This window comes from Musca domestica, unplaced genomic scaffold (assembly GCF_030504385.1).
Source record: "Musca domestica strain aabys unplaced genomic scaffold, Musca_domestica.polishedcontigs.V.1.1 59, whole genome shotgun sequence".
Classification (NCBI taxonomy): Eukaryota; Metazoa; Arthropoda; class Insecta; order Diptera; family Muscidae; genus Musca; species Musca domestica.
Genome location: NW_026712362.1, coordinates 1540161 through 1811114, shown reverse-complemented (window position 1 = coordinate 1811114; position 270954 = coordinate 1540161). Strand labels below are relative to the sequence as shown.

At 34.3% G+C, this 270954-nt stretch overlaps 3 protein-coding genes across 5 annotated transcripts; 2 read left to right on the top strand and 1 right to left on the bottom strand.

The window, feature by feature from the left end:
- Positions 1–580: 580 nt before the first annotated feature.
- Positions 581–13707, top strand: LOC101893560 (regulating synaptic membrane exocytosis protein 3-like). The gene is made up of 4 exons (XM_059129031.1): positions 581–786; positions 849–1019; positions 2443–2577; positions 13074–13707. Exons 1-4 carry the CDS (start codon positions 622–624, stop codon positions 13086–13088), a joined length of 486 nt encoding a protein of 161 aa, XP_058985014.1. The 5' UTR covers positions 581–621; the 3' UTR covers positions 13089–13707.
- A 14840-nt stretch (positions 13708–28547) lies between these two features.
- On the top strand, positions 28548–36943 carry LOC101887360 (collagen alpha-1(XXII) chain-like). 2 transcript variants are annotated; one of them, XM_059129043.1, is made up of 9 exons: positions 28548–28755; positions 32735–33189; positions 33267–33458; positions 33670–34035; positions 35497–35707; positions 35767–35883; positions 35945–36364; positions 36427–36663; positions 36721–36943. In XM_059129043.1, exons 1-9 carry the CDS (start codon positions 28677–28679, stop codon positions 36891–36893), a joined length of 2250 nt encoding a protein of 749 aa, XP_058985026.1. In that variant the 5' UTR covers positions 28548–28676; the 3' UTR covers positions 36894–36943. The 2 variants fall into 2 exon arrangements, with proteins under 2 accessions (XP_058985026.1, XP_058985025.1); XM_059129042.1 differs by having other exon boundaries at positions 28548–28758.
- An 11284-nt stretch (positions 36944–48227) lies between these two features.
- Positions 48228–254617, bottom strand: LOC101894358 (uncharacterized). Of its 2 annotated transcripts, none has more exons than XM_059129034.1 (6): positions 253866–254617; positions 238785–239822; positions 55519–55953; positions 51139–51687; positions 50891–51075; positions 48228–48757 (listed from the first exon to the last, which is right to left on the bottom strand). In XM_059129034.1, exons 2-6 carry the CDS (start codon positions 239289–239291, stop codon positions 48622–48624), a joined length of 1812 nt encoding a protein of 603 aa, XP_058985017.1. In that variant the 5' UTR covers positions 239292–239822; positions 253866–254617; the 3' UTR covers positions 48228–48621. The 2 variants fall into 2 exon arrangements, with proteins under 2 accessions (XP_058985017.1, XP_058985018.1); XM_059129035.1 differs by having other exon boundaries at positions 254044–254617.
- Between the last annotated feature and the right edge of the window lie 16337 nt (positions 254618–270954).

The window sequence follows — 270954 nt, the reverse complement described above, 5'->3', positions numbered from 1 at the left end:
TATTACCAGGACATCTGCTGTTTTCAACAAATAATTTTATCAACTTGTTTATTTATTTCTAAAATCATTTTTCTTTTTCACATCGCTTCCCATTCATGTCTCATTCCAAATTATTGTCATTTGAACGAACTTTTCTTCTAGGGTGTAACTATGTGCGTGTGTTGAGAGCTTCTCTTAAGCCTTCAATGGAAAACAACATTCTCTTTTACTCTCTCGGTGTAAAGGCCTGGTTGTAAATACTACAAAGCATGTTGTAAAAAATATTGCAAAAAAAATCAAAAAATATTACACAATGCAACAGAAATAATGCACGTTAATGCAACAACATAAAAGGAATATTGTCAAAACAAAAAAAGATATATAAACAATATTTTTTTCAAATCCAAAAAAAAATCTTAACTTGAAATTGCCTACTATATCTCCCTGTGTATAATACAAAGTTATTTTTCTCATATATATATGAGTTTCAGTTGATATATAATTTTACTTTCTCTTAACTTTCCAAGAATATTATTATTATTTTTTTTTATTTAACAAACATTAATTTTGAATAATTACTAATATATTTTTCTATTTTAACAAACAACAAAAACTTTTTTGGAAAACAGATTCTCTCCCACCATGAGAGCGGATGAACAAATCAATCAATTTGTCGAAGGTCTTGGACCGGGCCAATTGGTTGGCCGCCAGGTGCTGGGTGCCCCCTCACTGGGCGATATCCAACTATCGCTATGCTATCAGAAAAATTGCCTAGAAGTAGAGGTCATTAGAGCAAGAGGTTTACAGGTGAGTGGCAGGGCGATAAATTTTCCTACGGAAATTAAAATATGAACCTCTTTTTATTTCAGCAAAAACCCACCTCGAAAATGCTACCAGCCCCCTATGTCAAAGTGTACTTGGTTTCGGGTAAAAAATGCATGGACAAAATGAAAACTTCCACGGCTCGCCGAACGCTGGAGCCATTGTATCAACAGCAATTGGTGTTCCAGAATTGCAATACCAAAGGCTGTATATTACAGGTAAGCTATCCCGATAGACCTTTAAAGATCGAAGAAAAAAACTTCTAGAAATTTTGACTATAGAAGGACTGCAGGGGGTCTCCTGAGAGATCTCCTGTCTATAGAAGACCGTCAGGAGGTCTTCTGTCTTTAGAAGACTTCCAGGAGGTCTTCTGTCTTGAGAAGACCTGCAGGAAGTCTTCTGTCTATAGTAGACCTTCAGGAGGTCTTCTGTCTATAGAAGACCTACAGGAGGTCTTCTGATTATAGAAGACCTGCAGGAGGTCTTCTGATTATAGAAGACCTGCAGGAGGCCTTCTGTCCATAGAAGACCTTCAGAAGGCATTTTGTCTATAGAAGACCTTCAGGAGGTCTTCTGTCTACAGAAGACCTTCAGAGGGTCTCCTGTCTATAGAAGACCTGCAGGAGGACTTCTGTCCATAGAAGACCTTCAGGAGGTCTTCTGTCTATTGATGACCCTCTCGCGATCTTCTGTCTATTGATGACCTTCAGGAGGCATTTTGTCTATAGAAGACCTTCAGAAGGTCTTCTGGTTATAGAAGACCTGCAGGAGGTCTTCTGTCTATAGAAGACCTGCAGGAGGTCTTCTGTCTATAGAAGATCTGCAGGAGGTCTTCTGTCTATAGAAGACCTGCAGGAGGTCTTCTGTCTATAGCAGACCTGCAGGAGGTCTTCTGTCTATAGAAGACCTGCAGGAGGTCTTCTGTCTATAGAATACATGCAGGAGGTCTTCAGTCTATAGAAGACTTGCAGGAGGTCTTCAGTCTATAGAAGACCTGCAGGAGGTCTTCAGTCTATAGAAGACCTGCAGGAGATCTTCTGTCTATAGAAGACCTGCAGGAGGTCTTCTGTCTATAGAAGACCTGCAGGAGGTCTTCTGTCTATAGAAGACCTGCAGGAGGTCTTCTGTCCATAGAAGACCTGCAGCAGGTCTTCTGTTTATAGAAGACCTGCAGCAGGTGTTCTGTCTATAGAAGACCTGCAGCAGGTCTTCTGTCTATAGAAGACCTGCAGCAGGTCTTCTGTCTATAGAAGACCTAAAGCAGGTCTTCTGTCTATAGAAGACCTACAGCAGGTCTTCTGTCTATAGAAGACCTACAGCAGGTCTTCTGTCTATAGAAGACCTACAGCAGGTCTTCTGTCTATAGAAGACCTTCAGGACGTCTTCTGCCTATAGAAGACCTGCAGAACGTATTCTGTCTATAGAAGACCTGCAGAACGTCTTATGTCCATAGAAGACCTTCTGGAGGTCTTCTGCCGATAGAAGACCTGCAGAACGTTTTCATAAGATTTTCTCTCTGTAGAAAACCTTCAACAGGTCTCCTCTCTATAGAAGACATTTCTTCTCTCCATGGAAAACCTCTTTCTTACCCCCCTTGATCCTCCACCTTCTAACTTCTTCTCCTTTATTTTTCTCTTTCAGGTTACCGTTTGGGGCGACTATGGCCGCATCGAAAAGAAAGTCTTTATGGGCGTGGCCCAAATAATGCTCGATCATATCGATCTCTCCAATGGCATTGTGATTGGCTGGTACAAACTATTCGGCACCACCTCACTGGTCAGTTGTCCTGCCAATACAGGTTTATCTAGGCGCTCATCACTAGCATCGCTTGAATCACTTAATTTAAAGTTTTAATAAACAAAGAAAAAAAACGAAAAAAAAAATTAATTAGACAACCAAAACCCCCCTCTACATCGAACAAACAAACATAACACGCTAGTGCCACCACCACCACCAACCTCCTCATACACTAACCCCCTAAAAAAAACCAGAGATCACCAAACGCATATGGCATAAACTAGAAAAAGAACAAACCATTGTTGAATATATTTTCTTTTCCAAATAAAATAATTCACACACCCATGTTATTTGCATTGAGTAAAGTAAAGAAGAAGTTAAAAACAACAAAAACACTTACCTATTTATATATACAACAACAACAAAAACAAAGAAAAGTAGTTTGATTCCAACAACAAGTTATTCCTACTTTACACAACCTTAGAATTGCGTTACTGTTCAAGTTACTTACCAACACATGTACATGCCTACCAAGTTGTATATCCTCACACACACACACTTATATATACATATATTAGAAAAAAAACGTAACCAATACCAAAAAAACCAAAGCGCCTATTTACATATAAATATATAGTTTGAAAAGATTTTGAAAGTATTTTCCATAATCCTCACCTTGTTATTTACTACCAACAACAACTACCATCCACCAACTACAACAAAAAAAAGCTACATATTTTGGCATTTGAAAAAAAAATCCTAGCTAGAAAAAATTTGAAAAACAAATATTCAAAAATTCAAAAATAAAAAATCCATCTACATACAACGTAGTACATTTTAGGTATGTTTCTTCACCTTTTTTCTTCTTACCTACTTCTCTACTTGTTCTCACTGTAATCGTATTGAATTTTAAGATTTTTTATGTATTCAAAATTAATTTTATTTTCTATTCGAAAATTGTAAATATTGTTCTGTGATTCCAAGCAAGTTTGGATAAAAAAATTAACTTTGTTAATAATTTTGTAATTATTTGCTCAATGCATGCTTAAATCGACATTTAAATTTTTCGTTATTTTATAATTTATTATATATTTTTTTTTTCAAAAATCTCTCCATATATCAACCCCGCTCATAGTGGGTGAGCCACATCCAAAATTTCAAAGCTGAAGCTCTTACCAGTTAATGTAATCCAGAATTTCCAAAAAATTCTAACAATTTGCAGAATTTTAGATAAAAATCATTAAGTTCGACCAGGGCGAATTTTGAGTACCCTCTACCATTTGGGATGAATTTGGAAATTTACAAAAAAAAAAAAAAAAAAAAAACATCAAAAATGCAGTTTAAATTTTAAAAATACAGAATATAGGAGGATAACGTTATATTGGGATCCATACGAAAACATGAATGTGCATAGGCAATTTTTGTCATAGACCAAATATGAAACTCGAAACAATTCCGATGAATTATGTCACAAAAACATCAAAACATATGGGAGCTATACAAAGACGTAGACCTGTCCTAGCCAATTTTCTGTCACAGGATGTAGTACCCATTAAGAAGTGGAAATACGAAATTTGCAACAATTCCGGTGATGTCTCTAAAATGGTCAAAATACTGTTATATGGAAGTTATACGAAGACCTGAATCTGCATGGACAATTTTATGTCATAGACTGTGGTACACATTAGGAACTTCATAAAAGAACTTTGAAACAATCCTGGTGTAACATGTAGGTAAAATTATCAAAATACCGAATAAAGGGAGTTACCACTACATATATAGGTGCCATACGAAGATCTGGCTGCATAGGCAATTAATGGTCACAGGCTGTAGTCCCTTTTAAAAAACTAAATACGATATATGAAACCATTCCGGTGAATAATATAGCTAAAATCATCAAAATATCGAATATTGGGAGGTACCGATATATGGGGCTATATGAAGTCCTGGGCCTTCATAGATAGGCTGTAGTAGCATTACGAACTCTTATTACGAAATTTATTACGAAACAATTCCGATGAACAATGTCGCTAAAATCATCAAAATAAATTATATAAGGAGGTTCAGTTATATGGGGGATATACCTAAACGTGGACCTATATAGCCCATTTTCAATGCCAAAAAGTCTGCAGACCAAACCCATATTTTACTAAAATTTTATCAACCTACTTCAATTCTTTCAGAAGCTAGAGTGATTTTCACATGCTGATCAATAATATACAGGGTAATATATAAAAAACTGCAACAGAGTCAAACGCCATCATTTTTAATTAATTTTTTTTCTACATTTTATTGAATGACAACAAAAAATGTCGAAAATAGCATCAAATTTTTGAATAAGTTTAGATTTGTTCGAATTGGTCACCTTTGGCACGAATTATGGCCAATGAAACCGTCACACGCTGCCCAAATATTGCTCTGCGGTATTTTGGCCCATTCCCGACGAAACGCTTGCTTGAGGTGATCGACACTTTGGTATTGGTCGGTACGTGTCAACCTTGCTTCCAAAATACTCCAGACAAAATAGTCCAGCGGATTGGTATCCGGGGATTTTGGTGGCCATTGTGCGCAGGAAATGAAGCGAGAAACCTCATTTTGTAACCATTCTTGGGAAGATGCTGAGTCCTGTTGGAATGTCCAAGGTCTGAGGCCAAAATGTTTGCGTTCCCATGACTTTAATATACCCTCTAGAATATTTTCGAGATAATATTCGGCATTTATTCTGATGCCACGATCGATTAATACGAGCGGAGAGCGATAATAGGCTGTTATGGCGGCCCACACTATCACCATGGCCGGCGCTTTAGTTCTGGTGGCCAACCGAAGGTGCACATTTTCAGCTGACCTCTTTGGCAAGTAAACACGATAATTTTGTTTGTTCACAAACTGCTGGACAACAAATGTTTTCTAATCGGACACGAAGAAAACCAAATTCGGCAGTTCACCACTTTCGGCCAAGCGAATCAACTCCTTAACTCTTTTGAGACTATTTTCGTTCCTGCTGTTCGGTGAAAGTTCTTGAACTTTTTGGAATTTCAATGGCTTCACCCCGAGCTCATTTTTCAATATTGCGATATGCCGAATGGAATATTGAGGGACATTCAGACATTTTCAACAATATCCATAAAAAGAATCACGTTTTTAATGAGGAGATCTTCAAAAATATTTTACAAAATCTACTACTTTCAATACCAGAAAGACCTTGTCAAAAATGTTCTTGAAACATCCAAAAATTTCAATCAAGAGGAACTTGAAAAATGCTTTTAAAAGACTTTTTGTCGGGAGGTCCTTAAAATTTTTTTTGCTTTAAATTAAATTCCTTATGAAAATATTTTTAAAAATGCAAGATTTGCCGTGATGAGGTTCTTCAACGACTTTTTCAAAAATCACACTTTTTATTTGCTTTTGTCAAGGAGACGATCTCAAATTTTCTTTAAAAAATTCGGGGGATCATTAAAAAAATTCTTAACAATCAGGTGGTCCTTAAAAATATTCTTCAAAATCTTGGATGTTTATTTAGGAAGTTCTTAAAAAATTCAAGATGTTCATGTCAAAAAAAAAAAAACAAAAAACACTGAAAAATGTTTCTCTCAGACGAACGGACGGTCGGACATGCATAAATCGACTCAGAATGTGATTCTATGCAGATCATCGAAAGAAACTATGGGTCTATCTCGTTTCCTTTTGCCTGTTACAAACAAATGCACACTGACATAATACCCTGACCACCTTGTGTGTAGGGTATAAACGTACTATGTAGGTCATAATCATGACCTTTCATAATGGTGTGGTGTAGCCAATATCGGTTTGAACATTATTCAATCCGAGCAAACATTTAAGAGCTACATTAGCCTTATTGCCCATAAAAACCTTTCATTACCAAATATTTAAAAATAACAGAATGTTGCCTTAATGTAAAAATAATAAAAGAATTTGTTTTCTCCAATGAGAAACTTATGTTTTTATGAAAAAAAATCGAGTAAAAAGGAAAGGATGGAAAAGCTGCATCAGAGAACTTAAAAACAGAAGAGTTAAAATCCAATTCAAATCCCTGATGATGACTATCGAAGATAGTCGAAATATCGGACAAATAAATTAATATATAAAAAAAAAACAAATTCGTCTGTTTTTTTAAATTCTGACCTCGAGCCAAACGAAAAACTAGAAAAAAACAAGTAAGCAAAGGCTAAAGTCGTGCGGGACCAACCATGTGATACCCTACAACACTACAATATGTTAAAAGCCCCCTTATGTCCAAACCCATATTGGAAGATTTCGCTTTTCAAATTATGATTTTGACTAGGGACACTCCGTACTCCGTATTATAATATTATAAGTCAAATTGAAAAAATCTCATGTGATAAAAAATATGAAAAAATAAAAATATGTCACAAAATACTGTAAAATCTATATTAACATCACTATTGGCATATTTTTATGCGATTTTGTTTAGATTTTTTACTTTTATGCCAAAAGGACATTCTAAATTGACAAAATTTGTCAAAATCGGAGCAGCCATTCTTTAATGGAAAATTTTACTTTTATTTAACACAAATGTTGTGGCTATTTCACCCACCGATTTTTGCCCAAGAACACCATGTAAATAATAAAAAAGAAATCAACGATCCATCAGTCATGAGGTCCTGAAAATGTTTCCCTGAATCCCTGAATAAATGTTCTTCAACAATTTATTCTAAAAAATCTGGTGTTATTTTAGATGATCCTTATAAAATATTCTCAAAAATTCCGGATTTTCAGTCAGGAGGTTCTTAAATAAATATTCTCAGTAAAACACAAGATTATATATATATAGGAAGTCTCTTCCAAAAATTTTCTGAAAAAAATCCCCGATTTTAACCCAGTTTTCTAAGAAATTCAAACTTTTTAACAATTTTTCTAAAAAAATAAGAATTTTAGTAAAAGGCAAAATTCGATACAATTTTCTTCAAAACCCACGATTTTTGTCTAGGAAGTCCGAAAAAATATTCTTAAAATTTTCATATTTTATATAAAGCCGGGAGGTCTCTGAAAAAATCTTAAAGAACGCAAATCTGTAGCGGATCATAAAAAATTAACAATTGAGGGTTGGGAAATAATTGAAAAAAAATGTAGCACCAGGTCAAAATATAACAAATGTTATAAAATGTAATTAATTTCTTTCAAAACACCTCCACAGAGGACTACTTATATATATCTCTTAAATAATTTAGATTTTAACTTTATTTTTGCTTCTTTCCACCTTAATTTATTTTATAAAATAAAATTGTAAGTTTTATAAAAAATTTTATTTTCTTCACCTCTTTAAAGTTTATCTAACCAATGTATTACCGAACACAGCTTGTTTAGAAACGCAATAATTTTTTTTTATAAATTAATCAATCAATCAATAGTTTTTTGCATAGTTCATTTAGCTTGATCCATTCCCGCCATAATAATTAAAATAATTTAAATAATATTATCAATAGTTTTGTTAATATTCCCCTGTAGATAATCAATGCAAAATTAGTTGTTGCTCATAAACCCCAAAAAACCCCACCCTTCAATACCTAATGTGCCATTTAATTAATAAAACATTTTTCACTAATAACACCATTTTAACATTAACATTCATTTTATATGACAATTTTTTCCCCACTCAATGTTTAATCAAATCGAATTTCCAAATATCGTCTAGGAAGATATTCATGTGAACATCAAACCCATAAAAAGAAAACATAATTTTTAAAAATTATAGCAAAAAAAATTAGATACAAAAAATGGCTAGAAATGCTAAAAATCATTTTAAAATTATAATAAAATTAGTAATAAAACAAATTAGTTCTAAAATTATATTTAAAATTCCACTTTAGAAGAAAGAAAACCGACAAGTGCTAATACATCATCCTCTAGGTATTATTCATCCTCAAGATTTTAGTCGGAGAGTTTAAAGGTTATGACGTCCCCTTCAAATAGACGCAACTTTAGATCAGCAGTCAAGCGCAAACAGTTGATATAGTTTCCTCTTCACACACACATATATGATATAAATTAATTGAATTCTCTTTATAAATTTTCAAATCCCTAGGGTCGCCCCTGTGTTTGGTTAGCTGGTGATGCCATACCGGAAGAAGAAGAAAATCAATGAGAAAAGAAAATAGAAATGACAAATAAATGTTGATAAGAACACAGACAGGGTCGTTGTAAGTAAACTCAGCTACACTCCCGGGAAAACAAACACCAACAACTACAACAACAACAAACAATCACAAATAAAAGGTTGTTATGCCACTTGAAACACTAACGAATTATCTATCCTACAATGATGGCAACCATATTCTTACCGAATCACATCAGACACATACAATGAAACAACATAACACACACACATACGAACAGCGAATTTAACACTTTTTTATAAACTCAAACACATACATACTTATTATGAAGAGAAAATGATGAAGAAGAAGAAGGAAAGGATAACGTGAGTTAACATTTTTTTATTTCTACAGTTTTCCAGTATTAGCTAGAGCCATGGAGCACCTTGTTAATAGAGCACCAATGTCTTTTATTTTAGGGATAACATTTAAAAAGAAAAATTGAAAATAATTTTGTAAAAAGTCAACCATAACAAAAAAAATATTTGGAAAATTAAATTAAAAAACATTAAAACATTAACATTAAAAAAAATCTTTATGTATTTTAAATATTTAAAATAATTTCAAGTTTATAGTTTTAAGAAAATTTGACATATTGGTATATTATTTATTATATAAATATGTAGTATATATGTATATAAAAAATAAGAGATGCTATATTTCAAAAGTTAATATTTTTTCTTATATTCAAAAAATTAAAAAAAAACTTTTTTAAATTTTCGCACAAGTTATTACATATCCAAGACAAAATTTGTTAAATTTCCTGATTCCCTTTTCGTATCGACAGACTATGAGGAATACCTCAAAGTACTCTTAAAAAAGGACCCGCCAAGGTACCACCTCTTTGTAATTCTTAGGGCATCAATTCGTATTTTAAGGAAAAACAATAATTTTTTTCCTTCAGGAAGTCCTTGAAACCCTGATTTTATAAATAAACAATTATCAGTCGGGAAGTCCTTGAAAATTATTTTTTAAAATTCCCCATTTTTAGTTAGGTGGTCCTTGTACAAGGTTCAACGATTTCCTCCTAGGAAGACTCTGTCAAAAATATTCTTAAATGGTCCACGATTTTCAGTAAGAAGTTCTTTAAAAATTATCTACAAAATTTACGATTTTAAGTCGGAAGGTTCTAGAAAATCTTTTCTTCAAAATCCTTGATATTTTAAAATTCCACAAATTTTTGTTGTTGTTAGAAAGGCCTTTTTAAAAATATGTTTATGAAATCCAGGAGGTTCTTGAAAATCATTCTTCAAAATCCACAATTTTCAGCCAAGAGATCCTTGAAAAAAAAAATGTCTACAAAATTCACGATTTTAAGTTCGAAGGTCCACAAAAACGTTTTCTTCAAAAACTTTGAAACTTTTTCTTCAATCTGTTGAATTTTTTCTACAAATTCTAGAAAGACTTAGAAACTTAACGATTTTATGTCAGGAGCTTCTTCAAAATCCACGATTTTCAATTTGGTCCTTGAACAAAATTTCTTAAAAATTAACGATTTTAGCCTTAGAAGACTTTTTAAAAAATATTTTAAAAGTTCAACGATTTTAAGTCGGGACGTCCTTGAAAACATTTTTCACAAAAGTTACCATTTAAGGTCGAGAATTCCTTGAAACTTATTCTTCAATATGCACGAGATCCTTGAAAATCCAAAATTCACTATTTTGAGCCCGAAGGTCCTTAAAAATATTTTCTTCAAAATAATTGAAAATTTTTCCTTCAAATTGTGAAAACTTTTCTGTAAATGTTTTTGGAAAATGTTCTTTAGTCCTTGAACAAGTGTTCCTCCAAAGTTACGATTTTCTTCTAGGAAGACTGTTTTTAAAAATATTCGATTAAAAATATTTATATTTTCAGTCAGCAGGTCCTCGAAAAAAAAAATCTAAAAAATTAAAAATTTTAAGGTCCTTGAAAATCTCGACGTATTTAAGTCAGGAGGTTCTTTAAACTTATTCTTCAAAATACAGGAGATCCTTGAAAAATATGTCTACAAAATTTATGATTTTAAGTCGGATCATTGAATTTTTTCTTCAAGCTATTTTTAACAGATTCAACGATATTTTTCTACGAAGACCATTTTAAAAATATTTTTAAAAATGCACAATTTTTAGTCAAGATGTCCTTAAAAATATTTTTTTAAAAATCCTTGATTTTCAAGTAGGAGGTCCTTGAACAAATGTGACTCCAAAATTCATCTAGGAAGACTTTGTCACAAATATTTTTGAGGATTCACGATTTTAAGGTCTTAGAAAATTTTTCGATTTTAAGTCGGGAGGTTTTTGAAAATGTTTTCTTCAAAATACTTGAAATTTTTTCGTCAAGATAATTTCGTGAAATTAACTCTACAAATTCCACAATTTTCAGACTTTTCAAAAATATTTCTAGAAACTTTACGATTTTATATCAGAAGGTTCTTGGAAATTGTTATTCAAAATCCACGATTTTTAGTTAGGAGGTCTCTGAAGAAATTTTTCTCAAAATTTTATTAATCATTTTCGTCAAAAATGTTCTTAAATGATTTACGATTTTAAAACAGGAAGTCCTTGAAAAAAATGGCACAAAATTAGCAATGTTAAGTCGGAAGGCCCTTGAAAATATTTTCTTCAATATTCCCAAAATTTCTTCTTCAATCTGTAATTTTTATACGAAATTCACGATTTAAAGTCGGGAGGTGCTTGAAAATGTTTTCTTCAATCGTTGCAACTAGAAATATTCCTAGAATCTCAACATATTTCAGTCAGGAGATCCTTAATTAAAATTGTTTATATAATGGAGAATATGAAATATGGTGAGAATCGATTCTTTTTTAGATATAGTTCCCATATATATCTTCAACCGATTTCGGGTTAATTTGCCAATATCAAATGGCCAATCAGTCCAACTGATCTGCATTTTGGCACATCCGTTTGAATTTAGCCTAGAAGCAAGTACATTAAATTTAAGAAGAATAATATTTGGTACCAGATATAAAATACAGCCCGGAAATACCACTGTCAGATTTTATAGAGAAAGAATCAGATTTGGATATAGGTCCTATATATATCATTATCCGATTTCAGGTTTATTGTGTACCAGATGACCAATGGAATGACAAATTTAATATAGCCTCCATCGTATGATGGTACAATCAATTAAAAACACGTAAAAAAGCACCTAAGTTCGGCCGGGTCCGACTTATATTACCCTCCACCATTTGGAAGGAACTTGAAAATTTTCAAAAAACTGCCGGAAGCTACCACTTAAATAAAAACTTATATAATGGAGACTATACGAAGACGTGGACCTGCTTACGAAAATTTTTGTCATAGGCTGTAGCACCCATTGCGAACTTTAAATATGAAATTTAAAATAATTCCGGTAAATACTGTCGCTAAAATCATAAAAATACCGAATATCGGGAGGTATCTTCAAATTCCTGTAAATAATGTTGCTAAAATCATGAAAATATCGAATATCGGGTTATATGGAAGACGTAGACCTGCATAGAACTTTTTTTCCATAGGTTGTAGTAACCGTTAAGATCTCCCAATACGAAATTTGAAACGATTCCGGTGAATAATGTTGCTGAAATCATCAAAATGCCGAATATGGGGAGCTACCGTTATATAGGGGTTATACAAAGAAGTGGTCCTGCATACAAAAATGTTTGTTATAGGCTGTACTATCCATTACGAACTTTAAATATGAAATTTAAATTAAATAATGTCCCTTAAAATCATGAAAATACCGAATATCGGGAGGCACCGTTATATGGGGACTATACGAAGACGTGGACCTGCTTACGAAATTTTTTGTCATAGGCTGTAGCACCCATTACGAACTTCAAATATAAAATTACAACTGATAGATACATTCATGTCTCAGAGTGGTTCAGAATCTTTTTTTTTTCTTTTTTGGAAAAAATCAGTTTTTATTAAATAAAAACCCAAAGCCAATACTTCCTAACATTTTGCTAAATAATGAGGTTGTTATATTCAGTATTAGTTTATATTTTTTTATTTATAATAATATAATATTTTTTGGTAAAGAACTCTCAATATTTATGTAAAAAATTAATGCTACATTAAAATAGTTTAAAAAAATTAATTATTTTTCTTATATATTAAAATGTAAAATATTTCTTAAATGTAAAATATTTTCTTGAAGCAAAAATTCATTAAATTTAAAAAAAAAACTGTATTTTATTACAAAAACAGAATATGATAAAAAAAAATAATTAAGGAATAACATAAAAATCTTTAAAAACTTATATAAATAATTGTAAAATATTTTTAAGCATTTCCAGCCATTTTTCTGTAAACTTTTGTCACACATGATGAACATAAATATTTTTCTGGATTTTATTTGGATTTTTTTTTAATTTTTCCTTAACAAAATTTCTAATAAATTTTCTGAATTTTCCAGATGTCTGCCACTTAGCGACCTAATATTGGATAAAAACAAATCTAATGATTATTAGCGACGATGATGATGATGAAAACTATGATGCTAAGGATGGTGATGATGATGATGATAAAAAGGCTTTACCCAAAAACCATCAATCTTGAGGCTCATATGGCGATACCATGTTTGAAACTGCAGCAGCAACAACAACGCAGAGGATCATTGAATACGAAACGAAGAAAATATTTTTTCTTTTTATTAAATATATATAGATAAAAAGGAAAATATTGAGAGCATTTCAATACATCTACATACGAACATACAAAACATAAGCAAAAAAAAAATAAAAGAAAAAAATGAAATTAATCTAACAAATCAGGACATTTAAAGGTTTAAAACAACAACAACTCTAAGAAGAAGAACAAAAAAACGGCTTAAAAAAATAAAACAAACAACATGAATGAATCTTAAGAAATTAAAAAAAAATAATAAAAATAAAAATTTTGAAGAAGTAAAAAAACAAGAAAATTGCATTTAATACCACAAATTAAATTTAGTCAAAAATCAACAACAACAACAACTTTGAAAAAAAACAAAAATGAAATGTATGACAAAAAAAGAAACTACAAAAAATAAATCTTCAAACCAAAAAAACCTTTGTAATATATTAAAAATAATAATAAAAATAATAAAAAAATATTTGTTAAATTTAACTTAACAAAGAAACAAAACAAAAAAACCAGTCATTGAACATAACAGAAAAAAAAACAAATATATATACACATAAATATATATATAATAAAAATCTTTATTACTCCTTGAGAAGTAAAACAAAATCAGAGTAAAAAAAATAATTTATTATTAAAACCAAAAAAAACCAAAAACTTGATAGTTAATATTTACTATTATTATTATATAAAAAATAAACTATAATAAAAAAAACCTAATATAAATTATAATTATTATAAAACAAATTATGTAATTTTTAAGTATAAAAAATATAATAAATAAATAAATAAAAAAACAAACACTTTAACATAAAAAACGACCATTCTTTAATGAACAAAGAAGCAAAAAAAATACAAGTAACAAACAATATTATTATTAACAAATTATTATTATTATTACTAAATATTAAATTAAAAACAAAATAAAAAAAAAACAAATTTGCTAATACAAAAACCAAAATAAATGAAATAACTAAATTCTAATACCAGTCACAACAATTCAGTCAAATATTATTTTCTCCAAAAACAAAACTGCAAATTATTTTAGAAAGAGAATTCAGTAAAAAAATAATTAACAAAAACATACCTTGTACATAGTTCATTCGTATACATACATATATAATTCAAAACAAAATAGTAATTCAAGCAGAGTTTATATATAAAAGTCAAAAAATATATATATATTTGTTATATATATTTAATAAAATACAGACAGCAGTTGAAAGAATTTCTGATTGCAAAATAAAAATTTCGAAAATGCATTTTTTAATTTATTCTCAAAATATTGCAATATTATTAAACTTCGATTTTCTGAAATCTGAAAATTTCCCAAACAAAAATCACGTGTATTTTTAAAGCCTTTTTGGAGGAATTTTTCACACGTTTTAAAGGTTCCATCACTTTTCTTATCAAAGGTCCATAACGGTTCTTTAATTTTATTCAGTTTTAATTTCTGTGATCGTTTCAGAGATACACGACGACGCAGCCCTTAGATTCGCCTTATATTTTTGTAAGAACTCAACATTCTCGACCAATCTTCATTTCTATTCTTAAAGGCATGGGAAGATTTTTGATACATATTCAGGCTATAGTTTTTATTCTCAAAGGTCTATGACAATTTTTTGATTAAAATGTCTGATAATTTTCAGCTTCTATTCTTCTAACTCTTCTTCTCGACCAATATTCTTTTTGGTGATTTTCTTACGCGACTCTAGAACTATTACTAACGACAACTCTCTGATTCGAAGCAGTCATAAATTCTGTTACGGGAATAGTACAGTTACAGGTAGACTGATGTTCACTTCGACTCTTTTTATTAACCTTCCTCTTCTCCATCAATCTTCTTTCTTTGATGTCTCTTACAATATTCTTTTTTAACTCTTACTTACAAAGGCCATGATTCGATCCACTACGCTACACCTCGAAATCTAGTTGCTCTCGAACCCCTTTCTCAAACAATCTTCTTTCTTTTATGTCTCTCCTAAAGGCTTTTTGAGATAGGGTTTTATTCAGAGCTGCGGATGGCTCGATTCTACTCGCGATTGAGGGTACGCGATGAGTACAAGTTTTACAAGAAATGTCCACTCCACTCTTTTTAGACATCAATATTTTTTTAACCTGTTTGAGAAATAAGACCTTGTTACACTCAAATTTCGCAATCATATTTTTTACTCTTATGTTTCTCGACAGAGGTCTATTTCTCGATTTAACTTTAAATTGGTTTCTTCTGCAATAATTCAAATTGTTAATCTGATGTCTATTGTTGAGCGTCATCTGCACATTGATAATAAATTCTGTGGTTATCATTATAACAAAAAAAGTTCGGAATTTAATTTGTGACTCCAGAAATGTAAAATTTTTAGATTGCCACACCAAAAGAAGCCAAGCTTTGGGCGCCATCTCCACGTCGACATTTTAGTATTTGCAACAAGGAAGTGCTTTACAATAGTACATAGTCACCATCTAGACGTCGAGTTTTTACACACTCATTGATTTACCGGATTATTTTGAATAGCTAATACCATATGAAGATAGAAGAACTCATTGTCAACATTTTTCACGATATTCGATTGCTTTGCTGCCACTACTATATCATAGATCAGCTATTGATAAAACTTATGACCACCTGAGCATCATCTATATGTTCTATTTCCTCTCGGTAGATTATTGCATGTAAAACAAAACTACAAAAATAAGAACCTTCGTCTTTTGAGCGACCTCTACACGTCGATATTGTTGTACATTGTACAGGGTGAGATGAAAAAACGACAACAAACGCCACAATTTTTACATTTTATTGAATAAAAGCAAAATATGTCGAAATAGCATCAAATTTTAGAATAAGTTTCGACATGTTCGAATTGATCACCTTTGGCACGAATTATGGCCTTCAAACGGCCAATGAAATGAATCAAATGTCTTTTTATAGAAACTCGAAAAAATATACAAATATGTTATAAAAGATTTTTTGACAGAATAGAATAAACCCAATCTGCAGCTACATCTAGACGTCATCAGTCTTACATAAGAAAGCACATAAAAGGGTAAAAATGTGTTCTCATTTTCTGAGAAAGACACCGTTCGAAGGAAACATTTTTCCCAATAAAATTATTTTTAACGACAATTGAAAATTCAGTTTTAAATTCTTCCTACAGAATTCTCATATTTATAAAGAAACTAAAATTACCATTTTAGACCAGTTTTTATTGTTGTAACATTATTGTTAATTGTTGTAATTTCAAATTTGTTACTTCTGTTTAACTTAACGACACCTGAATAAGAAAGCTAGTTAAAAATATTAAAAATTTTAACAGAAATCCGAAGACTCCACTTTGAAATATATTTCGAATAGTCAAAAAATTGTCCTAGAATCAGAGCCGGCATACTGTCAGAGTTTTAAGTATTTGAAATGTGAATTATTCAGATTCTTTCGAAACTAGTGTCATCCTCTTCTAGTGCCCACATATCTATGAAACTATGTGACTTTTTCAAAATGTCTAAAACATATTCACTAGGAAGCATTTATTTTTTTTTTTTTTTTGTTTATTTTTGATATTTGTTCAATTAAAATGCCATTGTAAATGGGGCTGCTTCGCAATGTCAAAAGAAAATTAAGGCAAAATAAAAGCTACTATGTTTGGCTGTTTTTAAGAAAACTGTGATTGTTTTCAATAACAAAATTAAGAAAGTTATTTGCAAATTCGAAAAACTATTAGAATTTCCAACAGAACAAACAAATTTACAGTACGCCTTAAGGTATACTTCAATTTATACAATTCCTGGTAAGTTAGTTTATAATAATGAAATGTTCGGTTCATGGAATAAACAATCATTGCGCCATTATTCGGTTGTACTTAAATTCCGTGCAGTTACTTTATGGAGCCTAAAAGTATGCTTTACTTTTGTAAGAGCAACAATTCACAATAATACAACCAAGAATCAAGTGAATATTGGATGATTCAATTAAATGATTTAAAATTAAACAGAAATGCATTTTCAAAAAAATAATTCCATTTTTTTTTTAAATACATGAAAAAATTCTAACCATTTTCCCACGAAATTCTGAAAATTTTGTTTCCTTCAGAATCAAGTGATTATTGAATGCTTCACTAATATTATTTAAAATTAAACAGAAATGCATTTTCAAAAAAAAAAATAAATTTCAGAATTGTTTTAAAAAATTCTATGAAATCATTCTAAAATTTCTTTACAAATTTCTGAAAATATTATTTCTCCCAAATATAAACAATACATAAAATAACATTATAATGATCAATATATATTTCAAAAAAAGAGTACCTATAAATTATAGAGAATGAGCTGTAAAAAGAGATACCTGCTTGAAAGTTACAAATACATAAATCCATTACAAAATAGACATACAACAAACAACAACAAAAACAAGCAACAAAACATGTAATAACCTAAATCTACTAAATTTAAACCAAAAATAAATTCCCATGTTTTATAGACAAATTTCATAATTTAAATAAATTACCAAAAAATAAATAAAAAATTGATAATCAAAGAAATATTTTCAATAAAACAGAACTTAACAATGCAATAACAACAATTTTTTGTGAAATTTTTGATTTTTTTTTTTTTACTTTTTTAAATATCATTTTTAATGTCTTGCAGAGGGAGTTGAGTAAAATTTATGGATAAATAATAAATATTTCTTTTATTTTTGATAACAAAATAGAATAGAATATAGAGACAATTGTGGAAGTACTCAAGAAATTCTTACCGGGTTTTTAGAGAAAAGTAATAGAAATAGAGAAAAAAAAATATAGAAATAATATCTATTTTGACATGTTTCTCGAAAACGAAAATAAATTTGATGCAGTTATTGCAAGTCCCCCTTCCCATTTTCTTGTATATAACAATGGTTATGGTTTCGTTATTCAATTAAATTTTCATTCCAATCGTTTAGAGAAACTTGAATTTTTTTCTAAAAACTACTATTTGGTTAGGTACCCTATGAGACAAGAATTTTTTCCATTTTCGATCTGAAAAAAAAATTTTAAAAAATCTTGAAATAAAATCTACCTAGAATTTGTACTATTGTAGTAAAGAACGTAGATATCTAATGGTTGTCCAATGAAGAAATGTAGAATCACATAGAACGCACAATAATTCCAAATTTGGTTTCATGTCAATAAAATAAATATCATTTCAAAACAATAACAAACATGATCGGAGACAAAATTCTGTTAAAATTTAGATCAACTTATCCAAAAAATAATTTTAAAACAGATTATTAGAAAACAAAAATAAACGGAAAATATTTGTAGAAATTTACAACAAATTTCCGCAATAAAAAATAATTTTATTAATATATTTTTCAGAAATTTTTAATACAAAAGCAAATTTAAAAATATTTTAAATTACCAAATTTCGGCAAAAAAAAAATAATTTTATTATTAATATTTTTTCAAAATTTTCAAAACTAACTTAAAAATATTAAAAAGTACCAAAATTTGCGCAAAAAATTATTTTTTCAATATATTTTTCCGAATTTTCAAAATAAAGACAAATTTAAAAATATTAAAAATTACCTCATGTGTATTAAAAAAAATTATTCAAGTGTATATTTTAAATTCATATTTTATAAAACCGTTGACAGTTCTATAATAGTCAAAATTCTTGGAAAATTTTAATTTAAAAAAATTACGCTTAAAATTGTTTTGTTTTTTTTTTTCACATATCTTTGGCCGTCCGATCGAAAAATTATAGCAACAATGTGGAACAGTTAGACCTCTCCCTGCAATTCTTCGGTTGAGAAAATTTTAATCACAATAAATTTAAGGTTTATGAAATATATCAATCACAATAGTTGACATGGCTGAAAATCTAAGACCGTCTGATTACTTAATTTCATGTCAAACCACATTATTGTGTTTGAATTCACGGTACACACGGCAAACAAATTGCCAACAATATTTAAATACATTTTAGCATTTCATTTGATTTTTAAAATCTTTTGGTTTAAATCATTGTGAATTGTCAATTTGACTATGAAAAACATATGTTAAACATATTGTGATTGACAAAATAATGACGGTAAATCGCTTCCCAATTTCGTGTGTAAACACGATCTTAATGTACTGTAACACCGTGATAGAAGGATATGGGTAAACGCATCGACACAGCTGCTCGGACAATGACCTGTCAAACCAATTTTGGAATTAAGAATATTGAAGGAAAACTTATTTAAATTTGTAAAAATTGTTAAAAAAGCGTATTATAATAAGCTTCGAATGACGTCGTATAAGAAAACATATAAAAATCTACTTATATTTGACAAAAAAAATAAAAATTTTTGACATATCAATGTTCCCAAGCGTTGATGCATCTTCTGCCATGGTAACACACATCTTTAACCAATTGTGTTGAAATTTTTAATATCCTTGTGCGTGAGAGGTTTTCCTGTAACACATGCACATAATACACACATACCTAAATACTCAAAAAATTCTAGAATGAAGAAAAAAATATCCATCCATAAACAAAAACTGAAAAAATACAGAATTTCCTAAATGAGGCAGAGAGAGAGAGAGAAGAAAACAAATACATATATATTTTGTAATATATTCAATATAGAAAAATATTTAAAAAAAACCTAAATACAAAGAAAATTTGAAAATGAAGACATTAAAAATGATATTTATGAGAAATAATATTATTTATATTATTATTACTTCATAATTTTTTTATTATATTTTTCAAAAATTATACATACATTTTTTATGATTTTAATAATTTCCCTGTGGAACACGGTTGTCCTTTTTTTATAGTCCGGTAGAAAAAATCAGTCTTTAAAATCAGTGTGTATGTAAAAATCTCCAAAAGCTTTTAAATTCGGGGAGGATAAGGAAGAGGTAGCGCTGTGATTCATATTGGTAGAATTTTAGCATCTTTCAATGGTTTTCAATTGAACTCCGTTGTCCTTTGTCCAGTTGTCCTTTGTGTCAATAACCTCCAAAAAATTAACATTTCAAAGAGAGGACGAATTGGGATCACTTTGTGGTTAAAATTCGCTATTCTTGAGCATAATTCTGTTACTTTGAGGAAATCAACCTTAAAATGCATTGATTTTTATTCAGAATTGGGTATTTGGCGATAGTAAAAACTATTTAAAAAAAATTAAAAAACAAAAAGTTCGAAATCGATTTTTCTACCAACTTGACAACATTTTCCAGCCGAATTGACTGCCATTTGATAGGATATTTTCAGAATATTTACTTTCCAAAAATACCTTCATATACCTTACATATAATTTCGCTGAAGGCACTTGGAGATAAAACAATATTAAATTTAAAGGAAGTGTTAAAAGAAAAGGCTGGGAAAGGAAAACCTGGTACGAGAATGGCTTAAAACACAACTCTATCGAGTATATTTCTGCAAAGCTAAAACCAGGCAACCAGCAATTGTTCTAGTCTGAGTAAAATTTGGATTTCGACGAAAATAAGGTAATCCAAAAAAAAAAAAATCTTAAAGAAAAATAAATCCTGTTTCAATAATATTTTTCGAGGTATGCATATTTTTTCTTCAGAAAATAGCAAAAATTACGTATTTTTTGAAATAAGAAAAAAAAAAACAAGTAAAAAACATTATGTTCGGCCCGACCGAACTTGTAATACCCTACGCCTTTGGGTAAAAAAAAACATTTTATATAAAAGTATCTGAATTCATAGTGAAACTGGATAATGCTGTTAAATTTTCAAAAAAAAAAAAAAAAAAAAAAACATAAAGTGAGTGAGGACGTTGTATGGGGCCATACCAAAACGGGAACCTCCATAGACAAATCTTCTACAAAATCTTCTTAAATATCAAATTTAAAAAAATTCCGTGTGTAAATGTGACTAGGATTATCAAAATACCGAATATCGGTGGGTATCGTTATATGTGCGTTATAGGAAAACGTGGACCCAAATGTTCAATGTTCTACCGCCCGAACTAGAAATACCTATTTTTAGATAAATCCGAGGGAAATGCGGGAAAAATCATCAAAACGCTGAATATCCGGAGGTATCATTATGTGGGGGCTTTACGAAAACGTGGCCCTATACGAATCCATTATGACCTACAAATACCAATTTAAATGTGGAAAACTCGGGAGGTACCGGTATATGGGGGCTATATCAAAACATGGACTGATATATCATCATTTTCAATACCAACCATTCTAGATACAATACAAATTGTTCTGTCAAATTTTGAAGCTCTACGTCAAATAATGTGGACTGTATCGAGATTTCAACAGACAGACAAACGACGGACATCGTTTATGAATATATATACTATATGGGGTCTACGACGAATATTTTGGGGATATTACAAACGGAATGACAGAGTTGATGTGCCCTCCTTTTTAAGGTGGAGGTTGAAATAATCGGCTTAAGGGGCATGTAAAGCCAAATATTTTGAGCTAATTAAGCTTCAAAATATCTACTTTTGAATTCTATGGAGAAATAAGATATCGGTGGTGACAAAGGTTTTTTAGGTTTCGACCTAAAAAAATTAAATTTCAAACCCCCGTGAAACGTTATGAGAATTGGGGAAAAATTAATGAAGGGGGAAGGGATTACTAACGGACAAATTATGACTTTTCTGTATAAAATGTGCAAGTGAGCTCTGATAATTTTACATTTCGAAGAGGAACGCCACCCATTTTGGAACCTATTTGGAATTTGAAACCTTGAACCAAAATGTACTAAAAAAAGTGTAAAAAGCTGTATTTCTGGAGTTTCAACTCTGCATTTTTAGAGCTGGTGTGCTACTGGTGTGCTAAACGAGGTTGAATACAGGGTTTTCAGATTTTCACTAAAAGGTACCAACAAGTTATCGAAAAGTTAATACAGTTCGATTTGTGTGTTTTGAGCCAAGATTCCGTACTTTCAGTGTTAGAATTTTTAAATCTTGCACTTTGGTTCTAAAAACGAGAAAAGGTATAGGGCTTAGAAATTTGTACTAAAAGATACTAAAAAGTACTAAATATTACGCCGTTTGAGTTGTGTTTTTGAGCCAAGATCCCTCTTTTATACCCTCCACCATAGTATGAAGGGTGTATTAAGTTTGTCATTCCGTTTGTAACACCTCGAAATATACATTTGTCGTTTAATAATTTTTTTACTCAAATGTATGTTATATATGCAGGACTTTTGGTAGTGATAATGGGCCATGTAGGTCCACGTCTTCGTATTGCCCCCATATAACGGTACCTCCCGATATTCGGTATTTTGATAATTTTAGAGACATTATTCACCGGAATTATTTCAAATTTCGCATTTGAAGTTCGCATTGGATGCTACAGCCTAAGACAGAAAATTGTCTGTACAGGTCCACGTCTTCGTAGAGCCCCCATATAACTGTACCTCCCGATATTTGGTATTTTGATGCTTTTAGCTACATTATTCACCGAAATTGTTTCATATTTGGTATTTGAGGTTCGCATTGGATACTACAGCCTAAGACAGAAAATTGTCTGTACAAGTCCACGTCTTCGTATAGCCCCCATATAACGGTACCTCCCTATATTCGGTATTTTCATGATTTTAGAGACATTATTCACCGAAAATGTTTCAAATCTGGTATTTGAGGTTCGCAATGGATACTACAGCCTAAAACAGAAAATTGTCTGTGCAGGTCTATGTCTTTGTAGAGCCCCCATATAGGGGTACCTCCCGATATTCGGTATTTTGATGATTTTAGAGACATTATTCACCGGAATTGTTTCACATTTGGAATTTGAAGTTCGTAATGGATACTTTAGCCTAAAACAGAAAATTGTATGTGCAGGTCCACGTCTTTGTATAGCCCCCATATTACGGTACCTCCCTATATTCGGTATTTTCATGATTTTAGAGACATTATTCCCCGGAATTATTTCAAATTTGGCATTTGAAGTTCGCATTGGATGCTACAGCCTAAGACAGAAAATTGTCTGTACAGGTCCACGTCTTCGTATAGCCCCCATATAACGGTACCTACCGATATTCGGTATTTTGATAATTTTAGAGACATTATACACCGAAATTGTTTCAAATTTGGAATTTGAAGTTCGTAATGGATTCTTTAGCCTAAAACAGAAAATTGTATGTGCAGGTCCACGACTTCGTAGAGCCCCCATATAACGGTACCTCCAGATATTCGGTATTTTCACGATTTTAGAGACATTATTCCCCGGAATTATTTCAAATTTGGCATTTGAAGTTCGCATTGGATGCTACAGCCTAAGACAGAAAATTGTCTGTACAGGTCCACGTCTTCATATAGCCCCCATATAACGGTACCTCCCTATATTCGGTATTTTGATGATTTTAGCTACATTATTACCGATTTTTTTTAAGTTTCGCATTTGAATATTATACAGGCTTAAGACAAATGTTACCTACGCATTTTGTCGGATGAACAGGCCTACAATGAGGAGTGATTAATTATTTTATTTTTTCAAGAAGAATTTCTTGGAAATTTTTTTTTAAACTTTTGAAGCTTTAATCTATGATAAATATTTGTAGTTCTGAAAGAGATATGACTACAAAACCGTTTCTTACACATATAGAAGCTGGGCTATAATCCAACATGATTTGACAAAATGTTGTTGCAAAAACAAAGGATTTGGAAATCGTCATTGATCGGAAGGGGTATATTCCAGTGTAAAAATATAATTTCCTGAAAGACAAGAATGACATTTTATAGTCCCCAAAGATAGATATTTTTAACTGCAAAGCTTTTCTTTAGAAAAATTCGTCAGTGTCGGAGCAAATGGCAGATTTTTTTCATAAAAATAAAACACTTTTGTCCATTTTTTTTCATAATTGGGATATTAATATAATATTAAAACAATCGTAATATTGACACCGATTCCAAGTCTATGCATTTCAAACTTCCGATAATTTTATTTACAATTCAGTTTCTTTTTATTTATTTCACAAAAAGTCCTGAAACAATTTGTTTTGATTTTTTAAAGTTTTTTTATTAACCAAATAGGTGAAAAAAAAATAAAATTCATGACAAAAGCAACAATAATATTATTTGTAAAATAAAATAAAAATCTACTATAAATTATTGTTTATTTCAATACCAAAAAAATAAACAAAAAAACTAATAATATTTTCTCTAATACCGAACAAGAAAAAAGATCATAGTACTTAACATACAAATACACCCTACATACATAGTTACACTTGGCATAAATTATTTATTATTATGGAGAAATAATAAAACAACAAAAAACCAAAAACAAATAGTTATATATACAAACATACATTATTATATATTTACTTATTATTATTATGATTATTAAATTATTATTATTATTATTAAAAAGCAACAAACAAAAAAATAAATAACAGAATACAAACAAAAAGATGAAGAAAAAGAAGGAAAGAAAATTAAAAACAAACCGAAAAAACAACAACACGAAACAGACAAACCAAAAACAAAAACCAAAAAAACAACACTTATTATCTCGACCATGACACAAAATAGTCGAGAAACGACAATAAACTGTGAAAAAATTGTGTTTAATATTTAACAAAATAAAAAATAAATAATGAAAACTAATAAAAGCAAAAAAATGAAAATCTCTAAAGAATTATAAAAAAATACAAGAAATCCAAAATTAAAAAAAAACAACAGATTCTCTTTAACAAAAAAACAAATACAACTAAAAAACAACTTTATTTCATTATGTCTTTAACAAAACAAAAACTACCAACAACCAAATAAATAAACCAAAAAAAAAAAAAAATCTAGTAACAACCACTACATTAAAAACAAAAAATAAAACCAATTCTCATAAAACACAAAAAAACCAATGTGAACATATTGCATTATAAATAAAATATAATAATATTAAAAAATTATAAAAAAAAAAAATCCAAAACAAAACAAATTATTATGAAAAAGAAAAGAAAAATTTAACAAAAAATATGAAAAAAAATTGTTTTCTAATAAAAAAATAAAAACAAAAAAAATTCTGTCCATGTGGTGTTTTCATTTCAAGAATTATGCTGACGATTTATTGGCGCAGTGCAGGAACAATGGGGTTTCATTCATTCACAGCCAGCGGTACTTGTTCTTCATCATTTCAGCGATGAACAAGGCCGGGGTAATGGTGAAATTAGTGATGGGTCTCTTATCTGTATTTTGTTGAAAAAAAGAGGTAAATAGTAAGAGAGAGAGAGAGAGAGAGAGAGAGAGAGTGAGAGGGAGAAAAGCGTATGTATCATATTCTAAAAAAATAAATTGAGAATACCTAGAATATTTTCAAGAGGCATAGAAGAACTTTGGAAGTTCTCCTATGTCTAGAAGAGTTTTAGAAGGTATTCTCTGTCTAAAAGATCTAAAGAAGTACTTATATGTCTAGAATAGCTTCAGAAGGTGTTCTATGTTTAAAAGAGCTACAACATGTCTTCTATGTAAACAAGAGCTTTAAAAGGTATCCTATGTCTAAAAGAGCTTCAGAATCTCTTCCATGTCTAGAAAAGCTTAAGAATATCTTCTATATCCAGGAGAGTGGGAGAAAGTCTTCCATGTCTAGAAAAGCTTTAGACGATCGAGAAGGTCTTTTATGTCTAGAAGAGCTTCAGATGTTCTTCTATGCCTAGAAAAGCTTCAGGACGTCTTCTATGTCTAGAAGAGTTTCAGAAGGTCTTCTATGCCTAGTGGAGCTTCAGAAGGTGTTCTATGTCTAGAAAAGCTTTAGAAGGTATTTTATGTTTAAAAGAGCTACTGTAGGTCTTCTATATAAACAAGAGCTCTAAAAGATAGCCTGTGTCTAAAAGAGCTTCAGAATCTCTTCAATGTCTAAAAAAACTTTAGATCTTCTATATCTAGAAGAGTCGGAGAAGGTCTTCTATAGCTAGAAGGGCTTCAGATGGTCTTTTATGTCTAGAAGAGCTTCAAATGTGCTTCTATGCCTAGAAAAGCTTTAGAAGGTCTTCTATGCCTAGGAGACCTATAGAAGGTCTTCTATGTCTAGAATAGCTTTAGAAGGTGTTTTATGTTTAAAAGAGCTACATCAGGTCTTCTGTGTAAACAAGGGCTTTAAAAGATAGCCTATGTCTAAAAGAGCTTCAGAATCTCTTCTATGTCTAAAAAAACTTTAGAAGATCTTCTATATCTAGAAGAGTCGGAGAAGGTCTTCTATGCCTAGAAAAGCTTTAGACGATCGAGAAGGTCTTTTATGTCTAGAAGAGCTTCAGATGTTCTTCTATGCCTAGAAAAGCTTCAGGAGGTGTTCTATGTCTAGAAGAGTTTCAGAAGGTCTTCTATGCCTAGGAGAGCTTCAGAAGGTGTTCTATGTCTAGAAGAGCTTTAGAAGGTATTTTATGTTTAAAAGAGCTACTGTAGGTCTTCTATGTAAACAAGAGCTCTAAAAGATAGCCTGTGTCTAAAAGAGCTTCAGAATCTCTTCTATGTCTAAAAAAAACTTTAGATCTTCTATATCAAGAAGAGTCGGAGAAGGTCTTCTATGCTAGAAAAGCTTTAGACGATCGGGAAGGTCTTTTATGTCTAGGAGAGCTTCAAATGTTCTTCTATGCCTAGAAAAGATTCAGGAGGTCTTCTATGTCTTGAAGAGTTTCAGAAGGTCTTCTATGTCTAGAAAAGCTTCAGAAGTTGTTCTGTATTGAAAAGAACTTCAAAAGGCTTTCTAAGTCTGAAAGAGCTTCAGAAGGTCTTCCAAGTCTGGAAGAAAATCTTCTATGTCTAGAAGAGCTTCAGAAGGTCTTGTATTTTAAGAAGAGCTTAAGAATGTCTTTTATTTGTAGAAGAGCTTAGAAGGTCTTATATTTCTAGAACGTATTCAGAAGGTCTTCTATTTCTAGAAGGTATTCAAAAGGTTTTCTATGTCCAGGAGAGCTACAGACGGTATTGTATGTCTAGAAGAGATAGAGAAGATCTTCTATGCCTAGGAAAGTTTGAGAAGGTCTTCTATGCCTAGGAGAGCTTGAGAAAGTCTTCTATGTCTAGAAGAGCTTTAGAAGTTCTTCAATGTCAAGAAGAGTTTTAGTAGCTCTTCTATGTCTTGAAGAGCTTGAGAAGGGCTTCTATGCCATTAAGAGCTTTAGAAGCTTTTTTCTATGTCTAGGAGATCTTCAGATAGTATTTTATGCCTAGGAGAGCTTCAGACGGTCGTCTATGCCTAGAAGAGCTTCGGACGGTCTTCTTTATCTAGGAAAGCTTCAGAAGGTATTCCATGGCTAGAAGAGCTTCAGAATATCTTCTATGCCTAGAACAGCTTGAGAAAGTCTTCTTTGTCTAGAAGAGATTGAGAAGGAAAGCTTTCGAAGGCATTCTATCTATAGAAGAGCTTTCGAAGGTCTTCTACCTATAGAAGAGCTTTGGAAGGTCTCATATCTGTGGAAGAGCTTTTGAAAGTCTTCTATCTACAGAAGAGCTTTGGAAGATCTTCTATCTACAGAAGAGCTTTCGAACATCTTCTATCTATAGAAGAGCTTTCAAACGTCTTATATCTATAGAAGAGCTTTTGAAGGTCTTCTATCTGTAGAAGAGCTTTTGAAAGTCTTATATACATAGAAGAGCTTTCGAAGGTCTTCTATCTATAGAAAAGCTTTGAAAGGTCTTTTATCCATAGAAGAGCTTTCAAAGGGCTTCTATCTATAGAAGAGCTTTGGAAGGTCTTCTATCTACAGAAGAGCTTTCGAACGTCTTCTATATATAAAAGAGCTTTCAAACCTATTATATCTATAGAAGAGCTTTGGAAGGTCTTCTATCTACAGAAGAGCTTTCGAACATCTTCTATCTATAGAAGAGCTTTCAAACGTAGGTCTTCTGTCTATGGAAGAGGACTTCTATCTATCGAAGAACTTTCGAAGTTCTTCTATTTATAAAAAAGCTTTCGAAGGTCTTCTATCTATAGAAGAGCCTCGGAAGGTCGAAGATACTTTTAAAAATATTTTTTAGGGAATATCAGATTGAAGATTGTATATTTTTACAAAAAAAAATATGTTGAAAAATACGATCGAGGACGTACAGAAAATCTCAAAATCTCACCCTTATTTATTATTCAAATCTTTTAGTCATTTTTCCCTAAAGGGTTAATATTCAATACTTTGTTTTCAAATCTCTGTTTCAAAATAAACAACAGCAACTCAAAAAAAAAAAAATAATCAAAACTACTAACTCCAGCCAGAATATTGGGTTTCATTTAAGAGAAATCGACGAGACACATTTTGATGCTCCCCAAAACTGTTCTTTCAATTGAATACGTTTCGATTCCTATCAGTTGTGATTTGAACTTTAAACGAATTGGAACGCGATTTTTCTAAGCGGAACAGATACACATTTCCACACACAATTTTAATAAAGTGAACAGACAATGTGCTAAAAAATTTAAGAGGAAGTAATTGAAGGAAAATTCTTAAAGATGTCGAGCCAATTGAAAAGAATATTGGTTCTATTATTTGCTTGTCAAATATTGCAAAATGCCGTTGCAGTGGGACAAGGTGGTGTGTAAAAGAAAATTAATTAAAAATATTTTAAATTATTTTTTTATTACAAAAAATGGAGCAGGAAATTAATTAAACATAAAAAATCAAAATAGTGAAAAAAATCTAAAAATTATATTTCGATACCGTAATTGTGAACGTTAATAAAAAAGGAGGGACAAATATCCTCAAGAAATTGCATCCAAATTTAATTTAAAAAAATTGAATTTTTTGTAATTTAGTGTCGCCAGGTTTCACAATGTATTTCCGGTCAAAATACATTTTTTTGATTTTTTGTCATTAAATTTCAAATTCTCATCTCAACAAAGATAGTCTAATAAATGAGTGTTCTACTTTGCATTCTCTATCACCAGCAAGACCAATAGTGTTATCAAAAAAATAAAAGACACAACAAATATTTAGTTGGTGTACGCCTTCTTCGTTAAAAGAGACAAAAATAATAATTGATGACCCCCCAAAGTGACCCAGAGATGAATTAAAAAATACCGAAAAAAGTAGACGGAAAGTAATTGATACTGTCTCAATTGCACAATATCGCGGGACTCGGAAAATGGTTCGAAGCGGCTAATAACGGAAATTCTAGAGTGCATTTGTAAAAGAGCTAAGCGTTTAGAAAAAACAAAGAAAATTTCATGAAATCTTAAATGGCCAGAAGATTTGGAAAGGATTTCTAAAGGCGTTCTAGGAGCTTCTATAGACAAAAGATATTTCAAAGTTCTTATATCGACAAAATATCCTATAGCAGATTTAAATTATAGAAGACATTTCAAGGGTCATCAATGGGCTGGAAATATTCAAAAGTTCTCTATCCGAAATTTTCCAAAAACGAATAAAAGAAATGGCTCTGATTTTTTAGCCAATGGCCTAATTGCCCTTTAAATAATATTTAAAAAACCACAATCTGAAAGTCTTTGTAAAATATTTTTTTAGTATCTCGAATATAAGAGATTTTGAAAAATTATTTTAAATCCCATTGAAAGACATTCGGAATTTTTTTTTTACAAAAAATTCGCGATATGAGAGTCATTGGAAATATTAAAAAATCGCCATCTGATAGGCTTTAGAAAAAATTCCAGAAGTTAGTAGCTCCTAAAAAACACCATCTGGCAGCCTTTGGAAAAAATGCAAAGGAAAAAAGTCCAAAAGTCAATAGTTCTAAAAGAACTGTTGCCTTTTCAAAAAAAAATATATATTTTTAAACAATCTTATACTCTTTGGAAAATAAATTTTCTCATTTTAAGCCGGAAAAATACCTTTAAAAATATTTTACGAAAATTTTCAAAATCTAGGAGACTTTGGAAAAGAAATCATCGCAGTATTCGAAAAGTATATTTTCTTTAATTCCATGTCCTGATAGTCTTAGAAAAAAATTTGTGTTTACAATTTTAAAATTTGATAGTCCTTAGAAAAATATTTTTTAAAAAACACGAATATTTGATTGTCCTAAGGAAAATATATTTTTTTCTTTATAAATTCTTAAAATTTCGAATCTTACCTAAATCTAATATATTTATAGGGTGAGATAAAAAATGAAGTTTTTAATAAATTTTACTGAATGAAAGCAAAAAATGTCGGAAATAGCATCAAATTTTTGAATAAGTTTACATATTTGTTCGAATTGGTCAAACGGCCAATGAAACCGTCACCGTCACACGCTGCCAGAATGTTGTTCTGCGGCATTTTGGCCCATTCCCGGTGAAGCGCTTGCTTGAGGTGATCTATACTTTGGTGTTTTTTAGTGCCAACCTTGCTTTCAAAAAAACTCCAGACGCAATAGTCTAACAGATTGGTATCCGTAGATTTTGGTGGCTATTGTGCGCTGGAAATGAAGCGAGGAACCTCATTTTGTAACCATTCTTAGGTGGCGCGTGCTGAGTCCTGTTCGAATGTCCAAGGTCTCCGCCCAATATTTTTGGCGTGCCCAGCCCAAGGCTTTAATACACCCCAGAATATTTTGCGCGATAATATTCGGCATTTATTCTGATGCCACGGTCGATTAATACGAGCGGAGAGCTACCATCGGCTGTTATGACGGTCTACACCATCACCATGGACGGCGCTTGAGTTGCGGTGGCCAACCGAAGGTACACATTTTCAGCTGACCTCTTTGGCAAGTAAACACTATCATTTTGTTTGTTTACAAACTGCTGGACAACGAATGTTTTCTCATCAGAGGAGAAAACCAAATTCGGCCAAGCGAAGCAAATCTTTAGCTCTTTTGAGTCTATTTTCTTTTTGTTGCGCTGTAAGTTTTTGCAATTTTTTGGAATTTCAATGGCTTTACCCCGAGCACATTTTTCAATATTTGCCGAATGGAATATTGCGATATGTTCAGCTCACTAGCCATTTTTCGGCCACTGCGAGGCGGGTTTCGATCAAGTCGCTTCTTTACTTTTGTAACCATTTCTGCTGATGTTGCTGTTTTCTTCCGTCCACTTCCTTGACGTCGGGCTACGTTCCCAGTATCACGGTAACGAGCGAGACACAAAAGATTTATTCACATTTAAATGCTGGAGTGCTCTAACGATAGTCATTAGTGGTTTTCCAACCAAATATAAAGAAATCACTCGATCACGCTTGAATTCCATCACGAATAACTTTTTTTCTGGAAAATTCTCACCAAAAAGCTTTTGTAGGCTTGTAAACAATATAATTAGCTGTCACTGGAATAATTTCAACAGCTATCGGACGAGTGGCTTAGAAATGACAGCAGTCTGAAGTTGGTTGCAGTTTTTTCATCTCGCTCTGTAGTTTTTTGCAGTTTTTTCGTCTCACAATATTCTTATTTCCCATTTTGATTATATCAGCCCTATTGGTTTGCCCCAATCCAAGCTGTGCCAAATTTAGTACCATTTGGTACACTTTAGTACATTTTTTCACAGCTACCTGCATCATACAGTCCAACAGAAATCTAATTTTCAAATATCAGGATTACAACTCGATTGGTTCTCCGAAAATGTAAATTGTACTAAATTTAGTACCATTTGGTACACATGAGTACGAATTTCCAAAACTACCGTCATACAAGTCTTCTAATAAAATAGTAATTTTATTTCCAAAATTCCGGATTCCAACTCTATTGGTTCTCTGAAAATTTAAACTGTACCAAATTTAGTACCATTTAGTACACATCTGTAAGAATTTCCAAAAGTACCTATATTCCTCAGTCCTAAAATGCAATAGAAATCTTATTTCCAAAATTCAGGATTCCAACTCTATTGGTTCGCCCAAAACTTTAAATTGTACCAAATTTAGTACCATTTGGTACACATGAGTACGAATTTCCAAAACTACCTACATTTCTCAGTCCCAATATGCAATTATAATCTTATTTCTAAATTTCAGAATTCCAGCTCTATCGGTTCTCCTAAACCGAAATTGTACCAAACTTAGTACCATTTATTTCTTTTCGTACACATAAGTACACATTTCGAAAACTTCCTTCATATCCCGATCCTACACTCCGCCAGCAATGGTAATTTTAAATTTCAGGATTCCACCTACATCCCTTCCTCCAAATTCAAATTGTACTAATTTTTGTACCGTTTAGTACCTTTCGTATACATGAGTACACACCTCCGTAACTACCATTTTACATCGACTCTACTTCTCAGCCTTGACTCAGTTACCAAATTTCAAGGCTTTAGCTCTAACCGTTCACATCATACGAAATAGTACCGCATGTAGTAGATTTTAGTACTTTTCGAACACTTATAGTACGAATTTCCAAAAATCCTTCGGTACATCTATCATATACTTTATCAGTGACCCTCATTTCAAATTTAAGAGTTCTAGCTGTACTGCTTCCTAAATACAAAGGGTTCCATATTTAGTACCTTTAATACCTTTACAACCCAGCTTTATCCGACCCCTTCGGGCCAAGAGTGACCCTCAACCAAAATTTCAAGATTACAGCTACAGCCGTTTCGTCGTTTCTTAAAAAAAAAATTCTTAAATAATCCTTGCTTTTCCACAGTTCACAATGGCCACGATTACTACGACGAAGATGAGGATGGCGATTTTGTGCCCGTTGAACCGTGCAACGTTGTTCGACCCGGCGATCCCGATCTAACCACCTACGACATTCTCCACTCCTATCGTTTCGATGAGTATCAATACGAGGCCCAGGGCGTGACACAAATCGGCGGTTCGACAGGCTATCAGCAGGCCTATCACATCAGTGAATATTCAAATATGACCATCGAATCGTCACGAGCCTTTCCCAAGGGTATACCCAATGAGTTCTCGTTCGAGTGTACTTTCCGAGTGCCACAGCAACAGCCCCGCTACGAATGGTATCTGTTCGAGTTGAGCGACTACGAATATGAATCGCTAATGAGTGTGACCATAAATCCGGGAATAAATGCGATTGAATTTTCATTGCCAAAATTTGATGGTTCACTGCAGACGGTGACGTTTGAGGAAATCGAGGTGGGATTTTTGGAGGCAACTTTTTTCTGGAAAATATTTATTTTTTATTTGTTTTTTTTTTTCTGGTTCTCCAAAAGATTTTTGATCGTTCTTGGCATAAGGTCATGTTGGGTGTCAGTCAGGATGGTGTACGTCTGTGGGTGGATTGCAAACCTGTGCCGGATAATCGTGGCAGTTTCAAGGCCCCCTTGGATGTTAGGGGTCCCATTGATGCCACCGATGGTGCCTTTACTGTGGCCCGCACCTGCTCCAGCAAGGAAACAGTTCCGGTATGTTAGATCATAGTCGGCAGCTGCAGAAATATTTTCTGAGAAATTTTAGAATTTATTGGCGGAGATGGAGGTGAACGAATTCCTTTGTCTGCGCTCTCTCCCAAAACCCTCTAAAAATTTTCAAAAGCATTTTCTGATTTTCCTCTTTTCTCTCTCGTCTCTCTCGCCCTCTCTCTCTCTCTCTCTCTCTCTCTCTCTTCCCCTGTAGATCGACTTACAATGGATGATATTTAGCTGTGACAAAGACAAACCGGCCACAACAACCTGCGACGACCTACCTCAATACATTCAAACCAACACCAGTCGCCCTCATTACGAATGGCCAAAACCAAAACCAGAAACAACAACCACCACAAATCGTTATAGGCCCGATAATATTGAAAGCTCCACAACGCCTCGGGAACCTTTTAATATCGGATATTTAGATACAACAACAGAGAAATTCTGGAACATTGATAGTACCCCAACGTATTCGTTCCATGGCAAGGAAGTCATAACATGTCCCGAACAGTGTCCAAGTGGTCCACCCGGCCTACCGGGACCACCAGGTCTCAGGGGTTTGCCCGGAGCTCCGGTAAGTGGAAGATATTTATTATACCCTACACCACATAGTGGTAAGGGTATTATGTCTTTGTGCATTTGTTTGTAACATGGAGAAGGAAACTAGATAGACCCATATTTACTTTTGAGAACCTTCATAGAATCACTTTCTGAGTCGATTTATGCATGTCAGTCCGTCTGTCCGTCCGTCCGTCCGTCTGTCCATGTATTCTTGTGAACAAAATGTAGGTCGCATTTGTTATCCGATTGAGATGAAATTTTCCAAACAATATTTTTTTGGCACTCCACAACCGTAATATTTGGTACCAGGTATTAGATGGAGCACAGAAATAGCTGTTTTAAATTTTATCGAAATCGGTTCAGATTTGGATATAGCTCCCATATATATCTTCATCCGATTTCGGGTTAATTGACCACCAAATGGCCAATATCAGCCCAAATGGCCCGAATTTTGGCACATGTGACCGAGATTAGCCTTAAAGCAAATACAACAAATTTGGAGAAAATCGGTTCAGAAACAGCTATAGCTCCCATATATATCTTCATCCGATTTCGGCTTAAATGTGCACCAAATATCCACTATCAGTCCAAATTACCTGAATTTTGGCACACCCAACCGAGTTCGGCCTAGAAGCAAGTATATCAAATTTGGAGAAAATCGGTTCAGATATAGCTATAGCTCCCATATATATCTTTCATCCGATTTGGTGTTTGAGCCTCTCACATGCGTAATATGCACTCCACAAGAATGATATTTGGTACCAGATATAAGATACAGCCCAGAAATAGCTGTTTGTAATTTTATCGAAATCGGTTCAGATTTGGATATAGCTCCCATATATATCTTCATCCGATTCCGGGTTAATTGTGCACCAAATGGCCGATATAAGTCCAAATGGACTGAATTTTAGTACATCGGACCAAATTCAGCCTAGAAGCAAGTATATCAAATTTAGTGAAAATCGGTTGAGATATAGATATAGCAACCATATATATGTTTCATCCGATTTAGAGTTTTAGTCCCATACATTCGTATTATTCACTCCACAACCGTGATAATTGGTACCAGGTATTAGATGGAGCACAGGAATAGCTGTTTTAAATTTTATCGAAATCGGTTCAGATTTGGATATAGCTCTCATATATATCTTCATCCGATTTCGGGTTAAATGTGCACTAAATGGTTAATTTCAGCCCAAATCACCAGTCTAAAAGCTAATACGTAAAATTTGGAGAAACCCGGTTCAGAGACAGCTATAGTTCGTAAAATGCACGATAGAATTAGATAGATTTTGATTTTGTACCAAATATCATAGAGCTCTGAAATGCCCTGTATAAACCTTTTTACGAGAGCTCTACTAAATATGCATAGTGGTGTAGGGTATCATATAGTCGGCCCCGCCCGACTTTTGAGCTTTCCTTACTGGTTTTTGAATTGAAAAAGAAAATATTTTTTTTTTTGAATTTCTAATAGGGTCCAGCTGGTATTCCCGGAAATCCAGCTCCCTCAATTGGTACATACGGCCAGGTGGCTGGTGTAAAGGGTGAGAAGGGTGAAGCGGGCCTGCCGGGCATGTGGGGATTGAAGGGTGAAAGAGGAGACAATGGTCTGCCTGGTGCCCCAGGCATGAAGGGCATTGCTGGTCTGCCAGGTCCGCAGGGACCACCCGGTTTTGGCGTACAAGGTATGAAGAAAACCTGAATGTCCTTGGAAGAAAATTTCAGAAATATTTTTTTTCTCAAGGTCCCCCCGGTGAATCCGGTGAAAAAGGAGACAAAGGTGACAGAGGTTTGCCTGGTCCACCCGGTCCGCCCGGAGTTGTCTCCCCCCAAGATGGACAATTGGGATTGGCAGTTCAAGGTATGTAACCCAAAGAAACACTAACACATAAATATATAACATGTCTCACTCACCATTACAGGTCCTCCTGGTGAACCTGGCACACCTGGAGAAAAGGGCGAAAGAGGTCTACCCGGCTTAGATGGTGCCGATGGACGTCCTGGACCCCCTGGTCCACCTGGCCCTCCTGGACCAGCCTCAATACATAACGAAGCTGGTTGGGAAACTAAGACTGGTCCCATGGGACCACCTGGTATGCCCGGAGCACCAGGTCAACCTGGTCAACCGGGCCCTCAAGGTATGCCTGGAACGCCCGGTCTTCCTGGCCAACCGGCTGATAATTTTAATTACAATTTTGATGAGGGACGCATTCGTGATATTTGCATGGCTGTGGTGCGGGATTATATCAGTGAAATTTCACACAACCTTATGGGACCACCTGGTCCACCCGGACGCAGGGGTGTAAGTCGTCCAGGACCACCTGGACCTCAGGGCATACAGGGTATGTAAAAGGGAAATTATTCCCAAGTCCTTAATTTAATGTGTATTTCAACATTTTTTTAGGTGAACCTGGTCCTCGAGGCCCACAAGGTGAGCGTGGTTATCCTGGCCTAAATGGCCACCCGGGGGCACCTGGAGAAATGGGCCCACCCGGACGTGATGGCGAAAAAGGTGATCGTGGTTATCCCGGTGAGGGTCGTGAGGGACCCATGGGACCACCTGGAGCCCCAGGTCCTGCTGGAGTGGGTATTGATGGCGCTCCCGGCAGACCCGGTGAACGTGGTGACACTGGTAAACCAGGTTAATTGACACACACATACTGGTGGTATTGGCAAACAAGTAACCGTTTTGTTTTAGGTGAACCCGGTACTCGTGGACCTCCTGGCCAGCCTGGCAGTTGTCCAGATTGTAGTTCATACATGGCAGCCTATACTTATCCTCTGCAATTGGCCCAACAGCAATGGAGCAATAAGGGACCGCAAAATAACAAAGGACCCCAAAATTACTACAACAAGGGACCGAATTATTGAGGATGGCTAGAGGAAGAAAATGGTAAAAACCAATAATAATGTGTTCACAAAGCTGCAAAAGTAGCCAATAAGAAAATATATTATGTAATCATTTAGAGTCGAAATAAATATTGAAATAAAAAAGCCAAGCTGTTTCTGTCCTTAAAAAAAAAACATCTGGAACAAAAATAATTTTTAAAAATCTACGTTGATGTAGCTTTTAAAAAAATAATTTTTAAAAAATCTGCGTTGATGTAGTTTTTGAAAAAAATAGTTTTTTAAAAATCTACGCTGTTATAGTTTTAGAAAAAAATTAAAAAAATCCACTTTGTTGTAGTTCTTTAAAAAAATAATTTTTAAAAAATCAATGTTTTTGTAGTTTTTGAAAAAAAAAAATAAAAATCCAGGTTGTTTGTTGTAGTTCTGGAAAAAATGATTTAAAAAATCAATGTTGTTGTAATTTTGGAAAAAAATATTTTTAAAAAAAATCCAGTTTATGAAAACATTTTTTTTAAATCCACGTTATCAAATCCAGGTTGTTGTGGTTTAAAAAAAAATTAAAAAAAAAAATAAGAAATCCACGTTGTTGTAGTTTAAAAAAAAATATATTTTGGAAAAAAATATATTTAAAAAAATGCACCTTGTTGAGCTTTTGAAAAAAAAAATCTAAAAAGAAAAAAAAATCCACGTTGTAGTAGCTTTTGAAAAAAAAAAAATCTAAAAAGAAAAAAAAATCCACGTTGTAGTAGCTTTTGAAAAAATAATTTTTAAAAAATCCACGGTGTAGTAGCTTTTGAAAAAATAATTTTTAAAAATCCACACTGTTGTATCTTTTGAAAAAATAATTTTTGAAAAATCCACGTTGTTGTAGTTTTTGAAAAAATAATTTTTAAAAAATCCACGTTGTTGTAGCTTTTGAAAAAATAATTTTTAAAAAATCCACGTTGTTGTAGCTTTTGAAAAAATAATTTTTAAAAAAATCCACGTTGTTGTAGCTTTTGAAAAAATAGTTTTTAAAAAATCCACGTTGTTGTAACTTCTGAAAAAATAATTTTTAAAAAATCCACGTTTTTGTTGCTTTTGAAAAAATAACTTTTAAAAAATCCACGTTGTTATAGCTTTTAAAAAAAATATTTTTAAAAAATCCACGTTTTTGTAGCTTTTGAAAAAGTAATTTTTAAAAAATCCACGTTGTTATAGCTTTTAAAAAAAAATATTTTTAAAAAATCCACGTTTTTGTAGCTTTTGAAAAAATAATTTTTAAAAAATCCACGTCGCTGTAGGTTTTCAAAAAAATAATTTTTAAAAAATCCACGTTGTTGTAGCTTTTGAAAAAATAATTTTTAAAAAATCCACGTTGTTGTAGCTTTTGAAAAAATAATTTTTAAAAAAAATCCACGTTGTTGTAGCTTTTGAAAAAATAATTTTTAAAAATTCCACGTTGTTGTAGCTTTTGAAAAACTAATTTTTAAAAAATCCACGTTGTTGTAGCTTTTGAAAAAATAATTTTTAAAAAGTCCACGTTGTTGTAGCTTTTGAAAATAATTATTTTTAAAAAATCCACGTTGTTGTAGCTTTTGAAAAAATAATTTTTAAAAAATCCACGTTGTTGCTGCTTTTGAAAAAATAATTTTTAAAAAATCCACGTTGTTGTAGTTTTTAAAAAAATAATTTTTAAAAAATCCACGTTGTTGGGTCTTTAAAAAAAAAATAATTTTTAAAAAATCCACGTTGTTGTAGTTTTTGAAAAAATATTTTTTTTAAATATCCACGTTGATGTAGCTTTTGAAAAAACACCTTTAAAAAAATCCACGTTGTTGTAGCTTTTGAAAAAAATAATTTTTAAAACATACTAATTGTTGTAGTTTTTGGAACAAATATTTTTTATAAAATCCACGTTGTTGTAGCTTTTGAAAAATAATTTTTAAAAAATCCGCGTTGTTGTAGTTTTTGAAAAAAAATAATTTTTTAAAAATCCACGTTGTTGTAGCTTTTGAAAAAATATTTTTTTAAAAAATCCACGTTGTTGTAGCTTTTGAAAAATAATTTTTAAAAAATCCGCGTTGTTGTAGTTTTTGAAAAAAAATAATTTTTTAAAAATCCACGTTGTTGTAGCTTTTGAAAAAATATTTTTTTAAAAAATCCACGTTGTTGTAGCTTTTGAAAAATAATTTTTAAAAAATCCGCGTTGTTGTAGTTTTTGAAAAAAAATAATTTTTTAAAAATCCACGTTGTTGTAGCTTTTGAAAAAATATTTTTTTAAAAAATCCACGTTGATGTAGCTTTTGAAAAATAATTTTTAAAAAATCCACGTTGTTGTAGTTTTTGAAAAAAAATAATTTTTTAAAAATCCACGTTGTTGTAGCTTTTTAAAAAAAATAATTTTTATAAAATCCACGTTGTTGTAGCTTTTGAAAAAAATATTTTTTTAAAAATCCACGTTGTTGTAGCTTTTTAAAATATATTTTTTAAAAAATCCACGTTGTTGTAGCTTTTGAAAAAAATAATTTTTAAATAAATCCACGTTGTTGTAGCTTTTGAAAAAATAATTTTTAAAAAATCCACGTTGTTGTAGCTTTTGAAAAAATAATTTTTAAAAAATCCACGTTTTTGTAGCTTTCGAAAAAATAATTTTTAAAAAATCCACTTTGTTGTAGCTTTTGAAAAAATAATTTTTAAAAAATCCACGTGTTGTAGCTTTTGAAAAAAAAATAATTTTTAAAAAATCCACGTTGTTGTAGCTTTTGAAAAAATAATTTTTTAAAAAATCCACGTTGTTGTAGCTTTTGAAAAAATAATTTTAAAAAAATCCACGTTGTTGTAGCTTTTGAAAAAATAATTTTTAAAAAATCCACGTTTTTGTAGTTTTTGAAAAAATAATTTTTAAAAGATCTACGTTGTTGTAGCTTTTGAAAAAATAATTTTTAAAAAATCCACGTTGTTGTAGCTTTTGAAAAAATAATTTTTAAAAAATCAACGTTGTTGCTGTTTTTGAAAAAATAATTTTTAAAAAATCCACGTTGTTGTAGCTTTTGAAAAAATATTTTTTAAAACAAATCAACGTCGCTGAAGATTTAAAAAAAATATTTTTAAAAAAATCTACTTTTTTGTAGTTAAAAGAACTAATAATTTTTAAAAATCCACACTATTTTTTGGAAATAAAACACATTTTCTTTGGTTTTAATATTTTTTATAATTTTATTTTGTGTTTTCTCGTTTTTTTTTATTGTTGTAATTGTTATTTTATAGTAATATCAATAAGTTGTTGATTTGTTTGTTTCTTATAGATTTGTTTTTTTATTTATACTGTTAACATAATAGTGTTACAAAAAAAAATATTACAATAAAAAAAAAAATAAAAACAAAATTGCACAATTTTTGGTAATTTAATAATAAAAAACTAAAGTTAAATAAAAGTTTACTTAATAGTTAAAATTATTGTTATTGTTATTATTTTTGTTTATTAAAATTTAAGATTTAACAAGACAATCATCCGCGTTATGTTATGTATGTCAGTATGAATAGAATTTACAAAAAAATGGCACATGAGCTTCTAGTTTTTTTGTTTAAAGGTTATGTTAGGGTCGTTGCCTAAACATAACCTAAAAATAATAATAATAATATTTAGTTGTATTTTTAAAAAATATATAACCTATAGAATTTTTCACTTGGTTGCAGAAACAAAAAAGTTGAGATTAACTTTTTTACGACTTAATTTAATACAGGGTTTTTTTTTGTAAATTTTTAATTTTTTTTTTTTGTATTTTTGTAGTATCAAAAAATTATTTAATTTGTTTACAATACTTTGTTTTTTATTAATATTTTTTATTAATTTATATTCTTTTTTATTTGAAATGCATTGTGTTTTCTTATAACTAATTGTGTCTGTGTGTGTGTTTGTCAATATTTAGCCAAGGCCTTAAGTCTAGACTTTTTGAATGTGTGTCTGGGTTTGAGTTATTTTCTGTCACTAAACGTTTGTCTTTTTTTCAATTTATTTTTTTATTTCGAGTTTTGGAGTTTTTTTTATTGTCCTTAAAATTATTAAAGTGTATTCGTTTTTCTTTTTTTGTTTAATAAACATAACTTTTGACCGATATTTTTTTTTTTTTGGAATACTTTTGAACACAAGAGTCTATTTGAAATGTCATGAAATTGTTATAAAAAAAACCCTATAACCATGGACTGTTTACGAAGCATTTGAAAACTATTGTGGTTTAAGTATTTCCCATTTTGTGTTGAATTTCAATTTTTGTAGTATTTTCTTTGCAGCTCCTATATTTACAATGTACAAAAAAATTGTATTGTAAATTTTATTGGTATTTTTTGTTTTGTATTTAACAATAAAACAAAAAAAATCCTAAAAATACAATCAGTCGTTTAAGAAAAAAAGGAAAAGAATATTAAGTAAAATAAATAAATTAAAAGCTAAATACATATTTTGTGTGTGTGTGTGTATGTGGATCGAGCTTTGGTCTTATAATAGTATATAGATTTTTTCCATTAATATTCTACCGGGAGGATATTCAAATGTTGTTGGGGGAAAGTAAAAAAATCAGAAAAAATGGACTGACAAAGCCATTCTCATGGCATTTCATTTTAGCAATAAATTAGTTTTAATAAAGAACGAATAAAAAAAACAGCTAAGTTCGGCCGGGCTGAAGTTTTAATCCCCTCCACCATTTCGAAAGAACTTAAAAAATTTCAAAAAATTCCGAAAACTACCTCTTTAATAAAAATCGTTACATGGCGGTTATACGAACACGTGGACCTGCATACGAAAATTTTTGACTCTCTTCACAACATTTTTTATTTTTTTTATTTTGTTTTGGATAAGGATTCCTTGAAATCGATCGATTTTAGGTATATAGTGTCTTCGGCGATATTGTGGATAACCATACGAGGATTATTTTGGTTAGATGTATTAAACCTACAACGAGTGAAAAAGAGGTATTTTTGGGTACTTTTCCGAAAATAGGGCTAAAAAGTCCTTTTAAACGGGATCGTAGCAAGTCAAAATATTTTACAAAATTATTTGTCATAAAATTCTACTATAGGTCCTAGAAGACAACAAAAGTCTAAATCTAACCTAAACGCCAGGAATACATAATTATTAAAAAAAAACACGTTTTAGGGTTAAAGCCGTACTTCATACGAGTTTATGCAAAAATCTCCCAGAAAACATTGTTTTAGCAAAATGACTGCAGAGACAAAAATATTCCTAATCAAATTTCACTATAAGTCTCCAAAGAATCAAAATTTCTATTTTCATTGTATACCAAAAATACAGATACATCAATATTGCAAAAAAAAAAAAAAAATGGCAAAAATAACTCCTAATTTTTTGATAAATTTTTTCTCGTTCTTTTTTCGAGTTGACGCCTGAAAGTAACATAAAATCTCGTTTAAGGCAGATGGTGTCAAGAGAAGAAATATTCTACACAACATTTCATTAAAAATCTCAGAACAAACTATACCTCTAGGTAAAATAGTTTTTAAGATAAATACATTCGAAATTTATAAACTACAAGTGAAAATTATGAGAATGGGATTTTTTACTGTTAATTTAATACGTTTCAACTGTAAGCCAAAATCTCACTTAATACTTCACTTTAGAAATATGACGTCAAAGACAAAACTGTTCCTCATCACATTCGACTGTATGTCACCTATGAAAAGAAATCTCTAAATCCATTATATATCAAGAAATTATTGCCAATAAATCGCGAAAATATTTCAGAATTTTTTGATAATTTTTTTCTCGCACTTTTTTCGAGTTGACGCCTGAAAGTAACATAAGATTTCATTTTGTGACGAAGATTTCAAAAGAAGAAATATTCTACACAAAATTTCATTACAAATCTCAGAATAAACCATACATATAGCTACAATATTTTGAGCCAAAATCTGCCTTAATACTTTACCTTATAAATACAGGGTGAGTATGAAAAAACTGCAACCAACTTCAGACTGTTGTCATTTCTAAACCACTCGTTCGACAGCTATTAAAATTATTCCAGTGACAGGTCATTATATTGTTTACAAGCGTACAAAAGCATTTTGGTGAGAATTTTCCAAAAGTTATTCGTGAAGGAATTCAAGCGTGATAGTGTGATTTCTTTAAATTTGGCTGGAAAACCAAAAAAAATGTGAATAAATCTTTGGTGTCTCGTACCATCGCTCGTTACAGTGATACTGGTTGCGTAACCCGACGTCAAGGAAGTAAACGGAAGAAAACGGCAACATCAGCAGAAATGGTTCGAAAAATAAAGAAGCGACTTGATTGAAACCCCCGTCGCAATGGCCGAAAATGGTTCGTGAGCTGAACATATCACAATATTCCATTCGGCAAATATTGAAAAATGAGCTCGGGGTAAGGCCATTCAAAAATTCCGAAAAGTGCAAGAACTTACACCGCCACAGAAAGAAAATAGACTCAAAAGAGCTAAAGAGTTGCTTCGCTTGGCCGAAAGTGGTGAAGTGCCGAATTTGGGTTTCTCCGATGAGAAAACATTCGTTATCCAGCAGTTTGCAAACAAACAAAATGATCGTGTTTTTACTTGCCAAAGAGGTCGGCTGAAAATGTGCACCTTCAGTTGGCAACCAGAACTCAAGCGTGGGCCATGGTGTGGTGTGGGCCGCCATAACAGCCGATGATTGCCCTACGCTCCTATTAATCGACCGTGGCATCAGAATAAATGCCGATTATTATAGCGAAAATATTCTGGAGGGTGTATTAAAGCCTTGGATACGCAAACATTTTGACCGGAGACCTTGGACATTCGCACTCAGCAGGCGCCACATAAGAATGGTTACAAAATGAGGCGCTACGCCGGGAATGAGCCAAAATACCGCATACCAACATTCGAGCAACGTGTGACGGTTCCGTTGGCCGTCTGAAGGCCATAGTAGGTGAAAAAGGTGACCAATTCGAACAAATCTAAACCTATTCTGGAAAGCAAGGTTGACACTAATAAGTATCAAAGTGTCGATCAATTTAAGCAAGCGCTTTGCCGGGAATCAGCCAAAATACCGCAGAGCAACATTCGACCAGCATGTGACGGTTTTATTGGCCGATTAAAGGCCATAATTCTTTCCAAAGGTTACCAATTCGAACAAATCTAAACTTATTCTAAAATTTGATGCTATTTCCGACATTTTTGCTTTCATTCAATAAAATTAAAAAAAAAATGTCAAAATTATGGCATTTGACTTTGTTGCAGTTTTTTATCTCCTTTAAAAATCCTTTGATTTCCAAAAGTGTACAAGAGGGGAGAATCTGCCTTCTTTATTTCTGGTTACATGTGGTTTTTATTTTTCGCTCTACTTTCATATACTGTTAAATTTTGCCTGCAATTTGTTTTGTTTGTTTTTTTTTTTTTTTTTTTTTGTTTGCACAGTGCACTGGCGAGAATATGAGGTAATGCCTCCTAGATTCAACATAAAATCTGCCATGAGGACTCTTCAAGAGATACTTAAATTAGCTGTGCTTTCGAAAAGTGAAAACGGTTTCATCCTCGTCAAATTTTATTTTTAATCCTCGAATGAATGAAGATATTCAAAATTTCTTTTGTTGGACTGGCAAAAATTGCGACTTTCCTTCCATCCGTTAAAAATTTGGTTATTTTTTCAAATTAATTAAGGAAGACAATTTTAAAAATTGGAAAAAAATACCAAGATATTTCAAAACGTATTATAAGAACATTTTCAAAGCTCGGATCTCCACTTTTAAGAAAATATATGTATATGTATAAATACTTTAATGGAATTCAAACTATTGTTTAAAATTAATAAGGCAAAAAAATAATAAATTTTTTAACATTATGACTGTATGTACAATTGACACTTAAAATAATAAACAAACTATTTGAAAAAAAAAAAACAAAAAAATACATTTCATAGATTATCGAGTAAATTGTTCGTTTTCTTAAAACAAATTTTGGTTTCTAAAAGCTAAAGCTTAAAAGCTATATCATCGTATATAATTAATTCTTATGTAATAATATATTGTTGTATATACTCGTCGTCAACTGGTGTGTATGGTTTTATAAATCTAAATTCCGTATGGTGTCAAAAAATTGGTATTGTGTTGTGTGTGTGAAGATATAGCGAAAAATACCCCTTGGAATGGAAGACAAAAATAAAGAAATTTAAAGAATTGCTCAAAAACAAGGGAAGTGCTGAGCGACACGTTATTGAAATGGATCCAATTTTCTATTGGATTATCAAAGGCAGAATAGTCATTAAAATCAATTTTAATGAAAAGAGCTAAATTCCTTTAAAGTCGCTCAAAGTAGAGAAGGGTCTGGAAAAAGAAATTTAATAGTAGACATATGTTTCGTCTTTTTTTTATTTTATATCTGATATATTCGAAATATTTGTATTCCTTAATAAAAAAATATCCAACAAATAAAAAAGCAGCTAAGTTTAGCCGGGCCGAATTTTTAATACCCTCCAACATTTGGAAGGAACTTAAAAATTTTCAAAAAAAACTTCCACTTAAATGAAAACTGTTATATGAAGGCTATACGAAGACCTGGTCCTGCTTGCGAAGTTTTTTGCCATGGGCTGTTGTACCCATTATGACCTACATATACCAATTTTTAGATAAATCAGTGGAAAACTAGGCTGTAGTACCCATTACGATCTTCCAGTACGAATTTTGAAATAATTCCGGTAAATAATGTCGCTAAAATCATGAAAATACCGAATATAGGGAGGTACCGTTATATTGGGGCTATACGAAGACTTTGACCTGAATACGAAATTTTTTACCATAGGTTGTAGTACCCATTAGGATCTTCAAATACCAAGTTTGAAACAATTCCCGTAAATAATGCCGTTTAAATCATCAAAATACCGAATATGGGAAGGTACAGTTATAGGGGCCTATACGAAGACTTGGACCTGCATACACAAATATTTGTCATAGGTTGTAGCACCCATTACGAACTCTAAATACGTAATTTGAAACTACTCCGGCGAATAATGTCGCTAAAATCATGAAAATACCGAATATAGGGAGGTACCGTTATATTGGGGCTATACGAAGACTTTGACCTGCATACGAAATTTTTTACCATAGGTTGTAGTACCCATTAGGATCTTCAAATACCAAGTTTGAAACAATTCCCGTAAATAATGCCGTTTAAATCATGAAAATACCGAATAACGGGAGGTACCGTTATATGGAGGCTATACGAACACTTGGACCTGCATACACAAATTTTTGTCATAGGCTGTAGTACCCATTAAGATCTTCCAGTACGAAATTTGAAATAATTCCGGTAAACAATGTCGCTAAAATCATGAAAATACCGAATATCGGGAGGTACCGTCATATGGGGGCTATACGAAGACTAGGACCTGCATACACAAATTTTTGTCATAGGCTGTAATACCCATTAGGATGTTTAAGTACCAAATTTGAAACAATTCCCGTAAATAATGCCGTTTAAATCATGAAAATGCCGAATATCGGGAGGTACCGTAATATGGGGGCTATACGAAGACGTGGACCTGCATACACAATTTTTTGTCATAGGTTTTAGTACCCATTAAAATCCTTCAATACGAAATTTTAAATGATTCCGCCGAATAATGTCGTTGAAATCGTCAAAAAATTGAATATCGGGAGGTACAGTTATAGGGGGCTATACGAAGACTTGGACCTACATACAATAATTTTTGTCATAGGTTGTAGTATCCATTACGAACTTCAAATACGAAATCTGAAATAATTCCGCAGAATAATGTCGTTCAAATCATGAAAATACCGAATATCGGGAGGTACCGTTATATGGGGGCTATAGGAAGACGTAGACCTGCATACGCAATTTTTTGCCATAGGTTGTAGTATCCATTAGGATCTTTAAATACCAAATTTGAAACAATTCCCGTAAATAATGCCGTTTAAATCATGAAAATACCGAATATCGGAAGGTACCGTTATATGGGAGCTATACGAAGACGTGGATGTGCATACGAAAATTTTCGCCATAGGTTGTAGTACCCCTTAATATCTTCCAGTATGAGATTTGAAACGATTCCGCCGAATAATGTCGTTCAAATCATTAAAATACCGACTATCGGGAGGTACCGTTATATGGGGGCTATAGGAAGACGTGGACCTGTATACGAAATTTTTTGCCACAGGTTGTAGTACCCATTACGAACTTTAAATACGAAATTTGAAATAATTCCGGTAAATAATGTTGCTGAAATCATCAAAATGCCGAATATTGGGAGATACCGTTACATGGGGGCTATACGAAGACTTGGACCTGCATACACAAATTTTTGTCATAGGCTGTAGTACCCATTAAGATCTTCCAGTACGAATTTTGAAATAATTCCGGTAAATAATGTCGCTAAAATCATGCAAAATACCGAATATCGGGAGGTACTGTTATGTGGGGGCTATACCAAGACGTGGACATGCATAAACAAATTTTTTACCATAGGTTGTAGTACCCATTACGATCTTCCAGTACAAAATTTGAAATAATTATATGGAGGCTATACGAACACTTGGACCTGCATACACAAATTTTTGTCCGGTAAATAATGCCACTAAAATCATCAAAATACCGAACATAAGGAGGTAGCGTTATATGGAGGCTATACGAAAACATGGACCGACATGGCCCATTTACGAACTTAATCTGCCTACTGGTTAACTATGTATGTATGCAAAATTTTAGCCTTCTATCTCAATTCGATCGAAAGATGAATTACAATAGACAGATAGACGGACTGACAGACGGACATGGCTTAGAATTTTACGCTAATCCAAAATATGTATACTTTGTAGGCTTAATTATGAATATTTCGAGGAGTTACAAACGGAATGGCAAAGTTAATATACCCTTCATAGAATGTTGGAGGGTATAAAAACTTGCAATCATTTCCGTACAATGGCCAAAGATTTGGAACTATTTACTAATTATTGTTTAATTAACTTTTCTTTATTTGTCCAATCAAAATAGTCTTTTAGGGCAGACCTCCTTCCCTTGGGGTATTTTATCTAATTATTTTACGTGTATCAATTTCAAATGCACATTTTTGTTGGGCTTACTATTTTTTTATATAAAAAAGGGCTTACAAATTATGGGTCTGTCTAGCAGGTCAGATTCATAGTTGGATTTGTATATTTTTCTGTTTCTAATAAATAAAAAAAAAACTAAAGACCTGTTTCCCTATGCCGATATGAAAGAAAAAGCGAACGAAAAATAGCATTCCAAATATGATTTTTGATTCGATTAAAAAAAATTAAATTTGGAATGATGTTTTTCTTTCGCTTTCAGATAGGTATCGACATAGAGAAACAGATTCTAAATAACTAATAAATGCATTGCTAATGAATTACTTTTGTGTTTGTGTATGTAAATGTGTCGCTGTGTATTGGAATACTACTTAATTCTACAATATTTTAATTTTTTTCACTATTTCTTTTTTTGTTTATAATTATTTATAATAATTTTTGGTTTTGCAACAAACGTTTTGTTAATGGTTATTTTTGTTTTAGTCAGTTTTCCCGGTTATGTTATGTAATTCTCTGGGTGTATTCATCTCTGTGGGAGCAGTCAAATGAGACGAAGTGGGATGGAGGGAGGGAATTGCATAATGCTGATACGTTAATAACGAACTCCTTTCATGTGATCCTTACATAGTGTAGAGTTTTTCTTGGGCGAGGACTATTTTTTTTCGTTTTGATGATCCTTAACGTCTATCATTCGATCAATCACCTTCAGTGCTCTGTACTCACAGTCTCATCTATATTACTGTCCCAATTGAATTCGGTAACACCCTGCTTGTAGTATATATTACCCAAATTGGCAAATCGTTTTTCAAAATCGTTGTCTCGTGCTTTCAAGTGTTCGAATCTGGAAAAAAGAGGTGGAAATTAGAAAAAAAAAAAAATTATAGGGAAATTATCAACAAAATTTTTATAAAAAAAGAAAATATGAGAAATATCTGATAAAGGTGTCTACAGACAAGCTGAAAAGGTCTTGGAGCTAATAAAGAAACCCATTTACGAGTCTAAGGTCCAACAGAAAAAATATTCTATAGACGAACCGAAAAGGAAGGGTTTAGATGAACTAAAAGTGGAGTCTCTGAACAAATTCAAAAGGGAGCAAATAAAGTGATCCATATACGAGTCTAAAAGCGGACATAAAAGAGATTTTTTAGATAAGCGGAAAAGGAAGTCTCCAGATTAGCTGAAAGTGGAGTCTCCAAAAGCGACAAAAGGAGAATCAATAGACGAGCGAAAAAGGGAGTCTATATAGATAAGCTTAAAGTGTCTCTGAATGAGTTTAAAGGGAGGCCCTGACAATATAAAAGAGAATCAAACTGATATGGAAGAGCAAAGAAAAGTGGAAAAATAAGGCTATAGTCGAGTGAAAAAGGCAATGGTAAGGGAACCTATTCACGAACTAAAAAGGGGATCTCCTTTCGAGCTAAAAAGGAAATCTTCAGGCGAGCTCAAAATGGCGGTCTGTCGACGAACGGAAAGGACTTTCTATAAATAGCCTAAAACTGGCAGAAATAAAGTCCATAGGCTAGCCAAAAGGCATTCCATAGACAAGCAGAAAAAGAGGTCTTTAAACATAAATTCTCTAATGAGCAGAGAAGACAGACAATCGAAGAGCAAAGAGGGTAGTCAATAAAATAACCGAAATATCCGAAAAGCGAGTCTATAGACTGGGTAAAAGGGAGTCGATAGACTAGCTGAAAGGGATTATATAGAGAAGGCGATACGGGATTTATGAGCAGCAGAAAAGAAGCCTAAGGACGAGCTAATGAGGGAGCTGAAGGGGAGTAGGAAAGGGTTTTATAGGCGTGCTGAATAGGTAAACTCTGTTGAATGGAAAAGGTGGGCAATAGACAAGTCCAAGGTAGTCTGTAGACTACCCGAAAATGGAACCTCTAGACTAACTAAAAGGACTTCTATAGGCGAGTTTAGCCAAACTGGAAATGGGATCTATAGACGATGTCTCTGGAGTATTCTGGGTGAGATGATAAGCAGAAGAAGGCTACATACGAGTGAAAAAAGGAATGTATAGGCAAACTGATAAGTTTATCAGTAGATGACGAGTAAAAAGGTATTCTCCAGGCGAACTAAAAAAGGTAGTCTATAGAGAAAGGTTTATAGGCGAGCTGACAGGATGTCTACCGTTTGATAGGCGAGCTGACAGGGATTATATCGGTCTATAGGCGAGCTGACAGGGAGCATATCGGTCTATAGGCGAGCTGACAGGAAGCATATCGGTCTATAGGCGAGCTGACAGGGAGCATATCGGTCTATAGGCGAGCTGACAGGGAGCATATCGGTCTATAGGCGAGCTGACAGGGAGCATATCGGTCTATAGGCGAGCTGACAGGGAGCATATCGGTCTATAGGCGAGCTGACAGGGAGCATATCGGTCTATTGGCGAGCTGACAGGGAGCATATCGGTCTATATGCGAGCTGACAGGGAGCATATCGGTCTATAGGCGAGCTGACAGGGAGCATATCGGTCTATAGGCGAGCTGACAGGGAGCATATCGGTCTAAAGGCGAGCTAGGAATATAAGAGTATCAATTTATAGGGAAGGTGATAGAGTCTATCGCTTTATAGTCGAGGTGACAGGGAGTCTATTTGAGAGCTGATAGGAGAGCTCTATGAGCCTGCTACACGTAGTTCTGTGGGTGAGTTTAAATGGAGCCTATTTAGACGATGACGGCAGGACTATCTTTAGGCGAAACGACAGGGAGTCTATCGCTACATTGCCAAATTCACAGGAAGTTTATAGCACTTTAGACGAGCTAAGAGGTAGACGATCGCTCAATTGGCTAGTAAAGGAGTCTATTGCTCTATAGACAAGCTGGAAGGGTGTCAATTGCCTTATAACCGACCTGGCAGGGAGTCTGTCTGCCTATTGACTACTGCGGAAATGTACCTATTAATGAAATAAATGTTAATCTCCATTTACTATATATATTCATCATGAAGCCTCTTGCCCCAGGTTACTTACCTTTCGAATAATAAATTTTTGGCAAAAGCATATAATTCTATATCTAAACTATTTAATTCTTCTATTTTTCTTCTTTGATCCGGTCTCAGATTGTGTATGGCCGAAACGGACAAAGTGTTATTGTGCTGTTCGAATGGAATGGCAAAGCGTAAATTGAAAGTCTCTTCGAATATGTACTGGGAGATCTGCAAAAGAAAAAACAAAAGTATTAAAAAATAATACTGCAATTATTTAAACCTTCCACTCACCTTTTGATACTCCGTCAAACCAAAATAGGCCATCGATGCCAAATTCCTCTTGGCACTGGCCAACATTACCCGATCCCTCTCATGGGCAGGCATTGCCGATTTATTATAACATCCAACCAGTGCTAAATCGGCCAACATTCGTGTCTGACGATTTGTGGCCAGATTCGATTCACAACCGGCAAAATCATCAATGGTTACATCCAACCAATCATCACCCTTATAACAGGGTGGCAGTTCCTTCTGTGTCGCTTGTCTACCCAGACACCAATGGCGTGAATTTTTCCATGTTGCACCACGTTTAACATGGCGATATTCGGACATATAACGCGCCAAAGGTTCTCGTATCAATGAGATATAGAAATATCTCCGTTTTGCCGATTCACCTTCGTTTTTATCCAACACTTGATCGACGCAGCTGGTTAGCTCTGTCCAATCGGCATGTAGACCACATCTCCAGCCCGTGGAGTATCGTGAAAATAACCAATTTTCATTACGATGTGGACGGAAACAATAGCAACGTTTGCGTTGTCGCTGGCATTCGCAGGGACGCTAAAAAAGGGAGAGAGAGAGAGAGAAAAAAAAAAATTAAACGAAGTTAAAAAAAGATAATATTGGTAGCCTGCGTAAGGATCTACATCGGTGAGCTGAAAGGGTGTCTATACGCTATATGAAAAGTGAGCCTCGGGCCGAATAAAACCAGAGTCAGTAGACTAGCTGAGGTTGTTTTTTAAAGATAATCTGAAAGGGGGTATCTAAAATGAGAGTTAGTAAAGGTCTGTCGACGAACTTTACAGGCTTGAAAGAGAGCCCCGATCTAAAAATATAGACGAGTTCAAAAAGGGAGTCTAATGCCGAATTCAAATGATAGCCTATAGACGATCTTAAGAGATTTTATAGACTAGTTGAGTCTATCTCAATATTTGAAGGACTAAATGGAGCCCATATTCATAAAAGTGAGCTGAATGGGAGTCTATCGCTATATATGCGTGCTGACAGTGAGTTTATCGCTGTATAGCAAGCTGACAAGGAGTCTATCACTTGATAGGCGAGCCTTTCAATAGGGAGCCTATTGCTCTATAGGCGAGCTTATACGAATCATATTGCTCTATAGGCGAGCTCACAGGAGCCTACTGTTCTATAGGCGAGCTCACAGGAGCCTACTTCTCTATAGACGAGCTCACAGAGAGCCTACTTCTCTATAGACGAGCTCAAAGGAAGCCAACTGCTCTATAGGCGAGCTGACGGGGATAAAGACATATTTGGAGACTTTTTTTCGTTTAAATGGTATCGACCCTAAGGAAATCGGATGTAGGCGGCCTAAAATAAGTATATCCTTTTATAGACGGTTTGTAGTAGATTTTATGTTTTTAACGACGAAGTTAAATCCTGTTTCAAGTCTATCGACAGTATACCACTATATTGTCAAGCTCTTCGGGTGTAAACGAATTCAATCGGTAATTTACGGTGTGAAAAGCAAGCCTAGCGGCTAGGGATGACACGAAAAACAAGTCTATTAATTATGGCTGGCCTGAAAGGCTTTTGGAGGTGGGCTATTGGCTATCGCTTGACCTGAAAGACAGTTTTTATACCATGATCAGACTGAAAAACAAGTGTATCGGCTGCAGACGCACAGAAGTAAGTATATCGATCAAGGAAGATCTGAAATGTCATTGATGGCATGTTGGGCAGTTTATCTGCAATTAACCACTTGAAAGGCAAGTCTATAGGCTCTGGGCCGTCTAAAAAGCAATACCTCACTTGTTGCGATTTTTCAGAAGAAAAGACCTGCATTTTTATAAGGCCAAGGTGTATTTTTTCTTTGCATTTTTTGTGACACATTTTATGTGACCCCACTATAGATTTTTTCAAGCGTCGAGCAAAAGCGTGGGATTTTAAAGGTTTTTTGAAGGCCCCTTTTTGACGCTCTGGGTGGATTTTTGAAAGACTTTTCATTTTTTTAAAGGCTAAAGCGTGGAAGTTTGAATGATTTTTGAAGCTCCCTTGTAATGCCATGGCCTGAATTTTCGCCAGTTTTTTGAAGCCCCTTATGTAAGGCCATGGATTCCTAAAAGCTTTTTGAAGCTCCCTTTGTAAGTCGTGGATTTTCGAAAGATTTGTTGAAGCTCCCTTTCCCTGGCCATGACTTGAATTTTCGGCAGATTTTTGAAGCTCCTTTTGTAGGGCCACGACGTGAATATATTCGGCAGATTTTTGAATCCCTTATTGAAAGGCCATGTCATGGATTTTTGAAAAGTTTTTTTATTTTTTAAGGTCCCTATGTAAGGACGAGGCCTAGAGTTTGAGAGATTTTTGAAGCTCTCTTTGTTGGACCATGACACTAATTTTCGGGAGATTTTTAAAGCTCCCTTTGGCCATGACGTGGATTTAAAAAAGTTGAAACCCTCTTTAAAAGACCAAGTCGAAGACTTTTTAAAGATTATTTGAAGTCCCCTTCGTAAGACCAAGGCGTAGATTTTGAAAGATTTTTGAAGCTCCCTTTGTCAGGCCATGACCTGAATTTTCGGCAGACTTTTGAAGTCCCCTTTGTAGGCCCATGACATGAATTTTTGAAAGTTTTTTTAGCCCTCTTTGCAAGCCCGATTTTTTCAGAAGCCTCGATTGTAAGACCATGGCGTGGGTTTAAAAAAATAGAAATCCTCTTTAAAAGACCAAGCCGGAAATTTTTTAAAGCTTATTTGAAGTCCCCTTTGCAAGGCCAAGGCATGGTTTGAATATTTAGAATATTTTTGAAGTTCCTTTTGTAAGGCCAGGGGACGGATTTTTGAATGTTGATTTTAAAGGTCTTGTGCTGGATATTTTAAACATTTTATGGAGCTTCCAATGTAAGGTCTAGGCTAGGATTTTTGAAAAAAATTTAAAGCTTGAATTTTTAAAAATATTTTTGAAGTTCTCTTTGTAAGGCCAGGGTGGATTTTTTTAAATATGTTTTGAAGGTCTGGATATTCCTTTTAAAGGTCCTGGCTTTTGAAAAAAAATTGGAGCTCCCTTCGCAAAGTCTTGGCCTTGATTTTTAAAGCTCTCCTTTGTAAGGTCATGACGTGGATTTTCGAAAGATGTTCTAAAGGTTTTGGTTTGGACTTTTGAAAGCTTTTTGGAGCTCTCTTTGTATGATTTTGACCTGGATTATCAAATGATTTTAAAGCCTCCATTCTAAGGCCATGCCGTGGATTTTTCAAACATTTTTAAGGCTCCAATTTTAAGCCCTGTCGTGGTTTCCTTAAAAAAAAAAAGATTTTTGAAGCCCCATAGCGAGGATTTTTTAATGATCCTCTCTTCGAAGTTTAAATTTCAAAAATATTTAGAAGACACTAGCTTTATGTTCAAGCCAATTTCATTGAATTTTAAAATGGAAATCGTTCGAATATGAAAACCGATTAATCTCATTTTCTAAGAGCTAAGGCGGAGGGTATTAAAATTTCGGCGGAACACTTTTTTCCTTGTTATCCACATCAATAACTTTAATGCATTTTGAGTCATTAAACGAGCTGATGAGTTATAGTCGGCATAATTTTTTTTCTTCATTCCATCCTATCCATTTCCCGATTTCAATTACAATTCATTTGTCGTTCTGAACATTCAATGATCCTGAAAAATTATCATTTAAAATGGTACTTAAAATTCAATTTTTATATTCAATTAAAAATGGATAAAAAAAAAATTGTGAAATATTTCACTTTTTTCTCACAGACTTGGCTGAGATTAAATTTTTTTTTTACATTCTGACCGAATACGCAGAATTGTTCTACAATTTCAGTTTGTCTGGCTTATTAGTATGCCACACCATAATGACAGGTTATGAGCTGGACATGATGATATTCTTGACGGTCGGTTATGGTCTAACGATGTGACCAAAATCAAGACTTTTTTATGGGAATGAGAGAGAGGTAAAAAAAAAACACAGAATAAAGAAAGGCAAGAAACCTTTGTAAAAATTGTTAAATATTTTTTGAAAAAAAAAGGCTTGGATCTTTGGAAGTATTCCAGAATGTGAGCCATCCAACCATGTTCCAGCTTATACTTGTATTTCGAGTCCAATATCACAACGAAAATCTCAACCATGGAAAATGCAATAGAACTTCGGCTTACGTTAATGTATTCCAACTAGGATGGTTGAACCTCCCAAGTACCAAACAACGAATAAGGATTATTTCCAAGAAGTCCAACAAATTATTAATTCCGCTCAGCTCTAGCTGAACATGAATTGTTAATAAGCAAATCAAATGACCCTGAATATAATTTTTTGTTCTTATCAAACAAATCATCAATTCTTTAAAGCAGTCAGCCACAACAAATCCCTGACAAATATGTAAATTTTTAAAGCAGAAAAAAACAAATCGGAAAACACTTATCGCAACATACCTTTAAATCCAAATCATGCACCAAATGCCGACCAAATGAAGTTCCACCCGTTTTCTGGATATGCAAAAATACCATCACATCATGGCCGTCCATGTCGAATTGAAAATCCTCGTTGAGGACATCATCGTAACTCAGACCAGGATTGGCAATAATTATATTATTCTGTTGAATGCTTTTCGTTGAGGCCAGTGCCGATAGATGTTGTTGTTGTTGGGTTTGTGGTTGTGACTGTGGCTGGGACTGTTGATGGCCATGTGACGACGAGGAGGACAACAACGCCGATGAGGACGATGATGACGATTGATGAACCATTAAGGCACCGGTTGATGACGCTTGGGCAGCAGCAGCACCCAGGGCACCCGGTGGTGCCACTATTTCATTGTATGGTGGTATATCCGGTTGTAAAATCATGCTACGCTTCGATAATGCACAGACCTGCAAATGGTAAGGAGAAAAAGCAGACAGGAAATTCGAAATTAACGCTTTAAATTACAAAGTATTCGGAAAATAAAGGATTTTCATGTCAATAAATTAAATGAATTAATGTCACACAGTCTCTCTAAAGACCTGCTGGAGCGAGTCTCTCTATAGAAGAGCTGGAATGAGTCTCTCTGTAGACGAACTGGAGCGAGTCTTTCTATAGACAAGCTAGAGAGAGTCTTTCTATAGATGAGCTGAAAGAGAGGAGTCTCTAAAAACAGCCTGGAGAAAGTCTCTTTATAGACGAGCTGGAGAGAGTCTCTATAGGCGAGCTGAGCGAGTCTCTATAGGCGAGCTGGAGCTAGTCTCCATAGGTGAGCTGGAGCTAGTCTCCATAGGTGAGCTGGAGCAAGTCTCTATAGGCGAGCTGTTGAGAGTCTCCATATAGACGAGCTGGTGAGATTCTCCATATAGACGAGCTGGTAAGAGCCTCTCTATCGACTAGATGGAGAAGGTCTCTAAATCAACGAGCTGGATAGAGTATTTAAAAGCGAGCTCTATAAACGAGGTGGAGGGAGTATTTTTTTACGAGCTGGTGAGTCTCCCTATTGACTAGCTGGAGGGAGACCCTCCTTATAGACGAGCTGTAAAGAATCTCTCTATATACGAGTTGAAAGGGAGAAGTTTCTAAATATTCACTATCCAGAGTATCATTAAAGAGTCTATAAACTTTTTATCTGGTTGTCCTTGAATATATTTGCTAAAAATCATGAATCTGGCCTTGTTGGTCTTTTAACAAAATTATTTTAAAAAATCCACCATTACAGTTCTGGAAAATATTCTATAGGGTCCAAAATATAGTTCCGCTTGGCCTGAAAATTCTAAATCTTAAAAAAATAAAAGCTCTGGTAGACCTTGAAAGTTAATCAAAAAAAAAAAAAAAAAAATAAATAAATAAATAAATAAAATCACTATTATAGCTCTCGAGATATATTCCATAGGGTCCAAAATGAAGATCCGCTGGGCATTTAAAAAACTAAGACTTTTAGACTTTAATCGTAAAAATAATAATTCCTTAAAATATGCTGGTGATCCTTGAGGAAATAATATTCTTAAGAAAATTCGACTTTAATTCATGTGGCCTTTAAAAACTGTCTCTGAAAAGTCAAATACTGCGTTGGTCCTTGAAAATCAAATCGGCGATATTTGAGTCCTTCAAAAGTAAATTCTTAATTCACAACGACCTAAGAAGCCAGGATAATCCTGGCATTTTAGAATAACGCAGATCGTTGTGGTTTTTTTTAAGAATGTATTTTTCAAGGACGAAAATTAAGCGGATTTGATTTTCAAGGTGGTATTTGACATTTGAGAACAATTTTAAAGAACCACGTGAACTAAAGCCGAGGATTTTAATGAGTATATTTAGGGATAGGTATATTTCCTATCCAGGATGGTCCTGGCAAATGCTCTAAAAAATGCACAATTATGGCTTTATTGGTTCTTTAAAAAATATTCTACATATGGTCATTCCAAGAGCTTTCCTTAAAAGTCAGGATTTTAGCTCTGGTGGTTCTTAAAAAAAAAAAACAATCTCAAAAATCCCCGGGGATAGCTCAATGGGTCCTAGAAAAACTTCTTAAAAATCTACGATTATAACTCTGATAGTCCTTGAAAATACTTTCTTAATTTTTTTTTTCTTATAAAGCTAGTATAATAGTCCTGATTGCTAAAAGTTCACTATCATAGATCAGTTGGTCCTTGAAAAATAAAATCCTAAAACACACGATTATAGCTCTGGTGGTCTTTAGAAATATATTCTTAAAGAGAAAAAGTATATTTATAAGAATAACGTCAGGATAAAACCTCTGATGGTCCTTAAAAAATATTATTTAATCCCCATAGTCCTCCAAAAAGGTCCTTGATAAAGTATATTATAACCCAGAAATGATTATAATTTTGACAGTCCTTGAAACCCCATTCTAACAATGGTTCTTATAAATGTACGCTAGGATAACAACCCTGATGGTCCATGAAAAATAATCTAAAATATTCATGATCATGGATCAGTTGGCCCTTAAAAAATAAATCCTAAAGTCCACGGTTATAGCTCTGGTGGTCTTTGGAAAAAATCGTCTTAAAGCTGTGCTTGAAAAAAGTATCAGATAGTCAGAACAAAAGCTCTGTTGGATCCCCGATTTGAATTCCCATATGATACTTGCTATGGTAGTCCTTCCTAAAGTGGTCTTTGAAACAGTATTGTTAAGGAGCCAGGATAATGGCTTAGTTTGTCCTAGAGATAAATTTTTAAAAATCCACAATTACAGATCAGTGGGTCCTTGAAACAAATTTTTTCAAAATCCAAGATTATTCTTTAAAATCCTCAGCTATGGTTCCGTTTGTATCTGAAAAAATATGCTTTAAGAGCTCCTTGAAAAAGTAAATTTAGAAGTCCAGGATAATAGCTCTCCTGGTCATTGAAAAATATTCTTAAAAATCCTTCAAAAAGGAAATCATAAAATCATTATAAAAAAAATAAGTTCCTAAAAATGTCCTTCAAAAAGTATTTTTAAAACCCAAGGATAATAGCTCTGGTCGTCCTTCAAAAATATTCTGGAAAATCTAGGATCTAGGTGGTCTTTGAAGAAATATTTTTAAAATCCTGGAATAAATATTCCTAAAAAGATTAAAAAAGTGGCTCTGTTGGTCTCTGAAAAAAATATTTAAAAGAAGGCCCTTGTGAATCTTTGACCAATTAATACATAGAATTCCAAAATTATAGCTCTGGTGTTCCTTGAAGTCAAAAAATGCAAGATTTTCGATCAGTGGGTCATTGAGACCATAAAAAACCTCCTTAAATATGTCCATGAAAATATTCTTTGAAAGCCGGGATAAAGTTCAGGTGGTCCTTGCAATATATATTTCCTTAAAAATCAACGATCAGCGAGTCCTTGCAAATTCTTAAAATCCCTGATTATAGCCCAAATTGTCCTTAATAAAGTATTTTTACAAGTCCGAATAATAGGGTCGATCTTGAGAAATATCTTTTTTTAATATACTTAGATTTATTTGTTTTAATGAGTAATTGATCCTTGAAAAATATTTCTATAAAATCCGCAATTGGGTCCTAGTCTAGTCCTTCAAAAAAAAAAAAAATTCTAAAACAAAAAAAACTTAACTAAAAATCACTCATCCTGGGAATTTTTTCTTCAAAAAACTCCACGGTTATGGCCTTGTAATCACATAGTCCTTGAAAAATATCCTGTAAAAAATACGTGATAATGGCTATGAAAATTCTTGGGAAAATATATATTTTTTTTAAATACAAAATTTGAAAAACATTAAAAAAATGTCAAGATTATGGCTCAGATCCTTGAAATATATTATTAAAAAATCAGCGGTAAAGTTCTGCAGATTCTTGGAAAAAATATTCTTAAGAAATCCCCAAAGTCGGTTGTCCTTAAAAATTACTCTTCAAAATTTAAGATTATAGAATAGGAAGTCCATGAAAAATATTCTTTGAAAATCAAAGATTATAGCTCGGGTTGTTCTTGAAAAATTTCCTTTAAAAATGCACGATTATAGGTCTTAAGAATATTTTTAATAAATATCCGATTACAGCTTTGCTGGCCTTATATTCTTTTAAGAAAAACCCGGTTCAGGCTTTTTTCTGCCTTGAAAAAAGGTTTTATAAAAAATCCATTTTTAGTTTATAGCTCTTTTGCCCCTTTTGAAAGTCCACGGATCATTTGGACATTCCACCTAAGATTATGACTCTGCTGATCCATGAAAAAAAAAACTTAAAAAACAAAAGGTTATCAATTTGGAGCACTTGAATATTCCTTAAAAATCCCAAATCTAGCTCTGCTGGTACTTGAAACAATTTGCTTTAAAATACAAAGATTATAGCTAGGGTAGCCCTTGGTGGAATATTGATAAGAAATATTGCGATTTTAACTCCTAGGAGGGATATTCTGCTAGTCCTGAAGGAAAATACCACGATTTCAATAGAGGACTTCCTAGGAGACCGGAAAATGCTCTTCAACAACAAATTTCAATCCCCTCCAAATTCTGCTCCCAGCTTAAGCAAACAGAAAATATGCACTGACGCTGTGTATATAAATTGAATAACAAATTATTCAATGTACAAAAAACAATAGCTGCGGCAAAAGTAGAAAAAAGCAGGACCCACTCTCCCCCTCAGCCTTTAGTAATAATATTGGTAACATATTGCGGTTATTTTGTGCGGACATCAGAATGAACAACAACAACAAGGAACAGCTCTATCAAAAAAAAAAAACGATGTACCAACCAATTTTGATAGTGGGCGTTAACGTTTATTTGCACATCGTGGCGGTGGTGGTGCCGGTACCGGAGTTTTTTGTTGTGTGGATCGGCCGTAAATGGAATATTGTAAAGTACCTCGTTTTTCTGTGGGAGTGTTTGTGTACCTCTCGGTGTTTGTTAATATCTATGGATCGACTATGTTGTTATTACTACAACTGGTGCTGATACCACACATACAGTCGCACACCAACACCAGGCCGCTGCCATCGAACACTGGTACTTAATTGAATAAAAATATCATCTGTGGTAGAGATGGCGCACAATTGGTTTCGAATGAAAATTCAATTATAGTAGCCTTTATTTCAACATCCTTTTCGACACAAACGCAAATAAATACACACACCGATTGAATAAATGAACGAATGCGTATTTGTGAGCAATGCACAAACACACACACCCACGCACACATGCTCATACACACACACACACACGCCCAACAAAGGTACCAGGATATATCCATATAATGGAGGCAAATAATGTTTGTGCATCAGGAAATAGGTAATCGGATATGCACATTGTTCTTCCAATGAAAAAACAGGATTTCACTTGATTGCAGCAGAACAGTTTAAATGCTGGAATTAAATAAATGAAATCCTTAAATGGTAGCCTATTTTTTTGGAATTGAAATGGAAGGCTATTGGATAGTTGGAAACTGGGATTATGGTTAATATAAATGAGGGGATTTTGGTATATTTAAAAATATTCTTCAGAAAATTCACAACTTCGACTCCAACTGTTCTTGAAACTATACTATTTAAAATATCCAAAATTATGGTTCTAGGAGTCCTTGAAAAAAATATTTTTAAAATTGGTTCTTGAAAAGGTAATCTTAAGCAAATAAAAAAGCTGTAAGTTCGGCCGGACCGAACTTTGAACACTATTTACCATTTGGAACGAATTTGGCGCATTTTTTCCTTGAAAATATTCTGTAAAAACATCCACGATTATTGCCTTGTTGATCCTTGAAAAATAAAAGCTTTGTCAATCATTGAAAGTTTTTTTTTTTTTTTAAATCCAAAATTATGGATCTGTTAATCCTTGAAAAATAAAATTCATTAAATAATCCCACATTAAGACTCTGTTAGTCCCTGAAAAAATTTATGATTAGGACTCCGTGGGTCCTTGAAAAACATTCCACGTTTGTGGTCTTCTAGTCCTTGAAAAATATATGTTAAAAAATCCCTGAAATATTTTCTTCAAAAAATGAAATTATAAAAATCCAAAATTATGGATCTGTCGATTCTTGAAAAAAAATCATTAAATAATCCAACAAAAATATTCCAAAAATCCACATTTTGTGGTCTTTTAGTCCTTGAAAAATAATTTTAAAAAAATCCACGTTTTGTGGTCTTTTAGTCCTTAAAAAATGAAAAATATTCATTAAGAAATCCACGTTTTGTGGTCTTCTTGTCTTTGAAAAATATTTTTTAAGTAATTAACGTTTTGTGGTCCTCTAGTCCTTGAAAAATATTGTTTATAAATCTAGGTTTTGTGGTCTTCTATTCCTTGAAAAATATTTGTTAAACAATCAACGTTTATTGGTCCTTGAAAAATATTTTTTAAACAATCAACGTTTATTGGTCCTTAAAAATATTTTTTAAACAATCAACGTTTATTGGTCCTTGAAAAATATTTTTTAAACAATCAACGTTTATTGGTCTATTGATCCTTGAAAAATATTTTTTTAAAAACCCCCGTTTAGTTGTCTTTTAGTCCTTGAAAACTATTTTTTGAAAAATCCACGTTTTGTTATATTTTAGTCCTTGAAAACTATTTTTTGCAAAATCCACGTTTCGTGGTCTTTTAGCCTTGAAAAATATTCTTTAAAAAATCCAAGTTTTGTGGTCTTCTAGTCTTTGAAAAATATTCTTTAAAAAATTCACGTTTTGTGCTCTTCTAGTCTTTGAAAAATATTCTTTAAAAAATCCACGTTTTGTGGTCTTCTAGTCTTTGAAAAATATCCTTTAAAAAATCCACGATTTGTGGTCTTCTAGTCCTTGAAAAATATTCTTTGAAAAATCCACGTTTTGTGGTCTTCTAGTCCTTGAAAAATATTCTTTAATAAATCCACGTTTTGTGGTCTTCTAATTCTTGAAAAGTATTCTTCAAAAAATTGAAGGCTTATTGTATTCTAGTCCTTGAAAAATATTTTTTAAAAAATCCACGTATTGTGGTCTTCTAATCCTTGAGAAATATTTTTTTTAAAATCCACCTTTTGTGGTCTTCTAGTCCTTGAAAAATATTCTTAAAAAAATCCAAATTCGGAGGTAATCTAGTCCTTTAAAAATATTCTTTAAAAAATCCACGTTTTTTGGTCTTCTAGTCCTTGAAAAATATTTTTTAAAAAATCCACGTTTGGAGGTCTTCTAGTCCTTGAAAAATATTCTTTAAAAAATCCACGTTTTGCGGTCTTCTAGTCCTTGAAAAATAAATTTTAAAAAATCCACGTTTTGCGGTCTTCTAGTCCTTGAAAAATAAATTTTAAAAAATCCACGTTTTGCGGTCTTCTAGTCCTTGAAAAATAAATTTTAAAAAATCCACGTTTTGCGGTCTTCTAGTCCTTGAAAAATAAATTTTAAAAAATCCACGTTTTGTGATCTTCTAGTCGTTAAATAATATTCTTTAAAAAATCAACGTTTTGTGGTCTTCTAGTCCTTGAAAAATATTTTTTTTAAATCCACGTTTTGTGGCCTTTTAATCCTTCAAAATATATTCTTAAAAAACGTCGTTTTGTGGTCCTCTAGTCCTTGAAAAATATTTTTTTAAAAATACACGTTTTAGTCCTTGAAAAATATTTAAACAAAATCCTCGTTTACGGCTCTGATAATTCTTTAAAAATATTTTTGTCAATGCAGGTCTTTGGTCCTTTAAAAAACATTCTTTAAAAATCAAAGTTATAGGATCTTCAGGTCCGTTGAAAAATATTCCTAAAAAATCGAATCTTTAGCTCCTGTGGTCCTTTTGCACTTAAGATTCATTGAAAAATGTTCGTCTTTAAAATTTAATTCTAAGGCTGCAAATACATAAAAAGCTTGAAGTCATGGCTAGGCATATTAATGCCAAATTATAATGAAAAACGACGGCAGGATTTTAGTGCGGCTCTGTAATTCCTTTGTGAAATGTCACAAAATAGGCCGTGCCATGAATTCAAGCTTCTTATGTACTTAGCCCTTAAAGCTTTGCATATCCTATTTTAAGATATACGATAGTAGTTTTGTCGGTAAATTAAATATAAATCCAGAATTATAATTTCAGCTCCTCCTTCTTATCTGCTATTTTCGAAAAAAACTTCCCCCCTTTGGTAAGTATTTTATTAAGCCATTTAGAAAGGGCATTACGAGTTAAAACCCAATAACTGTTTGTACTCCATTTATATATTTTTCTTTGGTTTTTGCAGAAAGCAAACAGCACAGCAAACAAAATCCAGTTTTCTTTCTCTCTTTGAGAAATCTCTTTTACACACACACACACACAATCGTACATTCATTCATACAGATTTATTGAAACAGTTTCAAGTTGGAATAAAAATCTATTTTTTAAATAAACAATTTTCATTTACATACGAATATCCTTTTTACAAAAAGATTCACAACAAACCCGCACACAGCCACACACACACACTCACCCATACAGCATTAACAATACAAAGCATGCATAATAAATAAGGATAAGAGAATCAACAGAAAAAGGATTATTCAAATGGCTAGATTGTTTTTATTCTACCGCTCCACAAAATAAATAGCAACAACAACAACAAAAAATAAAAGAAAAGTTCACAACAATAGCTCAAAGTAATAAAGGACAAATCTCCGATGACAAGAACAATCCAAAATAAACTTTTAAGGACATCCATTCATAAGAGTGGCTATGGAGTGTCACTGTGTGTGTGTGAGTGCTCCTTGCTTGCTATATTGAAAGACAACAATTTTGGTTGAGAAGAAAAAACACAACACCAGGCAAGGATAAGGGCTCGACGCATAAAACAATAGCAGCCTATTGGTAGTATATAAAATTTTATGTCCTGTCAGGTCATAAATCAAAGAATTAAGCCTAAAGGATTCTTAAGGACAAGTACTACATCAAAGTTTTTAAGAATAATGTTTTTATTTGCCGGCAATATTTAATTGTGGGTGTGGAGATTCTGATGCCTGCTGACACGGGAATTTTTGTTTTGTACACTGAGGAAAATAATTGAAATGGAATTTGAAGGAACGACTAAAATCGAAAAAAATAAAACGAATTGAAAACAGATTCTGAAACGTGTCTTTTTAAAGAATATTTTTTAAAGTACCTGAAGATCCGTAAACGTGGATTTTTTAAGAATATTTTTCAAAGGACTTGAAGATCCTTAAACGTGGATTTTTAAAGAATATTTTTCAGAGGACCTGATGATCCTTAAACATGAATTTTTAAACAATATTTTTCGAAGGACCTAAAGTTCCTTAAGCGTGGATTTTTAAAGAATATTTTTCAAAGAACCTGATAATCCTTAAACGTAGATTTTTAAAGAAGGACCTGAAGAGCTTTAAACGTGTGTTTTTAATAAATATTTTTCAAAGAACCTGATGATCATATAACGTGGATTTTTAAAGAATATTTTCCGAAGGACCTGAAGAGCCTTAAACGTAGATTTTCAAAGAATATTTTTCAAAGGACCTGAAGAGACTTAAACGTGGATTTTTAGAGAATATTTTTCAAAGGACCTTAAAATCCTTAAACGTGGTTTTTAAAGAATAATTTTCATAGGACATGATGATCCTTAAACGTGGATTTTTAAAGAATATTTTTCAAAGAACCTGAAGATCATATAACGTGGATTTTTAAAGAATATTTTCCGAAGGACCTGAAGAGCCTTAAACGTAGATTTTCATAGAATATTTTTCAAAGGACCTGAAGAGACTTAAACGTGGATTTTTAGAGAATATTTTTCAAAGGACCTGATTAGAATCGTAGATGTTTTTGTAATATTTTTCAAGGACTATCCGAGCAATAGTCGTGGATCTCTTAAAGTATATTTTTTAAGGATTATCGGAGCCCAAGTCAAAGAATAATTTTCAAGGACTATCAGAGCCATAATCGTGGATTTCTTAAGGAAAATTTTTCAAGGACTAGAGTCATAATCGTGGATTTTTTAAAGAAACATTTTCAAGGACTCTCAGAGCCAAAATCGTGGATTTCTTAAAGAAAAATATTAAAACACTATCAGAGCCAAAGTCGTTGATTTCTTAAAAATATTTTTCAAGGACTATCAGAGCCATAATCCTGAATTAATTAAAGAATAATTTTTAAGGACTATCAGAGCCGCAATCGTGGATTTCTTAAAGAATATTTTTTAAGGACTATCAGAGCCATAATCGTGGATTTCTTAAAATATATTTTTCTAGGACTATCAGAGTCAACATCGTGGATTTCTTAGAGAAAAATATTGAAGGACTATCAGAGCTACAATCGTGGATTTCCTAAAGAATATTTTTTTAGGACTATCAGAGCTACAATCGTGGATTTCCTAAAGAATATTTTTTTAGGACTATCAGAGCCAAAATCGTGGATTTCTTTAATAATATTTTTCATGGACTATCAGAGCTGTAAAAGTGAATTTCTTAAAGAAAAAAATTCAAGGACTATCAGAGCCATAATCGTGGATTTCTTAAATAATATTTTTCATGAACTACCAGAGCTGTAAAAGTGAATTTCTTAAAGAATATTTTTCAAGGACTATCAGTCATAATCGTGGATTTCCTAAAGAAAAATGTTGAAGGACTATCAGAGTCATAATCGTGGATTTCACTATTTTACTTATATTTTAACAATATTTTGTCAATGACTTTTAGGGCCATCAGAGCAATAAAATTAAGGACCAACTTTGTCAGAAATTATCTTGTGAAATTTGAAGAATATTTCTCCAGGATTTTTTATGGTTTACTGTTGATTCTTAAGGATATTTTTGAAGAGCCATTTGAGCTAAAATCGCGGATTTTTTAAAGAGTGGTTTTCAAGTTTGGTTTTTTTTTAGAATGTTTTTAAGCAATCTTGTGGATTTTTTAAATATGTTTTTTTTTTATTTTTTATCTACTGTAATATTAAGTATTAATATAAAAATATAAAGGACAATTGTGAGATTTTTAAAGAATATTTTTTCAAGGACAATCACAGCTGTTATATTGACTTTAAAGGATTTTATTAAAGAGCCATTAAAACTATAATCGTATATTTAAGTTACTTGGTGGTGTAAACTTTCAAAATATTCTCTTCTCACAGCTCAGAGTTTTATCTTATCCAAAGCCCACAATAATTACAAAAAAATCCACAAAGAAATATTTCGCAATATCTTTAGCCAAATCCCCATTATTTTAGCAAAGAATTATTCTTGTCATCTTCACAGCCAGCCAGGATTGTATTAGAAATTAAACAGAGAACACTTAAATGTCATAGATAACCAAAGCCAATTCGCCCTCTCCTTCACCTCTCTATTTCTTCTCTAGTAGTGCCCTGCTCGATTACACTTGGCTTGGTTGCTTTTGAAATGAGTGTGTGTGTTTGACGGGAGACAACAGAAGGACACAGCGGATGGATTACAGTATGGCCTTTTATATGCCACGTTTGGATATGGAATGGTTTCCCAACGGCGGCCATAATGTCATTTAACCATTTGACTGGATGTGAGCTGGCGATGACTTCAAAAGATAATAACATTTCACGCTGACAATGTCCTGGTGCTGTGACACCACCAACACAAGCGTCAGCCACCCAGGCACAGCCACAGAAAAATGGCAATACACAAGAGAGAGCGAGAGAGGCAGAGAGAGGGAGAGATATGGGCCTTCAGAAACCCATGTGGCAATTATGATGCCACTTTTGTCACATGTCAGGGGATTGCCTTGAAATTTAAGAGGACGAAATAAAGCAGAGTTCACTTTAATGAGACACAGGGACGTTTATTTTTGGGCTTCATTAGACACTTGTGTTGACAAAAATAGTTTGTCAAGGATTAGCGGGGTCACAACCTTTTAAGGATATTCTAACAAGGACTATTATGGTTGTTTTAAAGAACAAGTACTTCAAAAGGAAGAGAACCATAATCCTGGATGATTTAAGGGATGTCAGTTTCGTAGACTAATGGACCTGAAGAGCTATTAACGTCGATTTTTAATGAATATTTTTCAAAAGATCTAAAGATCCTTAAACGTGGATTTTTAAAGAATATTTTTCCAAGGACCTAAAGATCCTTAAACGTGGATTTTTAAAGAATATTTTTCCAAGGACCTGAAGATCCTTAAACGTGGATTTTTAAGGAATATTTTTCCAAGGACCTGAAGATCCTTAAACGTGCATTTTTTAAGAATATTTTTCCAAGGACCTAGAGATCCTTAAACATGGATTTTTAAAGAATATTTTTTCAAGAACCTAAAGATCCTTAAACGTTGATTTTTAAAGAATATTTTTCCAAGGACCTAAAGATCCTTAAACGTGGATTTTTAAAGAATATTTTGAAAGGAGCTGAAGATCCTTAAACGTGGATTTTTAAAGAATATTTTCAAAGGAGCTAAAGATCCTTAAACGTGGATTTTTAAAGAATATTTTTCAAAGGACCTAAAGATCCTTAAACGTGAATTTTTAAAGAATATTTTTCAAAGGACCTAAAGATCCATAAACGTGGATTTTTAAAGAATATTTTTCAAAGCACCTTAAGATCCTTAAACGATGATTTTTAAAGAATATTTTTCAAAGGACCATAGGAGCCTTAAACGGGGATTTTTAAAGAATATTTTTCAAAGGACCATAGGAGCCTTAAACGGGGGTTTTTAAAGAATATTTTTAAATGACCTTGTTTTTTAAAGAATATTTTCAAAGGAGCTAAAGATCCTTAAAGGTGGATTTTTTAAGAATATTTTTCAAAGGACCTTAAGATCCTTAAACGATGATTTTTAAAGAATATTTTTCAAAGGACCAGAGGAGCCTTAAAAGTGGATTTTTAACGAATATTTTTCAAAGGACAAGAAGAGCCTTAAACGTGGATTTTTAAAGAATCTTTTTTCAAAGGACCTGGAGATCCTTAAAAATAAATTTGTAAAGAGTCTGTTTCAAAGGACCTGAAGATCCTTAAACGGGGATTTTAAAGAATATTTTTAAATGACCTTGTTTTTTAAAGAATATTTTTCAAAGGACCTTAAGATCCTTAAACGGGGTTTTTTAAATAATATTTTTAAATGACCTTGTTTTTTAAAGAATATTTTTTAAAGGACCTGGTTTTTTAAAGAATATTTTTCAAAGGACCTGAAGATCCTGAAACGTGTTTTTTAAAGAATATTTTTTAAATGACCTGATTTTTTAAAGAATATTTTTTTAAGGATCTGGATTTTTAAAGAATATTTGTCAAAGGACCTGAAGATCCTGAAACGTGTTTTTTAAAGAATATTTTTTAAAGGACCTGGGTTTTTAAAGAATATGTTTCAAAGGACCTGAATAAGAATATTTTTTAAAGGACCTGGTTTTTTAAAGAATAATTTTCAAAGGACCTGAAGATCCTGAAACGTGTTTTTTTAAAGAATATTTTTTAAAGAAGCTGAAGGGCCTTAAACGTTGATTTCATAGGATCTGAATAAAATAATATTTTTTAAAGCACCTGAAGATCCATTAAAGCTGATTTTTAAAGAATATATTTCAAAGGACCTGAAGAGCCTGCTGGAACGGATCTGAAGAAAAGAATATTTCAAAGGACCTTTTAAAAATATTTTCCATGATTTTTTATGTTTTAATTGTCGATTTTTAAAAATATTTTGAAGAGCTATTCCTTTACAATTGAGGACTTAGTACAGAATGCTTTATCAAGGATCCTTACCTTTTCTATATTCGACTGACCTGAAATTTTTGCCGTATGTAGGTATTTTTTACCCGACCACGGTATTTTTCCCGACAAAAAATAATTACTTTGCGGTAATCAGTTTCAAAACACCAACCAGCTTTAACAATTGAAAATGATCCGAGTATAGCCCCTAAACTCAACATGCTCCTCATATTCCCATCTCCCTTCCTGTCACAGTATCCTTCAATTAATATCCAAAATTGACTATTTTTATTTCCTTCCATTGTTATCTTAGCTAATGAAACATTGGTAATTCAACATTGAATGTGGAACACAAACAATATCATAATTAGAAATACAAACTAAAAGAAAGAAAAATTCAAGCATCATTGCTTAATTTGCTACACTGCAGGATATCCCCCACCCCGCTCACCCGCTCGATTAGCTAGGATTGATAAAATATTCTCCCCTCGATTCTCTTCAAAGAGCCGATAGAAAAACTGAAATGGCCATCGACAGAGAGAGAAAAGGAAAACTTTTCCTTTACCAAAAAGGAACAATTTAGGATAGTGGGGAAAGGAAGATGGAGAGCATATATGGCAGCAAAATAAATGTTTGTCTTTTGTGTGTGTGTGTGTGTATTTTACGAATTAAACACATACTGACATGGGGTGCCTTACAAAGCATCACATGTGGAAATTTTGCTTATTCACTCTTAACAATAGGATTTCATTGAAGATTTAGTCCTTTTTTATGTTAGCACCCAACGTCATCGTCATCATCAACTCGATTAATGCTGTTATTTCTCATCTTCTTTTTTGAAGCTTAAATTTGAAGAAAATCCGATTTCTCATGTTTCAATGGAAAACACACAATAACCGAAAATTACCTATACAATGAAAAGATATTATGGAAGATGAGGCTTTGAATACAAATGCGAATGATGATTCAAAATTATTTATCCAACTTTTGTCATAAGTTATTACAATATTTAAATGCGAAACTTGAAGAAAAATCTGTTTATAATGTAGCTAAAATCATCAAAATACCTAATATGGGGGGTACCATTATATGGGGGCTACACGAAGACGTGGACCTGCACAGACAATTTTCTGGCATGGGCTGAAGTATCCATTACGAACTTCACATGCGAAATTTGAAACAATCCCGGTAAATAATGTCGCTAAAATCATCAAAATACCGAATATCGGGAGGTACGATATATGGGGGCTATATGAAGACGTGGACCTAAATGACCCATTTTCTGTTTTATGCTGCAGTATGTATTATGAACTTCAACTACCAAATTTGGAACGATTCCGCTAAATAATGTCGCTAAAATCATCAAAATACCAAATATCGGGGGGTACCGTTACATGGGGGCTACACGAAGACGTGGACCTACATGGCTCATTTTTTGACATAGGATGTAGTATCCATTACGAACTTCAAATGCCAAATTTGGAACGATTCCGCTAAATAATGTCGCTAAAATCATCAAAATACCGAATATCGGGGGGTACCGTTATATGGGGGCTATATGATAACTTGGACCTACATGGGCCATTTACGAACTTAACCTGCCTACTGGCAAAATATACATGTGTGCAAAATTTTAGCCTGCTATCTCAATTTGTTCGAAAGATAGCGTGATTACAACAGACAGACAGACGGACAGAGAGACAGACACACAGACAAACAGACGGACATGGCTAAATCGTCTTAGAATTTCTAAAAAAAAGAAATATTTTCGGGTTTTGTTTCTGCAGATATTTGTTCTTTGCTGACTTATGGTCATATTTGAAAAATTACTCAAAACACAAAAAAATTTGCAAATTTAAGGAGATCTCAACTTAGAATGGACATATGTATATAGTAAAAAAAGTCAACCCATATTTTTTCACCTGCAATATACAGGGTGAGATGAAAAAATGCAACAAAGTCAAATGGCATAATTTTTATACATTTATACCCTACACCACAAGGTGGTCAGGGTATTATGTCTTTGTGCATTTGTTTGTAACAGGCGAGAGGAAACGAGATAGACCAATATTTCCTTTTGATGATCTGCATAGAATCACATTCTGAGGCGATTTATGCATGTCCGTCCGTCCGTCCGTCCATTTGTCCCTTTGTCCATGTATTTTTGTCAACAAAGCACAGTTCGCATTTATTACCCGATCCAGATGACATTTTGCCCAAATTATTTGTTTGGCCCATGGACGGACCCTATTGAAATTGGTGATAATCGGTAAAAATTTAGATATAGCTCCCATATATATCTTCGTCCGATTTGCCTTTTATTGTGCACCAAACGTGTAATATCAGCCCGAATAGTATGGAATTTTGTACATACAACCAGATTAGGCCTGAAAATAAGTATGGCAAATTTGATCGAAAACGGTTCAGATATAGCTATAGCTCCCATATATATATTGTTCATCCAATTTGTTATTTTTGACCTCCGCAGCCGTAATATGCATTCTGTAACAACAATATTTGGGGAAATATATCAAATACAGCTCAGAAATATCTTTGCCAAATTTTATCAAGATCGGTTCAGATTTGGATATAGCTCCCATATATAACTTCGTTCGATTTACATTTTATTGTGCACCAAACGTCTGATATTTGTCCAAATGGGATGGAATTTGGCACTTACGACCGAATTGAGTCTAGAAGCTAGTATGTCAAATTTGGTGAAGATCGGTTCAGATATAGCTATAGCTCCCATATATATTGTTCATCCGATTTGTTATATTTGTTACTCACAGCCCTAATATGCACTCCGTAACAACAATATTTGGGGAAATATATGAAATACAACTCAGAAATATCTTTGCCAAATTTTATCGAGATCGGTTCAGATTTGGATATAGCTTTATCCGATTTCAAATTAATTGTGCACCAAATGGGCAATACAAGTCCGAATTTAATAGATACAAATGCTTCGGCATATTTAGTCATTTGAAATTTTAATTATAATTATAATCATAGCGCGTATGATTGAATTCTCCCATAAAAACTTTTAATTGTTATGTGGAGCTCTACTAAATTAACAAAGTGGTTTAGGGTACCATAAAGTCGGCCCCGCCAGACATTAAGATTTTCTTTACTGGTTTCTTAAATTTTATTGAATGAAGCAAAAAATGTCGGAAATAGCATCAAAGTTTAGAATAAGTTTTCATTTGTTCGATTTGGCACGAATTGTGGCCTTCGAACGGCCAATGTAACTGTTACACTCTGCCCGAATATTGCCCTGCGATATTTGGCCCATTCCCGGCAAAGCGCTTGCTTGAGGTGATCGACACTTTGGTATTTGATAGTGCCAACCTTGCTTAACAAAATCCTCCAGACACAATAGTCCAACGGATAGGTATCCGGAGATTTTTGTGGCCATTGTGCGCTGGAAATGAAGCGAGGAACCTCATTCTGTAACCATTCTGGGGTGGCGCGTGCTGAGTGCGATGGTGCTGAGTCTTTTTGGAATGTCCAAGGTCTGTGGCCAAAATGTTTTCGTGCCGGAGGCTTTAATACACCTTCCAGAATATTTTCGCAATAACATTCGGCATTTATTCTGATGTTTTAATACACCTTCCAGAATATTTTCGCAATAACATCCGGCATTTATTCTGATGCCACGGTCGATTAATACCAGCGGAGAGCGACCATCGGCTGTTGTGGTGGCCCATACCAACACCATGGCCGGCTTGAGGCTTCAGTTCTGGTGGCCAACCGAAGGTGGACATTTTCAGCTGACCTCTTTGGCAAGTAAACACGATCGTTTTGTTTGTTTACAAACTGCTGTACAACGAATGTTTTCTCATCGGAGAGGAGAAAACCAAATTCTGCAGTACACCACTTTCGGCCAAGCGAAGCAACTCTTTAGCTCTTTTGAGCCTATTTTCTTTCAGTTGCGGTGTAAGTTCTTGCACTTTTAGGAATTTCAATGGCTTTATGGTTCGAGCTCATTTTTCAATATTTGCCGAATGGAATGTTGCGATATGTTCAGCTCACGAGCCATTTTTCGGCCACTGCGATGCGAGTTTCGATCAGGTCGCTTCTTTACTTTTCGAACCATTTCTGCTGATGTTGCTGTTTTCTCCGGTCCACTTCCTGGACGTCGGGCTACGCTACCAGTACCACGGTAACGAGAGATGGTTCGAGACACAAAAGAGGTATTCACTTTTAAATGCTGAAGTGCTCTAACGATTGCCTCTTGTTGTTCTCCAGCCAAATATAAATGAATCACACTATCTCGCTTGAATTCCATCACGAATAACTTTTTTTCTGGAAAATTCTTACCAAAATGCTTTTGTACGCTTGGAAAAAATATAATAAGCTATCACTGGAATAATTTCAACAGCTGTCGGACGAGTGGCTTAGAAATGACAGCAGTCTGAAGTTGGTTGCAGTTTTTTTTATCTAACCCTGGATAATAAAAATGGTATCATATAGAAGTTTTCGTAAAGTTAAAATTTGATTTTTCAAAAACCCTTCGGTACATATATCTTTCACTCTACCACTGACTTTCATTCCAAATTTCTGAATTCTAGGTCATTCCGTTTGTCCACTACGAAGTATTCAATATTTAGTACTTTTCGCATCCTTCCAGCACGATTTTCCAAAAATAATAGCCTTAGCACCAAGGCTGATCTGAGTGCAAAATTTGGAGATTCTAGTATCAGCCGTTTCATCTGGGCGTTGATTCTTGCAGAGTCAGTTATAACATTACTCTTTTATATATAGACCGATCGAGTTCGGAGATGGGCAGTATAGGTCCAATACATTTGGTACCTCCCCCACAAAAGCTCAACATTGTCACAGAAATTAATGTATCTCATAGAACAAAATCAATGCCAAGTCATGTCAGGTCCATGAAGTATCTGCCCCAAAAGGGTTCAGCATATTGGATAACCATGCCACTCACAAAAAACGCAAAATGAGCATCCGTTTCCTTTCAAATTCGGTTCATCCCAATGTTTCCACCAACACAAGACATGGTGTGAAAATGGACCATTTCCTAATAATTTTGAGCCCTTCAAAAAAAGGCTTCTTTCACACCTCCCTCATACTTTCTTGTCCAGCAAACCGAACATAAGCCGCATATCAGGGACATATCCTGAATTTTAATGGAAACTTAGTAAAAGTAATTTTCTGCAGCCCCCCTCTGCACACACCGACATAAATAAAATTTGCAATTGAAATTTTACCACCAATACATTTCGTCCTGCCACGATGGTACAAAATAAGGGTACACATTTGTCCTTTATGGCATTGCATTTGATGTGTGCTCTTGCCGAATAGTTGTTGATGTCCTGGATTTTGTTTTGCAGTTTTTGGTTTTTTTTTTTCTCTGATTTGAGGTTTTTGATGAATGCTGTAGTTGTATCTTGTCCAGTTTCCATCATTTGCTCCAAAGGCTAAAAAATGTTCCCTAAAAAAGTTTTTTTTTTTTTTAAATGAAAGCCCCAAACGAACACGTAAACTAAAATCAGGGCAATTCCAAAACAACAACAAATTGGGGGACAAAGTAGTGGTCAGCCGGAGGAGCGTTGAGTGTGGAGAAAAGAGGAACAAAATATGATTTCGGATGTACAACTTGTGCTTGTCGAGAATGAATGTCGGCTTCTATGAATTGAGGATTTTTCCTGTAGGTACTCTCCTCGACCAAACCCGTAAAAAGCCCTTTGGCTATTATTTTTCTTTTCTCTTCTTGATTGTTGACTGTGTGTACCATAATTTCTCCATTCCATTCTCCATCTCCCTGAAAATAGTTCTTGTTGTCCATTTTCTGTACGGTTGTCATCTCAGACCCTGTCCAGCACTGCCTGCATTCGTTGATGTAGAACAGCAACAAAGAGCTTAAATCATAATGTAAATGAACGTCGAACGAAAGCCTGCAGAGTTTGGCAGGAAATATTACAAAAGAAAACTATCCAAAGGACTCGATAAGTACATTTTGTCAAAGGAACTACCATCAGCAAAAAATCAATAATTTATAAGTTCAAATTGTGTAGCTCACTTTTCAAAGAAACCAATAAAGAGGCACCCAGACAATAGAAGGACCATAAATTACCTGGAAATAGAAAGAAGAGAAAAAAAAAACAAAAGGTTGAGGTTAGCATAAAGTATTCGGCAATGTGGATTTAAAAGGTAAGAGGTTTAAAAGGACTTTTCTTCACAGCAGAACTATAGCAGATCAATTGATTGGTCGGGGAACATAAACTTTTTCAGACTTTTCTTTCAAGGATCCACAGAGCAATAAATTTGGATTTGTGCAGAATCAATGTCTCAACCATATTTTTCAAGGACCAAAAGAGTCATAAGCTTTTTACGTAATATCTAAGGGATCTTACGACCTAAAAATTGAAATTTTAAAGAAACATTTTCTAAAGACTTGAAAAGCTCAAGGGCTCTTGTGGTATTGGATTAAAAAAAAAAAACAAATAACTGGAAACGAGGACTTTTGATAAATATTCTTTAAATGTTCAAAAGATTCCTAAACGTTTAGAATATTTTTCAAAGGACCTGAAGGACCTTATACTTGGATTTCTACGGACCTAAATATTTTTAAACTTGAATTTTTAAATATTATTTTGCAAAGGACAAGTAGATCCTTAAATATAGATTTTTAAGGAATATTTTTCAAAGGAGCTGAAGATCCTTTATAAAGGATTTTTAAATATTTTTCAAAGGGCCTGAAGATCCTTAAACGTTAATTTATAAAGAATATTCTTCAAAGGACCTAAAGATCTTTAAACGTGAATTTTTAAAGAATACTTCCCAAAAGACCTGAAGATCCTTAAAAGGATTTTTAAAGAATATTTCCCAAAGGACTTGAAGATACATAAAAAGATTTTTGGAGATTATTTTCCATAGGACGTCTGAAGAACCATGTCGTGGATTTTTAAAAAATATTTTTCAAAAACTAGAAGAGCCTTAAACTTGGACTTTTTGAAGAATATTTTTCAAAGGACCTGAAGTTCTTCAAACTTGGATTTTTTAAGAATATTTTTCAAAGGATCTGAAGACCCTTTAACGTGGATTTTAAAAGAATACTTTTCAAAGGATCTGTAAATCTTTAAACGTGGATTTTTAAAGAATATTTTTCAAAGAAACTGAAGAGCCTCAAACGTGGATTTTTTAAGAATATTTTTCAAAGGATCTGATGAGCTTAAAAAGTGGATTTTTTAAGAATATTTTTCAAAGGATCTGAAGAGCCTCAAACGTGGATTTTTTAAGAATATTTTTCAAAGGATCTGATGAGCTTAAAAAGTGGATTTTTTAAGAATATTTTTCATAGGATCTGAAGAGCTTTAAAAGTGGATTTTTTAAGAATATTTTTCAAATGACCTGAAGATCCTTAAACGTGGATTTTTAAAGGACCTGAGCCTCAAACGTGGATTTTTAAAGGACCTGAGCCTCAAACGTGGATTTTTAAAGAAAATTTTTTAAAGGAATTGATGATCCATAAACGTGGTATTTTAAAGAATATTTCTCAAATGACCCGAAGATCTGTAAGCGTGAATTTTTTCAAAGGACCTAATCAGACAAAAACGTTTTTTAAGGAATATTTTCCAAGGATATTAAGAGGACGAGAATAATATTTTTCAGAGGATCTGAGGAGTCTTAAAAGTGGGTTTTGAAAGAATATATTTTAAAGGATTGGAGATCCTTAAACGTTGATTTTTAAAGAACGTTCAGATCAGCAGATTTCCAAACGTGGATTTTTAAAGAATATTTTCCATTGACCATCAGACCTCCAAACGTGGATTTTGTAAAAAATATTTTTCATTGACCATCAGACCTCCAAACTTGGATTTTTTAAAGAATATTTTTCAAGGACCATCAGACCTAAATACGTGGATTTTATAAAGTATATTTTTCAAGGACCATAAGATCTCCAAACTTCGATTTTTAAAAGAATATTTTTCAAGTATTAAGGATCATGGATATTTATAGAATATTTTGGAGGATCCAGAATCGTGTATATTTTAGGACTTTTTTCAAGGACCCACAGACCGGCCAGACGTGGATTTTTAAGGAATATTTTTCAAGGAGCCACAGACTAGAAATTGTGGGATTTTAAAGAATATTTTTCAAAATACCAAAAGTTTCTTAAAGAGGATTTTCATATTTTTTAAAGGATCTGAAGAACCTAAGCAGACTTAAAATGTGGATTTTTAAAGAAGATTTTTCAAATCTGAAGACCCTTCAACTTTTATTTTAAAAAGAATATTTTCCAAAGGACCTGCAAATCCTTAAACCAAGAATTCTCCAAAAGACCTCTAGATCCTTATATGTAGATTTTTAAAGAATATTTTTCAAGGACCATCAGACCTTCAAAGATCGATTTTTAAAGAATATTTTTCAAAGACCATTAGACGTCGATTTTTTAAGAATGTTTTTTACAGGACCGACAGACCAAAAAAACGTGGATTTTTAAAAATATATTTTTCAAAGACCCGCAGACCAAAAAACGTGGAGAGAATATTATTTTTAAGGACCCACAGACCAAGAAACATGGATTTTTAAAAAATATTTTTCATGGACCCACATAATTGTGGATATTTAAGGATTTTCAAAGACTTACAGATAAAGAAACGTAAATTTATATAATATAAGGATAGGATATAATTTTAAGGAATTAACGACCAAAAAAAGTGGTTTTTAAGAACTCCAGACTATCAAACGTGGATTTTTAGGAACAATTTTTTTCAAGGACAACAGATATTTTTTTTAAATATTTTCCTAAGAACCTTTTTCCAAGGATATTTTTTCAAGGAGCCAAAGACTAAAATGTACTTTGATTCGTTAAGAATATTTTCCAAGGACCAACATGACATAGGACACAGGGCAGTCGTCGATTTTTTAGTTTCATAGTTTTCCAAGGACCAACAGGACGATTGGCTTGTTCGAAACAATTGTAGATTTTATAAGAACTAAAAACGTAGATTTTAGTAGAAATTTTATTTTTCATTTATTTATTTTTCTTTTTTTTTAGGAATATTTTCTTTTCAATTTTTTGTTTCAATTTATGTTGTTGTCAATTTAAAATTCTCTCTTCTCTCCTCTCTTTCTACGCCAATAATTCTAATAAGTTAATATCGGACATCAATTAAATTTATGCAAATCCTTCCCGTTGTAGAATGCAACAAGAATAAAAAAGGATATTTGCATTTCTTTTCTTTTATTTGCAACATAACCTGGTCAGGATATCGAAATTGCTTCGGATTTATTTTAAGTCAATGTGCGTGTGTGGTTTTGAGAATAATCCTTGGTAGTTTGGGTGAACAAATGTGACCAGTTTTGAAAAACATAGTAGAGAGGATAGAGGTCCAATATGGGCTATTTCAATACAAATTTGCCAAAGTGTTTTGAAATCATGACGAAAATATGCAAAGTTGCAGTAGCAACATATAATCTGATTTCACACTTAATCTTAAAAAAATGGGAGACTCCGGTAAGATATTCTACTTGCATAATCTGTCGTATATTCCGTTTTGAAAAATCGCCTAAAATTAACAGATTTCAAGTCAAAGTTTCCAATATTTTCAATTCCTTATCATTTGAAGCCTACTGGGAAATGTCAACTCTTTTCCGAAGAACCGAAATGATATTTTTCCAATATGTATGTCGTTAGATATACACATCCCTTCCAAAAAGCATTTTTTCCTTTTTCTCTCTCCCCTCCATAACCCCACCATAGTTTGCCAGGATATGTAGGTTGTGGTAACCACTGGTATTATTAAGTATTATCAACGCCACAAAATCTTGAATAATAAAGAAACACGTCCTCTGAACACATGTGCGGTAGTGTGGGTTGCAAATTTTAGTTGGCATACCCCACATCAAACACACACACACACACACACACACCAACAAACAAACATTCCTGCAGCACTTGTTGGTTGGTTGGGAGCCTGGTTGGACACGGATGATGGCATTGAACACTGATTAGGTTTCACACAATATGAATGGCAAGCAAAGAAATAAGAGCAACAATAACAACAAAAAAGTTTAAAGAAATTTTGTAGTTGTTGTAGTGGTGGTGGTGGCAATGGCGATGGTTGTTGTTACTCCTGTGATTTTGATGCAGGCAGTAGGCGGACATGTTGTCACATTGTCTTGATGATGAAATAGGAAACGGAAATTAAATTGTCGCAAGTCACGGAAATGAAGCTGGGGAGAATATCCTTTAGGTTTGGAAGATGTATTTTTGATGGAGAATTGTAAAGAATTAGAAAATACTTTTAGTGGGAATACTGTAAGTATAGAAAAATGATAAATTATACACGATTAAGAATCTTTAGATCCTTTAAATATCTAAAAATCCTCGTTTGAGGCTCTCCAGAAAATATTTCGGAAATATTAAAAATTATATATCTGCTTAGGTCCTTCAAAAAATCCAGGTTTAAATCTCGCCTGGTCTTTGAAAAATATTCTATAAAAATCCAAGTTTAAATATCTTTAGGTTCTTTGAAAAATATTCTTTGAAAATTCATGTTTAAGGATCTTCAGGTCCTTTGAAAAATATTCTTTAAAAATCCACGTTTAAGGCTCTTCAGATCCTTTGAAAACTTGTGTTTAAAAACCCACGTTTAAGGATGTTCAAGTCCTTTGAAAAACATTCTTTTAAAATCTACGTTTAAAGTTCTTCAGGTTCTTAGAAAAATATGTTTTAAAAAATTTGAGAAATATTCTTTAAAAATCCACGTTTAAGGATCTTCAGGTCCTGTGGAAAATATTCTTTAAAAATCCACGTTTAAGGATCTTCAGGTCCTGTGGAAAATATTCTTTAAAAATCCACGTTTAAGGATCTTCAGGTCCTGTGGAAAATATTCTTTAAAAATCCACGTTTAAGGATCTTCAGGTCCTGTGGAAAATATTCTTTAAAAATCCACGTTTAAGGATCTTCAGGTCCTGTGGAAAATATTCGTTAAAAATCCACGTTTAAGGATCTTCAGGTCCTGTGGAAAATATTCGTTAAAAATCCACGTTTAAGGATCTTCAGGTCCTGTGGAAAATATTCTTTAAAAATCCACGTTTAAGGATTTTAGGTCCTTGAAAAAATGCTCTTTAAAAATCCACGTTTTAGGATTTTTAGGTCCTTGGAAAATATTCTTTAAAAATCCACGCTTAAGGATCTTTAGGTCCTTGGAAAAATACTCTTTAAAAACCCAAGTTAAAGCGACTTCTGATCCTTTGGAAAATATTTTCTAAAATAATCCATTGAGATTCTTCAGATCTTTAAAAAAATTAAAAATACATGTTTCAGATCTTTAGGTCCTTTGAAAAATATTCTATAAAAATCCAAGTTTAAGGATCTTCAGGACCTTTGAAAAATATTCTATAAAAATCCACGTTAAAAGATAATCAGGTCCTTTAAAAAATATTCTTCAAAAATCCAAGCTTAAGGATCTTCAGGTCCTTTAAAAAATATTCTATAAAAATCCACGTTTAAGGATCTTCAGGACCTTAAAAAATATTCTATAAAAATCCACGTTTAAGTATCTTCAGGTCCTTTAAAAAATATTCTATAAAAATCCACGTTTAAGGATCTTCAGGTCCTTTACTAACTTTCTACAAAAAAACACTTTTAGGGATCTTCAGGTGCTTTGAAAAATATTCGTTAAAAATCCACGTTTAGGGATCTTCAGGTGCTTTGAAAAATATTCCTTAAAAATCCACGTTTAGGGATCTTCAGGTCATTTGAAAAATATTCCTTAAAAATCCAAGTTTAGGGATCTTCAGGTCAATTGAAAAATATTCTTATAAAATCCCCATTTAAGGATCTTCAGATCCTTTGAAAAATTGTATTTAAAAATCCACGTCTAAGACTCTTCAGATCCTTTGAAAACTTTGATTTAAAAATGCACATTTAAGGCCCTTCAGATCCTTTGAAAACTTTTTTTAAAAATCAACTTTTAAGGCTTTTCAGATCCTTTGAAATTTTTTATTTAAAAATACACTTTTAAGGCTCTTCCGATCCCTTGAAAATTTTTATTTAAAAACTAACTTCTAAGGATCTTCAGGTCCTTTGAAAAATATTTTTTAAAAATCCACGTTCAAGGCTCTTAAGATCCTTTGAAAATTTTTATTTAAAAATCCACTTTTAAGGATCTTCAGATCCTTTAAAAACTTTTATTTAAAAATCAGTGTTCAAAGCTCTTCAGATCCTTTGAAAACTTTTATTTGAATAAAATTCACATTAAGGCTCTTTAGATCCTTTGAAATACATTCCCAAAATTCTACGATTAACGTCCTTTAAAAATCGAATTTTAATGTTTAAGGAAAGAAAATCCTTGAGGAATTATCCTTAAAAACTCCATGTTTTATGATATTTTGGTCCTTGACAATTTTCTCCTTAAAACAATTTTTGAAAAATATTATTTAAAAGTTAACGCCCTCGTCCTTTAAAAATTTGTCTTTACAATTCACTTTTTCTGATCCTTGATGCTTTTTCTTCTATTTCTTGATATATGTCCTTAAAAATCCAGGTTGTCCACGCTCAAGGGTCCTTTGATCCATAAATATTTCTTTTTTCCAAAAAATCGTTTTTTTGTGGTTCGATCCCTGATAAAATATTCCCCATAATTTTTTTTTTTTTTTTAATTTTCTCTCTCCTCCACATTTTCATTAGTGGATCTGGCATTTCAATTCCGAAACGAAATGTTTGTTGTCTCATTTAAATTGACATCAATTTAAACGGTGTCATATTATGTCAGAATTCCGGCATTTCTAAGTTTCGTTTCGTCGTTTCAGTTCTCGTTAGCAGCGAAAAGTTGTGCAAACAATTGTTGAATTCTGTCAAAACCACTGGAACCGCTGAAAACTATTTTTACAGTGGATTACAACAACAACAACTCGGACAACAACAACTAATGTCTAATGCCAAACGACTAACAAAAGTAGCGAAGAAAGCAAACTAACCAACTAACACACTTTCCACATCAACAATTTCCCCATGCGGCAGCGGCAGCAGCCGAGATAAGCAAACGAAGAGCAATGCTAAGCGTCAAGCCAAAGTCAAATGACAATTGATGTCAGGCTTTTTAATTATTTTTCTTCAGCAGCATGGAAGCAACAGAAAACGGAAATGCGGTTCACTTGGATGGGGGTGGTGATGGTGATGGTGATGGTGAATGTGGGGTGATGGCTGTTGCTGATAATTTCAAAGCCACAGAAGAGCCGACAAGAAGAGAAATTTATTCAAAGAGAAAAATCAAGATTTTCTTTAATTCAGAGGAATAGATTGGAGTCAGATTTTCTGAAAATCTTAACCTTTGTCAAGCTCTCGAATGCACTCCAAGAAAAATTCCGATTTTTTTCTAATTTCATATATTTCCATAAGGTTTTAAATGCATTTTCTCAGCAGCCACAAACTAAGTTGGAACTTTAATGTTCTCACCAATTGAATTATCCGAGATGACGAAGAAGAAATACTAAAGGAATGGCAATAAGGGGACCTACTGGGCAATGGGAATGCACCGGATAGTCTTTCCTTTTCCCGTGACATCTTGGTTGAAACCAATATCATTCTAATGATAATTGTTTTTCTTGCTAACTTAGTTTACCAATTATGGCTAACAACAATGTTAAGACATTTAAGTGGGTGTCCATTAGGGAAATACATTTATAGATTTCAGTCGTTTCAAGGATAAAGGAAGTTTCATTAAGGGAGAAAATAGCTACAACAATGGAAAATAAAAAAAAATTTTCAAGGACAAAATAATTCTGGATTTTTCAAGAATATTTGTTCAAGGATCAGAAGAGCTTTCAAACGTAGATTTTTAAAAGATATGTTTCCAAGTATCAGATTGCCTTCAAACTTGGATGTTTAAAGAATATTTTTCAACGGATCAAAGGCTCCCTTCACGTAGAATTTAAAAATTTATATTTTTCAAAGGATCAGAAAACCTACAGACGTGGATTTTTTCTAAGGATCGCAAGACCTTAAAACTTGGATTTTAAAAAAAAAATTCCAAGGATCGGAACTCCTTTAAACTTGGAGTTTTAAAGAATATTTTTCAAAGGACCTGAAGAAGGAAGAAGAAACGTGAATTTTTAAAAAATATATTTCAAAGGACCTGAACTTCATTCAAACGTGGATTTTTAAAAAATATATTTCAAAGGTTAATAAAAACAATTATTTGGGGATTTCAAAGGATCAAAACATTTTTTCAAAGGACCAAAGGCTTCTTAAGCCTGGATTTTTGACGAATATTTTTTAAAGGATTATAAGAGGTCTACACGCGGATTTTTTTAATAATATTTTCCAAAGGACCGAGAGCTTCTTAAACGGAGATTTTAAAGAATAATTTTCTGAGGATCAGACGACCTTCCAAAGTGGATTTTTAAGAACTACTTTTCCAAGGATCATAATACCTATAAAGATGGAGTTTTAAAGAATATTTTCCAAAGGAGACTATCAATAGTGCATTTTTAAAGAATATTTTCCAAGCACCAATGGATACTTAACAGTGAATTTAAAACTAATTCTGGATTATTAAGAATATTTTTCAAAGGATCAAAGCTTTTTGAAAGTGGATTTTTAAAGAATACTTTCCAAAGAACTAAAACTTTCTTAAATGTGGATTTTTAAAGAATATTTTTGAAGGATCAGAAGACCTTCAAACGTGGTTTTTTAAGGAATATTTTTCAAAGTTCCAAAGACTTCTTAAACGTGGATTTTTGAAGAATATTTTTAAAGGATCAAAAGATCTTCAAACGTGGATTTTTAAAAGATATTTTTCCAAAGATGAAAGATTCCTTTAACCTGGATTTTTAAATAATATTTTCCAAAGGATCAAAGGCTCCTTAAACATGGATTTTTAAATAATATTTTCCAAAGGATCAAAGGCTCCTTAAACATGGATTTTAAAAAAATTTTCTCAAAGAATCATAACACCTTCAAAATTGTTTTTTTCTTTTTAATATTTTTCCAAGGATCAGAAGACCTTCACACATGGCTTTCTCGAAAATATTTTTCAAAGGAACTGAAGACCTTTAAAAGTGGATTTTTGAAGAATATTTTCCAAAGGACCAAAGTCCTTACATCTGGATTTTTAAAGAATATTTTCAAAGGATCATTAGACGTTTAGACGCGGATTTTTAACGAAAAATTTTCCAATGAGACGATGACTTTCAAAAGAGAATTTGAAAAAACATTTTTCAAAGGATCAAAGAAGATCTTCATTTCTGGATTTTTAAATAAAATTTTTCGAAGGACATAAGGATTTTAAAAATGGATTTTAAAAATAAATTTTTCAAAGGACCAAGTCTACTTAAACGTGGATTTTTAAAAGATTTTTTTCAAAAGACCTGAGGCTTCTTGAAAGTGGATTTTTAAGAAATATTTTCCAAAGAAGTCCTAGGTTCCTTAAACGTGGGATTTTAAAGGATATTTTTCAAAGGTTCATAGGCTCCTTAAATGAGGATTTTTAAAGAATACTTTCCAAAGGACCAAAGGCTCTTGTAACGGGGATTAAAAAAATCCAAAGTACCAAACGCACCTGAAACGTTAATTTAAAAAAAATCCAAAGGCTCCTGAAATGTGGTTTTTAAAAAATATTTCTCAAAGGACAAAAGCCTCCTAAAACGTGGATTTTTTTTAAATATTTCTCAAAGGACCAAAGGCATCTGTAACGTGGATTAAAAAAAATCCACAGGACCAAAGGCACCTGTAACGTGAATTAAAAAAAAATCCAAAGGGCCAAAGGCTCCTGAAAGGTGGATTTTCAAAGGACCAGAAGACCTTCAAAATGTGACTTAAATATGGATTTTTAAACAAGACACTCTATTTTTGAAAGGATCAGAGAATAGTTTATCAAGGATCAGAAGCAATTTAAACGCGAAATATATATAGGGATTAGAAGAATATTAAACATGATTTTTTTAAAAATATATTTCGAAGGACCTTCCAAGTGAAAAGGTATTTATTCATGACGCCTTCAATGCCAGAACGATATTTTTAAAATGACATTTAAAAGCCAAAGACGTGGGTTTTTTGAAGGACCTTCAAAGGCAAATAATATTTTTCAAAGGACAGCCAAATCTTAAACTAGGATTTCATTAATAATATTTTCCAATAGACATCCCGACGTAAAACATGGATTTAAACTTTTTTGAAAGGACCTTTAAAGCTATATACTTGAATTTTTTAAAAAGGACCTTTAAAGCTAGAATCATGGAATTGTTACTAATTTTTATTCGAAGGACCTCCAAAGTTAAAAACATGTATTTTTTAATGAATATTTACCAAAGGACCTCCGAAGCAAAAAATGTGGATATTTAGGAATAATTTTCGAAGGAGTTCCAAAGTTAAAAACTAGGACTTTTTAAAAACATTTTTCAAGGGACCTTCAACCTAACCTCTTGAATTTCTAAGGAATATTTTAGAATAACCTGTATTTGTTCAAAATCAAACGAAAAATGTTGTATGGAAATGCAAAAATTTCTTTGAAGGTATTTCTACAAGGATATAACTACAATATACCCATCCTCTCACACACTCTTTCCATGTTTCTTTACCCTATGTTCCACACGATTCTATGCGGGGTAAGCGAGTGCGGCAACAAGCCATGTAGGACAAGGTTTTCAAATCTCAATATGCAAAAAAGTCTGTTTGTTGCCGTATTTTCTTTTGTTGTTGTTGTTGCTGCAAAAAGTTTGTTTTTATGCTTTTTATTGTAACTTTTGTTAAACTTCGACTAACAAATATAATCCAACTTACAACACACTCATACATATGTATAACCAGTCAACTAAGCAACCAACAAGTTTATGATACTTTCAATGTTATGTTATATGATGATGAGGATTGCGATTCCGAGAGAGGAAGAGGGCAGAAGGCAGGAGGCCAAAAAACAAAAAATTCTCGTAACATGGTTAAGACCATGTAACGCTGCATTGGTTAGAGTATTGAGTTCACCAAAAAAGTTCCCTAATCGCATGTTCTTGGTATCAGAGAAAAAAAAAAAACACACACACACACTCTCACAACAACGGAAACAAGCCAATGAAACAAAGGAAGCAAACAAGGACGAAAGTGTAAAAACAAACACAAGCACACACACATACTCGTACAAACCATTGACTTAATATTCGCAACAAATGGGTGTGATAAATCACTGTAATGCAGATAAAGAACATGCTCAGAGCAACAGAGAAGCAAAGAATAAAAACGCAATAACTAAACACTGCGACAACAAGGTCAAGGTAAAGACGAGGGCGAGGCCAAAGGAACATTGTGTGCAAATCTGGGGGAATGTGAGATAAAAGAAATAAACTATTTTCTAATAAAGGCGAGGGGAAGAAGGAGTCAGGACTATTGTTCGAAAAAGATGATTTTAAAATTGAGGTTCGGTTAACCTAGAAGAAATAGTTTTTACATATCGACGTTATAGGCTCGGCTAGACCATCAGCAATATTTTTATAATATCTTTAGTTCAAAAAATCCATTTTTGTAGTTTTGAAGGTCTCTTGAAAAATTAAGGTTTCTTAATCCTTCAAAAAACATCCTTTAATACACGTTATAGACTTGAAGGTCCTTTAAAAAAATATTTCTGTCAAAATCCACGTTTTTAGCTTTGAATGTCCTCTGCTGGTTCTTTGAAAACCCTTTCTTAAAAATGCAATTATCTAGCTCTGGCTATCCTTTCAAAAAATTCTCTGACAAATCGACTGCTCGTCCTTTGAAATATATTATTGTATGAATTTAATATTCTAGCTCTTGAGATCCTTTGAAAAACATTTTTCAAAAGTAAAGGTATAGGGCCCTCTGGCTCCTTTAAAAAATTTTCTTAAGAATTTTAAATTTAAGGATATGTAGGTCCTTTAAAAAATAGTTTTATAAAAAATCCACGTTTTTAGCTTTGGAGGTCCTTGGGGATATTCCAAACTTAAGCTTAAGCATAATACTATGCTGCTCCTTTGAAAACATATTCTTTCAAAAATCCAGGTTTACGGCCTTGAAAGTCCTTTGAAAAAAATTTGTATTTCAAATCCACGTTTATAGCTTTTGAAGGTCCTTTTGAACATATTTTCTTCTAAAATCCACGTTAATGACTTTGGAAATCCCTTGGAATTTTTTTTAACAACGTTTATATCTTTGGAGTTCCTTTTGAAATATTTTTTAAAAATATTTTTTTTAAATCCACTTTTATATCCTTTTGAAGGTTCCTTTGAAAATATTTTTTTTAAATCCACTTTTATGTCCTTTTGAAGGTTCCTTTGAAAATATTTTTTTTAAAAAATCCACGTTTATGGTCCTTTAGAAGGTCCTTTTAAATATTTTTTTTTAAATGTACATTTATGGCTTTGAAGGTCCTTTTGGAAATATCTTTTTTAAATGTAAATTTATGTCCTTTTGAAGGTTCTTTTGAAAATATATATTTTTTTTTAAATCCACGTTTATGGTCCTTCTGAAGGTTCTTTTGAAAATTTTTTTTTTTAAATTTACATTTATGGCTTTGAAGGTAGTTTTGAATATATTTTTAAAAAAAAATACACTTTTATTTCCTTTTGAAAGTACTTTTAAAAACATATTTTTTTAAATCGGCGTTAACGGTCTCTGAAGGTCCTTTTGGAAATATTTTTTTTAATGTACATTTATGTCCTTTTGAAGGTCCTTTTGAATATATTTTTCTAAAAAATACACTTTTATTTCCTTTCGAAAGTCCTTTTAAAAATATATATATTTTTTTTAAATCCGCGTTAACGTCCTCTGAAGGTCCTTTTGAAAATATATTTTTTTAAAAATCCACATTTATGTCCTTTTAAAGGTCCTTTTGACAAAATATTTCTTTAAAAATCCACGTTTATATCCTTTTGAAGGTCCTTTTGACAAAATATTTTTTTTTAATCCACGTTTACGTCCTTTTGAAGGTCCTTTTGACAAAATATTTTTTTAAAAATCCACTTTTATATCCTTTTGAAGGTCCTTTGGAAAATATATTTTTTTAAAAAATCCACGTTTATGTCCTTTTGAAAATAATTTTTTAAATCCACGTTTATAGCTTTGGATGTCCTTTTGAAATTTTTTTTGAAAAAATATATTTTTTTAAATCTACTTTTATGGCTCTGGAGATCGTTTCGATTTTTTTATTTAATCGACGTTTAAGGCTTCGGAGGTCGTTTTAAAACTATTTTTTTAAATACACGTTTATATAAAAAAATCTATGTCTTTGAAGATCCTTTGATTTTTTTTTTTAAATCCACGTCTATGGTTTCGGAGATCCCTTTGATTTTTTTTAATCCACGTTTTTGACTTTGGAGGTCCTCTTGAATTTTTTTTTTAAATCTACGTTTATGGCCACGTTTTTAGCTATGGAAGTCGTTTTGAAAATATATTTTTTTAAAAATACACGTTTATGGCCTTGGAGGTCCTTTGAAAAATATTCTTCAGAAATCTGCCTATTGCTTTGGAGGTCCTTTAAAAACATTATTTAAATATCCATCCATAAAACTGCAGAGGTCATTTAAAAATTCTTCATTGAAAATCCACATTTTAAGATCCGGCGGTCCTTCGAAAATATTTTTTAAGAAATCCAGGTTTTCTGACTCTGTCCTTAAAAAAATATTTTCTTAAAATCCACGATAAAGACTATACCTTTGGAAGTCCTTTTGAAAATATTTTTTTTAAATCCGCTTTTATTGCCCTGGAGGTCCTTTTGAAAAAAATTGTTTTTAATGTCCTTTTGAAAATATTTTTTTTTGAAAAAAATTCACGTTAATGGCTTTAGAGGTTCGTTTGAAAACTTTTTTTTAAATTCATTTTTATGGCTGTGGAGTTCCTTTCGAATATATTCCTCAAAAAATCAAAAAGGCCTCTACGGCCTTGGAGGTCCTTTTGAAAATATATTTTTTAAATTCACGAGGAGGTCCTCTTGGAAATATATGATTTTAATCCACGCTTTGGAGGTCTATTTGTAAATATATTTTTTTTAAATCTACGTTTATTACTTTGGAGGTCCTTTTGAAAATATTTTTTTTTTTTTTGAAACAATCCACGTTTATGACTTTGAAAGTCCTTTTGAAAATATTTTTTTTTTTTAAATTTACGTTTATGGCTTTGAAGGTCCTTTAAAAAATATTCTTTGAAAATCCACGTTTTAAGATCCGGCGGTCCTTCGAGAATATTTTTTAAGAAATCAATGTTTTCTGACTCTGTTTGTCCTTAAAAAAAATATTTTCTTAAAATCCACGATAAAGGCTATACCTTTGGAAGTCCTTTTGAAAATATTTTTTTCAAGTCCACTTTTATGGCACTCGAGGCCCTTTTGAAAAGATTTGTCCTTTTGAAAATATTTTTTTTAAAAAATATCCACGTTTGGAGGTTCTTTCGATTTATTTTTTAAATTCACTTTTATGGCTTTGGAGGCCTTTCGAAAATATTTCACAAAAATCTACCTCTACGGCTTGGGAGGTCCTTTTGAATATATATTTTTTAAATTCACGCTTTGGAGATCATTTGAATATATATTTTTTAAATCCACGCTTTGCAGGTCCCTTTGAAAATATTTTTTTAAGGTCCTATTGAAAATGTTTTTATTTTAAAATATTTTTTTTTTTTTGAAAAATATTCCTAATTAATTGGATGTGCTTTAAAATATTATTTAAATAAACTTCACGTTTAAGACTGTGGAGGTGCTTTCGAAAATATTTTTGAAAAATCCACGTTTCTTGGCACCTTTAGAAAATATTTTCTTAAAATCCACGATCAAGGCTATGTATTCCTTTAAAAAAAATGTCCTGATAAACATTCGCCGCACATTTCTCGTAGTTGAATCCTTTCCTCTCCTCTTTGGATTTATAACGTTTTTTTACATTTTTCCCATTGCAAGTATGTGCAAAATGAGTCCTTTCGAAGGAAGAGGGCATATGTACAAGTTGCATGTCCTCATTTCCTGCTGTCCGTTTTGCCATTATTTGTTGATGAGTTAAAGTAAATATGTTTCTCCCTGTTTTAATTATCATAAAAATTTACTTCTTTAGAAATGTTTTCATGTTTTCTGGTTGCGGTTCTCCTCTCATCATAAAATGAATTATATGACTGGAAGCCATAGCTAACATGGTAGGAGAAGAAAAACATCATAAAAACCAAAAAGCTGGAAGGAAGAGGAGTAATAGCTTTAATTTTGTAAATGGACATGATGGATGGAAAAGTAAATGATTTGGAAAATTTTAAGGATATCCCAGCATTTTTCAGTAGGAGAATTCCGGAGCATGATTTTTGCTGGTTGTCATCGCGTGAGAAAAATGCGATATCTAGCCCCCGGATTCTATTTTCCAGTAGTCGCATTCAGGATTATGGGGACAAGTCCTTTATCCTTTCATATTTGTATAGGTTTCAAATGCTTGCTTATATTGACCATTAACCAAGGATCCTAGTAACCAGACATTTCCCATTTAGACATCCTTATTTGATTTCTTATGATCAGCAGGTGTAGGGGATCATACTAGTTTTCTAGTAGACTTTTTCCAGCTTATATGGACTATCGAGTCCTTTATAATTTATTCTTTGCCTAGCTGTTTAGCATTTTCATTTCGATTAATTGCATACTACTACGGATCCCAGTAACCAGGCATTTTCTATTTAAGAATCCTTATTTGCTTTCACAGGATCAGATAACAGGACTCCTCTTTTCCAAGTTTATTGTGACAGAGCATTCAAAGAAGCCTGGCATTAACTTTCGAGTCATTTGCTGTCTCGTTGGTACAAAGCAAACAGCAAAGTTTCTGGCTGCACTCAAATAACAGGAAGGACTTGCCAGCCACTGGACTAACTACTTATGGGGAAGTGAAGAGATTTTCTCTATGGCCATGGTGATTGTCTTTCGCACTTGAAGTTTTTGGTTTTCCAAAGAAAATTTATTTGCAGACGAGGACTCCATGAAATGCCTCTGAGCCACTGAGGAAACCTCCAACAAGGAAACATGAGCTTTGAACAACAAGCCATTCAGCCAGCCAACCAATCTATCTAACCACGAAAAGCTTGTTGCTTTGTAGCCTATCTTGGATTCCTGTCATAGCAAGGAAATGCATCAATTACGAACTGGGTGCGTATATACATGCCGTAAAGAAGAAGTAGAGATTCTTTGTAAATCAACGTCTCAGCGATGGCGAGAAAAGGTAAAACAGGAAATGAAATTTTCCATGAAAATCTAGAGTCGATTAATTGGATGTCGTCACGGAGAGTCCACCTCGAGCTTTGCAATTCCAACATTGTTTGCAATTTGTCGCCATAATTTAAGATGCAGATTGTCGTGTTCTTTTTCAGTGGCCAGAAGGGGTTTTGTTTTCCTGGCCATAAATCTTGTATCCACAAAATGGAATACAAAAGACGGTTGGGCATTTTACCATAGCACAGTGGGGATATTTTTCGAAAGGAGCGAAGATTTGGAAAGATTTTTTTTTTTTAAATTTGAAAGTGTAAAAAATATTTCTCAAAGGACCGTCAAAGGCCCTAAACCTGGATTGTTAACAGAATATTTTTAAAGGACCTTTAAAGGACTTTTAAGGTCCTAAACGTGAATTCTTTAGTCCATATTTTTAAAGGATCTTTAAGACACTAAACGTGGATATTCTAAACGTAGAATTTTTAAATAATTCAAGGATCTCCGAAGGACTTTTAAGGCCCTAACTGTAGATTTTTAAAGAAAGATTTAAAGGACTTTTAATGCCCTAAACGTGGGTTTTTAAAGAAAGATTTCATGGACCTCCAAAGGACTTTTAAGGCCATAAACATGGATTTTTTAAAGAAAGATTTCTAGGACCTCCAAAGGACTTTTATGGATATAAATGTGGATTTTTTAAAAAAATATTTCAAGGACCTCCAAAAGGTTTTAACGGCCCTAAACCTGGATTTCAAGGACCTATAAAAGTCTTTAAGGCCCCAAACGTGGAGTTTTTAAAAAAAAGGATTTCAAGAACTTTTAAGGCCCCAAATGTTGATTTTTAATTAATATTTTTAAAGGACCTCCAAGGGACCTTTGAGGTTCTAAACGTGGATTTTGAATTGAAGAACCTCCAAGGACTTTTAAGGCCGTAAACGTTGATTCTTTAATTAATATTTTAAAAGGACCTCCAAACGACCTTTGAGGTTCTAAACGTGGATTTTTTAAAGAAACATTTCAAGGACCTCCAAAGACTTTTAAGGCCCCAAACACGATTTCTTGAAGCAAGATTTCAAATACCTCTAAAGGACTTTTATTGCCCTAAACGTGGATTTTTTAGAAAGATTTGAAGGACCTCCAAAGGACTTTTATGGCCATTAACGTGGATTAAAAATAATGGATCTCAGAAGGACTTTTGAAGCCAAAAATGTGGATTTTTTAATCAATGTTTAAAAAAAGGGCTGTAAGGTCCTCAGCGTGAAAAAGTGGATTTTTAAAGAATATTTTTTAAAGGACATGCAGACCCTTAAACTTGATTTTTTAAGAATATTTTTTCAAAGGACATGTAGACCCTTAAATGCGGATTTTTAATAATTTCTTCCACGAATTAAAAGAGTCTTAAACGAGAATTTTTAAAGATTTTTTCCAAGGATTACAAGAGTCTTAAATGTGGATTTTTAAAGATTTTTTCAAAGGACCCTTAAACTTGAATTGTTAAGAATATTTTTCAAAGGACATGTAGACCCTTAAATGTGGATTTTTAAAGATTTTTTTCCACGAATTAAAAGAGTCTTAAACGTGGATTTTTAAAGAATGTTTTTTCAAAGGACATGCATAGCCTTAAAAGTGGATTTTAACAAATATTTTTCAAAGGACATGCAGAGCCTTAAGCGTGAATTTTAATAAATATTTTTCAAAGGATATTTAAAGGCTTAAACGTCGATTTTTAACGAATATTTTTCAAAGGTCATTTAAAGGCTTAAACGTCGATTTTTAACGAATATTTTTTATTTTTAAAGAATATTTTAATCGTGGATTCGTTAAGAATATTTTTCGAAGGACATGAAGATCCTCAAACATACTTTTTAAAGAATATTTTTCAAAGGACCTCAAGATCCGATGATTTTTAAAGAAATTTTTTGAAAGGATCAAAAGACATTTAAGCGTGGATTTTTAAAGACATTTTTTAAAGAACTAAAAGATCTTTAGTAGAAGTTTTTTTTTTTGGAAGGTATCAAAGGAAAAGACCTTCAAACGTGTATTTTTGAAGAATATTTGGCAAAGGATCAAAAGACCTCCAAATGTGGAGCTTTAACTAAAAATTCTCAAAAGATTAAGAGCTCATGTTTTTATTATATATTTTTATTTTCAGAGCTACAAAAAATAAATTTTTAAGGACCTTTAGAGCTAAAAAAGTCGATTTTTGAAGAAAAAAAGGACCTTCAAAGCCATAAACTTGGATTTTTAAAGTATATTTTCTTAAGAACCAGCTGAGCCCAAAAACAAGGACATTTTAATGAATGTTTTAAAAAAGGTTATAATCTTGGATATTTTTAAAGGACATTAAAGTAATATTTAAATATTATTTTCAAAGGACCTTATTAGCTATAATCTTGGATATTTGCAAAGAAAATTGGAAGCCATAACTTTGGATATTTTAAAGAATATTTTCAAAGGACATGCAAAATGATAATAGCCAATTTTGCGTATCTTTCTCCCTACTTTCACAATTTGCTGGAATTTCCCTGTAATTATTAAAAATATTTTCTCAGGGCCAGAGGAACAACGATGCTGAAGCAACCTGATTTTTTTTTATTTGTGTTCGCCATGATTGATGATTTGTAAAAAACTGTATTGATCCCGAATGACAAATAATGACCCATTCCAATTAAGAGTTTTTCGATAATAATTCCCAAAAGCAATTATCTCTCTTGCTATCCAAATTTCAATTGTTCCAATTATTCGATATTACTTGTTCGTGATCTAATCTTGACATTCAGTTTAATTCTCAATTAAAATTTAAACATTAAACTTTCACACTCATTGTTGGTGGATTTACGTTTTAAAGCGCCCCAAAATAAGTTTCAGTGTCTGGCTGGCCCTCAAAGTTCGCTTGAATGAAATGGATATAATTATCGCGAACTGAGACGGAGAGAGACAAGAGGTTATTAATTTTAAGGCAATGATTCATGTCAGATGATAGCTTAATAAGTCGTGCCGTCATAGATTTGAGTTTTTTCATCAATGAGAAGTGACCTATTTTTGCAAAAACTCAAAGAAGTAAAAAAAGAAAACGAAAAAGTAATTTGCAAATAAATATGAATTTTGCGTGACTCTAATATTTAGGGAGGTAGGCAAAGATTAGGAAAACGGGGCAGAATTGTGGGTCATATAAATTTGTTATTAATGGCAATTGACATCGTTCATCGTTCCTTAAAAAAATATAAAATTTATAAAACACAAAAAATTAATAAAAAAATATATTAAATATTTAGAAACACAAAAAAAATAATAAAAAATATTAAATATTAACAAATAATGTACAGGGTGAGATGAAAAAACTGCAACCATTTCCATTTCAGACTGCTGTCTTTTCCAAGCCACTCGTCCGACAGCTGTGAAAATTATTCCAGTGACAGCTTATTATATTGTTTACAAGCGTTCAAAAGCATTTTGGTGAGAATTTTCCAGAAAAAAAGTTATCCGTGATGGAGTTGAAGCGTGATGGTGTGATATCTTTATATTTGGCTGGAAAACCACAAGTGGCTATGGTTAGAACACTCTAGCATTTAAATGTGAATAAATCTTTTGTGTCTCGTATCATAGCTCGTTTCCGTGATACTGGTAGCGTAGCCTGTCGTCAAGGTAGTGGACGGAAGAAAACAACAACATCAGCAGAAATGGTTCGAAAAATAAAGAAGCGACTTGATCGAAACCCGTGTCGCAGTGGCCGAAAAATGCCTTGTGAGCTGAACATATCGCAATATTCCACTCGGCAAATATTGAAAATTGAGCCCGGGGGGTAAAGCCATTGAAATTCCCAAAAGTTCAAGAACTTACACCGCAACAGAAAAAAATTAGACTAAAAAGAGCTAAAGAGTTGCTTTGCTTCGCCGAAAGTGGTGAACTGCCGAATTTGGATTTCCCCGATGGGAAAACATTTGTTCTTCAGCAGTTTAAAAACAAAGAAAATGATCGTGTTTACTCGCCAAAGAGGTCAGCTAAAAATGTGAACCTTGGGTTGGCCACCAAAACTCAAGCACCGGTCATGGTGATGGTGTGGGCCACCAGCCACAGCCACAAAACGTGGATTTTTAAATATTTTTTTCAATGACTGCAGGACCACAAAACGTGGATTTTTTAAAGAATATTTCTCAAGGACTTAAAGACCACAAAACGTGGATTTTTTAAAGAATATTTCTCAAGGACTTAAAGACCACAAAACGTGGATTTTTTAAAGAATATTTCTCAAGGACTTAAAGACCACAAAACGTGGATTTTTTAAAGAATATTTCTCAAGGACTTAAAGACCACAAAACGTGGATTTTTTAAAGAATATTTCTCAAGGACTTAAAGACCACAAAACGTGGATTTTTTAAAGAATATTTCTCAAGGACTTAAAGACCACAAAACGTGGATTTTTTAAAGAATATTTCTCAAGGACTTAAAGACCACAAAACGTGGATTTTTTAAAGAATATTTCTCAAGGACTTAAAGACCACAAAACGTGGATTTTTTAAAGAATATTTCTCAAGGACTTAAAGACCACAAAACGTGGATTTTTTAAAGAATATTTCTCAAGGACTTAAAGACCACAAAACGTGGATTTTTTAAAGAATATTTCTCAAGGACTTAAAGACCACAAAACGTGGATTTTTTAAAGAATATTTCTCAAGGACTTAAAGACCACAAAACGTGGATTTTTTAAAGAATATTTCTCAAGGACTTAAAGACCACAAAACGTGGATTTTTAAAGAATATTTCTCAAGGACTTAAAGACCACAAAACGTGGATTTTTTAAAGAATATTTCTCAAGGACTTAAAGACCACAAAACGTGGATTTTTTAAAGAATATTTCTCAAGGACTTAAAGACCACAAAACGTGGATTTTTTAAAGAATATTTCTCAAGGACTTAAAGACCACAAAACGTGGATTTTTTAAAGAATATTTCTCAAGGACTTAAAGACCACAAAACGTGGATTTTTTAAAGAATATTTCTCAAGGACTTAAAGACCACAAAACGTGGATTTTTTAAAGAATATTTCTCAAGGACTTAAAGACCACAAAACGTGGATTTTTTAAAGAATATTTCTCAAGGACTTAAAGACCACAAAACGTGGATTTTTTAAAGAATATTTCTCAAGGACTTAAAGACCACAAAACGTGGATTTTTTAAAGAATATTTCTCAAGGACTTAGCGCTGAGCAACATTCGGGCAGCGACGGTTTCATTGGTCGTTTGAATGCGATAATTCATGCCAAAGGTGACCAATTCGAACAAATCTAAACTTATTTTAAAATTTGATGTTATTTCCGACCTTTTTGCTTTCATTTAATACAATTAAAAAAAATGTATAAATTATGGCGCTTGACTTTGTCCCAGCTTTTTTATCTCTCCCTGTATTTTAATATTAATTTTGATTTAATGAAAAATATATAAAATTGGGGGCTTATCTAAGAAATTATGTAAGGAAGATTTCAAGACAATCCCATATCTTTTAAAGATATCTAAAAAAAATCCGCATTAGTTGGTTTGCATATTTTTTTTAACCACGATTCATAAAAATTGCAAAAACACAATTTTTTAAAAAATCGAAAAATTTTGGTTTGTCAAAAAAAAATTAAAAATTTTTTTAATAAAATATTTTAAAAATCCTCATTTATGGCCTTTTACCCAGACACCTCAATCCTTCTACCCTTTTGTATTATATAAAAAAATCTCAACAAATTTTTCCACAACCACAAATGACACTTAAATACATTCTTGATCTGAGTCATTAACAATGGCAGCAGCAGCAGCTGCTGCTGGCCCATTACAGCCAATTCAAATGCTGGTCCTACCATCACCGCCACCACCACAACATTAAAAAAGTCCATATTCTCACCAATATTACTCGCTCCCGCAATTGTTGGCCATCATCAGTTGACCATAAAATTATGCTATTTATTTTTCATTATGTTCAAAAGGCCATATTGTGTTCAATTGTATTTGTAGTGGTACTCGGTTCGGTTGGATGTTAGCCTCCTGGTATTCGATGGGGTGTTTAATGGCCGAAACCAGCCTTAATCACAACTGCCCTTCGTTGGCAAATTATTGTTGGAATATTGGAATTGTTCTTTTTGCCACCACTCAAAAACATTTATAAATTTTATGATTTGTTTATGGTTATTTAAACAATAAAAAAATACCCACAACAATACAAACAACAACAATGGACTGGATAAATTTATGATGAGCAATAAAATGAAATGAAAGGGAGAACATTACACAATAAATGGGAGATTTATATTTTCCAAAGGACCTTCAAAGCCATGAAAAGGGGATTTTTTACAGAATATTTCTGAAGGACTAAAAGACCACAAAACGAGAAATTTTTTTTTTTAAATATTTTTCAAGGACAAAAAGACCACAAACGTGATTTTTTTAAAGAATATTTTTTAAGGACTAGAAGACCTCCAAACGTGGGTTTTTTAAAGAATATTTTTTAAGGACTAGAAGACCTCCAAACGTGGGTTTTTTAAAGAATATTTTTTAAGGACTAGAAGACCTTCAAACGTGGATTTTTTAAAGAATATTTTTCAAGGACCAATAGACCAATAAACGTGGATTTTTTAAAGAATATTTTTCATAGACCAATAAACGTGGATTTTTCAAAGAATATTTTTCATAGACCAATAAACGTTGATTTTTTAAAGAATATTTTTCATAGACCAATAAACGTGGATTTTTTAAAGAATATTTTTCATAGACCAATAAACGTGGATTTTTTAAAGAATATTTTTCATAGACCAATAAACGTGGATTTTTTAAAGAATATTTTTCATAGACCAATAAACGTGGATTTTTTAAAGAATATTTTTCATAGACCAATAAACGTGGATCTTTTAAAGAATATTTTTCATAGACCAATAATCGTGGATTTTTTAAAGAATATTTTTCATAGACCAATAAACGTGGATTTTTTAAAGAATATTTTTCATAGACCAATAAACGTGGATTTTTTAAAGAATATTTTTCATAGACCAATAAACGTGGATTTTTTAAAGAATATTTTTCATAGACCAATAAACGTGGATTTTTTAAAGAATATTTTTCATAGACCAATAAACGTGGATCTTTTAAAGAATATTTTTCATAGACCAATAAACGTGGATTTTTTAAAGAATATTTTTCATAGACCAATAAACGTGGATTTTTTAAAGAATATTTTTCATAGACCAATAAACGTGGATTTTTTAAAGAATATTTTTCATAGACCAATAAACGTGGATTTTTTAAAGAATATTTTTCATAGACCAATAAACGTGGATTTTTTAAAGAATATTTTTCATAGACCAATAAACGTGGATTTTTTAAAGAATATTTTTCATAGACCAATAAACGTGGATTTTTTAAAGAATATTTTTCAAAAGAATATCTCTTAAGGACTAGAAGACCTCCAAACGTGGGTTTTTTAAGAATATTTTTCAAGGACTAAAAGACCACAAAAAGTGGATTTTTAAGAAATTTTTCAAGGACTAAAAGACAACAAAACGTGGATTTTTTAAGGAATTTTTTTCAAGGACTAAAAGACAACAAAACGTGGAATTTTTAAGGAATTTTTTTCAAGAACTAAAAGACAACAAAACGTGAATTTTTTAAGGAATTTTTTTCAAGGACTAAAAGACCACAAAACGTGGATTTTTTAAAGAATTTTTTCAATGACTAAATTACCAGAAAACTTGGATTTTGTAAAGAATATTTCTCAAGGACTAAAAGACCATAAAATTAATTAATATAGACCTCTTCACACACACCTCCCCCTCTGAGAGAAGCGATCTCTTCCAAAGTTCAAAAAGTCTTTTGCATTACAAGTTTCTCAATTCATTACTAACTTCGCTACCCCATGTGTGCCAAGCGAATTACCCCACATCCCTAGGGTGAAGAAAGTAAGAACTAATTCCTTCCCCCCTCAGAACTGGCTTTAATGAAACTTTATGTTGCAATTTAGACCAAAATTTTACAACTCCCCAAAATGGCTGTAAAATTGCAAAAGTTTGTGGTTACTTTTTGCCATCTCTGCTGTTGTGGTCTTTCTCTTTTTTTCGCCTTATTCTTCAGCGACGTTTATTTTAATGCGATAATTGTCTTGTTTTAATTACATTTTTAATATCCCTAATCTAGAAGCTTGTTTCCAAAAAAATTGTGTCTCCGGTTGAATCACAATGCTCAGTGGGACTGTGGGGAAAACTCAGAAAATACAAGTCAAGACACGTTGAGAGGGAGGATGTCTTTGCTCGCGTACACAGGAGGCGTTGCCTCCTTAAAACAATTGCAAAATACCAGCAAAAAAAAGAAACATTTTGTTTTTTTCTGTTGGGTCGAGGTAGAGATTTGGGGGATGGAATGCCATAATAAAAGTCGTAACTTCAAAGTAATTAAAACTACAATTGTATGGAATTTTATTGTCGACATTTTTGTGCTTAATCTTGGCATGTACATTTTAAGGAATAAAAAACAGTACTCGACCCCTGAAAATTTTTATGTGGGACGTGATGAAAAACAGTTGAAAATTATGTTTTTTTTTTTTTTTTTTGCAAAGATAACATTTAACGAAAAATTATTAACAAACGTTTTAGGCTTACCAACTATAAAACAGCCAAGGAGTCGGAGCTTACCTGCAAAAAAAAAAAAAAGAGAAAAAATTAAAGTAAATATTTTTTTCAGAAAATTAAAAAATAACTTCAAAGACCTTGAAAAATATTCACTAAAGAGCTTGATAGTCCTTGAAAAATAATCTTTAAAAAATCCACGTTTTGTGGTCGTCTGGTCCTTGAAAAATAATCTTTAAAAAACCACGTTTTGTGGTCTTCTAGTCCTTGAAAAATTTTACTTAAAAAATCTACGTTTTGTGGTCTTCTAGTCCTTGAAAAATATTCATTAAAAAATCCACGTTTTGTGGTCTTCTAGTCCTTGAAAAATATTCTTTAAAAATCCACGTTTTGTTGACTTCTAGTCCTTGAAAAATATTCCTTAAAAATCCACGTTTTGTGGTCTTCTAGTCCTTGAAAAATATTCCTTAAAAATCCACGTTTTGTTGTCTTCTAGTCCTTGAAAAACATTCTTTAAAACATCCACGTTTTGTGGTCTTCTAGTCCTTGAAGGATATCTTTAAGAAATCCACGTTTTGTGGTCTTCTAGTCCTTGTAAACAATTCTTTAAAAAATCCAGGTTTGGAGGTCTTCTAGTCCTTGAAAAATATTCTTTAAAAAAATCCACGTTTTGTGGTCTTCTAGTCCTTGAAGGATATTCTTTAAAAAATCCACGTTCGGCGGTCTTCTAGTCCTTGAAAAGTATCCTTTAAGACATCCACGTTTGGAGGTCTTCTAGTCCTTGAAAAGTAACCTTTAAGACATCCACGTTTGGAGGTCTTCTAGTCCTTGAAAAATATTCTTTAAGAAATCCACGTTTGGAGGTCTGACAGGCCTTGAAAAATATTCTTCAAAAAATTCACGTTTTGTGGTCTTCTAGTCCTTGAAAACATTCTTTAAAAAATCCACGTTTTGTGGTCTTCTAGTCTTTGGAAAATATCCACGTTTGGAGGTCTTCTAGTCCTTGAAGAATATTCTTTTAAAAAATCCACCTTTGGAGGTCTTCTGCTCTTGTAAACAATTCTTTAAAAAATCCAGGTTTGGAGGTCTTCTAGTCCTTGAAAAATATTCTTTAAAAAATCCACGTTTGAAGGTCTGATAGTCCTTGAAAAATATTCTTTAAAAAATCGACCTTTGGAGGTCTTCTAGTCCTTGTAAAAAATTCTTTAAAAAATCCAGGTTTGGAGGCCTTCTAGTCCTAGAAAAATATTCTTTGAGAAATCCACGTTTGGAGGTCTTCTAGCCCTTGAGAAAAATACTTTAAAAATCCACGTTTGGAGGTCTTCTAGTCCTTGAGAAAAATTCTTTAAAAATCCACGTTTTGTCGTCTTCTAGTCCTTGAAAAACGTTCCTTAAAAAACCCGCGTTTCATGGATTGATAGTCCCTGAAAAATAGTCTTAAAAAAATCCACGTTTATTGGTCTTCTAGTCCTTGAAAAATATTCTTTAAGTAATCCACGTTTAGAGGTCTTCTAATCCTTGAAAAATATTCTTTGAAAAATCCACGTTTTGTGGTTTTCTAGTCCTTGAAGGATATTCTTTACGAAATCCACGTTTCATGGCTTTTTCATTTGTATTTTGGCTTAATAGCCCCTTCCACATTTCCCCATTAAAGTCTCACTTTAATAGAACCTCCTTTTCCTATCATTCCGAGACCAAATACCGGAAATTATCAAAGTCATTACTACAAGTGTCCGGAAAATGTTCCATTCATAGCTTTATTTTTTGTTATTGCCATTATTTCTCCTAAACCGTATAATGTTCGTCTGTGGCGAAAGAGGGGATGCAGGAGATAAGGCAAACAAAAGAAACCAAAGAGAAAAAAACAGAACAGAGCAGAACTTAAATGAGCCATGAAAATAAGCTCCAAGAGGATGCAAAGGCAAGCCAAGCCAGCAACCAGCCACCAGTACCACCACAGAAGAGTCGTTTACCTACCTTAAAATGTGGATTTCAAAATGATTTGTTTAATCGACAACCAAATCTAGTTTTAATGTTTATATCTATCTCTTCGTTCCGGCTTGCCGGCTGTGTACCTCTGTGAGCATTTCTATATCTGCTCTTGTTTGCAATCGTCATGGTCTGTTGTTTATTCGTTTGCCTAACGCCACCATCTACTCCCAGACCCCAAGGGGGTAATGAATTATATTTTGAAGTTAGTTTCTGGGTATGTGTGTGGGGGGGGGGGGGTGGAGATTTGATGGTCTTTAGAGGTAAACGTAACTTTTTAAATGGGAATTATGGATTTTTAAAGTAAAGTTGAAAAGACTAAAGAGAAAATGGATAGGAATGCGCACCTGAAATATTAAGGAAATAATTTTCCTTCAAATTTATTAAATATATACTAATTTTGAATTTCAACGCCTAAAAGTATGCACTGAATCATTAAATATTTTTTGCCCGCCTAAAACCATGCACCTAATTTCCACTTTTTTGGCAATCTAACAGCTTTTCATATCTCACATCTTTCCAACATAGATCCAATTTCCTGAAATCAAAGTCATTCCCATTTTATTCTCCCCCTTCGCCAAAAAAATAATTATTATTTATCTTTATTTAATCATAAAATTCGTTCCATTTCGGATTGCGCTTTCTGATTGCCAGCAATGTATAGTTGTTGTTACTGTTTGTGGGTATGGTTCTACCCGCTGCAATTAAGTCAGAACATTTAAGTCAATTAACCGTGACGGACTTTATCATTGCATCAATGCGCGATGATTTTATGAAACTGCCAATATTTGAGCACAATGAGCAGCAATATTCTGTGGGGAGCGAGCGAGAGGGAAACAATTTAATCAAAAATAATATCAGCGTTAAAAATAATACACAAAATGGAAAATAATAGCAACACCACCAAAAGCAAGGTAAACATCACGATGAGAATTGGTATTTAAGGAACCGAAACTATTTATGGGCAATCGTTCGTGAAGAGCATTGAGCGTTCCGAAAGGGGAAAATATGTAATCGAAAATAATCAAATTAATTTCAGATATCTTTAATGTGATAAAATCACGAAATTGTGCTTCACAAATTAAAGCATACTTTTAGGATTAAAATTTAAACATTTATTGTCGACTTGAAAAGAATTTTTTTCAAGGACTGGCAGGCCACCAATGGTTGATTAAATTAATAAATATTTTTCAAAGAATAACAAGCCACAAAACAGGGATTTTTTAGAGAGTATTATTCAAGGATATTCACAAACTAGTATATTTTAAAAAAATATATATCAAGGACTATTGGACAACCAAACATGGATATTTTAAAGAATATTTTCAAGGACTGGAAGACTACAAAATGAGCTTTCTTTAAAAATATTTCTCAAAGGACACCAAAGCCATAGATCTGAATTTATTAAAGAATATTTTTCAAAGGACACCAAAATCATGAACGTGGATTTTTCAAGGACTAGGAAATTTTTAACGATTTTTTTTCAAGGACGAATTGTGTTATAGCCAGAGACTTTTTAAATATTTTTTTTCAAGGACTATTTGAGTTATAAACTTAAATATATTAAAGGATATTTTTCAAGGACTATTAGACCTCCAAATGTGGATTTTTTAAAGAGCATTTCTCAAGGACTATCAGAATATTTGTTAAAGACTATCAGTGAATCCTTTAGAGAATATTTTTGTGAGACACCTGCAAACGTGTATTTTTAAGGAATATTTCCAAACGTGGATTTTTTAAAGAATATTTTTCAAGGAATATCGGACCTCCAAACGAGGATTTTTTAAAGAATATTTTTCAAGTACTATGAAGGCATGAAACGTCGATCTTTTTAAGAATATTTTTCAAGGACTATCATGTCATAAAACAGGGATTTTTTAATGATTATTTTTCAGGACTATCAGACCTCTAAAGGTGGAATTTTTCAAAGATATTTTCCAAGGACTATCAGACCTCCAAACTTGGATTTTTTAACAAATATTTTTCAAGGACTGGAAGACCTCCAAACTTGGATTTTTTAAGAAATATTTTCCAAGGTCTGGAAGGACTCCAAAGGTGGATTTTTTAAGAAATATTTTCCAAGGACTGTAAGACCTCCAAAGGTGGGTTATTTAAAGAATATTTTCTAAGGACTACCAGACTTCCAAACGTATAATTTTTAAAAAATATTTTTGAAGGACTAAAAGACCTCCAAAGGTAGATTTTTTAAGAAATAATTTCCAAGGACTGGAAGAAAGGTGGGTTATTTAAAGAATATTTTCTAAGGACTACCAGACTTCCAAACGTATAATTTTTAAAAAATATTTTTGAAGGGCTAAAAGACCTCGAAACGTGATTTTTTTAAAAAATAGTTTTGAAAAACAATTACTTCTCCAAACGTGGATTTTTTAAAGAATATTTTTCAAGGACTATCGGAACTCAAATGGTGAATTTTTAAAGAATATTTTTCAAGGACTATCAGACCTCCAAACGTGGATTTTTTAAGAATATTTTCCAAGGACTATCTGACCTTCAAACGTTGACTTTTTAAAGAATATTTTTCAAGGACTATAAGACCTCCAAACTTGGAATTTTTAAAGAATATTTTCTAAGGACTATCAGACCTCCAAACGTGGAATTTTTAAGGAATATATTTCAAGGACTGGAAGACCTCCAAATGTTAATTGTTTAAAGAATATTTTTTAACGACTAGAAGAACACGAAACGTGGTTTGTTTAAAGAATATTTTTGAAAGACTATCTGACCTCCAAACGTGGATTTTTTAAGAACATTTTGCAAGGACTATCACACTTCTAAACGTCGATTGTTAAGAGAATATTTTTCAAGGAGTATCAGACCTCTAAACATGGACTTTTTAAAGAATATCTTTCAAGGCCTATTATACCATAGAACGAGGATTTTCTAAAGAAATATTTCTCCTACTCCAAATGAATTAAAATATATTTTGTAATAATTCAAAAACACCTTAATTTCACATAAGTTTAATCCGCAATTTTTTTTTTGCTTTATTTATGACACAGGCCTCGCATTTTGTTTGCCAAAACGTCGCCTAAAGTAGTAAATATCTTCTAAGCAAAAAAGTTCAAACATAAATCTCAGAATTCATAAATTACTGCTGTTGTTTTTCCAGTTATTCAACCATAATCATGTCACACCCTTAGTCAAATAGGCTAACACTCCATAGGAAATTGGCGACATATGTTTTAAACTCGTCTTACCCCGTCCTCCCTGTCACCGTTCACCCTATGTCGGCCGTGGGCATAAATATTAAATACAGCTACGCGCCGGCTAAACTTGAACTCGGGCAATAAATTCTATATATTAATAATAAAAAGAAATAAATTATAAACATAAAATATTGTTGAAGAGTGGTGTGCGGTAGAGGGACATATATATTATGCAAAAAAATATACCTAACAATATATCTTTGGAAAAAATGAAATGCATGCAAAATATACAGCAAGAGTTTATGGAGGAAAGTTTGGGCGGATGTAGGGAAAGAAAACCTGAGAGATTTGTAATTATGGCATATAATTCGTAAAGCCTGAAAATGTTTTTCGGATGTAAAAGCGTTGAGCACAAATTATAAAGAGGAGGAGAGGAGGACCTGTGAAGATGGATCTCGGTCGAAGATTTTCTTTTTTTTTTTTTAGAAACAATCTAATGTGTCTCTATAGAAGAAATAGAGACTCTGAATTGTTGAATAGAAATAGTAGAAAGTCATATTTCCATAAGCAGTAAGATTTTATTATTCCTTTTCTTAATGTATTTTTTTTTAATCGGAATATATTAAGGATGATTTTAGCCTGTAGAAAATCAGGTCAACTTACTTACATTAAATTAAATTAAAATTACATTACATTAAAAATCTGTGTCTTTTCAGTACGAATTCCGAACAAAAAAAAAACTGATTTCCTACAAAAGTTTTTTTTTTTTTTTACTCGTGCCTCTCGGTACGAAATTTCTCTAAACACATTAATGTCTTCTCTTTTAGTACATTTTCAATAATTTATTTTCTCTTCCCTCTTCTTCGAAATTGTCCATTTAATATGTCTAAGTTTTAAATTTAACACAGATCCATTTCCACTTAACGTCAAACAAAAGTAAAAAGCAAAAAAAAAAAAAAGACGAAAACTAGGCAAAAGACAAGCTGCTGCCATCATCTGGCTGGGAGACATCAGCCAAACAACTGGCTTTGTTGTTAAGTGATTTTGTCCTTTTGTTTTCTTTTTCCAAAGACGCTGTGAATGACAGACACACAAATAGTCGACAATATAAAACATTCAATGTTCATCAGATGAATTAAAAGAATCCTTTTTAGATGGAAAAAGAACAACAACGACAACAAAAACGAGACAAATCATTGTAATCTAGGTTACTTGCAAATTGGCAAGAAGGAAAAAGAAGGATACATTTAAACGCTGAAGGACAAATTTGATGCAAAAAAATTGTACTGAAATAAATTTATTCTGTCAGGACGACTCTGATTTTTTCCATAGAAATAAAAAATAATACTGTGAATATAAAAAACCACGTTTTGTGTCTTCTAGTCCTTGAAAAAATATTTTTTGAAAAATCCACATTTAATGGATTCCTTGAAAAAAATGTCCTCAAAAAATCCAAAATATTCTTTGAAAAATCCATATTTTATGGCTTGATTTTACTTAAAAAGAGAAAAATTCCTTCAAAAATTCCAAAATTCAAAATATTCTTTGAAAAATCCACGTTTTATGATTTGATAGTCCTTGAGAAATATTTTTTGGTCCTTGGTCCTTGAAAAAATTTTTCTTAAAAAATCCACGTTTCTAGTCCTTGAAATATATTCTTTAAAAAATCTACGTTTGGAGGTCTTTTAGTCTTTAAAAAATCTAGGTTTGGAGGACTTCATGACTTTGAAAAAACTCTTTAAAAAATTCCGCGATTAGAGGTCTTCTAGTCCTTGAAAAAATTTTAAACAAGATTAAGTTTCGTTGAAAAAAAATTCTTAAAAAATCCACGGTTGAAGGACTTCTAGTTCTTGAAATATATTCTTTAAAAAAATCTACGTTTGGAGGTCTTCTAGTATTTAAAAAAAATCTTTAAAAAATCTAGGTTTGGAGGACTTCATGTCTTTGAAAAAAAACTCCTTGAAAAATAATAATCCTTGAAAAATAATAATCCTTGAAAAATAATAATACTTAAAAAAAATCATAAACAAAGCCAAGAAAAATTCAAGTTTTTTTCTTCTAGTCCTTAAAAATATTCTTTAAAAAATTCAAGTTTTTTTCTTCTAGTCCTTAAAAATATTCTTCAAAAATCCACGTTTCAGGACAGTTCTTAAAAAATATTCTTTAAAAAAATCCACGTTTCATGATAGTCCTTCAGAAATATGCTTAAAAAATCCACCTTTCAAGATAGTCCTTGAAAAATGTTCTTTAAAAAATCCAAGTTTTGAAAAATTCTCTAAAAAATTGAAAAAAAAAATTATAAAAAATTCCACGTTTGGATGTCTTCTGGTCCTTGGAAAATATTCTTTAAAAAATCCATGTTTGGAGGTCTTTTAGTCTCTGAAAAATACAATATTCCATAGATTATTAGTCCTTAAAAATCCTTAAAAAATCTATGTTTCATGGTTCCCCAGGCTTTGAAAAATATTCCTTTAAAAATTCCTTTCTTTTTATTAATTCTCCCTATTTCAAAAAAATATTTTCCCATTTTTTATTACACCCAAAAGTATGCAACGATATTTTATTATCATATTCCCCCAAAAGTATGCCATAAATATTTTTCCTCCGATGCATAAAACCATATGCATTTAAATTACATTGACATATTGAACTTTTGCCAACAAACTAATAAAAAACTTTATTGGGGTAATAAGATGTGACGACTTACATCGAATAACCTGTGGCACATCCTCCTGACCTGTATCTGTCCGGACATCAGTCATCACCAACCACACAACGATGTGTGTGCATGCAATTTGGAAATCGGAGTTGTGGAAGAGGTGGAGGCGAAAGAGGAGGAGATACAAAAAAAAACAACACCCCATAAGTTTCCATTAAAATGTCAACGTTAATAATTGAAGTGTCATGACATTGCGTGACTTTTATAAAGGCAAATATTTTCCATAAGCCTCGGGCAGGCAGGCATGCAGGCGGAAGCCCTACATGGCTACAAAAATGCAGGCAAAATGAACATCGCCCGGAATAGGTAAATCGTGCCAAAAGCTAAACTTTGTCCACCCAACCGCCAACTGACGACCGAAACCGAATGACAAAAGGAATAAAAATGCATACAGTGCAGCTGCAGAACGCGGGCGGTTGTTGAAGCGGTAGATGGTATAAAATAACCGCATAAAAGGCAAAACGACCCGGCTCCTACACACAGCACCTGATGATGGTACAGGCATGTCATTGTAATATCTACTTGATGATAGTTTCCATATCCACACTTCTTTGCCTTTTTCCTCTCTTTCCATCTCTCCTCCCCCTCCTCCTCTCTCCCTTAACTCTATGACATCATAATAATCTCGATAACAATGTGAATATTTGCCTACTACTATTTTACTCGGGCTTAGCTTTTCAAAAAGGGGTATCAGCATCAATTTTGTTATTTCGCCAGCAGGGAGAGAGAGATATAATGCAGCAGCAGAAGATAAAATTTCAAATTGATGTTGGGCGAGTTATGGCGGGTTGTCAACGCAATAGGCAATTTGCAATGTTGCAATGGGTAGTAGTTATGGCAACATGAATTGGGCACAAAAGTGGGTTGTAAACCCAGAATTTGTTATGAGCACTTCAGGTCAACAAATAAAGGTCTCTTTTGAAAATATGAAATAATTAAGATACCGGTTGCAGTTTGGTTTGAAAATTTTGGATGAATGAACGGAGATATAGTAACTGACATCAATTAACTTTAAAATCAGAATTTAGAAATACTTGAAATTGATTTCAAGGCGTATAAGTATGGCCATACTTATACGCCATGGAGTACAAAGTTAGGACTTAAAACAAAACGTGGATTTTCTTATTAATATTTTTTCAAGGACTATCAGCATCACAAAACATGGATTTCCCAATGACTAGAGAACCACAAAAGCGAATTTTTAAAGAATAACTAATAACCGTGGAACTTTTCAAGAATATTTTTTAAGGGATATTCAAAGCTGTGAAGAGTGGATTTTGAAAAATATTTTTGAAGGATTAGAAGACAACAAAACTTGTATTTTTATAAGAATATTTTTCAAGGACCCGAAGGCCACCTAACGTGGATTTTTGGATTGGATTTTTAAAGAATATTTTTCAAAGACTAGAAGTCCAAAAATCTTGAATTTTTTAAAAAAATTTTTTTTATGAACTTCTAAGCCATTAAATACAGATTTTTAAAGAATATTTGTCAAGGACTATCAGACCTCCAAACGTGAATTTTCAAAAACATATTTTTCAAGGACTATCAGACCTATAACGTGAATTTTCAAAGAAAATATTTTTCAAGAACTAAAGACTACAAAACGTGAATATTTTTCAAGGACTAAAAATATACAAAATGTGGAGTTTTTAAAGAGTAGTTTTCAAGGACTAAAAGACCACAAAACGTGGATTTTTTAAAGAATATTTTTCAAGGACTAAAAGACCACAAAACGTGGATTTTTTAAAGAATAAGTTTCAAGGACTAAAACACCACAAAACGTGGATTTTTTAAAGAATAAGTTTCAAGGACTAAAACACCACAAAACGTGGATTTTTTAAAGAATATTTTCAAGGACTAAAACACCACAAAACGTGGATTTTTTAAAGAATATTTTTTAAGGACTAAAACACCACAAAACGTGGATTTTTTAAAGAATAAGTTTCAAGGACTAAAACACCACAAAACGTGGATTTTTTAAAGAATAAGTTTCAAGGACTAAAACACCACAAAACGTGGATTTTTTAAAGAATAAGTTTCAAGAACTAAAACACCACAAAACGTGGATTTTTTAAAGAATAAGTTTCAAGGACTAAAACACCACAAAACGTGGATTTTTTAAAGAATAAGTTTCAAGGACTAAAACACCACAAAACGTGGATTTTTTAAAGAATAAGTTTCAAGGACTAAAACACCACAAAACGTGGATTTTTTAAAGAATAAGTTTCAAGGACTAAAACACCACAAAACGTGGATTTTTTAAAGAATAAGTTTCAAGGACTAAAACACCACAAAACGTGGATTTTTTAAAGAATAAGTTTCAAGGACTAAAACGCCACAAAACGTGGATTTTTTAAAGAATAAGTTTCAAGGACTAAAACACCACAAAACGTGGATTTTTTAAAGAATATTTTTCAAGGACACCACAAAACGTGGATTTTTTAAAGAATATTTTTTAAGGACTAAAACACCACAAAACGTGGATTTTTTAAAGAATATTTTTTAAGGACTAAAACACCACAAAACGTGGATTTTTTAAGAATATTTTTCAAGTACTAAAACACCACAAAACGTGGATTTTTAAAGAATAAGTTTCAAGGACTAAAACACCACAAAACGTGGATTTTTTATAGAATAAGTTTCAAGGACTAAAACACCACAAAACGTGGATTTTTTAAAGAATATTTTTCAAGGACTAAAACACCACAAAACGTGGATTTTTTAAAGAATATTTTTTAAGGACTAAAACACCACAAAACGTGGATTTTTTAAAGAATATTTTTTAAGGACTAAAACACCACAAAACGTGGATTTTTTAAAGAATATTTTTCAAGGACACCACAAAACGTGGATTTTTTAAAGAATATTTTTTAAGGACTAAAACACCACAAAACGTGGATTTTTTAAAGAATATTTTTTAAGGACTAAAACACCACAAAACGTGGATTTTTTAAGAATATTTTTCAAGTACTAAAACACCACAAAACGTGGATTTTTTAAAGGATATTTTTCAAGGATCAGAAGACCACCAAACGTGGATTTTTTAAAGGATATTTTTCAAGGATCAGAAGACCACCAAACGTGGATTTTTTAAAGGATATTTTTCAAGGATCAGAAGACCACCAAACGTGGATTTTCTAAAGGATATTTTTCAAGGACTAAAAGACCTCTAAACGTGGATTTTTTAAAGGATATTTTTCAAGGATCAGAAGACCACCAAACGTGGATTTTTTAAAGGATATTTTTCAAGGATCAGAAGACCACCAAACGTGGATTTTTTAAAGGATATTTTTCAAGGATCAGAAGACCACCAAATGTGGATTTTTTAAAGGATATTTTTCAAGGATCAGAAGACCACCAAATGTGGATTTTTTAAAGAGTATTTTTTATAGGCTTGAAAACCTCCAAATGGGGGTTTTTAAAGAATATTTTCAAGGATCAGAAGACCACTAAACGTGGAATTTTGGATTTTTCAAGAATACTTTTTAAAGACTAGAAGTTACAAAAAGTGGTCTTTTTTGCGAATATTTCTTAAGGACCAGAATTCCACAAAACTCGAATAATTTAAAGAATATTTTTGAAAGACTAGAGAACCTTCAAACGTGGATTTTAGGAAGAATATTTTTCAAGGACCAAAAGACTACATAACCTGGATTTTCTAGAAAATATATTTCATGGTTTTCAAGACCCATTAGACCTCCAAACGTGAATTTTTTTTAAGACTATTTTTGAAATCACTTTTTATGGATCACTTTTAAAGGCTTCAATTTGTTTTTATTCTTTTTGAATCCCCCTATGGGGCATACATAATTTCATAAAAATTATTTTATTTTTAAGCTCCTAAACATATGCTACAATATTTGTTTTGTTTTATTGTTTCACTAAATGGCTAACAATTTCGACAATTCTCCATGGCGTGGCATGTAAAGTGAAATTGCCTCTCATTAAATGATCATCAATTTTAATTATCATTCGCATTAACGAATAGATACATGAGTAGTCTGTATGTGTGTGAGTGTCTGTGTGAGTGTTTGCATGTGTTTGTGCCTAGTATCTAAACATAGTCACGCTGCGTTTAATGTGGTCACCATTTTTCATTCTGCACGGGCTACTCTTCCGATGAGGATGACGACGATGATGATGAAGGCAATCACAAACAATTAACGTGGCATAAAACCCAAGAAGCATTTTCACGTTCAGACCACCGGGGAACATTCTCACACACACATGTACGTGTGTTAGTAGTGTAAAGCTCAGCTGGTCGTTCGAACTGCTGTTACTGTGGGAAAACACAAACATTACAGAATTTTTAGACATGTTGTCGGACACGATGTGAACAGCGGACACATGTTGGTTAATGGTCACGTTTGTTGGCGTTGTTTTACTGTTGTTGCTGTTGTTTTGTCATTTTCTAGCCCGGCTTGTTTGTTTGTTTCATTATCCATTTGAGGGCTGGGGGTTAAAGCCATCTCCCATTTGGTTAATGCGGAACTTTGTTTTTGCCAGTCATGGGCATAATGAGAGGTAGTAGAGTATAGGAAATAAAAGTTTGCTAATGAAGTTCGGTTAATGGGACATATGGTCATAGTCCTTAAAAACAACAACCAGAAACAACTTTAATAGACGTTGGACCTGTTGGATCTGAAAAATATTTTTTTTTCTTTAAAAATAGTTTTTTAAAAATCCACCTTATGTTTTCCTTCAGTTTTAAAGTCTTCTAGTCCTTGAAAAAAATTGTGTGAAAAATGCACGTTTTGATGTCTTCTAGTCCATGAAAAATATTCTTTAAATAATTCACGTTTGGAGGTCTCTAGCCCTTGAAAAATATTCTTTAAAAAATTCACGTTTGCAGGTCTTCTAGTCCTTGGAAAATATTCTTTAAAAAATCCACGTTTGGAGGTCCTCTAGTCCTTGGAAAATATATTTTAAAAAATCCACGTTTGAAGGTCTTTAAGTCCTTGGAAAATATTCTTTAAAAAATCCACGTTTGAGGCCTTTTAGCTTAAAAACACCACGTTTGAAGGTCTTTAAGTCCTTGGAAAATATTCTTTAAAAAATCCACGTTTGAGGCCTTTTAGTTTAAAAACACCACGTTTGAAGGTCTTTAAGTCCTTGGAAAATATTCTTTAAAAAATCCACGTTTGAAGGCCTTTTAGTTTAAAAACACCACGTTTGAAGGTCTTTAAGTCCTTGGAAAATATTCTTTAAAAAATCCACGTTTGGAGGTCTTTAAGTCCTTGGAAAATATTCTTAAAAACAAAACGTTTGGAGATCTTTAAGTCCTTGGAAAATATTCTTTAAACAATCCACGTTTGGAGGTCTTTAAGTCCTTCGAAAATATTCTTTAAACAATCCACGTTTGGAGGTCTTTAAGTCCTTGAAAAATATTCTTTAAAAAATTCAAGTTTGGAGGTCTTCTAGTCTTTAAAAAATTCACGTTTGGAGGTCTTTTAAAAACCCAAGTTTGGAGGTCTTCTAGTGCTTGAAAAATATTCTTTAAAAAAATGCGGTTGCAGGTCTTCCAGTCCATGAAAAATTTTCTTTAAAAAATCCACGTTTGGAGGACTTTTAGTACTTGGAAAATATTCTTAAAAAAAATCCACGTTTGGAGGCCTTCTAGTCCTTGAAAAATATTCATTTCCACGTTTGGAGGACTTTTAGTCCTTGAAAAATATTCATTTCCACGTTTGGAGGACTTTTAGTCCTTGGAAAATATTCTTAAAAAAATCCACGTTTGGAGGTCTTTTAGTCCTTGGAAAATATTCTTTAAAAAATCCACGGTTGGAGGACTTTTAGTCCTTGGAAAATATTCCTTAAAAAATCCACGTTTGGTGTTCTGCTAGTCCTTAAAAAATATTCTTTACAAAATCCACGTTTGGAGGTCTTTTAGTCCTTGGAAAATATTCTTTAAAAAATCCATGTTTTGAGGTATTCTAGTCCTTGAAAAATGTTCATTGAAAAATCCACGTTTGCAACTGTTTTAAAAGAAGTCTCCTTCTGTGTATGAGTGCGTATGATGAATGACCCCACTCATACGCACCCATATTCCTCTGAAATAAAAATACTCATACGCTACCATAAAAAAACTTCCAATTTCTCTTCTGTTTCTCTTCCACATTTTACAACTTTCTTGACAAATCTTCCAGTGGCCATCCACAAAAAGAACATTTCTACCTAACTTTGTAATTTTATTTAAACCACCTGCCTCCCTCCTCGCTTAGAATCCTGAGTAAAAAATGCCATGTTGCATCATTTATTATGACAGCATGTGTCTTCTTTTTTTGTTTGTTGGCTATTCCTAAGTGCTGTTTTGCTGTTACTGCAATAAAGTGCTGCAATTTCTTTTGTGGTCTCATAATCTTTTGTTGCTGTGTCCTGTCCTGTGCTCTCTATTTGGGATTTTTTCGTTTTTGCCGCTTTTCTGGGTTACAACACAAATGCCAGTTGGGTAGCAGCTGAATTTTGCTTTCACAGCTGGATTAAACTACCACCACGGTGGAAAAGAGTAAATGGTTATGGTTTTATTTTTGTGGGGGGAAGAGAGAGAGAGAGGGGGGGAGGACATTTGTTTTTTATCTCGCCCATTGTCATTTTAAAATTTTCATTTCGAAACAATAGAATAGAAAACCGAGCGGGACGACACAATGGCGTAATAACAAAGCATGTAAATCAAGGACAGTTTTTTGTTTTATTGCAAGGATTGCAAGGATTTGTTGTTATACGGTTTTTATTATGATTTATTATTTAAATTTAAACAATTAAAATGAAAATGGGGAGATTGGGGCAGGGAAGTTATTAAAAGGAGATTTTTTCTTAATAAATTTATTATAAAAGTTGCCAGGGATTTTTTCGGCAACATTCCCTCAATCTTCCTAGAGTTTCCAGGATTGGAGTGAATATTTTTCCTTAGAACTACTGGACCATTCCTTCACTGTGTTGTACTTTTGTCAAACCGTATTCTATTGAAATTACCTATAACTGCTCTATATTATTAAGCGTATGAGTAACGACAACACTAATACGCACCATAACTCCTCAAAAAAGGAATATTTATATATTAATTTTCAAATATTTTTGAGAGAATTATTTATGGTTTCAAGAGTCCTGCCCAGCGTTTTTCTGTCCGTCCCTCACATTTTCCCATTTTTTATACCCTCAGCCTAGGCATATGGCAGGAGAAGGTATATATCATTTGATACGGCCAAAAAGTGCCTCGTGGAAATAACGGTTTTTGACCCTGGGTCTCATTTAACCAATCTGTTACAAGACATTTGGAGTCGATCTAGCGATGTCCGTCCGCCCGTCTGTCTGTCTGATTGATGCGCACGATAGCTTTCGAAGGGAGTATCCGATTTCATCCAAACTTGGTACATCGTAATATTATTGTCAAACGTAGATCGGGTTCGGAGATGGTCAATATCGGTGCACTCCTTCTGGTACCTCCCACACAAAATGTCGACATTATTAAAGAGAACAATTTAATGCACAGAAAGAGAAAAGATAAAACGATTTTGCCCAAACTTTGCAAATCATAATATCTGCATCAGTGCTAGGTTAGGTGCAAACAATATCGGCCCACTCCATCAAGTACCTCCCCCTACAACGGGTCAAAATTTGGAATAATTATAGCTCTTACAAAATTTGATGTAAGATTCCGCTTGTCTTCAAACTACACACATCATAATATTTTTAATAACCCAAGGTCTGGTGTGAAGATGGAATACATCGGTCGATTCCTTCTCGAACATCCCCCACAAAGGGTCAACATTTTGGATAACCAAAACGATCATAAAATCCGACTAAGCATCCGGTTCTCTTCAAATTTCACAAATCACAATCTTTTTGATAATCCAAGGTCTGGTGTGAAGATGGAATATATCGATCCCCTCCTTCTGTTACCTCCCCCACAAAGGGTCAAAATTTTGAATATTCATGAAGCTCATAAAACCCGAATTTAACATCCGATTCCATTCAAACTTAGCACATCTCAATATTTCCACCAACACAAGATCTGTTATAAAGATGGTAGAGGACGGACCATTCATTCTCGTACCTCCCCCACAAAGGGTCAACATTTTGAATAACTAAAACGATTATAAAATCCGAAATAAGCATCCGATTCCCTTCATATTTCACAAATCCCATTATTTCTACTAACACAAGATCTGCTATGACTATGGAATATATCGGTCCACTCCCTCTAGTACTTCCCCCATAAAGGGTTAAAGTTTTGAATATTTATGAAGCTCATAAAACCCGAATTTAACATCCGATTCCATTCAGACTTGGCACATCTCCATATTTCCATCAACGGAAGATCTAGTAAAAAGATGGTAGAGATCGGACCATTCCTTCTGATGCCTCCCCCACAAAGGGTCAAAGTTTTTAATAACCAAAACGATTATAAAATCCGAAATAAGCATCCGATTCTCTTCATATTTCACAAATCCTATTATTTATACTAAAACAAGATCTGCTATAACTATGGAATATATCGGTCCACTCTTTCTGGTACCTCCCCCACAAAGGGTAAAAAAATTGAATACCCATGAAGCTCATAATACATCTCAATTTTTCTATCAACACAAGATCTGTTATAAAGATGGCAGAGATCGGAGCATTCCTTCTGGTACCTCCCCCACAAAAGGTCAAAGTTTTGAACAACCAAAACGATTATAAAATCCGAAATAAGCATCCCATTCCCTTCATATTTCGCACTTCCCTTTTTTTCTACTAACACTAGATCTGCTGTGAAGATGATATATATATCTGCCAACCTCTTTCTGGTACCTCACCCACAAAGGGTCACAATTTTCAATACTTTTATCTGTCATAACTTGCGAAACAAGTCAGCGATATTTAAATAATCGAACATTGGCTGAGGATATACATCTGTCGGCATTTTTTTTTTTTTTGATTTTTTTTTAAATTTTGAAAATATATTCAAGTTTCTCAGAGCACCGTCCAGTTTACCGTGTCTGGCATTCCCATATGGCCAATTCCTTTCCTCTGAGTCCTCGACAATATATGTCCACACCCAACCACTGTACTATTTCTCCTCTTCCCCTGCTTTCCCTTTATTTTTCCCCTTATTTTTTCTGTTCTCTTTCCCATAACCATTCCTACACTGCTGTCCCGCAAACCCAGTGACATTTACATAGACAATTTTCCCCCTCTTCTATGCCACTTTTTTATTGCAGCTGATTCGGTTATCTATGATGCTGTTAGTGCCACTGCTGCTGCTGCTGCTCTACAAGTCAAAGCAAGTGGTCAGAATCATAAAATAGTTGGCATTCTACAAAACAAAAAAGACGTAATTTTCCACCAAATACTCGATGGCACTTTGTCATGAACTCCATTTGAGATTCTTCCCAACATTGTGCAATGAAAAACGAAGAAAAGTGCAGAAGAAGCATAAAACTGCTAGCCAGAACAAAAGAAAACAACCTGACTCTGGCTGGCAGCGGCAGGAAGACATTGAAAACTATTTCAAAAATTTCAATTGGTGGGCTGACATTTCTCAAAATATAAGCGCCGTGTAGTTCTAATGCCAATGGCCGCCGGCGGGCCGGTTGGTTGGCTGGCTGGCCTTTCAGCTGCCTTGCCGCCGTGTGCAAGCAACAATGAATGATTGAATGACTGAATGAATGAATGCTTGCTATTTTCTTGTAGCTGCTGTTGTTTTGCATTTTTTCCCATTATCATTTGAAAATTATAATAAATATGCAAATTCTTCGTTTTCTTGTGTTCCGACGAAAAACAAAGACCCAGAGATGGAAGACTGCAACTTCGTTGGAAAATGTTCCAGTTGTCCTGTTTCCGTTTTGGAATTTCTTGGTGTTGTTTTTTTTTTCTTATTCTACAGCCTTCGTTGTTGTTGTCCTCTGTTACATTTTTAATGAATTCTATTGTCATGAATAATGAATCAGGGACACAGAGGGGGAGAGAGAGAGAGAGAAAAAGAGATTCATACTTATATTTTGTGCTGTAGCATGTAGAAGATTATGGAAATATTAACCTATAGGGCGAAACCAGGTAAAGGATATTTATACCCTACACCGCATAGTGGCAAGGGTATTATCTCTTTGTGCATTTGTTTGTAAAAGGGAGAAGGAGGCGAGATAAACCCATAGTTACTTGAGGATCTTCAAGGAATCACTTTCTAATGTCAGACCGTCCGTCCATGGGCTTTTGTGAACAAAATGCAGGTCGCATTTATTATCCGATTGAAATGAACTTTTCCGAACAAAATTTGTTTGGTTCGTCCTTGGACCGAACAAATTTAGATATAGCTCCCTTTATAAATCTTAAACCGATTTCGGGTTATTTGTGCACCAAATGGCTAATATTAGTCCAAATGACTCGAATTTTGACACATCCAACCGAATTCAGTCTAGAAAGAAGTACTTAAAATTTGGTGAAAATCGATTCAGATATAGCTATAGCTCTATATAGCCGATTTTACGGTTATTTATCACCATATATGTAATATCAGCCCAAATGGAATAGATTTGTTTATAATTAACCGAATTTTTTTCACTTAGTGAAACTCGGAGAACACCTATGGTCTAAGGAGATCAAAAATACTTCCTAAGGCCTGAGGAATTACTTTGGACAAAAAAGTAGTCTCTTTAGGACCACCGTTTGGTGGACTTTTAGTCCTTGGAAAATATTCTTTAAAAAATCCACATTTGGAGGTCTTTTAGTCCTTGGAAAATATTCTTTAAAAAATCCACGTTTGGAGGTCTTTTAGTGCTTGGAAAATATTCTTTAAAAAATCCACGTTTGGAGGTATTTTAATCCTTGGAAAATATTCTTTAAAAATCCACATTTGGAGGACTTTTAGTCCTTGGAAAATATTCTTTAAAAAATCCAAGTTTGGAGGTCTTTTAGTCCTTGGAAAATATTCTTTAAAAAATCCACGTTTGGAGGTATTTTAGTCCTTGGAAAATATTCTTTAAAAAATCCACATTTGGAGGTCTTTTAGTCCTTGGAAAATATTCTTTAAAAAATCCACGTTTGGAGGTCTTTTAGTCCTTGGAAAATATTCTTTAAAAAATCCACGTGTGTAGGTCTTTTAGTCCTTGGAAAATATTCTTTAAAAAATCCATGTTTGGAGGTCTTTTAGTCCTTGGAAAATATTCTTTAAAAATCCACGTTTGGAGGTCTTTTAGTCCTTGGAAAATATTCTTTAAAAAAATCCACGTTTGGAGGTCTTTTAGTCCTTGGAAAATATTTATTAAAAAATTCACGTTTGGTGGACTTTTAGTCCTTGGAAAATATTCTTTAAAAAATCCACGTTTGGTGGACTTTTAGTCCTTGGAAAATATTCTTTAAAAAATCCACGTTTGGTGGACTTTTAGTCCTTGGAAAATATTCGTTAAAAAATCCACGTTTGGTGGACTTTTAGTCCTTGGAAAATATTCGTTAAAAAATCCACGTTTGGTGGACTTTTAGTCCTTGGAAAATATTCTTTAAAAAATCCACGTTTGGTGGACTTTTAGTCCTTGGAAAATATTCTTTAAAAAATCCACGTTTGGTGGACTTTTAGTCCTTGGAAAATATTCTTTAAAAAATCCACGTTTGGTGGACTTTTAGTCCTTGGAAAATATTCTTTAAAAAATCCACGTTTGGTGGACTTTTAGTCCTTGGAAAATATTCTTTAAAAAATCCACGTTTGGTGGACTTTTAGTCCTTGGAAAATATTCTTTAAAAAATCCACGTTTGGTGGACTTTTAGTCCTTGGAAAATATTCTTTAAAAAATCCACGTTTGGTGGACTTTTAGTCCTTGGAAAATATTCTTTAAAAAATCTACGTTTGGTGGACTTTAAGTCCTTGGAAAATATTCTTTAAAAAATCCACGCTTGGAGGTCGTTTAGTCCTTGGAAAATATTCTTTAAAAAATCCACGTTTGGAGGTCTTTTAGTCCTTGGAAAATATTCTTTAAAAAATCCACGTTTGGAGGTCTTTTAGTCCTTGGAAAATATTCTTTAAAAAATCCACATTTGGAGGTCTTTTTGTCCTTGGAAAATATTCTTTAAAAAATCCACGTTTGGAGGTCTTTTAGTCCTTGGAAAATATTCTTTAAAAAATCCACGTTTGGAGGTCTTTTAGTCCTTGGAAAATATTCTTTAAAAAATCCACGTTTGGAGGTCTTTTAGTCCTTGGAAAATATTCTTTAAAAAATCCACGTTTGGAGGTCTTTTAGTCCTTGGAAAATATTCTTTAAAAAATCCACGTTTGGAGGTCTTTTAGTCCTTGGAAAATATTCTTTAAAAAATCCACGTTTGGAGGTCTTTTAGTCCTTGGAAAATATTCTTTAAAAAATCCACGTTTGGAGGTATTTTAGTCCTTGGAAAATATTCTTTAAAAAATCCACGTTTGGAGGTCTTTTAGTTCTTGGAAAATATTCTTTAAAAAATCCACGTTTGGAGGTCTTTTAGTCTTTGAAAAATATTCTTTAAAAAATCCACGTTTGGTGGACTTTTAGTTCTTGGAAAATATTCTTTACAAAATCCACATTTAGTCCTTGGAAAATATTCTTTAAAAAATCCACGTTTGGAGGCCTTTTAGTCCTTGGAAAATATTCTTTAAAAAATCCACGTTTGGAGGTCTTTTAGTTCTTGGAAAATATTCTTTAAAAAATCCACGTTTGGAGGTCTTTTAGTCCTTCAAAAATATTCTTTAAAAAATCCACGTTTGGAGGCCTTTTAGTCATTGGAAAATATTCTTTAAAAAAATCCACATTTGGAGGTCTTTTAGTCCTTGGAAAATATTCTTTAAAAAATCCACGTTTGGAGGTCTTTTAGTCCTTCAAAAATATTCTTTAAAAAATCCACGTTTGGAACTCTTTTAGTCCTTGGAAAATATTCTTTAAAAAATCCACGTTTGGTGGACTTTTAGTCCTTGGAAAATATTCTTTAAAAAATCCACGTTTGGTGGACCTTTAGTCCTTGGAAAATATTCTTTAAAAAATCCACGTTTGGTGGACTTTTAGTCCTTGGAAAATATTCTTTAAAAAATCCACGTTTGGTGGACCTTTAGTCCTTGGAAAATATTCTTTAAAAAATCCACGTTTGGTGGACTTTTAGTCCTTGGAAAATAATCTTTAAAAAATCCACGTTTGGTGGACCTTTAGTCCTTGGAAAATATTCTTTAAAAAATCCACGTTTGGTGGACTTTTAGTCCTTGGAAAATATTCTTTAAAAAATCCATGTTTGGTGGACTTTTAGTCCTTGGAAAATATTCTTTAAAAAATCCACGTATGGTGGACTTTTAGTCCTTGGAAAATATTCTTTAAAAAATCCACGTTTGGTGGACTTTTAGTCCTTGGAAAATATTCTTTAAAAAATCCACGTTTGGTGGACTTTTAGTCCTTGGAAAATATTCTTTAAAAAATCCACGTTTGGTGGACTTTTAGTCCTTGGAAAATATTCTTTAAAAAATCCACGTTTGGTGGACTTTTAGTCCTTGGAAAATATTCTTTAAAAAATCCACGTTTGGTGGACTTTTAGTCCTTGGAAAATATTCTTTAAAAAATCCACGTTTGGTGGACTTTTAGTCCTTGGAAAATATTCTTTAAAAAATCCACGTTTGGTGGACTTTTAGTCCTTGGAAAATATTTTTAAAAAATCCACGTTTGGTGGACTTTTAGTCCTTGGAAAATATTCTTTAAAAAATCCACGTTTGGTGGACTTTTAGTCCTTGGAAAATATTCTTTAAAAAATCCACGTTTGGTGGACTTTTAGTCCTTGGAAAATATTCTTTAAAAAATCCACGTTTGGTGGACTTTTAGTCCTTGGAAAATATTCTTTAAAAAATCCACGTTTGGTGGACTTTTAGTCCTTGGAAAATATTCTTTAAAAAATCCACGTTTGGTGGACTTTTAGTCCTTGGAAAATATTCTTTAAAAAATCCACGTTTGGTGGACTTTTAGTCCTTGGAAAATATTCTTTAAAAAATCCACGTTTGGTGGACTTTTAGTCCTTGGAAAATATTCTTTAAAAAATCCACGTTTGGTGGACTTTTAGTCCTTGGAAAATATTCTTTAAAAAATCCACGTTTGGTGGACTTTTAGTCCTTGGAAAATATTCTTTAAAAAATCCACGTTTGGTGGACTTTTAGTCCTTGGAAAATATTCTTTAAAAAATCCACGATTGGAGGTCGTTTAGTCCTTGGAAAATATTCTTTAAAAAATCCACGTTTGGAGGTCTTTTAGTCCTTGGAAAATATTCTTTAAAAAATCCACGTTTGGTGGACTTTTAGTCCTTGGAAAATATTCTTTAAAAAATCCACGTTTGGTGGACTTTTAGTCGTTTGGAGCTCTTTTAGTCCTTGGAAAATATTCTTTAAAAAATCCACGTTTGGTGGACTTTTAGTCGTTTGGAGCTCTTTTAGTCCTTGGAAAATATTCTTTAAAAAATCCACGTTTGGTGGACTTTTAGTCGTTTGGAGCTCTTTTAGTCCTTGGAAAATATTCTTTAAAAAATCCACGTTTGGTGGACTTTTAGTCGTTTGGAGCTCTTTTAGTCCTTGGAAAATATTCTTTAAAAAATCCACGTTTGGTGGACTTTTAGTCGTTTGGAGCTCTTTTAGTCCTTGGAAAATATTCTTTAAAAAATCCACGTTTGGTGGACTTTTAGTCGTTTGGAGCTCTTTTAGTCCTTGGAAAATATTCTTTAAAAAATCCACGTTTGGAGGTCTTTTAGTCGTTTGGAGCTCTTTTAGTCCTTGGAAAATATTCTTTAAAAAATCCACGTTTGGAGGTATTTTAGTTCTTGGAAAATATTCTTTAAAAATCCACGTTTGGAGGTATTTTAGTCCTTGGAAAATATTCTTTAAAAAATCCACGTTTGGAGGTATTTTTGTCCTTGGAAAATATTCTTTAAAAATCCACGTTTGGAGGTATTTTAGTCCTTGGAAAATATTCTTTAAAAAATCCACGTTTGGAGGTATTTTTGTCCTTGGAAAATATTCTTTAAAAATCCACGTTTGGAGGTATTTTAGTCCTTGGAAAATATTCTTTAAAAAATCCACGTTTGGATGTATTTTAGTCCTTGGAAAATATTCTTTAAAAAATCAACGTTTGGAAATATTTTAGTCCTTGGAAAATATTCTTTAAAAAATCCACGTTTGGAGGTATTTTAGTCCTTGGAAAATATTCTTTAAAAAATCCACATTTGGAGGACTTTTAGTTCTTGGAAAATATTCTTTAAAAAACCCCCGTTTGGAGGTCTTTTAGTCCTTGAAAAATAATCTTTAAACAATCCACATTTGGAGGTCTTTTAGTCCTTGGAAAATATTCTTTAAAAAATCCACGTTTGGGGGTCTTTTAGTCCTTGGAATATATTCTTAAAAAATTCCACGTTTGTAACTGTTATAAAAGAAGTCTCCTACTTTGTATAAGAGCGTATGATCAATGACCACACTCATACGCACCAATGTTCCTCTACAATAAAAATACTCATATACTTCCATAAAAAACTCCCAATTTCTCGTTTTTTTTCTCTTCCACTTTCTACAACATCCTTGACAAATCTTCCAGTGGCCATCCACAAAACTAAAATTCTACCTAACTTTGTAATCCTAAACAAAGCAATTTCCAAAGATGCCTTCTGAAACATTTTACAAAAATTCTACTTATGGCCCTTCTAACAATATCCTACAAAAATCCACATTGGTGGCATTGAGAGTCTTTCAAAAATTATTCCTAATGCATCCACGATTAACTCTCTGATAAAACCTCAACAAAAAAAGAGTTCCTAAAAAATCCATGTTTTGGTCCTCCAACTCTTATTAAATCTAATTTTGTAAATCTGTAAACCTTTTAGAAAAACTCCGTTTGTAACTCTGAGTCTCAGTCATCCGAAATTTTTCGAAAAAAAAATATTTCAAACCAACTATTCTTAATAGTCCTTCAAAGAAGTCCTAAATTTTAGCTAGGTTGCTTCTTTAAACTTTTTTTCTAAACTTTTACTTTTGTGGCTCCCATATGGCTTAAAAATGTTTCTAAAAAATTTTTTGGATGGACTTTCAACCTTTGAAAAAATATGTCTTAAAAAATCTACCATTGTAGATCTGTGAAACTTTTTAATATTTCTTATAAAACGCTCGTTGTTGGCGCCTATTTTTTTTTTTTCAAAATATCATCCTTTAAAATCCATGTCTTTGGATATGTATTTCATTTAATTTATTTATTAAATCCAAGTATTAGGCTCGGACAGTTCTTGAAAAATATCTGAAAAACGAATTTTTCAACCTATGTCTACGTAGAAAATATTTACAAAAAAATCTCTTTTCACCCCCTTCAAGTCCTTTATTTAATGCCTACCCCCTTTTCAAAAACAAACTACCAATGCCCTTATTACCGAAGTTGATTGACATTAGAAGTTACGCTTCCCAAGTTTCGTGACAATGTCGTGCATGACAATTGACAGTTGTACTTACGATAGAGTAAATATATCCATGTTTGTATGGCTGTATTTTCAAATACTTTGACCTGCCTTCCTGCCTGCCTGCTGACAAACACAATGTCAATATTTACAATTGATTTAACCCAAACCGACTGGCTTTGGTGGTTTTTATGTGTAGTCAAAATACTTTCGGAAGAAGTCAATTTGTAGACCACCTCCCTCCCCTCTTCCAATTTCATACTCCCATAGTAAAGGGGGGATTTCATTTTCTTCCCTGCTATCGACCTATCTCTTTGTTTGCCTTAAAATTTTATGTCAAGTGATGGAACTATAATCAAGAATAATTAAATTGTCACATCAAAAGGATGGGAAAAGGAGGCGACGGAGGATGTTTACGATATATTTTAAGTACAAAAAAAAACCAGTAAAGAAAGTCTTAAAGTCGGGCGGGGCCGACTTTATGATACCCTACACCACTTTGCTAATTTAGTAGAGCTCCACATAACAATTAAAAGTTTTTATGGGAGAATTCAATCACACACGCTATGATTATAATTATAATTTAAAGTTCAAAGGACTAAACATGCCGAAGCATTTGTATCTTTTAAATTCGGACTTGTATTGACCATTTGGTGCACAATTAATTTGAAATCGGATGAATAATATATATGGAGGCTATAGCTATATCTGAACCGATCTTCACCAAATTTGACATACTAGCTTCTAGACTCAATTCGGTCGTATGTGCCAAATTCCATCCCATTTGGACAAATATTAGACGTTTGGTGCACAATAAAAGGTAAATCGGCCGAATTTATATATGGGAGCTATATCCAAATCTGAACCGATCTCGATAAAATTTTGCAAATGTATTTCTGAGCTGTATTTGATATATTTTCCTAAATATTGTTGTTGCAGAGTGCATATTACGGCGGCGGTGGACAAAAATAACAAATCGGATGAACAATATATATCGGAGCTATAGCTATATCTGAACCGATTTCGATCAAATTTGGCATACATATTTTCAGGCCTAATTTGGTTGTATGTGCAAAATTCCATACAATTCGGGCTGATATTACACGTTTGGTGCACAATAAAAGGCAAATCGGACGAAGATATATATGGGAGCTATATCTAAATTTTGACCGATTATCTCCAATTTCAATAGGGTTCGTCCTTGGGCCAAACAAATGATCTGTGCAAAATTTCATCTGGATCGGGCAATAAATGCGACCTGTACTTTGTTTACAAAAATACATGGACAGACGGACAGACGGACGGACGGACGGACGGACGGACAGACGGACGGACGGACATGCATAAATCGACTCAGAATGTGATTCTATGCAGATCATCAAAAGGAACTATGGGTCTATCTCGTTTCCTTTTGCCTGTTACAAACAAATGCACAAAGACATAATACCCTGACCACCTTGTGGTGTAGGGTATAAAAAGGGGTGGGGGAGTAGCGTTAATGAAGTCGTTTATTGTTGAAATCACAGCAATAAATTAAAATGTTTGGGGAATACTAAAAACGAGACGGAGTAATTGTATTTGAAAGTTGCGCAGTGAAAGTGAAAGGGGCGACGAAAAGGATCGGAAAATTTATTTTTAATGCCATCATAAATCAAGGAAAGTTATTTTAAGGCAGGCTACATTTTATGGCCAGCGGGAACTTTTGAAATTTAGCATTGAATTTTTAATGATTTTGAAAAATACACAAAATTTAAAATTAGGTGGTTAGGGTGGAATTTTAATGGATATAATAAAAGTGAGACCAAAATTGAACGTAGCTGCGGCTAACTTCACTTGCAAAATGACTATAGAATATAAGGCGTATTAGTAAGGTCAATACGTATACGCAAGGTGGGGACTTCTCAGTGTTTTTGTAAAGGTTCAGATACCTCCGAATCACAGCTTACCAAAAAGACAAACTTCAGTTACCACATACCTGCAATGAAAAATAAGACACAAAAATAATTACTCAACTGAAATATGCAATCAAAGGAATTAATAATTAAATATTCCAAATTTCCCCCAAAAATATTTTTTGTCCAAAATTAATTTCAATTTATTTGATTTTGATAATTAACCTACTTCATATCGTTCGGAAAATAAACTCATTAACAATCTCTAAATAATTGAACAAAATTCTGACGTATACTTTATATTAATTATCGGGTCATCTATACGTATTATTAACATTAATTGAAGATCATTGAGGCGTATGACTATTAATTATGTATGTACGAGTAGCAGCATGAAAGCCGTATGAGTGCGTATAATTAATAACAAATATTGTACGTGTGGTGTACGTAGATGTACGAAGACCAACAAAGTAATTGATTTTTAATTAGATATTTAAAATCAATTAAGACACAACATAACATATCGTCGAATATTAAATTTCATGAAAAGGCAGCAAAAGAAATAAATTTCAAGAAAAAGATGGAGAAATTCCGGACAACAAAGAAAATTATGCGGGAAAAAGGTATTCCTTAGGGTGGCTCTCCGAAACCAACAACTCTACAGAGTTGTGGAATCTGGGACCAGCAACTCTACAGTAGCGACATCTAAGGCCAGCTAATATATATTAGCGACATCTGGGTCAGATACTGTTCAGTAGCAACCTCTGAGGCCACTGACTTAACAATAGTTACCTCTGGGAATTGATATTCTACAGTAGCGACATCTAAGGACAGCTGCTCTTAAGGAGCAAACTCTCAGCTCACAGCTATCCTAAGCCAAAAGCTCTACAGAAGTGACCTCTGAAAACATCTACTATATATTAGCGACCTCAGGGCCACCTACTCTACAGTAGTGGCCTCTGGGGCCAGCTACTCGAGAATAGCCACCCCTCAAGCCAACTACTCTACAGTAGCGACCTCTGAGGCAAGCTAACCTTCAGTAGGGATCTCTGAGGCCAGCTACTTTTCAGTAGCGACATCTAAGGCCAGCAACTCTATAATAATAGCCTCTGGGGCCTGCTACTCTAAAGTAGTGGCCTCTGGAGCCTGCTACTCTACAGTAGTGGCCTCTGGGCCAGCTAATCTACAGTAGTGGCCTCTGGGCCAGCTACTCTACAGTAGTGCCTCTGGGCCAGCTACTCTACAGTAGTGGCCTCTGGGCCAGCTACACTACAGTAGTGGCCTCTGGGCCAGCTACTCCACAGTAGCGGCCTCTGGGGCCAGCTACTCTACAGTAGTGGCCTCTGGGGCCAGCTACTCTACAGTAGTGCCTCTGGGCCAGCTTCTCTACAGTAGTGGCCTCTGGGCCAGCTACTCTACAGTAGTGCCCTCTGGGCCAGCTACACTACAGTAGTGGCCTCTGGGCCAGCTACTCCACAGTAGCGGCCTCTGGGGCCAGCTACTCTACAGTAGTGGCCTCTGGGGCCAGCTAATCTACAGTACTGGCCTCTGGGGCCAGCTACTAGAGGGTAGCCACCGCTGAGGCCAATTACTCTTCAGTAGCGACCTCCGAGGCCAGCTACTTTTCAGTAGCGACATCTAAGGCCAGCTACTCTACAGCAGTGGCATCTGGGGCCAGCTATTCCACAGTAGTGGCCTCTGGGGCCAGCTATTCCACAGTAGTAGCCTCTGGAGCCAGCTACTCTAGAGTAGCGGTCTCTGGGGCCAGCTTCTCTATGGTAGTGGCCTTCGCGACCAGTTACTCTACAGTAGCGATATCTAAGGCCAGCTACTCTACAGTAGCGACATCCAAGGCCAGCTACTCTACAGTAGTAGCCTCTGGGGCCAGCTACTCTACAGTAGTAGCCTCTGGGGCGAGCTACTCTACAGTAGTAGCCTCTGGGGCCACCTACTCTACAGTAGTGGCCTCAGGGGCCAGCTACTCTACTGTAGTGGCCTCTGTGGCCAGCTACTCTACAGTAGTAGCCTGTGGGGCCAGCTACTCTACAGTAGTTTTCCCTGTAACCAGCTACTCTAAAGTAGTGGCCTCTGGGCCAGCTATTCTACAGTGGTGACCTCTGGGCCAGGGTAGACACCCCTGAGGACTGCTACTTTTCAGCAGCGACCTCTGAGGCCAGCTACTTCGCAGTAGCAATCTCTGAGCCTAGCTGCTCTACTGTGGCGACTTCTGGGGCTAGCAATTCTACAGTAGCGACCTCTGAGGTTAGCTTTCCCAAATTAGTAGCCTCTGGAGCCGGAAAATCTTAAGTACGACAACTAAGGCACGATACTCAAAAGTGGCGCCCTCTGAGGTCAGCTACTCGAGGGTAGCCACCTCTGAGACAAGCTACACTACAGTACCGACCTCTGGGCCAGGTATCCTAAGCAGTGAAGCCTCAGGCTGGTACTCTACATATGCGACATCTGGGCCAGCTTCTGTAGAGTAAGAAACTCTGTAGAAATCTCTTAGCCCAGCTGCTCTACTGTAACGACTTCTGGGGCTAGCAAATCTACAGGACTGACCTCTGAGGTTAGCTTCCGCAAAGTAGTGTCCTCTGGAGCCAGAAAATCTGAAGTAACGACCACTGAGGCACACTCCTCAACAGTGGCGACCTCTGAGGGTAGCTACTTGAGGGTAGTCACCTCTGAGACCAGCTACTTGTGAGTACCCATACCTGAGGCCAGATACTCTACAGTAGCGACCTCTGAGGAGAGCCTTTTTTTCACTGAATTGTGAAAACTGAGGAATTTTTTTCCCACAGAAAAAGTGAACTTAACGTTTTCCTATTGTTAAAAAAGGTGCTTAGTGAACTGAGGACTTAATTTCCATAGAAAAATATCCTCTGCGGGCTGTGAACATAGTGAAACGGTGAACAGAGTTTTATTTTTTTCTTCTTAGAAAAAAGTGTCCTCAGTGAGCCGAGAAAGAGTTGCTGAGTATAACTATTGTCAATACTCATACGCCTCTCATAACAAACGATTAAAAATTATCATACGCCACCTACTACTAAGCATTAAAGCATATTTTCAGCCTTTCCAAGCAAACTTCAAAACAAATAATAATTATTTATGAATTCCAACTATTTATTCTTTGCCATGATCTCCCCTGACATATTTGAACGTCATATTTTCCCATTAGTACCATTACTTCTTTCAAGTATCCTTCCTCTCTTTGAAGTTTGCATAAATATAGGTTAGTCTTGTGTGTAGTTTTCGCTTTTTGCCTCTTTGGTCCATAACAACTATTTATTGCATTTGAAGTTTTCGTTTGCATCCATTAAGACGGCGAGGACCAAGATGCAAACAACCAAAAGAAAGAAATCAAAAGAAACCCAACTATTTACTCAAAACATCGCCAAGTATTTTTGCTATTAGTTTGTTGGAGGAGGAAACGAAAAAGAAAAAAAAAATAGAATGAACGACGATGACGACGACGTGAAACGAATAAAACTTAAAAGGTAAATATTTTTAGCTTGTATTCCAACTTTAACAACACAGTTCCGGACCCATAAAAATCAACCAACTATTTACAATCTATATATAGTTTTTTGTGCTATTTTCGCCATAAGTCAAGGAGAATGGAAAATGCTGTTTGGGAAAAAAGTGGAAATTTAACAAACAAAGTTGGTAGGTTTTTTTTCCTCGTAGAAGGAACTTCAACACTCTGATGTTTTTGAGGCCAACAAGGAATGGCCGCAAGAAAGATTTGTTGTAAGTGAAGTGCCGTGTGCCAGCCATCATTGTAAATACGAATAGTAAAAGTTTGGAAAAACACCTTGATAACATGACCAAACATAAAATAAGAAAATGTGCGAAGGAAAGGTGGAACAACTTGCAGGAATGGTGCCAACATATCAATGAGAATGTTACAGTGGAGCGGGGAAATGTTTTGAAATAAAAAAAAAAAAAAAACAAATAAAGAATTGGGCGCCATTTTTCGATACATCATCAAAGGTCACAACAGTGAATTAGCTGGTCTCAGAGGCCACTACTGTAAAGTAGCCAACCTCAAAGGTCTCTATATCACTTTTTTCCAAAGAAAAATCAGACCTACTATAGAGTACCTAGCCCCAGAGACCACTACTGCCCTCAGAGCTAGCTACTATCGAGTAGGGGGTCTCAGAGGTGGCTACCCCAGAGTATCTAACTTCAGAGTTCGCTTCTGTATAGTATCTGGCCTCAGAGGTCGCCACTGTAGAGCTGCTTGCATCAGAGGTCGTTGCTGTTATGTAACTGGCCTCAGAGGTCGCTGCGGTAGAAGAGCTGGCCTCAGAGATCTCTGCGGAGTATCAGGCCGCAGAGCAGTTAACTAACTTCGGAGGTCGCCACTTTCGGGTAGCTGCTCTCAGAGGTCGCTATAGTCGAGTATCTGGTCCTAGATGGCGCTACTGTAGAACAGCTGGCTTCAGAAGTCGCTTCCGAAGACTAATTGGCCGCGGATGTCGCTATTGTAGAGTGGCTGGTCCCAGAGGCCGCTACTGTCGAGTCTCACTCACGCACTCCCTGGCCTCAGAGGCCGCCACCGAAAAGTAGGTGGCCCAGAGACCGCTTTTTGAAAAGTAGTAGTAGTAGCTGGCCTCAAAGGGCACTACTGTAGAGTAGCTGGCCTCAGAGGCCACTACTGCAGAATAGCTGTCCCTAGGGACCACTACTGTAGAGTAGCTGGCCTCAGAGGCCACTATTATAGAGTAGCTGGCCTCGGAGGCCACTACTGTAGAGAATCTGGCCTCTTCGGCCAATACTGTAGAGTCGCTGGCCTCAGTGGCCACTACTGTAGAGTAGCTAGCCTCAGAGGCCACTACTGCAGAATAGCTGGCCCTAGAGGCCACTACTATGGAAAAGCTGGTACCAGAAGTCACTACTGTAGAGAATCTGGGCCCAGATGCCACTTTTACAGAGCAGCTAGCTTCTTCGGCCAATACTGTAGAGTAGCTGGCCTCAGAGGCCACTACTGTAGACAATCTGGCCCCAGAGGGCACTATTATAGAGTAGCTGGCCTCAGAGGCCACTACTGTAGAGACTCTGGCCCCAGAGGACACTTTTATAGAGTAGCTAGCCTCTACTGCCCCAGAGGCCACTATTATAGAGTAGCTAGCCTCTTCGGCCAATACTGTAGAGCAGCTGAGCTCAGGGACCACTACTGTAGCGAAGCTGTCCTCAGATGCCACTACTGCAGAATAGCTGGCCTCAGAGCTGGGTACTGTCACGCAGCTGGTCTTAGGGACCACTACTGTAGCGAAGCTGGTCATAGAGGCCTCTACTGAAGAGTAGCTGGACTGAGAGGCTCTACTGAAGAATAGCTGGCCTGAGAGGCGTCTCTGACCTCAGAGGTCGCTACTGTCGAGGATTTGACCAAAGTGGTCGCTACTGCGGAGTTACTGGCCTCAGGGGTCGGTATTGTAGAGTAGATGACCCCAGATTTCGTTACCGTCGAGTATCTAGCCCCACGGTCGCTACTGTCGAGAGTCTGACCTCAGAGGTCGCTACTGTCGAATAGCTGGTCTCTGAGCAACCTCTGGCCTCAGAGGTCGCTTTGCAGAGTAGCTGGCCTCAGAGATCGGGACTGCCGAGAAGTTCGTCTCAGAGGTCGCCACTGTCGATAAGCTGGTCTCAGAGCGACCTCTGGCCGAATAGCTTGCCTCAGAAGTCGCTACGGTAAAGAAGCTGACCCCACTGTAACGATAAAGGGTATCCTGTTCCTCTTCTGCTCTCCCCTCTCTCCATCCCTCCCTGCCAAGATGTTTGGAACAGCGTTAAAAGGCTAAAAACTACAGCATTATTGTACTAAATTTTCTTGGCGAACACTCTTGTTTTTTTGGGGGGATACTTATGTGCTGTTACCTTTCCATCCATTTCCTGTTAGGTTTAGTTTTTTTCGCCCGCTTTCTTCCGCTGCTTTGTCTGTTTTGGGTATCTATGGCCAAACTGTTGCCGACGTCAGTGCAATTTCTTACAAGACGTTTGAAATTTTTTCTTCGTTTTTTCCTTTTTTGCAGATGCGAACATAGATTTCAAATTTGAAAAATTGCTTTGATGTTGTGGAAATGTTCTACAACATACATATTGTAGTCCAAAGTACGAAAAAAAGAAGAGGAGAGGACTAAAAAAGAACGAATTGCAAACAGTCTGGCTAAAAGGATATTGAATGTATTTTTCAAGTATTTAAATGGCAACGAAAAGATATCTCAGGACTTAAGAAATGGGCCTTCCTTTTGCATGGACTGTTTATGCTTTGCAGGTCGAGTTTTCTTTTCATTTTTCCCAAAATTTCCAATTTCACCTTCTTACAATCAGGTGTAAAAACGAAATGGAAGTGTGGCAAACAACAACAACACGGACATGATATATAACCTCATTAAAAAATCCAAAAATAAATTGTATTTTTATGGAAAGTAGTTTAGCAAAAAAGTTCCAACTTTTTTATTTCCATTTTCGGCAATAACTTTAAAGACACCAACATCAACAACGGAAATTGCAGGCATGTTGTAAAATTAATAGCCTTTGCAAATGCAAAGTGTGATCCACTCATATCTGATGTGGAATAAGTTAGGTAGATATCTTGAAAGCCATTTGAAAAGTGAAGTTCTTAATGGCGTATAAGTGTTGTCGTTAGTTATACGACCCAAGGGTCATAATTAGAATTTTTGGTATACATCTTGGCAACGATTTATTCTCAGGTTTCGGAGACCATGGTCTAGGGCATTTGAGAATATTATCTCAAAAACATAAATTTGAAATGTGAAAATTATGCTAAATATTTTTCTAAATGTACTGATCTCCAGAAAGTGTTGTATACGTGTATTTGATTTGAAATAATTTAGGTAGATATCTTTGTCTTTGAGCCATAATTACGATTATAAAGCATACGCTTAAGCAAACGATTTATTTTCAGCTTTCGGAGATTTGATCTAGAAAGAATGTCCACTCAAAAACCTAGGTTTGAAATGTTTGGTTATTTTAATGCCTTCAAAATGTGGGAACTAGCGTACGTATCAGTACTGTAGTAAGCCATACGACCCATAGTCCGTAGCTTTTGCTAGCTTTACTCGTGCACCTTGATTACGAAAATATCTGATTTAAAAATAGTTTGCCGGATATCTTGAAAGCTATAGAAATGAAGTTCAGTTCATATTGTCGTTAGTTATACGATCCATGGTCCCTAATTAGAATTTTAAGACCTTAGAAACGATTTATTTTCAGCTTCTATAGACATAGTATAGGGAGCATTTTCACTCAAACCCCTCATTTTCAGCTTATATTGACATGGTATAGGGTGCATCTTCATCCAAAACCCTCAATTTCAATAGTGTGCATTAGGTAATGCCTTGATTCACGTTTTAACTTAAGAAGTCCAAGGATAATGTTAAAAGTTCGGTGCTTCCTGGCCTGAGAATCCTTAAAGGTATTAAAAAAATAACGTTTCAGGATGTTAGAATCCTTTAAATGAAATATTCTCTAAAAATTCCATCACGTTTTCTGGTCTAGACGAACTTGGAAAATATATTTTTAAATACCTTCGGTAAGATAGATGGTCTCCGAGGCCGCTAATGTAGAGGTGTATTTTTTACAAATATCTTTGACGATAAATATTTCTCAAATTAGTTTTATCAGAGGTCCATACTGAAGATAGGCTAGCCTCAGAGATCTCTACTATCGAGTATCTGCTTCAGGGCCGCTACTGATGATAAGCTGCCCTCAGAGTTACCTACTTAAGCTGTCGTCAGTGGTCTCTTAAGTAGAGCAGCTGGCCTAAGTGGTAGCTACTAGCAAGTTCCTGGTCTCAGATGTCCCTAATGTCTATTAGCTGACCGCAGTGGTCGCTGCTGCAGAGTAGTTGGCCTCGGAGATCGCTATTGTCGAGTAACTGGCCTCAGAGGTCGCCATAATAGAGTAGCTGGCCTTAGATGTCGCAGCTGTACAGAAGTTGGCCTTAGATGTCTCTGATGAAGAAAATCTAGCGCCAGAGGTCTCAACTGTAGAGTAGCTGGCCTCAGGGGTAGCTACTGTAAAGTTCCTGTTCTCAGAGGTCCCTACTGTCGAGTAGATGGCCTCAGAGGTCGCTGTTGTCGAGTAACTATCCTCAGAAGTCGTAATTACAAAGTAGCTGGCCTCGGAGTTTCCTGCTGTGGAAGAGTTGGCCTCAGAGGTGGTTGGCACAGTCAAGTAGTAGCTGGTCTCAGAAGCCGCTACCGTAGAGTTGCTGGCCCAGAGCTCCCTACTGTCGAGTACTTGGCTTTAGATGTCGCCATTGTAGAGTAGCTGGCCTCAAAGGTCGTTACTGTAGAGAAGCTGGCCTCAGGGTTCGCTACTGTGGAGTAGCTGACTCAGAGGTCGCTACTGGCCTCAGGGGTCGCTACTGGCCTCTGGGGTCGCTACTGTAGAGAAGCTGACCTCAGATATCGCTACTGACTAGAAGTTGGCCTCAGAGGGTGCTATTTCGAGTAGATAGCCTCACACGTCACTAGTGTAGAGTATCTGGCCTCAAAGGTGACTACTGTAGAGTAGTTCGACTCAGAGGTCGCCACTGGCCTATCAGCCTATGAGGTTGCGGCTGTAGAGTAGCTGGCCTCATAAACCACCACTGTAGAGTAGCTGGCCTCAAAGGTCGCTACTGTGGAGTAGCGAAGACAGCTAGCTGGCCTTAGAGGTAGCGAGTAGCTGGCCTTAGAGGTAGCTTTTGTCGACTAGCTGGCCTCAAAGATCACTACTGTATTGGAGGACTAGTATTGAAGGTCCTTCAAAAAATACATTTAAAAATTCCACGTTTGTTGTTCTGATAGCCCTTCGAAAATATTTAAAAAAAATCCACTATTCATGGCCTGAGAGACCCTGAAACATTTTTATTCAAAATTCACATTAAGAGGCGTGCGCGTCCTTAAAAAAATATTTAAAAAAATCCAATTTTTATGAACCTTGAAAGAAATATTTACACAATTTTCAGCTTTCCTATTCTGAGAGTCCTTGAGAAAATATTTTTCAAAAACAGCGTTTCATGGCCTGGAAGTCATTGGAAAATATTTTCTAAAAACCCGGGTTCAAAGCCAGAGATTCCCAAAAAAACTTAATTTAAAAATTCTGATTTCCTGTCCGAGTACCCCTCAAACAGATTTATTTAAATTCATTTCATGGCCTGAGAGTCTTTGCAAAAATATTTTTAAAAATCCAAAATTACATGGCCTTAGTGTCCCTGGAAAAAAATCTTCTTAAAATCCACTTTCCTCTTTCAAGACGCATTATTTAAAACTACACGTTTTATTAATTGAGAGTCCTTAAAACGTATTCTTAAAATATGAGAACAAAAGTAAATATTAACCTTCTCCGGTCCGAAGGTCCTTTAGAATATTCTTACAAGTTTCATTGTCTGAGAGTCCTTGAAATTATTTTCAGAAAACGTTTACATTTATAGCTTTGCAGGTCCTGGAAAAACTTATCTTCAATTGTTTGTCTCTTTGTCTTCAACCTTCAGGACCTGAGAGTCAACGGCCTGTCCTGATATTCCTTGAAGAAATATTCTTAAATAATTCCCGTTTTCAGCCATGTCCTTAAAGTAGTATCTTAAGAAAATTCGAATATAAATAAAAGAAAACACGATGGATGCTCTGTTGCCCATGGAACAAAGTAGAGATCTACGTCTTTAGCTCTGCTTGCATTGGAATTTTTTTCCTAAAAATACGAAATGATAGCTACGTGAAAAAATATTCTTAAATAACCGCGTGAATCCTAAAAAAAATTAAAAAAAAAGTAATTTATGTCTCTTCTTGAAAAATGTTCTTAAAAGATCCACTCTCCTCCGTGGTTGATCCTCAAATTTTTCCCCATTTCGATCAAAAAAAAAAATGTGTTTCGGGTTCCTTTTACAAATATTTCTTAGGTAAAATATATTTCAAATTAGTTTGTTGGACTCAGACCATTTAGAAATATTGCTCTTCCTAGGTCATAACATACCAGGCCATACCGTCGTATAATGATGTATGTTACTCATACGAACACATGCTCTAGAATTAATATGAATTATACGCCACACATGACGTCTGCATATTCAAAGAGGATGTCAGTTAATTTTAAATTTTGGCATGCTTAATGCATATAACTTCCGAACTTCTCCAAAGACATAGCGAAATTCTTCAAAATTAAAATCTTGGCTATTTCATAAAATTCCTGCGACAATTTTCACGCATTCATAGCCAAAGCGCATTAATGTCTTGCCGTTCTTTTAATAATAGACATTCCAATTCCTTGAAGTTCTGCGCTAAGAGACGTCTTGCGTGTTAATTCCGCCACAAATGTCTCTCCGCTCAAAAAGAATGTTGCTGCTCATCAAAAACTAAACACGTTGCATGCTCGGAATGTTGTCGAAATGAGAATTTTCCAACAAATACTTTGTGTGTGTATGTGTGTCTCACTCATATTTCTTTGTCAGCATTCAAGGATATCATTTCGTCACATGTGCTGCCATAATTTGCATGAATTTAATTACAGGCCGTTATGGTTATAGCTTTCATTTTTTGTCGGCAATACCAAATAGTTTTTCATTCCCCGAAAAAAAATGGAACAAAACATGGAACTAGAAATTTTGCGGCCCAACTGTCTGCAAAATTGTTAGACATCATATGGCAGAATTGCTGTTGTTTTTGCTATTATTATTTTTATCCTGTTAGTCTGCCCGCTGGCTGGATGACTTCCATGCATGCAGTCAGTCAGGCCAACTGGCTGACAGTCAGGCATGCTTGCATGCATGTCGTCTGTCTCTCTGCTGTCTGTCAAGAGCATTTTGTGGTTTATATTTAGAGTTTTCTTTGCCAGTTGAGTGCTATCTACTTTGTGGTTTTTATTGCCGTCTGTTGTGTGTGACGTTATTTTAAGGAAATCTTCCTCCTTTCGAGTCGCAGCGAAATTATGACACAAGTATGAGTTAATTCACATTTAAGTGCAAAAATTGTCACAACAGACGTTATGGTTGTCTTCAAGGAAGTTGAGGTATTTCTTTGAAGAAGTTGAAGGGACTAGTTTGCGAACAAAAAACGTAATGGATTTTCTTGGAGAAGAAATGGAAGGAGACTTTTCTGGAGAAGGAAGTTGGGTTTTTATACCCTACACCACATAGTGATAAGGCTATTACAGGGTGAGATGAAAAAACTGCAACTAACTTCAGACTGTTGTCATTTCTAAGCCACTCATCCGACAGCTGTTACAATTATTCCAGTGACAGGTCATTATATTGTTTACAAGCGTATAAAAGCATTTTGGTGAGCATTTTCCAGAAAAAAAGTTATTCGCGATAAAATTCAAACGTGATAGTGTGATTTCTTTATATTTGGCTGGAAAACCACAAGTGGCTATCGTTAGAGCACTCCAGCATTTAAATGTGAATAAATCTTTTGTGTCTCGTACCATCGCTCGTTACCGTGACACTGGTAGCGTGGCCCGACGTCAAGGAAGTGGACGGAAGAAAACAGCAACATCAGCAGAAATGGTTCGAAAATTAAAGAAGCGACTTGATCGAAACCCGCGTCGCAGTGACCGAAAAATGTCCACGTGAGCTGAAAATATCGAAATATTCCTTTCGGCAAATATTGAAGAATGAGCTCGGGGTAAAGCCATTGAAATTCCAAAAAGTGCAAGAACTTACACCGCAACAGAGAGAAAATAGACTCAAACGAGGTAAAGAGTTGCTTCGCTTGGCCAAAAGTGGTGAACTGCCGAATTTCGTTTTCTCTCTCTCCGATGAGAAAACATTCGTTTTCCAGCAGTTTGTAAACAAACAAAAGGATAGTGTTTACTCGCCAAAGAGGTCAGCTGAAAATGTTCACCTTCGATTGGCCAACAGAACTCAAGCGCCGGTCATGGTAATGGTGTGGGCCGCCATAACAGCCGATGGTCGCTCTCCGCTCGTATTCATCGACCATGGCAACAGAAAAATGTCGAATATTATCGCGAAAATATTCTGGAGGGTGTATTAAAACCTTGCGCTGGGCTCGCAAACATTTTGGCCGCAGACCTTCGACATTCCAAAAGGACTCAGCACCATCGCACTCAGGACGCACCACCCAAGAATGGTTATAAAATAAGGTTCCTCGCTTCATTTCCAATGGCCACCAAAATCTCCGGATACCAATCCGTTGGACCATTGTGTCTGGAATATTTTGGAAAGCAAGGTTGGCACTAAAAAATACCAAAACGTCGATCACCTCAAGCAAGCGCTTCGCCGGGAATGGTCCAAAATACCGCAGAGCAACATTAGGGCAGCGTGTGACGGTTTCATTGGCCGTTTGAAGGCCAAAATTCGTGCCAAAGGTGACCAATTCGAACAAATCTAATTTTTTTCTAAAATTTATTGCTATTTCCGAAATTTTTTGCTTCAATTCAATAACATTTAAAAAAAATTGTAAAATTTATGTCCATCGGTCAATCCGTCTCTCTGTCTGTGGAAATCACTCTAGCTTCCGAACGAAATGAAGTAGGTTGATAAAAACTTACTCATATGTGTATTGTGTCTGCAGGACTTTTGGTATTGAAAATGGGTCATGTAGGTCCACGTCTTCCTATAGCCCCCATGTAACGGTACCTCCCGATATGCGGATTTTAATGATTCCAGCGACATTATTTACCGGAATTGTTTCAAAATTGATATTTGAAGTTCGTAATGAATACTACAGCCTATAACAGAAAATGGCCCATGTAGGTCCACGCCTTCCTATAGCCCCCATATAACGGTACCTCCCGATATTCGGTATTTTGATGATTTTAGAGACATTATTTGCCGGAACTATTTCAAATTTGGTATTTGAAGTTCCTAACGGATACTACAGCCTGTGCCAGAAAATTATCTGTGCAGGTCCACGTTTTATAACCCCTATCGTACCTCCCTATATTCGGTATTTTGATGATTTTAGCGACATTATTCACCGGAATTATTTCAAATTTGGTATTTGAAGTTCGTAATAGATACTACAGCCTAAGACAGAAAGTGAGCCATGTAGGTCCACGTCTTCGTATAGCCCCAAATATACCTGTAGCCCCCAATATTCGGTATTGTGATGATTTTAGCGACATTATGTACGGGAATTATTTAAAACTTTGTATTTTAAGTTCGTAATGGATCCTACAGCCTATGCCAGAAAATTATCTGTGCAGGTCCACGTTTTATAACCCCCATGGTACCCCCGGATATTCGGTATTTTGATAATTTTAGCTACATTATAAACAGATTTTTTTCAAGTTTCGCATTTGAATATTGTAATAGCTAATGACAAAAATTACCTATGCAGTTCCACATCGCCGTATAGACCCTACGGCTACATTTGGTATTTTTAAGATTTTAACAGGATTTTTAATGTATTTTATATTTTTTTGAAAATTGACAAATTTGTACCAAATGGTGAATGGTATAAAAAGTTCAGCCCGGCCGAACTTACAGCTTTTCTGCTTGTTTAATCTCATCCTGTGTTTGTAAGAATATTTTTCAAACAACTAATCAAACGTGAATTTCACAGAAATATGTTTTAAAGGACCAACAGGACGTGAATTCTTTAAAAAAAATATTTTGAGTTCTGAAAAGTGCAAGGACCAATGAAACCTGAATTAAAAAAATTTTTTAAAAAAAATTGTGAAGGACTATCGGAACTTAAAAGATGAATTTTTCCAAAAACCATTTATTTGGTTATATTTATTAAAACTTTTTCTTCGAAGGACAAACTAAACATAAGGTTTTTTTTAATATAGATTTTTAAGGTGTTTTAGGAATATTTTCTAAAGGCCCATGAGAGCAAAACACTTCAATTTTTAATGAATGTTTGTTTTGGGGATCATCAGAATTTTTTGTTGCCTCAAATAACGTCACACAATCCAATTAAGTGAAAACCAATTTTGCAAATTGGAAAACTGTTTGTTTGCATTGCAACCTGCAATGAAACAAAAACCTGCAAATATATCCCCAAATAAAATTAGGTTAATAACTCCATGCATAGTTTTTTTCTTCTTTTTTGGAATCAATTCTTTTTTGCAACTTCAATTCATTTTTGCTGCTGTAACCAGAAAAAAAAACAACTGCTTAATTTAAAGTCAAAACCCGACCCAGTGAATTATGCGCTAAAAATGGTAACAGTTTTAACAAAACGATGACGACGACAACAAAACAAAATACAAAACAATTATTTTGTTGCTCTGCACAAGAAACACATTGGCAACAACAGCAACAGAAACACAAACGAATAAAAAACCATAGCATACTTTGTGGCTTAGTCGATGTTGACTCCATTGTGTGTGGCATACTTTTGACGGTAGAATGTTTCTCTTAATTGAGGTCGGAAATTCAGTGCAGAAAAGCGAGTGAGAAAAAATCCAACAACAACAACAACACCACCGCCAACCAACAGTAACAAATGGGGTCATTAAGGCAATACACATGAATGCGTTTATGAAAAATGTCATCACAATGGTTAGTTTCGGGCAACAACAACAAAAAACAACATTTACTAATGGCTGGCAATATTAGAAGGAGTATTAGATGGCCACAGGAAAGCAGAGGAGGAAACTATTTCAAATCAAATGTAACTGCTTTATTGTGAATACAGGATGAGATAAAAAAAAACTGCAAGAAAGAAAAAAACCATAATTTTTACATTTTTCTACCCTCCACCATAGTATGGAGTGTATATTAAGCTTGCCATTCCGTTTGTAACACCTCGAAATATACATTTTAGACACCACAAAGTATATATATATTCTTGATCAGCATAAAATTCTATATCGATTTAGCGATGTCCGTCCGTCTGTTCGTCTGTGGAAATCACTCTAGCTTCCGAACTAATTGAAGTAGATTGATAAAATTTTACTTAAATGTATGTTATGTCTGCAGGACTTTTGGTATTAAAAAAGGGCCATGTAGGTCCACGGTTTGCTATGGCCCTCATATAACGGTGCCTCCCGATATTCGGAATTTTGATGATTTTAGCGACATTATTCATCGGAATTGTTTCAAATTTGGTATTTGAAGTTCCAAAGCGATACTACAGCCTACGACAGAAAATTGTCTGTGCAGGTCCACGTCTTCGTATAGCCCCCATATAAGGGTACCTCCCGATATTCGGTTTTTTAATGATTTTAGCGACATTATTCACCGGAATTCTTTCAAACTTCGTATTTGATGTTCGTAATGGATGCTACAGCTTAAGACAGAAAATTGTCTGTGCATGTCCACGTCTTCGTATAGCCCCCATATAAGGGTACCTCCCAATATTCGGTATTATGATTATAGTAGCGACATTATTAACCGGAATTGTTTCAAATTTGGTATTTGAAGTTCGAAATGGTTACTACAGTCTAAGACTGAAAATTGTCTGTGCAGGTCCACGTCTTCGTATAGCCCCCATATAACGATAGCCCCCGATATTTGGTATTTTGATGATTTTAGCGACATTATTTACCGGAACTATTTCAAATTTGGCATTTGATGTTCGTAATGGATACTACAGCCTAAGACAGAAAATTGTCTGTGCAGGCCCACGTCTTCGTATAGCCCCCATATAACGATAGCCCCCGATATTTGGTATTTTGATGATTTTAGCGACATTATTTACCGGAACTATTTCAAATTTGGCATTTGATGTTCGTAATGGATACTACAGCCTAAGACAGAAAATTGTCTGTGCAGGCCCACGTCTTCGTATAGCCCCCATATAAGGGTACCTCCCGATATTCGGTATTTTGATAATTTTAACGACACTATTCTCCGGAATTGTTTCAAATTTGGTATTTGAAGTTCGTAATGGATACTACAGCCTATGACAGAAAATTGTCTGTGCAGATAGTCGTCTTCGTATAGCCCCCATATAACGGTACCTCCCTGTATTTGGTATTTTAATAATTTTAGCTACATTATTCATCGGAATTCTTTCAAATTTCGTATTTGAAGTTCGTAACGGATACTACAGCCTGAGACAGAAAATTGTCTGTGCAGATCCACGTCTTCGTATAGCCCCCATATAAGGGTACCTCCCGATATTCGGTATTTGGATAATTTTACCGACATTATTCACCTATTTTTTTAAGTTTCGCATTTGAATATTGTAATGGCTTATGACAAATGTTACCTATGCAGGTCCATGTCGTCGTATAGGCCCTAATCGGTATTTTTAAGACTCTGTATAGATTTCGGTATTTTTAAGATTAAAAAAAAAAAAAATTAACGGACTTTATTGTTTTTGAGAATTGCCAAATTCGTTGCAAATGGTGGAGGGTATTCAAAGTTCGGCCCGGCCGAACTTACAGCTTTTTTACTTGTTTTTTTTTTTTTAATTTTATTGAATGAAAGCAAAAAATGTCGAAAATAGCTTCAAATTTTAGAAGAAGTTTAGATTTGTTCGAATTGGTCACCTTTGGCATGAATTATGGCCTTCCAGCGGCCAATGAAACCCGCACACGCTGCCCGAATGTTGCTCTGCGGTATTTTGGCCCATTCCCGGCGAAGCGCTTGCTTGAGGTGATCGACACTTTGGTATTTTTTAGTGCCAACCTAGCTTTAAAAAATACTACAGACACAATTGTCCAACGGATTGGTATCCGGAGATTTTGGTGGCTATTGAGCGGTGGAAATGAAGCGAGGAACCTCATTTTGTAACCATTCTTGGGTGGCGCGTGCTGAGTGCGATGGTGCTGAGTCCTATTGGAATGTCCAAGGTCTGCGGTCAAAATGTTTGCGTGCCCAGCCCAAGGTTTTAATACACCCTCCAGAATATTTTCACGATAACATTCGGCATTTATTCTGATGCCACGGTCGATTAATACGAGCGGAGACCGACCATCGGCTGTTATGGCGGCCCAAAACATCACCATGGCTGGCCCTTGAGTTCTGGTGGCCAACCGAAGGTGCACATTTTCAGCTGACCTCTTTGGCAAGTGGGAACACGATCAGTTTGTTTGTTTACAAACTGCTGGGCAACGAATGTATTCTCATCGGAGAGGAGAAAACCAAATTCGTCAGTTCACCACTTTCGGCCAAGCGAAGCAACTCTTTAGCTCTTTTGAGTCTATTTTCTTTCTGTTGCGGTGTAAGTTCTTGCACTTTTTGGAATTTCAATGGCTTTACCCCGAGCTCATTTTTCAATATTTGCCGATTAGAATATTGCGATATGTTCAGCTCACGAGCCATTTTTCGGCCACTGCAACGCGGTTTTCGATCAAGTCGCTTCTTTACTTTTCGAACCATTTCTGCTGATGTTGCTGTTTTCTTACGTCCACTTCCTATGTTACCAGTATCACGGTAACGAGCGATAGTACGAGACACAAAAGATATATTCAATTTTGAATGCTGGAGTGCTCTAACGATAGCCACTTGTGGTTTTCCCTCCAAATATAAAAAAATCACGCTTGAATTCCATCACGAATAACTTTTTGGTCTGGAAAATTCTCGCCAGCATGCTTTTGTACGCTTGTAAACAATATAATTAGCTGTCACTGTAAAAATTTTAGCGGCTGTCGGACGAGTGACTTACAAATGACAGCAGTCTGAAGTTGGTTGCACTTTTTTCATCTCACCATGTAAGTATGTATGTATGAGGAGATGTGTGGGGGAAAATTAAATAAAAATTAGATTTTTTCATGAGAATGTTTGGAGGGGTTGTAGGACCTCCTCCCTTAACGCAGCGATTTCCAAAACTTATTATTCCTACTAATTAAGAGCTCATCCAAAAAGTTGACGCAAGTAAGTTAAATGAAAGCAACTAATTTCCGCCTGCCAGCTACTTAATTATCCAGAGGAAACAAAATAGCCCAAAATATAAACAGCCACGGCACGTTCTTTCACTTTCTGGGTAAAGTCATTAAACTTTGAAAATTTCAGTGGGCAATAATAATAGCCAGGCTGGCATACAAAGGGAAATGTGAGATTTCTTGGTAGAAAGTTTTGGCAGGTTTCTCTTCAATACTTTTTCGGATACAATAGAGAGGGGTTTTTCTTCCAAAATAATTCCGCAAATACTTAGATTTTCAAAGAGGATGATGGGACTTAAATTACCTTCAGCTTCTTAAAACATTTATCAAAAAAAATTTTTTTTTAATTTTTCTTTTAACAAAATTACAATTTTGAGATTTTCCACAGAATTTTGCTGCATTGATTTTCGGTGGAAAAAGTACGTGACTTTTTTGTTTTAGATTTTTTTTTTTTGATTTGATTGATTGATTGATCTATGGGCCTTTTGTCTTCCCTTACTCTGTTCATAATTTAATTTTTGCTTTGCTCTCTCTCTTCCTCTCTCTATCTCGCTCGCTCTGGGAGAATTTAATTCGCTTTTAATTATTTAAACATGTTTTCACCTACGGCCATTCATATATTTTATTGGCACCTGCATTTTAGATTTATACGATGTAGATAATGGGCAAAAGGGTTAAAACAAAAGGACTAGAAAAATTGAAAAATACAATATTTAAAAAAAAAATATTTTTAAGGAATCTCAGAGAAAATTTCAAAAAAAAATTCAATTTGGATTTTTAGGAATATTTTCGAAGAAGAAGGAAAGCTATAATCGAGGATCTATTTAGAATATTTTGAAAGGATAAAGAAAACAAGGAGGCATTTTCGTTCTTTTATTAAGGATCAACAAAAAATGAACGAAGAGGCAAGTAAGTATAGTGGGCCAAGGATAACAAAAAAATATATTTTTTTTTTAAATATTTAAAATTTTTTATTATTTTTATATACTTTTTTGAGATTTTTTAAAAAATTTAGATTTTTTTTTTTAATTCATATTTTCTTAAATATTTTTCGATGTGCACTACTACATTATTAAACAATACTTTTATTTAGAGCACATTATTAAACATTTTATTAAAGACCAACGACACAAGATGGACAATTTTTAAGTATTTTTCAAGGTGCAACAATACATCGCGAATTTTTTTATAATTTTTTAAAGTCTCAAAAACAAAAGGGTTTAAAAAATATTTTATATAAATATATGGATTTATTCAAATTACCTGCAAAGAACGTGGATTAAAAATATATTTAACTGAAGAAAAAAAAAAACATTGTAAATTTTCTTAAATATTTTTCAAGCCCAAAAAAGCCCAAGGTGGTCTTTTTTTTAAATATTTTATAAAAAACAACAAAGAACCAACATGGGGTTTAAAAATATTTTTTTAAAGACAATAATTTGATTTTTTTATTTTTATATAAATTTATAATAATAATAAAGAAAATAATATTTTTTATTTGGTTTTTTATAAATTCATGGCTTCAAAGACTATCAAATGATACGATCAAAGCGTGCCTCATTGAAATAAAGGTTTTACACCCTAGATATCTTTGGAGCAAATCCATTTTGGGACATTTCGAGTCGATCTAGTGATGTCAGACCGTTCGTCCGTCTGTCTGTGGGGCTGGCTAGTGCGCACGATAACTCGCGAAGGGATTATCCGATTTAATCCAAACTTGGTACATTGTAATGTCATTATAAAACTTAGATCGAATTCAGAAAGGATAATCGGATTTGGCTCCAACTTTGCAAATCCTAATATTTGTACTAGTGCTAGGTCAGGTGCGAAAATAGATAATATCGGTCCACTCCATCAAGTACTTCCCCCACAAAGGGTCCACATTTTGAAAAATTATAAATCTTATAAAATGTGATGTAAGTTTCCGATTGTCTTCAAATTACATACATCCCAATTTTTATATTAATCCAACATGTGGTGTGAAGATGGAATATATGGGTCCACTCCTTCTGGTACCTCCCTCACAAACAATTTTGAATGTCTATGAAGCACATAAAACACGAAATAAACATCCGATTCCATTTAGACTTGGCACATCTGAATATTTCTATCAACACATGATATGTTATAAAGGTGGCATAGGTCGGACCATTCCCTGTGGTACCTCCCCCACAAAAGGTCAGAATTTGTAGTAACCAAAACGATCATGAGATCACGAGATAAGCATCCAACTCTCTTCAAATTTCACACATACTATTTTTTCTACTAACATAAAAACTGCTGTGAAGATGGGGGGATATATCGGTCCACTACTTCCCACAAGGGTCAACATTTTGAATATCCATAAAGCTCATAAACCGCGAAAACATCCGATTCCATTCAGAATTCTTACATCTCAATATTTCCATCAATACTTGATCTTTTGTAAAGTTGGTAGAGATAGGACCATTTCCTCTGGTACCTCCCCCACATAGGGTTCAAGAATGCAAAATTTGTTCAGTTTGACATTTTTAATAAAAACTTCATATATTGTCGTTCGACTTCAAGGTTTAATATGGTTATAGGAAGGATCTATATAAAATAGCAACATTACGAACTACAAACTTCAAAATATTTCATTTTGAAATTTGCCGAGGAGGACATTTTTGAAACCATTGTACAAGGGAACCAATCCAATTTTTCTGTTCAAAACTATTTCCCCGACGCCATATCTAAAACCTAGAAACCTCGAGTGACAAATTTCAGAATTTTAGCTCTATCCCTTCACCTAGTACCAAATTAAGAAGCTTTCAGATCTTTTCGTACAGTTAAAGTACACATTTTCAAAACAATCTCCATATCTCAACCTCAGATAAGAAACACTGACACACATATCTAATTTCAGGATTTCAAGATTTCTGCTTCTAAATATCAAATTTCACGATTCCACCTATATACATTCATTCAATAACAAATTTAGCAACGTTTAGTACTTTTCGGACAATTATAGTACACATTTCCAAAAACACCTCCATATTTCAACCACAGAGTATATATATTCTTGATCAGCATAAAATTCTATGTCGATTTATCAATGTCCGTCTATGTGTCCGTCTGTGGAAATCACTCTAGCTTCCGAACGAAATGAAGTAGGTTGATAAAATTTTACTCAAATATGTATTATGTCTGCAGGACTTTTGGTATTGAAAATGGGCCATGTAGGTCCACGTCTTCGTATAGCCCCCATATAACGGTAGCTCCCAATATTGGGTATTTTGATTATTTTCGCGGCATTATTTACCGGAATTGTTTCAAATTTGGTATTTGAAGTTTGTAATAGATACTACAGCATAAAACAGAAAATAGACCATGTTGGTCAACGTCTTCGTAATGCCCCCATATAACGGTACCACCGATATTCGGTATTTTGATGATTTTAGCGACAGTATTTATCGGAATTGTTTCAATTTTGGTATTTGAAGTTCGTAATGCATACTACATCCTAAGACAGAAAATGAACCATGTAGGTCCACGTCTTCCTATAGCCCCCTTATAACGGTACCCCCCGATATTCGGTATTATGATGATTTTAGAGACATTATTTACCGGAACTATTTCAAATTTAGTATTTGAAGTTCGTAATGAATACTACAGCCTATGACAGAAAATTGTCTGTGCATGTCCACGCCTTCATATAGCCCCCATATACCGGTAACCCCTGATATTCGGCATTTTGATGATTTTAGCGACATTATTTCCCGGAATTGTTTCAAATATCGCATTTGAAGTATGTAATGGATGCTACAGCCTATAACAAAAAATTATCTGTGCAGGTCCACGTTTTATAACCCTCATGGTGCCTCCCTATATTCCGTATTTCGATAATTTTAGCTACATTATAAACAGATTTTTTTCAAGTTTCGCATTTGAATATTGTAATAGCTTGTGACAAAGGTTGCCTATGCAGGTCCACGTCGTCCTAATATACGGCTACATTCGGTATTTTTAAGAATTTAACAGAATTTTTAACTGATTTTATTTTTTTTAATTGTTAAAATTGTACCAAATGGTGGAGGGTATTCAAAGTTCGGCCCGGCCAAACTTACAACTTTTTTACTTGTTTTATAACAAACCTACCAGCCAAAGGTACCCCAATAAAAAAATTCCAAAACAACAAGCTTCTTCCGTTCTCCAAAATGAAATTGTACCAAATTTAGTACTATTTAGTACACTTCGCACACTTAGTACACATTTCCAAATTCATCTTCACATATACCAAACTTACTTTTTAACTTTGATTTTCAAACTAATTTTCAAATGGTAACATTTTAGAAGTTTAGTACCATTTTAGAACTTTTTGTAACCTCAAAGTTCGAATATCCGAAAACTTCAATAATACAGAAATATATATTTTTTTAAAGACTATCCGATCATAAAACACCAATTTTCCAAAGATTTTTCGACTGACTCCAAATGCTGCAATCCTTTGAAGTGTAATCCTGAATTTCTTTTTTTTTAACCGCCTATAAGTTCAGAAATCCAGGATTTTTAATGGCCTATTGCAAGGACTTTCGAAATGTTGTAACCCTGGTCTGCTATGAATGCGTGGCCAGACTTCTTTAAAACAAATCTCCATCGCTCTATGAATGTTCATTCAACTCCAATTGAATAACCCTCCAATTGGCAAACATTGTAGCCTATGTACCATATGTTACTATGCTTTCAAATATGCGTTTATGTGTGTGTGTGTGTGTGTGTGTGTTGTACACAAATGCAACATAATTTATGCATGCTGTTCATATATTGTTCGCTTCCTCTTTCCTCACACACACACACGATAAACATATACAAATATAAATAATTTTATCAACTATTAATTGCTAAATGATTACATGGTTGTTTTAATTAATGTATGAACAACAATAACAACAAACTGTTTTATTATTACTGTTGGTGTTGTTATTATTGTTGTTGCTGTTATTGTTGTTGCTAAATAAAGAAAATCCCTTTTGAAAAAATATTCCAAATGCAAATATGGCATAATTAATTTATTACAAATTTTATTTTATTTGTTGCTCATATTAGTTGTATTATGGCAGCGATGATGATGATGAGGATCAGGATGGGAGTAGTAGTAGGAAGTGTTTAAGTCGTAATGCCACAATGGATGTTTATATTATAATTTAATTAGGCTTTATTGCATTTGTTAGGCAACAAAAAAAGAAAACATTTGCAAAAAGGAGGAATTATTGCGTTAAAGCGTGGTGGAAAAAATGTCTAATTGGGAATTTAAATTGTGGTGGATATTTAAATGAAGTAGGATATATTATTCAAAGGTTAACGCTAGGTAATTTGATGATGATTGCAAAATATTCTTTAAAAATCCATCTTTTTTCCAACAGTCGTGGGACAGAGGATAGTCCTTGAAAATTATTTCTTAAAAATTCACGACTGTGGATAATCTTTAAAAATATTTTTAAAAATTCAAAAATTCAAATTCCTTGAGAAACATTCTTTAAAAAAGCCACGTTTTGTGGTCTATAAGTCCTTGAGAAATATTCTTTAAAAAATCCACGTTTTGTGGTCTTTAAGTCCTTGAGAAATATTCTTTAAAAAAGCCACGTTTCGTGGTCTTTTAGTCCTTGAGAAATATTCTTTAAAAAAGCCACGTTTCGTGGTCATTTAGTCCTTGAGAAATATTCTTTAAAAAATCCACATTTTGTGGTCTTCAAGTCCTTGAAAAGTATTCTTTAAAAAATTCACGTGTTGTGGTCTTTTAGTCCTTGAAAAATATTCTTTAAAAAATCCACGTTTTGTGGTCTTTTAGTCCTTGAGAAAAATTCTTTAAAAAGTCCACGTTTTGTGGTCTTTTAGTACTTGAGAAATATTCTTTAAAAAATCCACGTTCAAAGGTCCTTGGAAAAATTCTATAAAAAATCCACGTTTCATGGTCTGAATGTCCTTGAAGAAAGTTCTTTAAAAAATCCATGTTTGGTTATATGAAGGTCCTTGAACAAATTCTTTAAAAAATCCACGTTTGGTGATCTGGAGGTCCTTGAAAAAAATTTAAAAAAAACAAGTTTGGTGATCAGAAGGTCCTTGAAAAAAAATGCTTTAAAAAATTTAAGTTCGGTGATCTGAAGGTCCTTGAAAAAAATTCTTTAAAAAATCCACGTTTGGTAATCTGAAGGTCCTTGAAAAAAATTCTTTAAAAAATCAACGCTTGGAAATCTGAAGGTCCTTGAAAAAATTTTTTTAAACAATAAACGTTTGGTGATCTGAAGGTCCTTGAAAAAAATTCTTTAAAAAATCCATGTTTGGTGATTTTAAGGTCCTTAAAAAAATGCCTCAAAAAATCAACATTTGATGATCTGAAAGTCCATGAAAAAAAATCTTTAAACAATACAGGTTTGGTGATCTGAAGGTCCTTGAAAAAAATTCTTTAAAAAATCCACGTTTGGTAATCGGAATGTCCTTGAAAAAATTCTTTAAAAAATCCAGGTTCGGTGAACTGAAGGTTCTTGAAAAAATCTTTAACAAATTCACGTTTGGTGATCTAATGGTCCTTGAAAAAAGGACTCTTTAAAGAATACAGGTTTGGTGGAAATTTGATGAGGAACATTTTTGTCTTTTACGGCATTCTGCTAAAACGATATTTTGTAGATAATATTTCCACAAACTCACATAGAGAACGGTTCTTACCCTAAAATTGTTTTTGTTTTTTAATATTTATGAATTCGAGGCGTTTAGGTAAGATTTAGGATTTTCATGTTTGTTAGAACCTATAGTAGAATTTTATGACAAATAATTTTGTAGAATATTTTGACTTGCTATGATGCCGTTTAAAGGAAGTTTTTAACCACATTTTTAAAAATGGACCAAAAAGACCCCTTTGATGACTCGCTTGAAGGTTAACATTTTCTACCAAGATAATCCTCGCATATTTACCTACAATATTGCAGAAGAAACGAGTAATCGAATTCCGAAAATTTAAAAAAATCTGTGAGAGGGGAGAATTTACCCCCTCTATTTAGGATACATTTGGATGTAAACTTCCAAAACGCCGATACACGTGCTTTCCTTCTTTTTTTTAGTTCTACTTTTATAATCTGCTGGATTTTCTCCATAATTATTGAAAAAATCTAATTTTTTCGCACAGTGTTATCGATTTGGTGGCTAATAATTATCCCCCATCAAAACATTGCCTACCCCCAGGCGTTTCATACTAACATTATTATTATTACTATGACATTGCATACTTTTAGACTTACCCAAAAAAACAGCAAACAAAAATACTGTTAACCCAAATTTGATAACAAAATTCCATGTCATGTCGTTCGCAGCTCGTCCGCCCCACCACTTAATTATCCACATGATAGTGGCCTAGAAGGCTTACCTAAAAAAAATAGAAGAAAAAAATCCAAAAAAAAATGGTTTTAGTTACAAAATTTTGTGTTATAATTATATGTAAACAGTGGGAGAAAAGGGTTCAAGCTTCAAAGAAGAAAAGGGAGAAAAAAACAACACCAGCAACAAAAACACGGCAAATTACAAATGCATGTTTCATCATTACAGTTGTTAAAGTTGAAGTGAGTGAGAGAGATGGAGGAAAAAAGCCTCATTAAAACAAATTGGACTTAAACTTTAATTAAAATGAGCCAACCTCCCGGGAAGGAGAGGAAATGTGCTACAAGCCATGGGCGGGGGAAGAATAGGATTCTGGGCAAAAAAAATTACAACAATTTAATAAGTCTTACATGAAAACATATTTAAAAACCCTCGAAAAATTCTGAGGAGGAAAAATCATACCCTTACGAAAAAAACTCCCCCCTCCACACCCCTGCCTGGTGTAAGGAAATACTTAATAAAATATATATGTATCACACACACATACACACCAAAAAAATATTTTCTTCTTCCTTTTTTCGCCACACTCAGGCTCTCCAAAAGTGAGAGTGTGATGCAAAAAAATAAAAAATCCCAAGTTATTGTAGACCTAGTCTAACTGCCAAACAATGTGGAATACGAGTCTCAGACCAGCCAGTCAGGCTGTGATTTTAACACTTTCCAAGTGGAAATGTAGTGAGTGCTCTTCGACATGTGTTACCACCTTTTTGCCTTTACTGTCAAGACAACATGTAAATTTCAAGCGAGCGAAGAAGAGGAGTGGCAGGACGAAGACGACGACGACAACAACCATGGCAGCAGTTCCACTTAAAACTGGGGTACTGTAACAATTTGTAATGTAAACTTGAGTTCATGAGGAGAGTAAAGGAGTCGCGCACGAAAAAAAAATTATATGTAAAACATTTTTTGTAGCATACTTTAGGGCAAATAACAGCATAAGGTGTACTATTAAATTTACCCAACCTCTATCTGTCATCACGAAGTTGGCAAATAAAAGTTGGTGCCTAGCTTGGAAAGGAAGTAAAAAAAAAAAGAAAATTAAATAAAAAAGGGAAAGGGAAGGGAAAGGGAAATAATAGAATATCATAAAAGGAGGAGGGGTAAAATCTGACGACCATGTAAAGTTAATTTTTGGTCTATATCAACCCCAAACATAAATGCGATCTGTAGCACGATTACACATGAACATGGAAAGACGGATACACACAGCGAGGCCGACTCAGTTCGGCGTTATGGGACGATATGTAACATCCTATGACCAGAACCAATATTTCGAGGTGTTACAAATTTGTGTCGAAATTATAATACCCCCAACAAATAGTGTTGTGGGGTGTAAAACTCAATCATAACACTGTGCGACAAAATAAATATCAAGAATTTCTGGGAAAGTTTACCAGATTATGAAATTAGAGCTTAGAGAGAAGACACGTGTATCGGTCTTCTGAAAGTTTACATCGCAGAGAGGGGACGAGTTGCTCTCTTCCTCAAATTTGAAAATGTTCGGATTAGGATTTCCTTGCATTTTAGGTATATAGAGTCTTCCGAAATATTGCAGATAAAAAAACACGAGAAATACTTTGGTAAAAACAGCGGTATTTTGCAAGTCCTTGGTTAAACAAGTGACTTTTTAGTCCTGTTTTTAAAAATGGCTACAAAAATCCCTTTAAAAAAGAACCACAGCAAGTCAAAATATTCCACAAAAAAATTATCATAAAACTCTACTAAGGCCAAAACGTGTCTCGTCGAAGCAACAATTTTAGACCCTAGGTCACCTTGAACCTGTCCGTTTGGATGGCTGGTGCGCACGATAACTCTCGAAGGGAGCATCCGATTTGGTCCAAATAGTGGTACATAATAATATTATTATCAAACTAAGATCGAGTTCGGAGATGGACAATATCGGTTCACTCCTTCTGGCACCTCGCTCACAAAAGGTCGAAATTAAAAAAAAAAAAAAAAAAAAAAAAAAAAAAAAAAAAAAAAAACTGGACAGAAAAAGAAATGATGATCCAATTTTCCTCCAATTCTGAAAATCCAAATATCTCCATTTGTGCTACGTCAGGTGCGAAAATTGACAATATCGGTCCACTCCATCAGGTACCTTCACCACAAAGGGCCAAAATTTTGAATAATTATAACTCTTTTAAAATGTGATATAATAGTCCTATTATCTTCAACTTCGACACGTCACTATATTTTTATTAACCCAAGGTCTGGTGAGAAGTTGGAATATATCGGTCCCGTCATTCTGGTACACCACCCCCCCCCCCACCTTTCAAAAAAATGGACAACATTTTCAATATCCATGAAGCTCATAAAACGCGAAATTAATATCCGATTTCACTCAGACTTCGCACATCTCAATATTTGCATCAGCACAAGATCTGTCATAAAGATGGCAGAAATCGAACCATTACTTCTGGTAACTCCCCACAAAAGGTCGAAAATTTCAAAAAAAAAAAAAATATTTTGCTGTACGAAATAGGAAGGATATATTAGCAAGGAATCCCAATATTTCAGACATCATCAACACAAGATCTGTTATAAGGATGGTAGAGATCGGATCTTTTCCTCTGTTAACCCCCCACCAAAGGGTTGAAGTTTTGAATAACCAAAACAATCAGAAAATCCGAAATATGGTAGAGATCGGACCAATTGTTCTGGTACCTCCCCACAAAGGTTCAAAGTTTTGAACAACCAAAACGATTATAAAATCCGAAATAAGCATCCGGTTCTCATTATTTTTCACACATCCCATTTTATTTTACTAACACAAGATCTGCTGTGAGTATGGGATATATCGGTCCCCTCCTCAATACTTTTATCTGTCCTTACTTGCGAAACAAGTCAGTGAGTCTTGTTATATCTAAATATTTCTCTCAACCAGAAATCTGAGATAAATGTCGAACTTATGATTCAATTTGAATAATTATAACAGAAGTCAAAAAATATTTAAATAATCGAACATTGGCTGAGGGTATTCATCTGTCGGCAAAACCGACTAATACTTTTTAACTTTTTAAAAATCCACTAATTACTGTTTAGTCCTGTAAAATATGTTCATAAAAAACCATGCCTTTTTATTTAGTGTTCTGATGGGCCTTTTAAAAACATTTATTTTTTTTTAGTTTAACGATTCTGTGTTGTTTATGATTTATAGCTTCGAAAATTGGATTCCGAAAATAAATCGCATTAATCTTGCTTGTAACAACTTCTTCCAAAATCATTAATAACACTTAAAAGTTCTCTCAACACATACTCAGACCTCAGATACTCCGGCGTGTCATCGATTTGAGTTTCGAATCTTTTCACACACTCCAACTGTTCCCAGACGACACTGTGTGATGAGAAAATCGATTCGAATAATTAAAAGATTAATGCCTGTTTTCCTCTTTTTTTATCGAAGATATCAAAATAAACAAATCGAAATACTTAAGTTAGAAGACGTTCGCCAGTGGCTGTTGAAATGTGTGGAGGGATTAATGTTTATATGTGCGTGTGTGATGAGCTACTTAGGTTCTCTTTCTTCATTTTCTTCCGTAAACAATGACAACCCTAATCTGATTTACAAACAGCATTTGTTTTCGGAAGATTGTCTCCCAGTGAAAACGAAATAAGTCATTGATAGCAAAAAATGAGAATTAATCCCTATTAGAGATTTAGGCCTCGGCAGAGAAGCTAACAAGTGTTAACACCACGTTTACACGCCAGCAATTAATACGAAGCCACTCAACATACTTTGGCGAACTTTTTTTTTGAGGGCACATTTGCATGTCGCCCCTCCCTCTATTCCCCACCCATTTCGAATATGAGGAACACTTCAATTAAATTGAAAATCTTTTCATTATTCCTCTTGCTGCTGCATACATTATCTTCTTAGGCGGTATTAGGGGAAAATTGTTTGTATCGGGGAGGGAGGGTGCGAGGTATGTATTGGAAAAAGATAATATAGGGGCTCCTCATAGGTATTTTGCCAGCCTGGCCCAAAATAAATCGGTTTAGTCTTTACATGGGTGTTCTCTGTTGGTGTTGCTAAAATTAAACAACAATTCATTGTAAATTGGTAATCTCTCTGTTTTTCCGGAACATGTGAGTAACCCGAAACTCCTCCCGCTCCTGCTCCTCCTCCATCCTCCCAACATTAACTATGCTAATCAGGAAGGAGGGTAACCTAATTTTTTGCCGTTTCGTTCAATAAAAAGGCAAACGACCAGCTAATTGGATAATGTTGTTGGGGAGAACATAAGGGAGGGAGAGAGGGATGAGGGTTGTAGATATGTGACATGGGTGAAGAATATGCCTTGTAATCAAACCACAAACATGTAATATTTTTCGTATATTCGGCGAGGATAAAACTACTCATTTTTGGAAGGGAGATTAGAAGAAAGGGAATAATTTGAATGGTTTAATATGGCTATGGAACCAAATGATTCTGAAAAATGTCTGAACAAAAATATCCTTCAATCCTCAATGCATTAAAAATAAGAAACAAGGGTTCAGTCTTTCGATAATCTACGAAGAACTACTCAAGAAATCCAGATAAATCGCCCTAAAAATCAGGTCTAATACTCTAATGGTCCTTTCAAATCGTCCTTAAAAATGCACTCTGTGGATCCTTGAAAAATTGTGTTAAACAATATACTTTATTGGTTTTGTTTATCCTTGTCAACGTATTTTTAAGAATTCCATGTTTCTGATCTGGATTATTTTTGAAAATATATTTCTAAGAAATTCACGTCTCCGGTCTTGATTATCTTTGAAAAGATATTTTTATATCTGATCTTGATTTTACTTTCTGGTCCTGATTTTTCTTTTCAGAATATTTTTAAAAAAATCACCTTTCTTATCCTTGTAAAAATATATTGAAAAATTTCACGTTCCTGGCCTCGATTATCCTTGAATAAATATTTAAAAAAAAATCCACGCTTCTGGCCTGAGTATCTTTGAAAAAATATTTAAAAAAAATCCACGTTTTGGTCTTGATTATCTTCTTCACGATATTTAAAAAAATCCGCGTTTTTGGTCTCGATTATCCTTTTCAAAATAATTTTTAAAAAATCCACGTTTCTGGTCTTTTCAAAATAATTTTTAAAAAATCCACGTTTCTGGTCTTGATTATCATTTTAAAATAAAACTTATTTTAAAAATCCATGTTTCCGTCCTTCCTAAAGAAATATAAAAAAATCCACTTTTCTGGCATTGGTTATCCTTGAAAAATTATTTTTAAAAAATCCATGTTTCAGGCCTTGACTATCCTTAAAAAAATATAAAAAGCCAAGTTTCTGGTCTTAATGATTCTCTTCAAAATATTTTTAAAAAATCCACGTTTCTGGTCCTGATTATCCTTTTCAAAATAATTTTTAAAAAATACACGTTTCTGGTCTTGATTATCCTTTTCAAAATAATTTTTAAAAAATCCAGGTTTCTGGTCTTGATAATCCTTTTCAAAATATTTTTAAAAAATCCACGTTTCTGGTCTTGATTATCCTTTTCAAAACAATTTTTAAAAAATCCACGTTTCTGGTCTTTATTATCCTTTTCAAAATATTTTTAAAAAATACACGGGTCTGGTCTTGTTTATCCTTTTCAAAATATTTTTAAAACTCCACGTTTCTGATCTTAATTATCCTTTTCAAAGTAATTTTTAAAAAATCCACGTTTCTGGTCTTAATTATCCTTTTCAAAATAAATTTTAGAAAATCAACGTTTCTGGTCTTGATTATCCTTTTTAAAATAATTTTTAAAAAATCCACGTTTCTTGTCTTGATTATCCTTAAAAAAAAGTATAAAAATATCCACGTTTCTGGTCTTGATTATCCTTTTTAAAATAATTTTTAAAAAATCCACGTTTCTTGTCTTGATTATCCTTAAAAAAAAGTATAAAAATATCCACGTTTCTGGTCTTGATTATCCTTTTTAAAATAATTTTTAAAAAATCCACGTTTCTTGTCTTGATTATCCTTAAAAAAAGTATAAAAATATCCACGTTTCTGATCTTGATTATCCTTTTTAAAATAATTTTTAAAAAATCCACGTTTCTTGTCTTGATTATCCTTAAAAAAGTATAAAAATATCCACGTTTCTGGTCTTGATTATCCTTTTCAAAATAATTTTTTAAAAAATCCACGTTTCTGATCTTGATTGTCCTTTTCAAAATATTTTTAAAACTTCTATGTTTTAGGCCTTGACTATCCTTCAAAAAATATTTTAAAAAATCCACGTTTCTGGCTTTGATTGTCCTTGAAAAAAATATTTATATTAAAAATCCACATTTCTGGCCATGATTATCCTTGTAAAAATATTTGGAAATCTCCAAGCTGTTGGCATTGATTATCCTTCTAAAAATTTAAAAAAAAAATCCACCTTTGTGGCCATAGATATCCTTGCAAAAATATTTTGTAAAAATTCCACGTCTCTGGCTCTAATTATCCTTGAAAAAATATTTTTAAAAAATCCACGAAGTTGGGTCTTAAAAAATATTCCTAAAATGCATTTTTGTTCCTAAAAGAAATATTTTTAAAATTGGTTATCTTTTGTCCTTTGCCCTGCTTGACCGCTTGCCTGTATGACATTCTTCCACCATGTATTCGGGTTGATGTCCTTTTTCCAGCTTCCTCAATCCTTCGTCAATAAAACGTCTGTTACTGAATTGGCATTTTGGTTTCTCGGCTACCAAAGACATTGGCCGTTGTTCAAGGGAGGGGAGAGGGTGATCCACTGATAACTGGACAAGTGAGGAAAATAGCTTAAAGTCATTTCAACAAACTAGCGCCCAGTGAATACTCCCTTCACACACACACACACATTCGCACTTTTGTCTCCTCTCCCTTTATGTAGGTCATGTGTAAAAAGAGGAACAAGGAAGACTGAGAGAGAAAAAAGGCCAGTAATGAAAACGGAAAATTACTACAAACTGCTGGTAATGGTAACTGACTGTTGACGGCGGCATGTCACCATTATCGGGCAACTGTTTGGCCATTCTCATGTCGTCCTCTTTGCTGCTAAATTGTTGGCCATATAAACGGACATAATGTCGTTATTTCCGCCACAGTTATATGCGATGTGACATGGGGCGAAAAAAACTCTTTATTTTTGCAAGAATCTTGGCCAAACGAAACGAAAACGAATATCAGCCTCAATTGAAAACCACAAAAGTCAAAGATGTTGCCAGGAAACGAACAACGCTTGCAAAATGGGCACCAGCTAGTCCTTTTATTGTGGTTGGGAAAGAATGGTGAAAAAGCGAAAAATAAAAGCCAAGGCCTTTTAAGAAAAAAAAAAAAAACAATTGGGTCAATGCTCTAGTTTAAAAAAATTGGAAGGTCTACTAATAATTGGGGACTTATATTAAAAACTACTTCCAGGACGAACCACATAAGGGGACTTCTAAATAACTAAGTTATTACGGAGAAAATCGAGCAGATTATAAAAGTAGAGCTAAAAAAGAAGACACTTGCATCGGCGTTTTGAAAATTTACATGGCAAAGTATTCTAAACAGAGCGGACAAGTTCCCCCTCTTTCACACTTTCGAATTCAGATTCTTTAGAACTCATTCATTTTAGGTATCATTTGATACGGGCAAAACGTGCCTCATAGAAATAACAGCTTTAGACCCTAGGTCTCCTTGGACCAAATCCGTTTTAGGACATTTGGAGTCAGTACCAGAAGTAGGGGACCGATACATCCCATCTTCACAGCAGATCTTGTTTTAGTAGAAATAATGGTATGTGTGAAATATAAAGAGAACCGGATGCTTATTTCGGATTTTATACGTTTTGGTTATTCAAAACTTTGACCCTTTGTGGGGGGAAATACGAAAAAGAGGCGACCGATATATTCCATCTTCTAAGCAGATCATGTGTTAGTAGAAATAATGGGATGTGTGAAATATAAAGTGAACCGGATCCTTATTTCGGATTTTATAATGGTTTTGGTTATTCAAAACTTTGACCCTTGTGAGAGAGGTACCAGATCAATTGGTCCGATCTCTACCATATTTATAACTGATCTTATGCTGATTGAAAAATTGAGATGTGCCAATTCTGAATGGAATCGGATGTTAATTTCGCGATTTATGAGCTCCATGAATACTCAAAAATATTGACCCTTTTGTGGGGAAGGTACCAAAAGGAGGCAACCGATATATTCCATCTTCACAGCAGACCTTGGGTTAATAACAATAATTGTGATGTGTGTAATTTGAAGACAATCGGTTTCTTCCATGACATTTTAAAAGAGTTATAATTATTCAAAATTTTCACCCTTTGTGGAGGAGTTGCTTGGAGTGGTGTGGACCGATATTATTAATTTTCGCACCTGCTGTAGCACTGATGGAAATATTCGGATTTGCAAAGTTGAAGCAAAATCGGATTATTTTTTCTCTTTACTGCGCAGTAAATTATAATTTTTTTTTTTTTTTTTTGAAAATGTAGACTTTTTCTGGGGAAGGTACCAGAAGGAGAGGACCAATATTTCCCATCTTCGAACCCGATCTAAGTTTGACAATAATATTACAATGTGCCAAGTTTGGTTCAAATCGGATACTCCCTTCCAGAATTATCGTGCACAACAGCTAGACAGACAGACAGGCGGTCGGCCGTAAGGACGGACATCGCTAGATAGACTCCAAATGCCCTGAAACGGTAGAATTTTTTGACTTGCTGCGATCCCGTTTAAAAGGAAATCTTAACCATATTTTCAAAACAGGACCCCTATGTTGACTCCCTCGTGTTTTTGTCTACAATATTGTCGAAGACATTATATACCAAAAATGCATCTACTACGACGAATCCGAATTTTTCCAAAAATTGTGGAATAGGGGGTTTGTCTCAAGCCATTACCATATTCAAATTCGAAACTTGAAATAAACGGTGAATAATGTAGCTAAAACCATCAAAACACGGTACATAGGGAGGTTCCGTTATATCGGAGCTGTACGAGGACCTGGACCAGCATAGACAATTTTCTGTCACAGGCTGTAGTTTTCATTACCAACTTCAAATATGACATCTCAAACAATTTCGATGAGTATTGTACATAAATCCTCAAAATACCGAATATAGGGAGGTACTGGTATAAGGGGCCTATACGAAGACCTGGACCTGCATAGACAATTTTCTGTCATAGGCTGTAGTATCCATTACGAACTCTAAATACGTAATTTGAAACTACTACGGTGAATAATGACGATAAAATCATCAAAATACCGAATATAGGGAGGTACCGTTATATACGGGCTATACAAAGACGTTGACCTGCACAGACAATTTTCTGTCTCAGGCTGTAGTATCCATTTCATACTTCAAATGCCAAATTTGAAACTATTCCGGTGAATAATGACGCTAAAATCATCAAAATACCGAATATTGGGAGGTACTGGCATATGGGGCATATCCGAAGACCTGGACCTGCATAGACAATTTTCTGTCATAGGCTGTAGTATCCATTACGAACACTAAATACGTAATTTGAAACTACTACGGTGAATAATGACGATAAAATCATCAAAATACCGAATATAGGGAGGTACCGTTATATACGGGCTATACAAAGACGTTGACCTGCACAGACAATTTTCTGTCTCAGGCTGTAGTATCCATTTCATACTTCAAATGCCAAATTTGAGACAATTCCGGTGAATAGTGTCGCTAAAATCGTCAAAATACCGAATATCGGGAGGTAACGTTAGATGGGGGCTATACGAAGACGTGGACCTGTACAGATAATTTTCTGTCTTAGGCTGTAGTATCCACTACGAACTTCAAATGCCAAACTGGAAACAATTCAGGTAAATAATGTCGCTAAAATCATCAAAATACTGAATATCGGGGGGTACGGTATATGGGGGCTATACGAATACGTGGACCTACATGGCCCATTTTCTGCTTTATGCGGAAGTATCTATTACGAACTTCAAATACCAAATTTGGAACGATTCGGTTAAATAATGTCGCTAAAATCATCAAAATACCGAATATCGGGAGGTACCGTTACATGGGGGCTATACGAAGACGTGGACCTGCACAGAAAATTTTTTGTCTCAGGCTGTAGTATCCATTTCGAACTTCAAATGCCAAATTTGAAACAATTCCGGTGAATAATGTCGCTAAAATCATCAAAATACCGAATATCGGGAGGTACCGTTATATGGGGGCTATATGGAAACGTTGGCCTGCACAGACAATTTTCTGTCTCAGGCTGTAGTATCCACTACGAACTTCAAATGCCAAACTGGAAACAATTCAGGTGAATAATGTCGTTAAAATCGTCAAAATACCGAATATCGGGAGGTGCCGTTATATGGGGGCTATACGAATACGTGGACCTACATGGCCCATTTTCTGCTTTATGCGGAAGTATCTATTATGAACTTCAAATACCAAATTTGGAACGATTCCTTAAATAATGTCGCTAAAATTATCAAAATACCGAATATCGGGAGGTACCGTTATATGGGGGCTATATGGAAACGTGGACCTACATGGCCCATTTATGAACTTAACCTGCCTACTGAAAAAATAAACATGTCTGCAAAATTTTAGACTTCTATCTCAATTCATTCGAAGGATAGCGTGATAACAACAGACAGACAGACGGACATGGCTAGAATTTTACGCTGATCAAGAAAATATATACTTTCTTGGGTATTTCGAGGAGTTACAAACGGAATGACAAAATTAATATACCCTCCATAGTACGGTGGAGGATATAAAAACATTATTTTCTTGGAAAGTCAACTTTATTGCTTTCTTTGAGATCCGACTTTTGTCCATTAATTCTTGCCCCACTTTGTTGGATGTCTTTCTTTTTTTAGAAACCCCAATAATTGATGGGCAAATATTTCCCTCTAGTTCTTGTCCATTCTGTCGGGTGTTAATTTAAAAAACATATTGTCGCAATAAATAATCATAATTTAGACAACAGCTCGTTTTTGTTGGCTTTGCAAAATTTATAATGAGAAATGAAGTCGTCGTAAATCTCTAGAGTATGCTGGCTGTTAAAACTATTTGTCTCAGCTATACTGCTTTAGTGAGATAAATTTCTTCGATCTCAATCATAATTTATCTTTGTCATCAGGCGAATGAAAACACAAACACACACTTGCACACATCCAAAGACACTGGCAAAATTTCAATAATTCAGAATTAATGATGGCGCCCAACGTACGAAACCAGACTTTGTCCACCACTGCCACTACTAATAAAGTGACACTTGGCAAATAGTCCCCCGCTCTTTCTCTCTCTCTCTCTCTCTTTATTCACAAATTTTGAATTAAATAAAAATTTCAGCCAGTAATTGCTGAATGCTTGACAGTTTTGAAGAATGTTTCTTTTTTTGGGGGAGCTCAGGCATTGGCGTAGGTTGGCCATTTTAAGACGCAGTTTCATAGATTCACATTATAGGCCAATAGAAAACTGCAATTGCATTAAAAATAATGTGGAAGTTTCATGGCATCCTTCTATTTTTGTAAAATACTGTCCCTCCCTTTGGTGGAAACCAATCCTACGCCTCTGATTGCGATTCTCTGTAGCCATAAAAATGGTAGCCTTCTTTTTTTGGGATATGAAACAGAGAAGAACAGATTATAAGTTGGAAAAAGAATATTAATTAATTGATTTCAAACCACTGATTAGTGCCGGCAATTCCACTCAACCTCAAATGAAAATGAACTCAGTTTTTAGGTCCACCGAGAACGAGATTATGGTCGAGGAACAAACAAAAAAAAAACAAAAAAAAGAAAATCTCATATATCATCGTTAGTTTTGAAATCACAGAACCGTAAAATGTCACCCAAGTCATAAACTTTTTTTTTTTGCTATTTTCACAAATCTGTTAAACATATGCAGACCAGCATCGTTTGTAGTCCGAATGGACGAACATCATTTGTGTTCTACTGGAATATTTTAATAGGCTACAAAACAGACCGGCAGCCGGCCAGCCCAGCCCAGACAGACAGACGGTTGGATAAAAATTGAAATTGCAATTTGAATTTAGTTTTGTCACTAACAGACATAATAGAATTACGTTATTTTTTATTAAAAAATTGATATTGTCATGTCAACATTTAAATCAAATAATATAATAATGCAAATTTGAAAATGGAGCAAATTAAAATTCAGGGGAGATGGGAATGTAATGTTAGAAATAAAAATGAGGGATGGGCTGGTGGAAATGCCTCAAAGTTTATGTATAGAAAAAATTTCCTCAGCTCCCTGATGAGATTTTTTTCTATAGAAAAAAACTTCCTCAGCTCCCTGAGGAGATTTTTTTCTATAGAAAAAAACTTCCTCAGCTCACTGAGGAGATTTTTTTCTATAGAAAAAAACTTCCTCAGCTCCCTGAGGAGATTTTTTTCTATAGAAAAAAACTTCCTCAGCTCCCTGAGGAGATTTTTTTCTATAGAAAAAAACTTCCTCAGCTCCCTGAGGAGATTTTTTTCTATAGAAAAAAACTTCCTCAGGTCCCTGAGGACACTTTTTTCTATAGAAAAAAATTCCTCAGGTCCCTGAGGACACTTTTTTCTATAGAAAAAAATTCCTCAGGTCCCTGAGGACACTTTTTTCTATAGAAAAAAATTCCTCAGCTCCCTGAGGACACTTTTTTCTATAGAAAAAAATTTCCTCAGGTCCCTGACGACACTTTTTTCTATAGAAAAAAATTCCTCAGGTCCCTGACGACACTTTTTTCTATAGAAAAAAATTCCTCAGGTCCCTGACGACACTTTTTTCTATAGAAAAAAATTCCTCAGGTCCCTGACGACACTTTTTTCTATAGAAAAAATTCCTCAGGTCCCTGACGAAACTTTTTTCTATAGAAAAAAATTCCTCAGGTCCCTGACGAAACTTTTTTCTATAGAAAAAAATTTCCTCAGATGCCTGAGGAGACTTTTTTTTTCTATAGAAAACAATTTCCTCAGATGCCTGAGGAGACTTTTTTCTATAGAAAACAACAAAACAAAAAAAAATTTCCTCAGCTCCCTGAGGTGAGTTTTTTCTATAGAAAAAAATTTCCTCAGCTCCCTGAGGTGAGTTTTTTCTATAGAAAAAAATTTCCTCAGCTCCCTGAGGTGAGTTTTTTCTATAGAAAAAAATTTCCTCAGCTGCATGAGGAGACTTTTTTCTTTAGAAAAAAATCCTGAGGTCTATGAGGTGAAAAAAAATCCTCAGGTCCAAGAGGTGAATTTTTTGCTATAGAAAAAAAATTCCTCTGATCCCTGGGAGACTTTTTTCTATAGAAAAAAAATCCACAGGTCTCTGAGGAAATTTTTCCCTATGGAAAAAAATCTTCAAGTCTCTGAGGAGGCTTTTTTCTATAGAAAAAAATCCTCAGATTACTCAGGCAAAAAAGACACCTTCCTTCCTTCCTTCCTTCAGGCAAAAAAGACACTTCCTCAGGTCCCTGAGGAGACTTTTTCATATAGAAAAAATTTCATCAGGTCCCTGAGGTTCAATTTATTTTCATAAAATCTACTTCTCACGCTCATCAATTTCTCCTTTGTCCTCTTGATCCTCTTGGAGCCAGCATAATTAAAATCATTTAAGACAAGACCAGCAGCATTTAGGCAAATTTTATATTTCTTCTCGTTTTTTTATTTTGTCGATATAATTTTAATGGGAAACATCCTCTGGCCGGTTGAATAAAATATTTCGCGACTTGCCCAGCTGCAGCAGCCCAAAGTGTCAAATCGCGCGAAAACTGTCAAAGGCATTTGAAGATGTGGCGGTGATGTCGTCATGAGGATATTCGAAAGATGATGGCGATGACGGAGACGTCGACAATGACGTGACTCCCCAAGACAATCGTTCGCGCAGCAACTAGGTGGCGGCGGTCTGTTTATTGGGATTGTTTAAATTGATGCTGATGTTGCTGATCATGTTGATGGCTATGGCGGTGGTCGGTCCCTCTGTCTGTCGGCTTGTCTGTCTGTCAGTCATTCTTCTATGGATTGAAATGACACTTTGAATTAAGTGTGAATTGACAAAATGAATGAACGAGGGGATACAAATATGTTTGACTTTCTAAATTGTTGGCGGTGTTTCAGGGCTTTTCCTCGTCCCTGGTGTACATTCTACAGACCTTGTAGTATTTTGTAATATTTAAAGATTTTTTGATAATGAAATAAATAAAGAAACAACAAAAAGGGAAATCAATTCCGTTTCCTCTTCCCCCTCTTAGTATCCCACACACACACACACACATTCACATACATGGCTAGCACTAAGGGATTTATGAAGTGCCCCATAAAGGCGTTACTTTACATTTCCATTCTTAATGAAAAATGAAAATGAACTACAAAATACAGAAACGACCAGGGCAAGGGAGAGTGAGAGCCGTGGTCGTAAATTTAGGCCTTTTTCTAAATTTAGAATTGTGAAGACATTTCTACAACTTCCCCGGGATTTCTAGACATTCTGCTGGTGCTGTTCGAAATACAAATCCTCAGCCAACACCCCTTCCGGGCAAAGGCTTAATGATGCAGTTGTTGTTCTTGGCGCATTCCTCATCTTAGGTAGGAAGCACGAAATGTATATCCCAAGCATCTGCCAAGTACTCAGGCAGCCCAACAGCCAGCCAGTCAGTCAGCCAGTCACTCAGCTAGTTTGGCAGACATGTCTCATTTATTTCGACATATGGCCGGTGTTGTTGCTGTTGTTGTTGTTCGGTGTTTCTGTTCATTAACACTTTTTGGGTTTATTTAATTCAATTCAATTCAGTTGAGTTGGATCGAGTGGTCGTCGTCATCGTCGCCCATTACATATGTAATGACTTTACAAACAATGTCCACATTTGTAACACGAACACAAAAAAAAGAAAAAAAAAAACAGGCAACATAAAAATTCCCACCCTGATTTTGGATTTGGCTCTTGATGTACGATTTAATTAAATTTCAATTTAATTAGACAGAACTACGAGCATTTAATTTGCTGCTGCTGGTAATTTACATTTTTTTATTTATTCAACGCCAAATGGAAGGGAGGAGGAGACCTTGTTAATTATAGGTGGCGCGAAGGGCAGTAGAATTTATGACATGTGCGGACATCAACATAATCAAATTATACAAATATACATTTGGAAATTCCAACCACCATAGAATTTGAATTTTTCAACCATAATGAGGATTTTTGTTTTCGATAGAAAAATGACATGAGGAATATTATTTTATAGACAAAGATGTCCTTAGAGACCTGAGATTTTTTTATAAAAAAAGTCACCTCAGCTCCTTGAGGATTTTTTCTATAGAAAAAAGTTTCCTCAAGGTCCTTAAGGTTTTTTTCTATTGGAAAAATCATCTCAGGGACCTGAGGATTTTCTCCTCCTCAGGGCCTGAGGAATTTGGTTCTATAGAAGAAAAGTCACCTCAGGGACCTGAGAATTTGTTTCTAAAGAAAAAACTCACCTCAAGGACCAGAGGATTTTTTTTCTGTAGAAAAAAGTCCTCTCAGCATACTGAAGAATTTTTTTCAATAGAAAAATGTGCCCTCAGCATATTGAGGAATTTTCTTCTATAGAAAAAAGTCTCCTCAATAAGCTGAGGAATTTTTTTTTCAATGGAAAAAAGTCTCCTCATTGACTTGAGGAATTTTGTTCTATAGAAGAAAAGTCACCTAATGAATTTTTTTTTTCTATAGAAAAAACTGGAGTACAAAAAAGGTACTCCAGGGGCCAGAGGTTCTTTTTCTATAGAAAAAAGTCTCCTCAGGCAGCTGAGGAAAGTTTTTTCTATAGAAAAAAGTCTCCTCAGGCAGCTGAGGAAAGTTTTTTCTATAGAAAAAAGTCTCCTCAGGCAGCTGAGGAAAGTTTTTTGTATCGAAAAAAGTTTCCTCAGGCAGCTGAGGAAAGTTTTTTGTATCGAAAAAAGTTTCCTCAGGCAGCTGAGGAAAGTTTTTTCTATCGAAAAAAGTTGCCTCAGGCAGCTGAGGAAAGTTTTTTCTATCGAAAAAAGTTGCCTCAGGCAGCTGAGGAAAGTTTTTTCTGTCGAACAAAGTCTCCTCAGTCAGCTGAGGAAAGGGAGCTGAAGAAAGTTTTTTCTATAGAAAAAAGTTTCCTCAGGGAGCTGTGGAAAAGGCCCCTCAGGCACGTGAGGAATTTTTTGTTATAGAAAAAGGCCCCTCAGGCATGTGAGGAATTTTTTTCTATAGAAAAAGGACTCCTAGACAGGTTTTTTTTTCTATAGAGGAAATAGAGGATTTTTTTAGAAAAGTCTTTTCTGTAGAAAAAAGTCTTCACAGGGAGCTGAGGAATTTTTATCTTTAGAAAAAAGTCCACTCAGGGACCTGAGGATTTTTTTCTCAAAGTTTTGAGGAATTTTTTTTTCTATAGAAAGTCACCTCAGGGACCTTAATAATTTTTTTCTGTAGAAAAAAGTCACCTCAAGGACCTGAAAATTTTTTTCTATAGAACCTGAGAATTGTTTTTTTCCGTAGAATAAAGTATTCTCAGAATCCTGTGATTTTTTTTCTATGTTCTCAGAAACCTGTGGAATTTTTTCTATCGAATTTAACGGTTCTTGTATGTGGCGTTTATTGTTATTTTCCTAAGTCCATTTCGGGCATTGTAACGGGCGCCTTTATCAAAAAATTTTCAAAATATTTGTTTTCACACTTGAATCCCCAAAATGGAAAGGCATTTAAAATTCTGCCTCAGTAGCTGAACAAAATTCTAAACATTTGTTCTTTGTTCTTGTGGATTGTTTTGTTCAATTTTTTTTCGTTTCGTTGATTCTCAAACTGCCCAAGTTTAATTCTGCGAATAACTGAGCAAAAATTGAATAACCTGAGCCGTTGTCGTTGTCTCATTTCGTATTCCATTCGGGAATATGCCACGCGGTAATCGCTATTAAACCTTATTCGTCCGGAGATTATTTCAGCCATAATAAGTCGTTGATAATGACAATGTTTGGAGTGGTAGGTGGAGGAAGAGAAGGTGTAAGAGGAAGGGGGAGGAGATTCAATGGAATAACAGCCACTGACAACTGTCACTAGCTTTTGTTAAATTTGATTTTTATGGAAATTGTCAAATGACAAGTAATTACATCCATTGACAGTCAGGCATGGCAGGCAGGCAGTTGGCCATTTGCATTTTAGACAAGTTGTACATGTTATTGTTGTTATTACTGTTGTGTTACATCGCTTAAAGCATTTAATCCAGACCATCCAACTATCCACGTTATTTGTAAGTGTTTTATATTCTAAATGTTTAATGGACTTGTTTAGAATTAATTTTTTGGTTCGGGAATTTTACAAAAAAATCACACCTCAACACTAAGGAATTTTTATATATTTTTTTTATTTTTGGTTACAAAATAGATTTTTCTCTACAGAACGAATCTGGAATAATATATTGCAATCAAAAATTTTTTGTGTCCAAAGGAATGATATTTTATAGAATTCTCTAGCTCTACTAAAACACTTCTTTACACAGGAAAACAACCTCAGTCCCCGAGGTCAAATATTTCATAGAAAAAATCTCTAATTTCTGACTGAGAAAAACATTCTTTAGGGACAAGGGGATTGTTTTTCGTAGAAAAATTTTCTCAGAGAACCGAGGACACTTTTTTATAGAAAAAAAATCCTCAAATCTCTGAGGACACTTTTTCTATAAAAAAAAATCCTCAGCTCCCTGAGGACACATTTTTCTATAGAAAAAATCCTCAGCACCCTGTGGACACTTTTTTTCTATTCGAAAATTTCCTCAGCTCTCTGCTCTCTTTTTAGATAGAAAAAATTCCTCAGGGAACTGAGGACACATTTTTCTATAAAAAATCTTCAGGGCACTGAGGTCACATTTTTCTATAGAAAAAAATCCTCAGGACACTAAGGACACTTTTTTCTATAGAAAAAAATCTTCATGGCACTGAGGATACTTTTTCTATAGAAAAATCCGTTAGGGAAAAGAGGACACTTTTTCTGTAGAAAAAAAAATTCAGGGCACTGAGGACACTTGTTTCTATAAAAAAAATCGGTGGTCCCTGAGAACACTTTCCTCAGGGAACTGAGAACACTTTTTTCTATAGAAAAAAAATTCTTCAGGGAACTGAGGACTACACAAAACAATGTCCAAAGTTCGTTGAGAATTTTTTCTATAAAAATTGGTCCAGTTTCCTTCATGGACCCTTATGAGCCCATCCATGGATTATTGAAGAATCTCAATAGTTTTTCTATGGATAAAAGACCCTCAAGATGTCTTCTATGGATAAAAGAAACTCAAAAGGTCTTCTATAGACAAGACAAGTCAAGAGGTCTTCCATGTGTTATAGAAGACCCCTATAGGTCTTCTGTGGATAGAACATACTCAATAGGTCTTCTGTGGATAGAAGACCTTAAGAAGAACTTCTGTCCCTCAAAAGGTCTTCTGTGAATAGAAGACCTTCAGAAGGACTTCTGTGGATAGACGACCCTTAGTAGGTCTTCTACGGATAGGGGATCCTCAAAAGGTCTTCTATGCATATAAGAACTTCAAGAGAAACCTCAAGAAGACCATCAATAGGTTTTCTGTGGATAGATAACCCTTGTGAGGTTTTCAATAGATTTTCTATGGATAAAAGAAACCCAAAAGGTCTTCTATAGACAAGACAAACTCAAGGTCCCAATATGTCTAGAAGGTCCCAATATGTCTTCTGTAGATAGAAGACTCTCAATAGCTCTTCTGTGAATAGAAGACCTTCAGAAGAACTTCTGTCCCCCAATAGGTCTTCTGTGAATAGAAGATCTTCAGAAGGACTTCTGTGGATAGACGACCCTCAGTAGGTCTTCTATCGATAGGGGATCCTCAAAGATCTTCTAAGGATATAATAACTTCAATAGGTCTTCTTGGGGAAAGAGAAACCTCAAGAAGACCATCAATAGGTTTTCTGTGGATAGGTGATACTCAAAAGGTCATCTATGGATATAAGAACTTCAACTTCAAACTTCAGATGACCCTTCTGAGGTCTTCTATAGGTGCAAGACCAATATGACTCATCCATGAAAAGAAGATTCTCACGAGGTCTTCTATGTATAGAAAACGCTCGATAGGTCTTCTGTGTATGGAAGACCTTCAAGATGTCTTCTATAGAAGACCTCCAAGAGATCTTCCGTGGATTGTAAAATACCCTCAAAAAGTTTCTATAGATTATAATAAGACCTCAAGAGATCTTCTCTGCACAGAACCTTCAAGATGTCTTCTATAGAAGACATCCAAGAGATTTTCCGTGGATTATAGAAGACCCTCAAAAGATTTTCCATGAATTATCGCAGACCCTCAAGAGATCTTCTATGAACAGACGACCCTTAAGAGGTTTTCTATGGATAGAAGACCCTTAGAAAGAAGAAGACTACCACTCGAGGGCCTTCTAATGGATAGAGCAGATTTCTTCCACAGATATCGCAAAGGTCTTTAAAAGATCGTCTATGGATAGAAACCCCTTAGCAAATATTCTGTGGATATCAACCTTCTTTCACGGTCTCTCTGGAGATAATATGAAAAGAAAACATCTTACTGACATAGTACCTCTCAGAAGCATTTCTATGGCCAGAAGACCTCCTACAGGTGTTACATGTAACGAGGTCCTCCATAAACTCCTTTATGGGCACATGAACTCTTGCATGTCTTCTAGAGTAAAGAGACCTTATACGAGAGACCTGATAGGGGTCTTCCGAAGGCCATATAAACATCTTTCGTGGATAAAGCTTTCAGAGCTTATTCCCTCTTTCTTATTTCCATTATCTTGCCTCGATCTCTCTAAATTATGAATTATTGCCTTCTAAAGTGGAAATCAATTATTTTTCCCCTCAATTGCAATAAATTGAAGTTTTGCATGTGTAAAGTTTTGTCACCACTTTGCTTTGTAAATCATTATTCCGCCACAAAAACAACAACTACTCTATGATACATCAACAACTCCCATGTATCTGTCATCCATTTAATTGGAATTTTATTAGATGATAGAAGAAGTTCACTTCTCCGCTGTGTGTGAGGTTTTTTTTCTCTCTGATGGCCAACAATTTAAGTAACACTTGAACTCCATTTGCTTGGGGCGAAAGCTTCCGCACTTAGCTGCGACCAAAGCCAGTGAATGCAACAGATGGCCGCCCAACATTCTGATGGGTGAACGAGACGACAAAAAACAACTATTACTGTTCGGACATTATTACTTAGTTCCCTTTTTTTTTGCTCTGTAGGGAGTGGAAAATTGTCTTCCTTTTGTTGTCGTGTTATCTCTCTCTCCTGGAGAGAGAAAGAGAGGAGAGGGGTAAAACGACCACATACCAGGCTGTTGTGTTGCAACAATAAAGGAAAAATTTGAAAAAAGAACAAAGTTATGGGATTGAAATTAAATAATAATAGTTTTAAAAATATATAAATATGTACGAAGGATAGGCCAAAGGTTAGGTGGCAGGGGATGATATAAGGGAAACAGGAGTCTTGTTTTTAAAATCAAAATCCAATATTCTCGAAAAAAAGAATTGAAAAAATGGTGAGGGGTGGGGGTATATTTATTTTAAAAAGACCCTTAAAGGTCCTCCATGGGTGGAAGAACCTCACAGGTCTTCTATGGATAGAATACCTTGAAGAAATCTTCCATGAATTATAGAAGATCCTCAAGAGGTCTTTTGTGGACAGAAGATCTTTAAAGTGCAGAGATTCTCAAGAGATCTTCTATGGAGGAAAGAGCCAGATTGAAGACCCTCAAAAAGGTTTTTTTTTCAGATATAAAACTTTCGAAAGGTCTTCTGTGGAGAGAAGGCCCTCAAAAGGTGTTCTATAGATGAGAGGCCTTTAGGAGGTTTTCCATGGATTGAAGAACCTCAAAAAGAACTTCAATGAATAAAAAACCTTTAAAGGTCTTCTAAAAATTGAAACCCAAAGGTATTTCTTGTACAGCAGACCTTCAATAAGTCTTTTATGTATAGAAGACCTTCAAAAGGTCCTCTATGGATAGAATACATTCAAGAGATCTTCCATATATAACAGAAGACCATCAATAGGTCTTCTGTGGATGGAAGATCTCTTGAATGTATCTTCTACATAATATCTCCAAGATATCGTCCGTGGATTTTAGAAAACCCTCAAGATATCCTTTATGGACAGAAGAGGTCTTCTATGGATAGAAGAAGGATATTTTCTGAAGGACTATAAGACCGAGAAACGTGGATTTTTTAAAGGATATTTTCTACAGGACTATCTGACCGAGAAACGTGGATTTTTTAAAGGATATTTTCTGAAGGACTATCAGACCGAGAAACGTGGATTTTTAAAGGATTTTTTCTGAAGGATTATCAGACCAAGAAACGTGGATTTTTTAAAGGATATTTTCTGAAGGACTATCAGACCAAGAAACGTGGATTTTTTGAAGGATATTTTCTGAAGGACTATCAAAGTTATAAACGTGGATTTTTTAAAGGATATTTTCTGAAGGACTATCAGACCGAGAAACGTGGATTTTTTAAAGGATATTTTCTGAAGGACTATCAGACCGAGAAACGTGGATTTTTTAAAGGATATTTTCTGAAGGACTATCAGACCGAGAAACGTGGATTTTTTAAAGGATATTTTCTGAAGGACTATCAGAGTTATAAACGTGGATTTTTTAAAGGATATTTTCTGAAGGACTATCAGACCAAGAAACGTGGATTTTTTGAAGGATATTTTCTGAAGGACTATCAAAGTTATAAACGTGGATTTTTTAAAGGATATTTTCTGAAGGACTATCAGACCAAGAAACGTGAATTTTTTAAAGGATATTTTCTGAAGGACTATCAGACCGAGAAACGTGGATTTTTTAAAGGATATTTTCTGAAGGACTATCAGAGTTATAAACGTGGATTTTTTAAAGGATATTTTCTGAAGGACTATCAGACCAAGAAACGTGGATTTTTTGAAGGATATTTTCTGAAGGACTATCAAAGTTATAAACGTGGATTTTTTAAAGGATATTTTCTGAAGGACTATCAGACCAAGAAACGTGGATTTTTTAAACGATATTTTCTGAAGGACTATCAGACCGAGAAACGTGGATTTTCAGGTACTATTAAATAATTATCCGCGTTATCCGCTAAATATAAATTATTATCCATGTTATCCTGGTGATATAAAATTATTATCGGCGTTATTCACGAAAGAAGAATACCGCTTGAGGGCTTTCATTATGTGTAGAGTAGATTTCTTCCACAGATATCGCAAAGGTCTTTAAAAAATTATTTATGGATATAAAACTTATAGCAGATATTCTGTGGATATTAACCTTCTTTCCTGTTCCTGGTCTCCAAGAGTTACTAAATACTATAGTAGTAGAGGATTTGTCAAACGGGAGGGGGAAGGGGTGAATATAAGGGAAGAAAAGTCCTATTTTTTTTAAATCAATATATTCATTCTCGCCGTGACCTCAACCGTCCCAAAAAAGAACATGAAAAGGACTGTCCTGAAATAAAACTTCCTTCCTTTGGAAGCATTGGTTTGAGACTCCATGACCTGTATAGGCCTCTTCCTTTAGATTTTAACAAAAAAATTTAGAGAAAAATGGAAAGAAGTGGGAATGATTTGAAAAACCGGGGGTGAGGGTCTAATTTAAAAAAAAAAACAAGGACCACAGGTCCCTTACGCCATCCCTTAAAGTATCAGATCAAAATTTTCAACCGCCTTTTTAATAACCCATTTGGAAACTCATTCATCTTTTTCTAATATTTTCCCCTCAAAAACAACCGCCATTAGCCCCGGGAGCAGCGCTTTGCTTTGTGAATGAATAAAAAACGTATAACAATGTGTTCACATTCTCCTCCAACATTTTTTATTGCATTTACTTCTAGTCGAAACGAAATTTTTTTATTTCAATTTCCGCGTATTGTTGGCTCTCTTTCATTTGTATTTTGTAGGGACGAACATTAAACATGCTTGTAATTGTGCATTTATTCCACTCGCCTTCCAATTGTGGGCTTATCTTGCTTTCTAAATCCACTTCATTGTCCATTTTTTTATTCCTCTATTGAAAGTACGTATATAAAAGGGTGTGGAGAAAGGGAGTGAGAGATAGAAGGCTTATTTGAGGTCAAAAAAGAGAAAAAGTTTGGCTCTTTAGCAAAAACTTGCCCAGGCAGTAGGCAACGTTCCCAGCCCGGGTAACATCTTCTCTCAAAATTATATACAGGGTTGCCCATATTCGACGGACCTTTGGGCCCTTTGGGCCCACTCCAATCGACGAGGCTTGTACGCAGGCAACATTCTTTGCGTCAATTGCATTTCGTACGGGAACAAATGCAAATCAATGCGAATAATCCGTTGTAAAGTGGACCGAGCCATGCCCAACTGCTGAGAACGGCGTTTTTGGGATGTTCTTGGGGACCTCTCAACACTGGCCCGTACGGCAGCGATATTCTCGGCCGATCGCCTTGGTCGAATTTTATATGGACTCTTCGGATTAGAAAGAGCCTTAACAGTCGAAAATTTTTCGTATAAACGCTTAATGGTGTTTTTAGAAGGCGCACTTCTCACATTTTTTAATGTTTTAAAAGCACGTTTAGTTTTCACAATTGACTTCTTCTGTTGAATGTAAATTTCAGATCGCTTGCGTGGCGTTTATTTGTTCATGGTAAAAATCAGCTTGGACTGACGCTTCAAACGCGGTATGTCATTAAGCGATGTGACATCTCTGTCAAAAGTTATGGCGTTGCCAGATGGGTCCGTCGAATATGGGCAACCCTGTATTTGAAAAATATTGAAATATTTTTAAATGCATTTCTGGGTCACCGGTCCTATGACCCCCTCAAGACAAGGGCCCTTGAGCAGCTTACCTAAGGGTAAAAGACCTTAAACAAGTATTCTAAAAAAGAAAAATCCAACAAAGGTCCATTGTTGACAGAATATCTGGTATTTGTAGTTCACCATGACTATAGACCTGGAGAAGGTCTTCCATGTCAATAGATTATCATCGACAGATATTCTCTGAATTAAAGGCCTTTAACAAATTTTCCATAGATAGCTGAACTTTAAGTAATCCTCCTTAAAGAAAAGACCCTCTACGGGTGCCACAACACTAAAAGACCCGGAAGAGGTTATCAAAAGATTAAAGACCTTACGGCCACAAAAATCACAACTAACATGGGCCTCATATTTACCATTTAACTTCCACCGGTCTTCTCCAGACATAGAACCTTAATATGTACGAGTATTCCATAGGAAAATAAGCTTTTATTTATGGAAGAGTTTTTTTCTATTTATGGAAGAACTTATACATGTCCATCATAGGTTAAAGACCCCCACAGGTCTTCTTGCGACAAAATAATTTCCACAGGTATCTTAAAGATTGTCAATAGATCGCCTATTAATGGAAGACCTTTATCAAGTCTTCTATGGATATTAGTAGTGAAATACTCTAACTCATTTTTTTGAGTTAACGACCAAAGTCGGTAGATTTAATTTTTTTATAATTTCGGCAATTAACGAAATTTGTTGACCGATAGATACCAATGTTGTCAACCTTTACTTATTTTTCATAACAAAATTTTGGGATTCAAAATTACCGATTTTTGACGATAAGTCAAAAAAATTATTTAGAGAGCAGACCTCCTTCATGTCTTCTCGGTACATAACATCTCTCAAATGTATTCTGTGAGAGAGAAAATCCCATACGGGTCTCCTAGCGCCGGAGCAACTCTCAGAAGCCGTCCGTGGAAAGAAGATCTCTTACAGATTTTGAATGGACCAAGGACCTCTAGCAGTTCTTCTATGGACAGAAGACCTCTTACAGGTCCTCTATAAACAAGGTACCTCCAGCAGGCCTTCTATGGAGAACAAACTTCATACAGGTCTTTTGTATACCGCAGACTATATAAGTCTTTCATGAATAGAACTTTCAGATCTGTTATGTAAGCTATTCCCATTTTCTCGTACCATTGTCTTCGGAATCCATCTCATCCATATTTTTTAGAAACATTATCCGCATCATATAAATTGTCGTAAAAAAATTATTTACAATATCTAAAGGTCCTCGACCCATTATCCAAGCTATCCCAACATTCCAAAGTCATTATCCACATTATCCGAATTTTCTAAAAACATTATCCGTGATATCCAAAACATATATTTTTTCTGATTTTTTCTAGGTTATCCACAAATCTTAATCGACTTTATTCAGGTACTATAAAATAATTATCCAAGTTATCCGCGTTATCCGCTAAATATAAATTATTATCCATGTTATCCTGGTGATATGCAATTATTATCCGCGTTATTCACGAGGTATAAAATCATTATCCACTTTATCCTGGTGCGAAAAATTAATTATCCACCTAATAAATTTTCATCCACTTTAACCAGATACTATAAAATCATTATCCGCGTTATCCAAGGGACTTAAAATCATTATCCGCGTTATAGAAAATTATTATCCACGTTATAATGGTGCTAAGAAAACATTATCCTCGTTATCCTTGTGCTAAAAAATAATTATCCACTTTATCCATGTACTATAAAACAATTATCCAAGTTATCCGCTAAATAAAAAATTATTATCCATGTTATCCTGGTGATATAAAATCATTATCCGCGTTATCCACAAGATAGAAAATCATTATCCGCATTATCCAATAAATGGAAAATCATTATTCTGGTGCTAAAAAAATAATTATCCCCGACATAGAAAATCATTATCGACGTTATCCGGGTGCTAAAAATCATTATCCACGATACATTGATGCTAACAAATCGTTATCCACGTTATCCAGGTACTATAAAATCATTATCCGCGTAGTTCAAGAAACTGAAAATTATTATCCGCATTATCCACTAAATAGACATTTATTATCCACGTTAGCCTGGTGATAGAAAATAATTATACACGAGATAGAAAATCATAATCGACGTTATCCAGGTGCTAAAAATCATTATCTACACTATATTGATGATAACACATCGTTATCCACTTTATCCAAATACTATAAAATAATTATCCACGATATAGAAAATCATGACTCACGTTATATATGAGCTAAACAAACATTATCCGCATTATCCACGAGATAGAAAATCATTATCCCCGTTATTCACTAAAAGGAAAATCATTATCCACGCTATCCTGGTGCTAAAAAATAATTATCTACAAGATAGAAAATTACTATCGACGTTATCCAGGTGCTAAAAATCATTATCTACACTATATTGATGATAACACATCGTTATCCACTTTATCCAAATACTATAAAATAATTATCCACGATATAGAAAATCATGACTCACGTTATATATGAGCTAAACAAACATTATCCGCATTATCCACGAGATAGAAAATCATTATCCCCGTTATTCACTAAAAGGAAAATCATTATCCACGCTATCCTGGTGCTAAAAAATAATTATCTACAAGATAGAAAATTACTATCGACGTTATCCAGGTGCTAAAAATCATTATCCACGATGCATTGATGCTAACAAATAATTAGCCGCGTTATCCACGATATAAAAAATATTTATCCGCGTTATCCACGAGATAGAAAGTCATAATCCACGTTATCCTGGTGTTAAAAAAAAATTATCCACGAGACAGAAAATTATTATCCGCATTATCCACTAAATGGAAAATCATTATCCACTTTATCCTGGTGCTAAAAGCCAAAATCCCGGCTATATTGATGCTAACAAATAATTAGCCGCGTTATCCACGATATAAAAAATATTTATCCGCGTTATCCACTTTATCCTGGTGCTATAAGCCAAAATCCCGGCTATATTGATGCTAACAAATCGTTACCCACTTTATCCATTATCCGCGTTATCCACGAATTAGAAAATTATTATCCATGTAATCCTCGTACTAAAAAATCATTATCCACCTTATCCTGGCACTAAAAAAAATTATCCTGGCGCTAAAAGAACATTATCCGTGTTATCCACGAGACTAAAAATCATTATCAACGTTATATTGGCGCTAAAAAATCCTCATCCACGCTATCCTGATGCAATAAAAAATTATTCACTTTATCCCCTAGATATAAAATCATCATCCACGTTATCCTTGTTCTATAATATCATTATCCACGTTATCCTGCTGCTTTAAAGGCGTTATCCACATTATCCTGGTGCTTTAAAATCAGTATCTAGGTTATCCTGCTGTTTTAAAGGCATTATCCACGTTATCCTGGTGCTTTAATAGCATTATCCATAAGATAGAAAATATTCATCCACGTTTTCCCTGTGCTATAAAATCATTATCCACTTTATCCCGTTACCATAAAATCATTATCCACGAGATAAAAAAATTATCCATGTTATCCTGGTGGTATAAAATCGTTATCCCCAAGAAATAGAAATTCATTAACCACTTGTTCCTGGTACTATAAAATCATTATTCACGAGATGAAAACCATTATCCACCAAAGAATATTATCCACGAGAAAAATAAAAGAAAATCTTTATCCACATAATCCTTATCTCAGAGAACGAATGATATTATCCACATAATTATTATTCACGATATCCTGGTGCTTAAAATCACTTTCCACCATATTTAAGTGCTCTAAAATCATGGATAACTTATCAAAGTTTCCTATATTCATTATCCGCGATATCCAAGTGCAGTTCAGATATTATCCACGTTATCCAAATTTTCAAAAATCATTATCCACGTTATCCTTATGTCTAAAAATTATTATCCATGTTATAAAATAGTTGTCCACATTATCCAAGTGCTATATAAAAATTATCCACGTTATCCATATGCTATTAAATCATTAACCAAATTATCCTAATGTTAAAAAATCCACATACACGTTTTCCAAATATCTAAGAATCCTTACCTCGTCATTCCAATGGTTAAAAATCTTTAAACCCCTTTTTTCAAATCTCATAAAAAATTTTTGCGGGTTATCCAAAAGCTTAAATATCTATATCCACGTTATCCAAGTACTTTAATATGATTATCCGCGTTATCAAATGCATAAACATAGTTGAAATTTCCTAACGTCTAATTACGGTGCAACAAATTCGAGACGGTACTTCTGTTCGAAGTCTTTGGGAATCGTCTTGGTTAACATGCAACAAAAACTTATGTTATCCATTCTCCACAAAATTCTTAACGTTGGGCGCCACCCTACTTAAGCAAGGAATCATGTCGTTACTACAACCTTTTATAAGAATGTTAATTTTCAAAATTTTATGGAAGAAAGCATATCAGATCAAGTCATTATCCAAGCGGCATAAAATTATTATCCATCTTATCCGGATATAAAACCAACAAAGGACCCTCATTCATTATCCACTCAATTCTCCATATTTTTTACCAATTTTATATAAATGTGAATTAATCATAACTTCGTTATAGAGATCTAAAAAAATATTGTCGCCTTTATCCAATTCATGATAAATTCAAAATCGAACACCTCAAAATTTCAACACCCTTTCTGCTGAAAAAGGAAGAACTCCACCCATTTGCAAATAACATGCGTTTAATATAATCTGCCTTTATTTAGTGCTGTTTGTTTGTTTCTTTCGCTTTTTTGTGTGTGCCTGCGAATTGAGTTGGTTCCTGGTGTTGAATGGTTTGTATTCTGACGATGATGACGACAACGATGGTTTGTCCATTTCATTAAATTTCTCGATTTGTCTATCAAAGACACGTCTCATTCCCCGATTCGATCCTTGTATCTGTATTTGTGTATTTTTGTTTTTTTTTTTTTTTATTAAACAAATAATGTTGCAACGCCTGTTGCATTTTATTGTCACTTGTTTTTTTTTATGGTGCGTAGTGGAGGTTGAGGCCATGTCCCCGCAAAAAGGAACAGCAAATGATGGAGGCCAGCAAGTGACAAGAATTATATTCTGTTCGCTGTGCCTCTCTCTCTCTTTCTCTCATCTTCCGTTGTTGCCTTCTTCCCACCACCACTTCTTTAATAAATTCCCAAAGATTTATAGCTCGTCAACACCACTCAAATGCTTCTCCACTCCACTCCTCTCTTTCTTTCGCCGTTTTTATTGTTATTATTATTCAACATTAGTTGCGGCAAACGCATAAAATCGAAGCGTAAAATGCCCCAGAGAAGTATGGGAAGGAAGAGGTAGGTGTTCTGTTGCATATCAGCGGCAACAAATGCCGTGACATCCATGGAAATATTGCAGCCGGAGTTGTGTGCGTTATCTCCTCAGTTGTCTGCTGACTGGCTGGCTGGCTGCTGATACTCTGGCAAATTGCAAGCTGAATTTATTTCCTTTATGCCATTGCCGTTGGCTGCCGGGCTGTATGGCTGACAGACACTCTTGCATGGCAAGGGGATAAATTTTGCAACAAAACAGGCAGTGATAAATTGTCATTAAGTGAAACAAGTGTTGGATAATAACGAGTTGATGATTTGCCCGGCTACTTCTAATCTGATCTCTGTTGTGATATTGCCATTAAGCGAAGAAGAAGAAAAATGTTTAGCGTGCTAGCTAAGCTTTTAACAGTTGGCATCAAAGGAGGAAGCAGGATGTGGTGTAGAAGGTGGAAGGGATAAATGTCGATATAGAAATGGAGGATTATTATCCCGTAGTAGAATCAATGCAAGTGATATAAAAAATTTATCCACATGTTATAAAATCTTTATCCACATTATCATTGCTTCTCAAAATCACTATCCACGTTATCCAAGAGATAGAAAATCTTTATCCACGTTATCCAAATGCTATTAAGTCATCATCCACTTTATCCAAATGCTATCAAATCATTATCCACGTTTTAAAGTTTTTATCCACATTATCCAAATGCTATAAAATCATTATCCACACTTTAAAATCTTTATCCGCTTTATCCAAATACTATAAAATCATTATCCACCCTTTGAAATCTTTATCCGCATTATCCAAATGCAATAAAATCATTATCCACGTTATCCAATGCTGTAAAATTATTATTCACATTATTCAAATGCTATAAAATCTTTATCCGCATTATCCAAATGCTGCAAAAATTTTATCCACATTATCCAAATGCTATAAAATCATTATCCACATTATCCATATGCTATAAAATCATTATCCACTTTATCCAAATGCTATAAAATCATTATCCACGTTTTAAAGTTTTTATCCACATTATCCAAATGCTATAAAATCATTATCCACGCTTTAAAATCTTTATCCGCTTTATCCAAATGCTATAAAATCATTATCCACCCTTTGAAATCTTTATCCGCATTATTCAAATGCAATAAAATCATTATCCACGTTATCCAATGCTGTAAAATTATTATTCACATTATTCAAATGCTATAAAATCTTTATCCGCATTATCCAAATGCTGCAAAAATTTTATCCACATTATCCAAATGCTATAAAATCATTATCCACGTTATCCAAATGCTATCAAATCATTATCCACGTTTTAAAATATTTATCCATATTATCCAAATGCTATAAATTCGTTATCCACGTTATAAAATCTTTATCCACTTTATCCAAGTGCTATAAAATCTTTATCCACATTATCCAAATGCTATAAAATCTTTATCCACGTTATCCAAATGCTATAAAATAATTATTCACGTTTTAAAATATTTATCCACGTTATTCATATGATATAAAATCATTATCCACGTTATCCAAATGCTATAAAATCATTATCCACATTATCCAAAGGCTATAAAAGCATTATCCCCGGTATCCAAATGCTATAAAATCATTATCCACGTTTTGAAATCTTTATCCACATTATCAAAATGCTACATAATCATTATCCACATTATACAAATGCTATCAAACCATTATCCACGTTTTAAAATCTTTATCCACATTATCCAAAAGCTATAAAACATTATCCACTTTATCCAAGTGCTATAAAATCTTTATCCACATTATCCAAATGCTATAAAATAATTATCCACGTTATCCAAATGCTATAAAATATCTTTATCCACGTTTTAAAATCCTATAAAATCATTATCCACATTATCCAAAGGCTATAAAATCATTATCCACGTTATCCAAATGCTATCAAATCATTATCCACGTTTTAAAATCTTTATCCACATTATCCAAATACTATAAAATTATTATCCACGTTATCCAAACGATATAAAATCATTATCCACGGTATCCAAATGCTATAAAATCAATGTTCACGTTTTATATTTTTTATCCACATTATTCAAATAATATAAAATCATTATCCACGTTATCCAAATGTTATAAAATCATTATCCACGTTTTAAAATTATTATTATTATTATTATTATTATTATTATTATTATTATTATTATTATTATTATTATTATTATTATTATTATTATTATTATTATTATTATTATTATTATTATTATTATTATTATTATTATTATTATTATTATTATTATTATTATTATTATTATTATTATTATTATTATTATTATTATTATTATTATTATTATTATTATTATTATTATTATTATTATTATTATTATTATTATTATTATTATTATTATTATTATTATTATTATTATTATTATTATTATTATTATTATTATTATTATTATTATTATTATTATTATTATTATTATTATTATTATTATTATTATTATTATTATTATTATTATTATTATTATTATTATTATTATTATTATTATTATTATTATTATTATTATTATTATTATTATTATTATTATTATTATTATTATTATTATTATTATTATTATTATTATTATTATTATTATTATTATTATTATTATTATTATTATTATTATTATTATTATTATTATTATTATTATTATTATTATTATTATAATTATTATTATTTATCTCATTAAAATGCTATAAAACCATTATCCGCCTTATCCAAATCTAACAAATTTATCATCCATGATATCCAAAACATTAACCCTCTACACACCTCATCCATTAAAGGTGCTAAAACGAATTACCTTCGAAAATTCGGAACTACCTCTAAATTCCGGCAATTTATTTTATTTACCCACGATAACAGCCTAAAACGACCAATTTTTTCACAAGTCGATCCAAGCAAAACAAACAAACCTTCATTACAACTATCAATGGAGCTACTTCTGATTGTCATTTACATTGGTAATATTTTCCAAATTATTTTTCCGTTTATTTTTTTCACACATTCACCCCCAACTCCCACATACAACCAACTATCAGGAGGAGGAGGGGGAGGGGGAAAATTAGTGCCGCTGCATTAAAGTGTAAAATATGTTAAACGCTTCACCACAGTTGACTGGAGCAGCTTACAGAGAAATCAGTTTCGTTGTGAGCGAAGTGAAGTTTATTTATTTAACTCCAGGGGCACGACTATCGGTCGGTCGGTCAATGGGTGTCAGCAGCAATTGCTTGCCTTCCAGTAGTTTTTGTAGTTTTTCAATTGGGTGTGAAAAAACGAAACGATTTCGTTTCGTTTCATTCATTTTTGGTCTCATGCCACACACGTACTCCAAACGACTACTCCATGCACAGGGAAAATCCCTTACTTCTTCTTACACTTCTGCTACTTCTTTATTGGCTACCGGGGAGCTACTTCGGTGACCAGCACCCGCCCGCCACCATACGGCGTGTCCAATTGGGCGTTTATTGTAAATATACTTTAAGTACTTTGTTTCTTTTGTTATTTTTCCTATTACCCTAACCAGAAGTGTTTTACCTTTTTTCCTCCTCCTGCTCCGGCTTCTCCTCCCACCCTCATTCCATCCTAATATGAGTGGGTTTTTCCATTTATGCTTACTTCGGTGTACTTTTAACAAATTAACACTTTGCCACTTACAAAATATGGGCCAAACTACAAAGCAGAAGCAGATAACCCACCAATGGAAAAAAGTGAGGAGGAAAAGGAGGGAGTTAGGGAGAGTGCAAAAAAAGAAACGATAATAGCAACACTAATAAATGGAAATTTGTAAATAATTTGATCACGACCAAGCAAAGCTAATCATAATGAGGCGTCGGCGGTTCCGGCTTAAATATGTTGGGAAAGTCCATAAAAATTGGCAAATGGAAAGAAGGGTTGAGGAGGAAACACAAAACAAATTATTTCCAAATGAAAATGATCCGATACTGGTGGGAGTTGGCAGAATCGTAGAAAATTGATAATTTAAAAAATCGCGATTATTATATATATTTACCGCTTAAAATGTTGGTGATAGGAATTCAAAAGAGACATACCTGGAAAGATGAAAAAATTTCCAATAAATATAAAAATCCAAGAGGGAAGAATGCAGAAAATATTTCAATGAAAATTCTCTAGAAAAAAGTCTTCTCCGGCAGCTGAGTATTTTTTTTTTTTCTATAGAAAAAAGTGTCCTCAGTGACCTGAGGAATTTTTTTCTATAGAAATAACTGTCCTCAGGGACCTGAGAATTTTTTTTCTATAGAAAAAACTGTACTCTGTTACCTGACGAATTTTTTTCTATAGAAAAAACTGTCCTCAGGGACCTGAGGAATTTTTTTCCATAGAAAAAACTGTCCTCAGGGACCTGAGGAATTTTTTCTATAGAAAAAAACTGTCCTCAGGGACCTGAGGAATTTTTTTCTATAGAAAAAAACTGTCCTCAGGGACGTGAGGAATTTTTTTCTATAGAAAAGAACTGTCCTCAGGGACCTGAGGAATTTTTTTCTATAGAAAAAAACTATCCTCAGGGACCTGAGGAATTTTTATCTATAGAAAAAAAACTGTCCTCAGGGACCTGACGAATTTTTTTCTATAGAAAAAAAACTGTCCTCAGGGACCTGAGGAATTTTTTTCGATAGAAAAAAGTGTCCTCAGGTTCCTGAGGATGATTTTTTCTATAGAAAAAAGTGTCCTCAGGTTCCTGAGGATGATTTTTTCTATAGAAAAAAGTGTCCTCAGGTTCCTGAGGATGATTTTTTCTATAGAAAAAAGTGTCCTCAGGTTCCTGAGGATGATTTTTTCTATAGAAAAAACAGTCCTCAGGTTCCTGAGGATGATTTTTTCTATAGAAAAAACAGTCCTCAGGTTCCTGAGGATGATTTTTTCTATAGAAAAAACAGTCCTCAGGTTCCTGAGGATGATTTTTTCTATAGAAAAAACAGTCCTCAGGTTCCTGAGGATGATTTTTTCTATAGAAAAACTTGTCCTCAGGTCCCTGAGGATGATTTTTTCTATAGAAGAACTTGTCCTCAGGTCCCTGAGGATGATTTTTTCTATAGAAAAACTTGTCCTCAGGTCCCTGAGGATGATTTTTTCTATAGAAAAACTTGTCCTCAGGTCCCTGAGGATGGTTTCTATAGAAAAACTTGTCCTCAGGTCCCTTAGGATGGTTTTTCTATAGAAAAACTTGTCCTCAGGTCCCTGAGGATGGTTTTTCTATAGAAAAACTTGTCCTCAGGTCCCTGAGGATGATTTTTTCTATAGAAAAATAATTTATTTTTTAGAATATTTTGGTTTCATTTTCTTAACATATTTATAGTTTATTTGCTTTTAGCCATAGATTATCTCAGTACATTCCATGAACGCGCAGCATCTTTCTCTTTATCATCTGCATTAAGTAAATATTTCACCCAAATATGTGGCGGCCAGCAATCCATCTCAGTTTGATAAAAAAAAGAAAGACACTGAAAGATGTTGTCGTTGTTTTTTTTTATGTCCCTAAGAGGCTTTAAACCACAAAGTAATTGATGTCAGTCGAGGGTTATCAGCTTAAATGGCCATACATGCAATTAAAATAAATACATCATGTGTGGATACTTATCTGAATGTAAATAGCTCAGAAGAGATTGTCAACAAAGAAATGAAAGGTTGTAAAATGATGAATGGATTATTTGAGGAAAAATATCTTTTCAAGAAAATAAAAAATGCAACCCTCAGTTAATTACGTGACACCTACCCAGCAAATTAATTTGAAGTTATTCTATATAAAAAAAGATATTATATTGCTAGTTAATTCAGAGTTATTAAACTTAATTTTTCTCACATTCTGACTGCATCCTTCCACACTGCACTTCAGGGTTCATCTACTTTTTTGGCATGGCTTTTTTTATGGATATTTCTTATGAAAAGGTCTTCTTCACTTCTTCAAACTTCTTCAATATCTGAAATGGTGGATATTGGGTCACCACATTCTTGTACCTCCCCAATAATAGGTCAATTTTTGAAAAGTGAAAATAGTACCTCACATAAACAGGGTGATATGAAAAAAACTGCAACCAATTTCAGACTGCTGTCATTTCGAAGCCACTCGTCCGACAGCTGTTCAAATTATTCCAGTGGCAGCTCATTATATTGTTTACAAGCGTACTAAAGCATTTTGGTGAGAATTTTCCAGAGAAAAAGTTATTCGTATATATTTGTCTAGAAAAACACAAGAGGCTATCGTTAGAGCACTCCAGCATTTAAATGTGAATAAATCTTTTGTGTCTCGTACCGTCGCTCGTTACCTTGATACTGCTAGCGTAGCCCGACGTCAAGGAAGTGGACGGAAGAAAACAGCAACATCAGCAGAAATGGTTCGAAAAGTAATGAAGCGACTTGATCAAAACCTGCGTTGCAGCGGCCAAAATATGGCTCGTGAGCTGAAAATATCGCAATATTCCATTCGGCAAATATTGAAAAATGAGCTCGGGGTAAAACCATTGAAACTCGAAAAAGTGCAAGAACTAACACCACAACAGAAAGAAAATTGACTCAAAAGAGCTAAAGAGTTTGCTTCGCTTGGCCGAAAGTGGAGAACTGCCGAATTTGATTTTCTCCGATGAGAAAACATTAGTTTTCCAGCAGTTTTTAAACAAACAAAGCGATATATTTACTTGCCAAAGAGGTCAGCTTAAAATGTGCACCTTCGGTAGGCCACCATAACTCAAGCGCCGACCATGGTGATGGTGTGGGCCACACCCATAAGAGCCGATGGTCGCTCTCAGCTCGTATTAATCGACCGTCGGATCAGATTAATGGCGAATATTATAGCAAAAAAATTCTGGAGGGTGTGTTAAGGCCGAATATTATCGCGAAAATATTCTCGAGGCCACGCAAACACGGCCTTGGCCACGCAAACATTTTGGCCTCAGACCTTGGACATTACAACAGGACTCAGCACGCGCCCACCAGGAATTGTTACAAAATGAGGTTCGTCGCTTCATTTCCAGCGCACAATAGCCACCAAAATCTCTGGATACCAATCCGTTGGACTATTGTGTCTGGAGTATTTTGGATAGCAAGGTTGGCACTAAAAAATACCAAAATGTCGATCACCTCAAGCAAGTGCTTCGCCGAAAATGGGCCAAAATACCGCAGAGCAACATTCGGGCAGCGTGTGATGGTTTCCTTGGCCGTCTGAAGGCCATAAGTTGTGCCAAAGGTGACCAATTCGCTAAAATATTCTGGAGGGTGTATTAAAGCCTTTGGCCGCAGACCTTGGTCATTCCAATAGGACTCAGCACGCGTTACCCAAGAATGGGTACAAAATGAGGTTCCTCGCTTCATTTTCTGCGCACAATGGCCACCAAAATCTCCGGATACGAATCCGTTGCACTATTCTGTCTGTAGTATTTTGGAACGCAAGGTTGGCACTAAAAATACCAAAGTGTCGATCATCTCAAGCAAGCGCTTCGCCGGGAATGGGCCAAAATACCGCAGAGCAACATTCGGGCAGCGTGTAACGGTTTCATTGGCCGTTTGAAGGCCATAATTCGTGGGAATGGTGACCAATTCGAACACATCTAAACTTATTCTCTAAATTTGATGCCATTTCCGAATTTTTTTGCTTTCATTCAATATAATTTTTAAAAATATGTAAACAAGTAAAAAAGCTGTAAGTTCACCCGGGCCGAACTTTGAATACCCTCCACCATTTGGAACGAATTTAGCAATTCTCAAAAACAATAAAATCCGTAAAATTTTATAAATACCAAATGTAGCTGTTATTTTAGGGTCTATACGACGAAACGGACCTGCATACGCAACTTTTGTCATAAGCCTGCACAGACAATTTTCTGGCATAGGCTGTAGTATTCATTACGAACTTCAAATACAACATTTGAAATAATTCCGGTAAATAATGTCGCTAAAATCATCAAAATATCGAATATCGGGAGGTACCGTTATATGGGGGCTATAAGAAGACGTGGACCTGCCGAGACAATTTTCTGTCTTAGGCTGTAGTATTCATTACGAACTTTAAATTCCAAATTTGAAAGAATTGCGGTGAATAAATTCGCTAAAATCGTCAAAATACCGAATATCGGGAGGTGCCGTTATATGGGGCTATACGAAGACGTGTACCTGCACAGACAATTTTCTGTCTTAGGCTTCAGTATCTATTACGAACTTCAAATGCCAACTTTGAAACAATTTCGGTAAATAATGTCGCTAGAATCATTAAAATACCGAATATCGGGGGAACCGTTATATGGGGGCTATATGAAGACGTGGACCTACATGACCCATTTTCAATACCATACTGGAGACATAATTAATACACATTTGAGTAAATTTTTATCAACTTATTTCATTTCGTTCGGAAGCCAGAGTGATTTCCACAGACGGATGGACATCGCTAAATCGGCATAGAATTGTATGCTTATGAAGAATATGTATTCTTTGTGGGATCTAAAATGTATATTTCTAGGTGTTACTAACGGAATGACAAACTTATTATACCCTCCATACTATGGTGGAGGGTATACAAATTATGGCGTTTGACTTCATTGCAGCTTTTTTTTATCTCACCCTGTATATCTAGTATGAAGATGGGATATATCTTTTAAATCGTTCGAATATAAGCCTGAAAATCTCCCCACTTCCTGAGATTTTTGTTCTCTTTGCAAAATAATCCCCCCCACTCGCTTGGCAAAATTTTTGCGTAGGGCAATAAAATTAAGCGCAATCACGTTCCTGTTTTCCGTTTCTTAAGCATTTTGATGGGGACAGTGAATGAATGGTTGAAAGAATGGGGGCTGGCTATGGGCACTTTGACCACCATTGGCGTTGTTGCGATGACACAGGCATTTATTACTTTACCATATATCCATCCATTCATACACGCATACTCATACATACATACCATAAATACATTCATATGGAGTTATTTGGATAAATGGCAAATTCAAATTGCTTTGCGATTCGCTGTCACAGTAAAATTCGCAAACAATGCCTTCTATGGTTGGGAATATAATTTGCGAATTATGAATTCGTCCATGGTGTCATAGAACATGCGTTCAAATATATAAGACACAATGAAGTCTTATATATTTGCATAATATTATTAAAAATAATATCATTACTTCTCAGAGAAGGATTTTGGCAGATTTCAAATTGTCGCAGGAGGGATTTTTTACAGCAAAATTTTAATTCGATTAGATTGTGGGTTTACCCCCACCCCTAGGGGAGGGGGTAATGCTCGAGGATATGTTTTTTAATCTACATATATAAATGAGTAGTACTGGCTTAGAGGGTGATAGAGAATTAACGCCCACATGTTCGTAGGCGTATGATAAGGTTTTTTTAAAATGTGTACTAAAATTCGTACGAAAACTACAAAAATGTACTAAAAACTGAATACTTTGCATTGGACAAATGGAACAAAATAGAATTCTGAGAGTCACTGATGGAGCGGTTTTGGATGGATGTGGTTTTGGAAATGTGTAAATGGTTCGAGAAGATTAAAATTGTTGGGCATGCCAAAAAGTGATGCATTTTCCAAATATTTCGAATATTTTTTCAAAATGTTTTTTTCTGGTCAGGACTTGTGAAATTTTTAACTTTTTCTGACCAAGCAGAAGTTGTGAATATTTTATGGAATCGTTTTTCAATTTTTAGGACTTTTCGAAGTATTTTTCAGGAGTTGTGGATATTTTTGGGAATATGGTTTCAAGGACTTCATACATCGTGGAGGAATATTTCCCCAAAATTCTTTTAAAATATTTTTTATTTTATTTATTTTTTTATTATTTTTTTTATTTTTTTATTTTATTTTTTTTTATTTTTTATTTTATTTTTTTTTTATTTTTTTATTTTATTTTTTTACTTTTTTATAGATTTTATGGTCAGGAATCCTAGATTTTTAGGAAATTTTTCTAAAAACTTCTTGGTTTAATATTATATTCTCCACCAGTCTATGATGGGTATATGAGCTTTGTCATTCCGTTTGTAACTCCTCGAAATATTCATAATAGACCCTGTAAAGTTTATATATTCTGGATCAGCGTAAAATTCTAAGACGATCTAGCGATGTTCGTCTATCTGCCTGTCTGTAAGTCTGTTGTAATCACGCTATCTTTCGAACGAACTGTGATAGAAGACTACAATTCTGCATACATGCGTAGTTTACCAGTAGGCAGGTTAATTTCGTAAATGGGCCATGTGGTCATATAACGATACCTCCCGATGTTCGATATTTTGATGATTTTAGCTACATTATTCACCCGAATCGTTTCTAATTTCGTTTTAATGGGTACTGCAACCTATGGCAAAAAATTTCGCATGCGGGTCCGTGTCTTCGTATAGCCCCCACATGACGATATCTTCCGATATTCGGCATTTTGATAATTTTAGCGGATTTATTCATCGGAATTTTTTGAAATTTGGAATTTGAACTTCGTAATGAATAGTACAGCCTAAGACAGAAAATTGTCTGTGCAGGTCCACGTCTTCTTATAGCCCCAATATAACGGTACCTCCCATTATTCGGTATTTTCATGATTTTAGCGACATTATTTACTGGAATTATTTCAAAATTCATATTTAAAGTTCGTAATGAATGCTACAGCCTAAGACAGAAAATTGTCTGTGCAGCTCCACGTCTTCGTATAGCCCCCATATAACGGTACCTCCCAATATTCGGTATTTTGATGATTTTAGCGACATTATTAACCGGAATTATTTTAAATTTGGAATTTGAAGTTCGTAATGGAGACTACAGCCTAAGGCAGAAAATTGTCTGTGCAGCTCCACGTCTTCGTATAGCCCCCATATAACGGTACCTCCCAATATTCGGTATTTTGATGATTTTAGCGACATTATTCACCCGAATTGTTCCAAATTTGGTATATGATATTCGTAATGGATGCTACAGCCTATACCAGGAGATTGTCTGTGCAGGTCCACGTCTTCGTGTAGCCTCCACATGACGATACCCTCCGATATTCGGTATTTTGATGATTTTAGCGACATTATTCACCGGAATTGTTTCAAATTTGGCATTTAAAGTTCGTAAGGGATACTTCAACCTATGACAGAAAATTGTCTGTGCAGGTCCACGTCTTCGTATAGCTCCCATATAACGGCACCTCTCGATATTCGGTATTTTGATGATTTTAGCGAATTTATTCACCGAAATTATTTCAAATTTGGAATTTAAAGTTCGTAATGAATAGTACAGCCTACGACAAAAAATTGTCTGTGCAGGTCCACGTCTTCGTATAGCAACCATATACCGGTACCTCCCGATATTCGGTATTTTCATGATTTTAGTGACACTATTTACTGGAATTATTTCAAATTTCGTATTTGGTGTTCGTAATGGATACTACAGCCTATGACAAAAAATTGTCTCTGCAGGTCCATGTTTTCGTATAGCCCCCACATGACGATACCTCCCGATATTCGGTATTTTGATGATTTTATCTACATTATTACCGATTTTTTTTAAGTTTCACATTTGAATATTGTAATAGCTTATGACAAATGTTACCTATGCAGGTCCATGTCGTCGTACAGATCCTAATATAACAGCTACATTTGGTATTTTTAACAGATTTTATTGTTTTTGAGAATTGCCAAATTCGTTGCAAATGCTGGAGGGTATTCAAAGTTCGTCCCGGCCGAACTTACAGCTTTTTTACTTGTTTTTATTTTTATATTTTATTTTTCTTTATTTTTTTATTTATTTATTTATTTATTTATTTTTATTTATTTATTTATTTATTTTTATTTATTAATCTTTTTTCAGATAGTTGTTGTTGACAAAGTAATTTTTATAAAGTCCACGTTTGATGGTCTGATGGTGCAGGTTTGATGGTCCTCGTTTGATGGTCTGAAGGTCACTAAATAATCTCTCTAAAAATTTCACGTGTGATAGTCTAGGACTGATAGTCTGATATCCATTGAAAAAAAAATTCATTTGAAAATCCTTTTTTTTTTCAAAAATCCACGTTTGACGTTCCGATGGTTGTTGAAAAAAAAATTATTAAAAGTTACAGAATTTTTTACAAAAAAAAAAAAAAAAACCATAAAGAAAGTCTTCAAATCTTAAAAATACCGAAGTATTTGTATCTTTTAAATTCGGACTTGTATTGCCCATTTGGTGCACAATTAATTTGAAATCGGATAAAGATATATATGGGAGCTATAGCCAAATCGGAACCGATCTCGATAAAATTTGGCAAAGAAATTTCTAAACTGTATTTGATATATTTCCCTGAATATCGTTGTTAAGGAGTGCATATTTCGGCTGTGGGTAACAAATATAACAAATCGGATGAACAGTATATATGGGAGCTATAGCTATATCTGAGCCGATCTTCACCAAATTTGGTATACTAGCTTCTAGACTCAATACGATCGTAATTGCCAAATTTCATCCCATTTGGGCAAATATAAGACGTTTGGTGCACAATAAAAGGTAAATCGGACGAAGTTATATATGGGAGCTATATCCAAATCTGAACCGATCTCAATAACATTTAGCAAATGTATTTCTGAGCTGTATTTGATATATTTCCCCAAATTTTGTTGTTACAGAGTGCATATCACGGCTGCGGAGGACACAAATAACAAATCGGATGAACAATATATATGGGAGCTATAGCTATATCTGAACCGATTTCGATCAAATTTGGCATACTTATTTTCAGGTCCAGTCCGATCGTACGTGCAAAATTCCATACTATTCGGACTGATATTACACGTTTGGTGCACAATAAAAGGCAAATCGGACGAAGATATATATGGGTCTATCCCGTTTCCTTTTCCCTGACCACATTGTGGTGTAGGGTATAAAAACGATTCGGAACCGCCGTGCGTTTGTGAAAAAGATCCATGTAATTTAGTTTTAAAATTTTCCTTTACAACATAAGGACTTCTAAATCTTATGAGGTATTAATACCCTCTCTCTCCTTCGCCTCTCCGAAGATAAATGACCTTTCTCATTAACATAAATCTTTAAATCAAAATAAATTGCAGTTTTTCATTTATTCCTGTGGTGGCCTGTCGCAGCAGTCCATAATTTGTGTCTACGAAATATTTTCCACAAAAATCGATTAATCACCCAACCCCAGCCAGACGACCCTAAATGAGAAACCAAAAACATATCCAAAAAAAAAAAAACAAATAATTCCAAAAATATCCACTTCATATCTATGAAGAGAACAAATGTTTGTTGTTGTTGTTTTTGTTTTGGGATTGTCAAACAGTAGCCGAAAAATGACAAACTGCTGCAATGCCAGCAGACAAAATATGGCCAACGAATGGTTGGATAGATGAATGGATGGCTGGATGACTGGATGGATATGAATGTTTGCTTGGTTCGATGGCTATGACCATTGTTCATGTCGGGCTTCACTTACAAATCACAGCAGGCGATAAATGTGGCCCGCCTTGTTGTGGGATATTTATGAGTTTGGCCTCTGGTGATTATCGGGAACTGATATGGTGACATTTGCCTAGGCCCAATGGGTGAGAGAAACAGAAAATCATCATCTCCACCCATGACAACATCATCTTCATCCGCATCATCGTTGGAGGGAGAAAATGATTAAATGATGTCAACTAAATGAGTTTCCAAACAAAAAAAAAAACCTAGCAACATATTTCTTCTTTGAAAATAGGGAGGGGGTGAAAATAATTGTCCAACCATTGACCCTAAAAGGGTGGGATATTTCATCAAAATATCGATTGGCTTTTTGACACAGGGTGTCCCCATGCCTTCCAAACAGAAATGTTTCCAATTGTCGGGTATTGATGTTAAATTGCTGATAATGATGTCGCCGGGGCTAATGAAGCATATGGACACAGGCCAAAAATTCAATAATGCAGAGGCGTGGAGGGGGTCAGTTCTCCTTGTCCCTCTGGTGCCAGCCTGCATTTGTATCCATGTCTCTTATTTTGTTAACAATGTTAATGTCATGTAACAAAAAAAAAAACAAACAACACTCGATTGTATCTTTCATTTCAATAACCCACCATTGTTGCCCGGTCCAGCTTCGGCAACATCTGGAGGTGGTGGAGGAAAACTCCATTCATTCACCCAGTGCTGCGAACGCATTAATGTTTTCTGTGTGTATGCCGGACTCTGCAACAAAACATCCACGCCAAAACACTTTCATTTAAAACAATTCGTTTGAACACAACAACATTTTTGTTTGATGTTTTTATTTAATGTTTTGTTGTTGCTGTTGTATTTTTTTCAACAATTGTTTATTGCTCTTTTCGGTTCTGTTTTTTTTTTTCTTTTTTTTTTTTTTTTGCTGAGCATAGCAATCAATTGAGACATAAAAAAATATTTGGATGATTAACATTAGAATGCAATGTGGGGTAAAGTTTTCGAAATCAAGGGGGAGAATTATTGAAGCGCTTAAAATCAAACGAAAGAAATTAGTCAGAAAAATTGAGAAATAAAATTATTTTAAATATCCACGTTGGGTGTTCTTTAGAAAAACGTTCCTTAAAAAGTCTACCTTTGATGGTCGATAAAAAAATATTTTTTTTAAGAAATCCACGTTTGACAATTAAGTGGTCCGAGTTTCATGGTCTTTAAAAAAGGTTCCTTAAAAAATCCCCGTTTGATAACGTAAGGGTATAGGGTTGATGGATCTGGTCTTATGGCTAACATGTCTTTTGGTCCAGGTTGAAAACAATATTCTTCAAAAACTCCCGATTTATGGTGTGATGGCCAAGGTTTGATGTTGTTATGGCCAACGTTTGATCGTCTTATGATCAACGTTTGAAGATATTTTTTTAAAATCCACGTTCGATGCTCTTGTGGTTCACGTTTGATGGTCTTATAGTTCACAATCGATTATGTAATGGTTGTTGAAAATATATTTTTAAAAAAAATCTGCGTTTGATTGTCTGACGGTCATTGAAAAAACTTTTTTTGGTGGTCCAGGTTTGATGACAAAAAACCATCAAACTGATGGTCGTTGAAAAAAATATTCTTTGTTTGATGGTCTTATGGCCAACGTTTGATGCTCTGAATCCACGTCTGACGGTTTGCTGGACCATGTTTGATGGCCGTTAAAAAAAAATGTCAGGTTTGACATCAAACTTTTGGGTGTTTGAAAAAATATTCTTCAAAACAATCGACGTTTGACGATCTGGTTGTTCAAGTTTGATGGTCTTATGGCCAACGTTTGATGGTATGATGGTCGTTGAAAAATATTCCACGTTTGATGCTCTGGTGGTTCACGTTTGATTTGATCTTTAAAAAAATCTAGGTTTGATAGTCAACGTTTAATGGTTTGATGTTCGTTGAAAAAATATTCTTTGAAAAAAACCGCGTTTAATGCTGTGCAAGTTTGATGGTTGTTAAAAAAAAGTATTCTTTAAAAATCCAAGTTTTATGGCGTGATGGTCAAGGTTTCATGATCTTATGGCCTACATTTGATGGTCTCCCGATCTGCGTTTGATGGTCAGATGGTCATTGAAAGCATAGTTTTTATACCTATTGGTCTTATGGTCGATCATTTGATACGGCCAAAATGCGCCTCATCGAAGTAACGTTTTTTGCCCTAGGTCTATTTGGTCCAAATCTGTTTTAGGACATTTGAAATAGATCTAGCGATCTATTTCCATCCGAGGAATATAGGGAGTATCCGATTTGGTCCAAACTTGGTACATCGTAACATTATCATCAAACTTAGATCAAGTCCGGAGATCCCACTCCTTCTGGTACCTCCCCCAAAAAAGGTCGACATTTTTATAAAAAAAAAACAGAAAGGATCATTCGAATTTGCTCCAGCTTTGCAAATCCTAATATTTGCATCAGTACTAAGTCAGGCCATACGAAATTAACATCCAACTCCATTCAGACTTGGCACGTCTCAATATTTTCATCAACACAAGGTCTGGTATAAATATGGTAGAGATACGACCATTCCTTCTGGTACCTCCACCACAAAGGGTCAAAGGGTGAATAAGCAGAACAATCATGGAATTCGAAATAGGCATACGGTTCTCTTCATTCACATCCCATTATTTCTACTAACACAAGGTCTACTGTAAGGATCTATTCCCTCTGGTACCTCCCCACCAAGGGTCACATTTGTGAATATTGAAATTCCAAAAAGTGCAAGACCTTGCACCGCAACAGAAAGAAAATAGACTCAATATACCTAAAGAGTTCTTCTCTTGGCCGAAACTGGTGAAGTGCCGAATTCGGTTTTCTCAGATGAGAAAACATTCGTTGTCCAGCAGTTTGTAAACAAACAAAATGATCGTGTTTACTTGCCAAAGAAGTCAGCTGAAAATGTGCACCTTCGGTTGGCCACTAGAACTCAAGCGCCAGCCATGGTGATGTTGTGGGCCGCCATAATAGCGGATAGTCGCTCTCCGCTCGTATCAATCGACCGTGGCATCAGAATAAATGCATAATATTATTGTGAAAATATTCTGGAGGGTGTATTAAAGCCTTGGGCACGCAAACATTTTGGCCGCAGAACTTGGACATTCCAACAGGACTCAACACCATCGCACTCAGCACGCGCCACCCAAGAATGGTAACACAAAGAGGTTCCTCGCTTCATTTCTAACGCACAATGGCCACCAAAATCTCCGGATACCAATCCATTGGACTATGGTGTCTGGAGTATTTTGGAAAGCAAGGTTGGCACTAAAAAATACCAAAGTGTCGATCACCTCAAGCAAGCGCTTTGCCGGGAATGGGCCAAAATACTGCAGAGCAATATTCGGACAACGCGTGACGGTTTCATTGGCCGTTTAAAGGCCATAATTCGTGCCAAAGGTGATCAATTCGAATAAATCTATACTTATTCTAAAATTTGATGCTATTTCTGACATTTTTACTGTCATTTAATAAAATTGAAAACAATTTAAAAATTATGGCTTTTGACTTTGTTGCAGTTTTTTATCTCACCCTGTATATCTTTTTTATTTAGGTCCAATACGAAATGGTCAATATTGGTTCAATCCTACCCAACCTAATCCATAGAGGGTCAACAATTTGAATAGTCATAAAAGAAGTCAAAATGTATTTAAATAATCAAGCATCTGTCGGCAAAACCGACTGATACTTTTTAACTTGGTTGTAAATCCACGTTTGATGGTCCAGGTTCAAAGTCTTATGGTCTACATTTAATGGTCTTATGAACTTTGTTTGATATTCAGATCTGTTTGAAAACATTGTTTTTTTTTAATAATTCATGTTTCAATGTAATATATATTCTTCAAAAATCCATGTTCGAGGGTCTTCAAAATTCCACGTTTGATGGTCCAGGTTCATCGTCTTATAGTCTATGTTTGATGGCCAGATGGTTTTGAAAACATAGTTTTTTCTTAAACCACGTATGATGGTCTTCTGGTCCACACCTGACGGTCCAATGGCCGTTGATATTCATTGGAATAAATTTAATAATTCATGTTTGATGGTCCGATGGTCAATGTTTGAGGGTTTGATGTCCGTTGATATATTCTTTAAAAGTCTATGTTCGATGGCCTTCAAAAAATCCATGTTTGATTCTTTAATGGTCTAAGTTTGTAGTTTAATGATCTAAATTTGATGGTCTAATAGTCTTTAAAAATTAGATTTTTTTAAAAAAAGTCCATGCTTGAGGTCCTTTAAAAAATTATACTTTGAAGAAATTCACGTTTGACGGTCTGGTGTTTTATCTGTAGGTCCTTGAAAAAATATGTTTAAAAATGCAAGTTTATCTGAAGGTCCTTGAAAAGATATATTTAAAAAATCCACGTTTGTTGATCTTAAAGTCTTTAAAAAATTATGTTTAAAAAATACACGTTTGCTAATCTTAAAGTCCTTGAAAAAATATGTTTAAAAAATCCACGTTAATCACTTTGAAGGTCTTTGAAAAAAATGTTTAAACATCAAAGTTTATGGCTCTGAAGGTCCTTAAAAATATGTTTAAAAAATCCAAGTTTATCTGACGGTCCTTGAAAAGATATATTTAAAAAATCAACGTTTGATGATCTTAAAGTCCTTGAAAAAATAGGTTAACAAAATCCACGTTTGTTGATCTTAAAGTCCTTGAAAAAATAGGTTAAAAAATCTACCTTTATCGCTGGTTTTAAAGATCCTTGAAAATATATGTTTAAGAAATCCACGTTTATAGCTCTGAAAGTTATGGAAAAAGTATGTTAAAAAAACACGTTTATGGTTCTGAAGGTCCTTGAAATATTTTTGTTTAAATCCACGTTTATCGCTTTAAAGATCCTTGTAGGTTTGAAAAATCTACATTTATCGCTTTGAAGATCCTTGTAGGTTTGTAGAATCTGCATTTATCGCTTTGAAGATCCTTGTCGGTTTGAAAAATCCACGTTTATCCTTGAAAAAATATACTTAAAAATCCACGAATATGACTCTAAAAGTCCTTGAAAGATTTTTTTAATCAACGTTTATGACTCTAAAGGTCCTTGAAAAAATATTTTGAAAAAATCCACATTTATGGCTCTGAAGGTCCTTCTTGAAATATGTTTTAGAAAACCATGTTGGGTCATTTGAAAATTTCGTTTGAAAAAATTTCGTTTCTGAAATAAAAAAAAAATCCCTTTTCGTGATAAAAGTAAAACATATTCTTTGGTCCTTGAAAAAACTATCGTTTCGTTTTAAAAATAATATTTAAGGACCTTGAAAAAATATGTTAAAAAAATCCACATTTATGGCTCTGAAGGTCCTTCAAGAAATATGTTTTAGAAATCCATGTTGGGTCATTTGAAAATTTCGTTTGAAAAAATTTCGTTTCTGAAATAAAGGGTCCTGGAAAAAATCCCTTTTCGTGATAAAAGTAAAACATATTATTTGGACCTTGAAAAAACTATCGTTTCGTTTTAAAAATAATCTTTAAAAAATCCAAGTGTGCAACTCTAATAGACCTTGAAAAAAAATATTCTTAAATAAGTCCACATTTCTATCTTCCACCAGGTAGTCATGCCATTGTTTTTAATATTGTCGCCATTGTAAAGAACAAATAAAAATATTTATTATCTGCAGACACACAATACAATTGCCAAGGTAAAATAATCATTTTTTGAGAATTTCATATTCTCGGCACGTCCATCATATTCGTTTCGTTTTATTACTCAAATATTTTGGCTTTCAAATGTGGGGCCATAAAACCGTTGTCGCTGCGCAGCCATGGAATTGAGACTGACTTGAGACGACAACAAATCCCCGAAGCATTTGTAATAAGAAGTAAATTAAATGAAGTAAATAAATTACGAATGTGCAAAACAAATTAAATTAACAAAAAAAAGGAAAAAATCCGAGAATAACTTCCAACTCTCAGAGATGGCGAATGTGGGAGAGAGAAAAATAACTACAGTCAATGAGAATTATAATGGACAGATTGAGATCCTAAAAATTACTCCCAACTTTCTGTAAATATACATTGACGTATCTGTGGACTTCTAGATACTTGCTAGCTTCTTGGTCCATTATACGAATGTTTGACTGTATTCCTCGACCAAAAAAGGCAACAGCTTAACCAAAATAAAAAATAAATAAATAAAAAATGCTTTTCATTAAATTTATTAAATTTTTTATTTGATTTTGGGTAAATAAAAACAGACAAATTAAATTGAATTTATTTGTACAAGTTTTTTTTTTCATTATTAAACAAGTTATACCTGGGGGCTACCTACCAGGACGGACGGACGGACGTCGTCGTCAGTGCAATTACATAGCTCTGTCGTTCGTGTATGTAGAGCAGCAGTTTGTTGATATGTAATTAAGCTATGATGATGAACGAAAGAATGGTTGGATGGATGTATGCCGTGTATTTAAATATTTGTCATTAAACAATGTGTGTGTGTTTGTGCGTGTGTGCGTGTGTGCACAGCGACGACAATGTGGATGATAAACCAAGACAGAATGACGACAAAAACGACACCATTAACAACTGCATAGCTTGTTTATGGTTATTAAATATTTAAGAGAAAAACTGAAAATCTGTTAATGTTGTTGGGAAACCAGATCAGATTTTTTTCAAATATGGATATTTTTATAAATATTTTTTTTCAAAGACCATCAGACGATTCAACGTAGACCTTAAAAGAATTTTTTTTTCTAAATAATTCCAGGGTCTATTAGAGCCCGAAATGTGGTTTCTTAAAGAAATTTTCCGAAAAACCAACAGACCACGAAACATTGATTTTTTATTTAAAAATGATTTATTCAAGTGTTTTAGTTGCCCAACAAATAAGGATTTAAAAAAACATATATTTTTTAAGGATTACCAGAGCCACAAACGAGCAATATTTTTTTTCCATGGACCATCAGGTCATTATATGTGTTTGAATTTTTAAAAAACATTTTCTGAAGGACCCTCAGAGCCACAAAGGTGGATTTTTAAAAAACATTTTTTCTAAGGATTTTCGGACCACAAACCATGGATTTTTCAAGGATCATCAAGCATGGACTTCTAAGGACAGTCAGACTTTTAATTTTCAAACAACATTTTTGCAAGGACCCTCAGAGCCACAAGCGAAGATTTTTTAAAAACATTTTTTTAAAGGATTTTCAGACCACAAACCGTGGATATTTCAAGTACCATCAACCATGGACTTCTAAGGACAGTCAGACTTTTAAACGTGAATTTTTGAAAAATATTTTTTTAAGGACTATCAGAGTCAGAAATTTGCATTTTTAAAGATTTTTTCAAAGAATATTTTTCAAAGACATATAAAATGTGTTTTTTTTTTTTAAAGAATATTTTTTTGTAGCAAAGTCAGACAATATAATGGAAATTATAAGTAGTATTTCAAGGACCATCAGGCCAAAAGACCAGAATTTTTCCAAAAACAAGGACTATAAGAGTCAGATATTTTTTATGTTTCAACCACCATCCAACGTGGATTTTTATTTTTCCAAGGACAAAGGATTTTTGAAGAATATTTTTTTAAGGACAATCAGACCCCTAAACTTGGATGTTTAAAGAATTCTTATTCAAAGACTCATCAAACCAGTGAACGTGAAATTGTAGAGATTTGTTTTCTTTAAGGGTAATAAAACTTGCATTTTCAGGAGAAGATTTTCTCAAGGGTTGCATTTTAAGGAGAATATTTTCTCTAAAGAATATTTTTTAAGGACAATCCATCTTGGATGTTTAAAGGATATCTATTCAAAGGATCATCAAACCACTTTAAGAGACTTTTTTCTTCAAGGATAATGAAACGTGATTTTTTAGAGAATATTTTTCCCAAGGATCTTTACATCATAAATATGTATTTTTAAAGAATATTTTCCGAACGACTTTAAATTAGGATTTTTACTGACATCTTTTTTTGTGTTCTAGTGTGGACTGAGTCAGACCATAAACATTGGATTTTCAAGATTTTTATGGACTAGCAGAGCTAAAACGAGGTTTTTTTTAGGAATGTTTCTTTTCTAAGGAAGCCTTATAATCAGATTTCAACATTTAATAATTTTTCAAGGAGCATCAGAGCCACAAACGTGGTTTTTTCAAAGAATAATTTTTTAAGGACCAAAAAACGTAATTTTTTTTCTGCAAGGGCTTGAAGCAATTTAATTGTGTATTTTTTTAAAAGTATATTTAAAAGGATCATCGGAGCCACAAATGGAATGTTTAAATAGTCCATTAATGAGATTTTTTCCAATATTTTTTCAAAGACTTTTCTCGTTTATTTTAAAGAGTTTTTTGACGGACTATTTCGTGGTCTAATATTTGACCCCTAATTATTTCTATTAAATTCTTAAATATGAGAAAATTTAGGATTATTTTTAAGGACTATCTGACCTTGAAATATATATCTTTATATCTTTAAGAATAATATCTGCATGACTATTAGACTCTTAAGTATAAAAATATTTAGGGACATTTTTAAAGGACGGCCACTCCTTTAAATATCAGGACATTTAAGATAATATTCTAAGGACTATCAGACCCTTAAAAATCAGAATATATTTGATAAATCCTTGAATATTAGGACATTTTTCAGTTTTCTCAAAGGACTATTGGCATCTTAAATATAAGTATACAGGGTGAGATAAAAAAACTGCAACAAAGTCAAACGCCATACTTTTTGCATTTTTTTTTTAAATTTTATTGAATGAAAGCAAAATATGTCGGAAATAGCATAACATTTTAGAATTCGAATTCGAACAAATCTAAAATTGGTCACCTTTGACACGAATTATGGCCTTCAAACGGCCAATGAAACGTCACACCCTGCCCGAATTTTGCTCTGCGGTATTTTGGCCCATTCCCGCCGAAGCGCTTGCTTGAGGCGATCGACGCTTTGATATTATTTAGTGCCAACCTTGCTTTCCAAAATACTCCAGACTCAATAGTCCAATGGATTGGTAACCGGAGATTTTGGTGGCCATTGTGCGCTGGAAATGAAGCGAGGAACCTCATTTTGTAACCATTCTTGGGTGGCACGTGCTGAGTGCGTTGGTGCTGAGTCCTGTTGGAACGTCCAAGGTCTGCGGCCAAAATGTTTGCGTGCCCAGCCCAAGGCTTTAATACACCCTCCAGAATATTTTCGCGATAATATTCGGCTTTTATTCTGATGCCACATTCGATTAATACGAGCAGCTGTTATGGGTATGACCCACACCATCACCATGGCCGGCGCTTAAGTTCTGGTGGCCAACCGATGGTACATATTTTCAGCTGACCTCTTTGGCAAGTAAACACGATCATTTTGTTTTGCTGTTGTTTACAAACTGCTGGACAACGAATGTTTTCTCATCGGAGAAAATCAAAATTCGACACTTTACCACTTTCGGCCAAGCGAATCAACTCTTTAGCTCTTTTGAGTCTATTTTCTTTTTGTTGCGGAGTGAGTTCTTATACTTTTTGGAATTTCAATGGCCTTACCGCGAGCCCATTTTTTCATTATTTGCCGATTAGAATATTGCGATATGTTCAGCTTACGAGCCATTTTTCGACCACTGCGACGCGTGTTTCGATCAAGTCGCTTCTTTACTTTTCGAACCATTTCTGTGGATGTTGCTGTTTTCTTCCGTCCACTTCCTTGACGTCGGGCTACGCTAGCAGTATCAAGGTAACGAGCGACGGTACGAGACACAAAAGATTTATTCACATTCAAATGCTGAAGTGCTCTAACCATAGCCACTTGTGGTCTTCCAGCCAAATATAAAAAATCACTCGATCACGCTTGAATTCCATCCCGAATAAAAATTCTGGAAAATTCTCCCCCAAATTGCTTTTGTACGCTTGTAAACAATATAATAAGCTGCCATTGGAATAATTTTAACAGCAGTCCGGCGAGTGGCTTAGAAATGACAGCAGTCTGAAGTTGGTGGCAGTTTTTTCACCTCACCCTGTATTTGATGAGTCCTAAAATCCTTGAATATTGGGACATTTTTCAATTTTCTCAAAGGACTATTAACTTCTTAAATATATAAACTACTAGCCAGCGCCCGCTAAATCATCAGCGAAAAGTCTAACTTAAAATCTAATATTCGTTCGTATTTTGGTCATTTTAAGATTCTACCATCAGCCGTTTCGCCTGGTCGCTGATTTTCAGTTAGTCAGCCAGTCAGTTATTTCACTACTCTTTTATGTATAAATTAAATTAATTTAGCTCACTTTCTCTCATTAGATTTAGAGCCCCTATTATTTATTTAAAATTTTGCCTTTATAAAATTTAAAATTAATTTCATGTAAAACCTAAATCTCAAAAGACGCGTGCCTAATGATACCTGCTCAAAATCCGTGATACAATTTAAAATTAACTTAAATACCCATAATTCCCTTGTCTTCCCACAATGGAGAACCACAAAAAAAAAAAAGCATAAACTATAACAATATCATAATTTTGGGGATTATACCGAACGACCCGCCAACCGACCGACCGACCACATGCAACAAAATCTAAACTGGGGGCACTTTGATGTTTAGCCGCCTCAAAAGAGGAGGCGAGATGAGACAAATCTCTGTCTTAAATTTAAGACAATTATTTCATAATTGGTGCGGGGCACGACTACTTTAAAACCCATCACACACGGACATCAACCCAAAAACAAAACACATTGTTTTGTTGGCGTTCTTCTTGGTGTTGTTGTTGTCCAGAAGAAAATAAAGACAAAATAAAACATTAAAAAAGAAGATATATAAAACCTTTTTTTTCAAAACAAAAAAGACCGGCCTCACTCACTCATTCATTCAGTCCAACCTCCCCTGCTCCATCCATCTCCAGCCATGTGAAGGCAAAACAGTTTTGTGGAGCGTACCAAATACAAAAAAAGATACATTTCATGATATCCACACCAGCAGAGCGACCTGATGCTGAGGTTTGGAGATAACCTTGCCTGGATGGTTGGCTGGTTGGCTGGCTGGCCATTGAAAGCAAAACCGAAATCAACACACAAACACACTCTGACACCAGTCCGATAATCAGAGAGACAAACAGACAGTTTATGCTATCCATTCCAGCATTAGTAAACGTAATTCCTCTCCCCTCCCCCGCACCAGCAGCATCACATTCCATCCTCCATCCTCCTTCTCTTCGTCATCTCATCTCATTTAGAATACATTTTAAGCGTCAAAGTAATAAAACTTTACATTATTCGGATCTATGGTGTTGTTTTTTTTTTTTTTTTTTGCTTTTGTTGTTGTTGTTGTTTTTTGTTATTGTTAATCTTTTCTTGATCTCACTCTCTAATGGGATTAGTTTCCATTTGTTTTTTTGTCTTTTTTTAATTTTAAATGTTTGTTATTGTCTTCGCCATAAATGAATGGAAATCTAGGTGGCTGGTGGCCAGACCAACCAGTCAGTGTCACTGACATGACAGGCAACCAAATACCCACCAGCGTCCCATGGACCAATAAAAATAAATCTTCAACAGTCACCGCAGCAGCAGTAGCAGTGGTGGTCACATTCGGAGGCAATGTCCGAGGCATCATGCCGTTAGGGTATTTAGCCAAGGTTTTAAAACAGTTGTAACCACATGAAAGTGAAACCGCAATAGAGGAACGTTTTCCAAAAAAAAAAAAAATACCCCAAATGGAGAAAACAAAAAATCTGGGGCGGAAGGAAGAAAGTGTGTGTGTGTGTGAGAGAAAGGAAGAAATATGATCGGATAATGTGGTTTCGGGGCATTTTTGGACATTATTAGCAATGTTTAAAAACATTTAATTACATTTGAAATAAATTTGAATGTTCAAAAAAAAAAAATATTTAAAAAATAATAATAAAAAAATAAAAAAAAAAAATAATTAAAATATTAATAAAAAATAAAAAAAAATTAACAAGTAAAAAACATTAAGTTCGGCCGGGCCGAACTTTTATTACCCTCCACCTTAGGGTAATGGAAACATTAGAACCAATTGTGACCCACAAATGCCAATTTTTAGACATATGCGTGGGAAAATGTTGCAAAAAATCATCAAAATACCAAATATCAGGAGGTACTGCTATATAGGGCTATACAAAAACGTGAACATTTACATACAATATTTCGCCAACGGAGCTAGAACCTGGTATGACCAACAAATTTCAATTTTTAGACAAATTCGTGAAAAAAAATATGACAAAAAACCATCAAAATACCGAATATGGAGAGATACCGTTATATGGAGGCTATATAAAAGTGTACAAAGTTTCGCCACACGAAGTGGGACCCACTATGACCTACAAATACCAATTTTCAGACAAATCCGTTTAAAAATGTGGCAAAAATTATCAAAATACCGAATATCGGAAGGTACCGTTATATGGGGACTATACCAAAACATGTATATACATATAGGGTGTAGGGATAGAGACAAAATTCTGAAATTGTATGTCTGTGGTTGAGATAAGCGATGGTTTGGAAAATTTACGGAGCCGAAATTTTAAAATTTTATATTAAGGTCACTGTTGGTATCATAGATTGAGATTGTTCTGAAAATACGTACTTTAACTGTACGAAAAGTACTAAATGGTACTTAATTTGGTATTGGGTGAAGGGATGGAGCAAAAAACCTTTTATTTTGATATTGAAGTCTCTGTTGGTATCTGGGATTGAGATTTGGCGGTGGTTTGGAAATGCCTTCCATATTTGGGATAGAAATAAAATTCTGAAATTTTATATGGATGTCTCTCTGGGTGTCTGTGGTTTAGATATGGAGGTGGTCATGGAATTGTCTTTAGAAATGTGTACCATAATTGTATGAAAAGTACAAAATGGTACTAAATTTGATGCCCGTGAAGATAAATTGTAAAATATAAATGCAATGTGTTGGTGCGCAAGGGGTTAATTGAAAAATAGTTTTTTTTTAATATTAATGATTTTTACCATTTTTTTTGGATAAATCAACGTGTTTTTAAATTAATTTAAATTAAATTAACTAATTAAATTAATTTAACAGGAAAATGACACAATTTCCCAACAAGGACGAATAACCAGAGTGGTGTTGGCGGTAGGGAAACTGCATGGAAAATGCTGAATTGCACAAAAACTATGCTAGCTGCGTCATTGAGGCGGGTCTTAAATGAAAGGTCTCGAGGAGTACTTTCTGGCTATATATGCCTTATATTCCCAACTGATTTCAGATAATCGAATTTTTTCGATTTTCTAACCAAAGTGGCGGTTTCGGTAGGGAAACTGCATGGAAAATGCTGAATTGCACAAAAACTATGCTAGCTGCGTCATTGAGGCGGGTCTTAAATGAAAGGTCTCGAGGAGTACTTTCTGGCTATATATGCCTTATATTCCCAACTGATTTCAGATAATCGAATTTTTTCGATTTTCTAACCAAAGTTGCGGTTTCGGTAGGGAAACTGCATGGAAAATGCTGAATTGCACAAAAACTATGCTAGCTGCGTCATTGAGGCGGGTCTTAAATGAAAGGTCTCGAGGAGTACTTTCTGGCTATATATGCCTTATATTCCCAACTGATTTCAGATAATCGAATTTTTTCGATTTTCTAACCAAAGTGGCGGTTTCGGTAGGGAAACTGCATAGAAAATGCTGAATTGCACAAAAACTATGCTAGCTGCGTCATTGAAGCATGGAAAATGCTGAATTGCACAAAAACTATGCTAGCTGCGTCATTGAGGCGGGTCTTAAATGAAAGGTCTCGAGGAGTACTTTCTGGCTATATATGCCTTATATTCCCAACTGATTTCAGATAATCGAATTTTTTCGATTTTCTAACCAAAGTTTGAGTGATGTGCTTCTCTTCAAAAAAAAAAAAAAAAAAAAAAAAAAACAAAAAAAAAACAATGAAACGTTATTCGCACACACACTCATACATATTGTTTATCCAGAACGTCTTCTGTCCATTGCCTACTATAGTAGGCAATCATCAAACAAGTTCCATCTGAACGTTCAAACTTGTTCGAAATTGTGTCCGTAATGTATTCAGTGTTGCCAGCCGCTTGCCTAGGTAAGTGAGGCAGTTTTGGACTTTGCCACTGTTATGATTATTGATGCATTTTGGATCATGGATACGAGTGTAATTATTTAGATCATAACAGGGGACTAGTTTTTGTGCATGTTTCCATGGAGTTTCCCTACCGAAACCGCCACTTTGGTTAGAAAATCGAAAAAATTCGATTATCTGAAATCAGTTGGGAATATAAGGCATATATAGCCAGAAAGTACTCCTCGAGACCTTTCATTTAAGACCCGCCTCAATGACGCAGCTAGCATAGTTTTTGTGCAATTCAGCATTTTCCATGCAGTTTCCCTACCGAAACCGCCACTTTGGTTAGAAAATCGAAAAAATTCGATTATCTGAAATCAGTTGGGAATATAAGGCATATATAGCCAGAAAGTACTCCTCGAGACCTTTCATTTAAGACCCGCCTCAATGACGCAGCTAGCATAGTTTTTGTGCAATTCAGCATTTTCCATGCAGTTTCCCTACCGAAACCGCCACTTTGGTTAGAAAATCGAAAAAATTCGATTATCTGAAATCAGTTGGGAATATAAGGCATATATAGCCAGAAAGTACTCCTCGAGACCTTTCATTTAAGACCCGCCTCAATGACGCAGCTAGCATAGTTTTTGTGCAATTCAGCATTTTCCATGCAGTTTCCCTACCGAAACCGCCACTTTGGTTAGAAAATCGAAAAAATTCGATTATCTGAAATCAGTTGGGAATATAAGGCATATATAGCCAGAAAGTACTCCTCGAGACCTTTCATTTAAGACCCGCCTCAATGACGCAGCTAGCATAGTTTTTGTGCAATTCAGCATTTTCCATGCAGTTTCCCTACCGAAACCGCCACTTTGGTTAGAAAATCGAAAAAATTCGATTATCTGAAATCAGTTGGGAATATAAGGCATATATAGCCAGAAAGTACTCCTCGAGACCTTTCATTTAAGACCCGCCTCAATGACGCAGCTAGCATAGTTTTTGTGCAATTCAGCATTTTCCATGCAGTTTCCCTACCGCCAACACCACTCTGGTTATTCGTCCTTGTTGGGAAATTGTGTCATTTTCCTGTTAAATTAATTTAATTAGTTAATTTAATTTAAATTAATTTAAAAACACGTTGATTTATCCAAAAAAAAATGGTAAAAATCATTAATATTAAAAAAAACTATTTTTCAATTAACCCCTTGCGCACCAACACATTGCATTTATATTTTACAATTTATCTTCACGGGCATCTAAATTTGGTATTTGTTGAGGGGTTAGAACTGGAATTCTGAAATACGGATTCTATTGTTGGTGTCTGTGGTTGAGGCAGGAGGTGTTGCGTTAGAGATACAATCTGAAATTTGGTATCGAGGTCACTGTTCATGTTTAGGGTGGAAGGAAGGAGGTGGTTTTGGACATGTGTAGTAACTCTACGAAAAGTATGGTAATAAATTTAAAATTGTGTCTTAGGATAGAGTTGGAATTCTGAAATATTATATGGAGGCCATACTTAAAATTTCAAATGACTTAACAACGGCTGTTCTTCCACAAAAAAAAAAAAAAAGAAAAAAAAAAAAAAAAACATTTTGACCATTCCCGGCAACCATTTAATTTTGCACGATTTCATCCCACACCCACCCGCACGACCAAATTACCAACCAATGACAACATTTTTTTGTTCGCATGAAATAAGACACGCATCACATTCAAAATGCCAACATTCATTTATTGTTACTAAAAAAAAGTACCAAAATATATCTCGTGGATGCTGATCATCTTTTTTTTGAGTGCGCTTCTCTTATTCGTTATCATACCGGCGACTCCGTATTTATGTCAAAGCGTATTAAATTCGAGATGGCGAATTGCCAGAATGAAGGATGCCTTAAACGTTTTTTCTTTTTTTTTTTTTTTTTGATTTTGTGAAATTCTACGCCAAAGTCATGTTAGATGTGACATTTGATCGATATCAGCAAAAGTAGAAGTAATCAGATGTCAGTTTCAATTGGTCAATTTAATATGTTTTGAGATGAGAAAATCAAAAAAGGAGAAAAAATTCAAATTTGGATGAGATTAAATTTTGAGATGATATTTTATGAAAGGACAATTAAACGACTCGGAACGAAAGGAAAGGCGGCTAAAGGAGGAATAATTTTTAGCAAAGAAATATCTTCGCTGAAGAAGATTTATTGCCACAATTTTTAGAGTAAAAAACTGCAACCAACTTCAGACTCCTATCATTTCTAAGCCACTCGTCCGACAGCTGTTAAAATTATTCCAGTGACAGCTCATTATATTGTTCAGAAGCGTACAAAAGCATTTTGGTGAGAATTCTCCAGAAAAAAAGTTATTCCTGATGGAATTCAAGGGTGAAAGTGCGATTTCTTTATATTTGGCTGGAAAACCACAGGTGGCTATCGTTAGCGGACTCCAGCATATAAATGTGAATAAATCGGTTGTGTCTCGTACCATCGCTCGTTAGCGTGATATTGGTAGCGTAGCCCGACGTCAAGGAAGTGGACGGAAGAAAACAGCAACATCAGCAGAAATGGTTCGAAAGGTAAAGACGCGACTTGATCGAAACCCGCGTCGCAGTGGCCGAAAAATGGCTCGTGAGCTGAACATATCGCAATATTCCATTCGGCAAATATTGAAAAATGAGCTCGGGGTAAAGCCATTGAAATTCCAAAAAGTGCAAGAACTTACACCGCAACATAAGGAAAATAGACTCAAAAGAGCTAAAGAGTTGCTTCGCTTGACCGAAAGTGGTGAACTACCGAAGTTGGTTTTCTCCGATGAGAAAACATTCGTTGTCCAGCAGTTCTCCAGCAGTGTAAACAAACAAAATGATCGTGTTTACTTGCCAATGAGGTCAGCTGAAAATGTGCACCTTCGATGGGTCACCAGAACTCAAGCGCCGGCCATGGTGATGGTGTGGGCCATAACAACCGATGGTCGCTCTCCGCTCATATTAATCGACCGTGACATCAGAATAAATGCAGAATATTATAGCGAAAATATTCTGGAGGGTGTATTAAAGCCTTGGGCTGGGCAAACATTTTGGCCGCAGACCTTGGACATTCCAACAGGACTCAGCACCATCGCACTCAGCACGCGCCACCCAAGAATGGTTACAAAATTAGGTTCCTTGCTTCATTTCCAGCGCACAATGGCCACCAAATGATCGTGTTTTCTTGCCAAAGAGGTCAGCTGAACATGTGCACCTTCGGTTGGCCACCAGAACTCAAGTGTCGGCCATGGTGATGGTGTGGACCACACCCATAACAGCCGATGGTCGCTCTCCTCTCGTATTAATCGACCGTGGCATTAGAATAAATGCCGAATATTATCGCGAAAATGTTCTGGAGGGTGTATTAAAGCCATGGGCACGCAAACATTTTGGCCGCAGACCTTGGACATTCCAACAGGACTCAGCACCATTGCACTCAGCACGCTCCACCAAGAATGGTTACAAAATGAGGTTCCTTGCTTCATTTCCAGCGCACAATGGCCACCAAAATCTCCGGATACCAATTCGTTGGACTATTGTGTCTGGAGTATTTTGGGAAGCAAGGTTAACCGGAACTCAAGCGCCGGCCATGGTGGTGGTGTGGACCACACCCATAACAGCCGATGGTCGCTCTCCGCTCGTATTAATCGACCGTGGCATCAAAATAAATGCCGATTATTATCGCGAAAATATTCTGGAGGGTGTATTAAAGCCTGGAGGGTGTAATAAATGCCGAATATTATCGCGAAAATATTCTGAAGGGTGTATTAAAACCTTGGGCTGGGCACGCAAACATTTTGGCCGCAGACCATGGACATTCTAACAGGACTCAGCACCATCGCACTAAGCACACGCCACCCAAGAATGGTTACAAAATAAGGTTCCTCGCTTCGTTTCCAGCGCACATTGGCCACCAAAATCTCCGAATACCAATCCGTTGGGCTACTGTGCCTGGAGTATTTTGGAAAGCAAGGTTGGCACAAAAAAATACCGAAGTACCGATCACCTCAGTTAAGCGCTTCGCCGGGAATGGGCCAAAATACTGCAGAGCAACATTTGGGCAGCGCGTGACGGTTTCATTGGCCGTTTGAAGGCCATAATTCGTGCCAAAGGTGACCAATTCGGACAAATATAAACTTATTCTAAAATTTGATGCTATTTCCGATATTTTTGGCTTTCATTCAATAAAATTTGAAAAAAAAAATCTAAAAATGTTGGCCTTTGATTTTGCTACAGTTTTTTTATCTCACATCCCTAATTTGATTCCGAGCCATTTTAATACTATTTTCCGGCAAATAAAAATATGTTTTTATTCTTAGAATAGAGGTCTCTGTTGGTATCTGTGGTTAAGATATGGAGGTTGTTATGGAAATACGTACAATAATTGTGCGAAAAGTACGAAGTGATACCAAATTGGGTATTGGGATAAGAGATAAAGCAGGAATCCCGAAATTTGATATTGAGGTCTCTGTTGGGACCTGGGATTGAGATATGGAAGTGGTTTAGGAAATGTGTACTATGAACGTACGAAAATTGACCTGAAATTTGATATTGAGGCCACTGTTGGCCAGAAAAGTTTGATTTGGGCCCATTGTGCAATGGTTTTTTCTAATATCCTCCTCGATAAACCTCATAAGATTTTGTAGACTTTATGGAGTAAATTGTAAACATTTTCATATCATCTTAAGATTTGATCTCTAAAACTAAATTTGAATTTTTACTTGAAAACTCTTATTCCGAAAATTATTGAATTGACCACTAAAAACTGGCATCTGATTACCTATCTCCTCCTTTGGCTGATATCGATCAAATATCGCATTTGAGAATTAGATTCATATTTTTTCGTTTTCAAATATTAATTTTCTCCCGGTGCACTCAAAGCACCTCACACCTCAAGTCACTGAACTTTAATGTTCCGAGCGAGGTTCAGTTTTCCGCAAAACAAAAAAATATATTTTTTCTTTGTTGCCGTTATATCATCCAACACTCGGATTCTTTGGATAAATTTATTATTCATGCTTTCAACGCAGTATATTTTTTGGCCTGGACAGCAACAGCAACAACAACACCACCACCACCATGACTGCATAATAAATCGTGGAGAAAAAAAAGGAATGCAAATTCCAAAAATAAAGGGGCGGTCAGCCGGTTGTATGGAAGAAATTATATGCGAAATAAAAGTGACCGCTTAGTAATCTTTCATTTTTGTTGAATATTAAGCGAGTATTTTTTTTCTCTTGACATATTTCCAAGCGAATTCAAGTGATTTTTATGGAGCGTTACATTTCTAAGCAATTTTAGGTGAATTTTCTCGAGGTTTACTATAACTCAGAGGCATTTAGAGCATCTAAATGAATTGATTTGCGTGGTAACAATTTCTCTGAACCTCGCCACGTCATTCACTAAATTTGAGATTTTTGTCATGAATTAAAAACTGCGAGGGATTCAGGGTTACAGAGCCTCATGGAGAGTTTAAGTAACAGACATTTTTGTGGGATTCATAGAGATAAGGTAGAAAAACAGCTTTTTACTTAGTAGAAATCAAAAGAGCTAATAGAAACAATCGTTTAATATTTTTTGGAATATTTTTGAATTATACAGGAGCCTTAGTCGTAGAGTTTCTATAAATACTATTAGGAAGTGCCCGCTACTTAGTGAGCGAAAAGTCCACCTTAAAATATCAAATGTTCGTGTTAGAACTTTTTAATTCGCACTCAAAATGCACAATATGTTCAGCTTGACAAAAATTTTTAAATAAAACTTCATAAATCGTACTAAGTTTCCGATTTTCAAGGTTTTACATACTATTCAAGTTTTGCCTTTTTCAGAAAGAATAATAGAAAAAATGTCCTTTTATACCGAAAAGTCCTCAATATCTTTATTTTTAAAGTTTATCGAGGAGGATAGTAGAAAAACCATTTCTGAATGGACCCACATCTAAATTTTCCTTTATTTTTGGAATTTGCATTCCTTTTGAAACAAAAACAAATATCAACAGAGATCTCAACATCCAACCTAATACCAAATTTAGTACTTCTCGTATATTTTAGTACTCATTTGCAAAAATGTTCCATTTCAGATATCCTTAATATCAAATTTCTAAATTTTATCTGTATCCCTTCAACCAATGCCAAAATAAGTACCATTTAGTACTTTTCGTACAATTATAATACATACTTATAAAAACCATTTTGTATATGTCAAGGCTACGAATGAACAGCGTTCTTTATACAAAATTCCACATTTCAACCAATAGCGCATTTAGTACTTTTCGTACTATTATAGTACACATTTCCAAAACACCTTCCCAAAACACCTTCTCAATCCCAGATACCAACAGAGACCTCAATATCAAATTTCTGGATTCCTTCTAAAACCACCTTCATATCTCAATTCCAAGATACCAAGAGAGACCTCAATATCAAATTTGCGGACTCCAGCCCTATCCTTTTACACAATCCTTTACAAAATAAATTCAGTACGTTTTAGTACTTTTCGTACAATAATAGTTCACATTTCCAAAACCAGATCCATACATCAATCCCAGATACCAACAGAGATCTCACTAACAAATTTCGGGATTTCAACTATATCCCTTCCCCCAATACCAAATTTGGTACCATTTAGTACTTTTCGAACAATTATAGCACATATTTTCAAAACCACTTCCATATCTTAACCATAGAAGCCAACAATGGCATCAGAATACAATTTCAGGCTATCAGCCCTCCTATCCCTTCACCCAATACCAAAATGTAGTACCATTTAGTACATTCGTACAAATATAGGAACTATTTCCAAACCACGAACAAATCTCAAAAACAGATACAGATAAATATCAAATTTCAAAATTTTATCTATATCCCTTCACCCAATACCAAATATAGTACCATTTAGTACAATTATAGTACGCATATCCAAAATCAGCTACTTCTCATAACCGCAGACAGGAACAGTAACTTTTATATCATATCAAATATAGTACGATTCGACACTTTTCGTACACTTATAGAACACATTTCCAAAACCACCTCCATATCTCAATTCCAGATGCCAATAGAGACCTCAATATCAAATTTGAAGATTCCAGCACTACTCCCTCACCCAATACCAAATTTAGAAATTTTCGTACAATTATAGTACACATTTCCAGAACCACCCCATTTTTCAATTCCAGATACCAACAGAGACCTACATATCAAATTTAAGTATTCTAGCCCTATCGCTTCACCCAATGCCAAACTAAGTACTATCCAGTACTTTTCGTACAATTAGAGTACACATTCCCGAAACCGCAACCATATTTCCATGCTTCACATAAACAGCAACCCTTATACCAAACTTCAGATTCCAAAGACTATCTGTTCACCCAATACCAAATTCTCGTGCTCTTGTCGTGCACATTTCCAAAAACACTTCTTTATCACAAATCTACCACCATCAAGAACCCGAATTCAAAATTCCAACTTCATCCGTTCACCTTGACCAAATTTAGTACCATTTAGTACAGTTCGCAAATTAAGTACACTTTTCTAAACCTCCTTTATATATCACCTTGATTCTCATACCAAATTTAAGGTATTTAGTTCTATTTTAAAGTTCGAATTTCGAAAAACCCTTTGGAATATCTATCCTGTAATTCATCAGTCACTGTCATTCCAAATTTCAGAATTTTATCAAAGTATTCAATTTTTAGTAATTCTTATCCTTTGTATCCTTTAGCACGAATTTCGTGAAAAATTTCAAGATTCCAGCTTCAACCGTTTCGTCGGGGTTTCTTTTTAGATCAGTCTGTTATTTCACTACTCTTCTATATATATATATATATATATATATATATATATATATATATATATATATATATATATATATATATATACATATATATATATATATATATATATATATATATATATATATATATATATATATACATTGCCGATTTTTGAAAAGAAGCAAAGGTCCTATGACTATAAAATAATCAGAAAACTCATTTGTCAATTGGGGGGGAAAGGCGGCCTCTGAAAACAAAGTCAAGTGGGTAACAAATAATTCATATAAAAATTAAAGTAATTTTGGGACCATTCCGAATATCTTCAATGAGGGCTAACGAAAGCTCCAGTCATAAAAACGTAATAAAAATTAAAAAGAAAAAACAATTTTTTTTTTTTTGGATTCAACAATTTTTTTCTTCAACCACAATCTGGGAACCACATTTAACCTGGGAAACAATGGCGTCAAACATCCTCTTAGTTATGTTTCCGTTCACCCTCCACGTTTCTCTAAATTTTGAATATATTCAAATAAAATTTTTATAATTCGTTTTTTATTGAACCCCAATTAGAAAACCATAAAATGTAGAAGTGTGAATTCCATGAATCCAATAAAGAAGTTTTTATTTTTTACTGGAAGCCAATTCAATAAAAATGAAACGGAAATGGAAGTGGAAAAATATTAAATTTTTTATTAGCTAGGCTTTAATTTTCTGAAATTACCGTAACAACAAAAAAACATTGTGGACAGATCAATTCGTTGGAATTGTTCAATTTTTCCAAGAGAAATGCTCCACCTTGACACTGACATCGGTTACACCGAGGAAACCTATAAAATGCCACTCATAACCGAAAAAATTGAGGCTAGTTTAAAATCTTTAAATATTTTATGCTTTGGGACACAAAGATAGATGTTACGAAAAGAGCGGTTACAAAAAGTTCTAAAATGGTACTAAATCTGTGAAATGGTATCATTTAATGGTTTGCGAACGAATTGAGCTAAAAACTTGAAATTTGGTAAAATAATCTAGGTTGGAAGGTAAGTTTTGATATATGAAGGTGGTTTTGCAAACATGTACTAAGTGTGCGAACTGTATTAAATGGTACTAAATTTGAAACAGTTTGGTTTAGGGTGAACGGATAAAGGTGGAATATTGAAATTTTATATTGGGGTCCCTGTTGGTGGTTGGAGGTTTGTGATAAAGAGGTGGTTTTAGAGAGGTGTATACTACAAATACACAAAAAGTACTGAATCGTAGCATATTTGGTACAATTTGGTATTTGCTGAACAGATATTATTAGAAATCTGAAATTTTGGTAGTAAGTCACTGTTCATGTATAGCCTGGACATATGGAGGTGGTTTCGAAAATTTTTACTATATTTGTACGAAAAGTACTGAATGACAATAAATTTGGTATTGGGTGAAGAGGTTGGAATCTGGGATTGAAATATGGGGGTGGTTTTGGAAATGTGTACTATAATTGTACGAAATGTGCTAAATAGTACTAAATTGGTTTATTGGGTGAAAGGATAGTGCTAAAATTCTGAAATTTGATATTGAAGTCTCTCTTGGTTTCTAGAGATTACACACGGAGACATTAGACATTACTTTTGACAGAAAAATTGGATGTGGGTCCATTGTGCATTGTTGTTTTACTAATATCCAGTTTGATAAGTTTCAAAATGAAAGTTTTTGACAACTTTTTGGTGTTAAAGGTACGCAGTCTGCTATTATTCTTTCCAGAAAAAAGCAAAACTTGAATATAGAAAACCTTGAAAGTCTGAGAGTTTGGTACGATTGCGCAGTTGAGTACTAAAAAGTCCTAATTCGAACTGTTAGAACGAATCTAAAATGTTATGAGATGTTACTATTCAAATTTGTGGGTGAGATAGGGGAGGGAGTGGTCCACTATATCCCATCTTCACAACAAATCTAGTGGTGGTAGAAATATTAAAATGAGGTTAGTTTAGAAAGGATCTAAGGCTTATTTTGCATTTTTTTATTCAAAACTTTAACCCCTTTGTGGGGGGAGGTACCAAAAGAAGTGAGCCGACACATTTCATCTTCACACCAGATCCTGTGTTAGTAGAAACATTGAGAAAAGTAAACCTTGAATAGAATCGGATGCTTATTTTGTGAGAGATATAATTATTCAAAATGTTAATCCTTTGTTGGAGATTTACCAGAAGAGATGAGCCGATATTTATTATCATCCAACAACATTTTCTTTTAATAAAAATATTGGAATGTGTAAAAATTTAGGAGAATCTGATGCTTATTTCGCATTTTGTGAGAGATATAATTATTCAAAATATTAACCCTTTGTGGGAGATTTGCCAGAAGGAATGCAATAATCTATTCCATCTTTAAACGAGTTTCTGTGTTGGTGGAAATATGCGATGAGCGATATTTGAAAACTATAATTATTCGAAATCTTGACCATTTGTGGGGGGAAGGTACCAGAGAAAAAGTGGTTCTATATATCACATCTTCACACAAGATCTTGTTTTGATAAAAAAATTTGGGATATGCCAAATTTTAAGAAAATCGGACTCATATTTCACATTTATTATTATTGACCCTTTGTGCGGGAGATACTGGATGGAGTGGGACAATGTTGTCTATTTTCGACAACAAAATGTTAGAATTTGCGATGTTTGCAGAAAATTGGATAATATTTTCCTGTTCTAGAGGTAAATTATTTTCTCTGAAAATGTAGACCTTTTGAAGGAGTGGACCGATATTGTCCATCTCCGAACTCGATCTAAGTTTGACAATAATATTACAAACCAGTCAAACATACAGACAGACGGACACCCCCAGATCGACTCCAAATGTCCCAAAACAAAATTTGTCCAAAGAGGTCTAGGGTCTAAGATCAGTATTTATTTATCAGTATTATATTTTGGTCGTATCAAATGATATATACCCCCAGTAGCCACATGACTGAGGGTATACAAATCCTGGATATTAAATATCCTTCAGGAAATATTTTTTTAAACTCATGATAAAATCTACCCTTCAAAACATATTTGAAAAAAAAAATTGAAAACTTAAATATTTCTTGAAAAATACTTTTTAAAAAAATCCGCCATCTTTTAGAAAATATTTTCAAAATATCGACTGCCATAAAAATTCATCAGAAAAGACTTTGAAATAAATCGAGAACTGAAAATACACCTAAACTATAAATATCGTTCCATGACAGAGGGACGTACACCTCTATATCGACTCCAATTTTTCTGAAACTGAACTCCAAAGAGTCCAAGGTCTATGATATATACCCTGGGTAGCCACAAGACTGAAAGTTTAAAAATATTAAAAAAAAAAAAAAAAATTTAATTGCACGACCATAAGTATCTGTTTGAAAATCTCAAAAAATTCCAAAACTAAAAATTTTCTCCGAAAAAAAATCTCAGCCAAAGGCTGTCCTTAAATTTCTTCCTGGAAGTCCACGTTCATATTCACCGTACACCGAAGGCACACCTCTCACAGGGATATGGATAAAAAATGATATTCATCCCCCCCCCCCCACTACATCCCTTGGCATTGCTTAAAATGTCCTTTCTCAAATCGTGGCAGAAATTTCAAATTATTTTCTGCTTAGTTTTCAGTTTTGTGTGTGTGTGTCCGGCGACTTATCTTTTCACCGAAGGAAAACGGAGAAAAACAAAAACAACAGCGCAAGAAGTGAAATGAAATGTAACCAATGTCATAGCTGTCACATTGTTGTTGTTCATCTGACAGCTCAGCTTCTTTCTTTGTTTGGTTGGTGCGGGCTCTACGTGAAATGGAAACGCATTCACTGTGACAATATTTCTGTTTCCCTTTTTGTTGTGCATTGTATCCTGGCTGGCTGGCTCGCTGGATGGCTGGTTGGTTGATAAGAAGGATATGCTGGTTGGCATTGTTATTGTTTCAACGTCGTCGTCGTCGACGTCGTCCTCGTCATCATCGTTTTCTTATTCTACCTCTTCTGCAGCGTCTTTAAATCTGTGGCCATAATTTTAATGGTGGTGATGGTGTTAGTTGTTGTTGTTATTGTTGTTTTTGTATTGTTTTCAGTTTTTGACGGGACGAGGACATCCTGCGGTGAGGAAGGCGTCATGGTTTGACTCCTCAATTACCCAAAAATTCTTGTTCACAACTCGAGTGGTTTTTCGCTGGAGTATCCTTGTGCTGGCTCACAAGAGTGGAGCGGGAGATGGTGTGTGGAATAACTCTGCTTGCGGCTACCCTTGTGGAATTTATGACACACTTTTACTTATTATTTTATGTCGTTTCGTTTCCCCCCTCCCCCCAACTTCCTTGGGCAGCACCTGTTTTTTTTTTGTTTCAGTTTCCATAAAACACGTTTTAAAGATTGTTCGGAATTATTTTGTAAGGAAGTACCTTGGCTGGAGTATTGTGCCCTGGGTATGGTTGGGAATACTGATTATGATGCTGCCGCTGTTGTTGTTGTTCTTGGTTTGATTGGTGTTAAACGACTTATTTTTATTTTAACACCCCGCCAACGTCGTGTGACAACTCAATTGCTGAGCTGTCGTTTTTTAACATTCTGTTGTTGTTGTTTTCGTTTTTCTTTTGTTCTTCATTAATTAAACTTCTCACGCATTTCCCAAATTTTCCTCTTAAGAAAACTTCTGGAGGTAAGGCCTCTAATTATCATATTTTGTTTATGTTTTTCAATTTCAAAAAAAAAAAAAAGAATTACAAAAAAATGTTGTCAGTAATTTTTTTTTTTTTCGTGGAAAGTCCTTCGTTTTCCTCTTTCCCGAGAATTTTCTCTTAATTATGCGCATTTTTGGGATGTCATTGTAAAATGATTTCCGCTTTTTTTACGAGGGTTTTTTTTTTTATTAGCTATGGAATTTCCTCACCTGTGAGCAGGGGGTATGTTTTGAATTTTCAATTCAATTATTTCAATTTATTGAGAAATGAGAGGTGACATGGAGGGAAATAATGAAGCCATTCTGAAAGATTCCTACATATAAAAAACGTTCATGGGTCTTCTTCGGAATCATGGGCGGCTTATAGGTAATCCTAGAGAAGTCCGTGAAGATAAATTTGAAGTGCATTTAGCTAAGACACAGCCCATATAAATTTCACTCGAGAGAGAGAGAGAAAGAGAGTGATCGGAATCGATATAAGGGCCACTGCAAAAAACTTAAAATAAAGCGGGAAAAGAGTAGTGAAATAACTGACTGTTCTAGAATCAAAGCCCAGACGAAACTGGCTAGCCTTGATGCGTAGGTGACAAAGCTGGGTTTTTCAAAATGCGTACTAAAAAGGAAAAGTCCTAAGCTGTACTAAAAATGCAATATTTTGTATTAGACAAACGGAATGAGCTAGAAGTTTGGAATACGAGTCACTGGTGGGGTGCCGGATGAATGTACCAAAAGATTTTTGGAAATCCGAACTTCAAGGTTACGAAAAGTTCAAAAATGGTACCATTTGGTATTGTGTAAACGGATAGAGCTAAAAACTGGAAATTCGATTTGAGAATCAAGGTTGGAAAGTAAGTTGGATATATGAAGGTGGTGCGTACTAAGTCTGTACTAAATGGTACTAAATTTGGAGCAGTTTGGTTTAGGGTGAACAGAAGAAGCTGGAACTTTGAAATTTGACATTGGTGATTGATGGTAGGTTTGTGATAAAAAGCTGGTTATGGAAATGTGTACTGCAAGTGTACGAAAAGTACTAAATAGCACCATATTTGGTACAATTTGTCATTGGGAGAACAGATTGTGCTCGAAATACGGAATTCGGTATTAGGATCGCTGTTTATGTGTAGCCTGGACATATGGAGGTGTTTTCGGAAATGTGTACTGTAATTGCTTATGGTATAATTGTACGAAAAGTACTTAATTGTACTATATTTGGTATTGGGCGAAAGAATAGAGATAAAATTCTGAAATTTAATATTTAGATTACCGATGGTATCAGAATGTGGTGGTGGTTTGAAAATGCGTCCTATATTTGAACGAAAAGTACTAAATGGTACTAAATTTGGTATTGAATGAAGGAATAGAGTTAAAAACCTGACATTTGATATAGATGCCGCTGTTAATATCTGGAATTAAAATGCAGAAATCGTTTTGAAAATATGTGCTATAATTGTACGAAAAGTACTGAATGGTACAATATTTGGCATTGGGTTGAAGGATAGATTTTTATTTTACATTTTAAAATTCAATATTTAAATTACTTCCGGTATCTGAGTTGGAAATTTGTCAATGGTTTAGAAATGTGTTCCGTATTTATTCGAAAAGCATTATGGGATACTAAATTTGTACTAAATACTGAATGCTACTGCATTTCGTATTCGGTAAAGGGTTAGGGCTGGAATCTTAAAAATTTGATATTGAGGTCTCTGTTGGTATTTGGAATTGAGATATGGAGGTGGTTATGGAAATTTGTACTATAATTGTACGGGTAGTACTAAATGGTACTAAATTTAGAATAAGTGAAGTGGTAGAGGTAAAATTCTGAAATTTTATATTTATATTATTGAAGGTATCTGTGTTTGAGTAATGTCGGTGGTTTGGAAATGTGTCCTATATTTGAACGAAATATACAAAATGGTACTAACTGTTGGTATCTGGAATTGAGATATGGGGGTGATTTCGAAAATATGTACTATAGTTGAACGAAAAGTACTTAATGGTACTATATTGACTATTGGGTGATGGGATAGAGTAGGAATCCCGAAATTGAGGTCTCCATTACCATGATTGCACGAAAAGTACCAATGGAGTTGGTTTTGGAAATGTATTAAATAGTACTATGTTTGGTGTTAGGTGAAGAATACAGCTGAAATCCTAAATTTGATATATATATATCGCTGTTGATGTTTGTGGTTAAGATATGAATGGAGTTTTGGAAATGTGCCCTATATTTGTACAAAAAGTACTATATAGTACTAAATAAGGTATTGAGTGAAGGGATAGGGCTGGAATCCTGAAATTTGATACTGAGGTTTCGGTTGGTATCTGGAATTAAGATGTGGATGTTATTTTGGAAATGCTTCCTATACTTGTAAAAAAAGTACTAAATCGTACTAAATTTGATATTGGGTGAAGGAATAGACTTGAAATCCTGAAATTTAATAAAGATGTCGCTGTTGGTGTCTGTGGCTTAAGATATGAATGTGGCTTTGGAAATGTGTATTATAATGGCATGAAAAGTACTAAATGCTAGTAAATTTGATTTTGGGTGAAGAGATAGAGCTGGAATCCCGAAATTTGATATTGAGGTATCTATTATAATCTGGAATTGAGATATGGATATAGATATAAATTTTCCTACCCGTGAATTTATAAAATAATTTTGAAAATATTTTTTTACGTATTTTTTTTTAAATAATTTTAAGGGATTATTCAAATTGTGTATTTAAAAAAAATATTTTTTTTTGTTTTTTGCATTTTTTTAATAATTTTAAAAGAATTTTCTTCTCTTGATTTTTTTTTGTAAATAATTAAGGGCCCTCAAACCTCATTCTCCCTCAACTCCGACTCTGCTATTCAGGTTTTTTTTTTTGTTGAATTTATTTAACCATCAAAAAATCATAATCTAATTCAATAAATCTTCAGACTAGCAAAGGGAAAATCCATAAAATATATTTACATAAATTTAATCTTTATGGGAGTGGGGGAGATCATCATTTGAATAATAGCCATAGCATATCTAAGCCCAAACTCAAACTCACACCAACCATCCGAACCAGCCAAACTAAATCTTTTTCGTTTCATAAATGATCCATATAATTATATGAGGCTTTATTTATAATCTGGCCAGCAAATGATTTATAAAACTATATTGGAATTAATATTACAAATTTATGTAAATGGATAGTCATTTCGGTTTGCTGCGGATACCAGTTCGCCTGGGAGCTGCACTGCACGCCGTCGTTGCTCGTTCGGTTGGGAAAGGTGTCAAAGCACAGCAATTTAGTTCAAACCGCATGGTGTGCACTATTATCCCATCATGCTACGATTCGAATTTCGATAATGGTTGGGGTTGGGTCGGGGGCTGGTGGTGGCAACGTTGATGCTAACAAAATTGTTACAAATAAATACATTTAAATTATATTCATTTAATTATTTGTTATCTCCATTGATCTTTTGTGTGGTGGTTTTGTTTTGCTTCGTTTTTTTTTTTTTTGGTTTTCGTTTCAATACCAATCATAACGTGGTGTGAACTATTTGAAATGATTTTCAAATGTTTTTTTTTTTTTTTTCGAAATTGGATTTATATTTCCAGTTTGTTATTGCTGTTGAACAATGGTGGTTTAAATCGATAGATGAATGGATGTTGATATCCCAAATACAATTTAATACTATTTGTATATATTTTGGTATTGTACCCTACAGCTGGCAGTGGTACTTGAATAAATCAAGGTTAACAAAAAGTTCGAAATTAGTAAAATATTTAAAAAAAACTAGTTTAAATCGCTGACTTATGACGGATAAAAGTATTGAAAATTGTGACCCTTTGTGGGTGAGGTGCCAGAAGGGCTTCGCAGATATATATCATCTTCATACCAGATCTTTCGTTTGCAAAAATGTTTGTATGTGTGAAATTTGAAGAGAGTTGGATATTTATTTCGGATTATATGATCGTTTTGACTATTCAAAACTTTGACCCTTTGTGGGGAAGGTACCAGAAGGAATGATCCGATCTTTACCATATTTACAACAGATCTTGTGTTAGTAGAAATAACAGGGTGTGTGAAATGTGAGGAGAATCGGATGCTCATTTCAGATTTTTTTTTATCGTTTTTGTTATTCAAAACTTTGACCCTTTGTAGGAGAGGTACCAAAAAGAATAGTCCGATCTCTACCATCTTTATAACAGATCTTGCGTTTATGGAAATATTGAAATGTACCAAGTCTGAATGGAATCGGATGTTAAGTTTATGTTTTATGAGCTTCATGGATATATTCAAGATTTTGACCCTTTGTGGGAGAGGTACCAGAAAAAGCGGACCGATATATCCCATCTTTACACCAGACCTTAGGTTAATAAAAATATTGTGACATGTGAAATATGAAGAAAACCGGATGATAATTTCGGATTTTCTAATCGTTTTGATTATTCAAAACATTGACCCTTTGTGGGGGAGCTACCAGAAGGAATGGTCCGAGCCTTCCCATCTTTACAACAGATCTTGTGTTGATGGAAATATTGAGATGTGCCAAGTCTGGATGGAATCGAATGTGATTTCCGCGTTTTATAAGCTTCATGGATATACAAAATTTTGACCCTTCATGGGGGAGTTACCAGAAGGAGTGGTCCGATTTTTTCCCATCTTCACAGCAGATCTTGTGTTAGTAGAAATAATGGGATGTGTGAAATTTGAAGAAAGTTGGATGCTTATTTCGGATTTTACAACCGTTTTGTTTATTCAAAACTTTGACCCTTTGTGGGGGAGGTACTAGAGGTAATGGTCCGATCTCTACCATTTTTTGAATAGATCTTATATTGATGGAAATATTGAGATGTACCAAGTCTGAATGGAATCCGATGTAAATTTCGTGTTTTATGAGCTTCATGGATATATTCAGAATTTTGACCCTCTGTGGGGGAGGTACCCGAAGGAGTGTTCGGATATATCCCATCTTCACACCAGACCTTAGGTTAATAAAAATATTGTGATATGTGAAATATGAAGAAAACCGGATGATAATTTCGGATTTTCTAATCATTTTGATTATTCAAAACATTGACCCTTTGTGGGGGAGGTACCAGAAGGAAAGGTCCGATCTCTACTATCTTTATAAAAGATCTTGAGTTGATGGAAATATTGAGATGTACCAAGCCTGAATGGAATCGGCTGATAATTTCGCGTTTTATGCACTTCACGGATTATCGAAATTTTGACCCTTTGTGGGGGAGGTACCAGAAGAAGTAGACCGATATCTTCCATTTTCACACCAGACCATGAGTTAATAAAAATATTAGGGTGCGTGAAATTTGAAGGCAATCGGCCTCTCGCTTTACATTTTATAAGAGTTATAATTATTCAAAATTTCGACCCTTTGGGGGAGATACTTGATGGAGTGGATCGATGTTGTCAATATTTGCACCTGACCTAGCACTGAGGCAAATATTAGGATTTGCAAAGTCGGAGTAAAATCGGATTGTCGTATCTCATTCTCTGCAGAAAATATATTTTTCGACAATTTCGAACTTTTGTGGGGTAGGTACCAGAAGGAGTGGACCGATATTGCCCATCTCCGAACTCGATCTAAGTTTGGCAATAATATAACGATGTACCAAGTTTGGACTAAATCGGATACTCCCTTGGATAGTTATTGTATGCACCAGTCAGCCATAGAGACAGACGAACGGGGAGAACATCGCATCGACTCCAAATGTCCTGAAACCGATTTGGCCCAAGGAGACCTAGAGTCTAAAATCGTAATTTCAATGAGGCACGTTGGGGTCGTATGAAATGATATATACCCTCTCTAGCCATATGGCTGAGGATATAATAAACAGATATTGGCAGAGGGTGTACATATGTCGGCAAAGCCTTTTTAACAAATGAGGATTTTTTTAAGAATATTTTTAAAGAACATTTTTTTTTCAATTTTTTTTTTAGAAAAATATACCCTTGATAAAACTTAGAAAAAAGGTTTTAAAGAAATCCTCTTTTAATAGAATCTTTAGGAAAATAGTTTTTTTTTTTAAATCTACTTTTGATGAGATCTGTGAAAAAAGTATTTAAAAAAACTCCAAGTTTTAAAAAATTAAAAGAAAATATTTTAAAAACATCGAAAATTATTTTGTTGTTGCAAAATCGTCAGGCTTAATCCCATTATTATTGTTTTTATAAAAACAGGGAGTAAGGCAGGGAATACCTAGGTTTCGGAAAGAGCCACCAATTCTCATCCGTTCCCTTGTTTTTTGTCCGGGATATTCTCCCCAGGAGTTAAAAAAAAAAACAAACCAAAAAACTTTTTTTACCCAAGTGACGAGATCGTAAGCTCAATAGAAGAGGAACCAAAGAATTACATAAAACTAAAATTCTTTTGGAAAATCTTCTAAATATTACATCCGCACATTTTTTTCATTTTTTCCAATTTTTTAAAAAATATACCCTTGATAACACTTGTCTTTAAAAATATCCGTTTTGAAAAGAATCTTTGGGAATATGTTTTTTAAAAAATCCCCTTTTGACGAGGTCTGTGAAAAAAATATTTTTAAAAAAATTTCGTTTGATAAAATCTTTGGAAAAAATATTTTTAAAAAAATTTGGTCCGATAAAATCTTTGGAAAAAAATATTTTTCAAAAATTCTGAATTTTAAATTTCTTAAAAAAATATTTTAAAAAATTCGAAAAAATCTTCTTAGAAATATAAGATTTTTTTAAGCCAAATTCGTTAATTTTTGGACTCATTCAAATATTTCCCTTCGTACGGTACCACCTATTCTCTCTTACCAAATATAACTTCTCTCTTTTCTCCCAGTGTATATTTCATTCGGTTACGAATTGAATTCAATTATGAGCCTGGCCTATTACAAAAGTTTTAACCAAACATTTGTGGTTTTTAATTTAAATTCAATTGGATTTTTTGTGGTTGCTGTTTTTGTTGTTTCTCTTGATGTACTATTGCTTTATGCGATTTTTATTGTAAAAAGGAAAAATACAAATTCAAATTACGAATATCAATTTTCTCCATTTTTCAAATCATTGGTGGTTTGTTGTTATTGCCACTCAAAACAAAAACTCAAATCTAAATGCCAATACAAATACAAACAATAATAAATAATAGCTAAACTCAAAAGAGAAAAATATCAAATAATCAATAATTTTATATATCCCAATTTGTTGTTGATTTCCTGGAACCAAACTTCTTCACCTCATTAGATACCGGGAGTTTTTGCCAAAACAACATTAATTTTTTTTTTTTTTTTTTTTTTTTGGTATGAATATTTTTTTCTCAATATTGAAAGTGTTGAAACACACAAGACACACACTGCTCACCTACATATATATCATAAGTAGCAAAGCATAACGCTCGCAATTGTTTCTTCCAGAGCTTGTCAGTTTTGTAATATACTAAATAGTAAGAGTTTTTCATTTCATCATAAACAGACTTTCCCCCGCTCCCCTCGCCCATATTTTGTTGGTGTAACTTTATTAACACAAACAACAGCAACAACAACGACCAGCTCTGTCTGTCTCGTCTCGTTGCTTGTTTACATTTTGAGAATGTTTATTTGAGCTAAATACCGAAACCGAATGAAAAACTAACCCATCAACAGTGAAAACCAGAAGAAAAATTCAAAACTAATGAACTCTTTTTGGAACACAAACAAAACGCATATTTTCCCCGATGCTGATGTTGAGTTTTTCAAAAAACAAAAAAGGAGAAATAACTGGGTGAGAGAGGGAGAGAAAGCAGACGAAAAACAAATATTGATTGCTCCATTTAATAAAGTTTTTGTTTTGGTGGGATATTTATATTGATACATATGATTACAATTGATGATTTCAAAATAATGCCACTGCAAAAAAAACAACCGTTCAAAAAATTTAAACAAAGATTTCAAAAATATTTTCAAAAAAAAAAAAAAAAAAATAACACGATAAGACTGGTAATATTTTTGTCAAACTTAGATCAAGTTCGGAGATGGCCAATATTGGCCCACTCCTTCTGATAGCTCCCTCAAAAAATATCACATTTTCAAAGAAAATAGTTCATTGCACGGAAAGAAAGCTCGAACTTTGCAAATCCTAATATTTGCATCAGAGCTGGGTCAGGTGCTAAAATGGGCAATATTGGTCGACTCCATCAAGTACCTCTCCACAAAGGGTCAACATTTCGAATAATTATAAAATGCTATGTAAGATTCCGATTGTCCTCAAATTACACACATAATTTTATTAGCCCAAGGTCTGGTGCTAAGGGTCGAATCGTTAAAAAAATATTTTCTGCACAGAAAGGGAAGCAATAATTCAATTTTGCTCTAACTTTGAAAATCCTAATATTTGCGTCAGTTCTAGGTCAGGTGCAAAAACGGATAAAACAGGTCCACACCATCAAGCGTTTCTCTCACCAAGGATCAACATTTTGAATAATTAAAACTCTTATAAAATATGATTTCCATCAACATAAGATCTGTTTTAAATATGGTAGATATCGGACCATTGGCTCCGGTACCTCCTCCACAAAAGGTTCAAGACTTTGAAAAACAAAACGCTCAAAAATGGGGAAATAGGCATCTAACTCTTTTCAAATTTCACACAACCCATTATTTCTACCAACACAAGATCTGCTGTGAAGATGGGATATATCGGTCCACTCCTTCAAGTACCTCCCCCTCAAAGGCTCAAAACGTTGAAGATTTATGAAGCTTATAAAACACGAAATTAATATCCGATTCTATTCAGACTTGGAACAACTCAATATTCCTATCAACACAGGATCTATTATAAAGATGGTAAAGATCGGACCATTCCTTCTGGTACCTCCCCCACAAAAGTTCAAAGTTTCGAATATCAATGAAGCTCATAACACTCGAAATTAACATCCGATTCCATTCAGACTTGGTACATCTCATTATTTCTATCAACACAAGATCTGTTATAAAGATGGAAGAGATCGGACCATTTATTCTGGTACCTCTCCCACAACGGGCCAAAGTTTCGAAAAATCAAAACGATTATAAAACCCGAAATAAGCTACCGGTTCTTTTAATTTTTCACACATATCATTTTTTTACTCACACAAGGTTAGCTGTGAAGATGGAAAAGATCGGTCCACTCCTTCAAATGCCTTTCAAACAAAGGGTCAAAAATTTGAGTATCCATAAAGCTCATAAAACGCGAAAATAAAGAGCAAAAAAAAAGTCGAAAATAGCATCAAATTTTAGAATAAGTGTAGGTTTGTTCGAATTGGTCACCTTTGGCACGAATTATGGCCTTCAAATGGCCAATGAAACCGTCACACGCTGCCCGAATGTTGCTCTGCGGTATTTTGGCCCATTTCCCGCGAAGCGTTTACCTGAGGTGATCGACACTTTGGTAATTTTTTAGTGCCAAGCTTGCTTTCCAAAATACTCCAGACACAATAGTCCAACGGATTGGTATCCGGAGATTTTGGTGGCAGATTTTGGTGTGCGCTGGAAATGAAGCAAGGAACCTCATTTTGTAACCATTCTTGGGTGGCGCGTGCTGAGTGCGATGGTGCTGAGTCCTGTTGGAATGTCCAAGGTCTTCGGCCAAAATGTTTGCGTGCCCAAGGCTATAATACACCCTCCAGAATATTTTGGCCACAATATTCGGCATTTATTCTGATGCCACGGTCGATTAATACGAGCGGAGAGCGACCATCGGCTGTTATGGCGGTCCACACCATCACCATGGCCGGCGTTTGAGTTCTGTTGGCCAACCAAAGGAGCACATTTTCAGCTGACCTCTTTGGCATGTAAATACGATCATTTTGTTTGTTTACAAACTGCCGAACAACGAATGTTTTCTCATTGGAGACGGAGAAAACTAAATTCGGCAGTTCACCACTTTTGACCAAACGAAGCAACTCTTTAGATCTTTTGAATCTGTTTCCCTTCTGTTGCGATGTAAGTTTTTGCACTTTTTGCAATTCTAATGGTTTTACCCCGAGCTCATTTTTCAATATTTGCCGAATGGAATATTTCGATATTTTCAGCTCACGAGCCATTTTTCGGTCACTGCGACGCGGGTTTCGACCAAGTCACTTGTTTATTTTTCGAACCATTTCTGATGAGGTTGCTGTTTTCTTCCGTCCACCTCCACTTCTTGACGTTGGGCTACTCTACCAGTATTACGGTAAGGAGCGATGGTACGAAACACAAAAGATTTATTCACATTTAAATGCTGGAGTGCTCTAACGATAGCCATTTGTGGTTTTCCCGCCAGCCAAATATAAAGAAATCACTCGATCACGCTTGAATTCCATCACGAATAACTTTTTTTCTGGAAAATTCTCACCAGACTGCTTTTGTATGCTTTTAAACAATATAATGAGCTGTCACTGGAATAATTTTAACAGCTGTCGGACGAGTGGCTTAGAAATGACATCAGTCTGAAGTTGGTTGCAGTTTTTCCATTACACCCTGTATATCTGCGAACCTCTTCTGGTATCTCACCCACAAAGGGTCACAATTTTCAATACTTTTATTGGTTATAGTTTGCGAAACAGGTCAGCGATTCTTTAGAACTTGCTATATCTAAATATCTCCCTTAACCAGAAACCTGGAATGAATATGGAATTTATGATTTGGCATAGAATTGGATATAAATGTCCGATTTTCTTGTAGTTTTGCCCATACCAATATTTTTATCTGAATTTGATGAAGTATGAAAATGGAATGCTTCGGTCAACTGGTATCTGGTAACCCACGCCTATTTTAACATTTTCTAAAAATTATCACATATTTCATGTTAAGTGAAGGAAGTCCAAACTTGGCGCAGCCTTTCACAAAAAATTGAAAAAAAAATTTAACATTTTTTAAAATCTGTCGTAAATTGCTTTAAAAAAAATTTTTTGTTATGGATTTTTCAAATTATTTTCAATATTTGAAGAGAAGTCTCCAAAAATATATTTTTTTTACCTCCCATAGTCGTCTTAAAAATATTCACGATATTGGCACTGATAACCCTTGAAATTATTCTTTAAAAAATTTGCAATATTTATATCCTCCAGAAAATAAAATAAAATCCACTTTCCTTGGCCACATATTTCACTTCCTCCTCATATACCATATATATATTGTATTTGTATTTATCCTTGAAAAGGTAATGCAAAAATAAGCCTCTTGTTTGGAATATTTTCACGTTTGAAAATTGAATTGTCAAAAAGAATGAGAAAAGACACAATAATGTAAAGAAAATACCTCCCAACTACTCCCCCCTCCACTGAAACCTCTCCTCCTCTACTTTTCTCCAACTCAAAACCCCCTCCCTCCAATCTCCCACAAATCTCTTTTAACTTGTATCACTATCATTCCCTTTCATTTTCTTCATCATCAACATTGTCCACACACTAAGTCCACTTAAATCATAAAGAAAGAAGAAAACAAGAGCGAAAGAAGAACACGGAACACAATGGTTAATGGAAATGAAATGCCGCACGTGGTATTGGATAAAAATGTGGTAGCTGCTTTCTTTTTTTTTTTCTTCTTATGTTCGAAATCTCCACTCACTATAATAGCCCCTCAAACCCAGCGGCGTCTAAAGGAGGATAATGTGTTTAAGGCTCATCATATTTTTTTTTTATTCGAATGGATCGGATTTTTCTTTTTTTCTAGGGCTGCTATTGTGTTTACTTATTTTTTGTTCTACTTGAAATTGAGATGGTGTGGTTGAAGGAAATTTTTTGCGATACTTGCCAGTCGGCTTTTTGATGTAAGGGAATGTTCTTGAAGCATCAGGTGATTTATTTTCTAATTGTTATAAGAAAAAAAAAAGAAAACATTTTTTCGATGACTGGAGCAATTTAAAGAACGAAAATGTCCAAGTATATTTCTTCGAGAGATAACAGGGCGATAATCAAGTCGGGGGACTTTAAAGGAGCATATTTTAAGATCTGGCATATCAAAAAGTATGTGTCGGTTTTGCCGACAGATGTATTCCCTCAGCCGTTGTCCGTTTATTAAAATATATTTTGACTTGCATTATGATTATTTAGAGTGTCGACTCTTTATGGGTCAGGCTTCGAGAGCGTGGTCCATTATTGTAAATTTCGTATCTGATCTAAGTCTGATATTAATATTACAAAGTAGTATATTTGGACTATACTTCTTTCACTATATACCAGATATAATGGACCGAAGAAGTCCAATTCATCATACACAGTGTGATATGAAAAAACTGCAACCAACATCAGACTGCTGTCACGTCTAAGCCACTCGTCCGACAGCTGTTAAAATTATTCCAGTGACAGCTCATTATATTGTTTACAAGCGTACAAGAGGATTTTGATGAGAATTTTCCAGAAAAAAAGTTATTCGTGATGGAATTCAAGCGTGATAGTGTGATTTATTTATATTTGGCTGGAAAACCACAGGAGGCCATCGTTATAGCACTCCAGCATTTAAATGTGAATAAATCGTTTGTGGCTCGTATCATCTCTCGTTACCGTGATACTGGTAGCGTAGCCTGACGTCAAGGAAGTGGAAGTGAACGAAAGAAAACAGCAACATCAGCAGAAATGGTTCGAAGCGAGTAAAGAAGCGACTTGAACGAAACCCACTTCGCAGTGGCCGAAAAATGGCTCGTGAGCTGAACATATCGGAATGTACCATTCGGAAAATATTGAAAAATGAGCTCGGGGTAAAGCCATTGAAATTCCAAAAAGGGCAAGAACTTACACCACAACAAAAAGAAAATAGACTCAAAAGAGCTAAAGAGTTGCTTCGCTTGGCCGCAAGTGGTGAACTGCCGAATTTTGGTTTTCTCCGATGAGAAAACAACCGTTGTCCAGTAGTTTGTAAACAATCAAAATGATCGTGTTTACTTGCCAAAAAGGTCAGCTGAACATGTGAACCATCGGTTGGTCACCAGAACTCAAGCACCGGCCATGGTGATGGTGTGGGCCGCCATAACAGCCGATGGTCGCTCTCCGCTCGTATTAATCGACCGTGGAATAAATGCCGAATATTATCGCAAAAACATTCTGGAGGCTGTATTGAAGCCTTGGGCACGCAAACATTTTGGCCGCAGACCTTGGACATTTCAACAGGACTCAGGACCATCGCACTCAGCACGCGCCACCCAAGAATGGTTACAAAATGAGGTTCCTCGCTTCATTTCCAGCGCAGAATGGCCACCAAAATCTCCGGATACCAACCCGTGGGACTATTGTGTCTGAAGTATTTTTGAAAGCAAGGTTGGCACTAAAAAATACCAAAGTGCCGATTACCTCAAGCAACCGCTTCGCCGGCAATGGGCCAAAATACGGGAACATTCGGTCAGCGTGTGACAGTTTCAATGCTGTTTGAAGGTCATAATTCGTGCCAAAGGTGATCAATTCGAACAAATCTAAACTTATTCTAAAACTTGATGCTATTTCCGACATTTTTTGCATTCATTCAATAAAATTTTAAAAAAAATAAAAATTATGCCGTTTGACTTTGTTGCAGCTTTTTTATCTCATCCTGTTGAGGCCCCATATAATCGCAACACCTGATATTCGGAGTTTTTAAAATTATAATGGCAATTTTTTATTTTGCAAATTTCAAGTCATAGTTAGGGTTGTTTCGATTTTTTTGAAGAGCTTTCATAACTTGTGGATTTTCTACAGAATATTTCTCGATGTACCATTCCTCGATGGACCATTTCTCAATGGATCATTTCTCGATGGACCTTTTCTCGAACGACCATTGTGGATGTTCTGAGATTTTTGGAAGGCTCTCCAATGATATAATCGAGGCTCTTTAAGATTTTCTTCTTTCACAAACATATTTTGTGCAGGCCTCTGAGCCATATCTCCGGTATTTTCCACAAGTTTTTATTGTACCCAAGTATGCAATTTATAGAAGATCCTTGGAATGCCTTTTAGATGGAGTTTTGTTTTTAAATAATTCGGGTCCCCGTAGGTGGTAGTTTTATGAAATGTGTACTACAAATGCACGAAAAGTACTAAATATGGTACTATTTGACATTAGGTGAAGCCATTTGTAGTGGTCCATTTGGCGGGACGGAGGGTCCTTGTGGCCGCTTGATAGGCTGCTTGAGGCGTCATCTGTGCAAATACTCCATCATTTTGTGCCTGATGTACATACGGAGACCACCCAGCATTCGGTGGCGGTGCTGTGGGGTTAACAGGCTGTTGTTGGGGCGGTGGTGGATAACCCGGATACCTTTGGGGCGGTGATTCTGGAGGTGGTCCTTGCGGAACATACATGGGAATTTGAATTTGTACTTGAAATGTAAAAGTTGGTATCAGGGTAGCCTGGAAATATGGAGGTGGTTTCGGAAACGAAAAGTACTAAATTGGTCATTGAGTGAAGGGATAGAGATTTTAAAATTTGACGTTTAGGTTACTGATGGGTCTGTGTTTGAGATTTGGCAGTGGTTTGGAAATGTGTGCTACATTTTTACGAAAAGTAGTAAATGATGCGAAATTCGGTATTGGGTGAAGCGGTAGAGCTGGAATAGCGAAATTTAATATTGAAGCCTCTGGAACTGAGATATGGAGTTGATTTTGGAAATGTACAAGTGTACGAAATAGTACTACATTTGGTATTGGATGAAGGAATAGAACTGAAATCCTAATATTTGATACGGATGTCACTGTTGTTGTCTGTCGTTGAGAGAAGGAGATGATTTTGGAAATGTGAACTAGAATTGTACGAAAAGTACTAAATAGTACTACTATATTTTGTACAACTAGGTATTGGATGAACGCTGTTCATGCGTAGCCTGGACATATGGATGTGATTTCGGAAATGTGTACTATAATTGTAAGAAAAGTACGGAATGGTACTAAATTTGATATTGGGTGAAGGAATTGATATAAAGTTCTGAAATTTCATATTTAGATTATTGATGGTATCTGTTTATGAAATTTAATGGCGGTTTCTATATTTGTACGAAAAGTACTAAATAGTACTAAATTTAATATTGAATGCAGAAATAGAATTGGAATCTGAAATTTGATATTGAGGTCTATGTTGGTATCGGGTGTTGAGATCTAGTTGAACAAATAGTGTTTAAAGTCTAAAATTTGGTTTTAGGGTCGCAACTCATTTGTAGCTAGGGCATATGGAGATTGTATGGGAAATGTGTACAAAAAGTACTGAATGGCACTAAATTGGGTGATAGGACTGGAATCCTGAAATTTGATATTGAGGTCTCTGTTGGTATTTGGGATTGAGATGTGAAGGTGTTTTTTGAAATATGTACTAAAAATTGTACCAAAAATTACAATATATTACTAAAGTTGGCGTTAGGTGAAGAAATAGAGCTGAAATCCTGAAATTTTATATTGATGTCACTATTGGTGTCTGTGGTTGAGAGAATGAGCTGGTTTTAGATATGTATGCTATAATTGTTCAAAAGTTGAAGTTTCGACGAAAAAATTGTATGACACTGAACAAATTGTGCACTTTGAGTACTAAAAAGGGCAGACGCGAACTATTGGAAGGTATGTGTAAAATTTTGATGTGGACTTTTTGCAGACGAAGTGGCGGGTAACTATTTACAACGAATCTTTTTTAGAATATCTTTCTGGCCTTGTAAAAGGGGAACTTGCTATGAGAACACCTTCCAGATTTTCTATGAGAAAACCTTTCGATCATCTAGCAGAAGACCACCCTATAAGAAAATCTTTCTAGTCTTCTATGAGAAAACCTTTCAGGCCTATCCATAAAAATCCTTATGATTATCTTCCATCCATAAAGACTTTTATAAGAATTCAGTGGATAGAAGGCCCTTAGAAGACTTTTAGATTGCATGCTCATATTCCGTATTCAATATGAAGAAGACCCGCAGATTTTTTATAGAAGGGGTTCTATCATTAAAATATTCTTAAATGTCCCTTAAATGACGTGTTTTTACAAAAGTCTTTTGGATAACTTCCATCCATTGAAGACATCAAATATTGGTGTTCACTTAAAACCCCGTTTGAAGATCTTCTATTCTGAAAGACATACGAAAAATCGTCTGTTCTAAAAAAGTGTTTATAATGCGTTTCGAATATTATCTAAGAAAGTCTCCCATAAAATATTTCTTTTTTTTTTTAAATACGTATACACTTGTTGTTATTGCACAAACAAATGCAAGGGTCATTGAGCTCTCCTGCAATTGTTAACTCCCCATAAATTAATTTTTATTTGTTTTTATTTTTTCTAATTTCAACAAATAATTGCAGCAGCCAATCAATTCTATTGCGAGGCATATATGTTTTTTATAAATATTTCAGGTTTTTATTGTTTTATTAAAAGGCTTTTAATTGCACACGTCGTAGTTTGTTTTAATTACAAAGTGAATTTATTCGCTGACGATGAGGTGAGCCTGGGTGAGGTGAGCTTAGGGGGGTACCATGGCATCAAAACAATCTGGACGAGTTGTTTTGGAGGACAGTGCTAATGATAACGAGTGCTAATTACTTTCACCTATGACGGTAGTCACTTTTAATTGATGATAATAATTTTATTTAGAAACAAGAAGGAGGAGGGGAAGGGGAGGGGGTTTAGGAAAAAAAAGAAGGAAAATTTGAGTTGAAAAAAGAAGTAGGGAAGAGAAATAATATTTACAATGGGGAATAAAAGAGGGTATAATTTAGGACAGCTATCGGCTTAACTCTAGATTAGTAAAAAATCGCGGATTTTTTTAAATTTTTTTCCCAAAGTTGGGTATTTTCACCCTGAAAAGTTTTTTTTTTATCTGTGTAATAGGTCCGGGTTAAACCCGGGTCTTGGACCTTTCGGGACAAATATCCAGGTGCGTCCCTAAAAAAAATACTTTCCCGGAATCAGGGTAAAAATACCTACCTCTGGGGAAAAATAGAAAAAACCGAGAGATTTTACTAAGCCAGAGTTGTTCCAATACCCCTTTAGGTGATAGCTTCAGGGAATGATATAATGGCCCGCTCTTCTTTTACACATTTCTGGCTTTACTATAGGGCTGGGAAGCTTTGAAAGTAAAGAAATTAGTTCCCCTACAGGCAAAGCTTTACGGAACGAACTCATAGCCCTAACTTTCAACGTCCCCAAAAATTTCCTATAACGCTGGTATATGTGGAAGGCTTACACGCGAGGAATATGAAAATATCCGCCACGAAATCAACGGCCATACTCTTTACTACATTGTCTGCGGAGATGAGAACACAACTGAATGTCCAGGTCGAGGGGTGTTTTATACTGACCACGAACTACCCCAGATTCTAGGGGTTACATTCGAAAGCATTTTCAGGTCGTTCGTGCAAGCCACAGCTATCTGCGACAAGATGAAAAATAGGAACAAGGTCCTCAAGGCGCTAGCCGGCAGCACTTGTGGTGCGGACAAGGAGGTCCAACGATCTAGAGAGGGAGGTCCAACGCTATATGAGAGAACCTCTAGATCGAGAAGCCTATCAGGCAGGTCAATGGAGAAGACAATTCTGGTCTTCCATGAAGAACCCCATCCTGATCTTCTATGGAGAAGACTATCCTGATCTTCCATGAAGAAGACCATCCTGGTCTTCTATGGAGAAGACCATCCTGGCCTGCTATGAGAAACACTATCCTATTCTTCTCAGAGAAGACAATTCAGGTCTTCTATGGAGAAGTGGTTTGCAAATACTAGTGCTACGCAGGGGAAGCACATCCAGACCTGCCAGAATACTGCCTTGAGAACTGCAACAGGGTGCCTCCTCATGACACCAGTGGACCATCTACATGAGGAGGCGAAAGTCCTTCCCTTACGTCAGAATAATCATATGCTTTCGTTGCACTTCCTGTCTGGGTGTTACCGTGAGAGTCATACACGATCTAGAGAGGGAGGTTCAACGCTATAAGAGATAACCTCTAGATCGAGAAGCTTATCAGCAGGTCAATGGAGAAAACTATCCTGGTCTTCCATGATAGAAGAACATCCTGGTCTTCCATGGAGAAGACTATCCTGATCTTCCATGAGAGAAGAACATCCTGGTCTTCTATGAAGAAGAACATCCTGGTCTTCTATGAGAAAACTCTCCTGATCTTCTACGGAGAAGACAATCCTGGGCTTCTTTGTAGAAGTGATCTGCAAATACTAGTGCTACGCAGTGGAAGCACATCCAGACCTGCCAGAATACTGCCTTGAGAACTGCTACATGATATGATGCCTATTCATGACACCAGTGGACCAACTACATGAGGACGCGAAAGTCCTTCCCTAACATCAGCATAATCATATGCTTAGGTTGCAGTACCTGCTTGGGTGTTACCGTGAGAGTCATACACGATCTTGAGAGGGAGGTCCAACGCTATAAGAGAGAACCTCTAGATCGAGAAGCCTATCAGGTAGGTCTGAGTGGCATTCATCCCGATGCAGTCGCGGATGCTATCAGCAGTTTGAGGATGAATGTCGTCCTCGTAGTCCATTCCCCATCCATTGTAGCTGAAAAATGCCAGCTGCCTAAACAAACCAGGGTAGTTTTCCCGCAATTACGTTCAGGATGGTGTTGTCGTCTCAATTCGTATTGGGCACGAATTGACGAAGATGTGTGTGTGTGTGTGACGTCTGCCCGGAGGATGATATAGGCCCGCATAATACGCACCTCTTTAATTGCACAGCCAAACCTACTCAACTCACTCCAGAAGATCTCTGGCTGCAGACAGAATTTTTAAAACTGGAGCTTGAACAGAATTTTTAAAACTGGAGCTTGAACCAGATTGGCAGAATGCAAAGACTCTCATGTACTACTGCTACAACTACAACATACAATTATTCAAAAATTGTCAAAATTTTCCGATTTTTCTTTTCAAAAAAATTCGGATTTTTTAATTCATAAAATTTCAATTAAAAAAATTCCCAGTTTTTTTTGGACTCACCTGATCTTGACAGAAATAACCGAAACCGATGATACCAGCTATGGCCAGAAATAGGCAGATGGCAGTAATTGTCCGTATTTTGGAGCGGGGTTCCATTTTTTGTATTTCATAAACGCCGCGGGGTAAAAGTAGAGCAAAATCACTGTCAACTTGAACGGAGACGTTTTTGTGCATGTCCTTGACGTTGATGACGTTGCCGAGATTGTTGTTGTTGTTGCTGTTGTTATTCGTAGTGGTTGTGTTGTTATTATTGTTGTTGTTGAGATTCTTTTTATCACAAGATTGAATAGTGTTGCTATTGTTGTTGTTATTGTTATTATTATCGTTTTTGTTGTTTTTTGTGTTTGTTATTGTATCCCCACTACCACTACTTCCACTTCCACTTTTGCTGCCGCTGTTGTTGCTGTTGTTGTTGTTGCTTCTGCTGCTATTGTTGTTGTCTTCTAGGCTTTTGTTGCTGTTGCTGTGGTTGTTGCTGGCATTCGTTTTCTCCTGCGTTAAAGGCATTATCCAACATCAGATCAACCATTGAGCAGCAGCAATGAAATGTTAAAACTTAAAAGTGGAAGAAGACGAAGAAAAGAAAACGCTGCAAGGACGACGACGACGACGCGGCTACAAAACCCGACACTGCAGCACCTCCACCACATTGAGGATACGAATTACAGAGGAGCAGAAAACCGAAACAACATTTAAAGGGGAGCAAGAAAACGATAACACTTTAATGGGGTGGGCAGCGGGAGGCAGAATGATGGTTGAGGTGTTGAATTTTAATGGAATTTTTGTAGAGGCCTTTTGTGTTTTTGTTTTCTTTTCTTTTTTTGTTTGGCGTAAGTGGTGGGGGGGGGAGGATAATCAAATCTAAGCCACAAGGATATGTTGTTGCAGAGAGAGCGAGAGATTGTGAAAGTTTGTATTTTTGATTCGTCTTGTTGTTCTTGCTTTCGATAATGGTTTGTGGGAATACGAATGTATTATTTAAAGTCAAAATCGTTATGCCGTGGGATTAATTATCAATTCCGTATGCGATTTGGTTTTCTGAAAAGAAAAAGAAAACAGAAAATTTAAATTATTTTAAGATAAAAAATACAAAGAGTTTTAAAAGACAGTGAAGAAAAGACAAAAGTCAGGCAGAGCCTACAATATGACATACAGTTAAGGGCAATGATTCTCCTTGTCTATGAGAGGACCTTCCAGAAGGAGACCTTCTTGGTCTTCAATGGAGAAGAGCCTCCCGATCTTCTATGAAGGAGACCATTCTGGTCTTTTATTAGCTGACCTTCCTGGTCTTCTATGGAGGATACCTTCCTAGTCTTCTGGTCCTCTATAGGAAGCCCCTCCTGGTCTTCTTTGGAGAAGACCATCCTGGTTTTCTATGGAGAAGACCGTTCTGGTCCTCTACAGGAAGACCCGCCTGGCCTTCTATGGGAAGATCCTCCTGGTCTTCTATGAGAAGGCAATTCTGATCCTCTTTAAGAAGACCCTTCTGGTCGTCTATGGAGAAGTCATTCCTGATTTTCTACGAAGAAGACCTTCCTGATCTTCTATGAGAAGACCCTCTGGTCTACTATAAGGAGACCCTCCTGGTCCTCTATGAAGTAAACCATCCTGGTCTTCTTTGGAAAATACCTTCCTGGAGAAGACCTTTTGGCCTTATATGGAGAAAACTTTCCTGGTCTTCTATCAGAAGACTTTTCTGGTCTTCTATCCTGGTCTTCTATGAAGAAGACTTTCTTGTTATTCTATTGAGAAGACCTTCCTGGTCTTCTTTGGAGAAGAACTTCCTGGTCTTCTATCTAAAAGACCTTCTGGTGTTCTATAAGTAAAATTGTCTGGTCTTCTATCCTGGTCTTCTATGGAGAAGATCATCCTGACCTTCTATGAAGAAGACCTTTTGGACTTCTATGAGAAGACCTTCTGGTCTTCTATGAGAAGACCATACTGGTCTTCAATGAAGAAGAACATACTGGTCTTTAATGTAGACCATTCTGGTCTTCTATAGAGAAGACGATCCTGGTATTCTACGGAGAAGACCTGCAGCTCTTTTACATAGAGGACCTGCAGGTCATCTTCGTAGAAGAACTGCTCTTCTATGGAGAAGACTGCAGCTCTTCTATGGAGAAGACCTGTAGAAGACCTACCCGGTCTTCTGGGACCTTCAGCTCTTCTATGAGAAGAAGACCTCCAGCTCTTCTATGAGAAGAAGACCTCCAGCTCTTCTATGGAGAAGAAGGCCTGCAGCTCTTCTATGGAGAAGAAGACCTGCAGCTCTTCTAAGAGAAAAACTTTAGCTTTTCTGGGAAAGGACCTTCAGCTCTTCTGGGAGAAGACCTTCAGCGCTTTTGGGAGAAGACCTTAAGCTCTTCTGGGAGAAACACTAACTTCCATATACAGAAGACCTGAATAAATTCTCTTACAAACATAAGGCTTATTGAAGGTCTGCTATGAATAAGAGAGCTCCAGGACGTCTACTTGACTTCCATGGAAGTAAGCCTACAAAGGTCTTCGACGGATAGAAATCTTCAAGGATGCCTTTAATGGACAGAAGTCCCCCAGAAAATCTTCATTAGATAAAAAAACCTACTGTAGATTTTATATGGGCGTAGATCCCCAGCAGATCCTTTATGAAAATAAAGTTTCCAAAAAAATCTCGGTGGATAGAAAAGATTTAGGAGGCCCCATCTGTTAAAATAAGACTTCCAGGTGGTACTCTGAGAACTCCAGTCTTATGGATACAGAGGATACATATAATACGATAGGGTCAAATTTTGCCCCATCGAAAACCCCACTGGGCTTTACACTCAAGGACTTCTGTCCATGTCCAGCCGTCTATCTGTATGTGTGCACGATAAGTCTCGAAATGAGTATTGTATTTGATCCAAACTTCGTACATTGTAATAGTTCAATCCAACTTTGATTGAGTTCGAAGATGGATAAAATCTGACACATCTTCTGGTACCAGACAACTACAAAAGGTCAAAATGTACAAAATTCTAAATCTTTCAGAGATTCCATAACTGACAAGGGAGCCTTAAGAAATTGAAGGACTAGCAAGGCAAAAATCTTTGTCCTTTAAAATCTTTTTTTTTTGTAAGAGCAAACATTGATACCATCCTGCATTTTTCGAGGACTATCTGTACTTTGGAGATTGTTTTCTGATTATATACGATTATATTTATACTTCTTATTGAAATATTTAATTTGCTGGTCCTTAAAAAAAAAAAAACATTTAATAATTTCTTTCCTGGGAAACATTTACACACACCCACCCAATATCCGTCCTCCTCTCCCTCTCTTTCACTACAAATTGGTTAAAAAACATTTACCTATGGTGGAGGGGTATAGTTTAAACGAAATTTTAGTAATGAAAGGATTTCTGTTTTCTTTTTTTTCTTTTGCTGGGAATATCATAGCTAGCTTCGTCCTTTGAAAACAGGAATGTGTAAAAAACCAGTATAAATTCATAGTTATGTGTGCACACAAACACATGCACTCAGACACACACACACCAACACACACACAAACACATAACACTCCAAATGAAAGGTTTTGCATTTTTTTTATTTGAATGTGAATGAGAATTTTTTGTGTGGTTGCTATTGCGAACAGCAATATTTAGTGCACAAAAACAGCTGAGATTCACAAAAAACGGTGGTGAGGGCTGAAAAGGGTATTTCCGGTTTTTTTTTGTGTGCGTGTGTTTAAATGCAATATTTGCAGACATTTTTTTGTCGTTGCTGCTCTTGCTGTTTCTACTCCTTATTTGTCAACGTAGGCATTTTACCTTGGAGGACCAGACAAAAAATGCCAAAGCCAAAGAATTGGGTGTTTAAATAAAACTTTTAATGAAATGAAAAGAAAGGTTTTGTTGTCGGCGTAAATGGGAACAATTTAAAAATGATCTGACGGTGTTCCCACGGATATATATATGGACCTTCAGGGTGAGATAAAAAACTGTAACAAAATCAAACGCCATAATTTTTAGATTTTTTTTTTTTTTTAATTTTTATTGAATGAAAGCAAAGAATGTCGGAAATAGAATCAAATTTTAGAATAAGTTTAGATTGGTTCGAATTGGTCACCTTTGGCACGAATTATGACCTTTAAACGACCAATGAAACCGTTACACGCTGGCCGAATGTTGCTCTGTGGTATTTTGGCCAATTCCCGGCGAAGCGCTTGCTTGAGGTGATCGACACTTTGGTATTTTTTTATTGCCAACCTTGCTTTCCAAAATACTCCAGACATAATTGTCCAACGGATGGTATCCGGAGATTTTGGTGGCCATTGTGCGCTGGAAATGAAGCGAGAAACCTCATTTTGTAACCATTCTTGGGTGGCGCGTGCTGAGTCCTGTTTTTATGTCCAAGGTCTGCGGCCAAAATGTTTGCGTGCCCAAGGCTTTAATACACCCTCCAGAATATTTTCGCAATAATACTCGGCATTTATTCTGATGCTACGGTTGATTAATAAAACGGAGAGCGACCATCGGTTGTTATGGTGGCCCACACCATTACCATGGCAGACGCTTGAGTTCTGGTGGCCAACCAAAGGTGCACATTTTCAGCTGACCTCTTTGGCAAGTAAACACGATCATTTTGTGTTGTTGTTGTTTACAAAATGCTGGACAACGAATGTTTTCTCATCGGAGAAAACCAAAATCGGCAGTTCCCACTTCCAGCCAAGCGAAGCAACTCGTAAAGAGAAAAAAATTAGGAAATAAAACTTTTGAAGAAAATCTGACATTGGTTTCAATTTTTAAGAGGATTTTTATTATTCACAAATTTGACCCTCTTGTGTTTGAAGAATCATAGAAAGTGGATCGATTTATTAAATTTTCAAACTTGCTCTAAAATAGGCAAAAGTATTGGAATGTGAATAATTTGTTGAATATTGAACTTCGATTTCCCATATTTCAAGTTTTACGCAAAATTTCCAACCTTTATTGGGGAGGTACTGGATAGAGTAGGCCAAATTATCCTGCATTTAATCTATAACATATGGTTGGAAGAAATATTAAGAAATTAGTCTGGTTAGCCAAAATCGGCAGAGACTTGATGGCCCTCCAGCTCGCCCATAGAGGCTCGCTGGCCCTCCAGATCTTCTCTGTAGACAGTGTGGCCTATAGCTCGTCTCTATAAACTTCTAGGTATTCATTTCGTCTCTATAGACTCTCTGGCCCTTCAGCCCATTTATAGAAAATCGATGACCCTCAGTTCTTCTGGGAAAAGTCCTTCAGTTCTTCTGGGAGAAGACCTTCAGTTCTTCTGGGAAAAGACCTTCAGTACTTCTGAGAAAAGACCTTCAGTTCTTCTGGGAGAAGAACATTAGTTCTTCTGGGAGAAGACCTTGGGGTCTTCGGGGAGAAAACCTGTAGCTTTTCTGGGAGAAGAACTTGGGGTCTTCTGGAAGAAAACCTTCAGTTTTTCTGGGAAAAGATCTTCAGCTCTTCTGGGAAAAACACTAACTTCCATAGGTAGAAAACCTCCATAAATTCTACTACAAACATAAGACTTATTGAAGGTCTGCTATGTATTAGAGAGCTCCAGAAGGTCCACATGGGCTTCCTCGGAAGTAGGTCTTTAAAGGTCTTCAGCGGATAAAAGTCTTCAAGTATTTCTTTGATGGACAAAAGTCCCACAGTAGTTCTGTAGCTCGTCTCTACAAACTCCCAGGTCTTCAACTCGTCTCTATGGATTTTCTGGCCCTCCAAGAGTATCGATGATCTTCAGCTCTTCTGGGAAAAACACTAACTTCCATAGGTAGAAAACCTCCATAAATTCTACTACAACCATAAAACTTACGGAACGTCAGCTATAAATATAGAAAACTCCAGAAGGTCCACAAGGACTTCCACTGAAGTAGGTCTTTAAAGGTCTTCAGCGGATAAAAGTCTTCAAGTATTTATTTAAGGGACAAAAGTCCCCCGGTAGTTCTGAAGCACATCTCTATAAATTCCCAGGCATTCAACACGTCTCTATAGACTCTCTTTCACTCCAAGTGAATCGATGGCCTTCCAGCTCACCTATAGAGACATGCTGGGGCTCCAGCTCGCCAATCAAAACTCTATGGGTCTCCAGTCTTGATCAAGATACTCTAATAGCCACATTGTCATGTATCAAGGTTGGACCAAATCGTTTACTCTCTTCAAGAGGGATAGCAAGAACGGTGAGGAAGATAGACGGCGAGGAAGACAGACGGATGGGCATGATTAGATTGACTCCAAACGTCTTAAAACAATTTTCCCAAAAAAAATCCCCAGGAAATAAAACCTTTGTTTTGTGGCCGTATCAAATGATATATACCCTATACGACGGCCATAAAGCTGAGGGCATAAAAATCCGGAATTAAAACTACATTCGCCCCTAAAATACTTAAAAAAATTTAAAATTTGTTAATATACAATTATACCACTACTATTTTTTAAAAAAAATCAAAATAAACAATGAATAAATGTTCTGTAAAAAATTAAGAAGTATAGCTCTGCTAAGTCTTGAAATGTTTTTCATAGAAAGATTTGATAAAAATATTAAAGAAGTCAGTTGTTCTTGTCCTCTAATTCAATTCCTAAAAAAAGTAAAAAACTATTGCCAGTCAAAATGTTTTAAAAAAACATGGCACTAGACCTTTTAGTCCATCAAACAAATTTAATAAAAATTCAAGGTAAAAATTAAAAACAATTTCTTTTAGTCCTTGATTATAGTTCTTTACTGCTTAAATTATTCCCTTTGTCACTCTTTTTTATTTAAAAATATTTTATATTTTTTTTCATTTTCAAATCAAAATGTTTGCTGGGTATCCTTTCAACATTCCCTTTATTTCCTCCTTTTTTCATTCACCATAAAATGCCATTTCGGCTGTTATGTTTTGCATGCAGTTTGCATTTTGTTTTTGGTGCAATAAACCAAAACTACAAAAAAAAACAATTTTAACCGATTTTTTTTTCTCGCTCTTAAAGTAAAATTAAGTTTTCAACTCCACTTGTTTGGTATCGTTTCGGTTTTTTTTTTTTTTGCTCTGGACAGCCAAAATGTTAAAAAAAAAAAACATAAACGAAATGGAGCATTGGCTGTTAGCTGGTAAAAGGCACACAATGCTGAAATGCTGCTCTAACTAAAAAAAAAAAACAAAACTAAATAAAAATAAAATCATTTAAACATGTTCACACACACTCTGATCCCTTTGATCCCTTTTTTAGTTGGTGTCTATCAAAAAAAACTAGAAAACTGTTATTAAACAGCATTTCTAGGCAATTTCTAAAAACTCTGTTTGGTATGGGAATTAAACTAAATTTTTGGGAAAAATGAATGTTATCTGTTTAAATGAAATGTCAACAATTTAGATTAATATTAAAAAAATTGTCAGTAAATTATTTTTTGTACTCAAAATTCCTTTCCAACCTATTTTTAAAAAATTCTCTAAAAATTTCTAAAAATGTATTATTTTGAGCCAAGGCTCATTGCTCTCTTTTTGGTACCTCACTCACAAGAGTAAAATTTCGGAAATTAAAAAAAAAACATAAAAATCTCATTCTAAGCAAAGGGAAGGCCCAAGATATTATATAAAAACAAGTAAAAAAGCTGTATGTTCCGTCGGGACGAACTTTGAATACCCTTTACCATTTGGAACAAATTTGTAAATTTTCAAAAAAAAATAACATTCGCCAAAAATTCTGTTAAAATCTTAAAAATACCGAATATAGCCGTTATATTGGGGTCTACACGTAGATGTGGACCTGCATAGGAAAATTTTGTCATAAGCCTTTACAATATTGAAATACGAAACTTGAAAAAAAATCGGTGAAGAATGTAGCTAAAATCATTATTGGGACTATAGCAAAACGTCGACCTGCACAGACAATATGCTGTCTGAGGCTGTAGTATGCATTACGAACTTCAAATACCAAATTTGAAACAATTTAGTTGAATAATGTCGCTAAAATCATCAAAATACCGAATATCGGGAGTTACCGTTATATGGGGGCTATACGAAAAAACGTGGACCTGCACAGACAATTTTCTGTCTTAGGCTGTAGTATCCATTTCGAATTTAAAATACCAAATTTGAAACAATTCCGTTGAATAATGTTGCTAAAATCAAGAAAATACCGAATATCGGGAGGTGCCGTTATATATTACCAAAACGTTGACCTACATGGCACATTTTCAATACCAAAAGTTCTGAGACATAATATAAATTTGAGAAAAATTTTATCAACCTACTTAATTTTGTTCGGAAGCTAGAGTGATTTCCACCAACCCATTTTTAAAAAAATTTCTAAAAATGTATTCTTGCGGGACGCCAAGGCTCTTTGCACTCCTTTTGGTACCTCACTCACAAGAGAAACATATGCAAATTAAAAAAAAAACATAAAAATCTCATTCTAAGCAAAATAAAATTTTGGTAAATCTGAAAAATACCGAATGCAGCCGTTATATTAGGGCCTATACGACGACGTGGACCTGCATAGGCAACTTTTGTCATATGCCATTGCAATATTAAGCAATAAGCAATAAGCAATGTAGCTAAAATCATCAAATTACCGAATATCGGGGGGACCGTTGTATGGGGGGCTATACGATATCGTGGGTAAAGTACTCAGAAAGATTTTCCGGTGTGAATTTTCAGACAATTATATTGGAAAATGTGGTTAAAATCATCAAAATACCGAATATCGGGGGGACCGTTGTATGGGGGATGAGTTACATACGGAATGACGAACTCAATATATATTGGAGAAGGAAAAATTAGATTTTAAAACAAAACAACTCAAACATTTCTCAGGCTATTGTCTGGATAGCGAGGAAAGGTAGAGGTTAAAGAGCTATGAGTAGTCCGTGTCGTCGCCACCCAACTTATAAATCATGGCCCTTATGTTGGAGTGATATGGATTCCCACCACATTGTTCTCTTCCAAGAGAGTTTCGGCCAAATAGTCTCTTGCATCCTCTTTTTATTTAACTAGTTTTGTTGGACCATCCCGGAGTAATACTTGTAAATCACTCGAAAGAAGTAGCACAAAGGTGGCTTTACCGAGCGGTCTCCTTCAATATCGATTGACTCAGATCCACGTCGTGCAAATTCATCCGTTGCTTAATTGCAATATTGCGCTGTCCAGGACCCCAACATAGCTTAATAGACGTAGTAAACACATTCAAATTTAGTGATTTCAGCACCTCTTGACTATCGACGTTAAGTTTAGTGTTAGACAAACGTCGATTTCTGCCTGGAAAATTCTTTGAAGTTTAAAGGAATTAACAATTTTTAGGCTATAGAAAAAATACCCCTGCATCCGTTCAGCTTTCCAATTTCAAACCATCAACATAGACAGCAAGTCGATCAGAGGTGGGTTGTTAGGAGTCCAGAAGTGCCCATCAACTTCAATCGTGATGATATAATCACTGATTTTGGCCCCACCTCATATATATTGGAGCTTATACAAACATTATATCTAAACTTTTGGTATGACCCAAAATGGCCTGAATAAATAAGTGGACAAATGCAAAGGCTATACATCCGTTGGAACACTGACTGAATCTTCCTAATTTTCTCTTTAGGGGTTTCAGCAAATTGTTCTGATTTTAATAATGTAAATATCTTCCAAAAATCGTTTACCAATAGTCTCCTCTTCTCTTTTATCCTCAAAGGCGGTTATTTCACCAAGAAACTTTGCGTTTGACTTAATGAAATAATGGGAAAAGTTGAATAAGAAAACTACGGAATAAAACATTTTATTACCCGGGGACCAGTTACTTTTTTCGACTTAGACTCCGACTCTAGCAAAATTGTCCGAATTGGACTCACAGACTTTGACAACTCACTTCCGTTCTTTTCAACGTAAAGTCAACCTTTCATACTTTTAATGCTTCTCCAAAAGAATTTCGAAGAAATCCCTTGTTTAATAATCTGAAATTATGCAGTTAATGAAATTTCAATAAAAGACGCATAGGTAGTTACAAACAACCAAAATTATGCGGTGTGTGTTTGCCGTTGTCCAAGGGGTTCCTCAGTCATATTTTGTGTGGATGGCCTGCAACGGCCGCTTATTGAATGCCAGATATTAGTTCATTTTTTTGCATTCTAACAAAGATTTTTCAAAATATCAAATTTAATTTTGTCTCCACTTTAGCACTGACTTTAGGAAATTGCTATAATGGCGCCAATTTGCTTATGGAGTTTGAATTAAAATCACGGCCCTGATTATGCTGGATACATTTGAATTACTGCCCGGTTCATGCTGTAAGAAATTTGGTGCCCATCTCCTATGCTGAAGATCATGTTTCTTCCTACAGCTTCACGTAAACAGTACAATTAGGACAAGTTCCGCTTATTTACTGAAAACCAGCACCACAGTGTTTCAATATATTTGCATCATCGCCAACGTTTTGAGTTCCCCAAGAACTATTCAAAATATCTAAATTTATATTTGTATATATTTATTAATAGCTAGCAACATAAAATATAAAAAAACATTACCGTCACCTATAGAATGCCTTTCAATATCAAATTCCTTTGAATTCCAACAAATGCAGAGGCGGATGAAACGTCATGTTTCGTCATTCTTTTCTGCTACCCTTGCTGAACCCATCCATCTGCACATGCAAATAAATACCAGCAATAAATCCAATGCAAACAAACTATTGCTTCCACATGGCGGGCAGGGCAGAACAGAAATTCCAACCGGCAAATTTCTTTAAATTTAGCAAAACTCACAATTATATGTTTTATTTTATGTGGCTGGCTTGGCTGTCTGCGAAACAATTAATTCTAAGGAAAAAATCATTGAGGCGCATTCATTGCTCCCACTCTTTTCTCTTGAGAAATCATATTTTTTTCTCTCAGTGGTGGTGTGGTAAAAAAGATTGAGGGGGGAATTCAAATATCTTAAAGCAGCAATCAAAAAAATCCACAGCAATTACAACCCTCCTGTATTTTTTAAGCAATTTTACACAGAAGTAAGAAAAATGGATGAAAAAGAAATTAACAAAAACACCGAAAACCATTACAAAACGAAATGAGAGAAAACAGCTGAGCGAGCACGATGTAAAAATGTTACACACACACACGAAAACGTATCTCACCAGATTTACCACCTCTCACTTGTGGTAAAAGAAACAAATAGCAAAACAAAACAAATTAAAGTGTTGCCAATTGGGCGTTTTTACAACGGCTTTAGTGAATTGATTTATGTGAAAGGAATGTGGTCATTGCAGCTGTTTTAATTTATTCATGTGATGCTACTCGCTGTCACTTATTGGAATTAAAGAAATAATTATAATAGAAACACATTTGAATTTTTAATTTTTAGTGAATTTTTATTTGGTCCAAAAAACTAATATTATCTACATTTTTAGATGATATTATCTAAATTATTTTCTGACCTTTTTTCTTGTTGTTTTTAAGATTTTGCCAAAAAATCAGACAAAAAAATAATTTATTGCATTTGTATTGATACTTCTTCTGAGTGTTTAAGCTGTACATCTAAGGCACACTTGCAACAATTTTGTCAAACTTGTCCCGCCTTGTATTATATATTTTTCTAGAATTATAAAAAGTTAAAATAGTATCAGTCAGTCAATGTTCTCACATTTAAATATACTTTGACTTCTTTTATGATAATTCAAATTTTTGACCCTCTATTGGGTAGGTTCCAAAGGAATGGGCCAATATTATCCATTTTGTATCGGAGCTAAAAAATATGATGTAAATATTCCTACGTGCCAGGTTGACTACTTGATGCGCTTTATATGAGATATGTGATAATTTTTAAAAAATGTTAAACTGTGCGTGTGTTACCTTCTACTACAGATAAAAATATTGGCATGGAAAAATTACAAGAAAATCGAACATTTATATTAAATTTTATGCGAAATCAGAAATTCCATATTCATTCCAGGTTTCTGGATGCGGGAAATATTTAGATATAGCAAGTTGTGAAGAAAAGCTGATTTTGTTTCGCAACTTATGACAGATAAAAGCATTGAAAATCGTATCCTTTGTGGGTGAGGTACCAAAAGGGGGTCGCAGATATACAGGGTGAGATGAAAAAATTGCAACCAACTTCAGACTGCAGTCATTTCAAAGCTACTCGTCCGACAGCTGTTAAAATTATCCCAATGACAGCTCATTATATTGTTTACAAGCGTACAAAAGCATTTTAGCGAGAATTTTCCAGAAAAAAAGTTATTTGTGATGGAATTCAAGCGTAATAGTGTGATTTCTTTATATTTGGCTGGAAAACCACAAGTGGCTCCAGCATTTAAATGTGAATAAATTTTTTGTGTCTCGTACCATCGCTCGTTACCTTGATGCTGGTAGCGTAGCCCGACGTCAAGGATGTGGACGGAAGAAGACAGCAACATCAGCAGAAATGGTTTGAAAAGTATAGAAGCGACTTGATCGAAACCCGCGTCGCAGTGGCCGAAAAATGGCTCGTGAGCTGAATGTATCGCAATATTCCATTCGCCAAATATTCAAAAATGAGCTCGGGGTAAAGCCATTGAAAGCCCAGAAAGTTCAAGAACTTACACCGCAACAGAAAGAAAATAGACTCAAAAGAGCTAAAGAGTTGCTTCGCTTGGCCGAAAGTGGTGAACTGCCGAATTTGGTTTTCTCCGATGAAAAAACATTCGTTGTTCAGCAAAATGATCGAGTTTACTTGCCAAAGAGGTCAGCTGAAAATTTGCACCTTCGGTTGGCTACCAGAACTCAACCACCGACCATGATGATGGTGTGGGCCGTCATAACAGCCGATGGTCGCTCTCCGCTCATATTTATCGACCGTGGCATCAGAATAAATGCCGAATGTTATGGCGAATATATTCTGGAGGATGTATCAAAACTTTGAACACGCAAACATTTTGGCCGCAGACCTTAGACATTCGAACAGGACTCAGCACCATTGCACTCAGCACGCGCCGCCCAAGAATGGTTACAAAATTTTCGGATACCAATCCGTTGGACTGTTGTGACTGGAGTATTTTTGAAAGCAAGGTTGGCACTAAAAAGTGCCAAAATACCAAAGAGAAATATTCGGGCTGCGTGTGACGGTTTCATTGGCCGTTTGAAGGCCATAATTCGTGCCAAAGGTGACCAATTCGAACAAATCTAAAATTATTCTAAAATTTGATGCTATTTCCGACATTTTTTACTTTCATTCAATAAAATTTAACAAAAAAAAAATGTAAAAATTATGGCATTTGACTGTGCGGCAGTTTTTTTATCTCACCCTGTCTAACCTCCTGACACAATGGCATACCGTGTTTCTTCACGCCTTAACATAAACTTGAAATTTTGAGCCTCAGCTTCAATCGAAGTGAATGCAAATTAATTTTTGAAATTTCTAGAGGCGTAATCAATAATTCTTTAATGTAGATCTACGTCTTAAATAGTCATATTTGTTAATAAAATTTGTTCCTTTACAGATAGAAAACTACACGGGACAAATATACGGTTTTTATTGCCATTTAAAGGCTAAGCTAAGCCAGAATATATGGGATTTTTGAAGAAACTAATTCGGCAATTCATAAATTTCTCTGGAATGCCAAAAAAAAACCAAAATTAACGAACAACATTTGTGTCATTTTTTTATGATTTTTTGAATAAATATTGTATTTATTTTGCTCTTGCAATTTTTTTCTGAAATTTTTGGGTATTTTCTTGATTTTTACTTGACGTTATCTTTACAAGCCAGCATATGAGGGATTTTTGAAGAAACCAATTCGGCAATTCATAAATTTCTCTGGAATGCCAAGAAAAACAATATCAGAATTAATGAACAACATTTGTGCAATTTTTTATATTTTTTGATTGAAAATTGTATTTATTTTGCAATTTTTTTTCTGAAATTTTTGGGTATTTTCTTGATTTTTACTTGACGTTATCTTTACAACTCAGATGGAAGTAACTGAATTTGGCATTGAGTTCCGATTACCTTACAAAAAATTAATTAACAAGAATGTGACTTTTTTTGGCTTATGGTTGCTTTCGAGTTGTCGATCGTTTTCAGCATTCAAGTAAAAACTGGAACCCAAACTGAATTTCTTTCGAATTCAAAGCAAAAAAGACCCTAGACACCCTACATTTCTAATTTGATAACAATATCACAAACAGTTGTGGAAAAAAAATGAAATTTTTAAACATTAAAAATGATTCGTAAGTTTTATAGGAACAAGTTCAGATTTAGCCTGTGGCCATTTTATTAATTCAAATCGTATTACTAATAATAATCCAAACCAAATAATCCATAAAAACCAAACTATTTTATAATAAAACATTAATTTCTGCAATTCCTACTTTTTATAAAGTATTCTCGTTTTTCAGTAATGTTTTAAACAGGCCTACATTACGCATTTTACGAGAATTTGTCAATTATGTAACGTATAATCACAAAAAATGGCAATGTAAATAACGCTTCTTATGAAAATATGGCCGGTGTAAACAAGTTCTTAATTGCCAATGCATTTTTCTGTAATTACAGCGATTTTTCCCTCTCTACTGAATTGACAACACTTTCCGTGAGACAGACAAACGGGAATTGTCAAAATCTTACAGGGCAAAAAACCAATTAGAATTTGTTGTTGATATTTAATGGAAATATTAAATGAACTCCCCATGACATCAACAACTAGGCGACATAATTGAAGGTGAATGAGCCCGCCTGTCTGTCGGGCAGGAGAGGCTGAATCAGACAATCATCTTTTTTTTCAACACATTTTTCTCGGTTGCTGGATGTCTGTCTGTCTAATCTCAAAACTCTCGAAAACAGCTGTTCATCTCAATGAATTTATGAGCTCATAAAACCGCACGCCAAAACTAATAAAATTCACCCACTGACGCACTAGCGTCATGAAATAATTGACGACAGACTTTGAACACACGGTGGCGGGCGGCGAATGAGTAAAGAACTCCTCCAGCCACATGCATAAACATACACACGCACACAGCAAAATCAAATATGTTTCACCTTGAATTGATTGAATGAAGCAATTGTTGTTGTTTTTGTTATTATTTCACACACCAAAAAATGGTTTTAAATAAATCTTTCAATTCTTTTTTTCTGGTGAAAGGAATTTCTTGTTACCTCTTTTGTTTTGTTTTATTCGGTAAGCCGTAAGACGGCAACACAAAAAACCGCAAAATTATTAATGACACCGTAGTTTCGTTTCATTTCAATTCGTTTGTTTATCGCTAGTAACACAAACAATACAATTTATGATCATAACAAAAAAAAACAAATTCTAATTTTTTGGTTTATTTACATTTCTTTTTTCACACTTGCTTTGGTTCTCTCATTCTTTGCACACCACTTTTCGTCGTTGTTTATTCTTTCACTTCCTTCGGTCACAACACACAATTTGCATTACTTTTATTTTGATTGGCTCTTTTTTTCACTGATTTGTTGTTATTTTGTTTTATTTAAACAAATAACATTGCAGGGAGGGGAGGAGGGATATTTGTTGTTATTACATTCTTTCTTTCTTTCGTGGTGAATGCTCTTTTGTTGTTATTGATTATTGGCAAACATTGCAGACAAATCTGTCATCTCGCACAGGTTTTGGCATTGAACAATTCACAATTCTCCTCTCAGACGCATTAACCCTTTTTATGTTTTTTGTTACATTTCCTCTCCCGCACAGCAACACATTATATGAGTAGTAATAATTAACATTTCTTTGCTAATTACATTTATAAGCATAATTTGTTTATATATTTTTTCTTCCTTTGGGTTCTTTATTGGAATTCTTTCTTCTTTAATTTACGAGACGATACGCACATCCGAAATAAGAACGCCTTTACATATCCGCCGAACAATGTTTTTACGTGAGCTGTCAAAAATAAACTAACAAAATTCTCATCAATTCATTTGGCAATTCAGTGAATGAGTTGGCAACGCCATGGCAAACGTCGCAAGTACGGCAACGCAGCAGAGACAGAATTTTATTATTTTCCCTCCATCTCATTCGTAAACCAGAGAACGCATTGCCAATGGCTTTAGGTTTGGCAATGCATGAAGTTGAAATGGGCCGCAATATAAGGGTGCTATAGACTTTGTGTATTCATTTGCCAAAAGGAGGAGAACAGGAATTCCAGTAGATTGATTCTTATAATGTAGGCAATTAGGGAAGTTTGACGGCAAAATAACCACCAAAATAAAACAGTCGCTCAGACCTAGGGATATAGAGATAGTGTTGCTAACTTGTAAAAATAAAAAAAAAATAAAATAATTAAAAAAAATTAGATGTTCCATGAATGTTCCGACGACGGAGAAACAGTTCAGAGGTGACAAGGTGCTATTTTGGTTATGGGTCATATTACTAGCGAGTAAAAAAGCATAAAGATCGAAATACCATAAAGTGAGTGATACTTTTATATTGGGGACAATATCAAAACGTGAACATGTATAATTTTGTGCAACAGGGGTGTTAATCTACTGCGAATTTTATTTATCAAATACAAAACATTTCCCTAGAAAATGTGTAGGAATCGTCAAAATGTCAAATATCAAGTGTACGGCTATATGTGAGCTATAGGAAAATATGTGGAAAATTGTCGGGATCGGACCATTTTAGTACTCAAAATGCACAATTTGATCAGTTTGACGTATTTTTAATAAAGACTATACGTTGTACTAAATTTTCAGATTTTCAAGGTTGTATATATTATTTAAGTTTTTTTTCTTTTTCGGAGAGAATGATAGGAAATTCTTCAAAACCTTTTATTTTAAAGTTTATCTGGGGAGATATAAGTAAATCCATTGCCAACTTCAAATTTTCAATTCAAAACTATTTCAACATCTCCATATGTAAACCCTATAAACCAAAAGTGACATCAATATCAAATTTCAGCTCTATCCCTTTACCCATTACCAAATTTAGTAAAAATTAGTACATTTCGAACAATCATAGTACACATTTCCAGAACCAACTCCATATTTTAACCAACAATAATATCAGAATCAAATTTCAGGATTTTAGCTCCATTCCTTCATCCAATACCCAATTTAGTAAAAACTAGTACATTTCGAACAATCATAGTACACATTTCCAGAACCACCTCCATATTTTAACCACAGCCACCAACAGTGAGATCTAAATCAAATTTCAGGATTTTAGCTCCATTCCATCATCCAAACCCAATTTAGTAAAAGTTAGTACACCTCCATATGTTAACCACAGACACCAACAGTGACATCTATATCCAATTTCGGGATTTCAGCTCTATTCTTTCACCCAATACCAAAATTTAGTACTATTTAGTACATTTCATTTCATAAATATATAACGCATTTTCAAACCACCTCCGTATCTCGATTCCAGATACCAACAGAGACCTGAATATCAAATTTAAGTATTTCAGCCCTATCGCTTTAGCCAATACCAAATTAAGTACCATTTAGTACTTTTCGTACAAATATAGTACACATTTCCAAATCACCACCAAATCTCAAACACAGATACCATCAGTAATCTAAATATCCAATTTTATGGTTCCACCTCTATCCCTTCGCCAAATACCCAATTTGGTACCACTTAGTACTTTTGGAACAATTATAGTACCCATTTCCAAAACCACCTCCATATGTCCAGGCTCTACATGAACATCGTCCCTAATACTAAATTTCAGATTTTTAGCACTATTTATTCACTCAGTACCAAATTGTATCAAAGATAGTACTATTTAGTACCTTTCGTGCACTTGTAGTACATATTTCCAAAACCCACCTCGTAATCACAAATCTACCACAAACAGGGACCCCAATACAAAATTTCAGATTTCCAGCTTCATCCGTTCACCCTAAAACAAACTATTCCAAATTTAGTTCCATTTAGTACAGTTCGCACACATTTCCAAAACCACCTTCATATATTAATTCTACTTTCCATCCTTGGATCTCATACCAAATTTTTAGTTTTTAACTCTATTCGTTCACATAATACCAAATGGTACCATTTTAAAAGATTAGTACCTTTTTAGCATTTTTCGTAAACTTAAAGTAAACTTTAAAGTAAACTCCTACACTCCAATGGTAATTTTAATTCCAAATTTCCGGATACCAGTCCCATTGGTTCGCCCAAATCCAAATCGTACCCAATTTAGTACGTTTTAGTACACATAAGTACAAATTTCCATAACAAACTGCGTCATACTATCCCATAGAAGTTTTATTTCCGAATTTCAAGATTCCAACCGGTTCGCTCAAATATAAATTGTACAAAATTTAGTACCATGTAGTACATATAAGTACGAATTTCCAAAAAAATTTATATACCCTAATCAAACACTCCTACAGTAATCATGTTTCCAAATGTCAGAATTCCAGCTCTATATAGATTCACCACAATTCCAATCTTTACCAAATTTAGTACCATTTAGTACACATAAGTACAATCTTCCATAACTACCTACATCATTCAATCCAATAGAAATATTATTTCCAAATTTCAGGATTCTAACTCTAAAGTTTCTCAGGATCACACCCCTCCCTATCTGTTAGCCCAAATACAAATTGTACCAAATTTAGTACCATGTAGTACGCATAAGTACAAATTTCCAAAACTTCCTACATACCCTAATCCTACACTCCAACAGTAATCTTAATTCCAAATTTCAGCATAACAAATCAAAATTGTATCAAATGTAGTACCATTTAGTACACATAAGTACACATTTTCATAACTACCTACATCATGGAATCCAATAGAAATGTAATTTCTAAATTTCAGGATTCCAACTCCCAAAACTTAAATTGTTCCAAATTTATGATCATAATTTGTACCTTTCGTACACATAAGTACACTTTTCGAAAACTACCTCCACAAAATTTTGATTTTTTTAAGAATATTTTTCAGCTTTTGCATTCCCCAAGATTTTTATCTGCAAATATAAGGCTACCAATTGGATTTCAGAATGTTTTTTTCAATGACACGATAAAGCCTGGATTTTTATTTTTATTTTTTTGTTTTTCAAACATTCCACCACTACTAATAATTAAAGATATTTATTTATTTCGGTTCATATTCATTGCTTCCTACAATCCTCCTCTTTTACCCGCTCTTTGCATAAAAATGCGACCACTGTGTAAATGCATTGTTGATCACACTAGGGCGCCATCTACATATCAAATTAGTTGTTATCAGTTGCTGCCTTTACTGTGCAGTGAGACGATATGATGTTCAATAAACAGCATTGCCAAATATACATTTTTATGGCATTGCCATGTGAAGCGTGAAGGAATAATTTTAAAAAAGTATCTTTAACATTTTTTTTTTATAACTAACGTTCAATTTATTCCCTCTCAACAACTCATCATCATCTTCACCTCAACCATGTTTCTCCTCCCCCTCTCTCTCTCTTCTAATAGAATGATATAATCTCTAACAATTCATTTGCCGAATATTTCTTTTCTAATGATTACATGTGTATGAGCGTGTGTGTGTGTGAGTGTTCTGTTTCACATCCGGTCATAGATTTCATGCAACTCCCACTCTCTTCCGTTTACTGTTATGAATAATTCTCATTAGTAAAGGTTCTCCTCCTTATTTCCCCTCCCCACTTCACACACAACACAAATTTCGTTTTGGTTGTTAACCAAACGAATGAAGTATCGTTCATTTAATTAATAACTTAATAAAATATTTTTTTTTTGCCAAGCAAACTGTTTTTCATGTCGTGAATTCAAGTGTGTCGATGGCAAAGGCAGAGCACCGCAAAACACAACACCGACGAACAAGGCACTCACCGAAACGAACTGTGAACAACGAGACTACAACCACAATAACAACAGCTTAGTGATGATTAAGGGTAATTGTACATGTACGAATGGTAATGTTGTAATGTTATGAAGTGTGATATGGAGGAGGAGAAAGAGAAGGAGAGAGCGAATGTGGATAAGAGTAACTCTTCATCTAGGAAATGTGGCAATTTTTGCAAAACTAAAACTCAACTATGACTTCTAGAATTTCTTTGTATTTTTCTGAAACACTTCATTGTGGATTGGAAATAATTCCATTACACCCTAAGGTAACTATAATCATTTTGCATGGGTGTCAAGAATCGGTCTACCACAACAATAATCTAATATGATAATATATGAGGGTATTACAACGCCTTGCACAACCATTGGGAATTGTGATATATGCCTCTGTATGTGTGTTTGTTCGTGTGTGGCAGAAGATATGCGAATTTGCTTTGCAAGCAACCACAACAAGTATTCCAAGAGTTGGAGAGCTGTCATTTAGGGCTTTACTAAAGACATGTGGTAAGCACAATCGAAATTCTACTTCAGATGACTTTAAGTTATTAGCAGCAGCAGTGGTGAAATGTTTTGAAACAATAAAAGAAAATTAATTCAGGTTTTGAGTGAATTTTCTGTAAAAAATTAAAAATTAAAATATAGCTTATAAAATCTGTCAAGCCTGAATTTTTAAGTAATATATTAATTTTTCCGACTTTTTTGCAGCAAATTCACTTGAAACGTGAATTAATTTTCTATTGTTTTCCATTTTCTATTTGAAAAATTCCGGAAATTCCCACTAAAAGTGTACTTAAATGTACTACATTTGGTACCATTTCGTAGCATATGAACGGTTAGAGCTAAAAATTTGGAATTTGGAATTAGAGTCAAGGTTGAGGAATAGGGTCGATGTTTGAAGGTACTTTTGGAAGTGTGTACTCATGTATTCGGAAAGTACTAAACGGTACTAAGTTTGGCACAATTAGGTTTGTGGTCGGTCCTAGAATTCTTAAAGAACCCCCGTTTTCGATGTGAAGGTCCTTAGAGTAATATTCGTTGATAATCCAAATTTTTTGATCTGAAGATCCTTAAAAGAGTATTCTTTAAAGATCCTCGCATGGTCTGTTGTTCCTTGAGAACTATTCTTTAAAAAATCCATATTTTGTGTTTTAAGGGCCCTTGAAAAAAATATTCTTTAAAAAAATACACGTTTGGTGGCCTGAAGGTCCTTGAAAAAATATTCTCTAAAAAAATCCAAGTTTGGTGGCCTGAAGGCCCTTGAAAAAAATATTCTTTAAAAAAAAATACACGTTTTGTATCCTGAAGGTCCTTGAAAAAATATTCTTTAACAAAACCATGCTTGGTGGTCTGAAGTTCCTTGAAAAAATATTTTTTTAATAAATCCACGTTTGGTGGTCTGCAAGTCCTTGAACAAATATTCTTTAAAAAAACCACATTTGGTGGCCTCAAGGTCCTTTAAAAAATCCAAGTTTGGTGGTCTGCAGGTCCTTGAAAAAAAATCTTTAATAATTCCACGTTTGGTGGTCCAAAGGTCCTAGAAAAAAAAATATTTAATAAAACCAGGTTTATTGGTCTGAAGGTCCTTGAAAAGAAATTATTTAATAAAACCAGGTTTATTGGTCTGAAGGTCCTTGAAAACCCATTTTTAAAAAATCCACGTTTGGTGGTCTGAAGGTCCTTGAAAACCCATTCTTTAAAAATCCACGTTTTGTGTCTTGGGAGTCCTTGAACAAATATCTTAAAAATCCACGTTTTGTGTTTTGGGAGTCCTTGAACAAATATCTTAAAAATCCACGTTTTGTGTTTTGGGAATCCTTGAACAAATATCTTAAAAATCCAAGTTTTATGTTTTGGGAGTCTTTGAAAAAATATTCTTTAAAAATCCAAGTTTTGTGTGTTTGGGAGTCCTTGAAAAAATATTCTTTAATAAATCCACGTTTCTGTTGGTCCTTGGAAAAATATTCTTTAATAAATCCATGTCTGGAAGGTCCTTGAAAAAATATTCTTCAATAAATCCACGTTTGGAAGGTCCTTGGAAAAATATTCTTCAATAAATCCACGTTTGGAAGGTCCTTGGAAAAATATTCTATGCAAATCCAAGTTTTGTGTTTTGAGAGTCCTTGGAAAAATATTCTATGAAAATCCAAGTTTTGTGTTTTGGGAGTCCTTGGAAAAATATTCTTTAAAAATTCACGTTTTGTGTTTTAGGAGTCCTTGAAAAAAAATTCTTTAAAAATCCAAGTTTTATGTTTTGGGAGTCTTTGAAAAAATATTCTTTAAAAATCCAAGTTTTGTGTGTTTGGGAGTCCTTGAAAAAATATTCTTTAATAAATCCACGTTTCTGTTGGTCCTTGAAAAAATATTCTTTAATAAATTCACGTTTGGAAGGTCCTTGAAAAAATATTCTTTAATAAATCCACGTTTCTGTTGGTCCTTGAAAAAATATTCTTTAATAAATCCACGTTTAGAGGTCCTTGAAAAATATTCTATAAAAATCCACGTTTCTGTTGGTCCTTGAAAAAATATTCTTTAATAAATCCACGGTCCTTGAAAAAATATTCTTTAATAAATCCACTTTTGGTAGTCTCTAAAATGACTTTTTTTCATGGAGTGATAAATATGTCTCAAAAAAATTATCCACTCCCATTTCCAAAGAAATTCTTTTCCATGAAAAACAACCTTTAGAAAAGTCAATTACATATGCAATAACTTAAACACGCTTCTTGTACCCACAATAAAATTACAGATATTTTATGCGAGAACATCGGCAGCGACAACAAGAACAACCATAAACTTGAAATAAACTTCAATTGAAACTTAAGCTATTAAAATTCAAGAAATACACACACATGTACATTTCTACACACTCCAACACACATATATGCACGCAATTGTGGTATGGCAGATATTTTATGTCCCACATGTCTGTATTTGCAGGATAACAAAACCAATACTTACATATGACATAACTTTTAGAAGCACGCACACATACGTATGCATACATACATACATAGATGTTTAACATTTACCACACACATGTACATGTGTAAATACATACATCCAATTGCTCTGTAAAAACTGTTTTACAATGTGAATTTGATATACATTTTGAAACTATAACTGGATATTAGGGGTGGGTGAGGAAAATCAGGTCAAAGGAGAATGTAAAAAATTATTCAGTCATGTCCAATGGTTAAAATTTTGATCCAATTCAAGCTATGTTGAAAATTTTGATTCCAAAAAATTTAATTTTCTAGAACACAATTTTCAACCCACCCCATTGCATCTGCATTTTACAATAACCATTGTTATTATGTCGACAAAAAAATAAATAAACAAGCGTAACACACACACATACATAAATAAGAGCGTAAAGAACCCCAGAAAACACATGCCAATATAAACATTGACACTCCGGCTGACTTTTCCCCAAAAAGGACCTCCACTACTGCAGTACCTCGGCATTGCTCTCACTCAATTTAAAGGATGTAAAAAACATTCGTTGTTTGGGAATTATTATTTTGTAAAAGGCAGACCGGCAGACGGGCCGGCAGGCAGGCAAATAGACAAAAAGAGGATTCGCCAGGCAATGTATTTTGAAAAAGCGGATATGTTCTGTTACATCCATACACACACACACATATATATATACATGTGTGTTCATATGTGTCGTTTTTTTTTTTGGAATGTATTCTATGGGTGATCTAATAGAAAATAGGTTTTGTTTGCCAAAGTGATATATATTGGCAATTTATTTATGTGTATGTACGTGTGTGTGTCGGTGTAATGATTTTATGTTGGTGTAAATGTGTGCGAGTATGTGTGTAATGTTGTTTCGCCTGGATTTCTTATTATGTCTATATTGTGTGGCTCTATAAAATTCTAAACTTTATTAAGGGTCTCATTTTTACGCCAATAATGATGGGCGTAGCTGGGGGGAGAAAGTTTTTTAATTTCTTAATTTGGTCGAGTGAGAGAAATTGAGAGTGATGAAAAGGCGTGTAATCCGGAAAGAAGATTAATGGGATTGAATATAAAAAATGGAAGAAAATGTTTAGAAAGGATGTGATAGTTAACAAGGGAGACATATGTATGATAAGGATAAGGACCTTCAGACCACCAAACGGGGATTTTTTAAAGAATATTTTTTTCAAGGACCTATAAACGTGAATTTATTAAATAAAATTTTTTCAAGGACCAACAGAAACGTGGATTTATTAAAAAATATTTTTTCAAGAACCTTCCAAACGTGGATTTATTAAAAAATATTTTTTCAAGGACCTTCCAAACGTGGATTTATTAAAAAATATTTTTTCAAGGACCTTCCAAACGTGGATTTATTAAAAAATATTTTTTCAAGGACCTTCCAAACGTGGATTTATTAAAAAATATTTTTTCAAGGGCCTTCCAAACGTGGATTTATTAAAAAATATTTTTTCAAGGACCTTCCAAACGTGGATTTATTAAAAAATATTTTTTCAAGGACCTTCCAAACGTCGATTTATTAAAAAATATTTTTTCAAGGACCTTCCAAACGTGGATTTATTAAAAAATATTTTTTCAAGGACCTTCCAAACGTCGATTTATTAAAAAATATTTTTTCAAGGACCTTCCAAACGTGGATTTATTAAAAAATATTTTTTCAAGGACCTTCCAAACGTCGATTTATTAAAAAATATTTTTTCAAGGACCTTCCAAACGTGGATTTATTAAAAAATATTTTTTCAAGGACCTTCCAAACGTGGATTTATTAAAAAATATTTTTTCAAGGACCTTCCAAACGTGGATTTATTAAAAAATATTTTTTCAAGGACCTTCCAAACGTGGATTTATTAAAAAATATTTTTTCAAGGACCTTCCAAACGTGGATTTATTAAAAAATATTTTTTCAAGGGCCTTCCAAACGTGGATTTATTAAAAAATATTTTTTCAAGGGCCTTCCAAACGTGGATTTATTAAAAAATATTTTTTCAAGGACCTTCCAAACGTCGATTTATTAAAAAATATTTTTCAAGGACTTTCCAAACGTGGATTTATTAAAAAAATATTTTTTCAAGGACCTTCCAAACGTGGATTTATTAAAAAATATTTTTTCAAGGACCTTCCAAACGTGGATTTATTAAAAAATATTTTTTCAAGGACCTTCCAAACGTGGATTTATTAAAAAATATTTTTTCAAGGACCTTCCAAACGTGGATTTATTAAAAAATATTTTTTCAAGGACCTTCCAAACGTGGATTTATTAAAAAATATTTTTTCAAGGACCTTCCAAACGTGGATTTATTAAAAAATATTTTTTCAAGGACCTTCCAAACGTGGATTTATTAAAAAATATTTTTTCAAGGACCTTCCAAACGTGGATTTATTAAAAAATATTTTTTCAAGGACCTTCCAAACGTGGATTTATTAAAAAATATTTTTTCAAGGACCTTCCAAACGTGGATTTATAAAAAAATATTTTTTCAAGGACCTTCCAAACGTGGATTTATTAAAAAATATTTTTTCAAGGACCAACAGAAACGTGGATTTATTAATGAATATTTTTTCAAGGACCAACAGAAACGTGGATTTATTAATGAATATTTTTTCAAGGACCAACAGAAACGTGGATTTATTAAAGAATATTTTTTCAAGGACCAACAGAAACGTGGATTTATTAAAGAATATTTTTTCAAGGACCAACAGAAACGTGGATTAATTAAAGAATATTTTTTTAATGACCTTCAGACCACCAAACGTGGACTTATTAAAGAATATTTTTTTAAGGACCTTCAGACCACCAAACGTGGATTTATTAAAGAATATTTTTTCAAGGACCAACAGAAACGTGGATTTATTAAAGAATATTTTTTCAAGGACCAACAGAAACGTGGATTAATTAAAGAATATTTTTTTAATGACCTTCAGACCACCAAACGTGGATTTATTAAAGAATATTTTTTGAAGGACCAACAGAAACGTGGATTTATTAAAGAATATTTTTTCAAGGACCAACAGAAACGCTGATTTATTAAATAATATTTTTTTCAAGGACCAACAGAAACGTGGATTTAGTAAAGAATATTTTTTCAAGGACCAACAGAAACGTGGATTTATTAAAGAATATTTTTTTAATGACCTTCAGACCACCAAACGTGGACTTATTAAAGAATATTTTTTTTAGGACCTTCAGACCACCAAACGTGGATTTATTAAAGAATATTTTTTGAAGGACCAACAGAAACGTGGATTTATTAAAGAATATTTTTTCAAGGACCAACAGAAACGTGGATTTATTAAAGAATATTTTTTCAAGGACCAACAGAAACGTGGATTTATTAAAGAATATTTTTTCAAGGACCAACAGAAACGTGGATTTATTAAAGAATATTTTTTCAAGGACCAACAGAAACGTGGATTTATTAAAGAATATTTTTTCAAGGACCAACAGAAACGTGGATTTATTAAAGAATATGATTTCAAGGACCACCAGAAACGTGGATTTATTAAAAAAATATTTTTTTCAAGGACCAACAGAAACGTGGATTTAATAAAAAAATATTTTTTTCAAGGACCAACAGAAACGTGGATTTAATAAAAAAATATTTTTTTCAAGGACCAACAGAAACGTGGATTTAATAAAAAAATATTTTTTTCAAGGACCAACAGAAACGTGGATTTAATAAAAAAATATTTTTTTCAAGGACCAACAGAAACGTGGATTTAATAAAAAAATATTTTTTTCAAGGACCAACAGAAACGTGGATTTAATAAAAAAATATTTTTTTCAAGGACCAACAGAAACGTGGATTTAATAAAAAAATATTTTTTTCAAGGCCCTTCAGACCACTAAACGTGGATTTATTAAATAATGTGTTTTCAAGGACCTTCAGACCACCAAGAATTGTTTTAAAGAACATTTTAGTATCCTTTTTATAACTGCTCATTTTGATGATAGTTTACACTTTATTTTAATTCTCTGTGGCGGCATCCTTTAATTCCCTTTTCGCATCGGCAAGGCTATGTATACAAGAAACAAACTAAAAAACATATTGGTTTAAAGCTCCCACGACAGATACTTGGAAAAACCAAGAATGAAAAATTATTCTACACAAACACATGTTGGTAATAACAACAGCAACAACAACAGAAACAACACCAACACTACATCTCCTCGGCCAATAAAGTAACACCCCAAAGAAAGCACGCCAAGAAGGAAATATCGTCCATGAAATGACAGACTATTGAAAATTGTTTCAGTTTCATCCTTGACTTTGCTGCTGCTTCTACTGTTTATTGTCATCGTTAGAGACAGTGCAGGTCATACAACAAGAGGGCAGCCGTAAAAAAATAAAAACGAAACAATAACAAGAACAGCACAAATCTCTGGTGACAATAGAACATCAACAACAAACACGATGGGGACAGCGGCGGCAGCGATGACGTCGTCGGCTACAGCAGCAAATAATAACATATCCATGTAGGGTAAACAATCTCATTCTCCATTTTTCACTCCCTCCCTCTCTCTTTCTTTCTCTCCCTCATGCATGGAAACATGGCTACATTGTTAAGAGTATTCACTTGAGAACAATCACTCACTTGGAATGAAAGGGAACCAGTGTTATGTTCATGGAACTACAACTACTGGCACTATAGGGAAGAGGCAGCTATGAGGATTGGATGCAAAAGTTTGTAACGCCAAAGAAACCTTAATTTATCTACAGAATATAGGCCTAAATCGTATATTTTTAAAGGAATATCCAAAAAGTATTAAATAAGGAATTTTTATATGTGGCTTGATATATGTCCATAAGGCACATATGCAATATCAAGCCTCCTCATCATGCCCTCAAGTGTGTAATTTTTAAATGACTCATAAGCCTTCCCAACAAGCCCAGATCGAGGATTTTTAAACACATTTACAAGCTCGTCACAAATTAAATTTCATGCTGTCTTAACGAGTCCTAAGTCGTGGATTTTGAACACATTTTCAAGCCCATCAAGCAACTCTTTAACGCAGGTTTCAAGTGGATATTATAATAAATTTTTTAGACATTTTAAAAACCCCTAAGTCGCATATTTCTAAATTCGTTTCTTCATGTCTAACAAGCCATCACTTGTCGGTAGATCTAATTTTCAAGCCTGTCACATAAGCATTTTTAAGTATATATTTTTATGGCTTTAAATCGTGAATTTTTAAGTATATATTTTTATTGCCGTTTAAAGCATGTCTAACAAGCCAAAAATTAAATGCTATATCATGCATTTTTAAACACATTTCAAGCTTGTTCAAGAAGCCCTAAATAGTTAAATACATTTATAAATATTATCCAACTTCCTTTTCAATTTTTAAATCGTGGATTCAAAAACATTCTCAGGCATGTCTTACAAGCCCATAGTCTTGAATACATTCTAAGCCATCGTATATTTTAAATACATGCTTGATTTTTAAGGCATGCCTAACAAACCTTAGATCGTGGTTTGTTTAATAAATTTTCAAGCCTTTTTACCAGACCTTAAAACTTTGATTTTTTTAATGCATGTTCAAGCCTTCTTAACCAGCCCTCAATATCTGTCTAACAAGTCATGCATCGTGAATTTTTCAATAGATTTTCAAGCCTATTTACCAAGACTTTAAACTTTGATTTTCTAAATTCATGTTGAAGCCTTTTTAACAAACCGTCATTGGCTGTCCTCACGAGGATTTTTAAATACGTTTCCAAACCTTTCAAACATGTCATAAATTAATAATTTTCAAATACAAAGTCAAAGAAGTAATGAATCGTGGTCTTTTAAATACATTGTCAAGCCGTCGATTTTTAAAATACATTTTTAGGCCTTTTTATCATGCCCTCCATTGTGGATTTTTAAACACTTTTTTAATTTGTATAACAAGCCATATTTCTTGGTTTTTTGAAATACATTTTCAAGACTGTCAGACAAGTCGTAATTCGTAGATTTTAAATACAATATAAAGTCTGCATAACAAGTCCTTAATCATGGACTTTCAAATTAATTTCTAAGCATGCCTAACAAGCCCCAAATCTTCAAACTTTTTTTTTTAAATCCATGTTCATGTCTTCTTAACCAACCATCAAAACCTATCTAACAAGCCATAAGTCGTGGATTTTTAAATAAATTTCCAATCCACTTTACCAGACCTTCAAACTTTGATTTTAAAAATGCATGTTCAAGTCTCCATTACAAGCCCTCAAAGCCTGTCTATCGAGCCATATATAGCGGGTTTTTAAATACATTTTCAAGTCTTTTTACCAAGACTTCAAACTTGGTTTTTTAAAATTCATGTTCAAGCCTCCTTAACTATTACTCAAATCCTGTCCTATCGTGGATCTTTAAATACATTTCCAAGCCTGTCAAACGAGGATTTTAAATTACATTTCAAACTATCAAAGAAGTCCAAAATCGTAAATTTTCAAATACATTATCAAGCCTGTCTAACAAGTCATATATCCTGGAATTACAAATACAATAACAAGCCCATGTGTATTTTTCAACACACTTTTAATTTGTATAACTAGCCCTAATTTCTGGCAAGCATGCCTAACAAGCCTCATATCGTGAATATTTGAATAAATTTTCCCAGCCCCTCTAACAGTCCCTAAATAATGGATTTTTAAAATATAGTAGTTTTTGAATACACATTTTAGAATGCCTAACAAGCCATAAGTCGTGTTGTTTAATACATTTTAAGCCATTCTAATAAGTTCAAAATTGCGGATATCTGAATATATTTTGAAGCCTATCTAAGAAGTACTACGTCGTGGAATTTTTAATAAATTTTCAAGCTTGCCTAACAAGTCATAAGTCATGAAATTTGTTATATATTTCCAAGCATGTCTAACAAGCCTTTTATAATTGTTTCTTAATACATTTTTAAGTATATTTTACTAGCCTCAGATTTTGTATTTTCAAATATATTTTAAAGCTTGTCTAACAAGAACTACCTCATGGAATTTTTATTACATTTTCAAGCCCCTCTAACAAATTATAAATCAAGAAATTTCTGATATATTTTCAAACATGTCTAACAAGCCTTTTATAAAAATCTATTAATACATTTGCAAGTATATCCTACAAGCCCTGAATTGTGGATTTTCAATAAATTTTCAAGACTGTCTAACAAGCCCCTTATCTAAATTTTCAAGTACATTTTCAAGAGACGTAGATTTTTATATACACGCATTTAAGCATGTCTAACAAGCCATACATTGTGTCTTTCAATACATTTTTAAGCCTTTTTAACAAGTCCCAGATTGTGGAAGTCTTAATACATTTTGAAACCTATCTAGGTACTACGTCGTGGAATTTTTAATAAATTTCCAAGCCTCTGTAACAAGTTATAAATCTTGAATTTTTTAATATATTTCTATGCATGTCTAACAAGCCTTTTATAAGTGTCTTTTAATACATATTCAAGCATATCTTACAGGCCTTAGATTCTGTATTTTTAAATATATTTTCAAGCCTGTCTAACAAGTCCCATACCTAAATTCGCAAATAAATTTTTGAAGATTCGTGTTTTTTTAAATACAAATTTATGCATGCCTAACAAGCCATAAATCGTGCTTTTCAATACATTTTTAAGCCATTCTAACAAGTCTTAGATTGTGGATATCTTGATATATTTTGCAGCCTATCGTAATATTTTTATACATTTTCAAGTCTGTCTAACAGGTTATAAATCGTGATTTTTTTAATATATTTCCAAGCATGTCTAATAAGCCTTTTATAGTTGTCTTTTAATACATTTTTAAGTATGTCTTACAAGCCCTGAATTGTGGATTTTTAATACATTTTCAAGCCTGTCTAACATGTCCCTTATCTATATTTTCGAATACATTCTCAAGAGACGTGGAATTTTAAATACAAATTTAAGCATGTCTAACAAGCCATAAGTCATGTTGTTCAATACATTTTTAAGCCTTTTTAAAGTTCTAAATTGTGGATATCTTCATATATTGTGAAGCCTATTTTACAAGTCCTACATCGTAAAAATTTTAATACACTTTCAAACCTGTCTAACAGGTTATAAATCGTGATATTTTTAATATATTTCCAAACATGTCTAACAAGCCTTTTATAAGTGTCTTTTAATACATTTTCAAGTACATCTTACAAATCCTGAATTGTGGATTTTCAATACATTTTCAAGCCTGTCTAACAAGTCTCTTATGTAAATTTTCGAATACATTATCAAGAGACGTGGATTTTTAAATACACATTTAAGCATGTCTAACAAGCCCTATTAATCGTGTTTTTCAATATATTTTTAAGCCCTCCTTACAAGTCCTATATTGGGGACATCTTGATATTTTTTGAAGCTTATCTAACAAGAATTACCTCGTGGAATTTTTAATAAATTTTCAAGCCTATCTAATAGGCTATAAATCGTGAAATTTTCAATATATTTCCAAACATGTCTAACAAGCCTTTTATAAGTGTATTTTAATACATATTCAAGCATATCTTACAAATCTTAAATTCTTCATTTTTAATTATATTTTCAAGCTTTTTTAAACAGCTTTTAATTGTGGAGTTATATATAAATTTTAAACATGTCTAACAAGAACAAATTGTTGATTTTAAGCCATTTTCAAGCATGTCTTACAAGCTTTTAATCATTGATTTTTTATACATTTTTAAGCCTGTCTTACAAGCCCAGTTCGTATTTTTCCAAGCCATTCAAACCATTACTACTTAATGTATTTTAAATATTCTTTCAGGTCTGCCCAACAAAGCCTTATATGGTGCATAGTGTTTAAGCATGTCTAACAAGCCCTATTTAATGAATTCTTTCAAGTCATTTTCAAGCCTGCCTTATAAGCCCTTTATCACTGATTTTTACATTTTCAAGACAGCCTTACAGGCGCTGTTCCTATTTTTCCAAGCCATTCAAACAATTGCTTCTTTATGTAATTTAAATATACTTTCGGTCCTGCCTAACAAGCCTTATATACTTTTTTCTTTTTTTAAAGCTCTGTCGATTTTCGACCATTGATAATCATTTTAAAATTGTCTCCTCCCCCTCCGCAAAAACTAAAAACTGTTCCACGAATTTTCATCTCATCTATTCATTGACTTAACAAAGTCATTGAGAAATAAAAATACAATAAAATTCCACACAAAGAATGGCGAAGAAGGACGATAGAGCGCCTGGCAAGAATGAATGGGTCATGATGCGACTACTCGTCACTTAAGTATATATCATGGGTGACATACAGTTTTCCAACAATGTCCTTTCACTATTTTTGTGTTCTGGTATTCAATGTGATTTTTCTTATTGTTGTTGTTGGTTTTGTACGGTTCTTGTTTGCAGTGCCTTTTTTATTACTTTGATATTTGCCATTTCACATGACATGGCATGGTTGGTGGTGGTGATGATGGTGGCTAAGAAGCTTGTCTGCCAATGGCGCCA

Excerpts from the sequence above, each read along its gene's own strand:
- LOC101894358 (XM_059129034.1), bottom strand. The coding sequence starts at position 239,291 with ATGCCTTTAACGCAGGAGAAAACGAATGCCAGCAACAACCACAGCAAC. Across the intron at positions 55,954-238,784 it reads GTTATTTCTGTCAAGATCAG|GTCTGTGCATTATCGAAGCG; the intron begins GTGAGTCCAAAA and ends TACCATTTGCAG. Across the intron at positions 48,758-50,890 it reads AAAAATTTATTATTCGAAAG|ATTCGAACACTTGAAAGCAC; the intron begins GTAAGTAACCTG and ends TCTTTTTTCCAG.
- LOC101887360 (XM_059129042.1), top strand. The coding sequence starts at position 28,677 with ATGTCGAGCCAATTGAAAAGAATATTGGTTCTATTATTTGCTTGTCAA. Across the intron at positions 35,884-35,944 it reads ATTGGGATTGGCAGTTCAAG|GTCCTCCTGGTGAACCTGGC; the intron begins GTATGTAACCCA and ends TCACCATTACAG. Across the intron at positions 36,365-36,426 it reads TGGACCTCAGGGCATACAGG|GTGAACCTGGTCCTCGAGGC; the intron begins GTATGTAAAAGG and ends ACATTTTTTTAG.
- LOC101893560 (XM_059129031.1), top strand. The coding sequence starts at position 622 with ATGAGAGCGGATGAACAAATCAATCAATTTGTCGAAGGTCTTGGACCG. Across the intron at positions 787-848 it reads TTAGAGCAAGAGGTTTACAG|CAAAAACCCACCTCGAAAAT; the intron begins GTGAGTGGCAGG and ends TTTTTATTTCAG. Across the intron at positions 1,020-2,442 it reads CCAAAGGCTGTATATTACAG|GTTACCGTTTGGGGCGACTA; the intron begins GTAAGCTATCCC and ends TTTCTCTTTCAG.